Source organism: Cetorhinus maximus, chromosome 1, assembly GCF_964194155.1.
Source record: "Cetorhinus maximus chromosome 1, sCetMax3.hap1.1, whole genome shotgun sequence".
Lineage (NCBI taxonomy): Eukaryota > Metazoa > Chordata > Chondrichthyes > Lamniformes > Cetorhinidae > Cetorhinus > Cetorhinus maximus.
Window position 1 is genome coordinate 4,061,780 of NC_135879.1, and position 207,838 is coordinate 4,269,617.

The window sequence follows — 207,838 nt, forward strand, 5'->3', positions numbered from 1 at the left end:
GGAGAGTTACCTGGACGCTTTGTTTCAGGAGGCGGTCACACCTGGTAGATTAAGTACCTCAAATTCGGTCAGTGGCCAGGGTCAGTAGGGTGTGACTGCAAGTGAGGCAGGTAGAGGGATCCTGTGTTCAGGAACAGAGGAACCTCAGCTCTTGACCTTGTCCAACAGATACCAGGTACTTGCTCCCTGTGTGGATGAGGAACAGGGCTGTAGGGAGGATGAGCCAGCTGACCACGGCACCGTGGCACAGGAGGCCATTCAAGAGGGGGGAGCAAAAAGACAAGTAGTAGTTGTATGGGAATTCTATAATTAAGGGAATTGATAGCATCCTTTGAAGCAGGATCGAGAGTCCCGCATGGTATGTTGCCTACCCGGTGCCAGGGTGAGGGACATCTCTGACCTGCTTGAAAGGATATTGGAGAGGGAGGGGGAGGATCCAGTTGTTGTGGTCCACGTCGGGACAAATAACATAGGAAAGAGGATAAAAACAAAAAGCTAAAAGCTACTGCGGATGCTGGAAATCCAAAACAAAACAAAAACAGAATTACCTGGAAAAACTCAGCAAGTCTGGCAGCATCGGCGGAGAAGAAATCAGTTAACGTTTCGAGCCTTCATGGCCCTTCGGCAGAACTGCAGCATAGTTTCAACAAGGGAGAAATATAAATTGGTTTAAGGTGGGTGGGGGGGGGGGGAGGAAGAGACACATTGAGGGTGTGGTGTGAGCAGATAATCAAAAGATGTCACAGACAAAAGGGTCAAAGAGGTGTTGAAGGTGGTGGTCTTTGTCTGAGAAAAGTGCTAATTAAGAATGGAAAACAGGATATTCAAAGTACAGCTCTAGTGGGGGTGGGGTGGAAAGACTAAAGGTTTTAGTTTTAGATTTAAAAATAATGGAAATAGGTGGGGAAAGAAGAATCTATATAAATTATTGAAAAAAAAGCGGGTGGGGGGGGGAAAAAAAAACGGGGTGGGGATGGGGGGAGGGGGAATTTAAGATCTAAAGTTGTTGAATTCAATATTCAGCCCAGAGGGCTGTAAAGTGCCTAGTCGGAAGATTCTTCTTTCCCCACCTATTTCCATTATTTTTAAATCTAAAACTAAAACCTTTAGTTTTTCCACCCCACCCCCACTAGAGCTGTACTTTGAATATCCTGTTTTCCATTCTTAATTAGCACTTTTCTCAGACAAAGACCACCACCTTCAACACCTCTTTGACCCTTTTGTCTGTGACATCTTTTGATTATCTGCTCACACCACACCCTCAATGTGTCTCTTCCTCCCCCCCCCCCCCCCACCCACCTTAAACCAATTTATATTTCTCCCTTGTTGAAACTATGCTGCAGTTCTGCCGAAGGGCCATGAAGGCTCGAAACGTTAACTGATTTCTTCTCCGCCGATGCTGCCAGACTTGCTGAGTTTTTCCAGGTAATTCTGTTTTTGTTTTGTATAGGAAAGAGGACCTGTTTGGGGATTATCAGGAACTAGGAACTAAATTAAAGAACAGGTCCTCAAGGGTTATAATCTCCGGATTACTACCCGAGCCACATGCAAATTGGCATAGGGACGGGAGAATAAGGGAAGTAAACACGTGGCTAAAGGAGTGGTGCGGGAAAGAGGGGTTCCATTTCGTGGGGCACTGGCATCAGTATTGGAACAGGAGGGATCCGTACCGTTGGGATGGTCTCCACCTGGACCGATCTAGGACGAATGTTCTAGCGAAAAGGGTAAATAGGGTGGACAACAGGACTTTAAACTAGAAAGTGGGGGGGGGAGGGAAGGGTAAAACTCCAAGAAGTATGACTAATGGGAAACAAAGCAGCAGGTTAGCATGTGGGGGGGTGGATTCAACTTCATGGAAAATTATGAAAAAATTGAAAAGAAAGGAGAGCCCAGGAGAGGCTATTAAAGTGTCCAGAACACAAAATAGGACAGAGTGTTTGGAAAGGGCTAGGAATCTAACTTCAAGCACATCAGATAAAGGGACGACAATGAGAAAGGGGACGGGAAATACAGGACTGAAGGTGTTGTATCTGAATACACACAGTATACGAAATAAGGTAAATGAGCTTGTGGCGCAGATTGAAATTGGCAGGTGTGATGTAGTGGGCATCACGGAGACATGGCTGCAAGGGGATCAGGATTGGGAGCAAAATATCCAAGGATATACATCCTATCAAAAAGATAGGCAGGTTGACAGAGGGGGTGGGGTTGCTTTGTTAGTAAGAAATGAAATTAAATCGATAGCAAGAAATGACGTAGGGTCAGATGATGTAGAATCTGTGTGGGTAGAGTTGAGGAACCACAAAGGTGAAAAAAACCATAATGGGAGTTATGTACAGGCCTCCGAACATTAGTCAGGATGTGGGGCACAAGATACACCAGGAGATAGAAAAGGCGTGTAAGAAAGGCAAGGTTACAGTGATCATGGGGGATTTCAATATGCAGGTAGACTGGGAAAATCAGGTTAGTAGTGGATCCCAAGAAAAGGAATTTGTAGAATGTCTACAAGATGGCTTTTTGGAGCAGCTTGTGGTGGAGCCCACTAGGGAACAGGCAATTCTAGATTTAGTGATGTGTAATGAGGCAGATTTGATAAGGGAGCTTAAGGTGAAGGAACCCTTAGGAGGAAGTGACCATAATATGATAGAATTTACCCTGCAATTTGAGAGGAAAAAGCTGGAATCAGATGTAACAGCATTACAGTTGAATAAAGGCAACTACAGAGGCATGAGGGAGGAGCTGGCCAGAATTGACTGGGAGATGAGCCTAGCAGGAAAGACAGTGGAACAGCAATGGCAGGAGTTTCTGGGAGTATTTGGGAGACACAGCAAAAATTCATCCCTAGGAGGAAAAAGCATACTAAAGGGAGGACGAGGCAACCATGGCTGACAAGGGAAGTCAGGGACAGCATAAAAGCTAAAGGGAAAGCATACAATGCGGCGAAGAGCAGTGGGAAACCAGGGGATTGGGAAGCCTACAAAGACCAACAGAGGACAACTAAAAAAGAAATAAGGAGGGAGAAGATTAAATATGAGGGTAAACTAGCCAATAATATAAAAGAAGATTGCAAGAGTTTTTTTAGATATATAAAGGGTAAGAGAGAGGCAAAAGTGGACATTGGGCTGCTGGAAAATGACACTGGAGAAGTAGTAGTGGGGAACAAAGAAATGGCGGAGGAACTGAATAGGTACTTTGCGTCAGTCTTCACAGTGGAAGGCACGAGTAACATCCCCAAAGTTCAAGAGAGTCGGGGGGCAGAGGTGAGTATGGTGGCCATTACCAAGGAGAAGGTGCTAGGAAAACTGAAAGGTCTGAAGGTGGATAAATCACCTGGGCCAGATGGATTACACCCCAGAGTTCTGAAGGAGATAGCTGAAGAGATAGTGGAGGCGTTAGTAGTGATCTTTCAGGGATCACTGGAGTCAGGGAGGGTCCCAGAGGACTGGAAAATCGCTAATGTAACCCCCCTGTTTAAGAAGGGAGTGAGGCAAAAGACGGGAAATTACAGGCCGATTAGCCTGACTTCAGTCGTTGGTAAGATTTTAGAGTCCATTATTAAGGATGAGATTTCAGAATATTTGGAAGTGCATGATAAAATAGGGCAAAGTCAGCATGGTTTCATCAAGGGGAGGTCATGCCTGACAAATCTGTTAGAATTCTTTGAGGAGGTAACGAGTAGGTTAGACAAAGGAGAGCCAATGGATGTTATCTACTTTGTCAAGGTGCCACACAGTAAGATAAGAGCCCATGGTGTTAGAGGCAAGGTGCTAGCATGGATAGATGATTGGTTGTCTGGCAGGAGGCAGAGAGTGGGGATAAGGGGGTCCTTCTCAGGATGGCAGCCAGGGACTAGTGGAGTTCCGCAGGGGTCAGTGTTGGGGCCACAACTTTTCACTTTATACATTAATGAACTAGATGAAGAAACTGAGGGCATCCTGGCTAAGTTTGCAGATGATACAAAGATGGGTGGAGGGACAGGTAGTATTGTGGAGGTGGGGAGGCTGCAGAAGGATTTGGACAGGTTAGGAGAATGGGCAAAGAAGTGGCAGATGGAATACAACGTGGGGAAGTGTGAGGTCATGCACTTTGGTAGGAAGAATAGAGGCATAGACTATTTTCTAAATGGGGAGAGAATTCAGAAATCTGGAGTGCAAAGGGACTTGGGAGTCCTAGTCCAGGATTCTCTTAAGGTTAACTTGCAGGTTGAGTCGGTAGTTAGGAAGGCAAATGCAATGTTGGCATTTATTTTGAGAGGACTAGAATATAAAAGCAGGGATGTGCTGCTGAGGCTTTATAAGGCTCTGGTCAGACCACATTTAGAATATTGTGAGCAATTTTGGGCCCCGTATCTCAGGGAGGATGTGCTGGCACTGGAGAGGGTCCAGAGGAGGTTCACGAGAACGATCCCAGGAATGAAAGGCTTAACATATGAGGAACATTTGAGGACTCTGGGTCTATACTCGATGGAGTTTAGAAGGATGAGGGGGGATCTGATTGAAACTTACAGAATACTGAAAGGCCTGGATCGAGCTGACGTGGGGAAGATGTTTCCATTAGTAGGAGAGACTAGGACCCAAGGGCACAGCCTCACCGCAAAGGGAAGACCTTTTAGAACAGAGATGAGGAGAAACTTCTTTAGCCAGAGAGTGGTGAATCTATGGAATTCATTGCCACAGAAGGCTGTGGAGGCCAGGTCATTGAGTGTATTTAAGACCAAGATAGTTAGGTTCTTGATTGATAAGGGGATCAAAGATTACGGGGAGAAGGCAGGAGAATGGAGTTGAGAAACTTATCAGCCATGATTGAATGGCGGAGCAGACTCGATGGGCCGAATGGCCTAATTTCTGCTCCTATGTCTTATGGTCTTATAAAATTCCATTTGTCTTCTCAATTACTTGCTGCACTTGCATGCTAACTTTTTGAGTTTCATGCACAAGAACACCCAGATCCCTCTGTGCTGCACTTTTTTTGGAGTCTCTCTCCATTTAAATAATAGTCTGCCGTTTGACTTTTTCTACCAAAGTGCATTACCTCACACTTTGCTAAATTAAATTCCATCTGCCAAGTTTTTACCCACTCACTCAACCTGTCTATATCCCCTTGCAGATTCCTTATGTCCTCATCACAACATGCCCTCCCACTTATTTTTGTATTGTCAGCAAATTTGGATGCATTAAACTCTGCCTCCTCCTCCAAGTCATTATAGATAGTAAATAATTGAGGCCCTAGGACTAATCCTTGTGGCACTCCACTAGTTACGTTTTTCCAACCTGAAAAAGATCCATTAATCCTGACTCTCTGCCTTCTGTGTATTAACCAATCCTCAATCCATGAGCTCCTATCTTGCGCAATAACCTTTTATGTGGCACCTCATCAAATGCCTTCTGTAAATCCAAATATACTACATCTACCAGCTTCCCTTTATCAACTCTGCTTGTTATATCCTCAAAGAACTTTAGAAAATTTGTCAAACATGATTTCCCTTTCACAAAGCCATGTTGACTCTGTTGATTGCGTTAAGCTTTTCTAAATATCCTATTTCTTCCTTAATAATGGTCTCTAGCATTTTCCCAATGACAGATGTTAGGCTGACTGGCCTATAGTTTCCTGCTTTTTATCTCCCTCCCCTCTTGAACAGGGGCATCACATTAGTGGTTTTCAAATCCGCTGGGATCCTCCTGGAGTCCAGTGAGTTCTGGAATATTTCAACCAATGCCTCCACTATCTCTGTAGTTACTTCCTTTAAAACCCTTGGATGCAGGCCATCAGGTCCTGGTGACTTGTCTGCCGTTAGTCCCATTAGTTTCACAAATACTTTGTCCCTCATGATAGAGACTATTACAGGATCTTTCCTCTCATTAGCTCCTTGCTTATCTGATATCTTTGGAAGGTTTATAGTGTCCCCCACCATGAAGACCGATGCAAAATATTGATTTAAATTATCTGCCATTTCCCCATTCCGTTATCAGTAGACTTCACCGCTTTGTATGCCTTAGTTTTTGATTGAATACTCTCCTTGACTGCCTTTGTTAACCACGGATGGTTCATCCTTCTCATCGAGTCCTTCTTTTTGACCGGGACAAATTTTTGCTGAGCGTTATGAAATATCTGCTTAAATGTCTGCCATTGCTCATCCACTGACCTTCCCTTAGTCTATTTTCGCAGCTCGCTTTAGACAACTCTTTCTTCATACCTTTTTGTCCTACTGATACTGACATGGACAGATGCATCTGCGGCAGACAGGTTAGTGACGATGAGGTCAAGTATGTTTTTCCCTCTTGTTGGTTCCCTCAACACTTGCCATAGACCCAGTCTAGCAGCTATGTCCTTTAGGACTCAGCCAGCTCAGTCAGTCGTGGTGCTACCGAGCCACTCTTGGTGATGGACATTGAAGTCCCCACCCAGAGTACATTCTATGTCCTTGCCACCCTCAGTGCTTCCTCCAAGTGGTGTCCAACATGGAGGAGCACTGATTCATCAGCTGAGGAAGGACAGTACATGGCAATCAAATCAGAGGGTTTCCTTGCCCATGTTTGAGCTTATGCCATGAGACTTTATGGGGTCCGGAGTCGATGTTAAGGACTCCCAGGTCAACTCCCTTCCAACTGTATACCTCTGTGCTGCCACCTCTGCTGGGTCTGTCCTGAGGGTGGAACAGGACATACCCAGGGGTAGTGATGGTGGTGTCTGGAACATTATTTGTAAGATATGATTCCGTGAGGATGACTATGTCAGGCTGTTGCTCTCTTTGAGACAGCTTTCCCAATTTTGGCACTAGCCTCCAGATGTTAGTAAGGGGGACTTTGCAGGGTCGACAGGGCTGAGTTTGCTGTTGTCATTTCCAGAGCTAAGTCGATGCCGGGTGGTACGTCCAGTTTCATTCCTTTTTTTGAGATACAACTGAGTGGCTTGCTAGGCCATTTAAGAGTCAGCCACATTGCTGTAAGTCTGGAGTCACATGTAGGCCAGACTAGGTAAGGAGGACAGATTTCCTTCCCTAAAGGAGGGGCATCAGTGAACCAGGTGGATTTTTACAACAATCGACAATGGTTTCATCATTAGACTTTTAATTGATTTTTTTGAATTCAAATTCCACCATTCCACTGGGATTCAAACCCGGGTCAGCCCCTCTGCTTCCACCATCCTTTCAGGCAGTGCATTCTGGATCATAAAAACTCACTGGTCAGTATTTAATTCAGGTAACGGGGGTCTTGCCCACTGGCTGAAGAGCCGATGAGAGCTCTGCATCGCCTCGTTTCGGAAGGCTTGCTGGTATTAAGCCCCTCAGAGACACATAGATGGACAACAAATGGACCTTCCCCACGATCAAGGATTTTGGGGGTGAGAAACCCAGCCTCCCAATCAGAGGCCTGCAGCAGTCCATTGCAGGCAGCACCAGTGGGACTGTTGGCTGCTGCCAGCAATGCACCCAGGGAGAGCCCCAAGATCGCCGTTGGACCTGGGCCACTGGTGAGCAAGGAAGAGATGGGGGTCAAAGGGAATCATGCGAGGAGGGGTAGGAGGTTGCAGAAAGAGCAGGGGAGCGGCTTTTAGCAGGCTCGCCCCATTCCCTCGATCAGGTATTGAGTGCCTTTGAACGAGGGATACCCCCTCAGAGTCCGCAAACGTGACAGGGTTTGCTTCCCACATGACGTCTTACCCACCCGCCACTGGATGAACACCACTGACAGCAGGATGAGGCTCTTAGGTGGGCATTAAATGCCCACTAAGGGGCCTCAATTGGCAGCCTTCCCGTCCCTGGCTTATTCGGCGTAGAGGTAGAGGAGATGGTGGGATCCTCACCCAGCATCTACCACCTGATTAAATGCACCCCCACCTCCAAACTCACTTCGGGGAAGGGCAACAAATTTTGCCCACTCTGTCTCCTCTCTGATTGAATCATATTTGTAGTTTGTGATGCCCAAGGATGTCTTGTCAGTTTTGTGTGCCAGTTCTTGGTGCAGCAATCCACAGCCAGTGTAAACTGTAGTTTAATGCCTAGCACCCTTATCCTGATTTAGAGGTTCCACTCTAGAGAGCACCAATGAAAATAAACTGAGGGAGTGCTGCACTGTCAGAGGTGTCATCTTTCAGGTGGGACGTTAAGCCTAGTCTACCCTTTCGGGTCGATGTGAAAGATCCCACAACACTATTTCCAAGAAAAGCACGGAAGTTCTCCCTGGCGTCCTGGTAAAATGCCAACAGCAGCAGAAATAGGCCTTTAAGTGGCCATTTTTCGGCCTTCCCTGGCTCCCAGCCTGCTCCCTGAGGCCCTATAAAATCCCAGCCAATGTTGTTCTTGCAGAAATATCAACAATTAGCATTTATATAGCACCTTTAATGTTGTAAAATATCCCAAGGCACTTCACAGCAGCATTAAGAGACAAAATTTGGCTCGGTGTTACGTAAGGAGACAATGGCCCATATCTTCTGGTCTCATGATCATCAGAGACTAACCATATGACGGAAGATGTGTGTGCAGACCCCGCAGAAGTCCTAACACATGGTCCTACATGGGAGTTGCCTGGAAGTTTAAATTTCCCGAGGGTTGATTCCCTGCCGCCCAGGACCCTGTGCGAATCCTTCTGACTCTTGAGGCAGAAAAAGGGGGCATCTTCTCTGCACTGATCGTCATCTTGTTTTTCCGTGGACTCCTGTGCTGAAGAATTTCTTCTGGGTGCTGCATCAGAAGTTTGATCTTTTTAAATATGTCCCAGTAAGTGTGCAGTTTTCTGTCTGATTAGCGTCAGATGCAGCAGTGCCGACGCTGATCCAAAGGTTTGGGCCATTCAAATAGATGACCAAAAGCTTGGTTGAAGAGGCAGGTTTTAAGGTGCATCCTAAAGAAGGAAAGAGAGACAGAGAGTTTTAGGGAGGGGATTCCAGAGCATAAGAGCCCAGAAAGCTAAAGGTAGAGCCACCAATAGAGGTGCGATTTAAAATCGGGGATGCGCAAGAGAGTTCTTTTACCTTAATAAATTAGGTCAAGGTTGTGTGAATCTCGGCACTTGATATCTTTCCATGATTTCATGTAAAACATGTTTTAAGTGTTAGGTCGAAGGGTGACCTGAACCAAACTGGAAATCTTAATTCCAAAGTAAAATACTCCAGATCTGGAAATTTGAAATAGAAAATGACAATGCTGGAAATCCTCAGTAAGGTCATTGACTTGAAACATTAACTGTTTCTCCACTGATGCTGCCAGATCTGTTGAATATTTCCAATATTATCTGTTTTGAAAATCTTCACAGTCCTATTCTCAAAGTGAGTCCAATATTTTACCATATGTTTGACGTGTATTTTAGGGGGTAGTTGCAGATGCGCAAACATGGTGCATTAGCAAATGTTGATGTGTCAGCTGTGGTTCAGTGGGTAGCACTCTGGTCTCTGGGTTAGAAAGTTATAGGTTCAAGCCCACACTGAGATTTCAGCACAAGACTCCAGGCTGACACTCTAGTGCATTACTGAGGAAGCGCTTCACTGTTCGGAGAATCAGTGCTGAGGGAGCGCTGCACTGACAAAGAATCAGTACTGAGAGAGCGCTGCACTGTTGGGAGATGGTTTTCAGACTTAAAATGAGGCTGTATCTGCCCCATCAGACATTAGAGGGATCAATATTGGGATCTATTAAGAAAGGTATTATCTGGTCGTTATCTCACTGTTGTTTTGGGGAGCTTGCTGTGCACAAATGGGCTCCCACATTTCCTACTTCACAGCTGTAAAGCATTTTGTGATGCTCTAAGGTTATGAAAGGCACTATATAAATGCAAGTCTTTCTTTCCAGTGTATGAGACCGATAAGAAATGCTGAAATTGATGAATAAACTTAATTTTAATAAAATCAATTTAATTACATTCCATCATTATTTTTGACTTGCTCTAACAATTGATTTCTCTGTTTCCCACGCTGGCAAGTCTCCCATTCATTCCCTTAAGTTATTAATGAAATAGTTGTTGAAACCCATTCTAGTTTTCTGATGTGTCACTGTTAGCTCTTCTCACATCTCTTATTCGCACCATTCATTTATTACCTCCAATTCTAACTAGCTTAGCCTTCCCAGTTCGTATAATTATTTATGTTTAGCCTCAGTGGATTTGATTTTCCACGATGTGGAATATTTATGCCAATTTACTGTGGAATGCTGCAGAGGTGTAAATGCATTCAGATGGATTCAATGCTTAGCTAACATTAGCTTATCCCAGCAGCAAAGCTGTTAGGCAAATAAAATGCAAACTGAATCCCTTGTAAATGCTAAAAACCTGAAACAAAAACAGAAAATACTGGTTTCACCAGGCCAGTCAGCATCTCTGGAGAGAAAAGAAAAAAGGTTAATGTTTCAAAAAGAGCCCTGTCCAATATTAATGAGCCAGTGAACCCTAGGTATGCACAATTCACTGCAGTACTGACATTCATGTGAATCGGCTGATGATTATTGGACAAGTTGATCACACATTGGATTAATTGACATAGTTTACTGAACTATGAAAAGAATATTAAGTTCACTCAGGAGTAAGGCATCAGTCTTCTTGATGAGATGACCTTCAGGTGGATGTAAAAGGTCCCAGAGCACCATTTTGAAGAAAAGCTGGGGAGTTCTGCCCAGCATCCTGGGTCCAATATTTATTCCTTAGTCAAGATCACAAAAAACAGATTATTTGGGCATCTATCACCTTGCTGTGTGTGTAGGAACTTTTTTCATTGTGCAAGCTGATTGCAGCATTCTGTGTAGAGTACCTACGTTACAACTGCATCTGCATTTCCAAAGTACTTCCATGGCTGTAAAATGCTTTTGACCCTCCTGAAGTTGTGAAGGTTTCTGTAGAAATGCAAGTCATTTTACATCTAAATAAAAGCAAAATACTGCAGATGCTGGAGATCTGAAATAAAAACAGAAAGTGCTGGAAATACTCAGGTCTGGCAGCATCTGTGGAGAGTTAACATTTGGAGCCCACTATAACTCTTTTTTACAACTCAAGAAGTGCAGCAAGGAAAGACGTTCCTAAGAGTCATATTGGACTCGAAATGTTAACTCTGGGTTTCTTTCTCCACAGATGCTGCCAGACCTGCTGAGATTTTCCAGGTGCTTTTATTTTTGTTTTGGATTTCCAGCATCCGCAGTTTTTTGCTTAAGAGTTTTAGAGTTCTTTCAGTTCTTAGAGTTTTTTCAGCACTCTGTTTTCATTTCATATACATAAATATATAAATGCAAATGTTTCTTTCTGTGTGTTTTCAGCTCTTGATATGTGTCAATATTGCAAATCATAACTTTCAATGGTCTGGTCTCCCCCAACATTGACATTGTTGCTTTTTGTCTTTAAGGAATTGCCTCAATCATTAATTTTTTTCTTCATGGAATAATAATTACCCCTCCCCAGTTAATTTGCTGTTATTTTTCAATTGAAACATATATCAACCCTTTCCTCAATTGATGTGAGTCTATCCCTTGCTGCTTGGGTTCTGAGTTGTTCCCCTGCGCATCACCACGTGCAACCGTGCGTAATCACGTCACACGCACGCAACTGCCCCGCCCCGCCCAAGAACCAGACGCCGCGCTCCTGCTGGTTCGCGGGCTGATCCGATTGGTCTCCGCTCGAACAATGGCGCCGCCGCCCATTGGTCATCCGCTCTGGTGCCAATAGCCCGGATGTCGGCCGGGCTGGACTATAAATAGGGGGAGGGCCGGGGCGGGAGCGCAGAACGGTTTGAAAAAAAAAGGAACGGAGCGGAGAGACCGAGCGGACACGAGGCGATGGTGAGCAGAGCGGATTTCCCCCCGCGGGAGGGGGGAAGAGCAGGAGGGCTGGAATTAACTCTTCGATTGCATTACGCACCTGCTGGTTTTTTTTATTATTTTTGTTGTTGTTCTCCGACAGGCTGGCGGCAAAGCGGGTAAAGACTCCGGCAAGGCGAAGACGAAAGCGGTTTCCCGCTCGCAGCGAGCCGGGCTGCAGGTGAGTTGCCGCCGAGCGCTCGGCCAGTGGGCGCGGCGCGAGCGGCTGCAGCAGGGGCGGCGGGTCGACCCCGCGCGGGCGCGCGCGCGCGGTTGAGCCAGGCGCTCGGGCGGGCGCCGCTCAACACCAGATTTTTTTCAACCCGCACCTCCCCCCACCCAATCACCGACGGTTAGATTTTTTTTTTAAACCCCCCCCCCCCCCTCCCCCACATATAAATTTATCGTTTCTCGTCACGTTTCTGATTTTTTTTTCACCCCCCTCCTTTGCTTGTTTTGATTTTTTGCAGTTCCCAGTCGGTCGGATCCATCGGCACCTGAAGTCCAGGACCACCAGCCACGGCCGGGTGGGCGCCACGGCGGCGGTTTACAGCGCGGCCATTCTGGAGTATCTGACCGCCGAGGTGAGAAAGAGGGGGGAGAGAAGAGGGAGGCTGGAGTGTGAGGGGTGGGGGCGGGGCGGTAGAGATGGGGCCGAGGCGCCGTGTCCGGTCCGTCGGGGATGGTTCCGGGTGGGGTCCGGTCCGTCGGGGATAGTTCCGGGTGGGGTCCGGTCCGTCGGGGGAAGTTCCGGGTGGGTGTCCGGTCCGTCGGGGGAAGTTCCGGGGTGAGGGGGTCCGGGCCTGAGGGTGCCCGGAGGTGAGGGGGTCCGGGCCTGAGGGTGCCCGGGGGTGAGGGGGCTCCAGGCCTGAGGGTCCCCGGGGGTGAGGGGGTCCGGGCCTGAGGGTGCCCGGGGGTGAGGGGCTCCGGGCCTGAGGGTGCCCGGGGGTGAGGGGCTCCGGGCCTGAGGGTGCCCGGGGGTGAGGGGCTCCGGGCCTGAGGGTGCCCGGGGGTGAGGGGCTCCGGGCCTGAGGGTCCCCAACTTCGCTTTTCTTTCTGCTTTTGGAAGCTGTTACAATTTAACCCCCCAGTTCAGTTAAATTGAATTTGGTACATTTAGCCAGTTTTATATTCAGGCTAGCTTTTCCTTCCCTATTGGAACAGGAGGCCTTAAAATTTGATCATTACTGAGATGCATCTTAATTTTTTTCTGCCTTCGTTCCTTAACCCAAGAAGTTGTGCCTAACGAGCATCTCCGCTTTCAATTTTCTCAATTCAACCCCCCCCGCCTCATTTGCTTGCTTTATTCAGACAGCACCTTCTTAATATAAACATTTGAGTTCCAGGTTTCCAGCATGTCTGAAGTGTTTTCTGACATTACCCCTGAACGGCTTAGCTCTAATTAAGTAATGTCTAGTCCTGCACTTAAATACTTGCCTTTTGCCAGGTACTGGAGCTTGCAGGAAATGCATCCAAAGACTTGAAGGTGAAGCGCATTACCCCTCGCCACTTGCAGCTTGCCATTCGAGGAGATGAAGAGTTGGACTCCTTAATCAAAGCTACCATTGCTGGTGGTGGTGAGTATCTTGTATATGTGGCTGTGTCCTCAGACTGTATAGCCTTCCCCTCCTTCTCTGATTTGCCCTTCAGCTGTAATGTCCTCCATATTGACTTGGTGTTTTTTTTTTGTTTTCAGGTGTTATTCCTCACATTCATAAATCCCTGATTGGCAAAAAGGGACAACAGAAGACTGTTTGAGGATGGAAGCTCCCTCCTTTATTTTAGGTTTATTATCTCAGGACTCCATCTCCAATTAATCAGCCGTAGAATGTTTGGAGGATGTGGCTGGAAGGCACTGGACTTCTGAAAATGTGATTGCATAGAAAAATGTTTTTTATCTCGATAGTATTGAGGGGAAGGGGGGGTATCTTTTTAAAGTAAATTCAATAATCACACTTCCATGTGCACTGGTCTGGGAATGCCAAATCTGGGACCATATCTTCTATGGTGGAATTGTATCTTAGTGACCTGGAGACATTTTCCTGGTTACTGCCTTTTTAATAGAGCCCTGTTACAATGTTTTAAATGCAGGAAGAACTCATTGCTTGTATAATTTTATTTTTGGAGTGGATTTCAATCTAGATGGTTTGTTCTGACTGCTGGTGGATGAAGTTTTCAATAAAATGTGTATTAAAATATGTGGCTTGTGTCTTTTGAAAGAGGGTTCAACAGTTCACTTGTGAGCAGTTGGGAGGCAGTTTGTCCAGCAAGAGGCTCCATCCTTCAACTAGATGGCTGGAGTTCTTTGGATAGGTGGAACTAATGCAGCAAAACATGCTGCTATGGAGTTGGACAGTGCACCATTGCTTGCATGCTTTGCCAAGTGTCCTTGATGTGGATCTTTTTAGCTAACTATGGTGAAAAGATGGCTGTAAGCTATGAATGTGTTGCCTTTTTAAGTGGTTGCTCCTCAACAGCAGTGAGTTGCAGCTTCTGGCTAAAGCTGCCCCATGGTGCTCAATGCTTCACAACTTGGTTTACAAACAAATCCTATTTCCATTTGTTACTGGCGAAGCTGCAACAGAACAATAGTTCTTTATAGCAAGCCTGGTGACTACAATGGTTGAATGGATGCATCTAATTATAGGAATAATTAAAACACTGATCTTGCATGTGGCTAGTTCAGGATTTAAATGGTTTTAAAGATTCATGTCTATTGGAGGGTAAATGATTGAACGTAGACTATAAATACCAGCTTCCTTTCCTGTCAACTTGGTATGAATGTCTGGTTCACTTTCTGCTTTACTCTATCTGGCCCTCACATTCTGGGGTAATTTGATTCTTGAGTGGCAAATTTCTCCCTTTTAATTTTTAAATTCTACATTTTGGTCATCCAACATTGCACTGAATAAAATTAGTCCGTTATACTTGAGCAATCCAGCTGAGATTTTTATTTGGCAAGTTTAAAAACTTTGCCTTTTTATGCAACATCCCAAGTGCTTTACGGGCAGGATGATAAGCAATTTGAGAAGTACATGAAATATTAGGACTGGTGACCTAAACTTTGTGAAAGGTGGGATTTGAGGAGCAGTAGAGATGCTGTTTTCATTGTTTTCAAATCCCTCCATGGACTTTCCAGCCCTAATTAATCCTCAACCCTCCTGTGATCCTGCACTTCTGGCCTCTTCAGTGTTATTTTTAATCAAATTACTAATGATGGCTGGGCCCTAAGCCCTGGAGTTCCCTTACTAAACCTGTCCACCTACACTCCTTTAAGGAAGTAGAAAGGAATGCCTTAACCCAGCTTTTGGTTATTTGCCTTAGTGTCTTAACATGGTTAGGGATTTGATTTTTGGGAAAGTGTTCCTGTGAAGCACTTTGGATGTTATGTTAAAGATGTTGTATGTCAAACTTTTATATACAATTATCCTACCACCCCCTCAGTTCCTGAGGACACTGATTCAAGCTTGAAGCATAACCTTGGTGAATTTATTCAAATACAATTAGTTCTTGGTTTCACCTGTGCCATCTATGCAAGTTCCAAAAGGAATATCAGAATTTTATTTTACTCTTATTCAGGAATATTTACAGCACTCATCGACACTTGCTGGGACTGGTTAATTGAACAAAAGCCAGAGAGTGAGCCTAGTATCCTCCCACCTTCTCTGAACCCTAAGCAATGTACTTACAAATCACTGCATGTTCTCGAGCAATTCTCCCTCTTGACTTGGAACTATATAGTCTTCACTTGCTGGGTCAAAATCCTGGAACACTCTAACAGCACCGTGGCTGTACCTATACCATCTTCTCAAGAGCGATTGGGGATGTGCAATAAATGCTGGCTTGGCCAGCAATATCCACATCCCATGAATGAACATGAGGAAATAGGAGCATAAGTAGGCTATTCAGCCCCTCAAGCCCGCCCTGCAATTCAATAAGACCATGGCTGATCTGCCCCAGCCCTCAACTCTATCATGCCAGCTTCTCATGGCCCTCAACTCCCCGATATTTCAAAAATCTATCTCTTTAAGTACTTTGTTATCTAGCCTCTACAACTCGGTGGTGGGGGGCTAGAGAATTCCAGACATTCACGGCCCTCAGAGAAGAAATTCCTTTCATCTCAGTTTTAAATGGATGTCCCATTATTCTATAACTGTCCCCTAGTTTGGGATTTCCCCAGGACTGAAAGCATCTCAACAACTACCCTGTCCAGCCCCTCAATCTTGTACATTTCAATAAGATCACCCCTCGTTCTTCTAAACTGTAATGAATAAAAGTCTAACCTGTTTAGCCATTCTTGATAAGTCAAACCTTTCATCCCAGGAATCAGCCTAGTGAATCTCTTTTGAACTGCTTCTCAATGGCACTACATCCTTTCTTAAATATGAGGACCAAAACTGTACACTACTCTAGATGTGGCCTCACTAACACCCTGTACAGTTGTAATGACACTTCCCTATTTTTAAACTCCAACCCCCCCTAGCAAAACAGGCCAAAATTCCATTTCCTGCCTTACTTGCTACACCTGCATGCTAACTTTATTAGGAAGTATTGCTAAAACTGTACAAGGCACTAGTTAGACCACATCCAGAATACTGTGAACAGTTCTGGTCCCCTTATCTAAGGAAAGATGCATTGGAGGCAGCCCAGAGAAGGTTCACTAGGTTGATCCTGGGTATGGAGGGATTCTCCTATGAGGAGAGGTTGAGTAGATTGGGCCTGTACTCATTGGAGTTTAGAAGAATGGGAGGCGACTTTATTGAAACATAAGATTCTTGCGGGGGGAGGGGGTGCTAGATGCTGAGATGTTTCCCCTTGTGGGAGATTCTAGGACCAGAAGGCATAATCTCAGAGTAAGGGTGCTCCCATTTAAGACATGAGGAATTTCTCCCAGAGGGTAGTGAATCTGGAATTTTTAACTGCAGAGGGCTGTGGAGGCTGGGTTGTTAAGTACATTCAAGGCTGAGATAGCTTTTTAATCAGTAAGGGAATCAAGGGTTATGGGGAAAAGGCAGGAAAGTGGAGTTGATTATCAGATCAGCCATGATCTCAATGAATGGCAGAGCAGACTCGATGGGCCAAATGGCCTACTTCTGCCCCTGTGTCTTATGGTTTTATGTGAATGTTCGTGGGTGAACCAATATTAATATCCAATGTTAGAAAGTATTGTCTTTCAGTAGCACAGTGGTTATGCTAATGGACTATAGTAATCCAGAGACCTGAACTAATGATCTGGAGAAATAAAAGCAGAAAACGCTGGAAAAACTCAGCAGGTCTGACAGTATCTGTGGAGAGAGAAACAAAGTTAATGTTTCGAGTCTGTATGACCCTTCTCCAGAGCTGGTAATCTGGAGACCCACCAAGACAGCTGGGGAATTTAAATTCAATTAATTAAGTACTACAAAAAGCTAGCATCAGCAATGTTGGCTATCGGTATGAAACTACCCGATTACAATAAAAATTCATCTGGTTTACTAAATGTCCTTCAGGGAAGGAAATCTATCCTTAACCAGTCTGGCCTCCACGTGACTCAGCAAAGTTATTCAAAAACACGTCAATTTTCACACGTACACTCTCGACAACCAGCTCCGCCTCACCACCATCTCTCTCGACTCCTCCACTGTCTAAATTGTCGAGACTGCTTATCCAACATCCAGTACTGGCACTACTCGGACTTGAGACGCAACTGGTTCCTAAAAACCAGATTTCAGATTTCCAGCATCCGCAGTATTTTGCCTGAAAACTGCGTTTTAAGTTGAAACAATGTAACTCGGAACCAATTTTCCCATAAAAACAATGTTATAAATGGGAATTGATTCCTGAACCAAGGCCCGATACCCTATTTTCACCAGAATAACCCGGAATTTTGTACTCAATCAATTATAGAGCAATATAGCAACATTAATGTATTTATATGTATTCAGTACTGTACTATATTTTTATGTATTTTTAGCTTAGTGATTTTTTTGTCAATGTGATTGCTATTTACAATGTAAATAAATGATTGCAGTATTGTACACTGTACATTACCCCTACCTATCAAACGTATGAACATTTGAACTTGTTCACTGGCGTGGTGTCGTAAAGTCGAAACCGATGTGGGAAAGTCAAAACAGGGTGTCGATCTATAAACATCGTCAGTGCCGTTCATTGTAACTTGAACGTTGTAAACTGGAGGACTGCCTGTACTGGATGAGCAGGAATTTCTTCCAACTAAAAGCTCGGTTTCTCAACCACTGACTACATCCCCACCCCCTAATATAAAAACAAAAACTATCAGGCAGTCAGGCAGCATCTGTGGATAAAGAGAAAAAGGGCTAACGTTTCAGGTCAAGATAACCTTTCATGCTGACTGTTTGCAATATTCGTGTTATATTTGACCTGAGATGAACTTCTGATCTCATATTTGTGTTATCACTGACTGCCAATTAACATCACCCAACTCTGCTCCTGTCTCAGTTCATCTGCAGAAACCCTCATTCATGCCTTTCTTACCTCTGGATTTGACTGTTCCTGGCTGGTCTCCTGTATTCCACCCTCTGTAAACTTGAGGCCATCAAAAAATCCGCTGCTTGTGGCCTTACTAAACACCAAGTCCTGTTCACCTATCACCTGTGCTCACTGGATCTCAGTTAAGCAATATGCCTTGATTTTAAAATTCTCATCCTTGTCAAACCCTTCCATGGCCTCTCCCCTCCCTATCTCTGTAACATCTTCCAGTCCCACAACCCCACAGATATCTGCGCTCCTCCCATTCTGGGCAAAAGTATCCCAGATTTTAATTAATTTTTTTTTTTGCAAAAATATACTTTATTCACAAAATATCTTCAACAACATTTCAAACCATTTCAAAATCACCAACACAAAAATACAATCAGGTTCAACTTTTACAACGTGTATCACGAAATGCATCAATACAATAAATGAATATTACAATCATTTGCAGACATTCATTTTCAGCTGTACAGCCCGAGGGGATTTAAACAGTTCTCAGCCCCTCGGTGCACTGTGCCCAGATCAAGTATCCCAGATTTCAATCGCTCCAGCATTGGTGACTGTGCCTTCAGCTGCAAAGATCCCAAAACGCTGCAATTCCTTCCTTAAACCTCGTCACCCCACCCTCTCTCTTAAAAACATTCTTTAAAAACTTACCTTTTTTTTGACCATCTGCCCTAGCATCTCCCTCAGCGTCAAGTCTTGTTTTGCAAATATTTCCTACGAGATGCTTTTGGGTCGTTTTTACTGCCTGAAAGGCGCTATGTAAATGCAAGTTGATGTTGTCATTGAGGCGGGTGTAAAAAGTAAATCTGGAAGAGCTGATTCTCATTGGTGCAGCAAGTCAGAGCGAGGAATCAGCGATTCCTAGCTTACCTTTCGCCACCAATAAAGTGTTATTAATTTTTTGCAGTAAATTTGGGTTGCAAAAATATTTCAGTGGCAGGTGCATGGGCCGTGTTGGTGCCGTGTGGGGGTTTGCTGTGACTTTGCTGGGGTTATAGTTCCCAAAAGTGATGCTGCTGGGTGTGGAATCTGCTCATTTCCTGGTTGAGTCGCCGGCTAAAGGAAGGAGGAAGAGGAAAGTGAGGGGAGGAGGAGTAGGAGGGGGGGGGGAAGTTAAACCATGGAAGGGAATAGGGACGAGGCGGAGAAGTGTTTGCAGATAGCCAGGAGAGCATTGCAGGCAGGGGAGCTGGACAAGGCGCTCAAGTTCCTGCACAAGGCGGAGAAGCTGTACCCTTCTATCGAGGCGAAAGGTGAGACTGCAACAAAGGTAAAAGGAGCGGTTTGGCTTCTGCTGCAAAGATATAAGAATTGAGAGAGGCCGAGGGTGTTTTTTTGGGGGGGATGCTGGCTTGGTTTGCAGCGTAACTGTTGCCACTGTTTTTAAGCAACACTGTATCCCCGGGCCCAGCTGTCAATCAATCCCGGATCCCCGGGCCCCGGCCGGGCTTCACCTGTCAATCAATCCCGGATCCCCGGGCCCCGGCTGGGCCCACCTGTCAATCAATCCCGGGCCCCGGCCGGGCCCACCTGTCAATCAATCCCGGGCCCCGGCTGGGCCCACCTGTCAATCAATCCCGGGCCCCGGCCGGGCCCACCTGTCAATCAATCCCGGATCCCCGGGCCCCGGCTGGGCCCACCTGTCAATCAATCCCGGATCCCCGGGCCCCAGCTGGCCCACCTGTCAATCAATCCCCGGGCCCCGGCCGGGCCCACCTGTCAATCAATCCCGGGCCCCGGCCGTGCCCACCTGTCAATCAATCCCGGGCCCCGGCCGGGACTCACCTGTCAATCAATCCCGGGCCCCGGCCGGGCTCACCTGTCAATCACTGTCTAGGCGCTTCCTGCACTTTGCACCGTCATGTCTTCCTGGTTTATTTCTTCTTGAGTGTGTGCGCATTCTTATTCTTGTTTTGAAATATGCATAAATAGCTCCCCCTTCCCTCCTCTTCCCCCACCGCAATTGCAATGACCTCAGCTTCTTTGAGCTCATTAAATGTGTTTTTGACTCTGCATTTTTTGCAGTTCAGATGGTTCAACTCCTCTTACCAATTTCACTTTGCTGTTCACATGGAAATTCATTTTAGCGGCGTGGTGGTATTGTCACTGGACTAGTACCCTGGATACCCAGGGTAATGCTTTAGGGACCTGGCTTCGAATCCCACCACAAGCAAATGGTGAAATTTAAAAGTCTAATGATGACCATGAAACCATTGTCAGTCGTGGTAAAAAAACCCATCTGGTCCTTTAGGGAAGGAAATCTGCCATCCTTACCTGGTCTGGCCTACATATGACTCCAGCCCCACAGCAATGGGGTTGACTCTTATCTGCCCTCTTGCCCTAGCTCAGTTCCCAAGCATTTAGGGATGGGCCTACATCCCGTGAACGAATAAACATTTTTAAAAATTTTCTGAGGTAGTATAATCTGGGCCACCACATTTGTGCACTGTTCCCTCCAATTCAATTTATCATCTACCTAGATGTTTGTAGTTAGTAACAAAGTCATTTCACTACCTCTTGATTGTCATCAGAAGAATGCATGTGACTGCTACAATCAGCGTGGACTCAGCAATTAATTATTTTTTAAAATAATATGTGTTTTCCTCCATGGAGATGCTGTGACTTTTTCCTAGAAGTAGGAAGCTCAGAGGTGTACACTGGAGCTCTTGAAATGACCCTCGTGTGTTAACTGAGTACACGTGTAGAAGGGCAAGTGTGGGACAAAAGTAAAATACTGCAGATGCTGGAAATCTGAAATAAAAACAGAAAATGCTGGAAAAGCTCAGCAGGTCTGGCAGCATCTGTGGAGAGAGAAACAGTTAACATTTCAAGTCCATATGACTCTTCTTCAGAGCTGTGGGACAAGATGTTTTGTGCAGAATAAAGGATTCCAGTCCCCTTTGAACGTTATGCGACCTTCTGGTGATGTCAGACAGGAAAACCCCTCAAGGTGCTTAAATATGAAGGTGACCTTCTGAAAGTCACCATGATATCAGCAGAAAAAGAAAATGGCTTGTTTTGATTCACTGGTCATGCATTGAGTGCATATAATATTAAATGCATGATTCCTGGCACTGAGGGAATTTTATTTAAATGGTGGCTACCAGTTAGTTACGATTTTGGAACCTTTGTTCCCCTGTGACAGAGGGACAACATCATTCCTGTCCATTTGCTTGTGTGCCCGGCTAGAATATAAATCAACATTTTTTTTAAACCTCCAGAATGTTTTTTAAAATCTTATTCGGAAGATTTTCAAAGAAGAATCACACTGGGCTCAAAACGTTAACTGTTTCTCTCCCCACTGATGCTGCCGGACCTCCTGAGTTTTTCCAGCACTTTCTGTTTTTATTTCAGATCTCCAGCATCTGCAGTATTTTACCTTTTTTTAAAAAATCTCATCTGTTTGTGTTTCCTGTCTGCAAAGTCTTATTTCCTTTCTCATTTTTGTAGCAATTTACTCCTCATTGGCTGCCATGACTTCAGCACCTGAGGTCTTAAAGCTCTTGAATTCCCTCCTGAACCCTCTCCACCTCTCTGTCCACTTTTAAGATGCTCCTTAAAACCTGTCTGACTAAGCTGTTGCCACCTGTCCTATAATGTTTGCTTACATGGCTAGGTGCCCAATTTTGTTTGTTAACGCTGCTATGAAATACCTTGGGATGTTTTACTATGTTAAAGGCACTATCTAAATGCAAGTTGTTGTACAGCAGAGAATTCGTAAATTATATTAAGACTGGAAGATTTGGAAGTATCAGCACACTTTATGAAATATATACAATCCTACGTTACGATCAGAGTTACGATACAGACGTTTTCAGAACTAAGTCATTAATTAGGGGGAAGCTAACTACACGAGGGAGAAAGGAATAGAAGGATATACTGATAAGGTGAGATGTAGAGAGCTGGGAGGAGGCTTGTGTGGGGCATATATACCAGCATAGACCAGTGGGGCCGAATGGTCTGTTTCTGTGCTATGCGTTCAATCTAACGATGATATTTTACATGCCTGGTACAGTTTTGTTCAAACATTAAATGGGACAACTGCAGGATGATCCACACCCAGCGACTTAATACGGGCTTGATTCCAGTCAGAGAGATAAAATTTCCAAACCTTTTTCAACCATTGTTTTAAATATAGTGCAAGAAGCAGCCATGGTCACCTGGGACCTGGCAGAGGTTGGACATTTTGTGGTCTTGTAAAGGAAGCGTTAAGAATTGTGGTGTAGTTATTCATTACGCAAAAGAAGCAACTCTTGAGCTGTATTTGTGAGGCCGATTTGGTAAATAGGGGATCTGGCTGGTGGGGCAGGTGGTGTTTATGGTCTGGAGAATAGTAGTCACAGCCTGCCTGTGATCAAATGTTCCCTTTTTTAAGGAAATGACCCATATCAGGCTCCTGTTCGGGACAATTATTGTTGCTGTAGGAACTTCCAAAATTTTTGTGGTTCCATAAATACAACAGAATCACTCTTTTTAAACAAGGTAGTTCTTTACTGTCTTACCCTTCCTCAATCACACATATTGGCTCACTTCAGCATCTCACATTTAAAATTCTCACCTTTGCCACTAAATTGACGCTTAACCACACCCTTCTCTACCTCTAACCTACGACTCTCATCCTCAGGTTCACTGACTCTCTGGCCTTCTGTATCCACTATCGGTGGCTGTGCCACTCTGTCAGCTGTGACTCAGTGGATAACACTGAGTCAGAAGGTTGTGGATTCTTGTCTGACTCCAGAGACTCGAGCACAAAGGTCCAGGCTGACACTTCCAGTGCAGTGCTGAGGGAGCCAGAGGTGCAGTCTTTCCAATGAGACATTAAACCGAGGCCTTGTCTGCCCCCTCATGTGGCTTTAAAGGATCCCACGGCACTATTTCAAAGAAGAGCAGGGGAGTTCTCCCTGGTGTCCTGAGCAGATATTTATCCCTCACCCAACATCTGTTCTTTAAAAAAAACAGATTATCCATTCATTATGACATTGCTGTTTGTGGGAGCTTGCTGTGCGCAGATTAGCTGCCATGTTTCCTACATTACAACAGCGACTACACTTCAAAAGTACTTCATGGGCTGTAAACGCCTTGGGACATCCTGAGTTCATGAAAGGTGCTATAAAAATGCAAAGTCTTCTGTCTTTCCGTGCCTTCAGACGCTTAAGGCCCACGCACTGGGAATTCTCTCCCTAAATCCCACCTCCCTCTTCCCCTCCATTTACAATCTCTTTTAATGCCCTTCCCGACCGCTCTCCTAGTGTTTCTCCCTTTGGCGTCCGTGTTTTTAATGATGCCTCGAAGCACCTTGGGATATTCCTACATCAAAGGGGTGGTCTGAATGCAAGTTATCTGATTGGTGTATATTAAAGTATGTTTAAATAATGTGCCCAGCTCGACACGCCACTTCTTAAAAAATAAATGGCCCTTGGGCTCTCAGCTGTGGCTGGCTGCAGTTGTTATCTTTAACCAATACTTTTATATCGATAGATTGTGAATGCTTCCTTACGGCTTTGCAGGAGAGCAACAGAAAGGATATTGTCGTGAGAGAGAGAAAAGAGAGGCTGGAAAAACCCATCAGATCAGCAGCGCCCGTGGAGAGAAACTTTTCAGTCTGAAGCGTTAACTCTGTTTCTCGCTCCACAGATGCTGCCGATCTGAGTTTTTCTAGCTTTTTTTTTGTTCTGATTTCAGATTTCCACCATCCACAGTATTTTGCTCTTTGCGGAGAGGATGTTGTGTCCACAATTGAGTGAATTTATTAGAATTTATTCACCGCATTTATTTGCTAGCTGCACTCACAGAACAGTGAGGTTTCTAATCGGAAAAGATCGATCAGCCTGTTGTTGTTTCCTCTAGAAATAGGAAGGGGAGGGGGCGACCTGAGAGAGATCTTTAACAGTGTGAAGAGGGTTCAATAGGGTAGACGTAGAGAAGACGTTTCCACTTGTTGAGGGGGTCCAAGGACTAGGAGCCATAAGTGCAAGACAGTCGCAAATAAATCTAGTAGTGAATTGAAGAGTAAACATGGGAGAAAGGAATGGAAGTATATGCTGGCAAGGTGAGGAGGGGGCTCAAGTGGAGTATCAAAACTGAATGGACCAGTTAGGCTGAAAAGGCGGTTTGTGTGCTGTAAGCCCTATGTGATTCATCTAAAAAGGTTCTTGCACAGTAACTGAGACACGCAACGCTTTTTAACAAAGAATGTACATTTCAGTTCACCTGTTCAATTTATTCAGTGGAGGTGCTCAAAATCATGAGTGGCGTTCTTAATAGAGCAGATAGGGAGAAACTGTTCCTAGTAGCAGGAGGGCTCAGTAACCAGAGGTCACAGATTTAAGATAATTGGCAAAAGAGCCAAGAGGGGAGGTGAGAATTCTTTTTTAGGCGGTGAGTTGTTGTGATCTGGAATGTGCTGCCTGAAAGGGTGGTTGAAGCAGATTCAGTAGTAACTCTCAAAAGGGAATTGGATAAATATTTGAAAAGGAGAAATTTATAGGGCTGTGGTGCTAAGGGGGGAGAACAAGGGAATGGGACTAATTGGATAGCTCTTTCAAAGATCCAGCACAGACGCGACGGAATGTGGAATTGGAAACACAAACAGAACAGCCATGATCTTATTGAATGGCAGAGCAGGCTCGAGGGGCCCAATGGCCTACTTGTCCTATTTTGCATGTTCGTATGGGCCAAATAGCCTCCTTTGCTGTGTGGTTCAATAATTGGAGAAAATGATCGGGAATAACAAGGTGGATCATCGTATTTTGATCAACGTGTGTGTATGTGACGCATCTGCTGCCTGTTAGGGAGCAGGGATATCCAAACTGTGCCCTTCAAACCCTGGAAATCCAGCCAAGGATCCCAGCCAACTCTGTCCTATTTGCTTAGTTACATTTAAGGGAAACAAAAACAGAATTACCTGGAAAAACTCAGCAGGTCTGGCAGTTCTGTTGAAGGGTCATGTGGACTCGAAACGTCAACTCTTTTCTTCTCCGCCGAGGCTGCCAGACCTGCTGAGTTTTTCCAGGTAATTCTGTTTTTGTTTTGGATTTCCAGCATCCGCAGTAGCTTTTTGTTTTTACATTTAAGGGAAGTTGGACAAGAACATGGGGGAGAAAGGAATAAAAGGATGGGTTTGGGTAAACAGATTTTAGAAAGAGAGGTTCATTTGGAGCATAAACACCAGCTTAGACCAGTTGGGCCGAATGTCCCTGTATCTGTGTATATCTGCTCGTATTTCTTATTTGCTGCTTTGTCCTGGTCAAATTCTGTAGGCCAGTTTTTTTTCCTGTTTGTTTTTTGGTAGGTAATCAGAGCTGTTTTGATCAGCAGCTTAAGATGCTGCTGATTAATGGGAGCATGACTCAGAACATCATCTGTGGTCCCCAGAGCTACCGCTCCTGTGGTATACAGGGACACACACACACACACACAAGCACACAACTGGTGGAGCGTGCTTGTGTTTTCTTTGGTTAAACCTGGAGCTGCTGCTCGAATTGTTGAAGAGTGATTTCAGTTTTTTGTCCTTTTGTGCTTCTGTAGCTATGCACATACATCTCCCCATTTTCAATATTCCAAAGAGCCTCATTCATTTCCAGATCTAACCCCACCTCTATTTTCTGTGTTGATGTATTATTATCATTACATGTGTCATGCTGCCAACCATCCAGTACTTTTGGACAAAAACGTGGAGACGTTTCCAAGTAGATGTTGGAATATGCCCTTGCCCTGCTGGGTGGTAGAGTTCGCAGGTTTGGAAGTGAATGAGTGAATAGCAGAGTGCCATGAAGCTAAGCAGAAATGATGAAGAACGCCCCAGTGTGCACCCTGGATAAAAGCCTCACAATGGAAACTCTAGAGCCATTTATCACTGGGAGGTTATTTTGATTCGAGTTAAGCGAGATGATCACTGGTGTGGGGCAGCATGCCCTGCTTGCTATTTTTGTATTTATTGGTATAGTACAGATTAGCGAGCCCGATAATGACTGCCGCTGTGTGGTAGCGTATGGCACGGCCATTACCACTGTGCCTGAGAGTTGGCAACGAAAAATTCATTCAACATCTGTAAATGTGGAGGAAGTGATTTAATGTGGAAAACAAATTTTGCCAAGGTTTTCATATCTCTGTTAATGAGTTTGGACTCTTTAATTAGTATTGGCATCCGAAGAAAGTTTAAAATAACACTCAGATCAGCTGGGCTGCGCGAGGATATGTTTAAAATGATTTTGTTTGGCACAGAATCCAGCTACTGAGGTTGGCTTATAGGGATTATATCACACGAGATCTAGAATCGTGGATGGTTCTAGCACAGAAGGAGGCCATTGTTCAGTCGTTGTCTGTGCCGGCTCTTGACAAGGACAATTTGGCTAGTTCAGATTTCCAGCATCCGCAGTACTTTGCTTTTATCGGCTAGTTGTTCTCCTGCCTTTCCCCTGTAATGTTGCAATTTTCTTTCCCTTCCACTACTATCCAGTTCCCTTTCGAAGGCCTTGATTGAATCTGCCTCCACTACACTCTCAGGCAGAGCACTCCAGATCCTGACCACTCGCTGTGTTTAAGTTTTTCCTCATGTCGCCTTTGGTTCTTTCGCCAATCACCTTAAATCGGTGCCCTCTGGTTCTCAAACCTGCCACCAGTGGGAACCATTTCTCCCTATAAACTCTTGTCTAGACCTCTCCTGATTTTGAACACCACCTTTCACATCTCTTCTGAACCCCTTGCTTCTCTGAGGAGAACAACGACCGGCTTTGCCAATCCATCCAGCTAACCGAAGGTATCTTGCAGCCATTCCCAACCTGCTCCTGGGATACCGAGGCAATTAATAGATATCAAGGAAAGGACACATCTGAGGGACATTGTGCCAAAACAAAAATTGTTTTAAAGCTGAGGAAATTATTGAAGAACAGAAATCTTGAGGCAACATCAGCTTAAGCTCTTTGGAAGCTCTTGTCAGAGTTCGATTCACAGTGATCCAGGAGCTCGACTGAAACAGGCCTTTCAAGCCCAGGCCTAAACAGGTAAACAGATCCTTGAGTAGAATCTGTGGTCTGTGGAAATAAGAATGATTGTAATCTGAAAGCTTCACCTTTACCACGTGTCTGTCCGCACTGAGAATGTGTTATGTTAAAGAACCTTGGTTAGACCACACTCTGAATACTGTGCTCAGTGTTTTTTTATTTGTTCATGGGATGTGGGTATCGCTGGCTGGGCCAGCATTTATTGCCCATCCCTAGTTGCCCTTGAGAAGGTGGCGGTGGGCTGCCTTCTTGAACCACTGCAGTCCCTCTGGTGTAGGTACACCCACAGTGCTGTTAGGGTGGGAATTCCGGGATTTTCTCTGGTCTACATATTACAAAAAGGATGCAAGAGGCACTAGAGTAGGAATAAAAAAGATTTGCAAGGATGATGCCTGAACTGAGAGAGGTTATTGCCTGTCGGGAAAGATTGAACAGACTGGAGCTTTTTTCTCTAGAAAATGGAGACCTGATAAAGGTATCTAAGATTATGAAATTGTTTGATAGGGTAGACATAGAGGTGGTGTTCCCACTTGCAGGGGAGTCAAGAAATAGGGGTCATAAATATTAGAGAGTCATTAGTAAATCCAGTAGGGAATTCAGGAGAAACTTCTTCACTCAGAGTGGTGAGAACGTGGAACTCTCTACCACAGGGAGTAGTCGAGGTGAATAGTATAGATACATTTAAGGAGGAAGCTGGATAAACACATGAGGGAGAGAGAAAGGACTAGAAGGATATGGTGATGGGGTGGAAGGAGGTTTGTGCAGAACATTAAAATTGGTGTGGAGCACTTGCACTGAAAGGCCTGGTTTCTGTGCTGTTAAGTTTAATGAAAGTCTTCATATGGGTGGTGCAAAAACAGAGCCACGTTAGAGGGGGAGGGGAATCCAAACAAGCAGATGGCTTATTCACCCAAGGATTAAAAATATAATTGAAACCTCTGTGTAAGGAAAAGATTAGTCCTTATTGGGAGAATTAGTGTCAGCATTAAGAATTAATGGTGGATGCATTAACTACCTGGAAAGAAACCAGAGTGCTGTGGCTGATTCAATTTCTATTTTAGTGAGAGTGAAGACCCCAGTGGATCAGGGTACATCACCATTTCCAGCTGGGTTTATTGAGAGAGGAATGAGTAACATGGAGAGGCGCCTGGCCCTCACCAATGGAACCATTCTTGCTCCAACAGAGTTGCGTGGAGAAAGGTGACATCTGTTTTCCCTCCCTTCCCCGCCCCACCTCCCTGCGGTATCTGAGTGGCTCACTGCTTAGCACTCTCGTTGGAATTAGAAGATTGTGGATTCAAACCCCTACTCGAGAGACTTGAGCCCACAATCCAGGCTAACGCTCCCAGTGCTGAGGAAGTGCTGGAATTCTGAAATTAAAAACAGAAAATGCTGGAAATACTCTGCAGGTCTGACAGCATCAGTGGAGAGAGAAACAGGGTTAACGTTTCAGGTCAATGACCTTTCGTCAGAACCGGAAGACTCCTAGTTTCTCTCTCCGCAGATGCTGTCAGACTTGCTGAGTATTTTCAGTTTTTTTTCCAGGGGGTGGAGGACTTTGAAGGAAATTGGGGATGCGCTTTTTTTGCTTCTGTTCCAGAACTGCCTACCCCCTGAATTCACACATTGTGTCCCCAAACCTTCTTTCATTTCTTTATATTATGCTGCAGCTTTTTCATCTTGACTTAATTCTACTTAACCGTCTCCTGTTTTCCCATGTAAGCACCTCCACAGGTGTGTGTACATGAGAGAGAGAGCAAGATATCCTGAGCTGGTGAAAGGTACTATATAATTCTTTTAAAATTTCTTCTTCCATGGGATGTGGGTGTGACTGGCAAGGCCGTGTGGCCAGTGACGTGTTGTCCATCCCTAATTGCCCTTGAAAGCAGTTAACAGTCGACCGTGTTGCTGTGGATCTGGAGTCACATGTAGTAGGCCAGACCAGTTTCTAAGGGAATTGGTGAGCCAGATGGGTTTTTACAACAATCGATGATAGTTTTTTGGTTCACAGATACTGAGACTAGCTTCCAATTCCAGATGTTATTTATTGAATTTTTAAAATTCCGGCAGCTGCTGTGGTGGGATTTGAGCCCCAGTCCCCTGAGCATTACTAGTCCAGTGACATTACCGCTACTCCACCCTCTTCCCAATGACCTAAATTCAATTCCTTTGCTTCTGTGTGTGACTCAGCAGGAAAATAGGAGTGTTGAAAATTGCACCAGAATTGGCAGTTGCCTACATGCTGATAGGGTAGTGCTGTGTTCCTCTGGGACTGTTGCATTAGAATGGAAACTGCTGGAGATTTGGAAGACAGCTGCAGCTTCCTGGTAGAGTCAGAGAGCTCTCTCCATCCCTGTCATTATCTATCAGTCTCTATCCTCCTCTCTCTCTCCCTGCTTTTTAGCATTAATAGACGCAATCACGGCGAATGGGAGTGCGGCTGGTGCTGGGCATCGCTCCGAATCGGGTAAACCGTACCAGCGGAAGCCTGCAAGCAGTAGGGCAGAAAATGGGACCACGCCAGAGAAGGAGAACAAAACTGATTCAGCAAAGGTCTACACGAAAGAACAGCTGGAAGGAGTCCAGAGGTATGGATCACACCCTTGGAAGTGATAATCAATGCAACTGTCCAATGTTATGCTTTTTTTTAATATAAGTAGTATTGTTACATTGACGCCACAGCCTAGAAACAGGCCATTTGGCCCATCTGGTCTGTGCTGGTGTTTACACTGCACATGAGCCTCCTCCATCTTTCCCTATCAGCATATTCCTTTCTCCCTCATGTGTTTACCCAGATCCCCCGTTCAATATATCTGTATTATTCACCTCTGCCACTCCCTGTGGTGGCGAGTTCCCTGTACTCGCCACTCCCTGGGTAATGCAATCTAATTTGCATTTTGGAACGACACAAGTGTGTAATCTTGCTCTCCCACGCGCTCACTCTCTCCCTTTTAAGATGCTCCTTAAAATGAAAAGTTCAGCTGGCTGAGAAGAGGGCCCAGAGAAAGCTGAGGTCAGTGAATCATGCACTTTCTCAGCCCCACTCTCTTCCTCTGCAGGAGTGCGGCCAGAGTGGAGCTCCTGAGCCACACCAGGTAGAGATGGAAGGCTGCCACCAGAACCTACCCCTTTGACCAGGCTTTTGGTCACCTGGTCCAGTATGTCCTTATGTGGCTCGGTGTCAAATCCTGTTTGCTAATTGCTCCCGTGAAGCATTTTGGGATGTTTTTAATATGTTGCTGAAACATGGGAACTGTTGTTCTGTTGAAGACGTGCTGATCATTCCCAAAGGACTTGGAGATGGGAAAGAACTCAGTAATGTTTACCATTAGATAGTTGCTACCTCTGGTGAATCCTGCCCTTAAGGCTTCTAATTGTTTATGGTAATGTAACAATTGAACAGTGTGTGAATGACTGCTTTAATAATGCATCACACTGCCTCTGTTATTAATAATAAAGATAGATCACAGGTTTAGAAATAAACGCAAAAAGTGCTGGAAATATTCAGCAGGTCAGGCAGCCTGGGTGAAGAGAGAAACCGAGTTAACGTTTCAGGTCAGTGACCTTTCGTCGGGACTGCAGTACGTTAGAGATGTGACAGGTTTTAACAAGTTAAGAGGCAGGGGAAGGGGGGAGTGGGGAGAGAACAAAACGGGAGGTCTGTGATGGGGCGGAAGCCTGCAAAAACTAAATGATGAAAGGCTCCGTGGTGCAAAGCCAAAGAGAGTGGTAATGAGACAAGTTTGGAAACAAAGAAGGAGGTGTGAATGGCAGGTTAGCAGCTGTCTGAACTCAAAGCAAAGGAATGAAGTAAGAAACCAACAAAAAAAAAGTGAAACAAAACGAGAGCAGAGGTTGTGATCTAAAATTGGCGAACTATTGAGTTCAGAAGGTTGTAGAGTGTCAGGTGGAAAGATAAAGGTAGCGTTCCTCAAGCTTACGTCAAACTTCATTGGAACATCAGAGCAGGCCGTGGAGAGAGAGGTCAGAGAGCAGGAGCGAGATGGAGATTTGAACTGACAATGCCAGGAAGCTCAGGGTCATGCTTGTGGTCTTTATCAGAGATGTTCTGCAAAGCGGTCACCCAGCCTGTGTTTGATCTCCCCAATGTAGAGGAGACCACGTTGTGAGCAGCGAATACAGTATATTAAATTGAAGCAGTAAATCACTGTTTCCCCGTCGAAGGAGTGTTTGGGACCTTGGCTGGTGATTGTGGTTATGTGTGTGTGTTTTTTTGAGGGCAAGAATAAACCATTTTGAATCGCTGAGCTGGTCCTGAAGCCATAGGCCTGCTAAACCTTTCCATCGTTCCCATCTGCCAAAACCGAATCTCTCCTGTCTAGAAACATAAAACTTCCGTTTCCATTACTGGACTTCACTGGGTGAAGAAGTTTGAACTTTTTGAGCCTTTAAACTCTTTATTAACACTTTTTCTCCTTGCAATTGAAGATGTAAATCTCTCTTCTTCGCAGTGTTGGAACTTCATTATTCAGTAATACCAGAACATTCCATTGTTTCAACAGGATAAACTTGCGTTTTCAGTAGCTTGAGTTTGGGGATGTTTGTGAAGCTAGATTATCCCAATTAACTTGGCTAATTGTTTCCTGTTTAATATTCAAATTTTCTAAATCTTTGAGAGCCAAAATTTGGAATACGTACAGATGTATGAATTAGGAGCAGGAGTAGGCCATTCAGCCCCTCGAGCCTGCTCCGCCATTCATTAAGGTCATGGCTGATCTGAGTGTGGCTTCTACTTTCCAATCTACCCCGTATACCCTTTGAATCCCTTAATAAATATTCAATGACCCTGCCTCCAGTGCTTTCTGGGAAAGAGAATTCCACAGACTCTCAATCCTTTGTGAGAAAACAATTCTCCTCGTCTCTGTTTTAAATGGGAGACCCCTTATTTTTAAACTGTGCCCTTTAGTTCTACTGTCCCGTAAGGCAAAACACCCTTTCAGCATTCACACTGTCCAAGTCCCCTCAGAATTTTATGTTTCAATAAGATCACTGTTCACTTTTGTAAACTCCATTGGATACAGGTCCAACCTGTCTAACTTTTCCTTTGTCCCAGGAACCTCTTCTGAGCTGCTTCTAATGCAATTATGTCCTTTCTTAATTAAGGAGACCAAAACTGTACACAGTATTCCAGATGTGGCCTCATCAAAGCCCTGTACAGCTGTAGCAAAACATCTCTACTTTTATATTCCATTCCCCCTGTAATATACGCATTCCATTTGCCTTCCTAATCATTTGCAGTACTAACTTTTTGCGATTCATGTACCAGGACATTCAGGTCCCTCTGTACCTCAGAGATCTGCAATCTCTCTCCATTTAAATAATATATTTTTCTATTCTTCCTGCCAAAGTGAACAAGTTAACATTTTCCCACATTATACTCCATCAGCCAAGCTTTTCCCATTCAATAACATATCTATATCCTTTTTCAGACTCCTGATATCTTCTTCACAACTTACCCTCCTACCCATCTTTGTGTCATCAGCAAATTTTGCAACCATACATTCTTTCATCTAAGGCATTGATATAGATTGTAAATAGCTGAGGCTCCAGCACTGATCCCTGTGGCACTCCACTGGTTTCATCTTGCTAACCCGAAAATGACTCATTTATGCCCACTCTCTGTTTCCTGTTAGCTAAGCAATCCTCTGTCCAAGCTAATATATTACCCTCTATGCCATGAGCTCTTATTACTGTTATGAGTAACTGCATTTGGTTTCACTATAAAATTAACTGACTTTCTATTTGCAGAGTGTCTGTTTGCATATTGAATGTTCCAATCTCTTTGTAGGATAAAGAGATGTAAAGATTACTACGAGATTCTGGGGACCAGTAAAGATGCCTCTGATGAGGATCTAAAGAAGGCTTACAGAAAACTGGCACTGAAATTTCACCCGGATAAAAACCATGCACCCGGAGCAACTGAAGCCTTTAAAGGTGAGTTTTGGGTATTGTTTAGAGTTTTCCTTTATCTGGGTAACATTCCCTGTCCCTCTTCGTGTGAGAGCACGAGCAATAGGAGCAGGAGTAGGCTATTCAGCCCCTTGAGCCTGCCCCGCCATTCAGTACGATGATGGCTGATCTGACTGTGGCCTTGACTCCATTTTCCTGCCTGTTCCCCATACCCTTGACTCCCTTGTCAATCAAAAATCTGTTTAACTTGAATATATTCAATGACCCAGCCTCCACTGCTCTCTGGGGAAGAGAATTCCAAACACCAACAGCCCCCTAAGAGGACACGTTCTTCCTCGTCTCTGGCTAAATGGAAGGCCTCTTATTTTTAAGTCCTATGTCCAAACAATATCCAGGGAAGTAGTCCAAAGGATACAAGTGTATGTGCTGATAGTTTTGGATTCCACTGCACAGTTCTGTGTCTGTATATCTGTCTCAGCCTCTTGCCCTGTCCAATGACTGATCCACTTTTGCTTTACTCTCTGCCTTGACCACTCCTGGGGGCAAAGTGTTCTGTGCTCCGAAAACACTCCTTTTCTATAACACACTCTGATCTTTATTCTTCCATTGCTCAAGTCAAAGGAGGACATTTAAACCAGACTCTCCGCTGATACCAACAGCTTTTCCTTCTCTACCCACATGCTTACTGTCAGTATATGTAAGAACAGAAGAAGGCCATTCAGCCCCTCCAGCTTGTTTTGCCAATCAGTTAGATCATCTGTATCTTAAATCTAAGATGGGTAAATGGAGTTCTGTTAGGTAAGGGGATTTGGGATTACAGAACCATCAATCTCAGTTTTGAAATTTTCACCTGATGTCCTCCTCCAGACTCAACAGCTTTTTGATGAAGAGAGTTCCAGATTCCCACTCCCCTTTGTGTGAAGAAGTGTTTCCTGACATCACCCCTGAACGGCCTGGCTCGAATTTTAACTTTCTGACCCCCCGCACCTTGATCTGGGCTTCCCCCATCAGAGGAAATAGTTTCTCTCTCTTTGCCCTAGCAAATCTTTTCATTCGTTTTAAACACCTCAGTTAGATTACCCTTAATCCTTGATAATTGAAGAAATACAAGCGTACATAGCCTTCCATCGTTGGCTCCTTCTACTTCACGATCTCTGTGGTATCATGGACCTGAAAACGTGAGTCAGATCTCACATAGTTTAAATCCTTGGAGTGGAAAACAATTCCCGGGCAGTGGGGAAAGAGCAAGGGAGTGCATCTCATTGGAGAGCTTCACCAAAGAGCTGGCAAGGGCATGATGGGCTGAATGGTCTCCTTCTATGCTTTATGATTCTGTGATCCTATATTGCATCTACATTCACCCAAAGCTACTTGTCTGTCTGTCACAAGCTGAATACAAGAAAACCTCCACTGACTGAATATTGTGAAGCTCTTAGGCCATCCTCAGCAGCAGTCCCATTGCTTTAAGCTTCAATGCTATATAATTGTTGTATCTCCCCAGCTACCATTTCCATCTGGAAATGTGCAATCTTGCTCAACCCAAAACTTCACTTCCTTCCCCCTCACCATCCAATCCTTTACCAAAATTCCCTATGGCTTCTCACTCCTGCTGCTCGGTCAATGACTAAAATAATCCCATCCTCTGGATCTGTGTGCCTGCACTCTGCTACATCTCTCTCCCTGCTTTTCACAACCTCTTAAACCATGCCACACTCCCCATCCCCGACCACCACCCCCCACCCACGACTTTCCCCCCAAGCTCCCGATCTCATACCTCCTTTGTAAAGCACTCTGAGACGCATTGTTGAGGGGTTCTGAGCATTGCTTACACCATCAAATTGTGTATAAAGTCACAATCCATAGCGAGCGAGAGCCCTCACTGATGGGAGTGTCTTCCACCCTGAGCATGACAAACTATCTGAGTCAAGTTCACTAAACTAACATCACTTTTTTTTTTAGATAGACATTAAAGAAAGAACTCGCATTTTACTAGTGCCTTTCACAACAACGGTACATCCCAAAGCACCAATGAAGTGTAATCTCTTATGTAGCAGACAGGGCAGCCAATTTGTGCACAGCAAGCTCCCACAAATAGCAATGTGATCATGACCAGGATGACTTTTCTCTAGAATTGGTGGTCAGACCACTGGGGCGAACTCCTCTGCTGTTCAAAGTAGTGAGATGGAAGTTTTTACACCCATTTGACAGGGCAGACAGATTCTCATTGTTAGCTTCTAATGTCTCTCTTTATTTTCAAATCTGTAGCAATTGGAAATGCCTATGCTGTACTCAGCAACCCAGCGAAACGAAGGGACTATGACCAATATGGTGACAGCCATTCCCCCGGGAACTATCAACACGGAGGCTTTGAATTTCACCGGAATTATGAATCGGACATTACTCCAGAAGATTTATTTAACATGTTCTTTGGAGGAGGATTCCCCACAGGTACAATTCAAAATTCCCTCCCAAAAGAAAAAGCTGAACAGTTGAATGTTGCAGGCCTGTTAACACTGCTGGTGAAAACAATTTTCTGACATTGGCAATGGTGCAGATAAGGCACTTGGGTATTTTAATTCCCTAAAAATACTTGTTAAATCGATGAAGGATCTGGTGTTTAAGTAATGAAGTCTAAACAGATATTGGTTCTAAGCGCGAAAGCCTGATTTGACATGTGAACCCTTTTGTCAAAGTTGCTCCTGGGAGTGAATTGTTGTGAGTGAGAATTGAAGCAACTCCCCTTTCGGTGGTGTAGCTGATCACAGTGGGTGCAACTTAGTCAAATGACGGCAGGTTTGACTTGCAGGGAGTGTGGGCTTAACTTGTGTTGGTTAGGGTGGTGATGGAGGTGATATTATTAGTCCCTGAGTGCCTGGTAAGGTGAGAAGAGGCTTGTGTGGAGCAGAATCACTGACGTGGGCCAGTTGGGCTGAATGGCCCTTGCACTAAATGGGCAATGATAGAAGTTTTCAATATATTAATGAGAATGGATAGGATAGATGGAGAGAAACCCATTTCTGCTGGTCGGGGAGTAAAGACCTAGGGGGCGAGGCCTAAAAGTGACAACCAGACCTGGAGTGAAATTTGGGAAGTTTCTGGTTCTGCCAGGGTCACTCAACTCCTGACCTCATGATTTAAACATGGACAAAAGAGCTGAACTCCAGAGGCGAGATGAGAGCGACTGCCCTTTACATCAAGGCAGCAATTGACCGAGTGTGATTGTTACGATCCCCAGCTGATGTTACCACTGGAGAAGCCTAATCCCAGGGTGGAACCCAGCTCGATAGATCCTAACTTTTAACTGTTTGTTTAGATTCATGGAGGGGGGGCTACTGAACAGAGTCACCGGAATCAGCTAATGAACTTTTAACAAAAGAATAAACTTAAGAAAAGACGAACTATATTACAATATCCTTCACCCATAACTATATTTTCAGATATATACAGATTTGTAAGGATAACACAAGTTACAAAAGCTATCTTGTACTCTAATGTCCTCAGTAAGTACACATTCCATGTACCGATAGGCACCCCGTGGTCAGATGCACCACACTCTGAAACCAAGTGACAGATGCCACCTCAACCAGATGCTGTGGATCTCTCCACAGCTCCCCACAGATGCTTGGCACACAGTGAGCCAACCGGTCTCAATGAACTCCGTCTTTCACACGAGGGTTTCCAATCTCCACTCTCTCAGATGCCTTCTGCGAGGGTTCACCCCCAGGGTTTCAAAATCCCCTTCCGGTGTTCCTCATCCTGGGTCACCACATGCATTCAAGCTGTCCTCCATCTCCCTCTCTCTCTCTCTCTCTCTCTCACCAACTCAGCCATCAACAGTATCACTGCTTCACATGTCCATAGCAAAGAGTTACAGACCTACAGCCGTCTCTTTGGACCTTCTTGCCTCTTGCAGGTTGTTCTCAGTTTAAATTTGCTTTCTGCAGCTTTTGTCTCTTTAAATCTGAAGCTTGGAGCCATTTTCTGTGCCCTTCACTCTTAATTTCATTAACAAGACCTTTTCCAGGTTCCTGTCCTTCCCTTGACTAGAAGGTCATCTTTGGACTTTCCCCACTTCCACTCCCCTGGATTTTGGGGTCTTTCGTTCTCTTGGGACTGGCTATCCGGCCCTTCTAGGGTTGCTTCTGCCTGGCAGCTGTCTTCAACACCTGCTTCCAAATCAAAACTGCTGGTTCCAGCTTTTCTGTGTGTGTCTGTGGGAGGGGCCTGCCTCTCTGGACCCCTGTTGCTAGGCAGCAGCCCAATTCTTCTACTTTTGTTTGTTTAACTTAGCTGCAACAGTCGTAAAAGTCTCATTAAAAATGCAAGCACCTATTTAAAGTGAAACTAAAACTCAATTTGACCTTTCTTAACACACAGATACAGAAATACAAATCAAACTAAACTTCAATGTTAAAACTCATTTCTAACACCAACAAAATACAAATAGGGCTTACTTAAACTGTCTCTATTTCCTAACAGTGACATCAAGGAGCCCTATTAAAAACTGAAGTCAATGAGAATTAGGGGGGAAAAACTCTGTTGGTTGGAGTCATACCTAGCATAAAGGAAGATGGTTGTGGTTGTGGTTGTTGGAAGTCAATCATCTCAACTCCAGGACATCACTGCAGGTGTTCCTCAGGGTAGTGTCCTAGGTCCACCCATCTTTGGCTGCTTCATCAATGACCTTCCTTCCGTCATAAGGTCAGAAGTGGGGATGTTCGCTGATTATTGCACAATGTTCAGCGCCATTCACGACTCCTCCGATACTGAACCAGTCCATGTCCAAATGCAGCAAGACCTGGACAATATCCAGGCTTGGGCTGACAAGTGGCAAGTAACATTCTCGCCACACAAGTTCCAGGCAATGACCATCTCCAACAAGAGAGAATCCAACCATTGCCCCTTGATGTTCAGTGGCATTACTATCACTGAATCCCCCACTATCAACACCCTGGGGGTTACCATTGATGATAAACTGAACTGGACTAGCCATATAAATACTGTGGCTACAAGAGCAGGTCAGAGGCTGGGAATCCTGCAACAAGTAACTCACCTCCTGACTCCACAAAGCCTGTCCTCCATCTACAAGGCACAAGTCAGGAGTGGGATGGAATGCTCTCCACATGCTTAGATGAGTGCAGTTCCAACAACACTGAAAAAGCTGGACACCATCCAGGACAAAGCAGCCCCGCTTGATTGACGCCCCATCCACAAACATTCACTCCCTCCACCACTGACACAAATAGACAGCAGTGCGTACCATCTACAAGATGCACTGCAGGAACTCACCTAACCTCTTTAGACAGCACCTTCCAAACCCACAACCACTATCACCTAGAAGGCCAAGGGCAGCAGACACAAGGGAACACCAACGCCTGTAAGTTCCCCTCCAAGTCACTCACCATCCTGATTTGGAAATATATCGCCGTTCCTTCATTGTCGCTGGGCCAAAATCCTGGAACTCCCTCCTTAACAGCACTGTGGGTGTACCTACACCACATGGACTGCAGTGGTTCAAGAAGGCAGCTCACCACCACCTCCTCAAGAGCAATTAGGGATGGGCAATAAATGCTGGCCCAGACAGTGATACCCACATCCCATGAATGAATAAAAATGACCACACACCCGCCGCCCCCCCCCCCCCCCGACACACACACACAGAAGTTTGGAACTCTTTCGCAAACGGCGATTGCTGCTAGATCAATTGTTAATTTTAAATCTGAGCTTGATAGATTTTTGTCTGCCAAAGGTATTAGGGAATATGGGGTAAAGGCGGGGAGATGGAATAGAGCAGTCATGATCTTGTTGAATGGTGGAACAGGTTTGAGGGGCTTAACGGTCTCCTGTTCCCATGATCAGGAGAGACAAATCAGCTCGGATTTTCCTCTTGATTCTTGCTGAATGGAAGGCTGCCAACTCTGGTCAGACATTATTCCTGGAGGTTTTATCATGTGACTCCCTGCCTCCCCGTTCCCCATGCTCCTGCTATTGGTTGCCTGATAAATCCATCATCACCGTTCCCCCACCTTCCGAACCCAACCAGGAACTGAACAGGTTCCTCGTTACCCAATTGGATGATTGACCTTCAACATCTTGCTGAAGGTAAACATGCATGTGCAGCAGGCGCTAAAGAAGGCAAACGGTATGTTGACCTTCATAGCCAGAGGATTGGAGTACAGGAACAGGGATGTCTTGCTCCAATTGTACAAGGCCTTGGTGAGACCACACCTGGAATATTGTGTGCAGCTTGGTCTCCTTATTATGAGGAAGGATGTACTTGCTATAGAGGGAGTGCAGCGAAGGTTTTCAAGAACAAAGAAAAGTACAGCACAGGAACAGGCCCTTCGGCCCTCCGAGCCTGCGCCGATCATATTGCCCGTCAACTAAAACATTTTGCACTTCCGGGGTCCGTATCCCTCTATTCCCATCCTATTCACGTATTTGTCAAGCTGCCTCTTAAACACCACTATCGTACCTGCTTCCACCACCTCCTCTGGCAGCGAATTCCAGACACTCACTACCCTCTGCGTAAAAAACTTGCCCCGCACATCTCCTCTATAGTTTTCTCCTCTCACCTTAAATCTATGTCCTCTAGTAATTGACTCTTCCACCCTGGGAAAAAGCTTCTGACTATCTACTCTGTCCATGCCACTCATAATTTTGTAAACTTTTATCAAGTCACCCCCTCAATCTCCGTCACTCTAGTGAGAACAATCCGAGTTTCTCCAACCTCTCCTCATAGCTAATAACCTCCAGACCAGGCAGCATCCTGGTAAACCTCCTCTGCACCCTCTCCAATGCCTCCATATCCTTCTGGTAATGTGGTGACCAGAATTGCACGCAATATTCCAAGTGTGGCCTAACTAAGGTTCTATACAGCTGCAGCATGACTTCCCAGCTTTTATACTCAGTACCCCTGCCAATGAAGGCCAGCATGCCAAATGCCTTCCTGACTACCTTATCCACCTGCGTTGCCACTTTCAGTGACCTGTGGCCCTGTACACCCAGATCCCTCTGCCCGTCGATGCACTTAACCCAACTGATTCCTGGGATGGCGGGACTGACATATGAGGAGAGATTGAGTCCATTAGGATTATTATCGCTGGAGTTCAGAAGAATGAGGGGGGATCTCATAGAAACCTATAAAATTCTAACAGGACTAGACAGGGTAGATGCAGGAAGGATGTTCCCGATGGTGGGGGAGTCCAGAACCAGGGGTCACAGTCTGAGGATATGGGGTAGACCATTTAGGACTGAGATGAGGAGAAATTTCTTCACACACAGAATGGTGAGCCTGTGGAATTCATTACCACAAAGTATTTGAGACCAAAACATTGTATGTTTTCAAGGAGTTAGATATAGCTCTTGGGGCGAAAGGGATCAAAGGAAATGGGGAGAAAGTGGGAGCAGGCTATTGAGTTGGATGATCAGCCATGATCATAATGAATGGCAGAGCAGGCTCGAAGGGCCGAATGGCCTACTCCTGCTCCTAGTTTCTATGTTTCTATCTTTTTTTATAATTAATTAACAAAATTGTTGAAGGAAAAGGACAAGAGCATTGTCTTTTTAATGCCTCTGTGATTTTTCTCTCTGGTTTTGTTTTTGGCAGTGTCCTGGAGATTAATCTCTAATTCTTGGAGACTCCAGGCCAATTCTGGAGGTTTGCCAACTCCCTCCATTGGGTGAGAACAGAATCTGGGTCTGTGCTGCCCTTTAACCTCTCCCCAGTTGAAAGAGTCTGTTGACACTCAAGGCCAAGGTTCACAGGTGAAGAATGACCTGAGTGAGATTCTGGAAGGGCCTATTGCTTCAGTCTTGGGAAAATAATGTTCCTCTCAACTCTGTTATACTGTGACCTTACAACACAACGAAAGATGTAGAGAGGCATTGAGGAAGGTGCACTGAAAATGACACCAGAACTGAGAAGTTATAACGATTGGAAAAGATTGAACAAGCTGTGGCTCTTTTCTCACCCAAGGGGTGACCCGATAGAGGTTTTTAAAATTATGAAAGGGTTTCATGGGATAGATGTAAAGAAGATGTTTCCGCTTGTGGGAGAGTTTCAAACAAGGGGCTATAAATATGAGATAATCACTAATGAGTAAATCCGATAAGGAAGTCAGGAGAAACTTCTTTAGCCAGAGAGTGGTGAGAATGTGGAACTAGCTACCACAGGGAGTAATTGAGGTGAACAGTATAGATACATTTATGGGGAAGCTGGGTAAAAATACGAGGGAAAAAGGAATAGAATATTATGCTGATGGGGTGGGAGGAGACTCTGATGGAGCATGGATCCTCCGAGCTGATTGGCTTGTTTCTGTCCTATAAAGACTTTGGAAAGCTGGAGGGGGGGTCATAATCCTACTTGCTTTACCCACCCATCATACAAATTTGGGCACGTGGGATTGGGATGACAGCTCGTGTAGAGGATAAACACCGACATAAATACTGAACTGCCTGTTTCCATGTTGTGATTGCTATGTAAACATTCCACTGTCCGTTATTTATCCCATGGGATTGAAGGGAGGATAGATAGAGTAAATGTTTTTACTTTTTCTATGAACACTTGGGCCTGGAATTTCCACTAGGAGGCGCAGTCAAGGGGGAAAAATGTGCCCAAAGGCCATTGGACATCTGAAGCTATGTTTAATTTTCTACGCTGACTTAATTAGCTTAAAAGCCATAGATAAAATCTGCCCTGCAACAGCATCATTGATTCGTGACTGGAACAGGGGTTGGTACAGGCTTTGGTAGCTGTGGGGTCCAATTTTATATAAAATAAAAAGGAAATTCTCTTCCGTGTGTGGCTGAATTGACTTTTGAGTCAGTGTAACAGATCAAGGATAATCGAACAGAAGCGGTTGTAGGTGTAACTCTCACTTGTGTTTAAAACCCCACAATCTTTTACACTAATTTTGGTCAGTTCTGCACGGATACCCACACAATCCGGGTGGGAGGCAATACAGGAACTCCAGAGGTTCAGGGTAGAGGCAAAACCCATAGTTTAAATAAAAAACAGAAAATGCTGGAAATACTCAGCAGGTCAGGCAGCACCTGTGGGGAGAGAGAAAGAGTTAATGTCTCAGGCCGATGACCTTTCATCAGAGCCGGAGTATGTTAAAGATGTAACAGGCTTTAAGCAAGTACAGTGGCAAGGGATAAGGGTGGAGGGGAAGAAAGAACAGGAAGGAAGGTGTGCGATTGGGTGGAAGACAGGAAAGATTAACTGACAGAGATGATGGTGCAAGGCACAAGGGGAACAGTAATAGGGCAAGGAAGGTAGGTTAAGAGGTGTGAATGGCAACAGCAGAATCGATATCAACGCCTATTGGAAAAAATAGGGGCAGTGGTTATGATCTGGGATAGTTGACCTTGCTGTCGAATTCAGAAGGCTGTAAGGTAGAATTTAAATGCAAAATGTAACCTATTGCATTACAAAAATATATTTAATACAGAACCCTTGTTTGCATTGCCATATTAATTTCTGTACATCTCATTAAAATTGATTTTATTTTTAAAAATATATTTACACCAGTTTCAATTCTTTCTGTACAGGCAGCGATTATTTCTAATGCAACTTTTTTTGCTGAATAAGCAAAATAAAGTCTCTCTCTCTCTCTCTCTCTACACCAGACTGTTGGATTTATTTGATTCTGCTGTGATTGCTCAGTTCTTTAATTATTCATTCTTTTAGGAAATGCACAGCCATACACCAATGGAAGAGCAAGAGCATCTCATCAATCGTATCACAGAGCTGAGAGAGAGGAAGAGAGAGCTGATGTATGTATCTATATCCAATAAACTGCCCAGGCAAACATGAGATTGACAAAATTTGCGATTTCACTTGAAGTTGAATGGTTTTTATTTTATTATTTAGGAGGGAACATTATAAAGAATATAGAGTTGCATCTATATAGTGCCTTTTACAACCACCAGACATCCCAAAACACTTTACAGCCCATGAAGTATTTTGAAGTGTAGCCACTTTTGTAATGCAGGAAATGCAGCAACCAATTTGCACACAGTAAGCTCCCACAAACAGCAACATGATAATGACCACATACATAACTTGATTGTTCTTAATATATATTGATTAAGGGATAAATAATGGCCAGGATACCAGGGAGAATTCCCCCGCTCTTTGAAAAGACGGATTTTTGATCTACCAGTGAGTCGAGGAAGAGGAGTTAAGGCCGCAATCAGATCGGCCATGATCTTATTGAATGGGGGAGCAGGCTCGAGGGGCTGAATGGTCTTCTCCTGTTGCTAATTTTGGTGCCTTTCTGTGAAATGTCGGAACAGATAGATCAAACGCTAAACGACTAACTTTGAACCTGCAAATATTTAGTGGTGCCATTGAACCTCGAAGAAAGAAAAAACCTTTCCAAATCTATAACAAAGTGGAACAAGGAAATTTAACCACATATTAATTTTACTCTCCGATATCTTACAGGGAGGATTTTCAATGTTTATACAATTGTTACCCATTATTGTCTTGGTCCTGGTGTCAGTTTTAAGCCAGTTGATGGTATCCACGCCACCGTACAGTCTCTACTACAGAGCGTAAGTATTGCTGACTATATCCAACATGTCCTTTAATTCAGTCACTAATCTGAAGGCAGTATTTCTAGTCAGGATTTTACCCCAAATTTAACTCAAATGAAGGGTGTTTCTTGCATATTGTTAGATGAACACTAATTGGCACCTTTTATTGGGAGTAAACTCATTGTAAGCAATTATACTTCAGTATCTTCTCTGGTATTGTCCTTGACGGAAGGTTCCAGAAGGTCTGGGAATAAAAGCTGCTTGAGTTTTATTCAGCCATAACAAATGTTGCAAGTATCTTTGGTTGTTTGCAAAGCTTGAGGGAGAAGCCAAATTAATTCCAATGGACTGTGAGGCTTACTCGCTGTCTGACCCCTAGTTCATTTCTGAGAAGGGGGAATAAAACCCAAGATTGTGATAGGCATTCTATACTTTATTTTGTTTCAACATATATAACTAGATCTGTTGCTATATACTGTGATAATTCCTTCATAAAATAAAAAAACTCGCATTTATGTAGCACCTTGCATAACCTCAGGACGTCCAAAAACACTTGCACCAATGAAGTACTTTTTGACGGGTAGTCACTGTTGTAATTTAGGAAATGCAGCAGTCAATTTGCACACAGCAAGCTCCCACAAACATCAATGTGATGACGGCCAGCTCATCTGTTTTAATAATGTTGGTTGAGGGATAAATGTTGGCCCCAGGGTACCAGAGAGAACTCTCTTTTTTATTCATTCACCGGATATGGGCTTCGCTGGCTGGGCCAGCATTTATTGCCCAACCCTAGTTACCCTTGAGAAGGTGGTGGTGAGCTGCCTTCTTGAACCGCTGCAGTCCATGTGGTGTAGGTACACCCACAGTGCTGTTAGGGAGGGGGTTCCAGGATTTTGACCCAGTGACAGTGAAGGAACGGTGATATATTTACAAGTCAGGATGGTGAGTGACTTGGAGGGGAACTTCCAGGTGGTGGTGTTCCCACCTATCTGCTGCCCTTGCCCTTCTAGATGGTAGTAGTCATGGGCTTGGAAGGTGCTTCCTAAGGATCCTTGGTGAATTCCTGCACTGCATCTTGTAGATGGTACACACTGCTGCTACTGTGCGTCGGTGATGGAGGGAGTGAATGTTTGTGGATGTGGTGCCAATCAAGCGGGCTGCTTTGTCCTGGATGGTGTCAAGCTTCTTGTGTTGTTGGAGCTGCACTCATCCAGGCAAGTGAGGAGTATTCCATCACACTCCTGACTTGAGTCTTGTAGATGGTGGACAGGCTTTGGGGAGTCAGGAGGTGAGTTACTCACCGCAGGATTCCCAGCCACTGACCTGCCCTTGTAGCCACAGTATTTATACAGCTAGTCTAGTTCAGTTTCTGGTCAATGGTAACCTCCAGGATGTTGATAGTGGGAGATTCAGTGATGGTAATGCCATTGAACATCAAGGGGCGATAGTTAGATTCTGTCTTGTTGGAGATGGTCATTGCCTGGCACTTGTGTGGCTTGAATTTTACTTGCCACTTGTTAGCCTAGACTTGGATATTGTCCAGGTCTTGCTGCATTTGGACATGGATCAGTATCTGTGGAGTTGTGAATGGTGCTGAACGTTGTGCAATCATCAGCGAACATCCCCACTTCTGACCTTATGATGGAAGGAAGGTCACCGATGAAGCAGCTGAAGATGGTTGGGCCATGGACACTACCCTGAGGAACTCCTGCAGTGATATCCTGGAGCTGGGATGACTGACCTCCAACAACCACAACCATCTTCCTTTGTGCTAGGTATGACTCCAACCAGCAGAGAGTTTCCCCCCTGATTCCCATTGACCCCAGTTTTGCTAGGGCTCCTTGATGCCACACTTGGTCAAATGCTGCCTTTGATGTCAAGGGCAGTCACTCTCACTTCACCTCGGGAGTTCAGCTCTTTTGTCCATATTTGAACCAAGGCTGTAATGAGGTCAGGAGCTGAGTTGCCCTGGCAGAACCCAAACTGGGCGTCAGTGAACAGGTTATTGCTAAGCAAGTGCCGCTTGATAGCACTGTTGATGGTCCCTTCCATTGCTTTACTGATGATCAAGAGTAGACTGATGGGCTGATAATTGTCCAGGTTGGATTTGTCCTGCTTTTTGTGTACAGGACATACCTGGGCAATTTTCCACATGGCCGGGTAGATGCCAGTGTTGTAGCTGTACTGGAACAGCTTGGCAAGGGGCGCGGCAAGTTCTGGAGCACAAGTCTTCAGTACTATTGCTGGAACATTGTCAGGGCTCATAGCCTTTGCAGTATCCAATGCCTTCAACCGTTTCTTGATAATCATGTGGAGTGAATCGAATTGTTTGAAGACTGGCATCTGTGATGCTGGGCGCTATTGTTCAAAATAGCACGGTGTGAACAGGGCTTCGGTTTAATATCCCATCTGAAAGATGGCACCTCTGACAGTGAGGCAGTCTGTCAGTACTGCACTGGGAGTATCATCCTGCATTATGTATGTGTTCCTGTCTGTGGAGTTGGACTTGAATCCACAATCTTCTGACTCAGCTGCGAAAGCTACCCAGTGAGCTACATTTGACACAAGACCTGAGCAGGGCTTAAGATGGTTTGGGTTGGAAGTCACTCTTTTGGTAGCTTTCCTATTGCAGGGGATATTGTCTTTCAAAGTCTTTCTCTTGTATTTCCATCAAGGGAAATCTCTTCCCTTCTCAACTTCCAAAGCTCTCTTTCAAAGCTCCTTCATTCATTCAAATTATTTGATTATTCAGTTATTTTATGCATTAATTTTCCATGTTGAAGAGCAGGGGCTTTCTCCCCTGTGTCCTGCCCAATATTTATCCTTCAACCAAAATTACTCTTTTTAAGAAAAGCAGTTTATCTGGTCATTATCTCATTGCTGAAATTGGCTGCTGCATTTCCTACATTTCAACAGTGACTACACTTCAAAAAGTACTTCATTGGCTGTAATGCGCTTTGGGATGTCCTGAGGTCATGAAAGGTGCTCTATAAAAGTCTTTCTTTTACAAGTGGGCAGTCTAAATATAGATTGTGAGAAACATGTTTTTTCACTCAATTTTTTAAATTTGACTAATGAGTTCTTCTGTGTTTTGCAGTGCTGTGGAACACACTGTCAGGAAGCAAACCAGTAACTTGAAAGTAGTATACTATGTCAACAAAGACTTTGACAAAGAATACACGGGTGTGACGTTACAAAAGGTAGAAAAGAGCGTTGAAGAAGATTATATAAACAACCTTCGAAATAACTGCTGGAAAGAAAGACAGGAGAGTAAGTTGAACTTATCCCTGTGATGTTTCATCCTTTTTAGAATGATTCATAAGTGGTACCTCACTTTGACATGTGAATACTCATGTTGTACTCTTTGAGGCACCATAGATTAAGCAATCCTAATGGAGCGATATTGTTTTTACATTCTGGTTGGAAATAAGAGTTTTCATTACTAGCTGTTGAGTATCCTTCAGTGATGTCAGTTGATATCTGTTACGTAGAATTACTTTGAATTCCCAGTCCTTTCATACCAGGTCTCACTTTGTTTGTCAAGTGGATGGGGAAGTGGTGATGGGGAAGTTACTCCCAAGGTGCTGTTATGACTGACCTGAAAAATGAGATGAGATTGAGGAAGTCTCTAGATGGCCCCTCCAAATTCTCTCCTTCCCTCACCTTTGGCGAAGAAAATACGCAGTTTCTGCTTGACATAGCTGTTAGAGCTCAGACCATCAGGGTGAGGGATAGAACCTACTCAGCACGTACTCTCAGCATGTACTCTCAGCATGTTGTACAAACTAGACTTTACACTCTGGGAAAGGTTCAAAAACAGCAAGTTCCTGCTTACATAAACTTTCTGTCAAACACTTTCTTCACATTTTGATTACCTGACCCATCCTTGGAAAATTGTGCAGTTGGAATTTAGTTTCTGCTGCTTGCTCTGTTTATTACACCACTGACCCAAGAGGTTTTTGTACCTGATTCATGTTGGTAACCGCTCAAACTCAGTGCAGTGTTTCCCAGTCAGATAGCAGTGTGGCATGGCTCCACCACTTCTGTCAGATAAAGAGTCTGACCAGACTCTGGGGCTCTTTTCAGGGTTGATTCATAGAAGATATTCACTAATAAATCCAAAAGACAATCCAGGAGAAACCTCTTCACTTCTGACAATGTGGTACTCGCTACCACACACACTGGCTGAGGCAATTAACATAGATACATTAAGGGGAAGCTAGATGTGGGAGGAAGGATTTTTTAAATTATTTCATGGGATGTGGGCATTTGTTGCCCATCTCTAATTGCCCTTGAACTGAGTGGCTTACTAGGCCATTTCAGAGGGCAATCACATTGCTGTGGGTCCAATGTCACATGTAGGCCAGGCCAGGTAAGGAGGGCAGATTTCCTTAAAGGACAGCAGTGAACCAGATGTGTTTTTACAACAATCAATGATAGTTTTGTGGTCACCATTACTGATGTGGCTCTTGAAGGTGAGGCATCTGTCAAGGTGACTCCTAAGTAGATAGGGTGCTCGCAATGCGTCAGTGTTGCTCCGCACCAGGTTACTTTAAGCTGGCGTTTGGCTTCACGGTTTCTGAGGTGGAATGCACAAACTTGAGTCTTTGATGGGTTTGCGTGAAGATGGTTTTCTTCATAGTAGGATGTTAGTCCTTCCAAGGCCTCAGAAAGCATTTTCTCCATGGTGTTAAAATCAGTGCTTTGGGCAGTGACACATAAGTCATCAGCATATATAAAACAGTCTGTGACACCGTCTATAGGTTGGTCATTCGTGTAGATGTTGTACGGCAGCGGTGCAAGCACGCTTCCCTGAGGAAGACCATTCTTCTGAATACACCACCTGCTGCGCTTCCCACCTAGTTCAACATAGAACCGGCGATTTTGAAGCATGCTTTCTAACAGCTCTGTTAAGTGAATATCTTTTGTCATCTCTAGGATCTTGCAGAGGAGACGTCTATGGTTCACTGTATCGTATGCTGCTGACAGGTCTACAAAAACAGCACCTGTTACCATCCCTTGCTCAAAACCATCTTCGATATGTTGTGTGAGGTTGAGCAGTTGGCTTGTTGATATGCCGGGGTGGAAACCTGCTTACTCTGGAATGATCTTCTCATCTACAGTTGGTGCTGTCCTATTGAGTATCAGGCATTCAAACAGCTTATTGGTGTGGCAAAGCAGTGAAATTGGCCGAAAACTCTTAGGATCTGAGGGATCTTTTCCGGGCTTTAATAGTGCTATTACATGTGCCTTCTGCCAAATATTAGGTAGCTTGTGTGTTGCCAGACAGTGGTTGAACTATTGTAGGAGCTAAACATTGCGAACCAGTGCACTTGCTCTTTGCTATTCCACCACCGAATACGCCTGCCCTGCATGGGAAAGATCTACTCATGCTAAGAAGATGGATGCCGTTCTGAATGCAAGCTGCTGACTTATCACAGGTTGTTTAAAACCAAAAAACACCAACAGCCTATATATCCAGGTGGGTATCGCTTCCCCTGATATAAGAAGAACGGTAGCCAGCAAGAAAGAGCGACTCCGTCAAACATCAGATGAGAGGCACCCTCTACATGGTCATACACCTACACCCAGCTGCCTAAAGTCAAGGAAGAGCTTCATGAACAGTGTTGTTCCATTACAATCAACCCCATCTGAAGCCTGCATCGCCTTGTGGAAAGACCGGCTCGCCAGTCTCAAACAACCCCCAGCGATGGAAATTCTACCGGATGAAAGCCTTCCCCCAGGAGCTAATTGCAACTGGGCAACCTGGAAGTGCCTTAACAGACTTAGGACTGGTGTAGGTCGTTCAAAGGTGTCACTAAGCAGATGGGGATATACAACCAGCCCGACAACTTGTGAATGTGGAACTGAGCCACAGACTATGCAACATCTCCTGCAATGTCTATCGCTAGAGGAACCCTGCACTGTTGCAGATCTTGCCGAATTCAACAACAAGGCGCAAAAATGTGTCCAGTTCTGGCTGGGCCATGTATAGACTGTCCGTGGACACGATAAGAAGACGGCCATTACTGAAACTAGCTTTCAATTCCAGATGGGATTTTATTGGTTGAATTTAAATTCCACCAGCTGCCGTGGTGGGATTTGAACCCGTGGATTATTAGCCTGAGCCTCTGGATTACCTGTGGAGCGATATTACCACCACACCACCATCTCTACTGTTGATGGGGTTAGATGAGAGACCGTTGAGAGGAGGCTCATGTGGAGCATTAGCACCAGCAGATTAGCAGTAGGATCAAGTGGCCTGTTTTTGTGCCGCACTTTCTATGTAATGAAGTCGTGTGATACTAGATCATTGTGCTAAGCAGCCCAGTGCCCCATACCTTGTAAAGTTTTCTCAACGTCCATTGTTGGGCTCTGTATATTAATTGTGTTACTTCTTCTGTCCTTAAAGAAAATGACTACCTTTACGCGTCGAAGGTTTACCGAGATGACAGGCTTCGGAAGAAAGCTGAGCTGATGCGGATGGAAAGTTGTGAAAAGCTGGCAAGACTTAACGATCTGTATCGAGGAGGCTGAGGCGGTCGGCCAGGTTTTTGCCTTTTAATTTAAATGTTTTGTTGTACAGGGAGACACTTTGATCTATCAGCATTTTAAAATAAATGAAAAAATCGGAAGTCTTGTAACCGAGTCTTACCTTGAGAATCCTCAGCCGTCACCCTGTCTGAGTGTTTACACAGGCACCTGATTGATTGTAGCCAGTGTGCTCTGCAGTGGCTGGTGTGTGTTTCATATCCCTTCACTTTATTGTATACAATAGTGTATCCTAGATTAGCTTTTTAAAAAAGCACATTATCCAATCTAATACAATTAATGTCAGTTGTAACAAAGTTTCATGACTAAAGGCCGTCAAGTTTTTTTTTTATTTGAAAGTTGCCTTGTCTGTGTTGAAGTTCACTGCAGTTCCAGTGGCCCACGTTGGAACATGCACACACAGGCTGAGCAAATGATCCCAGTCCTTAGTTGCTTGTCCATAGTTTGAAGAGACTCCCCTGCTAGTGTGTCTCATTCAAAGTTTTGTACTTTTTAAGATATTAATTAGCTATTTCAAAATGACTCCATACAATTCCAGTACTTCGTTAACAGTGAGATGAGTTTTAATATCTTGAAATTTTAGAAACATTCCCTTTTTTTGCTCTAAAGAATTGTTTTGGCAAAATATATTCACTGACATTATCATTTCCTATTAACTGAATAAGGTAAGCAATAGTGATATATTGACATATTCCTTATATTAAGGATCATGTGAAAGTTCTTGGGATCAATGTCCACTGTTGCATGTATAGCAGTATAAATGACTTGATTTCTGTGAATATTGTATAGTTGTGTTGTAATTCTTAAGAGCGGCACTTGTTTGTACTGTTTTAAAAAGATATAATGACAATGTACATACGGTTTCAAAGAAATTCCATGTGAAGACTGAAGATTTGAATATTGTGATATCTATTGTGGGAGACTCCGATCGATGAGGGTAGAACAGAAAAGCTCACTTTGCGTAATCCTTTCAACTCATTAGGGTGAAGGAACATGAAGCTGATTCACATGGGGTGAAGAATTATAATGAGTTCATCTTTTCCTCACACGTCCAGTATCAAACTAGCCTATCTGATATTCAATGAGATGGCGTCAATATTTAATTTTACATCCTGGAATGTCCAATCAATACTATCACAGGTACTTTCATTCTGAAGATAAATCCCACTTGAAGGTGCTGATGAAACACCCTGCTGAAAATTGAGAATATATAAACTCCTCAGAGCTTGGCTCTGTGTTTCTTCTAGCACCAGTCAGTAAAAATGGTTTAGTTTCTATTGTAAATTTGAATTGCTGATTGTAACATATATATATTTAATGTATCCTTGTCTTAACCTACATCAAATAAAAGCTATTTTAAGCGTGTAACCTGGATGACTTTTGAGTTGAGGCCACAGTTTGTGTTTTGTTCCAAGTTTGGACGAGTAGCTTCCTTGTCTACTGAAGTTTATGTAATTGTATTCTGCCTACCAACACACTGCATCCAAAGCTACCTTTTTTATCTTCCTGAATTGGTTTTCCACTTTAGGAACAAGCAGAGACCAATTAGCCCCTTGAGCCTGTTCTGCCATTCATTTAAATCATGGCTGATCTGCATCTAAACTCCATTTTACCTGCTTTTTGTTCTGTAACCCTTACCCCAACAAAAATCTATCAAGTTTCAGGTCAAGGTGACCTTTCGTCAGAATTGAACTGTTTCTCTCAACACAGCTGCTACCTGACCCAGGTTTTTCCAGCATCCACAGTACTTTGCTTTTGTAAAAATCAATCAATCGCAGTTCTAAAATTTTAGTGGGTGCTGCCAGGACTGCAAGCAGGTGGTCCAATGGATCCTAGAGTAAGGTAAGTCCAGGGTATTGGGCATGGAGGATTTGGGTAGCTTAGGGAAGGGAATGGGGGGTAGGGGTGGAGGGTTTTAGAGACCAGGCTCCTGAAGTGAGTACCCCTGCCCTGCCTGCCAAAAACACACCCAGTGGGGGACACACAAAATCCAGCCTAGAGTCTCTATCCTATCAATATTCTCATGGGGAATACCCATAGATGGCAGCATCACCTCCCCCTATACCTTAAAAAGCTCAGCCAAACAGATCAGGAAGGTCCCAAACTGAGTCCTTGGTCTCTCCTGAGTTATTAGCTCATGTAATTAAAAGAAAGTTGGATTATAAAACAGGATAAACTGGGGTTTCAGTCCCGAAGATCTTCCTGCTCTTGATGAGAGATGCAGGGGGAATGTTGTATAAGACACTGGTTAGAACTCAGCTGGAGTATTGTGTACAGTTCTGGGTGCCACACTATAGGAAGGATGGTGAACGCATTGGAGTGAGTGCAGAAGAGGTTTACAAGAATGGTTTCAGGGATGAGACACTTCAGTTATGAGGAAAGATTGGGAAAGTTGGGACTGTTTTCCTTGGAGAGGAGAAGACTAAGAGGAGACTCAATAGAAGTTTTCAAAATCATGAGGGGTCTGGACAGAGTAGATAGGGAGACACTGTTCCCACTCCTAAATGGATTGAGAATAAGAGGGCAGTTTTAAAGTGTTTTGCAAAAGAAGCAATTGTGAGGTGAGAAACAACTTTTTCACACAGTGAGTAGTTAGGGTTTGGAATGCACTGCCTGGAAGTGTGATGGAGGCAGGTTCAATTGAGGTATTCGAGAGGACATTGGATGATTATTTAAATAAAAAACAGGAAAAAGGCAGGAAATTGGTACCAAGTTAAAATGCTCAGACAGCCAGTGCAGACAATGGGCCGATTGGCCTCCTTCTACACCGTAACAATCCTGTGATTCTGATTCTATGTCCTCTTCACAACATACTTTCCTAACTATGCCTCTAACAAATCTCCTATCAGCCCTTTTACCTCCAAGGAAAACAGTCCCAACTTCTCTGATCTACCTAACTGAAGTTCCTCTTCGCTGGAGCCATTCTCGTGAATCTTTTCTGCTCTCTCTCCAATACCTTCAGATCCTTCCTAAAGTACAGCACTCAGAACTGGACACAATACTCCAGCTGAGGCCAAATTAGTGACTTATACAAGTTCGACATAACCTCCTTGCACTTGTGTTCTATGCCCCTACTAATACAGCCTAGGATACTGTATGCTCTATTAACCATTCTCTCAACTGTCCTGCCACCTTCAGTGACTTATGAACATATACACCCAGGTCCCTCTGCTCCTGCACCCCCTTTAGGAGTTGTACCCTTTACTAACATATGCTGAGATTTCACACGATGGATACAATAGGAGCTATTAGTAATGGATCTATTGAAACTCATTACTGAAATAAAAATGAATAACTTTATTTTTGAACTTCAGGCATATTACAAAGATATTTTTGGTGCATTGGTTGGCCTAATGGTCAAAGGTGTTTGTCTGTTAAATGTTTTACCCTGGTTGATGGTGGGCGGAAATACTTTGGAATATTTTACTGTGCTACAAAGAGGCAAGTCAGAGATTGCCAAAGCTCACCCAGCCTCACTCTATACTTAGACCAGCTAATCGCCCAGGGAAACATTGTGTGCTATGACCTTTAATCCAGAGTTATATTGAACAGTTACTGATATACAGCAAGTTGATGTGCAATGCTGCCATGTGCATTGAAAATAAAACACTTGCACATAAAGCACCTTTCACAACGACAGGATGTCCCAAAATACTTTAAGTATTTTAGAAGTGTAGGAAATGCAGTAACTAACTTGTGCACAGCACGATCCCACAACACCAATGTGGTGGTAACCAGATAACCTGGGTTTTGGTGATGCCAACCGAGGGATAAATATTAGCCCAGGATACTGGTGAGAACTCCCCTGCTATCCTTCAAAATAGTGTGATGGGATCTCTTACATCTACATGAGGTGGAAGAAAAGGAAGCACACACCCCCGGCAGGGCGGCACCCCCGCAACCTGCTAACAATGGAATATGGAGTCCAGAACTGGGGACCCCCCTCCACTCATGACAGCAGAGCTTAGTTCCGCCTACGCACGTGACAAAGTCGCCGCTCCGCCCCCTAGAGGCACGTGACTGCCGACGCTCAGCCCTATCCCGAAACGCCTTCCACCACGTGACGCGGGCGTGGATCGGCCCCGCCCCTGGACTGGTGACGCCAGAGCGTACCCCCCCCCCCACCCCGCCTATCACGCGACAGCAGGCTGCGATTTCCCCGAACGCGAGACTGGCCCCGCCCCGCGAGACGTCATCACGGAAACTGGCCCCGCCCCCAGTAGCAGCTGAGAGCTCGAGCGGCGCCCGGATCCCCCTGAGGTAAATGAGCGGCTTCTCCCCTCACACGGAGAAATGGCGTCTGCGGGTTGTCAGGCCCCCATGGTCAGGGAGGAGGCCCTAGTCTGATCTCTCCCCTTCACCGGGGAAAGGAGGGGTTGATATCACTCGTCCGGAGCCCGGAAATGGAAAGCTCTAGAAACACCTGGAAGTTCGCCGTGAAATGTCTTTAAAATCGGCTCCCAGCCACTCGAGGTTTAACCGCCTAGCGGCTCTGGAAGCTTCGAGAGGGTTTGGGGTGGGCTCTCTTGTTCTGCTTGTCCAGGGGCTGGGGGGTGGTTAGCCAACCCTTGATGGCACGTGACGCGCGGGCTGTCAGCTGATCCGATGCGGGGGTCACGTGGTATGTGCTGCCTGGAGGCTATGCGGGCCATCCTGCCCCTGCTAGTCCTATATAGCCTTCAGCCACCATTTCCACTCCCCTTTTACACTGTCCTCTGTGGCTCTCCGTCTCACCTCTGAGGCTTCAAGAACCTCTAGAAACTCAGGCATTCTCAGTACAGCACTGAGGGAATGCTGCCCTGTCAGAGGCACCGTCTTTTCAATAAGACATTAAACCCCCCCCTTGTCCTCTTGGTGAAAGATACAATCACCAGTTTGAAGAAGAGCAGGGACATTCTCCCCAGTGTCCTGGTCAATATTTATGCCTCAGTCAGTATTACTGAATAACCGTTTACCTGGTCATTGTCATATTGCTGTTTTGTGGAGGTCGCTGTGTGCAAATTGGCTGTTCTGTTTTCTTCTATTACAACAACAAGAATTTTATGCAAGTGGTTAGGACCTGGATTGGAATGCACTGCCTGAAGCGTGTAGGAGAGGGAAATTCTTTCATGGCTTTCAAAAGTGAATTGTATATTTATATGAAGAGAAGAAATTTACAGAGTTAAGGGAGAAGGGCAAGGGTGGGGCTAGCTAAGTGTTTTTATGTGGATGTGATAGACCAAATGGCCTTCTGTGTTGTAACCATACTGTGATCTGTATATTATAACTGTGGCTACACTTCAAAAGTACTTCGCTACAAAGTGTTTTGGAGTGTCCTGAAAGTGCTGTGTAGTGAAAGTATTTTTTAAAAATTATTAATTCAGCTTCCAACATCCTTTCAGGTAGAGTGCTGTAGGTACCAACAACTCTCCAAGTGAAAACATTCCTCATCTCCCCTCTCGCCAATCATTTTGAACCTATGTTATTGACCCATTTGCCAGAAGAAAGAACCATTCTCTGAAATGTGTTGCCTTCACACTAGTCTTTATTGTCAGAACCCCTTGAACACTGGTATTCCATCCCTAAAGTGATTAGAAAAAGCAGTAGCTTTCCCACCAATTTCCACAGCTTTAGCTTTAGTTTCCAGGTTTTGGCTCTCGTGAGCAATTTTGATAAATATTAATGACCTGGACCTGGGTATACAGGGCATAATTTCAAAGTTTGCCAATGACCCTAAACTCAGAAATGTCAAAAGCAATGAAGAGAATAGTAACAGATTCCAGAAAGACACCGACTGGTGAAATGGGCTGACACATGGTGGTTGAAATTTAATACACAGCGCTGTGAAGAATAGAAAGAGGCAATATCAAGCGGCACTTGCTTAACAATAACCTGCTCACAGATGCCCAGTTTGGGTTCAGCCAGTGCCACTCAGCTCCTGACCTCATTACAGCCTTGGTTCAAACATGGACAAAAGAGCTGAACTCCCAAGGTGAGATGAGAGTGACTGCCCTCGACATCAAGGCAGCATTTGACTGAGTGTGGCATCATGGAGCCCTAGCAAAACTGGAGTCAATGGGAATCAAGGAGGGGAACTCTCTGCTGGTTGAAGTCATACCTAGCACAAAGGAAGATGGTTGTGGTTGTTGGAGGTCAGTCATTCGAGCTCCAGGACATCACTGCAGGAGTTCCTCAGGGTAGTGTCCTAGGCCCAACCATCTTCAGCTGCTTCATCAGTGACCTTCCATCATCAAGTCAGAAGTGGGGATGTTCGCTGATGATCGCACAATGTTCAGCACCATTCGCAACTCCTCCGATACTGAAGCAGTCCATGTCCAAATGCAGCAAAACCTGGACAATATCCAGGCTTAGACTGACAAGTGGCAAGTAACATTCTCGCCACACAAGTGACAGGCAATGACCATCTCCAACAAGAGAGAATTCAACCATCATCCCTTGATGTTCAATGGCATTACCATCACTCAATCCCTCACTATTAACATCCTGGAGGTTCCCATTGACCAGAAACTGAACTGGACTAACCATATAAATACTGTGGCTACAAGAGGAGGTCAAGAGGCTAGGAATCGTGCGACGAGTAACCCACCTCCTGACTCCCCAAAGCCTGTCCACCATCTACAAGGCAGGAGTGTGATGGAATACTCCCCACTTGCCTGGATGAGTGCAGCTCCCGCAACACTCAAGAAGCTTGACACTGTCCAGGGCAAAAGCAGCCCACTTGATAGGCACCACATCCACAAACACTCACTCCCTCCACCATCGATGCACAGTGGCAGTAGAATGTACCATCTATAAGATGCATTGCAGGAATTCACCAAGGCTCCTTCGACAGCACCTTCCAAACCCACAACCACTACCATCTAGAAGGACAAGGGCAGCAGATAGATGGCAACACCACCACCTGGAAATTCCCCTCCAAGGCACTCACCACCCTGACTTGGAAATATATTACCGTTCTTTCACTGTCGCTGGGTCAAAATCATGTAGCTCCCTGTATCTACTCCACATGGACTGCAGCAGTTCAAGAAGGCAGCTCACCACCACCTTCTCAAGGGCAATTAGGGATGGGCATTAAATGCTGACCCAGCCAGCGAAGCCCACATCCCATGAGTGAATATAAAAAAAAAAGTATGATTTTAAAGGGGCTGAAGGAACAGGGACATGCACATCAATCTTTGAAAGTGGGAGGACGAGTTGAACATAGGTACAAAAGAGTAGGAGTAGCCCATTGAACCTGCTCCACCATTCAATATGATCATGCTGATCATTCACTTCAATGCCTTTTTCCTCACACTGTCCCCATATCCCTTTGACATTAGTATTTAGAAATCTGTCAATCTCTACTTTAAACATGCTCAATGACTGAGCTTCCACAGCCCCCTGGGGTGTAGAATTCCAAAGATTCACAATTCACAAAGAATCTGAATTTTTTAAAAAACTCCTCATCTTGGTCTTAAGTGGCTTCCCCCTTATTTTGAAATTGTGTTCCCTGGTTTTAGACTCCTCAACCAGAGGAAACGTCTTACCTGCATCTATTCTGTCTATCCCTTTAAGTATTTTGTAGGTTTCAATGAGATCAGCTCTCATTCTTCAAAACTCTGGAGAATACAGGCCCAGTTTCCCCAATCTCTCTTCATAGGATGGTCCCACCATCCCAGGAACAAATCTATTATCTCTTATCCCTTGTGCTTTAATTTTGCTAACAAGCCTCCTGTGGGGGACTTTATCAAAAGCCTTCTGAAATCCAATTATACCAGGTGCACCGACTCCCCTTTATCAATTCTGTTAGTAACATCCTCATAAAAACTCCAACAAGTTTGTCAAACATGATTCCCCGTTCATAAATCCATGTTGACTATGCCCAATCAGATCATTATTATCCAAATGTCCATTTATCACGTCCTATATCGTAGATAGTGGAATTTGAATTCAATAAAAAAAATTCTGGAATTAAAAGTCTAATGATGACCATGAAACTATTGCCAATTGTCGTAAAAACCTACCTGGTTCATTAATGCCCTTTCGGGAAGGTCTGCTGTCATTACCTGGTCTGGCCTACGTGTGAATCCAGACCTACAGCAATGCGGCTGACTCTTAAATGCCCCCTAAAAAAGGGTAATTAGGGATGGGCAATAAATGCTGACCTAGCCAGCGATGCCCACATCCCAAGAATGAATAAAGAAAAAGATTCCCCCATTTTCCCTACTACTGACGTAACGCTAACAGGTCTATAGTTCCCTGTTTTCTCTCTCCCTGCCTTCTTAAACAGTGGAGTGACATTTGCTACCTTCCAATCTGCAGAATATTGGAAGATGATCACCAATGCATCCACTATCTTCAAAGCTTTCAACACTCTGGGATGTAGACTATCAGGTCCCGGTAGACTTATCAACTTTCAGTCCTATTAATTTCTCCAATACAACCTTCTTACTAATGCCAATTCCCTTTAACTCCCTCATCTTCCCTAGTCCCTTGGATATCTAATCCTGGAAGATTTCTTGTATCTTCCTAAGTGAAGTCAGACACAAAGTAATCATTTAGCTTCTCTGCCATTTCTCTATTCCCCATTCTAAACTTCCTGACTCTGCCTGTAATGGACCCACATTTGTCTTAGCCAAATGTTTCCTTTTTACATACCTGTAGAAGCTTTTGCAGTCGTTTTTGTTTTTTGCTAGTTTAGATTCATATTCTATTCTCCCTTTCTTTATCAGTTTCTTGGCCCTCTTTTGCTGTATTCTAAAATCCTCTCAATCCTCAAGCTTACTACTATTTCTGGCAACTTTATAGGCATCTTCTTTTAATCTTATACAATCCTTAGCTTCCTTTGTTAGCCATGGTTAACTGCCTTTTTTGGGGTTTTTGTGCCTTGAAGGAATGTATAGTTGCTGTAAACTATGTAATAATTCTTTGAAGACTATCCATTGCCTATGTACCATCATACCTCTTAATGTATTTTCCCAATCCACCTCAGCCTGTTTGTCCCTCATACTTTCATAATTTCCTTTGTTCAAGTTTAAAACCCTGGCTTCAGATTGAACTTTCAAACATAATGTAAAATTCTATCATATTATGGTCACTCAACCCTAAAGGTTCTTTTACAACAAGATTATTAACTAGCCCTTTCTCATTGCATAATACTAGATCTAAAGTAGCCCGTTCTGCAGTCGGTTCCTCAACATACTGCTCTAGAAAACCATCCCTAACACACTCTAGTAACGCATCCTCCACAGCATTAGTGCTCATTAGATTTATTCCGTCTATATGCAGATTGAAGTCACCCATGATCTGTATTACCGATGCTACATGCTTCTCTATTCTCCTGATTAATACCATCCTCCACACTACCGCTACTGTTTGGTGGCCTATAAACAACTCCAACCAATGTTTGCTGCCCCTTGCTGTTTCTTAGCTCCATCCAAACAGATTCCACATTTTGTTCTTCTGATTTCAGATCCTCCCTTACCAATGTACTGATTTCATCCCTTATTATCAGCGCAACTCCACCTCTTTTTCCTTATTGTCTGTCCTTTCTTGAGAAGGCATTTCTCAAAAAGACATACTCAATCTTTGGCTTTATAAGTAGAGGCGTAGAGCGCAAAAGCACTAAACTCTCCTAAAACACTGGTCAGACCCCAGCTGGAGTATTGTGCCCAATCCTGGGCATCACACTTTAGGAAGGATGCTAAGGTTTTGGTGAGACTACAGAGGAGATTTACTGGAATAGTATAAGGAATGAGGGACTTAGTTATGTGGAGAAACTGGGGTTGTTCTCATTTGTGCAGAAAAGGTTGAGGGAGATTTGACAAGTATTCAAAGCCCACTCAAGAACCTTGAGCACAAATCTAGGCTGACAGTCCCAGTGCTGGTACGAAGAGAGTGCTGCACTGGCAGAGGTGCATCTTTTGGATGAGGCATTAAATCAAGGCCTTGTCTTCACTGTCAGGCACTATTCTTGAAGAAGAGCAGGGGAGTTTAGATTTCTAAATTTGTTGATGTCCAGGAATTCCTGTTCTGATGGAGAGGGAAAGAGATTCTTTTGCATAGAATAGAGAGATTGGGTGTTACTGTTATTATCTGGGTATAAGAAGTTTCATTTGAGAATTTGATGGCTTTGTAGCATATATCCTGAAACATTCTGGGTGAGTGACACATTTTCTGATCTAGAAAGATTAGCGTTGTACACGAAGAGCTGGCCCAATTCTTTAATGCTGTGATGGAGTTGGTCACTTATAGCAGAATGCTAACTAACTGCAGTAATATTTGGTTCTTCTTTTTTCCAGAGTTAGTTCATTTTAAGATGATAATTAATTTTCTCAATGAATGGTTTTGGATAAATGCAATTGTGCATTTTTGGGGTAAATGAATGATACACATTTGAAATTATCAGGCTATATAATATGTTAGCCTAGCACCTCTGGAACTTGAGCATGTCTCTAGCCCAAAATGATAACTGTGAAAGCCCCTTGGTTGTAAGTGTCCGAAGTAAAATGCATTTGGGAAACCTCAACCCAGCTCCTAGCACTCTTGGCTGCACAGTGCAAAACAGTCCCTAATTCGCCTATTTTGCCCAGGTAGCTGATGTGAGAAAAAGATAACTGTCACAACAATCACTAGCATTTATACATTGCCCTTAATTGGATGTCCCAAAATGCTTTACAGGAATGTTGTCAAAAAAATTTTAGCACCGAGTTACTTAAGGGAGAGGATCTATAAGGAGGAGAGGGTGAGGGGTGGAAAGGTTTAGGGAAGGAATTCCAGAGCTTAGGGTCCAAGCATCTGTAGATATGGCTGTCAGTGGTGAAGCGATTAAAATCGGGGATGCACAAGAGACATAAATTGGGGAAGTGCAGAGATCTCTGAGGTTGTAGGGCTGGGGAAGTTACAGAGGTAGGTGTTGGTGGGAAGTGAGGTCATGGAAGGTGATTTGAATGGGAAATGAGATTGTGATTGAAGTGTGTTGCTGGGAGGAATAGAGGAAGCATCAAGCTATTAGATACAGAAAATATTCCATTACTTAGAACTGACTATTTTCTTGCTGAACACATTTGCACAAATACGAACATATGAATTAGGAGCAGGAATTCGCCCCTAGAGCCTTCTCTGCCATTTGATAAGATCATGGCTGATCGGATTGTGGCCTATACTTTCATGTCCACCCCCATACCCTTTGACTCCCTTTTCAAACAAGAATCTATCTATCTCGGCCTTAAAAATATTCAATGATCCAGTCTCCACTGCTCTCCGGGGAAGAGTTCCACAGATTAATGAGCTTCTGAGAGAAAAAAAAATTCTCCTCGTCTCCAACTTAAATGGGCAACCCTTTATTTTTAAACAGCGTCCCCTAGTTCTAGTCTCTCCCATAAGGGGAGACGCACTTTCAGCATCCACCCTGTCGAGTCCCCTCAGGATCTGATATACTCCAAGAAAATAACCTCATTTTCCTAAATTCCAGTGGATACAGGCCCAACCTGGCCAACCTTTCCTCATAAGGTAACTCCCCATCTGAGGTAACAGTCAAGTGAACGTTCTCTGCACAGCTAATGCAATGATATAATTTCTTAAACAAGGAGCCCAAAACTGTAAAACAAAAATGCTATTTAAAATATGAAATTCCGCCACTCTCGCTGATGCTCTAATATATTGCAGTTTACATGTGAACTTTAGTTACATAGTACTATAATTTTGTCTTTGTTCTAAAAAGATAAGTACTCAAAGAAAGTTGTGCATTTAAAGGAGGGACTTTACTGTTTTGTCTTTCAGAATTGGTTTTTGCCTCGTGTGAAATTTTAAAGGAAAATGGCAGATGTAAGTTTTTTTGATTACTCAAAGGAAATGTGTATGTAATTTGCTAGGCTGTCTAGATTGTAACAGGTTTAAACAGCATATGGAAAGAGTCTGTTTTTTAAAGCACTATTGATATCAATGAAGGTTCCAACAATTATTAAATGTGCAGTTAATCAAGATGAGTGGTAGAGTAAATGTGTTGCCACTTCTGTAAGCCACACAGCCATTATAGATGCAAACAGAACTTCATCTAACAATGTAAAAGTAAAATACTGCGGATGCTGGAAATCGGAAATAAAAACAGAAAATGTTGGTAAAAGTAAAGCTCAGCAGGTCTGGCAGCATCTGTGGAAGTGAAACAGAGTTAATGTTTCGAGTCCATATGACTCCTCCTCAGAGCTAAAGAGGGTGACTCTTTAGCTTTGAGGGAGAGGCATATGAACTTAAAACGTTAACTTTGTTTCTGTTCCACAGATGCCGCCAGACCTGCTGAATTTTACCAGCACTTTCTGTTTTTATGTAATCTATCAATGTAGTGTGCACCATCTGTGGACCTTACTGGCAAGGTAAGTTCTCTTGCTTCCTTTTCTAATTATTCAAAAACTAAGATTCTGGGTACAGGAAGCTTTCATTGTTCTGTCTAAGCTTTGTTCTAACATAGTTCTGCAGTGATACATTTAACTCCCTAGACCTGATATCAGTGGTGCAAGATTTAAATTTATTTACTACACACACCTAAAGGTTCACAGTGGGTGTGACTCCTTCCTCTTCACCTCTCTCTCAGTTTCCACCCCCCCCCCCCACCCCCAACCATGTTTCTGTGCTGGATTGTTTGTCTGCCATCTAATGAGGCTTAATTTCATCTGGCTAAACATTGGGCAGGCTTAAGCCATTGCCTTTATCCCACACTTCTTATTCCATATCCTTCTTGCCCCTCCCATTTGAAACCCAGAGCCCTAGATAGAGGCAGCTACATTATTTTAGCACATACAGGATCTCACTGTGGAATACTTCATGCATGATTGCTACGAGTTAAATAGTTTAACCAATTGAAAACCACAGGTTGGTTAATTTTGGATGTTGGCTGCAGGTTAACGTGTTTTTAAACAATTCTTTGAAATAAATCCATGGCAGTTCTGTAACTCACTGGAACAGTGAGAGGTTTGAACCTCAATCCTTGTTTCAGATTGAAAATTTGTCGTATACTTATGTTAGAATAATGCAGTAAAAATGTATGTCTTTCTTTTATACAGGACTTGAAGAGATACCTTTACAAACAGTTGCCTAGGTGAGAATATAAATCAAACCTGCCTTATCTCTGATCTGTTTCCATTTCTGATATTTTTTTTGCCGTTAATTTCGATTGGCTGAGACCTTAGTTACTTCCGAAATGCTCATTATTAATTCTGTCCTGTTAATTAGACATTTATATTTCTTAATTGCTGTCTTTCTTTCTACTTCTCTTTCTTTATCTTCTAAAATTGTTTTCTCTTAGACTGCTAAAGTGGATTTCTCATCTTTTCCTGCCACTCTATAATAATAATTCAAATTTATAAAACATGGACAGTATCTGTCGGTTTCACCAGTAGACTCAAAGTAGTTCCCTGGCTTTTTTAGGAGCTTGAGGTAGCAATTTCTTCACTGTCCCCACTTCAATCTATAACACTCAAGAACTTGCATTCCATCTGCAAGTGCCAACTGTTTACTGATACTGTTAGAAAAGCTAGCTTGGAAATGTTGTCACTGTGCCAGTAAGTTATAGCGGATATGACATTCAGACAGCACACATAATGATGGACACTTTGTTTTGCTGTTGCTGAGTTTGGTTGCAGGATGATTAGCCCTCTAGGTCTTCCCTGTTTTACTTAACCATAATCTTGCTTTATAAGCTCAGCAAAAAGGCCATTACACCACCTCCTTGATGATCTTCATTCTTGGTTTTACAGCTAACATACATCAACACAGAATCCGAAAGGGTCGGTTTTATGACATAGCAACATTCTCCACTAACAGGATGCTGCCATCAGGCCAAAAAGACATTCTGCCTATTACACAAATGAGTAATGGGGTATATGAATTTCAGTGCTGGTGCAATGCCAGGTATATAGGTCATATTTCCCAACGGCTGGCTGATTGTATCAAATAGCACCTTCCTTCGACTGTTCAAACAGGCAAAGTACTGACTGTACCCAACTAGTCCATGTGTGCAAAACCCAAAATATAGTGTCCAACATTAGATGTGATTCCATGATTAGACAACACTTGCTGATTGTGCTAAGAATTACACTGACAACCATTTTAAGATTGTCAGTTGGGCTCACAGTGTGGCTCACTTATGCATGCTAGAAACTATATATATTCACAAACAGGGCCCTGTCCTTTGTAGACGGAAGGAGCATGTCCACGCCCTTTTCAACTAAACAGTTGACCTGTCTGGTTTGAATTTAAACAAAAAATTGGCAATTAACTGTTCCCTGGTCCATTCTCCATGGCAATGCTTCTACCAATCAGAGTGCACTTGCCAACCAATCAGCCCTCTCTTATGCAGTATAAATAGTTCTTCCCTTTATAATTATTATCCTTGCGTATCTGTCTCCCTGATGAGCGCCAGACATAAAGCTTTGATAACATTTTTTTTTTTCAGTAATACCGAAGCTTTTATGTTAGTATTAGTGTTCCTAATGCCCTCTTGTTGCAACTGTTGTCATAAAACCTTCTGCAAAGTTCACTTTTAAATTCCTAAATAGAGGCTACATGTCTTATCAAAAATGTGAGTTGAGTAACACAATTGACAGTGATAAGTGCCATTATTTGGTTAGGTCAGTTTGTTGAATAAATATCCTTTTCATTGGGATCGAAGCACATGTTCTGTTTAATTTTGTTAACACAAACAAAAATAAACATCATTTTGATAGCCTAGAATCAGTGGGAGAATGGCATTGAAAGGGACAGTGCTTTAATGTGGGCAAACTTTGTACAAATGTGATACCATTTAAATACGGCAACATTAAATGGCTCTGTAGCTATTGCAATAGGGAATATAACAATTCCTTACTAGCTGTGTTACGACAGTTTTGTTTAACTTGGGGTCTCCTATAGTGAGCGGAAGATGAAGGTGATGGCTGTTAATGTTTAAACGTTTAATTTATAAGGAATGAAAACAGATGGTTGTTATATCACTGACTTGAATACTGCAGCTAATTCTGCACGGTTATTTTAGATGTAAAATTATATTTAGTACACGGTTTAAATATGCTTTTCCTTTCATATGCACATCTGTTGTGTGAAGTAAGAAATTGCATGACTTTTTATAGGGAGGAATAGTGAGGAAATCTGAATAACTGTGGTTTTCAAGTTAGTCACAGTGGAAGTATATGAGTTCCAGTTATACGATGTGGGTGTTGCTGAATTTTTGAGCAGCTCCAGGAGTCCAAGCAGAATGCTAAAATATTTAGAATCCATGTTTATTAATACTCAGCATCATGGTGAACATTGATTTCTCAGTAGTCCTCTGTGATTTTCATTACAATTTTTCAATGGATAAAACTCTGTTGTGTAATGATTTCATTGGTTGCACTATTTTAAATTCTGATACCAATGCAAAAATGCAGGATGAATAAATTTGCATCATTGTTTTACAGTGTCGAGGGCCTTCATGCCATTGTAGTATCCGACAGAGATGGAGTGCCTGTTATTAAAGGTAATTTAATCCAACCTTTTACTGTGAATTTATAACTTATCAGTAATTGCATTATGCTCCAAATTTAGATTAGCTCCTCATATATTTGGCTATAAGTGTCCAAGCAAATTTCAAACTAGGTGATGCAGGTTGAAAATTAATGTACTTTATCTTATCCTGATTGCATTAAATTAGTTACAATAGTGAACAGATTTTTTTTTTTAGTTTACCCAAACGCAGTAGGGGTGAAATTCAACTTTGGCAGGGGGTACAAACCACGTTTGTCTCATTACCTCAGTACTTTACAACCAATGAATTACTTCTGAAATAATCATTATTGTAAAGGCAAATGAGAGGTCCTACAAACAGTACTTGAGAGCGTGCAACTACATAACTTGCTTTGTTGCGGGGTTGGTTGAGGGAGAATTGTTGGACAGGAGATGGGAAGAGCTCCCTTCTCCACTTCCAATAATACAGTAGGATGTTTTGCATCCACTTGAACGGCCAGCTGTTTAACATCCCACTCAAAAAGATAGCACCTCCCATCAGTACTGTATTCAAGTGACAGCCGAAATTGTGCTCAAATCCATAACGCAGCATGAATCCAGGGGGCGGCAATGGCATAGTGGTATTGTCACTGGACTGGGGTGCTCTGGGAACCCAGGTTCAAATCCCACCATGGCGGATGGTGAAATTTGAATTCAGTAAATTAAAAGTCTGATGAAACCATTGCCAATTGTCGTAAAAACCCATCTGGTTTTTTAGGACAATAAATGTGGCCTAGCCAGCGACGCCCACATCCCATGAAAGAATGAAATAAGTGCTACCAACCTATCCAAACTGACACCACTGTGCTGTTGTTCTGTGGATTGGCTGCTTTATATCAGTGAAATACTCTCGACACTGCAGTAATATTTGTAAACAATCTGTTTAATGGTGAATCCTGCATAATTCTTCAGCCTTAAATGTTGAAAAATCAGATGAATAATTTGCTCGATTGATTTACAGGAGATGTTATTCTAACTTTTCCTCGAGAAATAAAATGCATTACTTGTAAGACACTCCATTTAATGAAAGAACCCTGACCAAATTTAAACCATTTGAAAAAAGAATGTTGGAGTGACCGACAAACCATACTTGAACCCATAATTTGATCATTGTCAAGCCAAGGCGACACAAAAGGAAGAAGCAACAGTGACATGGTTAGGACCTAGAATGCACTGCTTAAGAGTATGGTGGAAGCGGATTCAATTGAGGCTTCGGAAGAGAACCGGATAATTACCTGCAGAGAAAAGATTTGCAGGACTATGGGACAAATGCAAGGGAGTGGGCCTAGGTCAATTGCACTTGCAGAGAGCCAGCATGGACACGACAGCCCAAATGGCCTCCTTCTGTGCTATTGCCATTCTATGATTCAATGAAGTTATATTTTCAGAGCTTTGAAATTTCTTACCGTTTCCCCCTGCCCAGTCAGAAAGTTATTGCTGGTCCATGAAACGTGATGCGTTCTCCCCATTTTGATGGGGTGTTTTGTTAACGTGCTTTTCTGGAGTAACTTGCTACGTTTGTGCCAGTGGAGCAGTAGAAATTAATTGTCCCCATGGGTTATCTTCCTTCAGTTGCTAATGATAATGCACCAGAACATGCACTGAGACCTGGATTCCTCTCTACCTTTGCTCTGGCAACAGATCAAGGAAGCAAGCTGGGACTTTCAAAGAACAAGAGCATCATTTGCTATTACAATACGTACCAGGTGATTTTTTTTAACTGAATCATCTATATTTAATAAACGCATTACTCAAGTAATTAGCATGTGCCTCTTCTCTCCCCATCTCATTACGTGCATTTTTCTATACACGTGTATTTTTTATGGCGGAATGGTGGCATTAGATTAGTAATTCAGAGACCCAGACTAATGCTCTGGAGACAAGGGTTCAAATCCCACCATGGCAGCTGGTAGATTTAAATTCAATTAATAAATCTGGAAGTCTGAGTAATGGTAAAACCATCATAGATTGTCGTAAAAACCCAACTTATGTCCTTTAGGGAAGGAAATCTGCCGTCCTTACCTGGTGTGGCCTACATGCGACTTCAGGTGCACAGTAATGTGGTTGACTCTTAACTGCCATCTGAAATAGTCTACCAAGTCACTCAGTTCAAGGGCAACTAGGGATGAGCAACAAATGCTGACAAGTGACACCCACATCCCATGAAAGAATAAATAAATAAAACAAGCTTTTTTGAATCTAAATTGCATTTAATTTTTTTCAAACTTTGGAGTCATGTTCTAATGAACATGGTGCACTTTCTTAGTGCGTGCTAAGTTTGGGTACTTTCCAAAAAAAAGTACCCTGGTTAATACACTGGTATGGTTGTACCCTTAAGTATTTACAGGGGATTCCAAACTGGCACAACAGCTTTACACATTTCTAGATTAGGATGGTTGGGTCGCTTGTACAGTTGCAATCAGGTTGCAGTGTGTTTCCATCTTCCGTCTTGCATCATTATCCGCCCCACTGTTTGCAGGGATATCTTTTGTATTTAAATGAGGGTCAGGAATATGTATTTCCATTTTAAATTGTTTCCATTGCCAAACTTGTACAGGAGAATTTATACATACGGTCAAACCTGCTCTTGGTTGCCATCTGTGTTGGGCAGTGGAACAGCACCTATATGCTGCAGTTATAATGTTGACCTGCAGTGGGACCCATCCTCGGAATAATCCCCACCCCCGAATATTGCCAGGTACTGTACCATCGTCTAACGGAAGCAAGTTGTTGATCAAAATTGAAGGAAAGGTTTAAAGCGTTTGGTTGCGACATACTCGCTCTAATCAGCTTATTATTGTTTTGCTTTAACTTTCAACCATTCCTTCTGGCATAATTACCTCCGCCACTGAAAGGGAGAAGAGATAATGTTTCTACCCCTGTTCATTATTCTGTAAACAATATATCTCAAAAACAAATGGACTTATTTTAAGAACTTGGTACACAGGATATGGCCCAAGGAAGAACTGAGTTTTTGGTGAAGATGAGGATCCAGATCCTGGAATTTTTTAAAGGATTGGTTAACATTGGGAGATAGGGCAAATTGACTTTTTTTGAATGTTGTGGGTTGTTTGATTTAGAATGTTGTTGATTGATTGCTTTCGAATGTCTGGATTATTTCAGCTGCTGTGGTGGAATTTGTCACAGCTGTCAAAATGTCAGCAGAGTTTTCAGAGCAGGATTTTGGATATGGATTGGCCTGAAGCCTCCTCATTGAAATGGAAGCTCTTAATAAAAGTACTTCTTTTTTCAGCTTTGCAGTTACAGAGCATAAACCAGGCAGGAAAAAAAGCCTCAAGAACGAGTACTTGTAATAACATTGAGTTAACACAGCATGGTGGAGGTATGCTCTGCACTGAGTGCCCTCTTCACTTTGTTAATGCTGAGTCCTGAGCTCCCAGTTTCATTGTAAACACATCACCAGTGGAGATGACCATTCAGTTCTTGTGAACTGTTATTTTTTGATTGAATTTTGACCAGAATAATGTTTGGCTTTCATGATTTTTCTTTTCTTATTCTTGTCCTTTTTGTTTTCCAGGTTGTACAGTTTAATCGGTTACCTTTGGTGGTTAGCTTCATAGCCAACAGCAGCGCCAACACAGGTACTTTATTTTTGTACATTACACGTTAAAATACATATCACTGTAATGATGCTGAAGATGATTAGGATATAATTTTCATATTGCCTTATCACATTGGTGCAAAGTACATTAAGCTCACTTCAGTGCAAGTATTGCTCCAGCACTCCAGACATGGAATGCTACTCTTCACCAGGCATTTTTGTCACCTGCCAGGTTAGTGGACTGAATATAAAAGCAGTTGGTTTTGTCGATAAAAGCAATACATGCTGTGCACATCTTTGGTTGTCGTATTTCATTACAAAAGAAGAACTTCAGTGGGACTCAACCCCACAATCTTCTGTCTCAGATGAGTGCTACTAACTGAAGCAAAGCTGAAATTTGGTTTTTTTTTTACCCTCGCCCTCTCTAAAGAAAAACGAGATTAGCTTGGTTTAGTCACTGACATTTGTGGTAGAATGGCTTTTACAGTTGAAGCAACTGACACTGGTTACAAACACAGGTGCTTCTGTAAACTCTAGAAAGGGAAGGCCATTTTGGTACATACCATATTGGCTTAGTACATGATTGCACTTTTCATCCTGAAATTCCATGTGTGCAGTCTGTTAAGTTGTCAATATAATGAGAATATATGAAGTTATACAACATGATTTGATGGAGACCTAACCTGAACAGTTTAAACTAGGCATTGAAATTAGTTATTTTGGACTTCCGATTCTGTGGCCTGTTTCATGCAAATTTTGTTCATTGCTATTTCTGGAGATTAATATTTTATAAAATACTAGGTTGATCACCTAATAATGTTGGCGATGGTAATATAGAACCTTTGATGGGCTGTGATGACAGAATGGTTCAGAAAACGAGAAGCAATATTTTGGGCATTGACACTTCCTATAATGGCTCGCCTGCCTCAATGTGTTTGACTTTGCAATGTGTTTCACTGAAGCAAATGAAGACCCATAGCACAAATGAACGTAGAAAGTAGTTCTGTGAAGGGTGGAATTCTTCTTTCCTAAAACATATATTTTTGAAAATTTGTTTTTAAGATGGGAATATGTTGAGGTCTTTTTGGAGAATGTATTACATGAATAGGAATATCTGTTTTAATAAAAAGACCAACGAGTAGTTCCTAATAGTGCCCCATATGACTATTTTAACCCAAGTTAATCCACAATCACCACACCCTCAATTTCTCTCTTTCCCCGCACCCCCCCCCCCCGCCCCACCTTAAACCAGTTTATATTTCTCCCTTCTCCTAACTATGCTTCAGTTCTGCCGAAGGGCCATGAAGGCTCGAAACGTTAACTGATTTCTTCTCCGCCGATGCTGCCAGACCTGCTGAGTTTTTCCAGGTAATTCTGTTTTTGTTTTTAATTAGAACCCATCTCTATCTTACGTTTAGGTTGCCCAGACTACTGATTTATCTGCCAACCTATCGTAACAACATTAATTTTGTTCAGTTCTGGAGCAGGAGTCAGACACCAGATACATTTAAATCCTTTTCTAAGTTTATTTACTATTTCTACAATTTAAAATTCACAATACAATGTTGTTCTTGCTTGACCTGCAACACTGGCCTACCAAATGCAACATGGATCTGTATGCCCAGCAGTGATTTGGCTCCTTCCATTTCACATCCAGGATTCACCAGCAATGCTGTTTCAACCTTCCTGCTCTGCCCCTGGCTCCCCTTGCCTAACAACACTGCAATAACCCAACTGCTTATAGCTGGTTTTCCCCCTTAACTTACTTTTAAACATTCTCAAAGTTTTTTTATGATAAGCAATAAGCGACATGAGAAAAAGCTTTTTCATGCAGCAAGTAGTTATGGTCTGGAATGCATTGCCTGCGAATGTGGTGGAGGCATGTTCAATCTGAAAAGGGAGAATGTGCAGGGTTACAGGGAGAATGGTACTAAGTGAATTGCTCATTCGGAGAACCAGTGCAGACACAATGGGCCGAATAGCTGCCTGTTGCACTGTAACAATTCTATGATGATGGCTCAGATTTGCTGTCGTGACAATGAAACTATCAGTTTTCACCATCATTATTCCTCTGAAACTGACAGTAGCCAAACAAATCTACATATGTTCAGTTAAACATGGAAATCCAGTTGTTGTTATCAGTGATGTCCTGCTCCTCCACAGGGTACGCTGTGCATGTGAAGTCCCTGCAGACAGCAAATCTTTCAAAATCACTGAACTGATGAGAAATCCCTTTATGCTGTAATATTGTTGTAAAAACTCTGAAAGTTTTTAACGGTGTACTAACTCATAACTACTGCTAAAGACCCTGGAAAATTAAATTTATATTTGTGTAACATCAATTTTTTTCCATATGATAAAATCCAAGATTTTTGTAAAGGTTGATATTTTAGCTTATGATGTGTATGTCCCAATCATTTATTTCACTCTGCAAAATTTATACAAAATGAAGGACAATTAGTGCATTTTACTTTTGGTTTGCTGTCTGTTTGAATTCCTCAGTGCGATTGGCTGCTTAGCTTGCTTGATGACATTGTTGCTGGATGCCTGAACATAGCTGCATACATTTTTAACTAGCTGATCCTCTGCAAATTGAAATGAACTTTACTGCTGTTTCAAACTAGCCCTTAACTTAGTGTTTGTTTAAAAGAATGAGTATCATTTGAAATGGGATAACTGAAATGATTTCATATTTGTTGATATTAAAACATTTAATAGCCTTAGACCATGTAGCTAGCCCTTTCTGAGCATGATGGGATATGTAGCCATTACTGTGAGAACCTAGATGAGAATGCAAGTTGTAAGATTCAATAGCTTTCACATCTTGGGTAAACAAGGTGTTAAGGAGATAAGGGAACAGACAGGGCTATTGGAGACCACACGCTAATAGACTTTGAGGCTAAAAGGGTAAGATAACAGGGAACATCTGCGAGCTTGAATTATCCAGGTTATTAATTAGATTTTGTGATGTATATGTTAAAGTAATTGAAAGTTGTATCAAGCAGTGTAGTGAAATGTGGTAACTAAAAGCTATAAATTTGTTACACAGACTTTGTGTAAGAGAGACCCTGGAAACCAACCAGGATTCATCTCTCCAGCATATGCTTGAATCAAAATCTTCATTTACTTGAAGCTCACAGACTCGGAATGGTTAGTTTATTGTTTTTAACCACAAAAATCATTTAGCCACCTCTCTCCGGAGTATGTTCCAAAGGAGAGTCATATTTGACTTGAAACGTTAACTCGGTTTCTCTCCACAGATGCTGCCAGACCTGCTGAGTTTTTCCAGCACTTTCTGTTTTTATTACTTATCTCTGTAATCTCCTCCATCCCCACAATCCTCCCAGGCCTCTGCGCTCCCCCAATTCTGACCTTTTGAGTATCCCCGATTTTGATCGTTCCATCATCTGCATCCATGCCTTCTACTTCTATGCTCCAGAATTTCCCTTAACCTCTCCATCTCCCTCTCTCCCCTTTAAGATACTCTTTGAAACCTCTTTCACCAATCTTTGATCCGGATATACTACAAGGTCCATGTCAGATTCTGTTCATAACCTTCCTGTGAAGCGCCTTGGGGCATTTTACTATGTTAAAAGCACAGTATAAATACAAGTTGTTGCTGTTATCTCTCTCTGCCAAAACTTTGGGCATTGTAGCAGCCTGTCTCTTGCAATCCTTTTCTTAGTGTGCCTTCATTATAAGATCAAAGCAGTGGAAGCAGAACAGCATTGGAGACAAGTGAGCGTGAATGAGGGACGAGGAGGAACAGTAGGCAAGGATGGAATTGTTGGCATGTGTTTTTCCTGTGGTCTAGGAGCTGCAGTATCTGGGTGAGGCACTATATGATTGTGGCACAGGGTGGATCCAGGGCAAGGCTGTTGATTTTAGAGTGTGGCTTCAATTTAGCAGCATATATTTAGTAGGATAGTAAAGAAATAGTGACTGAAACCCTGTGTTTTTATTTACTGCAATTTTATTAGGCAGATGTTTTTGAGAGATTTTGTGAATATGATTAGTTGCTTAAAGGGGGAAAATACATAGCTGATGAGAAGGAAAGACATTGAGTCATTTTTTAAACATTGCTAGATGTGTACAGAATAATCAACATTCTAGTAAATGAGGAGAAAATGTATATTTTAATGGAAAGTGCATATTGATCTCTGCATGAAGATTGGTAGGGTGACTCCTATGTTTGCATCATAGCTCAATAGTTAAAATGGAGCAGCAATAAAGTTATTAAGAGGGCAAAGGGGAATATAAAACTTGTAGGCACAAAAATAAGGAAATTGAAAATCTGTGACGAGGACTAAGTAACTTCAGGAAGACATATAGATTAGTAGTGTGGGCGGGTAGTTAATGAAGTTTAATTCAGACAAATGTGAGGCAATATAAAATAAACTGAAAAAACTTTACAGGTGAAGAAAACTTAGGTGTTTGTGGAGACATAAACCTTTAGAAGTGAGAGGACAAGTTGATAATGTCTTAAGAGCAAGTCAGCATATGGACCCCTACATTTTTAAGGAGATACACAGAGTACAGAAAGCAAAGAGACAATGCTACGATTAGAATATTGCCCATTTTTTGGCACTTTAGGAAATAAGTCAAAGCCAGGGAGAGGAAATGAAAATATATTCATTATGTGATACCAGGAATAGGAGCCCATAGTTATGAGGAGAGAAGAAAATGGGGCAGCTTTTTATTCGAACAAAAAGATGAAAATCTGGAAGAAATGTTCAAAATCGAGGGCTTTTGAAGCAATGAAGGAAAGGTTGCTTCTATTGATCGGTAACTGGGGCGCATAAATTTAAGATCATTTGATAAACGTAGAGTTTCAGCATCTTTTCAGTACAGGGAGTTGTTAGTTTCTGACAGGACATGGAACTCCCTGTACTGAAAGCATAAAGATTGCAGGAAAAGGTAAAGCTGAACGAATAGCTTTGAGCCCTGGCACAGGTGTGAGGGACCAAATAGCCTCCTCAGGACAATTCTTGGCTGTTTGGTATTGGCTATGCATTTTACTGGTTTTATACTCTGCTGCTTCCTGTCTTCAAAGGGTTGATTGTCAGTTTGGAGAAAGAGCTCGCACCATTGTTTGAAGAATTGCGCCAGGCTGTGGAAGTTTCATGAAGAGCGAAGCAAGAAAATACATCATCTCAAAGTTTGTGAACTCATTGGCAAGTCATTAGTGCAGCGTGCAGTTCCCAGGGATTTGGGTGATGCTCTTAAAGACAATCCATCAAGTTTAATGCTTCTTAAACTGAGAATTGGATCGTAGATGACTTTCCTCCAAGTTCTGCTTGACAGTATTTACTGCATACAGCTGTTACTGTGCTCAATACCTCACTGCCACTAATGATATGTGGTGTTTAAGACCCCAATGTGTTTCTGTTTATAAAGTAAGTTAGAATTTCTGGTATCTTGATTGCATTGTCATAACTCACGGCTGTTGCTCGTCTTACTTTGGAGGCATAGGGAAGAGGTGAATCACTGCTGACTTTAAATTACATTAAAACGAGGCACAATTAATGCCTAAGGTGAAGCTCTTGTTACTAAAGAGACAGAACTGCTTAAAACTGTTGGCGTGTAAATTCATTCGTGTACATTTTGGTTGTGATATATTGCTTGTAACGGAGGACCACAAATGGTGATAGTTATTTACTGAGTGCAAACATAATTTGGAATAAAACATGAGTAATCAAAGCTGTCAAATGTTTAACTTACTTTGTGGTAAATTAACAAATACTCAAAGCAGTTTCATTATTTTCTAAACAGGCTGAATATTTAAAACCTAGTCCGTTGATCTGCATAATTTCAAGCTACATTTTTGTATTTTGATAGCCACGCTCAGCACATAGTACACTGACTCAAAGTTGTAGGTTCAAGTCTCACGCTGGAGACTTGAATCAGAAAAATCTAGACTGAAGCTTTGGTGCTGCACTGTCACAAAGGTACTAGCTTTTGAATGAGATGTTAAACTGAAGTCCAATCTCAAGTAGATGTAAAATTACCACTGTAGAGCAGGGGAGTTTTCCTCAGTGTGCTGTCCAATGTTTTGCTCTTCTGAATAAACCAATTAAACTAAATTAACATAAGGGACACTGCAAAGAAAAACTAATCTTACATCAAATTAAAACGTGGTTAGAGGTGTCTAATGTGGTGCCCACCAAGCCAACAGACACCAAGTGCTCCCTCTCCAGGGACACCCGGCTGCAAATGTAGCCACAGAAGAAGGGCAGACAGTCAGGCCAGACGACCCCCTCGATCGCCCGCTGCCTGGACCTGTTGATGGCCAACTTGGCCAGGCCCAGATTCACGAGGAGATCCTCCTCCCTCCCTCCCTCCCTGCCACCTCCCCCCCGCCCCACCCCCCCGCACTGGGTGCCAGGAGCATGGGACTGATGTGCAAACAAAACACAAGTAAAAGGTTTTTCAAAAAACTGAAAAGGGAGTGCAGCCTAATGTCTAATGTTTTTATCCCTCAACAGCACAAAAAAATGATCACACTGCTGTTTATAGGTTCTTGCTGTGTGCAAATTGGCTGCTGTGTTTACACTGCATTATTGCAGTGACTACACTTTGAAAGCACATTACATATAAAATGTATTGGAATGTACTAAGGTCCTGAGAGGTGTACTATTTATAAATGCAAGTCTTTCTTTTACTGCTGAATATTAGACCCTCATACCCCCATTTCCCTACATGGAGGATATCATTCAAACTGTGACCATCTCCAATAATCACGTTGCTAATAATTAAGAATTGCACTGAAAAGTTTTACTTAAAAACTGCACATGTTTGAGAAAATCTTGACCTTTTTATAAGTTCCCTAAGTATTAAAGCTACTGAAACAAGTGTGGCATTGTAGATGGTGTTATTTTGAATAGTGAAATTAATACCACATACAAAATTCCAGTTTATTTGTAACATTACATACTGTAACATTTTAAAAACTGGACTAAAAATTAAGAAAACTCAAGTTGACATAGACTTCAGGTCTTTAGAATATTGGCACTTTTTATTGCCCTGCTTGTATAACAAGTTAGAAACAATATTGGAATTTTCTTAATAACATTGCTGAAAGATTCAATTCCATCTTTTTTTCTACACTGACCAGTTAAGTACTTAAAATCTAGGTTATTCACAGAAATCTGGGAGGAAATTAGTCCTTGCCCAATATTTACTTAAGTTTCTCTACACCTGTAGATGTTGTGATGGCAAATGTTCAGATAGCAAAAGGATATTTAATATTCAAACCCTAACCCTTCACCCTTAATGATACCAGACTATTTTCAAGTGAACACTGATTATTCCTGTATCACTGCCTTTGGTTTGGCAGGATCCCTCTCTCTCTCTTTCTTTCTTTCTTCCTTCCTCAGACAGAATAGTGCTGGCATTGTGACAACCGTTGGTGCAACTTAAATACAAGTAAAACCCCTTAGGTAACAAAAAAAAAATCTAGCAATACCAACCTGGTCTTAACTCAGAAAGAAAACCAGTAGGAAACAGTGTCTTACCAACCATCTTCACACACAGTAGTTACAGCTAGGTTAACTGAACTATTTGCAATTTCTAGCATCATGAATAAAAACAACACTCTGAAAAAGAGCACCCCATCCATCTTTGATACAGGCATGGGTTTTGCAAAAACAGGCAGCCATAGCTGTTATTTTAAGTTAAAATTGTTATCCCATCTAAATCTGTTCCAGCAATTATTCAACAAACGGCATTTTATTTTTCGCTGGCATTTCCCCACAGGAATCCCCGTCACTGAAAACATCATAAAACTGCAGTGATTGAGCTGGTGGTGAGCACATCAGAGAAAGGAAAAACACAGTTGGCATTTAAAATGTTTTTTTAAAAATCTACCACTCTTGCTTTGTTGTCTTAAAATAATTACATTTCAATTCACAAATATTTGCATCAGAAATATCTTACAATAGTAATAAACCAGCATATTAGGGAAATAGGAGATGCCAAGAAGCTCTTTGTTAATCTGTTCATGGGATGTGGGCGTCGTTGCCTAGGCCAGCATTTATTGCCCATCCCTTGTTCAGAGTCAACCACGTTGCGATGGGTCTGGAGTCACGTGTAGGCCAGATTTCCTTCCCTAAAAGGACATTAGGGAACCAGGTGGGTTTTTGTGACAAATCTGCAATAGTTTCATCAGACTTTTAACTCCAGATTTTTATTGAATTCAAATTTCACTATCTATCATGATGGGATTTGAACCCAGGTCCCCAGAGCATTACCCTGAGTCTCTGAAATACTAGCCCAGTGACAATACCACTACGCCACCACCTCCCCTTAAATAACATCTGTAAGAATGTAGCCAAAGAATTATTCCTAGATTAAGCTGTTCACTTTCCTTCCATTGCAAGTGGTGGTTTGCACTTGGAGTAGAACCAGCAAGGGGTGTGCATGTTCCAGGTAGCATTTAAACACATATATCTTCATACTTTTCACCATTTTGACTAACTGTACCTACATAAAATTTATTTATAGCATAGAAATAGGCCTGTCCTGGTGTTTGTGCTCCATACAAGCCACCTCTCACCCTACTTCCTCTCTGTACCAGCATAACCTTGAGCTATTCCTTTCTCATTTGCGTGCTCATCTAGCTTCTCCTTAAATGCATCTCTGCCAGGGTACTGAGTTCCACATTCTCACCACACACACGGGTTTCTTCTAAGTTTCTCTAATAAGGTTGTGCCTCAGTCTTCCTTTTGAGAGAAAAGAGCCCCAACCTGTTCAGTCTTTCTGCACAGTTGTAGCCTCTCTGGTATCATTCTTTCTCCAGCGAGTCTGTATCCCTTTTAGTAATAAAAAGAACCGCACAGTACTCAAAAGTGTAGGTTCTAAGTTCAACATCACTTCGTTTTTTTGAATTCTATTTCTCTAGAAATGGCCCCCAGTGCTTTGCATTTGTTATAGCTTTGTTAGATCTATGTAAAACCTGTGCTCTACTTTCAAAGAATTATAGAAGGAAAACTAAAGCATAATTAATGGATTTTCCTTCCAAACTTCTCCATTTGTCGATAAGTTTCTTATCAAAAGCTTGGGTGTCTTGTATCACTGGAGATGGTCATTCTTGATTTGATTTTTAACTTTTTGATGCTTTCTTCATTTGAGTCTGAAATCAAAAGGAGAGAAAAAAAATAAAATTGTTGTACAAAAACAAAACACTGCAGATGAACGGTCACCGACCAGAAATGATAACTCGCTTCTCACCACAGATGCTGCCTGCTACCTGCTGAGTATTTCCAGCATTTTCTAAATTAGAGTTTATGGCTGGTTTGCAGCCACTTCCACACTGGTGTTGAGTGACCGACTTTTGTACCTATTGATGCACAAAACAAACAAGCTTTCTCCACAGGATATATTCATAATCTCCCAGAACCATGTCGCACATTTCATATTCTCATCAATGGTGCAGGACAGGAGTGTCAAAAATAACCAGAAAATGTGTAGAATGTGGGCCTTGCACAATCTGCCTACTACTCTCTCTTTCCGATGAAGTTTTAAACCTGCACTTGAGCGCCATGATCAGATGACAGCTAGTTACTAAGCTTCACCGGTCATGAAGGGGCAAGGAGGCTTGCAGCTGCAACATGTCATTACCCCCCTCACCTGAGCCTCAACCTGGTATCCAGAACAGCAACTAGTTTCACATTACACAATTAAACCTGGTGTCTTTTCTCTAAAAAATTTACACAAAAACTATGTTGTTAAAAAGAGGGTTCGTGGAATTTTTAAGAACGTGGGAGAGGGGCCTCAGAAGCAAAATGGTTCAGATTCTTTATGTACAGAATAGTAAAGGCACTTCAAGCCCTCTCTGCAAATGCTGAAGTAATACTTACGGAAGGTTTGTTACCCACTCTAACCTTTTTATATAATGCAACTTGCGAATTCATATATCTGACACTGTCTATAATTCAGCTGACTTCGACCAGTTCTTACAGACTAGTCAGCATGACCCCTACAATGGCCAGTTAGTCCGGGCTAATTCTCTCAGGATGTGATCCGGAAGCAAAGAATGACACAGCACAGGATGAGGCCATTCAATAGCCATCCAGCTGTTCAGCTCTATCTCAAAGACTCCACACTCAAGTCTTGGCAGTGGGGCACGGAGCGGGCAAACTCCTTGCCCTTTATACTGTAGACAGACTCAGCTATCATCAGCAGTTGGGAATTCAGAACGTTGCAGGTGGAACTGGTAAATTATTAAAATAAACCTTTTTTTTTCCATTCATTCTTGGGACGTGAGCATCTAATTGTCATTGAGTTGGTGTCGAACCACCTACGACAGAGTGGCTTGCTAGGCCATTCACATCGGGGTCACGTAGGCCAAATTGGGTAAGGACAGCAGATTTCCTTCCCTAGAGGACATTAGTGAACCAGATGGGTTTTTAAACAACAATCCGGTAGTTTTTATAATCATTATTAATAAAGACTAGCATTTTATTTCAGATTTGTTGAATTTAAATTCCTCCGGTGGTCAAGATAGGATTTGAACATGCTTCTCCAGAGCATTAGTGCGGGCCTCTGGATTACTGGATCACTATGCTACCATACCCCTCACAGGCAAGTATGCACAATGCCCAACTATACCTGTCTGTCAGAAATACAGCGGGAAGAAAAAGGTGAGAGAACTGAAGCAACTAACTGGCCAATTCACAAGAAACCCTGCAAAATGAGAACCAAAGTTACAGATGCTGGAAGTGTTCTGATAAATGTTTTACACGCTCATAATTATCACTTAGGAGCGATGTCAAGGCCCTGGAGAGAGAGTGGAGAGGAGATTTATTAGAATGGTACCAGGGATGAGGGACTTCAGTTATGTGGAGAGACTGGAGAAGCTGGGATTGTTCTCCTTAGAGCAGAGAAGGTTAAGGCGGAGATTTAATCGAGGCGTTCAAGATCATGAAGGGGTTTTGATACAGTAACCAAGAAACTTTGCAGTGTCAGTAACCAGAGGGTAGAGACCTAAGGTAATTGGCAAAAAAAATCAAGAGGTGTGGTGATGGGAATTTTTACACAGCAAGTCGTGGTGATCTAGAGTCTACTGATAGGATGGTGGAAGCAGATTTAATAACTTTCAAAAGGAGAAGTGGATGATTACCTGAAGGGAAAATAAATGCCACTCTGATTTTGTTTGGATTTTGGAACAGCATCATGTTAGAATTGTTGTGATATAACTAGGACAATCTGCTCTAACCCTGTGAGCTGCCCTGAGCTGCAGCTGCATGTTGACAATAGCTAATCGCCCTCTTCAAATCTCAAAACATTCACTGTAATTATTTCTATTTTGAGCAGTAGATGCCATTCCCAAGATTTAGAAAGCTCCCAACAATGTCACCATAGTAGGGGCTCTTCATACTCAAAACCATTCAATCTGAAATGGGCACTTACCAGTTTCCATCGTATTAACTTGATCCATTCATCAGCTTCAACTCCTGTCTTTGTACACATGTAATACGTTCTTTCAGGAAATACCAAACTGTAAAAGGAAAGGAACATTCAGCAACACATTTTTGATACAAATTTTAGACTGATGATGCATGTTTTGTACTGTGCATTAGGATGAAGAATTACAATGTCTTTTTTTGTTTTCTCGTGTTCAATTCTAAACGCAAATAACATTCAAGTCAGCAGATAGCAGTTTTTGTTAACAAGAAGAAATTGGTCTGCTTTAAATAAAATGTTTGACTGTTTTCTCTTAGCTCTGCACCACTCTACAGCCAAGTAGATGCAGCTGATAGTCGCTCTCAAGATGGCTTAAGGAGCTATGCAAGAACAGCGTAGGTCGATTGGGCGCAGATATTTCTTTCTCTTCACCCTTAGTCTCTTTAATGAGAGTCGAGCCCCGATGGAAGTACTGAGTACATGGAGAAAGCATGGAAGAGAATCACCTTCATATCAGGTCAATGGACAGGGAGAGAAAAGAGAAAGAAAGAGTGTAATTCGATATTCCTTACCAGAAACAATTAATCTTTTCTTGAGAGTAGTCAAATTGTATCCCAGTACATTCTGTTAGATCCAAAGTCTTAATTGGTTCTGTAGACTGCAGAATAAAGAAAAGAAAAATACATTTTACACAGCTATTACTTTACCAATTAGTAGGTATTTCATAACAAAAACAAGAATAGCTGGAAAAACTCAGCAGGTCTGACAGCATCTGCGAAGAGGAGCACAGTTAACGTTTCGAGTCCGTATGACTCTTCAACAGAACAAAGGAAAAATAGAAAAGAGGTGAAATATAAGATGGTTTAAAGGGGGTTGGGACAGGTAGAGCTGGATAGAGGGCCAGTGATAGGTGGAGATAACCAGAAGATGTCATAGACAAAAGGACAAAGAGGTGTTGACGGTGGTGATATTATCTAAGAACTGTGTTCCTCTCCGCAGATGCTGCCAGACCTGCTGAGTTTTTCCAGGTATTTTGTTTTTGTTTTGGATTTCCAGCCTCCACAGTTTTTTGCTTTTATCTTAGTAGATCCCTGATGTCAGTTTTGCATAACACGTGGCTGAAATTTAGAGTGTTACATCTGGGTCTGTGCCTCAAAGTAAGTTGTAAGGTTGCAATGTCTTCGAGCAGCAATGTTCTAAATTGTAGCACAAGGTCGTAAAACTGCAACAATCATTTTCTGATTGAACAATTGTGTAACCTAATCCCTACATACAAAAAAAGGGATTTAAAAAGTCTGGGAAGTACTTCAACAATATGCAAGGTCTTACAAACAGCAATGAGACAAATGTCTTTGATTTTTTTTTTGTTTTCTTTACTCTTTCATGGGATGTGGATGTCTCTGGCTAGCCCAGCATTTATTGCCTATCCCTTTGAACCGCTGCAGTCCCTGTGGTGTAGGTACACCCACAATGCTGTTAGGGATGGAGTTCCAGGATTTTGACCCAGTGAAGGAACAGCGATATATTTCCAAGTCAGGATAGTGAGTGGCCTGGAGGGTAACTTCCAGGTGGTGGTGTGCCCATCTACCTGCTGCTCTTGTCCTTCTAGATGGTAGTGGTCGTGGTTTGGAAGGTGCTGCCGAAGGAGCCTTGGTAAATTCCTGCAGTGCATCTTGTAGATGGTACACACTGCTGCCACTGTGTGTCAGTGGTGGAGGGAGTGAATGTTTGTGGTGGCAATCATGCAGGATGCTTTGTCCTGGATGGTATCGAGCTTCTTGAGTGTTGTTGGAGCTGCACTCATCCAGGCAAGTGGGGAGTATTCCATCACACTCCTGACTTGTGCCTTGTAGATGGTGGACAAGCTTTGGGGAGACAGAAGGTTAGTTACTCGCCCCACAATTCCCAACCTCTGATCTTTTTTTTTACATAATTTGTTTCAATTAGTGATGTAGTTTGAGGAAAAAGGTTTGCCAGAAGAACTCCCCCTTCTCTTCTCTAAAACAGTTGGGATATTTTACGTCCACCTAAGAGGGCAGATGGTGCCTCAGTTTAAAACCTCATCAGAAAGATGGCACCTTTGTCAGCGCAGCACTCCCTCAGTACTTACATACATAGAATTAAATAGAATGTACAGCAGAGAAACAGGCTATTTGGTCTAACAGGTCCAGGTCAATGCTTATGCTCCGCACAAGTGTCCTACTGCTGTTCACCTAACCCTAGAGTGTCAGCTGTGACTCAGTGGGTAGCACTCTCACCCCTGAGTCACAACGTTCTGGGCTCAAGTCCCGCTCCTGGACTCAAATACAAAAATCAAGGCTGGCACTCCACTGCAGTACTGAGGGAGCACTGTACAGTCAGAGATGCCTTCTTTCATTAAACCAAGGCCCCATCTGCCTGCTCGGGTGAATTGTAAAAGATCCCATGGCACCATCTCCAAGAGCAGCAGGGATGTTAGCAACGTCACAAAAACTGGTTAGTATCATACTGTTTGTGGGAGCTTGCTGTGCACAAATTGTCTGCAGTGTTTCCCACATCACAAAAATGACCTACACTTCAGGAAATACTCATTAGCTGTAATGCACTTTGAGACGTGCGGTTGCCGTGAAGAGCGCTATATAAATGCAAGTCTTTTTTTAAACTATTTTTCTAATCAGCGTATCCTTCTATTTCTCTCTCATGAATTTATCCAGCGTTCTGTTAAATTTGACTTTTTTTAAAAAAAAAAGTTAATAAAATGCAAATTTCTTTCAATACTTAACCATTTTGTCCTTGAAATACTTCAGTTCATTTCTATGTAGAATAAACCACCTTGTTTTCCAGCTCTGAAAAAAAAAGCAGAGAAAGAAAAATAAAGCAATCATTCATCAAAATAAAACCAGTCAACCCTCTGTGGGCTATAGGAAGCCTAAACAAAGCAGATTCACTGCCCTTGCAGCTCACTGTTGGGTGACTGGCTCACCTAAAGGACATGTCACATCCGTCATTGGCGGTCCCTCTGAAAAAGGACCAGGGATGGATCAGGTGACTCTATTTAGATAAGCAGAGGGAAACATACCAGTTTCTTCTGCTCCTTAGTACTTCACTCATTCATTCATGGGTGCGGGCTTGTCCATAATTGCCCTTGAGAATCTAATTAAGAACTGCCTTCTTGAAGTACTACAGTCCGTGGGGGTGACTTCTTTTTGTACGTAGTGTTTTGCTCGGTCGTTTCGGAGGGCTGTTAAGAGCCAACCACGTTTCTGTACGTCCGGAGTCACATTTAGACTAGACCAGGTAAGGACAGGTAAGAATTGCCTGGAGGACATTGGTGAACCAGTTCAGTTCTTACAACCATCCAGTGGTCTCATGGTCACTATTACTGAGGCTGGCATTTTAATTCCAGAGTTACTCAATTAACTGAATTCCAATTCACAAACTATCATGGTGGGATCTGAATGCACATCTCCATATTATTATTATTAATCCTTTGGGTTAATAGCCCAGTAGTAATAACCAGTACCCTACTGTGTTGATGCTTGGGCAGTGTTGGGAGGAAGTTTCTAAGCATTCTACTTAAATAAACAGTTGCGTCCATATGGACAAAAAAAAGTGTGTACACTCTTTTAAAAAAAAAGACACTTCGAACATGAGGCAGAATTTTACGGCTCGGTTGTGGCGGAGGTGGGCAGTAAAACGCATTCAAAACTCTATCGACTTTGACAAGAAGGGACAATGCTGCCAATGAGGGGGCATCAAATTCCACCCATGGTGTTGGATCTCTCCGTGTGTCAGAAACACTGCCGTCTTGAAATAAAATTACCGTTACATCATTTTACACTTGTCATCACCTGGACCAATCATACCCTTTGCTCCTGGTTTGTAATATTTGATACATTTGAGCTACTACATTTACCTGTCCTGCTTTTGTTAACCTTCCTTTCTCAGTCCTAATAAGAGATCTCCAGCTGAAACATTAACCTATCGAATTACAGAATATCGCGGCACAGTCTGAGGCCATTCAGCCCCATCTCTTTCAGGGAGCAATCCAGTTTCATCTCATTCTCCAATTTCCCTGCATTTTTTTCTCCAATTCCCTTTTGAAAGCTACTATTGAATCTGTATCCATCGCCCTCTCAGGCAGTGCATTCCAAATCCTAACCACTCATTACATAAAAAAAAAAGCTCTTCCTCATGTCACCTCTGGTTCTTCTACCAATCATCATAAGTTGATGCCTTCTGGGTTACCTTCCTTTCTCAGTTTGCTAACTGACGCATTGTCCAGTAGCTCCTGCATCTTTTCACCTCTTACGGTGAAGTATCTTAATACTGTCCTTGAATAACCTTGTCTCACTGGTGTTCTAAAAGTACACAACTTTCAGTTAGTTCACTTATTTTTAAGAATCTGGGAATAATTAACTTTAGTGGAATGTATGAACTCTGCTGGAGTGCAGTTTGTAATTAAAAACTCTTTGTAAAGTTAGCACCATCTTGCACACTTCCTCAAAAGTCCATTTGATTCACGTTCTTTATTGTTTAAAGCATTAAATCAATTGAGACAACCTGATGCTCAACCTTTGATCAGCTCAGTTGGATAAGGAACATTCCAATGAACAACTGGTGGTCCTGGGAAGCTTACAATAGAATGATACAGCACAGAAGGAGGCCATTCAGCCCATCATATGTTTGCCAGCTCTTTGAAAGGGTATCCAATTAGTCTCACTCCCCCTGCTTTTTTCCCCCAGAACACTGCATTTTACCCCTTTTCAAGTATTTATCCAATTCCCTTTTGAAAGTTATTCTTGAATCTGCTCCCACTGCTATTCCAGGCAGCACATTCCAGATGATGGACCCCCACTTGTGCTGATACTCTTGGTAGGGAGCACAATGGCAGCACAAGATGCACTGCAGGAACTCACCAAGGTTCCTTAGACAGCATCTTCCAAACCCACAACCACTACCATTTATAAGGACAAGGGCAGCAGATAGATGGGAACACCACCACTTGGAAGTTCTCCCCTAAGCCACTCACCATCCTGACTTGGAAATATATCGCCGTTCCTTCACTGTCACTGGGTCAAAATCCTGGAACTCCCTCCCTAACAGCACTGTGGATGTACTTACACCACATGGACTGCAGCGGTTCAAGGCGGCAGCTCATCACCACCTTCTCAAGGGCAATTAGGATGGGCAATAAATGTTGGTCTAGCCAGTGACACCCACATCCCATGAATGAATTTTTAAAAATTTAAATAAATCAGGAACTTGCCTGCCGTCTGGGTGTAGCTTCCCGTTTGTTCAAGTGATTAGACATCCCGGGCTGTGCAACCTGTGATTTCCCAACTATGAATAACCCCATTTGTAGCATCAGCTCACTCAGAAAATGCTTCCACTATCCTTTCAGGTGACGCCTTGCAGATCCTAACAACCTCTGAGGGAAGGAATTTCCCCTTATTTCCCTCTAATTCTTTTGCCAATTATTTTAAATCTCTGGTTACTGACTCACTTGCTGGAGGAAACAGTTTGTCTCTACTTGTTTTATCAAAAGCCCCTCATTTGTTTTGAGCACCTCTATTAAATCTCCCCTTAACCTTCCCTGCTGTAAGGAGAACACCACCAGCTCCAATCTCTCCACATAACTGAAGTTCCTCATCCCCGTTATCCTCCTGGTAAATATTTGCTGCGCCCTTTCTGAAGTCTAATGATTAGCCTGAAAATCTGGTGCCCACACAACGGATAGTTGGAAAATTACATCATCCTGGAAAGTTACATCATAGCTTTAGAATGTCCACACACTATAAAGAATATAGAACGTTACCTTCACTCTGCCTCCCTGTTTCGTAAGGTATCCTTCCTTCGTGCCCAGCTGAAAGACGGGGAGAAATGGTTAGGGGGATCCAGTCAGCGTTTGTGCCTCGGTCAAAAGCTGGAGTATGGTAAAAGTGCACTCACCGAACGAGCCTCGGAAACGAGATCATTTTTTGTGCGTCCGGACTGCATGGCCGTGTGAACCCGGACAGACTCGTAAATGGAAGGCTCTTCTACTTTCCGAGGATATGGAGTTTTAAGTATAAGGAGCGTACCTTTGTTGAATATATTAAATATATATTTTAAAAACTCAATAGTAAATTAAAAAGTTACATTCGAAATGCAAGTGCTTCTTGGTTGCCTCTCCCCAAGCCGACTCTTCCTAAAGAAGGAGAGACTTGGTATTTATGCAGCGCTTTTCACAATCACCCAATTGTTTCAAAACGCTTTACAGCCAATGAAGTACTTTTGGAATCGGAATCACCGTTTAATGCGCAGAAAACACAGCAGCTAACTTAATGCACATAGCAAACGCCCACTAGCAGAAATGTGACAATGATCACATAATCTGTTTTTGTGCTGTTGACTGAGGGATAAATATTGGTCAGGACACTGGGAGAACTTTCTCTGCTCTTCTTCATAATATGCCATAGGATCTTTTGCACCCACCAGTGCAGACAGACAGAAATAATATTTCTGTCTGCTTTAATATTAAAATAATATTTTAAACTGCAGGCTGTTTAATATTTCATCTGACAGACAACATCTCCGACAATGCAGCACACCCTGAGTAGTGCACCAAAGCGTAAGCCTTGATTTTTGTACTCAAAAGTCCTGGACTAGATCCTGAACCCAGAGCCTTTCGACTCAGAGGCACTACTGAGCCACAGCTGACACGTAACCTGAAGCTTTTGCACAATTAGCTCGGGAGACGTTTATAATTTTTTTGAAGTTATTCACATCATGAGTTATTCAGAAAATTACAGCTGGAGTTATTAAGCGGTTACGTGTTTGCACAAGATTACTTTGTCAGCTATTTTAACAATGGCGCTATAATCTATATTAAAAATAAATGGGTTTACAAAGCAACCACTGAATTGGCCTTGGGGCATTACTGTGGTAAGGCTGTAGAATGTGGTTTTCAGGCTTTAATAAGCAGGACACAGCACAAAACGTAAATTACAAGCAGGATTGCTTGGTTGAAAGCCTTTTCATAGCTGCGTCGCATACTCCCATTTACAGTATCCAGGAGAGAGTCTGAATTGGATGGGCTTTGTCCTGGGGACTAGTGTTTCTCTGAGCTGGTCCTTTTGACAGAACGTCATGAGCTGCCCTAGTACACAGAATGCTCTCCTGTGGGAGCCGTGCTCAAACCAGCACACTACAAAAGGACAAGTTCAGCAAGGTCCACACTCCCACGGCAAGGAAACATTGAACACCTCCTCAACAAAAATAAGAATACCTGGAAAAACTCAGCAGGTCTGGCAGCATCTGCGGAGAGGAGCACAGTTAACGTTTCGAGTCATTGAACACCTCCTATTGGTTGGGCTCCAAGCAGGCAGGGAGAAAATGTTTGCTCTGGTAAGTGGGTCGGTAACCATGGTGCATTAATTTAAAATAACTGCAAGAAGAACTCGAGAGAAATGAGGAGACGGAGAGGGCGCTGGCCTAATCGAGATCAAGCTACCTGAAAAAGGGGGTGAAATCATATTCCATAGGAACTTTCAAAACATATACTTAAAAGGGATTTAATTTGTAGAGGATAAAGCTGGGGTGTGGGATTTAATTGGACAGCTCTTTCTAAGAGCCAGAATAAGCACAAGTGGCCTCCTTCTATGCTGTAAGATTCTACAAGGACCATGGATTCACAGAATCTGATTCTAAGTCCTTGCAGAGTGGCAGTACAAATTAGAAGTGGGACATGCTTCATTGCTTCAATCCACCAAGCTGCACAACCCACTAGTGGGCTTTCAGCCAAGTTCACAGGCTCACTGATTATTTCTTTTCTCTTCATTCTTTCATGGGATGTGGGCGTCGCTGTCAAGACCAGCATTTGTTGCCCATCCCTAATTGTCCCTTGAACTGAGTGTCTTGCTCGGCCGTTTCAGAGGGCAGTTAAGTGTCAACCGCATCGCTGTGGGTCTGGAGTCACAAGTAGGACAGACCCGGTAGGGACAGCAGATTTCCTTCCCTAAAAAGGACATGAGTGAACCAGATGGGATTTTACGACAATCGACAATGTGGTTTCGTGGTCAACGTCACAGACTAGCATTTTATTCCAGATTTATTCGCTGAATTCAAATTCCAACAGCTGCTGTGGTGGGATTTGAATCATGTCCCCCAGAGCATTAGCCTGGGTCTCCGAATTACTAGTCCAGCGACATTACCACTACGCCTCGTGTCTTCATGTTTAAATCCACTGCAGTACCAGTCTCGTTCTGCAGTGAAAAACTGAGTAAGGCCATTTACCCTGCAAGCCTGTTCCGCTATTCGATCAGTTCATGGCTGATCTGTATCTTAGCTCCATTTTCTCACCTTGATTCCATCAGGTTCCTAGCAGATCATGATGACTTTTTTAAAAAAAAAAACAATTTCCTCATTTAATTCATCAAGCGTAACTCAGAATTAAGTATCTCGAGTATAGCACATGACCATTTTTGAAAGTGGGATTTGGGGAAAGGCAGTTTCCTCATCAGCAGAGGTAGAGACATTGGGGGTAATTTTACCAGGCTGGCACAGCAGTAGGTGCCAGCCAGTGGTCAGCAGGTAGCACTCCAACCTCCGAGTTAGAAGATTGTGGCCTTCAGTCCCGCTCTGGAGGCTTGAGCAGATAATCCAGCTTGACACTCCGGTGCAGTACCGAGGGAGGCTTACACTGTCATAGGTGCCATCTTTCAGATGAGGATTTAAACCAAGGTCCTATCTTTCTGCTCAGAAAGATCCTATGGTGCTAATTTGAAGAGCAGCAGGGGAGTTCTCCCCTCAGGTCCTGGGGCCCAATATTCATCCTTCTGTCAACATCACTAAAAAAACAGATTATCTGGATCATTATCACATTGCTATTTGTGGGATCTTGCTGTGCACAAACCGGCTGCTGTGTTTCCTGCATTGCAACAGTGACTACATTTCAAAAGTACTTCATTGTCTCCAAAGAGCTTCCCTTTCTTAAACAGTATAGCACAGCAAGGCCAGCAGCTGGATCATGTCCAGTTGTGGTCCAGTGGTGATGTTGGTGACTTTGCTGCCCAGTGCACCAATTACCATTTGGACACGTGTGTGTGAATCGGGTGGGGCGGTGGGTGGTACTGACTTCTGGGACTAAGCATCTGTCAACACGAACACTCAGTATTGGAAGAGCTAAATTGGAAATTTACCCTGTAAAGCATTAAAACAAGGGGTGGAACTCTTCTATATGGTTGATTTTTTTTTTTATCATGAATGTCAAAATGTCTTTGCACTAAATTCTCACGTGTGTTACTTAATGAAGGTACCGCGGGGGAGTAGTTGAGGTGAATAGCACAGATGCATTTAAGGAGAAGCTGGATAAAAACATAAAGGAATAGATCAGGCAAGAGGAAGGCGGGTGGAAGGTGGCTCGTGGAGGGTGGGGAGGGGGGCCTGGGCCAGATTCATGGCTGAATGTTCAGAACCAAAATCACCCAATTGTCACAGTGCAGTCCTGTTTCTATGGTGTAAGTTCTACGTAACTTTATGTAAGGTGATAATCCCTTTAAACCGCACAGGTTAATAAGTTCAATATAATAGAAACATAACAGTTAGATGCAACTGTGCATTAGAAACCCCTTAGCCCTGCCCTGTTTTCTGTCACTGGGCTGCATTTACCGCCCCATGTAAGACTCCTAAGAAATGCGTACGTCCAACCAATTTGTCAGCTGCAGACTAATAATTGCCAATGCAGCGAGAAAATAAGTAACCAACCTGTTTGCACGTAGCTTTCTGTGTCATGAAAATAACAATTAACTACAAAATACTTTGTTGTCTAGTCGTTGTTGTTATTTAGGAAAACACAGGACTGGACACACAGAAACAATGAGTTAAATGACCAGTTAACCTGCTACGGTGACGTTGGCTGAGGGGGACATGTTGGTTAGGGGACACCAGGGAGAACCCCTCTGCTTTTTCGGCAGTGCCGTGGGATCTTTCACATTTACCCGACCTGGGATTTAGACAGGCCCCTCAGCTTTAATAATCTCCATCAAGGGATATCCCAGGAACATCACACCCAATCTCATTGCTGTGCTGTAGTGTTAGCCTAAACAACAACAACAACTTGCACTTATATAGCACCTGCAGCATAGGTGGATTTTAAGGAGGGTCCTAATGGAGGAGATTGAGGAGGAGGAGAGGTGGAGACGTTAGGAAGCGAATTCCAGAGCTTCGGGCCCAGGCAGCCGAAGGCACAGTCACCAATGGCGGAGTGATTAAAATGGAGCACGCTTAAGGAGTCAGAATCGGAGGAGCTCAGTAATCTCAGGGGGACATAGGCAACATTTCCTGTCGGTTTTTATTTTTGGAGCTTGTGGCCTATTCAAATTTCTTTTGTGCAGCCGCGCACGCACAGTAACTTAGAAGAGCCCAACTTGTGCACAGCCTGTGTGCGGACATTTGGGTTGTAGAGGTGGAGAAGGTTACAGAGATAGAGGGGGACAAGGCCATGGAGAGATTTGAAAATCAGAATGAGAATTTTAAGATGGAAACCTTGCCAACAGGGAGCTAACGTAAATCAGCAAGCACAGAGGGAAATGGTTGAACAGAACTTGGAGAGAGTCAGGACATGGGCAGCAGGATTTCGGATCAGCTCAGGTTTCTGGGGAATAACTGTAATTGGGCATTATCAATAATCTTGATCTTTAAAAATGTTTCAGACTCAATAGCCCCTCCCAGCAGTCGTCTGCTCATCCGACTATCTCTGCTAATGTTAGTTCCATTCCCTCGGGCTCAGTAATGATTCACAGACCAACCATGACCCCCCCCCCACCCCCAATTGTTATAATCTCTAAAATACGACTAGTGATGAAAAGTTTCCATTTCATAAAAACTTCATGGAAGGAAATGCAATTCTATAATGATGCAGGTGTGAAGGAGTGAATTGCATTACCCAGAATGAAAATGAAGACCGCAAAACACAAATTAAACATTTACAAAACGGTGAGAAACTGTGACAGACTGTAGACAATAGCCATTGATAAAAGCCTGTCCGATTTATAGCAGTGTATTAGATGGAATATCAAAAGTCCCTGCTAAGTCACCTGTCTCACTTCCGATAAGTGGCTGATTGGCGAAATGACTGACAAATTCCGATAGAGAGTGAAATTCATTAAACCCGAATTTAATGGAGTCTTTGGTGCACTCGATCTGGAAGTGTTTGACGGAGTCTTTGCCTCTGTAATGGGAAGATTTGTACTGTTACATGAATGATTATTACAGAGTGTCAACTTTACAGCCTGGTTTCCAGCTCTCCAATTTCTCTAGACATGTTGGCCAAAGTTGCTGTTTGACATGATTTCCACTCTAGCTCTTGGCCTTATAGCATCCAGAAGATCCTTGTTGTAGATTTGTATGGTGGATGCATTGCCAGCATGAATCTGATGTCAAGGTGCAGTCCAGGAGAGCTTAAGATTTTTGCCTCCATGGAACGTGCACATATGCACCACATTAACAGGAGGCGGCCATTCAGCCCCTCAAGCCTGTACTGTGATTCAATGTGATCATGACTGATCTGTTCCTCAATTCCACCCACACACCTTTTCTTCAATAAATCAGGATTCACCCTCCATTTTTTACACTCGGCTTTAAAAGGACATTCCGAAATTTGGGCCGGAATTTTCCAGCCTCCCCCGCACCAACCCCACGGCGCATTTCCCTACAGCGGGGCCGATGAGCTATTGAAATCTCCGTTCATACTGGTGCGAACAGAAGATCCCACCGGCGTGAGGATCCGGAAAGTTCTGGCCTTGGTGTGTAATTCTCTCTCTCCCATTTGTGTTACTGACATCAAATCCAGTGGTACTGGTGTCCAAGTGTTATCCTGGCTCCAGCTGATCCACCTAGTCAGGTTCAACAGGAAATCCATTATGACCCATTTCCAAGGGCAGAATTTTCCCCCCGTTGTTGGAGGGGGGGGGGGGTGGGTGTTCAGGAGTGGAAGCGTGGAGGTGCGCCTCCAATCGGCGCCCCCGATCAGGGGCGTGCCACCATTTTACGTGGGCGGGCCTGAATTGGCCCGCCCAGCATGAAGTCCGCAAGGAAGCGCTATGTGTTCCCTGTGCGAGCGGGTGTCGGGGGTGTGGGGTGGGGGGGAGATTCCCTGAGCCGAGAGTCTGCTCTTTCATGCACTCATCTCCCTGAGGCTAAGTGCTGTCTCAGGGAGAACGGCTCCACATTAAAAAAATATTGAAAACAGAGAAAAAAAAATTTTCCTTGACATGTCCCCTCATGTGACACTGTCACATAAGTTGGGACATGTCCATCATTTTCAGTTTCACTTTTATTAAAAATTTATAAACTTACATGAAACCTTATCCCACTCGTGGACGAGGTTTCATGTTTTTTCTAGTTCCCGCCAGGGCTCCCAGCCTGCCCGCTAACCCTAAGGTTGGACGGGCAGGTCCATTAATTACTTTAACTACTTTGTCAATGGCCTCAATTGGCCATTGACAAGGTCGGCGGGCGCACATCGGATTCGGCTGAGCCCCCGCCGACCTGAAAATTTAAATGAGGTGCGGTGACGTCGGGAGTCCCGCCCAATGTCATCCCCGTCACTTTACGTGTCGGCGAGCGGGCCCCGTCCCCCTGCTTGCCGACCAGGAAATCCTGGCCCAAATCCCCATTCTTAAACAAAGGCTTTGAAAAGAACAATTCAACCGACTGTCTCCCTGCTGTATTCCAATTTAAAAATCAGAGAATCATACACCACAGAAGGAGGCCATTCAGCCCATCATGCCTGTGCCAGCTCTTTGAAAGAGCTATCCTATTAGTCCCACTCCCCCCTCTCTTTCCCCAAGGCCCTGCATTTTTTTTTTAAGTGTTTATCCATTCCCTTTTGACAGTTCCTATTGAATCTTCTTCCATCACTCAGGCAGCGCATTCCAGATCATAACAGCTCACTGCGTAAAATACATTCCCATCTCTCCTCCAGATTTTTACCTCAGTTATCGAAATCTGTGATCTCTGGTCACTGACCCTCCAGCCAATGGAAATAATTTCCACATTTAGATTTTCCCTTAATCAACTTTTCCAGATACACTTTTTTTTTAAAACTTGGTCAAATAATTCAACAGAAACCTTCTTCTTGGTTTTGTTGTCTCTACAGAAAGCTATAACGCCAGAGTTTTCCAACCATGTCTGACACGCTTACCTTACTGACAATGCGTACAATTCTGGACTATCGTGACTCTTCCTCAGAAGGTAACTCCCGTCTTCGCCGTTGGATAGGAGAAGGGCCTCGGCAGCATGGCGAGTGAGATTGTGGTGGTACCAACTTACCAAAGAAAGGAACAAAATATCCTGGTTACAGATCAGACAACCTGTACACTTGCAGTGCTCATTCTCCCTTATGATAATCAATAAACAAGGAGAACTTCATCTAAATGTTGTACTGTGTCAATTTGGTAAGAGAATATTAATAAAGACATTATTCATACTTTACAGAGCAAAGCTTACACTATCTACATGATTGGCACAGGCAAAACTGACAGTTCAATTTCCTACTCCAGGACTTGAAGTTAGTCTTTAGTGGGGTATGGGCCCAGTATTTATTGCCCATCCCTAACTGCCCCTTGAGAAGGTGGTGATGAGCTGCCTTCTTGAACCGTTGCAGTCCCTGTGGTGTAGGTACACCCACCGTGCTGTTAGGGAGGGAGTTCCAGGATTTTGACCCAGCGACAGTATAGGAATGGTGATATATTTCTTGCCAGCAATGCTCATATCCTGAGCATGGATTAAAATAAAACTTTCTCTTGATCCCTCTACGTGTCTGTCCTTTGGTAAAGTTTCCACAGCCGAATGCTCTTCCCGCTGGAACATTTGCTTCAACAACTTTATGACACCTTTAACGTGGAGAAAATGTTCCAAGGTGCTTCGTGGAAATGTCATCAGGCACAGAACAAAACCACATCAAAGAATAATGGTGGGGTGGGGTGAGGGGTTCACAAGGGGAAGGAAAGAGGTGAATTCAGAGACCAAACTCCTTGGTCATCACTATCCCAAATGCCGCTAGTGTTGGCCATCATTTGGAATTGCTTTCCCTTCCACATGGCTGACAATGAATTAGATCTTAAAATCCAATGTATTTGTCATATCTGCTGTTAAGTACCTTGTGGTTAAGGTGTACTTTATGGTTTTAAAGATACTTGCCCACCCAATGGAATCTGCCTCACCCTCAGTGCTTCACTGGTAATCACTGATGGCTTTTGGCCCGAAGATCTAACTGAACTTCTAATCATTCGACCACTGCCTTGCCCAGTTCCAAATGGTGTTACGAACCAAAACCCAGGGATAGCAATCCAAACTTGTCACCCTCTCTCGCACATCCCTCCCCCAACCACTAGTCAACTTGACAGACTGCAGTAAATAGAAACCACCACAATACACTTACATTTATACAACATCTTTAACATAGCAAAGCACATGGAAGAAGGTGGATGCTGAGTAAAAGAAAAATATATTAGGAAAGGTAGGGAGGATGAGGAGAAATCGATTGAAGATAATTTGTATTGGTTCTTAAATTGTATACTAATCATGTATGGAGGCAGATTCTCAGTTTAATCGGTCAGTCACCCTTCACACAATGGCCAGTTAACTGTGGCCGCTTCCTATTTTCCAGCTTCCATGGCTTGGGCATTTTCAGGTGCTTCACAGGAACAAATTATTCAACAAAAATTGGCACCAAGCCACGAGGAGATGCCAGGAGCAGGTGATCAAAAGCTCGGTCAAAGAGGTAGGTCTTAAGCAGCGGCTTGCAAGGAGAGAGGAGTGGAGAGGTTTTGGGGGGGAATTGCGGGACTTCAGGCTCCAGCAGCTGAAGGTATGGCCGTCAATGGTGGAATAATGGAGACCAGGGATGAACAAAATTGGAAGACCACAGTAATCTCAGAGGTCAGGATATTACAGCCCCCCCACTGCATGTCTCACACCCCCACCTCCGGCAGATGCGGCGAGTCATTTAAATCTCCATTCAGTTCTGCAGGACCGTAATATCCCACCGGGTGGGAGAGGCAGTAAAGTCCTGGCCACAGTGTTGTAGGACTGGAGGAGGTTGTAGAGAAAGGGAACGGGTGGAGCCATGGAGGAAAACTTTAAACTTGAGGCATTGCGGGACTGGAAGCCAACGTAGGTCAACAAGCACAGGGGGTGATGGTCAAACAGGACTTGCTGTGTATTGAATTCCTTACTATAGCTGAATCCTATTTCCCAAGCAAAATTCTAATGCAATAATTCAATCAATCCTCTGAGGCCAAACATTCGTACTGCTCCTTAAGTACCACAAATGATCAGTAAAGCAGACTCTTGACACCATCCCCAATATTTCTGTGGTTCCGCTGTGCTGAAGGACAGGTGTGATGCACAGATGTCGCGACCCACGCTTGCAGCCCATACACGAGATCATCCAGAGGCTGAGCTACTGAAGAATTGCACAATTTCCTATAGATGCAGGAGTTCCCTGGAACTCTCCATTCACTGAACAATGACCATGGCTCTTCAGATACCTTGTTAAGCAATTGGAAAACATCAGCTCTTGACGCAAGATGCAGCCAGTACGTACAGGGGTTCGAGTGGCTGCCTGCGTGAAGAGATTTATAGAGGAAGAGAAAAAAAAAGAGTGCCTCCACAACTCTCGTTTGTACTAAAGTCCATGTGGTTACTCGTATGGTGAAATAAAAGGACCTGGATTTCACTAGCACCTTTCATAACCCCTTCATGTCTCAAAATGTTTTACGGCCAGTGAAGTAATTTTGAAGTTTAGTCACTGTTGTAATGTAGGAGATGCGGCAGCCCATTCTGCATAGCAAGCTCCCACAAACAGCAATGAGATAATGACCACATAATCAGTTTCTCATGAATCCTGTGTTTATTGAGGGATAAATATTGACACGGAAGATAAGTCCCTCCGCTGTTCTTCTAAATAATAGCCCCAGAGTCTTTTACGCCCACCCGAGAGTTAGACGGGGGCCTCGGTTTAACGTCTCATCTGAAAGACAGCATTCCCGACAGTGCAGCACTCCCTCAGTACTGGCACTGGAGCGTCAGCCTGGATGCTAGATCAAGTCCCTGAAGCAGGACTCAAACCCCACAATCTTCTGACTTGAGGCAAGTGGGCCTCGGCTGACTCCTCGTTTACTGTGCATTGTTGTCAGATATTCTAACTGATGATACAGGTGTTGACAGATATTCTAACTGATGATACAGGTGTTGTCAGATATTCTAGCTGATGATACAGGTGTTGTCAGATATTCTGACTGATGATACAGATGGCTGCTCTGGATGTCTGGAAGGAGCCAGCATTGAACGATAAGTTAACTTTCATTATAACTGGTGGTGCAAAGTGGATGTTTGAATTAACCTGCAGATCAGAACCAGAAATTCCCAATGCCAACTTCCCTGAAGTGTTAATAGACAGGTCTTACTTGCAATTAGCTCCTCAGTTTTGTAAGGCTCCCAGCATCACAGGTGGACAGTCACAGATTTATTAAGCATATGTTAGCTGTCACTGACAACAATTAAACACACACCTAAAAGCCACGGTGTTAGAATATTTCAGTGGTTTAAATGGTCAAATGTCCCAGCTTGCTCTGCTTTAGCATTTTTGTCAGAGTAATAGAAAAAAGGAAGTTTATTCTTGTTTGAACAAAAAGGGAGCTTGTCAGCTATAATACAAGGAACACTGCAGTTTCAAAATTATGGTAAACACCCAATTCAAGAGAAGGCCCACACCGAGGTAACAGTTGAGATTCTAGAAGGCACCGGTAACTGAAAGCATTGAGAAACTGATACCTCACCACCCCTCCCAACTCCTCCACTGTTACTAAATTATCAGGCTGCTTATCTGACAGAACTGGATGAGAAGTATCCTCCAATTAAATATTGGGAAAACGGAAGCCATCGTTTCCAAACGCTGCTCCAAACTCAGTTCCCTAGTTACTGACTCCATCCCGCTCCCTGGCAACGGTCCGAGATTAAAACAGACTCTTCACAACTTTAATGTCAAATGTAATACCCAAGATGAGCTTCTGACCAGATATCCATGCCAACACGAAGACTAACACTAACTCCCACATCCGTAACATCGCCCAAATTTGTCCCTGCCTCAGGTCATCTGCTGCTGAACCCTTCATCCATGCCTTCGTTAGCTCTGGATTTGACCATTCCAATGCACTCCTGACTAGTCTCCAACATTCGGCCCTCCGTAAACTTGAGGTCATCCAAAACTCTGTGCGTTTACTCACACCAAGACCCAGTCAAGCAGCGACTCTATTTTAAAATTCTCATCCTTGTATTTAAATCCCTCCATGGTTTTTTTCCCCTCCCTATCTCTGTAACCTCCTCCAGCCCTACAACCCTCAAAGGTATCTGTAGTCCTCCAATTACAGCCTCTAACACATTCCCAGTTCAGCTGCCTGGGTCCTAAGCTCTGGAATTACTGCACCTAACCCTCTCCATCTCGCTACCTGTCTTCCTTTAAAGACACTCCTTAAAACCTACCTCTGACCAGGCTTTTCTGGCCATCTGTCTTATGTGACTTGGTGTCTAACTTTGCGTATAACTCTCCTGAGAAGCGCCTTAGGGCATTTTATTCCATTAAAGGCCCTATATCAATACAAATCATTGATGTTAGAAAGCAGTCAGAACTACGAAGGCCTGCACAGCCTAAGTCGATAAAGATAGGCCACCAAACAAAGCTTGTGGGGCACAGCTGGAGAGACTCAGTTACATGATGTCAGTTTGGTGGGCTACTGTTAAGAGTACATTCAGCACAAGGTAGCTGACTAATATAGGGGTAGATATTGGTCCCTCCAAAAGGCTGGAGCATTCTGGTGACCACTCAGTCATTTTGCCTTAATGGCAACTCACAAAAGGTCGTAAGTCTGATCACCTTGGACTTTGTGAAGGAAACTGGTTGTATTAATGGCTTAATAGATTAACTGTTAATTACATCAATGGTTTCAACTCAATGGAATCTCAAAGGGACAGCAGTTAGGCACTCAGCCTTCCAGACTCAACAATGATTTCCAACACTTTCAGATCATAACCATTGCCCCATTTCACCTAGGACAGGAGCTATTTGCCATGATTCCGCTAATCATTTAACCTCCCCTGCATTCTATCCGATCACAGACTTTCCCTTCTGCCCACCCCTCACCAACCCACCCAACCAACCACCTCCCCCTGTCTCTACACTTGTTACATCTGCAAGATTTTCCAGTTCTGATGAAACGTCACAGAATTGAAATATTAATTCTATTTCTTTCCCCACTGGTGCTGCCAGACCTACTGGGTACATCCAGCACATTCTCTTTATATATTTCCTATTTCTAACACCCACGGTGTTTTGGCTTTTGTAGTAACTGCTCATTACCGTTATGCTGTAGAACAATTGTACAAGAGCAAAGCTGTTATTAGTTAATATATATTGAAGCCTGTGTTGTTTAAAATCACTCAAGGCCTGAATCGGGGAGGGGGTTATTGTTGCAGGACTAAATACCCTTTATTGTGACCATAACTACTGAGTATCTGCTAACAAGCACGCAAGGCAAAACCCCGCAAATTCACTCGATAATGTGCACACTGACAGGTTCCGAGGCTGATCAGACCCCACGGAACTTGAATGTCTTCCCCCCCCCCCCAACGCCCACCCTTTCATATAATTTCTTATCCTAGTCCATTTATGTTTCACAATTACTTCATCCTCCTTTCATGTCCTTTTTTTTAAAAACAACTTCCTAACTTTCTTTTTTAAGTTTTCAAGCCATCAGTCAAATCATTACACTGAAGACAGGTGCAGAAATTCATCAACTGTGAAGCTGTTGCTTTTCCGCCAGTCTAGGCTGTTTATGTCTGATCCACATCACCCGGCCCTGCAATCAATCATTAAAACAGTATTGAGCCTTTAAGGCGTCATGTGTGCACTCCCAATGGAAACTTTAAACTCACACAACCTTGACACAAGTAGTTACAGGACCGGGTTAAATCAATGGGATAATCAAATGCTAGTGAGATCAGCTATAATTAAAAAGTTACTGGACACAGTTGATGTAACAGAATGAATGTAAAGGCAAATCAATAATAGCCTTTGCTGACAGATAAGCCAGTGATTCCTCAGACCCATTCAATTGCTGCTCTTCCCACTCATTGACTCGCACAGTTCTAATATTCACTCTCCCTCCAAACTGCAGAACGTACCGAAGAGAATTCCCTTCTGTATTTTGAGTGCCGTTCTCGCCGATTTCCAAGCTCTGTTGATTCCTCCCATCACTCCAATACAAGCCTCCGCTGCGCCAAAGGGGGACACAGTTTGGGGGTTTTGAAAGGCTGGGGAATTTGACACAAATTCCTTTCCCTTTAAAATGTCTTTAACCAGTTAAACAACACGGGCAATTTCACATCAGGAACATATGCAGCAGAGGGTCTTTGTGGGAACGCATTTACAATTCAACAGTGTGAACCAATAAACCATTCAGCATAAAACCACTCCCTTTATTCAGGCTTTACTAAATCAAGGGATTTCAACACTTAGGTATAGTCTTCTAAAATGGTTTTAAAACTATTTGCACTGTTGCCACAGCTCAGAACAATGAATAACATCAATGCTGGCAATGAAAATAGTGCAGCCAAGGGTGGTGTTTAGAGCTGGGTGTCAGTCCACAAAAGCCAAGAAGTGATTAGCTGCCCAGCATGAATTTCCCATACCTTTGTAACCACAAAACATCACCGACAATAAAAAAACCCCACAAGTTTAAAATAAAACACCTCTGAAAAAGGAATCCCCAACTATTATCTAAACTGGACTGATTCAAGGCAGAACTCCCACTTTGATCAATTTTTAAACTCGGGAGTAGAATAACTTATTTTTGCCATTGGGGACAGGTTGAGAGAGTTGAAACAATTGTGAAGTGTTCAATGGTAGCTGCATTCATTCATATAAGAAGTGATTTTTCACAGAAGTGAATCTTACCAAGTATTTGTACAGTGAGGAACATTCACAGCCACTACCCTGCACTCTGATCAGTCAAAAGTCTTTTCTTCTGTTCATGGGATGTGGGCATCACTGGAACGACCAGCATTTATTGCCCATCCTTAAATCAATCTCAAGAAGGCTATTGCGCTTTGGATTAAAGTAATTTCCAAAAGAATAAATAATAAAACTAGAAATATATTTGCAATGAACATTCCAGCACGTTATTCTTGGAATCCCTGACTATAAATCACACAAATATAGCAAGTGGGGGGCAATGTGACAAACTTTCATTACCAACCTTATGTTAAAAGAATCCGATTGCTGGATCCAGTTGAACCTCCATTTAATCGTGGCTGACCAGCCAAAACCTCAAGGAGACAAGGTCTGCAAGAAGCAGAACTACAATGCTGGTCCCAAGCCTGTTACTGACTTTGTGCTGTACACAATATGGTAACCGAAAGAGGAAGTGGAGTCAAATATTTAAATACTACGTGATGTAGAGAGGTGAGTGGTGGGGGGTGGGTGCACAGTGTTTCTGGCTAGAAGGGTGAGGGGTTCCATTTATGGAACAAAACTTGAGAAGCTAGTAGTTTTATCCCCCCCCCACCACCCCATCAAACCAGAGGCAGTTAAGAAATAGTAGAGGTCAGGATTACGAAGGGTTGTGATTTAGTAAATCATGATAGATCGTTTTCATTCATCAGCAGTTTGATCATGAAAGGAACTGAATGGGAGTTTTTTAAAAATTCATTCAATCATGGGAAATGGGTAAGGCCAGCATTTATTGCCCATCCCTCATTGCCCTCAAGAAGGTGGTGGTGGTGAGCCACTTTTTTTTGAATACAGCTAAGTGGCTTGCTCAGCTATTTCAGAGGGCAGTTAAAAATTACCACCTTGCTGTGGGTCTGGAGTCACATGTAGGCCAGACCGGGTAAGGACGGCAGATTTCCTTCCCTTAAGGACTAGATGGGTTTTTATGACAATCAGTAGTTTCATGATCACCATTATTGGTGCTTTCATTTCTAGATTTTATTCACTGCCATGGTGGAATTTGAATTCATATCGGTGGATCATCAGGCCGGGCCTTTGGATTATTAGTCCAGTAACGTAACCACTAAGCCACCCAAGGCTGGAGAGTCAGCGGGTGGTCAGAATCTAGAGTCCATAGCTTGCATATCTATAGTGTCTTTCACGATGCCCAAAACACTTCACAGCCAAAGAAGTATTTCTGAAGTGTCGTCACTGTTGCAAAATGGGAAAACATTGTTTCTTTTTTTTTAAAAATGAATTAGAAATATGCTTGAAAAGAAATAATATTAAATGGTATGGGAGGTCAGGAGGGCATAACTAAAGTAGGCTCTGACAATGATAAACTTTGGCTTCGGGGGAGGTGGTGGCGTAGTGGTATCGTCGCTGGGCTAGTATTCCAGAGACCCAGGGTAATGCTCTGGGGGACCCGGGCTCGAATCTCACCGTGGAAGATGGTGAGACTTGAATTCAATATGGAAATAAAAGTCTGATGATGACCACGATTGTCATAAAAACCCATCTAGTTCACTACTGCCCTCCTTACCTGGTCTGGCCTACATGTGACTCCAGACCCACAGGCAATGTGGTTGACTCTTAAGGACTTAAGGTTACCTAACCAGCAATACCCACATCCCATGAACGAATTAAAAAAAAACACTTAAAGATTCATACATTCCATAAAGTGCCTTTTATCTAGGTTTAAATCCTCCTCAGGTAAATCAGATTAATTTCTTGTTCCTTGTCTCTCTCTCTCTCTCTCTCTCTCACACGCCCCCAGCTATTCAGATCCTATAACATGAGGCACCTCCAATTCCAGGATCTTGCTCATAGTTTGGCAACATCATGGCAATCTTGGGTTGCCAACCATCCATAATTGGCCTGGAGACACCAAGAATTAAAAGACTGATCTCCAGGGCACTGCATCGATGTCTTGGATGACTGATTAGGAAGGTGGGGGCAATTAGAGGTGCGAGATCATGTGCTGGAACTTCCAGGAATATGTCCTTCAAGAGTTAGCAAGCAGTCCTATGGCTGGTCGATGGAGAAAATGCCACACAAATGCAGGAGAGGGCACTCTTTGATGGTAGGTTGAAGACCGTTATTGGGAGGGATTAAGTAATCTTTACTCTGCATCTAGCTGTGCAACACCTGACTGGGGGAGCGCTCACTGCATCCAAGTTGGAAAAATACATTTCAAAGTGTTGACACCACTAACCTTAAAAAGCGCAAGAATTACTGGGTTGGGTTGGGTTGGTGGGGGGCAAAGAGTGCAGTTCCAAAAGAGGTGAACAACAGGAATAAAGCCAGTTTAATTAAATTGGAAATTTACTTTGTTTTCTAAATTTTTTACCAGTATTGAAAGAGGAACTGAATAGGTTTTTTCTCCCCCCCACTTGTACTCAGTCAATTGTAGCAAATTAGATTTCCTTCCAATCGCTCGTTTAACCTCTCCAAACACTCCAGCTCAGAGGTCTGAAAGTACTTGCCTCATGCTTTAGATTCCTATTTCACAACAGGAACAGCTATTGCATCAATATAAACTTGCTCTTTTGCCATGCTGAAATCTAGCTGTATCTGTATGATATGAGGTATTCACATGGAGTAAATTACAATAAGCCACCCTTGAACGTGCATTGAACGGCCCAGAGTTTGCTGTTCAGCTTCTTTCCCACAGTTTGCTCTAGAAAGAAGAAAAAGTTGGATTAAGTTAGGAACAGACAAGCTTTCCTGCTGTTTACACAATTCTGGATGTGGGTGTCGAAGATTTAAGGCAAGAGAAGCTAAAAACCAAGGCTAAAAATAAAACAAATTAAAGTTTGCATTTTTAAAGTGCTTTTTATTCTCCGGATCTCGCAAAGCATTCTGCAGCCAATTAGGTGCTTTTTGAAGTGCAGTCAGCTGTGGCTCAGTTCATAGCACCCTCGCCTTTGAATCAGAGGGTTGTGGGTTCATGTCCCACTCCCGGAAACCAAGAACTGTGATTGTACTCGAAAGAGTTGCAATCTGTGACTGTTGATAACCCAAAAGAATTTTGTAATGTAGAAAACAGAGAAGCCAATTTGTACACAGCAAGCTCCTGTGATCAGCAATGAGATAATGGCCGAATTATCAGTTTTTATTGATGTTAATCAAGGGGTAAATAACAGCCAGAGCATCAGGAAGAAGTCCCCCTACTCTTCTTCAAAAATAGCACCCTGGGATCTTTTATGTGCATCCGAGGGCAGACGGGGCATCAGTTTAACTTCTCACTGGAAAGACGGTACCTCCAGCTGCGCAGCACAGTGTCATGTAGGTGAAAATTTATGCCTATTTAGCAGATACCAAGCCATATGTTTATTGTACTACTAAAATTGGTATTATGAAAGGGGTTTCATTGTTAGAAGGTAAAGTTCAAAGAGGTTGTTGATACAATGAGAATTTGAATTCAACCAGTGGTGGTAGGTATAACTTCAGCAGTTTTCGGGTGTGCAGACAGCTGCAAACCTCCTACTGGCTCCACAGTGGAAAGAACCTCATTTTGAATTCGTTAGGTGAAAATGCTTTGCCTGGTGTCTGGTTAAGTCTATGGGCTGCTGTTGCCTTAATGGAGATTAGTTTGGGAATTTGTTAAAAGTTATGGTAGTAGTAATTTGTAGCCATGTGTACATATGTGTAAATTAATAAAATGTTTCAATTAGTTTAATGTAAAACCTCAAGAATTGTTGGTCTGATTCCTGAATTTAGAATTGCATTTCAAACATAACATATAATTATAGGATAGGACAGTGGTTTAAAGTTTCCCTCTGGGATATTTAAACAGCTCCACTTTACCAACTGCATCGGTCAGAACAACCGGGAGTGTCAGCCTAGATTTTGTGCTCAAGTCTCTGAAGTTAGGTTTAAGTCCCCAGCCTTCTGGCTAAGAAACAGGAGTTCTACCCACTGCTCCAAGAAAATAACAAATACTTCAGCAAAGGTTTGATCGGTTATGGGAGGAAAGTGCTGGGGCAGGTAGTCTAGCAAAAACAAATAAAGGGTTACAAGTTATTGCATCAGAAAATGGTTTATGTTTATTCATTTTTCCCAGTTGACAAGCAAAAAAGTTTGAATGGGCTTCTCCGCCCGTCTGAAATACATTAGCGAAAACTCTACATTCATCGAGTCAAGTCTGGCTACGTTTAAAATCCAGAGCTCAAGAAATGAACCTATCAGGCAAGGTCCTTCGAACAACTATAGTAGTTTGGACTGGCACGGAAAGATCGGAATATAAGGGAAATGGGTTCGAGGAGTGTGCGGAGAAAGCCCAATACTTACTGCTCTCCACTTTAATTTTGTGTACTAGGTCAAAATTTTTAGGCTCATTTAAAGCTCCAGGGAAAATATTTCAATTGAATAGCTGTGGTAACGATCGGGTTTTCCTGGGAAGTTACACCTTTTACCTTCAAAGCTAATTTCTTCAAACGGAGCTGTTAAAAGTGTGATACGCGATGGTGCACTTAAAAAGGAGAACAGGATTTATAGGTTTCCCCATTGCAGTTGTTTAAATACCATGTAATTTTTGTTTGAGGTTAAAGTCTGAAATATTAATTTAAGGGACAATTTTTCTTACAGCAGAACACACCAGCCTTTTGTTTTAAAACATTCTATAAAAATAGTCCATTATTATCTACCAGGTCTAGGAAGCATTCTGTAGGCAAAGCACATGAAAGGATTGGAGTATGAAAGTTAGGAAGACTTACTGCAATTATGTGAGACAATACCTGGAGTACCGTGGACACTTTTTGGTCCCCTTCCTTAAAGGAGAACATATTTGCCCGAGAGGGAGTTCTATGACAGTTCATTAGATTGATTCCGAGGGCAAGAGGATTGTCCTACAAAGCGAGAGTGAGTACACTAGGAGTTTAGGAAAGGTGATTTCAGTAAAACTTCTAAAACTCTGAAGGGGCTTTACAGGGTGGATGTTAAGAGGATGTTTCTCCTGACTGGGGATCTAGAACTAGAGGTCACAGTCTCAGAGCTGAGGCGTGGAGAAATGTCTTCACTCAAGGGGTTGTGAATCTTGGAATTCTCTACCCCAGAGACCTGTGGATGCTCAGATGTTGCAAATATTGAAGGCAGAGACCGATGGATGAGTGGACTCTGAGGGAATCAAAGAGATATGGGGCTAGATTTGAGGGACTGAATGGTTGCACCCCAGCTTCTATTTTGTACGTTCTTGGAGAATTCTGTGAATTGTGAGTTTCAGAAACAGGGCCAAATGTTGAAAAAAAGCACAAAATGGGAAGTGGGGGAGGGGGAGGGATTGGCTGGGCCTCTTCCAATTTCAGTTCCTGTGGGAGCACAGGAAACAAGTTATCTGGCAAAGAGTTCTGTCCTGGGTGACATGCCAAAGTAAGGTTTATGATGATCAAAGACATCTGCCTCTTGCATCAACTTGCATTTTTATAGCATCTTTAGTCAAATAGTTTAATGTCCCAAGGAGCTTCACAGGACTGTTATCAGACAAGGTTTGATTCAGAGTTACATATTAGGACATTATTAGGATATTAGGACAAAAGCACCTACAAGATATGACAATATACCACCTTGCAACCTGTCATAGATAAGAGCAGACTAGACATCATACTGTGGGGTTCTAGTACAATCTAGGTATGCAAGAGATATTGGACCATAATTTGATGTGGAAGTGAATCTAATGGCTTCTGTCCTGAGATATTCCCATTTTGCACGATTAGGTGTTTAAATTCTTTGTGGGGTAAGTTCCTGAGAACGTGAGCGGATAACATCACAGTGGGAGAAGCAGGGCATCTGGGACAGGAGTGAACAGGACAAGATAACTCTTTAAAACAAACAGACTGAATAATGGAGAAATGAATGGCGCAGGTACTGAGGAGGAAATGTAAGTTAGGGTGGGTGAATCCAATGTCAAAATCAGGTACAGAAAAAGAAATAGAGAAAAAGAAGGAAAGAAAGACTAGAGAGAGAGAGGGAGAGACAGAGAGAGAGAGGGAGAGGGCAACTTCATGCCTTTCAATGCATTTCAATGGTAACAACTATAAGTTGAAAGTAAGCGCCTTTAATGCTGAGACCAAGTTTGTCTTTCGCAAACTTCCCTCCAAAACATTTACAAGATCTAATAATGAAAGGCAAAGCAATTTTACTTCAGCAACAGATTGAAATGGCAAACGTCATATTTGCAGCTATTGAGAGAAAGGGGAAGTTGAGAACAGCACGGAAGTCTGGACGGGGGTGGGGGTGGGGGTGGGAAGAAGGGGAATGAATAGGCTTCCATCTTGCCTCGAACATGCAGGTTGAGAAACATTGCTTTCAGATCTTCACGGGCACTCCGCAAAATCTACCACTACCTCACACAGATGCATCCGGCCTTCCTCACCCTGCATCTTTAAAAGCGCTGGAATCTCTGCACTCGATATCTGTGTTAACCCACATTTCAAAACAAATGATAAAGAAACGTATCAGTGGGACGGGGACGGTGTTTCTTATTGCAAAAAAAAAATGGGACAGTTGCTGAGTAATCTTTACTTCTGTTCCCCTTTGTTGCAAATCAACAAGTCAAACTTACTGCTTTCAAAACCTCAAATATTTTACAACCACAACAGTAAAACAATTTTTTAATGGGCATAGTTAAAAATATATACATATAGAATCAAAGAATGACCAAGAACCAGGCCATTCTATTTGCAAGTGTATCAGTAATCACAGTAATCATCCATTTTCCTCCTGGTTATTTTGAGCGTGGTTGAAATATGCATTTCTGAATCATTCCTGCTTTTGTAAAGGTCCTGACTAACGTACGATGGCATAATGAATCTTCTAAAGAGTCATCAGTCCACTCCCAGGCATCCGGGAAATAACGTGACTGTTAAAGAGTTCACTCTGTTTTGCCTCACTGGTCTCAGACAGTTCAAAAGGTCCTGACTGAAAAAGAGGTGTTTAATTCAGTCCAGTGCTCTGTTTCCACCAACGATGTGCCAGCAGTTCTATTTACTGATCAGTAAACATGGTCACCAGATAAACCCACCTTCTCAATGCTGCCTACAAATCAGCTCAATATGGTTTAATGCACATGCACATGCATAGGGTATGCTGGAAACGGGCTGGTGGAATTTCCCTATACAACAACAACTTGCATTTATAAAGCACCTTTAACGTAGCAAAATGTCGCAAATACTGTTTCCAACTGTGATTAAAAGTATTCCTGGAGGTTTCATCACATGTATTTGCCACAATGCTCCAGCCATTAGTTGGCCAACGCATCCATTCTTGTGACGTACTGCCTTCCTACTCCAATTGGAAAGTAAAAAGGCTCATTACCCGCTTGGATAATGCTTTACTGTCAGCAAAAGGGCCATTTCCCCCCCGATTCCAATATTTTCATATCTGGTAAAGAGAAATGTTCAAAGAAAATTACAATTCTTTTTTTAAATGTCCCAATGATTTTTCTCTAGGGTTGCACACAGCAGTGTCCTGAAGATTGATCTTCAATTCCTGGAGACTCCAGGCCAATCCTGGAGGGTTGGCAACCCTCGTCCCAAAGCATTTCACAGGAGCATCATAAAACAAAATATCTGACCCCAAGCCACACTGTTGGAGCTGTGGGCTGAGAAGAGCCCGGGTCCTGATGGACTTCACCCTAGGGTCTTAAAAGTAGTGGCTAGTGATATAGCTGATGCATTGGCTTTCATTTTCCTAAAGCTCCCTAGATTTGGGGAAGGTCCCATTAGATTGGAAAATAGTAAATGTAACTCCATTATTCAAAAAGGGAGACAAAAAGCAGGAAACTATAGGCCAGTTAGCTTAACATCTGTCATAGGGAAAATGTTAGAAGCTATTATTGCAGTGCACTTGGGTAAGCTCAAGGACATCAGGCAGAGTCAACATGGTTTTGTTAAAGGGAAATCATGTTTAACCAGTTTATTGGAGTTCTTTGAGGAAGTAACATGTGCTGTGGATCAAGGGGAAGCGATGGATGTACTGTACTTATATTTCCAGAAGGCATTTGATAAAGTGCCATATCAAAGGTTATTGTGGGAAATAACAGCTCATGATATGGGGGCGTCACATATTGACATGGATAGAAGATTGGCTGGCTAACAGGAAGCAGAGATTAGGTTTAAATGGGTCTTTTTCAGATTGGCAAGATGTACTGAGTGGCGTACCACAAGGATCAGTGTTGGGACTTCAACTGTTTGCAATTTATATAATTGACTTGGATAAAGGGATAGAAGGGATGGTTGGTAAATTTGCTGATGATACAAAGATAATTAGGAAATAAGTTGGGAAGAGGACATAAGGAGGCTACAAACAGATATAGTTAGGTTAAGTGAGTGGGCAAAGATCTGGCAGTTGGAGTAGAGTATGATCAAAGGTAAAATTATCCATTTTGGCAAGAAGGAAAAAAAAAGAGAAGCTTATTATCTAAATGGTGAGAGATTGCAGAGCTCTAAGGGACAGAGGGATCTGGGTGTCCTAGTGCACGAATCACAAAGGCTAGTATGCAAGTACAGCAAGTAATTAGGAAAGCTAAGAGAATGTTATCATTTATTGCGAGGGGAATTGAATACAAAAGTAGTGAGGTTATGCTTTAGTTGTACAGGGCACTAGCGAGGTGAGATTGACAGCCCTGGACATCAAGGCAGCATTTGACCAAGTGTGGCATCAAGGAGCCCTAGCAAAACTGGAGCCAATGGGAATCAGTGGGTAAACTCTCTGCTGGTTGGAGTCATACCTAGCACAAAGGAAGATGGTTGTGCTTGTTGGAGGTCAGTCATCTTGGCTCCAGGACATCACTGCAGGAGTTCCTCAGGGTAGTGTCCTTGGCCGAACCATCTTCAACTGCTTCCATCATAAGGTCAGAAGTGGGGATGTTCGCTGACGATTGCACACTGTTCAACACCATTCACAACTCCTCAGAAACTGAAGCAGTCCATGTCCAAATGCAGCAAGACCTAAACAATATCTAGGCTTGGGCTGACAAGTGGCAAGTAACATTCGTGCTACACAAGTGCCAGGCAATGACCATCTCCAACAAGGGAGAATCTAACCCTTGATGTTCAATGGCATTACTATCACTGAATCCCCCACTATCAACATCCTGGGGGTTACCATTGACCAGAAACTGAACTGGACTAGCCATATAAATACTATGGCTACAAGAGTATGGATTTCAGCAAAGCCTTTGACAAGGTCCCACATGGGAGACTTATAAAGGAGGCAAATGCACATGGGATACAGGGTAATTTGATAAGGTGGATTCAAAATTGGCTTAGTTGTAGGCGACAGAAGGTGATGACAGAAGGATGCTTTAGTGACTGGAAGCCAGTGTCCAGTGGTGTACCACAGGGATCTGTGCTGGGTCCCCTATTATTCGTCATTTATATAAACAACATAAATGACCACGTAGGGGGTAGGATTAGTAAGTGTGCGGATGACACAAGGATTGGCCGGGTGGTTAACAGTAAGGTTGAGTGTTTTGGGCTACAGGAAGATATAGACGGGATGGTCAAAAGGGCAGATAAGTGGCAGATGGAATTTAACCCTGAAAAGTGAGAGGTGATACACTTTGGAAGGAATAATTTGACAAGGAAGTATTCAATGTACGGCATGGTACTAGGAAGTTCTGAGGAACAAAGGGACCTTGGCGTGTGTGTCCATAGATCTCTGAAGGCAGAGGGGCATGTTAGTGGGGTGGTGAAAAAGGCATTTGGGACACTTGCCTTTATCAATCGAGGCGTAGATTACAAAAGTAGGGAGGTCATGTTGGAGTTGTATTGAACCTTGGTGAGGCCACAGCTGGAGTACTGTGTGCAGTTCTGGTTGCCTCATTATAGGAAGGATGTGATTGCGCTGGAGGGGGTGCAGAGGAGATTCACCAGGATGTTGCCTGGGATGAAACATTTAAGTTATGAAGAGAGGTTGGATTGACTTGGGTTGTTTTCGTTGGAGCAGAGAAAACTGAGGGGCGACCTGATCAAGGTGTACAAGATTGTAAGGGGCATAGACAGGGTGGATAGGGAGCAGATGTTCCCCTTAGTTGAAGGGTCAGTCACGAGGGGACATAAGTTCAAGGTGAGGGGCAGGAGGTTTAGAGGGGGGTGTGAGGAAAAACTTTTTTACCCAGAAGGTGGTGATGGTCTGGAATGCGCTGCCTGGGAGGGTGGTGGAGGCAGGTTGCCTCACATCCTTTAAAAAGTACCTGGATGAGCACTTGGCACGTCATAACATTCAAGGCTATGGGCTAAGTGCTGGTAAATGGGATTAGGTAGGTAGGTCAGGTGTTTCTCACGTGTTGGTGCAGACTCGATGGGCCGAAGAGCCTCTTCTGCACTGTGTGATTCTGTGAAGAGTACGACCAGTAACTCGCCTCCTGACTCCCCAAAGCCTGTCCACCATCTACAAAGCACATGTCAGGAGTATGATGTAATACTCTCCACTTGCTTAGATGAGTACAGCTCCAGCAACACTGAAGAAGCTGGACACCGTTAGGACAAAGCAGCCCTCTTGATTGGCACCCATCCACAAACATTCACTCCCTCTACCACTGACACAAATTGACAGCAGCGTACCCCATCTACAAGATGCACTGCAGGAATTCACCAAGGCTCCTTAGACAGCACCTTCCAAACCCATGACCACTGCCATCTAGAAGGACAAGAGCAGCAGATGCATGGGAACACCACCACCTGGAAGTTCCCCTCCAAGCCACTCACCATCCTGACTTAGAAATATATCAGCCGTTCCTTCATTGTCGCTGGGTTAAAATCCTGGAACACCCTCCCTAACAGCACTGTGGGTGTACCTACACCACACGGACTGCAGCGGTTCAAGAAGGCAGCTCACCACCACCTTCTCAAGAGTAAGTAGGGATGGGAAAGAAATGTTGGCCCAGCCAGCGAAACCCACATCCTGCGAATGAATTTTTAAAAAAGAGACCACATTTGGGTTACTGTGTATAGTATTGGTCACCACATTTAAGGAAGGGTGTAAATGCTTTAGAAGTGGCTCAGAGAAGCTTTACCAGACTAATACCTGTAATGGGTGGGTCGTCTTATGAGGAAAGGTTGGTCAGACTAGTTTTGTATCCACTGGAGTTTAGAAAAGTAAGAGGCGACTTGATTGAAACATACAAGTTCCTGAGGGGCCTTGACAGGGTGGATGTGGAGATGATGTTTCCTCTTGTGGGAGAATCTAGAGCTAGGGGTCACTGTTTAAAAATAAGGGGTCGCCCATTTAAAACAGAGATGAGGTGAAATTTTTTCACTCAGAGGGTCGTGAGTCTTTGGAACTCTCTTCCTGAAAAGGTGGTGGAAGCAGAGTCTTTGAACATTTTTAAGTCAGAGGTGGATAGATTCTTGGTTGATAGGTTATTGGCGGTAGGTGGGATGCAGATTTCAATTTACTATCAAATCAGTCATGATTTTATTAAATGGCAGAGCAGGCTCGAAAGGATGCATGGCCTACTCCTGTTCTTTGTTTGTATAAGATATGGTAAATAATTGGTCAAAGGAGTAGGTTTCAAAGTGCATCTTAAAGGGTGGCACCCTCGCCTTTGAATCAGAAGGTTGTGGGTTCATGTCCCACTCCCAGAAACCAAGAACTGTGATTGTACTTAAAAGAGTTGCAATCTGTGACTGTTGATAACTCGAAAGAATTTTTTTAAAGGGTGGGGGGGGGAAGAGAGAGAGAGAATGAGAGACAAAGAGTTTGAGAGAGAGAGAGTAAGTGTTGAAGAGGTTTAGGGAGGGGATATATATCCCAGGCATACAGTACCAGTACAGGAGTTTTGATAGTTTTGTAACTCATATTGATAAATATTTCTACTTGTCCTGCATCTATCAGTTATCTCCTGTTACATCAACACTGAGGCTACCACTCACCCTCTTCTAATTTTAGCACCAAAACACCAGCTTTGAGCCACAATGCTCTCCAACTTTGGCACTGACATCAGTTTGGTTCTCCATTCTTGTTGCCTCAAAACCCTGAAGCATTCGCTGGGATGAGGGGTTGTCTGAGGACGGGAGATTGAGTAGACTAGGCCTATCTTCTCTGGGGTTTGGAACAATGAGAAATGTTCTCATTGAAACTTATAAAGTTCCTCAAGGGTTTGGCAGATGCAGAGCGTTTGTTCCTCCTGGCTGGGGAATCTAGAACTAGGGAGCATAGTCTCAGGATAAGAGCTTAGCCATTTCACACTGAAACGAGGAGACATTTCTTCACACAGAGGGTTGTGAATCTTTGGAATTAGTTAGCAATACATATGCAGATAATTTACTGTTTGTTCTCCCTAACTTTCCAAAGGCATCACATTCCACACACAACAGCGCTCCTCCGATTCTGGCCCAATTTCCATCGCTCCAGCATTGGCAGCCGCATCTTCAGCTGACTAAGCCAAAAGCCCTGGAATTTCCTCCCTACCGCTCTCTATCTTGATCCCTTCCCTCCTTTAAGACGCTCCTACCTCTATGATCTGGTCCTCTGTCCTAATAACTCTGTATGTGGTTTAGTGTCAAATCGCTCCTGTGAAATGTCTCGCGACCTTTCACTATGTTGAAGGCGCTATGTAAGTGAAACTGGTGCAATTTTCAATAGACTTTCTAAAAGTCTGGGCCTTTTTAAAAAAATAGTTCTAAAATGCATCCTTAACTGCCCTTGGGTAGGTGGTGGTGATCTGCCTTTTTGAAATGCCACAGTCCTTGTACACCCAAATACCTTTTTCTGTAGTGCTTTTGATACAACTGAGTGGCTTGCTAGGCCATTTCAGGGGGCAGTTAAGAGTCAACCACACTGCTGGGTCTGGAGTCATATGTAGGCCATACTAGCAAAGACAGCAGATTTTCTTCCCTAAAGGGCATTAGCAAACCAGATGTGTTTTTAGGAACAATTGATAGTCTCATGATTATTAATGGGACGAGCACTTTATTCCAAACAACTACTTAATTGAATTTAAATTCCCCCAGCTGCCGTGGGGAGATGTGAACTTGTGGTTCTGGAGCATTATTCCGGGCCACTGGGTTACTGGACAAGAAACATTACCACTGTGCTAGTCCCCTTTAGAGGTTATTTACCCCCAACGTTATGACATCAACACAAAACAAAAAGTGGTGAAACACACAGCAGATAATCAGAAGTTCCTTGGGTACCTGAATACAATTGGTCTGGATTAATACTGCACAATTATCATACCTGTTAACCTTTTGGGTGGAACCTTATCAAATGACTTTTGGAAATCAGGTATACTACATCTACTGCTTCCCCTTTATCTACTCTACTAGTTACATCCTTAAAAAAACTCTGATATATCTGTCCAACAGGATTTCTCTTTAGTAAAACCATGTTGCCTTGGAAAAGCATAGCTTGATCAAAACAAGTGCATTGTTAGGACTTCCTTAATAACAGTATTTTCCCAACAACTTATGTTAGGCTAACCGGCCAGTAGTTCACTGTTTTCTCTTTCCCTCCTTTCTTGAAAAGCAGAGTTTTTAAAAATTTACTCATGGGATGTGGGCTTCGCTGGCTGGGCCAGTAATTATTGCCCATCCTTAATTGCCCATGAGAAGGCGGTGGTGAGCTGCCTTCTTGAACCACTGCAGTCCATGTGGTGTACGTACACCCACAGTGCTGTTAGGGAGGGAGTTCCAGGAGTTTGACCCAGCGACAGCGAAGGAACGGTGATATATTTCCAAGTCAGGATGGTGAGTGGCTGGGAGGGGAACTTCCAGCTGGTGGTGTTCTCATGTGTCTGCTGCCCTTGTCCTTCTAGATGGCCGTGGTCGTGGGTTTGGAAGGTGCTGTCTAAGGTGCTGAACTTGGGTGAGTTCCTGCAGTGCATCTTGAAGGTGGTACACATTGCTACCACTGTGCGTCAGTGGTGGAGGAAATGAATGATTGTGGATAGAACATAAGAAATAGGAGGAGTAGGCCATTCGGCCCCTCAAGCCTGCCCTGCCATTCAATAAGATCATGGCTGATCTGCCCCAGGCCTCAACTCCTCTTTCGTGCCAACTCCTCATAGCCCACAACTCCCTGATGTTTCATAAATCTATCTACCTCCTCTTTAAATACTTTCAGTGATCTAGCCTCCACAACCCTCAGGGGTAGAGAATTCCAGACATTCACTACCCTCTGAGAGAAGAAATTGCTTCACATCTCAGTTTTAAATGAGTGTTCCCTTATACTGCAACTATGTCCCCTAGTTCGAGATTCCCCCACTAGTGGAAACATCTTCTCAACACCTACCCTGTCAAGCCCCCTCAGAATCTTGTACGTTTCAGTAAGATCACCCCTCATTCTTCTAAACTCGAATGAATAAAGGCCTAACCTGTTTAGCCGTTCTTGATAAGTCAACCCCTTCATCCCAGGAATCAGCCTAGTGAGTCCCTTTTGAACTACCTCCAATGCCAGGATATCCCTTCTTAAATACGGGGACCAAAACTAACAGGTGCAGCCTCACTTGTACAGTTGTAACAAGACTTCCCTATTTTAAAACTCCAACCCCCTAGCAATACGGGCCAAAATTCCATTTGCCGCCTTAATTACTTGCTGCACCTGCATGATAGCTTTTTGTGTTTCATTCACAAGAACACCCAGATCCCTCTGTGCTGCACTTTTTTGGAGTCTCTCTCCATTTAAATAATAATCTGCCTTTTAATTTTTCCCACCAAAGTGCATGACCTCACACTTCCCTACATTAAACTCCATCTGCCAAGTTTTCGCCCACTCACTCAACCTATCTATATCCCCTTGCAGATTCCTTATGTCCTCATCACAACATGCCCTCCCACCTATTTTTGTATCATCAGCAAAGCTGGATACATTACACTCTGCCTCCTCCTCCAAGCCATTAATATAGATAGCAAATAATCGAGCCCCTAGGACTGATCCTTGTGGCACTCCACTAGTTTCGTCTTTCCAACCTGAAAAAGATCCATTAATCCTGACTCTCTGCCTTTTGTGTTAACCAATCCTCAATCCATGCGAATACACTACCCTCAAAACCGTGAGCTCCTATCTTGCGCAATAACTTTTATGTGGCAACTTATCAAATGCATTCTGTAAATTCAAATATACTACATCTACCAGCTTCCCTTTATCAACTCTGCTTGTTATATTCTCAAAGAACTTTAGAAACTTTGTCAAGCATGATTTCCCTTTCACAAAGCCATGTTGACTCTGTTTGATTGCGTTAAACTTTTCTAAATATCCTGCTATTTCTTCCTTAATAATGGACTGGGTGGCAAACAAGCGGGGCTGCTTTGTCCCGGGCGGTGTCAAGCTTCCGGAGTGTTGTGGGAGCTGCACTCATTCAGGCAAGTAGAGAGTATTCCATCGCACTCCTGACTTGTGCCGTGTAGATGGTGGACAGGCTTTGAGGAGTCAGGTGAGTTACTCACTGCAGGATTCCTAGCCTCTGACCTGCTCTTGTAGCCACAGTATTTATATGGCTGGTTCAGTTCAGTTTCTGATCAATGGTAACCCCCAGGATAGTAGGGGATTCAGTGATGGTAATGCCATTGAATGTCATGGGGCAGTGGTTAAAATCCCTCTTGTTCAAGTGAATGTTACCTGCCACCTGTCAGCCCAAGCCTGGATATTGTCCAGGTCTTACTGCATTTGGACATGGACTCAATATCTGAGGAGGCGTGAATGGTGCTGAACATCGTGCAATCATCAGCAAACATCCCCACTTCTGACCTTTTGATGGAATGAAGGTAATTGATCAATTAGCTGAAGATGGTTGGGCCGAGGACACTGGAATTCTACAGTGATGCCCTGGGACTAAGATGATTGACCTCCAACAACCACAACCATCTTCCTTTGTGCTAGGCATGACTCCAACCAGCAGAGAGTTTTCCCTCTGATTCCCATTGACTCCAGTTTCACCAGGGCTCCTTGATGCCACACTCAGTCAAATGCTGCCTTGATTTCAAGGACAGTCACTCTCACCTCACAAGTTCAGCTCTTTTGTCCATGTTTGACCAAGGCTGTAATGAGTTCAGAAGCTGAGTGACCCTACGGAACCCAAACTGGGCATCAGTAAGCTGGCTATTGCTTGGGAGTGCTGCTTGATAGCACTGTTGATGATCCCTTCCATTACTTTACTGATGATCGAGAGTAGACTGATGGAGCGGTAATTAGCCGGGTTGGATTTGGCCTACTTTTTGTGTACAGGACATACCTGGGCAATTCTCCACATTGCAGGTAGATGCCAGTGTTATAGCTGCACTGGCACAGCTTGGCTAGGGGCACGGCAAAAAATTCATTACTTTGAGTGATTAAAACAATCCCAAATTCACCCGAGACTGAGTGAACAATTTGTCAAAGAATAGCCCCAATAACCAAGACTCACAGGGACATTTCGGACCGTCTGCTGATCAAATCATATCAGGATAGATGCTGAGAAAATGTTTTCCCTCAACTGGGTAATCTAGAACATGGGGTCACAGTCTCAGGATAAGGGGGTAGGCCATTTAGGACTGAGATGAGGAGACATTTCTTCACTCAGAAGGTTGCAAACCTTTGGAATTCACTACCCAGGGGGTTATGGATGTTCAGTTGTTGAATATATTCAACACAGAGATTGATAGATTCTTGGGCACCAAGGGAATTAAAGGATTAATTAAATCACCACATAGCACGAAAATTCAGGCTGACAATTCCGTGAGGTACTGAGAGAGTGCTGCACCGTCTGAGAGAGTGCTGCACCGTCTGAAGTGTCATCTTTAGGGGGAGATGTTAAACTGAGTCTGCCCTCTTAGGTGGAGGTAACAGATCCCATGACACGATTTCAAAGAAGAGCAAGGGAGTTCTCCCAGTCCCATGCCCCTGCCCTACCACCAAGCCCACGCCAATATTTACAGCTCAAAGCAACATCACAATACAGATTATCTGGTCAGTGTCACATTGCTGTTTGTAGCATAGCTGTCTGTGTATAACTGGTAGCTATATTTCTCTACATGATAGCAGCAATTTGAAGAAATTCATTGATTGGTCAGTGCTCAAGGAGCTCAGAATTTATGATAAGACACCATTAAACACATGTTCTCTCTTCCTTAATCAGAATAGATCAGAAACGGTCAGTATTTTTGGTATTTGTTTTTAGATCTTACTCTTTCCGTTTCTAATTCCTGACCCAGACAAACTCTCTTGGATCATATTTTGCTCTTCAAATTCAGATCCAAGTTCTTAGTAACAATGAGGGGACACAGAAACAGTCTGACCATTGGAAATATACCATCCTTTTCGTAGGAAAGAAAATTCACTGCACAATCAAAATGAGGAAGCAAACTCCATGAAAAATCACTTTCTGTTCAAAACTCTTCCTCTTTTATGCCCTAAAACACTTGGACCTAAGTCTTTACCACCAGCTTTTGCACATTTCCCTTGAAGCGATTCAACACATAGCAATCAGGTGATCCTCATAACTTTATTCAGTTGATTGGAGTCAGGTCAGTGAACCTATTGACCAACTGGGGATCTGGGATCTTTGCATGGAACCATAGAATGGTTACAGCACAGGAGGTCGTCATTGTGTCTGTCTGGTTCTCTGCAACAGCAACTCAGCCAGCCCCATGTCCCTACCCTTTCACCACAGCCAGGCAATTTCTTTTTTCAGGTTTTGATTCAATTCCCTTTCGAAAGTCCTGACTGAATCGGCCTCCAGCATTGGGCAGTGCATTCCAGATCCTAACCATTCTCTGTTTCAGAAGCTTTTCCTTGTGACAATTCCTCGGTCCTAATGAAAGGGTCAATCATTATATAATGCCAACAAGGTTGGGACCTATTGCCCATGAATTACATTGCCAAAGCACAAAAGATTTTTTTGCATTAAAAATATTCCCTCATGTTATATATTTACTCTTCAGCTTTTTGAGGAAAATTTTTTGGTATAGACACTATTCAAACAATATTATAAATGCTGCGTCTGCCTGCAATCCCTGTCTGCATCGCTTGATTTCCTGTGGCCATATTTTTAACATAATTTTCTGCCCTCCATTTTAAATTGCAATGTTCACATTCATTATGGAAAATGTCTACATAACTTCTCCAAAAGATTACATATTTTTAATTTATTCTTTCATGGGATGTGGGCATCACTGACAAGGCCAGCATTTGTTGCCCTTAAACCGAATGGCTTGCTAGACCATTTCAGAGGGAAGTTAAGAGTCAACCACACTGCTGTGGGCTTGAAGTCACATGTAGGCCAAGCTTGTGATGCAGAGTGATGCCAACAGTGTGGGTTCAATTGCTGTACCAGGTGAGGTCATCCATGAAGGCCCCACTTTCTCAACCTTGCCTCTCACTTGAGGTGTTGTGAACCTCAGGTTAAACTCACCACAAGTCGTCTCTCTCTAATGAGCGCGCAGCTTATGGTCTTCTCGAACTACAGCGACTTTCACTACAGATCAGGTTAAGGATGGCAGATTTCCTTCCCTCAAATGAGTGAGCCAAATGGGTTTTTACAACAACCAACAATGGTTTCATGGTCACCATTACTGAGACTAGCTTTTAATTCCAGATTTATTAATTGAATTTAATTCCACCAGCTGCCACAGTGGGTTTTGAACCCTCGTCCCCAGAACATTAGCCTGGGCCTCTGGATGACTAGTCCAGTGACATTACAACAACGCCACTGTCTCCCCTTAATATTTTGCAATAACAATATTAAAGTTATCCATAGAAACTGCTTTTTTCAATGCTTACCTTCACATTTTTACTTGGAGGCTTTAACCTCTCCTAAAATCCTAGGCTTTCCCACATGATCTAGTTTGATCTGAACGTGAATTGTGCATCAGTGCTATTCTCCTGAAACTTAGCCTCCCAAACTCCGCTGCCCATATCCTAACTCATACCAAGCCCTGTTCCCCTCTCAACCCTGTGCTCACTGACCTACATTGGCTCCCAGTCTGGCAACACCTTAATTTTTAAATTCTCACCTCCATGACTTCACCCCTCCCCATCTCTGTAACCTCCTCCAATTCCATAGCCTTCTGAGGTATCTGCACTCTTCCAATTCTGGTTTCTTGAGCGTCCCTGATTCTCATCGCTCGGTCCTGCCTTCAGCTACCAAGACCGTAAGATCTGGAATTCCACCCCTAAACCTCTCCACCTCTCTCTCCCCTCCTTTCAGATGCTCTTAAAAACTTCTTCAATCAACCTTTAGGCCACTTTTCCTCACACCTCTCATCCCCACCCCCATTTTTCACCATCTCTTGTTTTGGGATTGCGATTCACTCTAAATCGGTGTTGCACAACTGGCAAAGACCAATTACAATCCCCTCTATCTCCATATTTATAATGAAAGCTGCTGTACTGTAATTACACCCCTCCCACAGTGTAGGCTCTCCAGCACCACCACAGGCAGAAGGGTATAATTACAGTGTGACATTTACATTGTCTGTCTACAACGATAATGGAGACATCCTGTCATTGATCATGGAAACATTTAAAAACAAACTGCATGACTTTCGAGTTATATCTGCACTGCCTGATCTAACTTTCCCTCAACTTGCATTAATATAGCACTTTTAACATAGTAAAACACCCCAAGGCACTTTATAGAAGTACTGTTGAACAAAGTTTGACATCAAGTCCACCTCTAACCTCACCTGACCTGAAGACAGCACTTGACTTTGAGTTTTCATATGCAGCACTAGGGATTAACTAGGACTGATGATAGAATTAAATGATCTCTTGCCCAAATATAAATCCTGGACCATTAGATCAAAACTACACTGTTTGGAAAGAACCTAGCACAGTGTGTGTGTCAAAAGTCCAAAAAGTCAATAAAATACATTCAAATATCGAAACCTTTACTACATTATGAGTCACATGTTTCATTTTCTTCTGTTCGAACAAACATCTTCCAACCTCCGTTCCTGCTGAAATATATTTAGCATTAGCACTGAAATCACATTTTTAGTTTTTACTCCACAAGCAGACGATTGACTTCTGCCCTGCTCTCCTAAGCTACACAGGTTCCTGAAGAGGTTCCTGTACCAGACCTAGGCTAGGTGTTAGCAGCAACACTCAGTTTTGCAAGGGCAGCATTCCTGTTTGTAATTAGCATCTAACCCTTCCTCCTCCAACTGATCGATCCCGAGCTGCACACTCGCACGTCACCGAGCACAAAAATACAAACCTTCCTCGTTTAATTAATTTTGAAATTGCAGTCCCGAGTTTTGATCATGGAGGTTGTGTACAGGAAGAAATCAACCATTGATACTAGTTTAGTCTGCAATGCTAGAGACCTCAGGTTCAAACCACAAGAAGAAAACAGCAAGCATTTCTCCCATACATAATTATCTCATTTCCATTAAATATCTTTGCAGCTGCAATGGAGGTCACAGCTCACGCCAAAGGACACAATAATGAGGAGGTCATTCTGATGACAGCACTGAAACCAGGCTCAGAATATCCTGGATTGAATGGCAATTTAAAAATAAAAAACACAGGCTGTCAGTTGTGGTTCAACCCAGGATACATCACACAATGTCAACCTGATTTACGACAGGCAGCTGCCTCTATATAGCACCTTTAACATAGCAAAATGTCCCAAGGCCCTTCACAGGTGCCATTATCAAACTAAATCTGACACCGAGACAGATAAGCATGTATTAGGACAGGTGATCAAAAGCTTGGTCAAAGCGGTAGGCAGCGTATTTCAGAGTTTGAGGCCTAGGCAACTGAAGGTATGGTTAGCAATGGTGGAGCAATGAAAACTGGGGATGCGAAAAAGGCTAGAATTGGTGGAACTCAGATATTTCAGAGAGTTGTAGGACTGGAAAAGTTCACGGAGATGGAAAGGGGCGAGGCCATGGCAGGATTTAAAGTGTGAATCATGTAATGAGTAAGCTTATGGATTAGTCAGTAAATAATTATAACTTGATTTTAAGACTGGAAAGTTATGGTAATGGTTTGAAACTATGTAAATATTTCCACATTTCATTGTAAAATTGGCATGAGTGCAGTAGTTGGGAAAGTGGTGCAGGGCCATAGTTTCATGGCAAATGCTAGGAGCAGCTTGAAACTAGTGAAGGAAAAATGTAGGACTGATATAGCACCTTACACCGAGGCCCCGGCTGCCATCTCAGGCGGATGTAAAGCACTCCACGACCACTATTTCAAAGAAGAGCTGGGAGTTCTCCCCAGTTTCATGGGGCCAAAACTTAGCCCTTAATCAACATCACTGGAAAACATATTATCTTGTCTATCACACTGCCGTTGTGGGATCTTGCTGTGCACAAACTGGCTGCAGTCACAACAGTCACCACACTTCAAAACTGCTTCATTGGATGTAAAGGGCATTGACATGTCCTGAGGCACTACATAAATGCAATCTCGGACTTTCAAACTGGAAAGCAACGGCCATCCACTCTCACACTCGTCTTTCACGTTTACCATCATCGCTATATACCACTGCCAGACTTGCTCAACCTATTGTATCCCTTTGTCCACTTTTTCATAATCTTGGTTCAAATGATGACAAGAGGCTAATTTTCATGAGGTCTGTTTAGAAATCATTTGCCTCTGCACTCATTGTTGATTCCACTGTAAGAAATTCCAGAGTTTTGAAAGGTAAAACAAAAACATCTAATAATATCAGTGATTGTACTCCTGTTTGTGGCAACTGTTTCTAGGTGAATCAGTCCATTTTCTTGTTCTAATGAACAGTGTGGCTTACTGACGCATTGATCTGCTAGATCCACCACATCCGTTAACATATTGCTGTGGATCCTGCTGCTACCTGTGGCTTCAGGGAATTTTGCAGTTGAGTCATGATACTACAGAGAATGCCAATGTCAGATTTATCACATGTCTTCCTGGTTACAATAAAGAAAATCTTTGCAAAGGTTAAGACAATTCTACTAAAATTAAAATCTGATTTTTTATTCCCCATTGGCGTCAGTAGATTGTCAAAACTGGTTTACAAAAATGACAGCAGAGGCACAGCAACCAGAAAGGACTAAACAAGCCGGAGCTTCTTTCACTATAAAAGACAAGTCTGATAAAGTCTATTGGAGGAGAGTCAAATTCAGAAAGGTTCTGGTGGGGTAAGTGTAGAAAAGACATTTCCACTTGTGGAGAGTCCAAAGCCAGGGACCTTAAATATGAAATAGTCCCTAATAAATCCAATCAGGAATTCAGGATAAACTTCTTTACCCAGAGAGTGGTGAGAATGTGGAACTTGCTATCACAGGGATTAGTTGAAGTGAATAATAGAGATGTACTTAAGAGAAGTTAGATAAACACAAGAAGGAAAAAGCAACAGAGGGATATCCTGATGAGGTGAGATGAAGTAGGATGCGAGGAGACACATGTGGGGCAGAAGCACTAGTTGGGCCGAATGGCCAATTCTTCTGCTGTAAATTCTAGGTTATTCTATGGTCATCCGCTGATTGAAATATGCCTGAACTGGACTAGCCATATAAATACTGTGGCTACAAGAGCAGGTCAGAGGCTAGGAATCCTGCAGCAAGTAACTCACCACCTGACTCCCCAAAGCCTGTCCACCATCTACAAGGCACAAGTCAGGAGTGTGATGGGATACTCCTCACTTGTCTGGATGAGTGTAACTCCAACAACGCTCAAGAAGCTCTACACCATCCAGGACAAAGCAGCCCGCTTGATTGGCACCCCAACCACAAACATTCACTCCCTCCACCACCCACGAACAGTGGCAGCAGTGTGTACAATCTACAAGATGCACTGCAGGAACTCAAAGGCACCTTAGACAGCACCTTCCAAACCCACGACCGCTACCATCTAGAAGGACAAGAGCAGCAGACACACAAGAACACCACCACCTGCAAGTTCCACTCCAAGCCACTCACCATCCTGACTTGGAAATATATCGGCCGTTCCTTCACTGTCGCTGGGTCAAAATCCTGGAACTCCCTCCCTAACAGCACTGTGGGTGTACCTACATCACATGGACTGCAGCGGTTCAAGGCAGCTGCTCACCATCACCTTCTCAAGGGCAATTAGGGATGGGCAATAAATGCTGACCCAGCCAGCGACACCCACATCTCGTAAATGAATTTTAAAAAACTTTCTGGTGCAGAAACTTGTCAGCTTCTTTCTTGAAACTCCTGCAAACTTCCTGTTCAAATACCTAGTATCTTCCACACGTTCATTTCATTCAAAGAAATCATTTGCATGGTTATGGGGTAAGTGCATTGAGAGTGGGGTCAATCGGATAGCTCTCTCAAAGAGCTGGCATAGGCATGATGGGCTGAAAGACTCGGCACAGGAGGAGGCCAATGATCTAAATTCTAACAGAATTGCCAACTCAATTTTCTTCATCTTAAATTGTGCCCTCTGGCTATCAAATTCTGTGTTAAACAACCCTGTGTGTTTGCACGGATCTGTTCCAGCACAGCCTCTAATCAGACCCGTGTTTCATTAATATTCATATCTAAAAACAAACAGTGGCTCACAGGGTCAGAGAACTAATCAGACATTTCATAAAATTCACATGACAAATCTAATACATAGGATTTATAGGCCATTCGGCCCAACTGGCCCATGCTAGTATTTATGCTCCACACGAGCCTCCCCCCAGCCTTTCTTTCTCATCTCACCTTCTCAACATATCCTTCTATTCTTTTCTCCCTCATGTATTTATTTAGGTTTGCCTTAAGAACATCCATGCTATTTGCCTCCTTAGACAGCACCTTCCAAACCCAGGACCACTACCATCTAGAAGGGCAAGGGCAGCAGACACATGGGAACACCACCAGCTGGAAGTTCCCCTCCAAGCCACTCACCATCCTATTTGGAAATATATCACCGTTCCTTCACTGTCGCTGGGTCAAAATCCTGGAACTCCCCTTCCTAACAGCACTGTGGATGTACCTACACCACAGGGACTGCAGCAGTGGTAGACTACATGCTTCATTTGGTAATGAGTTCCATGTTCTCACCACTCTCTGGGTGAAGAATCTTCTCCTGAATTCCCGATTGGATTAATTAATTATCTGATATTGGTGGTCCTTAGTTCTGGTTTCCCCCACAGGTTGGGGAACATCTTCTCTGCACCTAGCCTATCAAACACTTTCATAATTTTAAAGACCTTGATTAGGTCACCCCTTAGTCTTCTGGAGAAAAAAAAGAGGCCCAGCCTGTTCAGTCTTTCCCGATACTAATTTCTAATTGTTGTTGTACTTCTTAGCTCAGTCCCAGTTAAGGTGAGAACTGGATTTTTTTCAATAAGCAAAACAAAACAAACAATTGATTTGGTCATTTAATTCTTTGCTATTTGAGAGCTTGCTGTAAGTATATTGGTTTTCGACATTACCGGAGTGACTACACTTCAAAAGCATCCAATTGCCTAAAGCAATTTGGGACATCCCAAGGCTGTGAAAGGTGCTTTGAACAAGTTCTGTCTTTCAGATATTCCTCAATATCCACCTCTTTTATCAAGCTTTCTGCCTCCAGTCATACATATAGATATTTATGGTGCCGTTTCCATTTTCTTCCTGAAGCCTCGGTGAATTATCTCATGTTTTTCTACTGAAAAGTCACTATATAAATGTAAGTTGTTGTTGTAACAGCCACTGCCTTCACCCAATCAATTTCACTCATCACAAAGCTTAAATAACTTGGAGCTTTGGGATTCATGCAACTGGGAAAACTGTAGAAATATTTAGTTCCTTCATGGATACTTTCCAGGATGAAGTGCTTCAGTTTCTTATTTTAAAAAGTGATTAACAGTTGTTTAGCTCCACTCCCAACCTAAGGACATCCCAAAGCATTCCACAGGCAGTGAAGTACTTTTGAAGCTGTCACTATTATAATGCAGGCAACGCGGTAACCAATTTGTGTACAACAAGCTCCCAGACACACAATGACCAAGATAATTGTTTTTTTTAGGCTGAGGGATAATTATTGGCCAGGTCACCAAGGGAGAACTCTCGATCTTCTTCGAACAATGCAAATGGACCTTTTACGTCCATCTCAGAGGGCGGAAAGGGACTTCGATTTACCATTTCACCTGAAAGATGCCACCAGTGACAGTGCTGCACTCCCTCAGTACTGCAGTGGGAGCATCAGCTTGATAGTGGAGAAGGAGGAATTGGTGGAGGAGGAGGAGTTGGTGGAGGTGAAGCAGGAGGAGGAGGAGTTTGAGTTTGTGGAGGGGGAGGAGGAGCTGCACTCCCTCAATACTGCAGTGGGAGCATCAGCTTGATAGTGGAGAAGGAGGAATTGGTGGAGGAGGAGGAGTTGGTGGAGGTGAAGCAGGAGGAGGAGGAGATTGAGTTTGTGGAGGGGGAGAAGGAGCTGCACTCTCTCAGTACTGCAGTGGGAGCATCAGCATAGATATTGTGGTCAAGCTTTTGGAATGGTACTTGAACCCACAACCTTCTGACTCAAAGGTAAAAAAGTGAGTCATGACTGACACCTCCATGTTATCCTTTTAAGGCTGGGCCTATACTACAAGCTTGGCAACTGATCCAACTTCACACCAACCCCATCAAAAATCTAAAGTTAAGGTGGAATCTGACCTATAGAGCAGAGTGAGTATTCTTCCACAGGAGAACCCATCCCACTTCGCCACACATTCAGGTTGTACCTACACTGAAAGCACTGGAACAAAACCAGGCCACTGTGGACCAGTTGGGATGCAAGGTTTTCCAGCACATGCCGGAAGGGGAGAATACAAGTTACCATATTTACATCCAAACCTTGAAAGCAGAAGGCTGCTGGAAATCTGAAAAGGTCATTGACCTGAAACATTAACTAATTTCTCTCACCACGGACGCTGCCTGACCTGCTGAGTATTTCCAGCATTTTCTCCCTGAATACTTTTGGGATCCTGACCTGCAGGATTTCTGGCGTTTTCAATTGCTTTCATTTTCACTCGGGTATGTCAGTGCCCAAGCTATGTAAATGTTCTTTGTATATTTAATGCTAATTATCATTCCATAGATACTTCATCTCTGCCACTTTCATTCTTCATCTTGTTGCCAACCCTTTCCTTCTGCCCTTCCCCTCTTTTATCCAAATTTGGGTAAAACCATTGTCTACCTCTCATTTTCAATTCTGAAAAAGGGCCCAACCTAGATTCTTGTTCTGCACGTTCTGTCTACAGACTCTGACACACCAGCGTGAGATTTCCTGCAGTTCCTGTTTTTGGTTTCACACACCTGGAGCACTGTAACCAGTTCTGGTCTTCATATTACAAAAAGGATACAGAAGTACTGGAGCTGGTGCAAAAAAAGGTTTCACTGGAACATCAGAGCTGAGGGGTTATAATAGGAAGGACAAAACAGGCTGGGGCTCTTTCCTTTGGAAAAGAGAAGGCTGAGGGGTGACCTGATCAAGGTCATGAAAGAGTTCTCTAGGGCAAATGTAAAGAAGACATTTCCACTTGTGGGCGAGACCAGAACCAGGGGGCCATAAGACCATAAGATGTAGGAGCAGAAGTAGGCCATTCGGCCCATCCAGTCTGCTCTGTCATTCAATGAGATCATGGCTGATCTGATAATGCTCAACTCCATTTTCCTGCCTTCTCCCCGTAACCCTTGATTCCCTTATTGATTAAAAATCTGTCTATCTCCGCCTTGAATATACTTAATGACCCAGCCTCTATAGCCCTCTGCGGCAAAGAATTCTACAGGGGGACTACCCTTAGAAGAAATTCCTCATCTGCCTTAAATGGGCGCCCCCTTACTCTGAGATTATGGCCTCTGGTCCTAGACTCTCCCACAAGGGGAAACAACCTCCCAGCATCTACCCTGGCAAGCCCCCTAAGAATCATATATATTTCAATAAAGTCGCCTCTCATTCTTCTAAACTCCAATGAGTACAGGCCCAACGTACTAACCTCTCCTCATAAGAAAATCCCTCTGTACCCAGGATCAACCTAGTGAGCCTTCTCTGGACTGCCTCCAATGCCAGTACATCTTTCCTTAGATAAGGGGAACAAAATTGTTCACAGCATTCTAGGTGTGTGGTCTAACTAGTGTCTTGTATAACTTTAGCAAAACTTCCCTATTTTTATACTCCATTCCCTTTGAAATAAAGTCCAACATTCCATTTGCCTTCCCTATTACCTGTTGAACTTCTATGTTAACTTTTTGGGATTTCCTTCTGCAGTCTTTCTCCATTTAAATAATATTCAGCTCCTCTATTCTTCCAGCCAAAGTGCACAACCTCACATTTTCCCACATTATATTCCATCTGCCAAGTTTTTGCCCACTCACTTAACCTATCTATACCTCTCTGTAGACTCCTTGTGTCATCCTCACCACTGGCCTTCCCACCTATTTTTGTGTCATCTGCAAACTTGGCGATAGTACATTCACTTCTCTCATCTAAGTCATCAATATATATTGTAAATAATTGAGGCCCCAGCACTGATCCCTGTGGCACTCCACTAGTTACAGGCTGCCATCCAGAAAATGACCCCCCCCCCCATCCCAACTCTCTGCCTTCTATTAGTTAGCCAATCCTCTATCCATGCTAAAATACTACCCCCAACATCACGGGTTCTAATCTTATTAAGTAGCCTTATGTGCAGTACCTTATCGAACGTCTTCTGGAAATACAAATATATTACGTCTACCGGTTCCCCTTTATCTATCCTGCTTGTTAACTCTTCAAAGAATTCTAATAAATTTGTTAGGCATGACTTCCTTCATGAAGCCATGTTGACTCTGCTTGATTAAATAATATAATTCTAAATGCTCTGCTATTACATCCTTTATAATAGACTCCAACATTTTCCCAATGACAGATGTTAAGCTAGCTGGCCTATAGTTACCTGCTTTTGGACTCCCTCCCTTTTTGAATAAGGGTGTTACATTGGCCGATCTCCAATCCTCTGGGGCTTTTCTATAACCCAAGGATTATCTCTGTAGCTACTTACTTTAATATCCTAGGATGCAACCCATCAGGTCTAGGGGACTTTAGCCCTGTTAGTTTCCCTAGTACTTTTTCTCTCGTGATAGTTATTATATTTATTTCCTCCCCCCAATTTTTCCCCCTTGATTATTTAATATTTTTGGAATGCTATTAGTGTCTTCTACCGTGAAGGCTGAAACAAAGGGTGGGATTTTCCCCGCCCGCCCGCCGGGATTTTCCGCACCTGCCCACCACCGGGAACTTCCAGTCCCGCCACAAAGTCAACTGACTTCTGGCTGGGGCGCCGACTCGCCCGCGGCGGGTCCCACCCATGGCAGGGCCGGAAAATCCCGACCAAAGTATTTATTCAACTCCTCTGCCATTTCCCGGCTCGCCGTTAGTATTTCCCCAGCTTCGTTCTCTAAGGGGCCTATGTTCACTTTGGCCTCCCTCTGCCTTTTTATATACTTAAAGAAGCTCTTACTGCCTGTTTTTATATTACTTGCTAGTTTACCCTCAAAGTTTATTTTCTCCCTCTTTATTTATTTATTTTTTGGTCATCTTTTGTTGGTTTTTAAAATCAATATGCCATCAGTATGAGATAGTCACTAATAAACCCAATTGGGAGCTCAGGAGAAACCCCTTTAACCAGAGAGTGGGGAGAATGTGGAACTCGCTACCACAAGGATTAGTCGAGGAGAACACAACAGAGACTTAGGGGGAACTGGATATACACATGAGGGTGAAAGGGATAGAACTCTGGGTGTGCTGATAGGGTGAGATGAAGTAGGGTTGGAGGGGGCATTGTTGCAGCAGAAACACCAATATGTTGGGCCAAATGGCCTGTTTTCTGTGCTGTAAATTCCATGCAATATCTTGGATATGACCTTATATGAATAAGTGCAGTTCTAAATATCAACTCAGAGCAAATTATTTGGGGTTGGATATTGAGTGATTAGATGACATGACAATTAGAGCTGACGATACCAATCATAATTAACAGGAAACAGGGTAAATTCCTCAAACGTGAATGACTTGTCACATTTCACTGAAGTGTTGTTACTGTCGTAATGTAGGAATCACAAACCCATATAAAATATAACCTACCCCTTGACCATCCAAAGCCTTTTTGTTTTGACACAAACCATTGAAGATCTGAATTATCCAGTGGATTCGAGCGGACTGACCCAGGAAAGCAGGAATTCTCATCACCTTTTTTTGTTTGGAATGATAAGAAATTTTGCACTAACCCATTTAAGTGAAGAATTGGATTTTAGAACCAAAAACTGACACGTCGAGAAAATGTGGGGAGGGGAAATGTCAGTTCACAGAGCAGCGGCTTTCAGGCTGACTGGTTGCAATTTTAACCGGTTTGAGTGTCCACAGCGTACAACTTGGTGCTTTCCACATCAAACTGGAATGAAGACTGTTGCAGGAAACATAACCGCAAGCAGATTGCTTCAAGATGCTGGTTAAATATCAGGCTGGTCAGACATGAATAATTCGTTACTTCGTTTTTTTTTAAAAAAAACTCTTCCTGCTTTTTTTTTTTGCAAAAGCCTCAACTTCTTAAACAGTTAACCTGACATTTGTGACACCTTCTAAAGATTAAATTGACATTTAAAGAGAAAATTCCATTAACAACCCCGAACATGGTTCTCCCCAGCCCTCCTCTCCCCACCCCCCCCCCCAAAAAAAGTTTGCATTTGGAATATAACAAAACACACACTTTGTAAAGAAGGAGAATAAAGTTCTAGACTCACTCCAGTTCGAACAGACCATCTTCCTGTCCCCCGGCTCGCCCCCTGGAAAGCTGGTCCGTGAATGAGTCGCTCATCTCCTCAGGGAAAGCAAGTGCACATTTCCATCAGTGAACAGCGGGACACCCCCCTCCACCCCCAAAACCAGCGCTTAACCCAGCGACACACACACACTCGCTCTGACTGACTGAGTCTCCAAGAGGAACAAATTACCGAAACTTTCACACAGCTCCTCCCAACAACTAGCAAACTGTGTTCTGTGCTGCACCCTGGGATCTGTAGTGAAGTGTGCAAGTTAGGAGGAAGCAAAATAAAAATCACCCCGCTTCACCTAAATGCAACATGTCCACATACATGTTAACACACATTAAAAAATCCCCACCCTTGTTTTCAAATCCGTCCATGGTCTTGCCCCTCCCTGTCTCCCTCATCCCCTCCGGACACTCCCTGTCTCCCTCACCCCCCTCCGGACACTCCCTGTCTCCCTCACCCCCCTCCGGACCCTCCCTGTCTCCCTCACCCCCCTCCGGACACTCCCTGTCTCCCTCACCCCCCTCCGGACACTCCCTGTCTCCCTCACCCCCCTCCGGACCCTCCCTGCCTCCCTCACCCCCCTCCGGACCCTCCCTGTCTCCCTCACCCCCCTCCGGACCCTCCCTGTCTCCCTCAACCCCCTCCGGACCCTCCCTGTCTCCCTCACCCCCCTCCGGACCCTCCCTGTCTCCCTCAGCCCCCTCCGGACCCTCCTTGTCTCCCTCACCCCCACCGGACCCTCCCTGTCTCCCTCCACCCCCTCCGGACCCTCCCTGTCTCCCTCACCCCCTCCGGACACTCCCTGTCTCACTCATCCTCTGCGGACCCTCCCTGTCACCCTCACCCCCTCTGGACGCTCCCTGTCTCCCTCACCCCCTCCGGACCCTCCCTGTCTCCCTCACCCCCCTCCGGACCCTCCCTGTCTCCCTCACCCCCCTCCGGACCCTCCCTGTCTCCCTCAACCCCCTCCGGACCCTCCCTGTCTCCCTCACCCCCCTCCGGACCCTCCCTGTCTCCCTCAGCCCCCTCCGGACCCTCCTTGTCTCCCTCACCCCCACCGGACCCTCCCTGTCTCCCTCCACCCCCTCCGGACCCTCCCTGTCTCCCTCACCCCCTCCGGACCCTCCCTGTCTCCCTCCACCCCCTCCGGACCCTCCCTGTCTCCCTCACCCCCTCCGGACCCTTCCTGCCTCCCTAACCTTCTCCAGACTCTCCCTATCTCCGCACCCTCCTCCCTCCCAGGTCTCTTTAATTCTCTAATTCTGGCACCTTGAACATCCAGCCTAATTTCCATCGCTCCGCCATTGGTGGACGTACCTTCAGCTGCCCGGCCCAAAACTCCGCAATTCCAGCCCTGCTCCAAAATCTCTCAGCTTCTCTTCCTGCCCAAAACCCACCAAAAAACGTTCTCTTTGATCATCTTCTGCATGGCTTGGTGTTTAATTTCATTTCTCCTGTGAAGCACCTCAGGATGCTTTATTATTATTAAAGGTGCTACATAAATATAAGTTGTTGTTGTTCAAGCATATACAGGGACGTCCCAGCATTCTCCTGGTGTCACTTGGAATGGGAGGTTAATCTCCTGGACACTGCCACAAGACTCCAAAGAAAAATTATAGGAGCGTTAACGGAATTGTTTGGTGTTTTTGCTTTTTTAAAATAGTTTTGTCTACCGGTTACAAAAACGCTGCAGATGTGAGGAAAGACAGTTTGAATGGGTGGGTTGTTGGTTCTGGAAGGTCATGTGATGGATCTCAAAGGAATATCTCCAATCGGAAATTCCAACCATAACATGCCCTTACAACCATCCAGACATAGGTGTCTGCACAGGTAGACATTTATCATATCCTAATGGACCAGATCCAATTCACCTCTCACCCCTGTGCCCGCTGACCTGCATTGGCAACGCCTCAATCTTAAAATTCTCATCCTTGTTTACCCATCCCTCCATGGCCTCACTCCCCATCCTGAAACCGCTTCCAGCCCTAAAACCCTCTGAGAATCTCTGCGTTCCTCCAATTCTGGCCTCTTGTCCGAGCCCAGTTTTAATCACTCCACCATTGGTGGCTATGCCTCCAGCTGCCTGGGTTTTAAACTCTGGAATTCCCCTCTTAACCCTCTCCCCCTTAAATCCTACCTCTCTGAACAAGCTCTTGATAACACATCCTATTATCTCCTTATATGACTCTTTATGTTATTTGATGGGACTCTAGGTAAGAATGGCAGCTTTCCTGCCCCAAAGGGCCAATTCAGTTTTTATGACAATCTGACAGATTCACCTTTTACCCATCCAGTTAATCTATCTTCAGGCTGGTGGAATTCGAACTCTGCTTCTCTGGACTGAAATGAAAGTCACCGTAGTCCCAGAGGACCATAGGCTGGTGGAATTTAAATTCAATTAATAAATTGGGAATTAAAAGCTAGTCTTAGTAATGATGACCATGTCCAATTGTCAGTTGCTGTAAACACCCATTTGGTTCACTCACTAGGGAAGGGAATCAGCCACCCTTACCTGATTTGTAGTGAAAGTCACTGTAGTCCCAGAGGGCCATAAGCTGCATGCTCATTAGGGAAAGACAATCAGGTGGTGGGTTTAACCTGAAGGTCACCACACATGAGGTTGAGAAGGTAGGGCCTTCACAGATGACCTCAGCTAATACAGGAATTGAACCCATGTTGCTGGCTTTGCTCTGCATTACAAACCAGCCATCCAGCCAACTGAGCTAACCTACACTCCTATTGTTCCATTAAACTTCACCCCCCCTGGCGGCATTCCGTAGGGATCTTTCCCTCCGGGACACCCTGGTCCACTCCTCCATCACCCCCTACTCCTCAACCTCCATCTATGGCACCTCCCCATGCCCACACAGAAGATGCAACACCTGCCCCTTCACTTCCTCTCTCCTCACCGTCCAAGGGCCCAAACACTCCTTTGAAGTGAAGCAGCATTTCACTTGCATTTCCCCTAACTTAGTCTACTGCATTCGTTGCTCCCAATGCGGTCTCCTCTACATTGGAGAGACCAAACGCAAACTGGGCGACCGCTTTGCAGAACACCTGCGGTCTGTCCGCAAGAAAGACCCAAACCTCCCTGTCACTTGCCATTTTAACACTCCACCCTGCTCTCTTGCCCACATGTCTGTCCTTGGCTTGCTGCATTGTTCCAGTGAAGCCCAGCGCAAACTGGAGGAACAGCACCTCATCTTACGACTAGGCACTTTACAGCCTTCCGGGCTGAATATTGAATTCAACAACTTTAGATCTTAAACTCCCTCCCCCCATCCCCATCCCGTTTCTTCCCCCTCCCTTTTGTTTTTTCCAATAATTTATATAGATTTTTCTTTTCCCACCTATTTCCATTATTTTTAAATCTACAACTAATACCTTGTCAATCTTTCCACCCCACCCCCACTAGAGCTGTACCTTGAGTGTCCTGCCATCCATTCTTAATTAGCACATTCTCTTAGATAATATCACCACCTTCAACACCTCTTTGATCCTTTTGTCTGTGACATCTTTTGATTCTCTGCTCCTATCACTGCTTGCTTGTCCCTACAACCACCCCACCCTCAACTTCTCTCCCCCCGCCCTCCACCTTAAACCAGCTTATATTTCACCCCTCTCCTAACTACACTCAGTTCTGTTGAAGGGTCATTGGACTCGAAACGTCATCTCTTTTCTTCTCCACCAATGCTGCCAGACCTGCTGAGTTTTTCCAGGTAATTCTGTTTTTGTTTTGTAACTAACCACATTGTTTGGTGAGATTTCAGCATTCTCAAAAAAACAATTTCCCCATCCATTTTTAATCTGTAACCGACCCGCAGGTTTTAAGTATTTACTGTAATTAGGCCTCGATCCCCCTTTGCTTTTCAGCCTCTGGAGCACCCAACACCTCTTAACATCATCAGCTGAGTAGTGGCACTGACCCTGATATTCACAGAAGGATGGGGAGGGTGAGCAACCCAACAAGGCCAAGGGTGTGGATGTCCTGACCACTAATAGCAGCAGGGCCTTGTTTGATTAACTCTTTGCTGACCTGCCCACTCAAGAGCCAGCCAGATTGACTACCTGGTCCGTGGGTGGGAGCGGGAATTTTGCAGCAGGAGGTTGCAACTTTGGGACCTGTGAGGATGGTGAAGAGACATTGCAAGGGGATCAGGCACCAAGTTTGGATGATGGGGAGAGCTGGTGGCTGGGGCTGGGGAGGCCCAAGGGCTCTCTGAGGGGCCTGGGTAGGAGTTAGGGGAGAAACACTCCTGCTCCCATTGGCTCACAAGGAGTTCTAAGAGAGGATCTTTAATACTTACCTTGGCCAGTTTCCAGCTCCTGCCTTAGATCTGCAGTTGGAGAGCCATCACTGCCCCCCTTTCCACTATGGTGAGTTAATGGTATATCATCAGTGCCATGGCTTTCAAATGTTAACTGGATCTCCAGTTGCCTTTTGTGGAAGTCTAATCGTTGGCCTGACCTGGTATGGTAAAAATTGAAACAGGTGGGAGTAAGGTGGTTGGATTTTAACTCCTCCCAAGCATCTTTTCCCCCTGGGCTGCAGAGGAGGGGAGGGTGTTGGGATTAGAATCACGGCCAATGTTTCTTGGGGAGAGCGACAAGAGTAATAGAATAAAGGAAATTAAACACAAAAATATTTTTTTCTAATACAGATAAAAATTGTTACTATTACTGTTTAATTCTAGTAAAGAATATTTTCTGGACTTATGCACAATGGAGGAAAATATTGACTCCACTATCCAATTATTGTAGAATAGTAGGTATGTTTGAAATGAGTGAGGCAGAGGGGCTTGATATGGATGGAAGTCAGCGAATCCTAGGGCCAGGTGGCATGTCCTATAGAATTGGAGTTGCCAACTCTAATTGGACATAATCCTGGAAGTTTTTGTTACTCTTTCAGTGGGGTGTGGGCATCACTGGCAAGGCCAAGATTTGTTGCCCATCCCTAATTGTCCTTGAGAAGATGGTAATGAGCCACCTTCTTGAACCGCTGCAGTCCCTCTGGTGGGCAAACACCCACAGTGCTAATCATAGAACCATAGAAAAGTTGCAGTGCAGGACAAAGCCATTCAGTCCATCCTGTCTGCGCCAGCCAAAAAGAGAAAAATGAAACTAGCTGCTCACTTTCTCTGCCAACCCAACCAAACCATTGATATCATTCTGGAGTCGACAGCTATCCTCTTCACTATCAATTACACGGCCAATTTTTGTGTCATCTGCATATTTCCCAATCATGCCTTCCACATTTAAGTCTAAATCATTAATATATACAAAAAAACAGCAAGAGCCCCAACACTGAGCCCTGTGGAACACCACTGAAAATTGTTTTCTATTTGTTTCCTGTTGCTGAGCCAATTTTGGATCCAACCCACCACCTTCCCCTGTATCCCATGAGATCTCACTTTCTTGATCAGTTTGCCATGTGGAACTTCATTAAAGGCCTTACTGGAATCCATGTAGACAACATCCACTGCACTACCCTCATCAATCCCCCTTGTTACTTCCTCAAAAAATTCTATTAAGCTAGCAAGACACGATCTTCCCCTAACAAAACCATGCTGACTATCCCTGATCAATCCATGCCTATCTAAGTGACAGTTTATCCTGTCTCTCAGAATTGTTTCCAATAATTTGCCCACCACTGAAGTCAGACTGACTGGCCTATAATTTTCTGGCCTATCCCTCACACCCTTTTTAAATAATGGTACAACACTCGCAGACCTCCAATCCTCTGGGGCCTCACCTGTATCTAGTAATCACATGGGTCATCTCATGATCTCCCACCTCCAACCACCCGTGCCCCCACCCCACCACCCGCACCCCCACCATTGGTCACCTGATATGTCTATCCGTGCGTGACCCACCTTTCCTTTGCTGATTGGATAGTGAATGGATTTTTCATTAACCAATCGAATGATTGATGGTCAAGAATCAATCAACCTATGTTGCCCCATCCCAAAAATTTTTATAATTAATACACAAACAAACTGAAAGATTTTTTTAAACACTTTTTATTTAATTACCGCTATGATTTTTCTCCTGGGCTTTGCTTGCAACAGTATCCTGGAGATTATTCTTTGATCCCTGGAGACTCCAGGGTAATCCTGGAGGGTTGGCAACACTAACCATTGATGGAACGCACAGCAAATTCCTTGCGCCCAGCATTATCCGGATCCGTCTGTAGATGGCAGGCAAAGAATTGCAAGTATTTTCCTGTGGATGTCCTGAGGATGGTCAGCTTTCTCCTTTAGAGTGACCACTGCATATGAATCTCATGGTGCTTTGACCTCCCACTCTTGCTCTGACCTCCTGTGAGTAGGTGAGCTGCAGACACAGTAGGGGTCTCCCTCCTCAGCCGCCCCTAATGGCCAGTGAAAACTCCCCCAGTATAAGCACTGGGGGGTTGAAACATTGTCCATCCCCTGTCGTTCTATCCAACGCACAGAGCATTTTATAACCTTAACACCAGCAGAATCCATAAAGTCACGCATGAGAGACTTAAAGGCTAAAGTGTTATGATAGTTATTGCTTCAAATGTTAGACTATTATTGTCTTTATCACCATCAACTTACATGTTGTCAACTGTAAGTACAACATCCAAAATATGAATACATTAGTAGCCAGCTAACTAAAAATAAAATACAGTATATATATATACCCATGTAAAATTTCAATTTTTGAAAGTTTAAGGATCAACTTTTACAACAGTGATATTTTCGAGGGGTTTATATGTGTGCTTGATTTGGGCCCAGGCAGCGTCCTGTCCATAGATTGGCTATCTAGAACAGTTCAGTATTGGCCAGCTGCCCCTAGCTTGTTGCTATGACATGATGGGTGTACCCTGGTGAGGTCCATTCTGCTGTAGTTGAACAGGTTGCGTTGTTTAGTTCTGAGGCCCTGTGCGCAGGGAGAGATTGGCAGATTGTTTGGTCACAGTTGTGGGTCCTCGGGGAGTGCTGTGATTCAGGCTGTCCGCAATGGCGACATTAGCAGGGCATCTGTTCGAGCAGCTCCAAGCCAGACAAGCAGATTCACACCAGGACTTTCCTTGGTCAGCGTCTCCTATCAGCCACCATTTCTCAAGTGAGCGTGTGAAGGGGACCTCAGGGGAGTGGGGAGAGGAGTGGGGCAGCCAGTGGTCTTTGATTCCCGAAAAAACTAAGGTCAACTTTTACATGAGGTATATGAAAAATTACAACCTTTTAGGCAAAAAATCATGGGTCAATTTTTACATGAGATTGACTTTTACGTGGGTATAGATGGTAATAGGAGGTTGTATTAGAAAGGAAGGGGATGAGCAGCCATTTGCAAACACAGCTAGATTGAATTCTGTAAATATTGATTACCAATAAGGACAATATTGGACATTATAGCTAAAGTGAAGGAAGGCCTTCTGAATTCCGTCATTATGCTATGCCAAATCCTTTACTGCTTCCGACTGCCCGAAGGAACTTCTCTCTCAGAATCTCCACGCTGCTGTACTTGGGGAGATCCAATACCTTGTTGCAGGTGTGGGCAGATGGAAAGAACAAGTCAGGATCATCCCTTGGATCATGGCGGATGGTAATTCGGAGGCTCCCCATGCCTCCAACTGGAACCCTGTCACAGCCTGTCAGAAAGGCTGGCAACGAGAAACAAACAGGTATTAACACTTCAATAATTGAAATGTTGCAGGCATTTTCCAAAACACTGGCATACCCAAGATCATTTTTCTATGCGTCAACCCATTTGTGCACAGCAAGCTCCCGCCAATAATGACCAAGTAATCTGTTTGTAGAGATGTTGATTGAGAGATAAATGTTAGCCAGAACACTGAGGAAATCTCCCCTGCTCTTCTTCAAAACCATGGCCTTAGGATATTTTACACCTGCCTGAGAGGGCAGTTATGGCCTCAGTTTAATATCTCATCAGAACGTCAGCACCTCCAATAGGTAACTGCAGTGGGAGTGCTAGACTTGGTTTTGTGCTTAGGTCCCAGGAGTAGGAATGGATCCCACAACTTTCTTGACTCCGAGATGAGAATGTTATCCACTGAGCCAAGGTTGACACAGACAAGGGTACCAGATTGGGTAAGGGAGTGAGGAAGGCAGGACTTGGCAATAAAGACTATCTCACCATTGCTGGTAGCTTGGGGTGGGGCAAGTGATGGATTGATGAATGGGATGGAAAGGCTTTAGTGAGAGGGATGAAGATATTGCCATATCTTTGAAAGTCATGATGTCAACAGGTTTACCCAAGATGTGGTCATAGATGGTGAAGGGGAAAACATTCTGTTGGGTGTAGATCTATCTCCCCTCCAATCTAGATCCTACTCCAAATCTAGACCCCACCCCCCCCAAATCTGGATCTTGTCCCTCAATCAAGACCTGTCCTCCCAATCTAGATTCTACCCCCCAATCTAGATCCTACCACAAATTTGATCCTACCCTCAATCAATGTCCTACCCCAAATGTAGATCCTACTCCCAACCTATAACCTGTCCCCAATCTGGATGCTTTCTCCAATCTATACTCTAACCCCAATCTATGCCCTACCCCAAATCTAGATCTTAACCCCAATCTAGATCCTACCCCCCAACCTATACCCTACCCACAATCTAGATCCTATCCCCAATTTAGACCTTGACCCCCCCCGCCCATCTAGAGCCTGCACCCAATCTGAATCCTGACCCCCTCCCAATCTAGTTCCTACTATACCCCCAATCTGACCAAACCCCCTCCCGATCATTTATTCCCCTTTGATCACTCCCTCTACCTTCTGATTCCAGTAGTCAGGCTGCAGCCTTCAATCTGCCTAACAATAGCCAGGAGACAGAGAACTTTTAACATAAGGTGGTCCATCAAATTCGGCGGGCCCTCTGGAAAACCCATCCTTCTGGGTTTCCCGGCTACTAAACCTCTCCGCCTCCCTTCTCACTTTCCAGGTATTATCAGAGCTTCTGTGACTCTATGTAACAGCAAGACCACTCACCAAGAAAATCCTTCTTCTCTTCCTCCATCAGTCCATGAAACATCTCCCAGAAATTTGCAATGGTTTCATCAGCCTTTGTGTATCCACGGTACATCGTATGCTGTCAGCGTGTGCAGACGAAAAATAAGTATTAATGGAAGCTTCACTGTGCACAGAACACAGTTTCATAAAATTGTCCCAAAAATCACATCTTTCCATGGAAGCAAACATGGCTGCAGGTGTTGTCAATAACAACTAACACTCCAAGACACTTCACAGCAGCATAATAGGAGAAAAAAATTGACACTGAGCTACACAAGGAAATATCCACACAGATGACCAAAAGCTTGGTCAAAGGGGTACGTTTTATGGAGTGTCTTAAAGGAGGAGAGAGAGAGAGAGATTTGGAGGGGTTTACGGAGGGAATTCCAGAACTTAATGTGCAGGCAACTGAAAGGATGGTTGTTAACGGACGCAAATCGGAAATGCTCAAAAGGTTGTTGGAGGATTGGGGAGAACTCAAAGGTTTGTAGGTTTGGAGGAGGTAACATACAGGGAAGGGCAAGGTCATGGAGGGATTTGAAAACAAGCATGAGAACTTTAAAATCAGATTGGGAGCCAATGTTGGTCAGCGAACAAAGGGGCGATGGGTGAACGGGACTTGTTGAGAGTTAGGACACAGGCTGCAGAGTTTTGGATGACCTCAAGTTTATTGAGGGCAAAATGTTGGAGGCCGGCCAGATGAACATTGAAATAGTCATGTCTAGAGGTAACAAAAGCATGGATGAGGGCTTCTGCAGCTGATGAGCTGAGACAGGGGCTGAGCTGGGTGATGCTGAGGAGGTGGAAATAGTCAGGGTTACTGATATCGAAGATGTGAGGTCGGAAGCTCATCTAGGGGTCAAATGTGACACTAAGACAGTGAACAGTCTGGTTCAGCCTCAGACAGTTGTGAAGAAGAGGGATGGAGTTGGTGGCAAAGGAACAGAGTTTGTGGCAGGGACAGAGGACGATGGCTTTGGTCTTCCCCTGATAAGCATGGTTAAAGGAGGGCAGTCTCAGGCTGAGGCAGTGGCAGGCCCTTTCAAAACAGGCAACAGCGACGCTGCCAATGTTTAATCGACTAACTCCATTTTGAGGCCCTTTACTACACTATTAGGGCTGGTTTCCAGAGGGTTAAAATCAAGCTCTTGGTTGTTTGTTTGACATGCAGAGATAACAACAATACTTAAACATGCAGGAAGTCAAGAAAGACAGCAGCTCACTTCCTCCAGCAGTTTCCAGTCATATTTGGTGTTTCCTTGGATAACAGCCATCAGTTCAACAGGCAGGAATATATCTACAACTGGCAGTGGGAAAGCACATCGAAATCCATCTGAAAAGGCTTTGAAATGTTTCTCCACTGATGTGTTAAAGACATAATCCACGTAGGTGTCAACAAACTGCTTTCTGAAACAGAGAAATGTAAACAGAGCGTTGATTAAAATGGATAATCTTAAATACTTGCAAAACTTAGAACATAATATCTAACGTTAGATGTGATTCTGCAATTGGACAGCACTTACTGAATAATCTTGAGTGTATTAAGGATTACACTAACAACCAATTTTAGATTATCAGTCAGCTCACAATGTGGCTCACTTATGCTTGCTAGAAGCTACACATATTCGTATGTAGGGGTGTGTCCTCTGCAGGCAAAAGGAATATGTCCAGGGTTTGCCCTTTTTTTGGGAATTAAGCAAAGGCATGGGAGACAATAGTTCCTTGGTGCATTCTCCATAGCAATGCCTTGACCAATCATTCATGACTTGCCAAACAATCAGCACCCTTTTCTCATGCAGTATAAATTATTGTTCCCTTTGAAATTTGGCATTCTTGTACCTGTCCTGATGAATGCAAGAAGAAAAACTTTGACTGCATGTCTCTTGTTTCAGGAATACTTAAGTTCTGTACTACCACGCGGCTATCATTGGTATTTTGTAACTATCCCCTACTCACTTCATTTTTCTGGAAAAATAATCCTGCTTTTACCAGGAGACTTTGCTGCAGTTTCAGCCATGAGTTCTGTTTGCTCTCGTTTGTAGAGACTCTGCTTAAATAAACTTTGTTGCAAAGTAATTAGACTGTTTGCTGTGAGTCCTGCAGTAAGAGCTGCCCCATCTCCAACTCAATGACTGACACAGTGCTGTCAATAGACACTTTGACATTTTAAGTGTAACAGTCAGGGCAGAAAACACTGAAACACATTCTGAGTACACATTCTATTTATCAGTGGCACATCTCCAGTATTTAAACTGTTAGTCATGTGGTGGAATAGGACAACGATGCTGTGTGTTTAATGGCTGCAGTAGCATAGTGCATATGTTACTGGACTAGTAATACCGAGGCTGGATTAATGATCCTGAGATATGAGTTCAAATCCCGCCATGGTAAATGGGCAATGAAACTCAATTAATTAAATAAATGTGTAATTAAACACCAAGCATCAGTAATGGTAACCATGAAACTACTGGACTGTTATGGAAACCCATCTGGTTCACTGATGCCAAAAGGAAATTTATCATCTCTGTATGTGACTCCAGACCCACTAGCAAAGCATTCACTTGTATTCAAGAAGGCAGCTCACTACAACCTTCTTGAGGGGCAATTAGGGATAGGCAATAAATGCTGGCCTAGCCAGCGATACCCACATTCCATGAATGAATTAAAAAAAAACTCCTAATTGAGGAAATAGTTCAAATATTGAAGATTTTGCATAGGTGCAGGAGTTGGCCATTCCGCTTTTTGAACCTGCTCAGCCATTCAATTAGATCACAGTGATCTATCTGCTTGCTAACTCTATCTAGCTTCTGTGGACCTGTAATCCTCAATGTTGTGTCGTGTGTGCTCTGCCTGAAGGCAGCTTCCTGACTCAGGGTCCGCTGATGTTTCAGCCTGAGCTGTTTTCTTGGCAGTTTTTTCTCACTGGTGACTTGCCATTGCCTTCCACTCTCAGGGACAGGGCAAGGAGGCAGGTCCCAAGTCTACCTCTGCTGGAACAGGAATAGAAGCCACACGCCATCCATCAACCCAACTGTGCTGACCGGCACCCCCGTAACCCTCAATACCATTGCCTTAAGGAGTAAGATGCAGTTGCCAATTGTCCAAGAGTCTCCAGGAGTCAAAGATGACTCTGCTGTGATCAAGGACCAGGAGAAGGAGTATGGGGATATCAAGAAACAATGGTGCGCTTTCCTCATTTTCTATTCATGTAGTTAGTGGCTGCATTACAAATGTAATTCATTGCCTGTAAAGCATTTCGAGATACCCTGAGGTCCTGCAATGTGCTAGATAAGTGCAAGTCTTTCTTTCTGTTATTAGAAGAGGAGATCTTACCTGTTATGTTTTTTTACAGGAATGTTTTTACCATTTGGAATAAGTTCAAGTTCAGTTACTGATCCGTCAATCATTTCTTTCCCTATCTGAAAAAGACAACCAAATGGAGCATTGCCAACAACATTTCTTTTGTTACCATAAATTGGCAACAGGCCTAGATGCAATTTTATCACTTGGATGTTGTAATATGTTTGTATCAAAATTCTCAGGCACCCACTTTAACAGAGATGTGAACTCTTTAGGCATAATTTTGACTCGGTGTTATTGTGTGAAATGGCTGATATTGATTGAGCTACCTTGTCCAATCTGCTGGAAACTTAAATCTGAAGAAATGACGGGGAGCTTAATCGATATATCCCACTTTGCACTTCAGACTAAACTCAAAATGAACCCCAGTTACTTTAAATTGGTCAACCCTCTCAGTGGAACAACAAGGAATTTGATACAAATGCATTGAATCATTGAATCCTGTGCTCCCAGCAAGGAGACCCTTCCACGGGGGAGATTGGAATGCAACAACATGGCCCTGATTCTCCATCCCATTCCCCTCTGGGGTGTGGCTCCCCACTAGGGTTGCCATTTTCTCCAGGATTGGCCTGGAGTCTGGAGGATATAAAGGTTAATCTCCAGAGTACTACTGTGAGAAAAACCAGGGTGGAAAATCATAAATTGTCTGGTGTTTTCATTCCCTTTCATTCATTAAGTTGAAAAAATATTGGAGATGGGGAAATTGGCTGTTGGGTTTGGGAGTCAAGAATCATTCAAACAAGTAATAAAGAGTCTGCCCACTTTATACTCGGTGTGGGGAGGTGGGGTGTCAGGAAGATGGGCAGCTTGGGTGACCAATGGCAGGAGTGTGGGGGCAGGGCAGTTGGCAGGAAGAGATCATGTGATGAAACCTCCAGGAATGCATACAACCAGAGTTGGCAACCCAGCTCTCCGCAGGATGGTGGAATGGTCAGACCATGATATCACTCATGGTTTTGTGGATGGACATGTCAGGAGCAATAGAGCTCAGCTTCCAATTTGTTTCTGTTGCACAGTGTTAGTTTCAGATGGGCACGTCTTAAAGAAGTATCCATAATCTTCCGTAGCTAAGTCTTTATTAATTACCAGAACCATTTACACATGAACAGTAAAGGGGACAGGCTAGGAGATATCTCCATGTCTAGGTTTTTACACATCTCTGCTTAACACCACACTGACCCTGGGTCTGGGTCATGTGCCTTCTTACATCAGTGTGTGTGGCCGGTACTGTACTCAGCCCCACATTAACCCTGTATGTGCCAGACCCTTATACTACAGTTTTGACATAACTGGGGTTAATTACAATCTCTTGCCAAAAACATTGATTTCTTAATAAATGCACAATGGGGGAACCAGGACTTTGATTGTCATATCTTTTCATCAGGTTAAAATATATCACTGATGGATGGGTAGATCTTCCAATTCACCCAATTTTGCTAAAGTGTTTTCTCTCTTTTACATCTGAGGTTGATCTCATGGGAAAGGAAAAGCTACTATAAAAATGAGACTATGAATAATTGTAAATTAGGCAGGTGGTTAATTTCTAAAATATTATTCGTTCTTGGGACCTGGGCCCCATTTATTTCCCATCCCAAGTACAGTAAGAGTGGTTACTAGACCACTTCAGAGCCAGGCGTCTATCCAAAGGGATTGTAGTGGAAGTTGCCATTGCTGAAGGATGTTAATGACCCAGTAGGGCTTTTGCAACAATCCAGGAACTTTCATGGTCATTTGTTGTGTCCACTGATCTAGAATTACACAGCACAGGAGGAGGCCATTCGGCACTGCATACCTGTACTGGTTCTTTGAAAGAACATCTCAATTAGTCCCATTCCCCCCTGCTCTTACCCCCTAACCCTGCAAATATTTTCCATTGAAATATTTATCAAATTCCCTTTTGAAAGTTACCTTTCAGGCAGTGCATTCCAGATCACAACAGTTCACTGCATAAATCTTTTCCCTCATGTTCGATCTGGTTCTTTTGGCAATTACCTTAAAGCTGTGTCCTCTGATTATCAACATCCTACCATCCTCCTTATTCAACCTATCAAACCCTTCAGGATTTTGAACACCTCTATAAAGTCTCCCCTTAACCATCTCTGCTCTAATGAGAACAATCCCTGCTTCTTTAGTCTCTAAAAGTAACTGAACTTACGTGGCGGGGAGGGTCTAGCAACTGGGGACATAGTCTCAGAATAAGGGGCAAGCCATTTAGAACGGAGACCATGAGGAATTTTTTCACTCAGAGGGTAGTGAATCTTTGGATCCCTGTAGTCCAGAAGGCTCTGGGGGCTCATTCAGTCAGTATGTTGAAGGCAGGAACCAATAGATTTCTAGATACCAATGAAGTCAAGGGATATAGGGATATTGTGGGAAGATGGCGTTGAGGTAGATGATCAGCCATAATCTAGCTGAATGACGGAGCAGGGTCGAGGGGCTGTATGGCCGACTCCTGCTCCTATGTCCCTCTGAGGTCTTTCATCTCTGGCACCATTCCAGTATATCTCCCCTGCACCCTCTCCATCATTGGCCTTCCTAATTATCCCCTATATCACCAGATTCATTGAACTCACAATTAAAACTTGCTCGGTGGGATTTGAAATGATTGACCTTTATCTGCCCTCTAAAATAGCCTAGTGGCCGCTCAGTTCAATGGCAAAAAAGGATGGGCAACAAATGCTGGCCTTGCCAATGGCGCCCACACCCCATCAAAGAATAAAATAAAGGCCTGAACCTCTGGGCAGTTCGGTACTATGCCCTCTACACTGCTGTAGCAAGGCTCTGATTTTAAAACTCTCATCCAGTTTTCAATTCCTCCCTATACCTCTAATCTTCCCCAGTCACATCAAAACTCGTCAACATCTCTGTCCTTCTTATGTCTCCTTGATTTTTGTTGCTCCACCACTGGTGGTCATGCCTTCAACCTCCTGGGCCCTAAGTGCTAGAATACTCTCCCTAGGCCTCTCCTCCTCGATCACTAACGCTCCACTCATCCTTGAAGATGCTCCTTAAAAATTACATCTTCAATGAAACTTTTGGTCACCAGTCCTGATGACCCCTTTTGTGACTTAATTTTCAATTTTCTCTGATAATCGATCCTCTGAAACACCAGTGGATTCTTTTTGCCTCATTAAAGGCATTATATAAATGTGGAGTTGTTGTTGTCATAGCCTAACGTAACAGCCATAGAAAGATAAACCAAGGGCTTGCCAATGAATCAATTAATAAATTTAACTGCTCTCTCTGAAATTGAGTCAAACAGATAGACAGCCACAGGGTCAGGTCTGATCCCAACGATCTGAATCAGGTTAGCGACAGGATAATGCTGTTGACCAGAAACTGAACTGGACTAGCCATATAAATACTGTGGCTACAAGAGCAGGTCAGAGGCTAGGAATCCTGCTGCAAATAACTCACCTCCTCACTCCCCAAAGCCTGTCCACCATCTACAAGGCGCAAGTCAGGAGTGTGATGGAATACTCTCCACTTGCCTGGATGAGTGCAGCTCCCACAACACTCAAGAAGCTCGACACCATCCAGGACAAAGCAGCCCCGCTTGATTGGCACCCCATCCACAAACATTCACTCCCTCCACCACCAGTGAATGCACAGTAGCAGCAGTGTGTACCATCAACAAGATGCACTGCAGAAACTCACCAAGGCTCCTTAGACAGCACCTTCCAAACCCTCGACCACTACCATCTAGAAGGACAAAAGCAGCAGATAGTGGTGTAGACAGTGGTATAGTGGTAATGTCACAGGGCTAGTAGAGGCCCAGCTTTAGAATTATGGGTTCAAATCCCACCATGGCAGCTGGTGGAATTTAAGTTCAATTAATAAATGCTAGTCTCAGTAATAATGACCACAAAGCCATTATCAATTGTTGTAAAAACCCATCTGGTTCACTAATGTGCTTTAGGGAAGGAAATCTGCTGTCTTTACCCAGTCTGGCCTACATGTGCTCCCAGGTCCTCAGCAATGTGATTGACTCTTAATTGCCCTCTGAAATGGCCTAGCAAGCCACTCAGTTACAAATGTGCAAACAAGGAGCAGGAGTAGGCCATTCAGCCCCTCGAGCCTGCTCTGCCATTTAATAAAATCATGACCGATTTGATAGTAACCCCAAATCTGCATCCCACCTACCACCCCCTTGCTTACCAAGAATCTATCCACCTCCGTTTTAAAAATATTCAAAGAGTCTGCTTCCATCTCCTTTTCAAGAAGAGAGTTCCAAAGACTCACGACCCTCTGAGAGAAAAAAATTTCACCTCATCTCTGTTTTAAATGGGCAACCCCTTATTTTTAAACAGTGACCCCCTAGGCCAGAATTTTCGGCTCGGTGAACGGGCCCCGCCCCCGCTCGCCGAGGTGTAAAATGACACAGGGTGACGTCGGGCGTGTGTCCCGACGTCACCGTGCGCCATTTAGATTTTCAGTTCGGCGGGTGCACAGCTGAATCAGCTACGCGCCTGCTGAACTGTCAAAGGCCTATTAAGGCCATATAAAAACTAATTAAACTAATAAACTGAGCTGCCCGTCCAACATTAAGGTTGGCGGGGGGGCAGGTGAAGCACCCAGGCGGCCTTCACATATTTCATAGAACCTCATCCATGGGCGGGATGAGGTTTCATGAAGGGTTTATAAATTAAATAAAAATTTTTATAAAAATTCATTGACATGTCCCAGCTCATGTGACACTGTCACATGGAGGGGGGGACATGTCTTAAAATTTTTTCTTTTCTTTATTTAGGTTTTTAAAACTTAAATTAACCTCCCTGAGGCATCTCTGTGATGCTCCACGAAAGAGCGCACTCCCGACTCAGGGAACCTCCTCTTCACCACCGCCCACACAGGGAGCGCTCAGCGCTTCCGGGCGCACGTCACACTGGGCGGCCCACCCACATAAAATGACGGCGCGGACCCGATCGGGGGCGTCGATTGGGTCCGCTCCCACCCCTGCACAACACCCCCCCAACGGGGGGAAAATTCTCCCCCTAGTTCTAGATTCTTCCACAAGAGGAAACAACCTCTCCACATCCACCCTGTCAAGACCCCTCAGGATCTTATACATTTCAATCAAGTCGCCTCTTACTCTTCAAAACTCCAGCGGATACAAAACCTAGTCTGTCCAACCTTCCCTCATAAGACAACCCACCCATTCCAGGTATTAGTCTGAGGAACCTTCTCTGAACTGCTTCCAACGCATTTACATCCTTAGTTCAGGGGCAATTTGGAATAGGCAACAAATACTGGTTTTGTTGGCAACACCCACACTATGAAAAAAACACACTTAAAAACAATCAAACAAATGTTCCTCCACTGCATAATAATTACGTAATTTTGTACAAGTGGTGGACATTAATTGGGTCTTCACTTTGGCCATACATTGAAACTGTGGTCTGGTTGAGTTCGGAGGTGAATGCATGTAACATTCACTCTAAATAAACGTCAGACTGAATAAATATTGGCTCCAGTATGATCCTTCAGCTACTGGCTTTCGAGAATATCACATATGTCACGCCGGTGAAGATTACTTCAAGCTTGTGCGATCTAACCTCAGCGTGAGTTAGTAACCTCAACAGAGAAGAGGGAAAAAAAAATCAAAGAAAGATGAAAAAAGCAAGGGGGACCTACAGTGAAATTCCAGCTGAATATCTCTTCGATATCATCATCCTCATAATTGAGAAGCTCCTGCAGATTTCTACAGCAAAAAATAGAAACGTTAGATCATGAACATCAGCTGTCTGAACTGTTGCCAAAGAAAACAAACTGGTCTTTTGTGTATCCCTAATTTTAATCGCTCCATCTTGCGTCCATGCCTTTTGCTGCCTAGACCCTAAACTCTAGAATTCCTCACTCTCCTCCAACAAAATATTCCTTAAAACCTAAAAGATCTTAAAAGCTTTGGTCATCAGCCCCAATCCCACCCTCTGTGCACAGTGTCCAGTTTTGTTTGATGATGCTCCCTGCGAAATGCTTTGGAATGTTTTACTATTTTAAAGTGCTATACAAATACAAGTTGTTGTTGTTCCTTTGTTAACTTATAGAAAGGAACATCTACAATTTTAATTTTTAAACTTTTTTCCCCCACTAGGAACACAGGAACAGGAGGAGGCCATTCAATCCCTTGAACCTGTTCCACTATTCAGTGAGATCATGGCTGACCAGTGACCTGCTTTCACCCTAATATCTTTTAATACCTTTGGCTAACCAAAACTTTTCAATCTCACGTTTAAAATTAATGACTGATCCAGCATCAGTTGCAATTTGTGCAAGAGAGTTCTGAATTTCTACCACCCTTTGTGTGTGAACCCCTTAAAAATGCAGCTGTCCACTGTTTGTTAACGCAGCTGTGAAGTCTGCAATGATATTTATAGAATGGCAGTCAGTTAATCCCTCTGTGTTAGTTAGTTAATCAAGTTGTGGATTTTCTAACTAGACGAGAGAAAGGCAGTCAGTTAATCCCTCTGTGTTAGTAGGTTAATCAAATTGTGGATTTTCTAACTAGACGAGAGAAAGGCAGTCAGTTAATCCAGCTGTGTTAGTTAGTTAACCGAGTTGTGGATTTTCTAACTAGATTAGAGAATGGCAGTCAGTTAAATTAATCCATCTGTGTTAGTTAGTTAACCGAGTTGTGGATTTTCTAACTAGATTAGAGAATGGCAGTCAGTTAAATTAATCCATCTGTGTTAGTTAGTTAACCGAGTTGTGGATTTTCTAACTAGATTAGAGAATGGCAGTCAGTTAAATTAATCCAACTGTGTTAGTTAGTTAATCGAGTTGTAGGTTTTCTAACTAGGCTAGAGAATGGCAGTCAGTTAAATTAATCCAACTGTGTTAGTTAGTTAATCGAGTTGTAGATTTTCTAACTAGGCCAGAGAATGGCAGTCAGTTAATCCGGCTGTGTTAGTTGGTTAATCGAGTTGTGGATTTTCTAACTAGATTAGAGAATGGCAGTGAGTTAAATTAATCCATCTGTGTTAGTTAGTTAATCGAGTTGTAGATTTTCTAACCAGGCTAGAGAATGGCACTTATTAAAATCTAAACACAGAGATTTGTTACACGTTCAGGACTGCACTGGACTGCGAATCCAGATTCAACTTGCCAACTGGTGCATGAATTTAGGATTTTGTGACTCGAGTATTGCTAATTAAGCCAAATGGCTACGTGGCGAAAGTCCACATTCAGTGCAAACTACAGGATTTGTTCTGGATTAAATACTGTACGTCTTTTACAGAAGCTAATAAAATATTTGTCCTTGACTCACCGCCCTAATGGTGGTGAGAGTTCCTTCAGGTCTTCCAGAGTTACTGGAACATGGAGTAACTTCTTGTATAGGGCCAAAGGAAAGTGAAAATCTGCGACGAAGCCGTGGTATAGAGCAAGCCAGCAGAGAATTCCCACCAGGCGAAAAATATCATTAATTTCTGGGTCCTGTGTAAACAAAACTGATGCTATAGCTTCCGGCATGGGGATTAATTTCAGTATGAACCGTGGATGAGATTTCGTGAAAAATGCCAAGGCCGCCTGGGCTCTTTGCCTGCCCTCCCCCCACCGCCCCCCCCACCCCCCCGCACCCCCAGCCTTAGGGTTGGACGGACGGGCAGCCCTGACAATTACTTCAGTTAGTTTATTAGCGGCCTTAGCAGGGCCTTTGACAGTTCGGCGGGTGCACAGCCAGTTCCGCCCGCCCGCCGAACGAAAGATTGGAATGATGCGCGGTGACGTCGGGACGCGTGCCTGACATCACCGCGCGTCATTTTACGTGTCGGGGTGCGGGGCCCTGCCCTCACACACCGAGCAGAAGATTCTGCCCCACGCCTTCTGGCTGCGGCATCTGTTGTCTGGGCCGGCAGTTTAATACAAGAGATTTAAGCATTCCATTCAGCAGGGGATATAACCACAATAGCAATAACTGTGGTGAAATATTTATTTTCTCAGATGTAGCGCTTCCTGAGAGTACGCCACTGTTAATATTAACTCTACAGGTCAAGGGTTTTATACCAATATGACTTCTGACCCTATGGACTGGATTTTTACATTGCTCACTCATCCGGAAGAAAACTCGGTTCCAGACCGGCCGAATCTAAGTAAGGCCGGCCCTGTAGCGATAGTCCGCTCTCAGAGGCCTTACCAAGCTGAGGGTCAGACTTCTGCCCCACATTGGGAGGGAGTCCCGCCCTCGAGAGCTGCCAGGCCATCCGACCGGTCGGCTGCTCTAGCAATCCCGGCAGCGCCTGAGCTGGGTAGCGGGCGCTGCCAGGGCTGCAAGCAGTACCGCGGTCAAGAGCGATGGCAACCTGACCCAGGAAAGTCCCGGACAGGGAGGGTCGGGCACCCCTAGGGAGGGAGCACGAGATGGGCGAGGGGCTGAGTTTTGGAAGCCGGGCAGGGAGGCACAGAGTGAGGGAGGTAACATCTTTAGGGGAGGGAGGGTTGACCCAGAGGTGCACAGGGCACCCCCCCAAATTACATAGCACCCCGCCACCTCCCCCCGCACCCCCCCACCCACCCCCCTCATCCACCCACCCCCCAAACCCCCCCCACCGCCGCCCCCCTTCCTTCCTGCCTTTTCAACAAAGCTGATTAAAAAAAGCCTTCCCACTCTCGCCCACCGGTGTATTACAGCAGCGGAGGTGACTGAGGGTCTTAAGTGGGCAATAATTGGCAAACTAAGGCCCTCAATAGGCCTAAGTGTGGGCGTGTTATTGGGCAATTACTGACCCCCCACCTCCGCGCCCCCCCCCCCCCCCCCCCCCCCACCCCCATATTAGGGGATCAGTTCGGGGTGGGCAGGAAGGCAGTGGGCCAGCCACCTGACATATCTGAAGGTGCCCCCCCCCTCACACCCCAGTCAAAAATACGCCCAGCCAAGGGCTATAAAGTCCAGCCCTATGATCCAGTAGCATCCTTACCTCTGAGTCAGGGAGCTGTGTATTCAACTCTGGAGCTTTAAGTACAAAATTCAGTGCCGCGGGAGTGCTGCACTGTCAGAGCTCTATGATTTTACAATTCACATACCCATTCCGGAAACCAAACAAGCCTGGATTCCTCGAATAGCTTGAATGTCTTCGGCTGAGTACAGATTTCCTCAGTAATGATGGAGAAGAACTCCCGTGACACTCCGCCGTCATCAATAGCTGGTTCACCGTTAAACTGGACCTGGAATAATTGTAACAAATAGACCAGAATTAAAAATGTGCAATCTTATTTTCTTCATATTTGTACCCTCCTATTTCTCCTCTTTTTAACCCTTTACAACATCAACAACTACTTGCATTTATCCAGCGCGTTTAAAATGTCCCAAGATGTTTCACAGGAGCAATTATCAAACAAGTTTTAATGCTGAGAAGAAGCGACCAAGCACTTGCTCAAAGAAATAATTTTTTAGGAGTATCTTAAAGGAGAAACGAGAGGTAGACAGGCAGAGAGGCTTCATGAGGAAATTCCAGAGCTTAGACCCAGGAAACTGAAGGCACGGCCACCAATGGTGGAGTGCAAGAGGCAAGAAGTGGAGGAACCTCGAGGGTTGTTGGGCTGGAATGATTTACAGAGATGGGGAAGGGATTGGCGCAGTTCCTTGGTAATTATAGAGAAGAACTCCTGTGACATCCACCATGATTGATAACTGATTTTTCCTTAAACATGACCTAAAATAGTTGCAACAAATAGACCAGGATTTAAAATGTGTAATCTTATTTTCTTCATATTTGTATCTTCCTATTTTTTCTCTTTAGGCTGTGGAGCAATTTGAAAACAAGGATGAGAATTTTAAAATTGAGGCGTTGCCAGACCAGGAGCCCATGCCATTCATGAGCACATGGGTGATGGGCAAACAGGATTTGGCACAAGTTAGTTTAAGGGGGCAGAGCTTTGGTTGAGCTCAGGGTGATGGAGGGTGAAGGATGAGAGGACAACCAGGAGTGTGTTGAAATACTCAAGCCTAGAGTAACAAAGGCGTGGATGAGCATTTCAGCAGTGAATGGTTGTGAAATAGTAGCTCCTCATTCAAATGTCAAATCGAAGGAAGATATTCAAGAAAGGCTGTAGAACTGTTGGGTTCCATTGTCAATGTGACTGACACATTATTAGCCTGACAAAGATGGACATTTTAACCAAACAAGGTTCTAAGCAATGAAAACAGACAATGCTAGAAACACCCAATGGGCAAGACAGCATCTACGGTGAAAGAAACAGAGTTAACGTCTTGAATTGATGACCTTTCATCAGAACTGGAAGCGGTTAAGGATTTAACATTTTATAAGCAAGTGCAGAGTCAGAAAAGAAGTGGGGGGGGGCGGTGGCGGGTGCGGGCTTGGGTTGGGATGGTGAACAAAGGAGAAAGGTTCATATTAGGGTGGAGGGCACGAGGGATTACAACTACGTATATTGGAGAGAACACCAAGTATGTATATTGGTGAACACCAGCGTTTTGACTTTACATAGGAAGTAAGTATTTCAAGAGACTGTCTGAAACTAGGAAGACCCCAGGGAACACTAAGAGAACAGTTCAGGTGCTATAGACACCACTTCAGTCAAATCTCGCTACCAACCATCCTGCATGATTTTCTCAAAGACTTGTTCCTTGAATTCAGATACTCATTTTGACATTTCTCTGAACATTCTAGACTTGTGGCTCATTTTTGCTAATTGGATGTTTTATGTCAAACAAGGAATCTTAAAAAAAATCAAAGACTTGCATTTATATAGCGCCTTGCAGCACCTCAGAGCCTCCCAAAGCACTTTACAGCCAATTATATGCTTTTGAAGCGTAGTCACTTAGGCAATGTAGGATCCCAACAACCATCATCTTGCAAGTTCCCGCAAGCGCACGGAGGTCAGAACCAGATTTTAGTAATGTTGGTTGAGGGATAAATATTGGCCAGGAAGCCAGGGAAAAATCGCCTGCTCTTTTTCAAAATGTCGCCATGGGATTTTTAGGGACATCAATATTCCCAGCTAGTAGACGCAATGATCCTGGGGGGGGCCTAAGTTTAACGTCTCCCCTGAAAGATAGCACCTCCAAAAATGCAGCACTCCCTCAGTGTGACAGCCTAGGTTTTGAGTGGGATTTGAACCCACGACCTTCCAGTTCATGAAATTAGGGGTGGACAGCCTCGCCAGCAACACCCACACCCCAGAAAGAATAAGTTAAAAAAAACAATTCATTGGGGGGAGATGGTGATATAGTGGTAACGATAGCGATGATCCAGAGGCCCAAGCTAATGCTCTGGGCACAAGGGTTCAAATCTCAATGTGACAGCTGGTGGAATTCAAATTCAATGAATAAATCTGGAATTAAAAGCTAGTCTCAGTAATGGTGACCATGAAACCATTGTTGATTTTTTTGTAAAAACCCATCTGGTTCACTAATGTCTTTTAGGGGAGGAAATCTGCCGTCCTTGCCTGGTCTGGGCTACACATGACTCCAGACCCACAGCAATGTGGTTGACACTTAACTGCCCTCTGAAATGGCCTAGTAAGCTACTCAGTTCAAGGGCAATTAGAGATGGGCAACAAATGCTGGCCTTGCCAGTGATGCCTACATCCCATGAAAGAATAAATTAAAAAAATTCAGAGACAAGATCAATACTCATTGAGTCAGGTCTAATGCTATATCCTTTCAGTTTTGTTAAAATTCCTGTAAATCATTTTTCATTTTCACCAATATCTCTAAGTCCTATTTATAGTGTAGAGATCAGAACTGTGCACAGTACCCAATATAAAATAAAGGTACAGCTCTAAAGGTGTTGCAAGAGAAGAGGGACATTTGTGTATGTGTACATAAGTCATGGTGGCAGGACAGGTTGAGAGAGCAATAAATAAAGCATATAGTATCATGGGCTTTATTAATAGGGGCATAGAGTGCAAGAATAAGGAGGTTATGATTGAACTTGTATAAGTCACTAGTTCAGCCTCATCTGGAGTATTGTGTCCAGTTCTGGGCATCGCGCTTTAGGGAGGATGGAAGGCAATGGAGAGAGAGCAGAAAAGATTCACAAGAATGGCTCCAGGGATGAGGGAGTACAGGTATGAAGATGGATTGGAGAAATTAGGACTGTTCTCCTTGGAGAAGGGAAGGCTAAGAGAAGATTTGATAGAGGTATTCAAAATCATGAGGGGTCTGGACAGAGTAGATAGGGAGAAACTGTTCCCACTCGTGAAAGGATCAAGAACCAGAGGGCACAGATTTAAAGTCATTGGTAAAATGAGCGATACGAAAATAAATTTTTTCACCCAGCCTAGTGGTTCAGGTCTGAAACGCACTGCCTGAGAGTCTGGCAGAGGCGGGTTCAATTGAAGCATTCAGTAGGGAATCAGGCGTGTTATCTGAACAGGAAGAATGTGCAGGGTTACAAGGAAAATGGCACTAAGCGAATTATTCATTTAGAGGGCTAGTGCAGGCATGATGGGCTGAATGATCTCCTCCTGCGCTGTAAAGATTCTGTGATTCAGAACTCCAATTGCAGAAGTTAGGTGCAAAAAGTCAGGGAGAATTTTTACATTAAGTGGGTTCAGTGCATATCAACTTAAGAGACAACAAGGTCTACTTCTGAGGAGAGGAGATGTGTGAAGTGAAGATTAATAGATGGTTTGAGATCATTTAAAAAGGAACTGCCTTATTGAACTAGATCATCTTGCTCCTAATGGCTCTTATTTTCTTATATTCAACAAAAAGAGAGAGAAAGAAATTAACTAGTGACTTGTGTCATATCCACTCCCTCAGGAAATCCCTAAAAAGTTACTTTTGAATTGCTGTCACTGTTACTACATAGGGAAACAGAGAAAGCAAATTGCAATGAGAATGCCAATTTTTTCAACACATAATTGTACCTTAAAAAAACCACGAAGGACACTATCATTACAAAATCTTAATTGCATCAACGTGTTTTGAAGGACCTTTGATCTGTCGATGTGTAGAAAGCATCCGAGCTGATGGTGATGCCAAGTGCTTAAAATAAAATTGTGCATAACATCAAAATAATTGGTGGAACAACAATCATCATAATCATCATAATCATCATCATAATCATCATCATAACCATCAAAATCATCATCACAATCATCAAATTCGAATTCAGTAGGAAGCTCATCAAGGTTGACAATAACATAGTTCTCAGTAGAGGCATCACTGCATCCATTAAGAGCATCAGTGTTCCCAGCAGAGGCATCAATGTTCCCCCTAGAAACATCAATGTTCCCAGTAGAGGCAATGTTCCCAGTAGAGGCATCAATGTTCCCAGTAGAAGCATCAATGTTCCCAGTAGAGGCAATGTTCCCAGTAGAAGCATCAATGTTCCCAGTAGAGACAATGTTCCCAGTAGTGGCATCAATGTTCCCAGTAGAAGCATCAATGTTCCCAGTAGAGGCAATGTTCCTAGCAGTGGCATCAATGTTCCCAGTAGCGGCAATGTTCCCAGTAGAAGCATCAGTGTTCCCAGTAGAGGCAATGTTCCCAGTAGTGGCATCAATGTTCCCAGTAGAAGCATCAATGTTCCCAGTAGAGGCAATGTTCCCAGTAGAAGCATCAATGTTCCCAGTAGAGGCAATGTTTCCAGTAGAGGTGTCGATGTTCCCAGTAGAGGCAATGTTCCCAGTAGAGGCATCAATGTTTCCAGTAGAGGCATCAATGTTTCCAGTAGAGGCATCAATATTCCTAGTAGAGGCATCAGTAATCCCAGTAGAAGCAATGTTCCCAGTAGAAGCGGTGTTCCCAATAGAGATATTAGTATTACCAGTAGAAGCATCAATGTTCCCGGTAGAGATATCAGTGAACTCAAGAGACTGACAAATATTCCCAGTAGAGGCAATGGTCCTGGCAGAGACACCAATATTCCCAGCAGAGGTATCAATATTGCTATTAGATGCATCAATATTCCCAGTAGAAGCAATGATCGCAGTAGAGAAAGCAGTACTGGTATTAGTGCTCCCAAGAGAGGCACTGATGTCCTCAGCAGAGGTTTCAGTGTTCCCAGTAGCAGAAAGAATTTCCTGAATAAATCGATCAGTTTCGTCAAGGTATGTAGCGACTCTATTATAGTCAAACACCATTCTTTCATCAACGATTTCTCCCTCCTGGAAGAAATCAGGTAATATCAGAATAAATGATTTACAAAACAACCTCACTAAAACTTTAGACTATTAATATTCCCTAAACTGGGACAATGACAATAATACTTACTGAAATTCGCACGTGGGACAGTTTCCTGAAAATTTTAATCTTAGTTTCCATATCGAAGATGCAGGAGTAGGGAATTAATTGTAACAGTGCTTTCTGTGCAAAAACATGAAGTTAACAATTCAGATTTATATTTGATCATGAATATCTATTAATCCTGGATTAATTGCCCTTCAAATTATTATTTCCTTGAACACAGAGCGGCTCTATCAAAGTAAGAGGATAAGTGCCATAATTATTGATTGGGATTTGGGGATAATTCTTTCCTTATCCTTTTAACAGATTCCAAGAATTAACTTCATTTATACTTGTTTCAAATTATTCATCTTAAAACTTCATACAGAATTGTACACATTTAGCAGTAAATGACTAAAATTAGCTGTGCGGGAAATTACCAGGGAAAACCAGGACCAGGACTTATCCAAAACTATTCACATTACCTGGTCTGGATGGTAGGCAAAAGTACTAACTAAATGAAACATTACATCTCTTGTTATGGTCTGGTTCCTGCTAGATTGAACACTTGATCCTTAAGATGTGAACAAATTGCTAGATGGGGATGAGGGGCCTTCTTAAATAAGAGTGTAAATCATCCAGACCCTTTAAGGTATCAGTAACAGAAACTACAAGCCCTGGAAACCACTTAACCTTGTGTAAATAAACATTGGGTCTTAACTTCTGAGCTCCCCAGCGCTGGATTGGGGGGGTGGGGGTGACCCCAAAGATGAGCTGGGGCATCCCCTTCAGAAGTTTACACATGAGGTTTGCATTGCAATTGCCCCAGAAGTGTAAATTTCCTCTGGGCAATTGCCCTGCACTAGGAACCATCCGAAAGCGTGATTTAAATTGCAAACTTCAGGGGGAAAATTCTCCCTCCCGCTGGGGGGTGGTGGGGGGTTGTGCAGAGGTGGGCGGAGGCAGGCGTGAACCCGATCAGCGCTCCCAATCGAGGACACGCCGCCATTTCACGCCTTAATTGGCCCGCCCGTCTTGACGAGCGCCCGGAAGCGCTGTACGGGCAGTGGGGGGGGGGAGGGGAGGGGGATTTCCTGAGTGGTTCCCCGCGCTCTTTCACGCATGCACACGAAAGAGCGCAGAGACCTCCCTGAGGCACCTCCGAGCCTCAGGGAGACCCTTTGGACGTTTGTAAGTTTAAACAAAGGAAGGAAAAAACTTTTGAAACTTGTCCCCTCATGTGACACTGTCACACGAGCTGGGACACGTCAAAGAATGAATGTAAAATTTTTAATTACATTTTAAAACACTTCATAAAAACTCATCCCGCCCGTAGACGAGGTTTCATGAAAAATGCGAAGGCCGCCTGGGCTCTTCACCTGCCCCCCCGCCAACCTTAAGGTTGGACGGGCAGCTCAGTTAATTGAGTTAATGGCTATTTAAATGGCATTAATAGGCCTCTGACAGTTCAGCAGACGCACAGCCAAGTCCGATGCGCCCCCGCCGAACTGACAATTTAAATGATGCGCGGTGATGTTGGGATGTATGCCCCACCCCCACTCGCCGACTGGAGAAATCTGCCCCTGATGTTTCCGACAGGGTTACACAAATAGTTACCTAGAAAAGGTTAGAAGAATTAAAATGACTTCTAACTTCTGGATAACTATTGCACAGACCCAGACTAACCCCACCACACCCCAAACCTCCAGGTGTCGACCCCACCCCACTGACTACCCCCCACAGGACTCTCCCACCCACCCCCACCACCCAACACCCTAGGAATCTCCCACTACCCCACACCACAGGATTCCCCACAACCCCACAGGACTCCCTACCCCACCCCTGACCTCCTAGGAGTCTCTCACAACACCCCTGCCTCCCCACAGGATTCCCCACACCTGCATGGGACTCCTCCCCCACAGAAGAACCACCTCGCAACCCCACCACCTTCCCCAAGGCCTGACCCCCCCACCCCACCCTCGGAGGCCTGACCCCCTCATCCGTGGTCCAAGTTCCCTACCAAGGCCCAACACCCTCCCCCACCTCTGAGACCCAACCACCACCACCACCTCCCCCCCCACTGATGCCTGACATGTTCAGGTCAAAGCTAGGGTCACTTTGCAGCCATGTCTCTGTAATGACTATCATATCACACTCACTTATTCCTATTTGTGCTATCAATTCGTTCATCCTGTTACAAATCCTGCGAGCATTCAGATGAAGAGCCTTTAATTCTGTCTTCTCACCATTTTTCCCTCCTCTGACCTCATTTGCTGGTGCACTCTTATGTTTGTATGCTCTGCCCCTTCCTGTCACACCCTGGTTACCATTCCCCGTATTGCTACCCTGAACTATTGCCTTGCCTTATCTCTTTAACTTTCCAAATCACCCCTCATGTGAATCTTACTCCCACTATTAAGTTCAAAGCCCTTGCTACAGCCTTAGTTATACGATTTGCTAGTTCACTGATCTCAGCATAGTCCAGGTGCAGACCGTCCCAATGGGGCATCTCCCACTTTCCCCAGTACTGGTGCCAGTGCTCCATGGATCGAAACCCATTTCTCCCACACCAATCTTTCAGACACACATTCAACTCTCTGAGTTTATTTACCCTCTGCCAATTTGCTCGTAGCTCAGGTAGTAATCAGGAATTATTACTTTTCTGGTTCTGTTTTTTTAATTTAGCCCCTAGCTGCTTATAGTCCTTCAGCAGAACCTCTTTCCTTGTTCTACCTATGTTGTTGGTAACCATGTGAACCATGACAACTGGATTCTTCCCCTCCCACTCCAAGCTCTTCAATAGCCCTGAGGAGATATCCTTGATCCTGGCACCAGGCAAACAACACAGCCTTTAGGACTCACACTCGAGGCTGCAGAGAACAATAGTTATCCCGCTAACTATACTATCCCCTACTACAACTATATTCCTTTTCACTCCCCCACTTGAATAGCTACCTGCACCATGGTGCCATGGTCAGCTTCCTCTTGCTCCCTGCAGTCTTTGCTCTTGTCCACACAAGCTGCAGGGAACATCAATTCTGTTGGACACTTCCAAGGCCTAAGGCTCCTCCATTGGCTAACTTCTCGATTCCCATATCTGCCTCTCTTACAGTCACATTCTCCTGTCCCTGACCATGAACCAAATTGAAGTACCTAGCCTAAGGGATGTGACAGCCTCCTGGACCAAAATGTCCAGCTAACTACCCCATTCCCTGATGCATCGCAGTGTCTGATGCTCAAAATCCAACTCACCAATTTGGAGTTGAAGTTCCTCGAGCTACCGACATTTACTACAGATGTGGTTGCTGTGGATCACACAGGCACCAGCTACCTCCACATGCTACAGCTGCAACACACCACCTTCCCTGCTATCTTTATTTTGTTTTCATTTAGCTAAGTTTCAAGTTTAGAATGGCACTCAACAATTATCCATAGTTATATTATGGAGTTTAAATTTAATGTAATACTTTGTACCTCCTCAGTACTGGTTCAAACTACTGCCCCAGTTTAGAGGGGGAAAAGAATTTAAAAGTCAACAGTCACCTACCCGCTCACCTAATTAATGCCTCCGAGCTCCAGCTCTCAGGTCTCACTGTCGCTGTCTCCCTCTCTTGGACCTTCATTGCCTCTGTGGCTCCCTTTCTGGAACACCCATATTTTGTAAAAGGCCAAACAGTGCCTCCGTCCTCACTCCACCAAATTACCTCACTTACCAAATTGCTGGATTTTAGCACTCAATCTCGCTGCACTCAGTCTCTAGCTGCCACCTTCATTCGAGTTGATCCACACCATTCCGCCTATCTTATCTCAGCCTTTCAGCCTACCTTTCTATTGGCTTTTCTCTCATGTATCTGTCTGGTTTCTCTTTAAAGGCATTTATGCTTTTTGCCTCAATCACTTCCTGTGGTAGCAAGTTTCACATTCTCACACCAATCTCCGAGTAAAAATTATTGGATTTAATAGTCCCTATCTTGTGCTTACGGCATCTAGATTTAGGATTTTCTAAAACTAAGGCCGGAATTTTCCAGCCCCTCAGGCCTGTGAGATCTTCCAGTCCCGCCAATGGGAATGGAGTTTTCAATGGCTCACCACCCTGCCATGGGGGAACCCACCGTGGGAGGGGGGGTGGAAAATTCCAGCCTAAGAGTCTGCAATATGAGCAGGTCCCAAGAGGTCAAATTCAGGCAAGATTAGGACTTATGAACATATCTTAATGGACTAATAACCTCCAATCAAAGAAATATTTCCGAGAGTTTCGAAGAACGAGAGGCGACCTAATTGAAACATATACAATTCTTAAAAGCCTGGACAAGGTGGATACCCAGCAAATGCTCCCCCCCCCGCCAGCTGGAGAATCGACAACACAGTGTGGCAATTTCAGAATAACCATGTTGGGCTGAGAGGAGGAGAAATTTCTTCACTCAGGAGGTTGTGTGTCCTTTGAATTCTCTGCCTCAGAGAGCTGTGGGAATGCTCAGTCATTGAGCAAGTTCACGTCAGAGGTTGATAGGTTTCTGGGTACTAAGGGGTACGGGGATAGTGCGGGGAAGGTGGAGCTGAGGTAGAAGATGAGCCGTGATCCTGTTGCGACAAAATGTTGTTAATCAATTTTCTGAACTCACACACGAAATGGAAGAACCAGTGAAGACCTCTGCTGGAAGTATGTAGAAACCGTTCTCCTGGATTTGAAAACCTGCGGAGGAGTTTATCTGTGGGCAGAATGGATTGAAACATAATTTTTCTACAATATTTTAAGCTGTTTACATTTAAAATAATCCCCACTGTTTGTGGGATCGTGCTGTGTGCAAATTGGCAACCGCAACTTCTTCATCCCAACAGTGACGACACTTCAAAAGTACTCCGTGGGCAGCGAAGTGCTTTAAGGTGTCCTGAGGTTGTGAAAGTATTTATATCAATACAAGTTCTTCCTTTCCGAACACTGTGGTGGAGAGGGAATGAGAAGCACGCAGAGCTATGTAGGGCTTACGCTGTCGGACTTGATGGAGTTTACAGAGTCAGTGGGATTGTGGTTGATTAGTAAGGGCCTGGTGGGCACATGTCACAAACGTGCCTGCTCCATGTCTTTGGAAACTGCAGTGCCCAGCAGTCAGTTTGAGCGGGTGGTGCCCAAGGGCAGGTAAGACTCAACAACATTCCTGTGGGTCTGGAGTCACATGTAGGCCAGACCGGGTAATGATGACAGATTTCCCTCCCTAAAGGACATTAGTGAACTAGGTGGGTTTTACGACAATTCAGTAGTTATATAGTCACCATTGCTAATCTAGCTTCTGTATTCCAAATTTATTTCAATTTCCACAACAGCCCTGCTAGGATTGGAACAGGATTATTAATCCAGGCCACGAGATTACTAGTCCAGTAACATAACCACTGTGTGACTACACACGTACATTTGCAACTGGAAGCTAAGAGGCTGATTTTCCCTGGCTGGAGAGTCTTGACCAGGGGGGGCACAGGCTCAGGATAAAGGGCCTGGCATTTACATCTGAGATGAGGAGAAATTTCCTCACTCAGGGGGTTGTGAATCTTTGGAAGTCTCTACCCCAGAGAGCCGCAGATGCTCAGTCATTGAGCGTATTCAAGGTTGAGATTGAAAGACTTTTGAATACTAAGGAAATGGAGGGACTTGGGGGATAAGCTGGGAAAGCGGAGTTGAGGTAGAAGATCAGATAGGGGCCGGGATTTTCAAGTGCCACTTGTTGCGGGGGACTGGAAATTCCCGTCCGAAGTCAACGGACCTTTGGCTGGTCCATCAAATTTTCCGCCCCTGCCTGCGACAATCCCCGCCACAGGCAGGACTGGAAAATCCCGGCCAGGATCTTACTGAATGGCGGAGCAGGCTCGACATATTCCTGCTCCTATTTCTTATCTTCTTAACTATCTGGAATCATCCATGGGCAGAATTTTCTGCCTGTCGGGCCCGACCCAATCTCCGGTGGGCGGGGAGCCGATCCCCGCCAGAGAAGTGGGCCCCACCGCCATTTTACATGGGCGGGCCAATTAAGGTCCACCCAGCATGACGTCCGGCGGGAAACACTATGCGCTCCCTGTGCGGGCGGGGGGGGATTCCCCAAAAGCGAGACTGTGCTATTTCACACATGCGCACGATAGAGCGCACACCTCCCTGAGGCTAAGTGCAGCCTCAGGGAAATCGCTGACACTTTTAAAAAGATTAAAAATAGAAAAAAAAAAATTCCCTAACATGTCTCCCCCCGTGTGACAATGTCACATGAGTTGGGACATGTTCATAATTTACATAATAACTTTACTGAAATGTTTGAAACCCGACATGAAACCTCATCCCACCGCTGGATGAGGTTTCATGTTTTATCTAATTCCCGCCGGGGCTCCCGGCCTGCCCGCTGACCTTAAGGTTGGACGGGCAGGTCCATTAATTGTTTAAATGATCCTGTCAATGGCCTCAATTGGCCATTGACAGGTCGGTGGGCGCGCAGCTGATTTTGCTGCGCCCCCGCCTTCCTGAAAATTTAAATGGGGCGCAGTGACATCAGGGATTCCGCCCGACATCACCACGCGTCATTTTACACGTCAGCAAGCGGGCCCCGCCCCCTCCTCACAGATGGCAAAATTCTACCCTATGTGTCTCATTCGCAAATCTATAAAATGAGACATTTTGGATTTTTGACCAAGCTTAAACAAGTGATTTCACTTTGAGCTCCTTCTGTGAAAAGGGCAACGTTAGAGGAACATCTGTAAATATTCAACAGGTGAGGAGAAACTCTCATTATAAATATACGATGAAGGAAAGAATAGAGAAAGGCTAATAGGATTAGATGAAATAGGGTAGGAGGAGACTCCTGAGGAGCACACACGTTACAGTCGCAGGATGATTATGTTACTGGATTAGTACCAGAGACCTGGACTATTAATCATACAGATATGCTCAAATCCCATTACTGGGATTGGGAAATTTAAATTCATTTAGTTAAATAAACCTGGAATGAGAAGCTAGCATCAGGAATGGTGACCACCTGGCTTGTTGGAAGACTCATCTGGTTCATTAATACCTTTTACAGAAGAAAATCTGCCAACCTTGCCCAGCCTGGCAATATGTGTGACTCCAGACCAACAGCAACATGGTTCAGTCTTAACTGCCCTTCTGAAATGGTCTAGCAACACCACTCAGTTGCATCATAACTGCGAGAAAAATCTATTATCCACGTGGACAGCTGCAGTACCGACAGCTCACCTCCACCTTCTCAAGGGCAGTTAGGAATGGGCAGTAAATGTTGGGCTTCAACAGCGATGCTCCCACACATCCCGCGAATGAAGGATAAAAAATGTTAGACAGATACAGAAGAGGTCAGAACACCACACCCACAGGCGAGCTCACCTTGTAAAGTCTTTGTAAGATATCCAGACAATTGCACAGCTGATCAGGAAATCCACTTTGCGCTCTAGACACCTCTTGAAGAAGTCTATGAGATGCACTTTTATACATCATCACAAGTTTCATGAAGAAAAATTCATTGAGGTGACTCCACCAAGATTCTGATTAATAGATCAGGAAGAAGCAAAGAAATACAATCAGATAAGACCCATTTTGATTTACCAGCATCTCAAAAGTTAAACAAATTGGTTTGAAATTCAGCCAAACAAACCAGGGGGAACTCCTAGCTCTTCTTTGAAAAAAAATGCCATTAGGATTTTTTTTGCGGTTCCAACAGTGCAGCACTCCGACAGTACTATACTGAGGTGTCAGCCTGGAAATTGTGCGCTAGCACGGGGTTTGAACCCACAACCACCTGACTCGGAAGCAAAGGCGCGACCCAGTGATAAAAGGTGACACATTTTTTTAAAGCAAAATGTCAAAGGATATCGAGAAAAGGGAAATGGAATGAGAACAAGTGGGTGGTTCCTTCAGAGAGCCAGTACAGGCACCAGGAGTGAAATCTGTATGATAAAATGCTGCACGTTAACAGGGGTAGTTTACACGCTGAGGGAGGGAAGGAATTTCAGATGGGAATCCTGGAAGTTCAGCTTTCTTTACACACTGTCAAATTTTCGGGCATCTTTTGGCCTTCATAAGTTCCCCACCCGGAGTTCAGCCTGATTGAGACACTTGGCTTACAGTCGGATGGGGTGCATTCCAGAGCAGGCTGCAAGACCAGGTAGGTACAATCAATGACCCAGGGGTGGGGTTGGTGATGTGCCCAGTCCCAGAGCTGGGGGGTGGGGGTGGGTAACCTCTGAGCCAGATGACATTTATAGCGGTGGATCTGATGGAGAAAGAGCTTGGGAGGTCGGGGAGGGTAGAGCGAGAGGGGTGGGAGCCTGCTTCTCTTGGTCCACAAGCAGTGCTATAAATCCATCCTCACCTCCCTTCAGCTCCTGGGTTTCCCGAGGTTTGGGTAAAGCTGCAAAGCCCAATTAAAGCAGAGGCTGCCGGAAAAACAAATAAGAAAGTCTGAGATAGGGGGAGGACAGGCGATGTTAATTTTTTTTATTCATTCATGTGGATGTGCGCATCACTGGCTAGGCCAGCATTTATTGCCCATCTCTAATTGCCCTTGAGAAGGTGGGGGTGAGCCACCTTCTTGAACCGCTGCAGTCCCTGTGGTGTAGGTACACCCACAGTGCTGTTAGGGAGGGTGTTCAGGATTTTGACCCAGTGACAGTGAAGGAACGGCCGATATATTTCCCAGTCAGGATGGTGAGTGACTTGGAGGGGAACCTCCAGGTGGTGGTGTTCCCATCTATCTGCTGCCCTTGTCCTTCTAGGTGGTAGTGGTCCCAGGTTTGGAAGGTGCTGTCGAAGGTGCCTTGGAGAATTCCTGCAGTGCATCTTGTAGGTGGTACACACTGCTGCTACTGTGTGTCGGTGGTGGAGGGAGTGAATGTTTGTGGATGGGGTGCCAATCAAACGGGCTGCTTTGTCCTGGATGATATCGAGCTTTGGGGAGTCAGGAGGTGAGTTACTTGCTGCAGAATTCCCAGCCTCTGACCTGTTCTTGTAGCTACAGTATTTATATGGCTAGTCCAGTTCAGTTTCTGGTTAATAGTGACCCCCAAGATGTTGAAATTGAGGAAATCAGTGATGGTAATGCCATTGAATGTCAAGGGGTGATGGCTTGATTCCCTCTTGTTGGAGATGGTCATTGCCTGGCACCTGTGTGGTGTGAATGTTATTTGCCAGTTGTCAGCCCAAGCCTGGATATTGTCCAGGTTTTGCTGCATTTGGACATGGACTGCTTCAGTATCTGAGGAATTGCAAATGGTGCTGAACGTTGTGCAATCATCAGTGAACATCCCCACTTCTGACCTTATGATGGAAGGAAGGTCAGTGATGAAGCAGCTGAAGATGGTTGGGCCGAGGACACTACCCTGAGGAACTCCTGCAGTGATGACCTGGAACTCAGAAGATTGACCTCCAACAACCATAACCATCTTCCTTTGTGTTAGGTATGACTCCAACCAGCATAAGGTTTTCCCCTTGATACTCATTGGCTCCAGTTTAGCTAGGGCTCCTTGATGCCACACTCGGTTAAATGCTGCCTTGATGTCAAGGGCCGTCACTCTCACCTCACCTCTGGAATTTAGCTCTTTTGTCCATGTTTGAACCAATGAGGTCAGGAGCTGTGTGACCTTGGCGGAACCCAAACTGAGCGTCAGTGAGCAGGCTATTGCTAAGCAAGTGCCGCTTGATAGCACTGTTGATGACCCCTTCCATTACTTTACTGATGATGGAGAGTAGATGGGGTGGTAATTGGCCGGGTTGAATTTGTCCTGCTTTTTGTGTACAGGACATACCTGGGCAATTTTCCAAATTGCTGGGTAGATGCCGTGTTGTAGCTGTACTGGAATAGCTTGGCTAGGGGTGCAGCAAGTTCTGGAGCATCAGTCTTCAATACTATTGCCGGAATATTGTCAGGGCCCATAGCCTTTGCAGTATCCAGTGCCTTCAGCCGTTTCTTGATATCACCTGGAGTAAATCCTATTGGCTGAAGACTGGCATCTGTGATGCTGGAGACCCACGGAGGAGGCCGAGATAGATCATCCATTCGGCACTTCTGGCTGAAGATTGTGATAAATGCTTCAGCCTTATCTTTTGCACTGATGTGCTGGGTTCCCCGATCACTGAGGATGGGGATATTTGTGGAGCCACCTCCTCCAGTGAGTTGTTTAATTGTCCACCACCATTCACGACTGGATGTGGCAGGACAGCAGAGCTTAGATCTGATCCATTGGTTGTGGAACCACTTAGCTCTGTCTATCGCTTGCTGCTTATGCTGTTTGGCACGATTGTTGTACCTTTACTGGGCTGAGGTCTCATTTTTAGGTATGCCTGGTGCTGCTCCTGGCATGCCCTCCTGCACTCTTCATTGAACCAGGGTTGATCCCCTGGCTTGGTGTTAGTGGTAGAGTGGGGGAATATGCCGGGCCATGAGGTTACAGATTGTGTCTGAGTACAATTCTGCTGCTGCTGATGGTCCACAGCGCCTCATGGCTGCCAGTTTTGAGTTGCTGGATCTGTTCAAAGATCTATCCCATTTAGCACGGTGGTAGTGCCACACAACACGATGGAGGGTATCCTCAATGTGAGAATGGGACGTCACCTATGGCAGGTGCTCTGTCTGGTTTCGTTCCTTATTGACTTGCTTTTAGCAGTTTGATACAGTTGCTTGCTAGGCCATTGCTACAGTCAGACCAGGTAAGGACAGCAGATTTTGATTAGACTTCTAATTCTAGATATTGTATTCAGTTCCCATTCAATCATCTGCCAGGGTGGGATTAGAACCCTGGTCCCTAGACCGTTACCCTGGGTCTCTAGATTACTAGTCCAGTAACAACACCACTACGCCACCGCCTCTTCTATGACAAATGGGTTGATGGTGTAAGTCAAAAGAGGCTGGTAATGGGACAAGTAAAGAAGCAGAAGATGAGTCTTGTGGAGCTGTAAATAACTTATTCCAGCTCTGATGAAAAGTCATTGATCTGAAACGTTAACTCTATGGGCAGAATTTTCCCGTCGGCGATTTGGGGGCGGGGCCCGCTCGCCGAGGGGAAAACGACGCGGAATGACATTGGGAGGAACCCCCAACATCATCCCGGTCCCTTTAAATATTGAGGAGGGCGGGCCAGTTAAGGCCATTGACAGGATAATTAAGCTTGTTAAAGGCCCTGCCCATCCGACCTTAAGGCTGGCGGGCAGGCCAGGAGCCCCAGGGGGCTTCTGAAAATACAGGAAACCTCATCCACCGGCGAGATGAGATTTCATGTCTGTTTTAAAAAACTTCAATGAAGTTTATGTGCTTCTTATTAACATGTCCCATCTCGTGTGACATTGTCACATGAGGGGGACATGTTAATAATTTTAATATTTTTCTATTTTTAAAGATTTTTACACTGTCAGTAATCTCCCTGAGACAGGACTTTGCCTCAGGGGGCAGTGTGCTCTTTGACAGTTGGGGAATCCCTCCCCCATCCGCCTTAATTTGCTCGCCCACTCAAAATGGCGGCGGGCCCCGTTTCGGCGGCGGAGTTTGGCTGGCCGCCCGCCGCCGAGCTGGTGGGGCCCGCCCGCCCATCAAGGTAAAAATTCTGGCCTGTATCTTTCTTGGCACACACTGCCTGACCTACTGAGTCGTTTCCAGCATTTTCTGTTTTCTGGCATCTAATTAATTTAAAGAGAACTTGGAATATAAGGCTAGTTTTAGTAATGGCGACCATGAAACTATCATCGATTGTTGGAAAAACCCACCTGGTTCACTAATCTTCTTTAGGGAAGGAAATTGGCCATCCTTACCTGGCCTGGCCTACATGTGACTCCAGACTCACAGCAATGTGGTTGACTCTTGGCAATTAAGGATGGGCAACAAATGCTGGTCACCCACATCCCATGCATGAATTTTTTTAAAATCTGCATTATTTTGCCTTTGTATTGGAAGCCGGTGGTTGGTTCTGGAGTTTGTGTAATTTCAAGGGGCTGGTTAGCTCAGTTGGCTGGAAGGCTAGAGTGTGGCTCAGAATAGCACCAACAGTATGGGGTTTGATCCTCATTTCAGCCGAGGTAGATTTGGAGCCTGCCTCCTCGCCCTCCCCCGTAATAAAATCATGGCATAAGCTATGGTTCAACCGCCCTTGAAAATCAAGGATGCTACCTGGAGATCAAGAAGGATAATTTCTGTCACACTCACCAAGAATCTCCAGTTGGCTTGCCTCAAGTGAGGTAATAGCTGAGCTCAGGAGACTTGTTAGCTTCACAACATTGCTTTGCTCGATCAGAACATCTATGAGCTCCGGCAGAACCAAATAGACTCGAAGAGCTTCCACACCAACAGGAGATGTAGATAATGAAGGGATCAAGTTATTCTCTACTACATTCGTTACCTATTTGAAAGGAAACATTGGAATATGAGGAATACATAATCAACCACATCAACTTGAATTTATCTAGCACCTTTGTTGTAGTCAAATGTCCCAATTTCACAGTAGCGCCAACAGACAAAATTTGGCACCAAGCCACAGAAGGAGATATGAGGACAGGTAACCAAACACTTGGCCATAGAGATAGGCTTCAAGGAGCATCTTAAAGGACAAAAGAAAGATGGAGAGATTTTGGGAGGGAATTCCAGAGCTTAGGGCCTTGATAGCTGTGATAAAATTCACCTCACTATTTGATGATAAGAAATTATAGAAGGAATCTTGCTTTGATCCATGGAATCAAACAGCACAGGAGACCACTCGATTCACTGTGCTGGCTCTTTGAAAGGACTAACCAATTAGTCCCACTGCCACTGCTCTTTCCTCATGGACCTGCAAATTGCTCATTTTCAAGCCTAGAATCCCTCTGGTGTAATCTCGAACATTACCTCCTGTAGAAGTCTGGGATTTTTCCCCAATTTCTCAAACCACACGTTCACTGCTGACATGTCAACTCCTGAGGCCTCTCTGCTCGTTTTGAAATGGTCATCGTTGCTGTTCCAAAACCAGAAGTAAAACAAGAGTTAATGTCACACAACAGTTGACGTTATTAGGGTAGATTTTGCAAGTCCTCATGTTCCAGGACTCTGACCTCGTGACAGTGAAAGAATGACAATCTAGTTCCAAGTCAGGATGATGTGTGACTTGGAGGAGAGCTTGTGGGTGGTGGCATTCCAATGCTGCCCTTGTCCTTCCAGGTGGTGGGGATCAGAGGGTTGGAAGGTGCTGTCATACAAGGCTTGGCGATTTACTGCAGTGCGTCTTGTATATAGTACATACTGCTGACCAATCTCCAGCACAGATCTGAAAATCACACTAAACCCACTGCCAGGATTCACATAAAGGACATCCCATGATGGCCATAGTATCAGCTGTGGTTTTCTGGAGAGCAATCTTGCCAGTGAACCTCAAAAGCCTTGGGTTTAAAGTCCAACTGCAGACGCTTGAGCTCAAAACCCAGGCGAACACTCCCAGCGCAGTACTGAAGGAGTACTTGTCGGAGGGACCAACTTTCAGGTGGGCCCCACCTGCCCTCCCAATTGTATATAAAAGCTCCCATGGTACTATTTCAGAGAGGAGCAGGGGAATTCTCCCTGGGGTCCTGGGACCGATATTCATCCTTCAACCAACATCACTAAAAACAGATGATTTTATTATGTTGCTGCTTTGGGGAGCACAAATGGGCTGGCGTGTGTTTTCCTACATTAAAACAGTGACTGCACTTTGAAAGTTCTTCACGGGCTGTGAACTACTTTGAGATGTCCTGAAGCCACTGATTTTTGGGGGGTCAGACATATGTCAGGTGTCCTTGGAGTGTGGAGAGCAACAACAACAGTGATGTTGGTGCTTTTTGGTCAGAACCTGCTCTGAGAAAACAGGCGGGGAGTGCAGGTGGTTCCAATCCAATCTCATTTCAAACAGGGCCTTACAGCTGGCAGGGAAATGGAATTTCAAATTGCTTCCTCCGGAACAGATTTGAGGCCGGCTCCAAGGTATAAATAGACATTCGGGTAAATTTAGTGACTTCATGCTCTCAATAAGGAGCAGAGGAGTTGGAGGAGGCCACTCAGCCCTTCAGGTCTGTCCTGTCATTCAATGAGCCTCATAACTGATCTGGATCTTAACTTCAACCACCTGCCTTGGTTCCGAAACCCTTAATATCCTTGCCAAACAAAACTCTTAGTTTTGAAATTTTCAATTGGCCCCCAGATTCAACAATTTTCCAGAGGAGAGAGTTCCAGGTTTCCACCCTCTGTGTGAGGAAGTCCTTCCTGACATCACCCCCTGATCAGCCCGGCTCCAATTTTAAGGTCAGAGCCCCCAATCCTTGTTTTATTTATTCATGGGATGCAGGCGTCACTGGCAAGCTCAGTTTTTATTGCTCATCCCTGATTGCCTTTGAGCAAGTGGTGGTGAACTACCATTTTGAACCACTGCAGTCCATGTGGTGTAGGTACACCCACCATGCTGTTAGGGAGGGAGTTCCAGGACTTTGACCCAGCGACAGTGAAGGGACGGCCGATATATTTCCAAGTCAGGATGGTGAGTGGCTTGGAGGGGAACTTCCAGGTGGTGGTGTTCCCATGTGTCTGCTGCCCTTGTCCTTCTAGATGGTAGTGGTCATGCGTTTGGAAGGTGCTGCCTAAGGAGCCTTGGTGAATTCCTGCAGTGCATCTTGTAGATGGTACACTGTGTGTCAGTGGTGGAGGGAATGAATGTTTAAGGTGGTGGATGGGGTGCCAATCAAGCAGGAATGCTCTGGACTCTGTCCACCAACAGAAATAGTTTCTTTCTATCTATCCTATCAACTCTCTTAGATCACCCATAATCTTCTATACTCGAGGGAATATAAGCCTAGTCTATACAACATGTCCATTTGGCCCGGGAATTGGGCTGATGAATTTGCACTCCACCCCATCCAAGGTCAACATATCCTTCTTGAGGTGCAGTGCCCAGAGCCGAATGCAAGTAACCAGGTTTTAAATGGAGGGCAGTTTGGAGAAACAACACCAATACCCTACCACTGACCCTCCCTCCCTTTGACCCTGGCTCCACTTCAGAAATGTGAAATCACTTGCCTTGTTTCCAGGAAGCTCCCACTGACGGACGCAGCAGAAGAAAAGATAAGATCAATTTCCCTGTGGAAAATAAAACAACATCATTTTTAAGAGTATTCCAAGATTGCATCAATATTTATTCTAATTGAAAAGTGGTAAATGTAAAATACAAACATTAAAAAGGGTAATTTTATTTTCACAATTTCCGACCTTCCTTGTCAGCTTTACAATCCTCCGAGTTATCTCCATTCCTCCAACTCTGGCCCCGTTAATACACAATTTCCATCACTTCATCACTGGTGGTCATGACGTCAGTTGCCTGGGTTCTAAACTCTGGAATTCGTCCCTAAACCTCTGCCTCTCTACCTCCCTCGCCTCCTTTAAGACACTCCTTAAAACCTACCTCTTTGGACAAGCTTTTAGTCACCAATCCTAATATCTCCTTATATGGCTCAGTGTCAAATTCTGTTTACTAATCACTCCTGTGAGCACCTCGGGACATTTTATTATGTTAAAGGTGCTACATAAATGCAAGTTGTTGTTGATATTAGTGTTCCCTTACTGAGATAACCTCTGTGGATACTCACAACCCCGTATTCCTTCACCCCGCCTAGAGTTGATTTATCTTGAGACTAGATTTTGGATGCTGCCCAGATATTTAATTGTTGTGCCCTTCATGACAAAAGCCTCACGTTTACTCTAGAGCGCTGGCTGGGAAATTGTGGATCTGGAGTGCCTGACTCTCCAAAGTTCCTTTAAATAAATAGATGGGAAAAAAAGCAGGTGCTCTGAGTTCTGTGATTTCCTGCATTTACTGCCAATGCTTGTAAAGACTGCGAATCATTCTGAACCCTGATACGCTCCAGCTGGGAATACCGGTTAGAAATCAGGAATATTTTACCTTTCCCCAGCCTTGACGCTAAATGCAATTTAAAGTACTTGTACTTCTTCCAGCTCAGGATACTGTGTCTGCTGCTCATGACGTGGTCTTCTCTACACTAGGGAGACCAAATGCAGGCTGGGTAAGCGCTTTACTGAACACCTCCGTTCAGCCCGTGAGCGTGACCCCGAACTTCTGGCCATTTGACGTCTTACTTCCCCGTCTCACTCTTACTCTGAGCTCTCAGTCCTTGGCCTGCTGCAGTGTCCCCATGACGCTCAACACAAGCTGGAGGAACAGTGCCTTATCCTCCTACTGGCCACTCTGCAGCCCTCTGTCCTTAACAGGGAGTTCAATAACTTTAGATCACGGCCACTAATCCCATTTTCTCCAGGACAGCGGGTGCTGGTAATGGGAGATACCTGCACCACAGACAATGAGTGCAGTTGGGGGTGGGAGAGGGGGATGTTGGTGGGGGCAGGGGGGCTAGTCTGTTACGGGCTGATGCTTGGGTGTGGGGGGGTCCCCTAGCCCTGCACTGTCAGTGGGATGGTTCGCACTCCTGAGGTCTCCCCATCTTTCCCCACCATATTCTTGGGGCACGGAAGCCTTCCCCCTTGCCAGATCTTTCCTCCCCCTCCTCTATTTCGCTGCTGTCATTTACACATTCCCTGGACCTGCCTTTTGTTTCTTCCCTTGTCCCATTGCCAGCACATTTTGCCTCACGTTTTGTCAAATTGTTGCTCCTGCCTTCCCCTATCCCCAAACCCACCCTTTATACTTTCCCTCCCTCCCCAGCCTTCTCTCCTGTCTTTGCATTTGCTGAAATTCTGTTAATTCACTGAGCATCAGTTCTGATGGTAGGGTAATGACCTATTTCTCTCTCAGCCTGTCTCATGGATGCTGCCAGACCCGCTGAGTATTTCCAGCATTTTCCGTTTTTATTTCGGATTTCTGACACCCGTAGTATTTCGCTTTTGTCTTCGTATCTTTGTTTTTTTTTCCTTTTTGACATTTGCCTGATGATCACTGAAAGCAATGAAAATCAAAGTTAACGTTTTTAAAGAAAGGCACGCTTACTCTTTGATATTTTCCCACAGTTCCTCATCATCTGTTGCACTCCATTTGTCCAGGAGCGAGTCCTCCATGGTGGCAATTCTATTCACGAGAACGAATGGATATTGATCTTCAGGAGAAACTGGAACCTACAATTAAATAATAGATGAAGGATTGTATTTTACTGGGCAGATCACTGACGTGAGACACTGGCCTAAAATATGTTGTCAAAATAAGGTTAAAGGCACTCGCTGTTGTTCATGCACAATTGGTCCAACAATTTGAAAGGAGGAAAAGATTCCCCGTGAGTTGTGAATGGCCACTAGTTGCTAGACAATTTGCTTCACGCTACCATTAGTCTCGCAAAAACAGCAGCTCACCCACAACCTCACTGTAAGTTTCAAACAACGCTGTATGTCCACATTAACTGCCCATTAAACTCGCCACAGAAAGTCACGGCTGGTATTTAACAGCGTAAGGAATCTTTTTTAACGATGAGGTTTATGTTCCTGTAATTTTACCCAAACCTGTCCAGCCCAGAAAGGAAGTAATTAAAACTACGGGCTTGAATTTTACCCTCAGGGTACCTCCAAAGTCAGCACGGCCGGAAGTGGACGTAAAACCCGCTCTCGGCCGGGATCGGGCTGTGAACACGATCTCACACTGGCTGGCAAATTAACGGCATGAAACACGCCCAGAGAAAAGTTCAGCACTGCCGGTGGGGGGGTAGGGAGAGGGCGGGCGCTGATGTCACTGCGGGTGCTGGGTGAGCGCTTCCACTGAGGTCCCTGAAGGCAGACGGATGCCCCCCTAGGGAGCTGCAGACCTCCACAGAATAAAAGAAAGCACAAAAATGCTGCAAAAAAGAAAATGTCCACGCAACGACAATCAAGTGGTAAGGTTTGAAAATAATTATTTTGAACTGTTTAATGTCATTGCTTTAAATATAAGGGAGTCTACAAAAGTTGCGTGTCCATAAAACAATCAAAATAAAAATAAAGTGCTGGGAATACTCAGTCTGTGAATATGGTAACCTCCCCCAGCCCTACAACCCTCCGAGATCTCTACACTCCTCCAATTCTGGCCACCCGAGCGTCCCCAATTTTAATCACTCCCCTATTGAAGGCACGGCCACCAGTGGTGGGGCGATTAAAATTGGGGATGCTCAAGTTCAGCTGCCTAGACACTTTTTTTTTCGAAAAATATACTTTATTCATAAAATATCTGAAAGAACATTACAAACCATTTCTGGACACTATGCTCTGGAATGACCTCTCTAAACCTTTCCGCCTCTCTCTCTCTCTCTCTCCCCTCCTTTAAGACGCTCCTTAACACCTACCCCTTTGACCAAGCTTTCAGTCACCTGTCCTAATGTCTCCTCATGTGATTCAGTGTCAAATATTGTTTGATAGTTGCTTCTGTGAAAAGGCGCGAAATGTTTTACAATGTTAAAGGTGTTATATAAATGCAAACTGTTGTTGTTAGCATGGGGTGTCACCGATAGCCTATTAGGGATACTGCGAGCAGCACTACCAACAGGAGGTTAGTGGTAATGCGCAAATCAAGCAGAAGTGCTGAAACTTGAAGGCTGTTAGCGTTTGAAGACTTGTAGATGGTATTTTATTCACCTCAAGGTGATGAGATGAACTGATTCTAACTGATTATAATTATTAATAATATTCGTGGTTCTCATGCAAATGATTTTCTGATCGGAACTTCTGGGGAGCAAGACTCGATGTTGGGGAGCACGGACATAGATAAAGTTTACCCGCTGGAGTATATGCTCGTTCAGGACTGGGTGGCGGGATTACGTGCTCACGTCTCTGCAGTGGGGTTTTAAACCAGGAGCTGTTTTTGGTTTTGCCACTGCCGGGTGCTGCACTCCATCAGAACTCGAGGTCATCCAAAACTCTGCTGCCTGTGTCTTAACTCATAGAAAGTCCCATTTTCCCATCACCCAGAAGGGAAAAAAAAACAGTAAAAACTGGGAAATAAGAATACTGGTCTGAACTGGACTTGTGTACCTTAAAATGGAACACCAGTAAACATTGGGAAATAAGGCTACTGGTTCAAGCTGTTTTTCTCCTCCTGGGCACCCCCTGTGCTCGTTGAGCTACATCGGCTCCCCAGGGAAGCAATGTCTTTAATTTTTAAATTCTCATCTTTGTTTTCAAATCTCTCCCTGGCCTCGTCCCTCCCTATCTCTGTAATCTCCTCCAGCCCCGCCGCTCTCCGAGACCCCTGCATCCTCTAATTCTGGCCTCTTGTGCATTCCCAGTTATAATTCCTCCATCATGCCTTTCAGCTGCCTGGGCCCCAAGCTCTGGAATTCCTTCCCTTACACCTCTCTGCCTCTCGACCTCCTTTAATTTCCTCCTTTAAGCCACTTCTTTAAACCTACCTCTCTGACCAAACTTTTGGTCATCAGACCCAATATATCTCCTTGTGTGGTTTGGTGTCCTACTTTGTTTTGTAATGCTCCTCTGAAGCACCTTGGGGGTGTTTCATTATGTCAAAGGCGCTATATAAATGTAAGTTGTTGTTGTGGTTGTTGAACCCGATAACGCTAGAGCCTTACTGAGAAACCGGTTACCGACAACACAGAGAATACCTGCGGGGGTCAACAAAACAGTGGAGGTCTTTAAACATGCTAAATTCCTTACCACATCAACACGGCACAATGCAAAACTCTGCTTTGCTCCGGCAAAAATCCTTTTGACCACTGGCTGGATTATACAACCTGAGAAGAACAATAAAGAAAGAAAGGTTTACATTTATATAGCACCTTTCATGACCTCAGGATGTCCCAAATTGCCCTTCAGCCAATTAAGTACTTTTGACGTGTAGTCCCTGTTGTAATTTTGCAGCCAATTTGCGCACAGCAAGATCCCACAAACAGCAATGTGATAATGACCAGATTATCTGTATTTTAATGAATATTGCTTGAAGGATGAATATTGAACAGGACACCGGGGAGAATGCCCTTGCCCTTCTTCAAAATAGTGCCATGGAACCCCCCCGAGAGGGCAGACAGGGCCATGGTTTAATGTCTCATCTGAAAGACGACAGGTCCGACAGCGCAGCACTCTCTCACTACTGCTGCTAGCCTAAATGATGTGCTCAAACCTCTGGAGTGAGACTATGAACTTCTGACTGAGAGGTGAAAATGCTACCCACTGAAATCCAGCTGACAATTAGTTGAATCCAGGATCAGTACGCACTAGCACTGGATATCTCCAATAAAGATCCAGATTTGGAATGCAGATAGTATACCTTTCACTTTGTAACTTCCCTTTCATTGAGGTAAAGAATTTCATCTCCAGACAATATATGATCTGCTCTGTGTCTCCCATAACTCATATAGCCCTATGCTGGCCACAAGAGCAGGTCAACTCACCTCCTGACTCCCCAAAGCCTGTCCACCATCTACAAGGCACAAGTCAGGAGTGTGATGGAATACTCCCCACTTGCCTGGATGAGTGCAGCTCCCACAACACTCAAGAAGCTTGACATCGTCCAGGACAAAGCAGCCCGCTTGACTGGCACCCCGTTCAACACTTTTGGCACTCCCTCCACCACCAACGAACAGTGGCAGCAGTGTGTACCATCTACAACATGCACTGCAGAAACTCACCAAGGCTCCTTTGACAGCACTTTCCAAACCCATGACCTCTACCATCTAGAAGGACAAGGGCAGCAGACAAATGGGAACACCACCACCTGCAAATTCCCTCCAAGTCACACACCATCCTGATTTGGAAATATATCACCGTTCCTTCACTGTCACTGGGTCAAAATCCTGGAACTCCCTCCCTAACAGCACTGTGGGTGTATCTACACCACATGGACTGCAGCGGTTCAAGAAGGCAGCTCACCACCACCTTCTCAAGGGCAATTAGGGATGAGCAACAAATGCTGGTCTTGCCTGAAATGCTCACATCCCTTAAATAAATAAAAAGCACTAAAGGGCTCAAAACCTGCACCGGTTTCGTAGTTAATTGGTATACACTTACCAAAGTAAAACTACCCCTGAAATGAAGGCCTAGCAAGATAAAAATTCATCACCGGACTGTAGGATTCGGAAGGCCGACAGTCAGATTCAGTCATTAATGTCCCTTGACGAATCATATTGTTCAAAGAATGCGTTTAGAGTGGAGGAACGGGAACTGAGCAGCATCCCCATTTTCCCACTGACCAACTGGGAAATGGAGAGCTCCACAGTTTTGAGGTCCATGAGGAAACAAAAGAGTTATGAGTAGCAGAATTTAGGGTGCGTCTTGACTTCAACACATTGAACTGGGGCGATGAACTATAAACAATGAACAGCGGAAGGGGAGGAGGACATGTAACCCCACGACCCTGTTACGCCAACATTCAATGAGATCACGGCTGACCTGTGACCTAAGTCCATGGGCTGAATTTTCCCCCCCATTGGTGGGGGATGGGGTTGTGCAGGAGCAAGCGTGAACCCAATCAGCGCCCTCGATCAGGTGAGCACCGCCATTTTACGTGGGCGGGGCCAATTAAGGCCCACCCAGTGTGACGCACACCCGGAAGCGCTGAGCGCTCCCTGTGCGGGCGGGGGGGGGGGGTGGGATTCTCTGATTCATGCGCGTGAAAGAGTGCAGAAATCTCCCTGAAGCACAGAGGTGTTCTGTTGAAGGGTCATGAGGACTCGAAATGTCAACTGTGCTCTCCTCCGCCGACGCTGCCAGACCCGCTGAGTTTTTCCAGGTATTTCTGTTTCTGTTTTTGTTTTGGATTTCCAGCATCCGCAGTTTTTTGTTTTTATTTTTGCCTCATGGAGATTTGTTTAAATTTTAAACATCAAAATAAAGAAATGAAAAACTTTTAAAACACGTCCCCCCATGTGACACTGTCACATGAGCTGGGACATGTCAATGAATTTTTTTGAAACTTTTTATTGAATTTTTAAACCCTTCATGAAACCTCGTCCCGCCCGTGGATGAGGTTCCATGAAAAATGCGAAGGCCGCCTGGGCTCTTCCCCTGCCCCCCTAACCTTAAGGTTGGACGGGCAGCTCAGTTAACTATTTTAATTAGTTTTTAACAGGCCTTAATAGGCCTTTAACAGTTTGGTGGGTGCGCAGCTGATTCTGGTGCGTGCCCGCCAAACTGAAAATCTAAGTGACGCGCCGTGACATCGGGACACCCGCCTGACTTCACCGCGCGTCATTCTATGCCTCGCTGAGCAGGCCACGCCTCCACCCCCACTTGCCGGCCGGAAAATTCTCCCCCACCTACCCACCTTTACCTTTCATAGCTTTGCTTAACAAAAATCTATCAATCTCAGATTTAAAATGAGCAATTGATTCAATTGGCACTTGCGAAAGAGAGTTCCGAACTTCTACCCCGTCTTATGTGAAAGTATTTTCTAGTTTGACTCCTGAAAGGTCTGTCTCTAATTTTTAGACTTTGTCCCCCTAGTTGTAGGCTCCCTAACCACTGGAAATATTTTCTCTCCTTCTGCCGTATCAGTTCCGCTCAATATGTTGAAAACTGCAATCTAATCACCCCTACCACTCTGTCTCTAGTAATATCCTGGTGTACGGGACTGACTAATGGGTCTTGTGGCACAGTCGGTAGCATCCCTGCCTCTGAGCCAGAAGCTCTGGGTTTGAGTCCCAATCCAGGACTTTGATGGCCAAGGAAGGTGTGTTTACAACATGGCCAAAACAGGTTGATTATCACTCTACAAATCCTTCCAACATGTGCCCACGGCAGGCGGTGAGACCAGGGGGGATTCCTGGTCAGCCATGTGATGGGAAGGAAGTTGGAGCCTCTCCCATAGCTCCAGACTACAACGTGTTTGGTGTATGTTGCCACAGCAACTTGGACTCTCTGAGTGAACTGTAACATGCCACCACACTGGACTGACTGAGCTGAGGCAGACGATTGGCGTGGAGAACGTATATGTGTCCTATTGAAGCCTGGTGCCCTGAATGCAACACTTGCATTTACTGAGGATCTCACCTTGCATGTCGGAGTTTGCATCAGTCACAATAGATGAATTTTTCCGCTCTTTCTTCTCCTTCGCCTGTTGTCTCGATGGTAACTGGCCTTTTGAGAGTTGATTCTCCAGCTGTCTTTTCCTGTTTGCTTTTGTTTTGAGTTGAGCCTTGTTTCCATTGGCAAGCGCCTTTGGCATCACTCCCTGTGCACCACTGATCATCACTGACTTTGCTGGTGTGACTACATCATGCGTCATTGTTGCTAAAAAAGTACATAGATGGGTTTAGATGTGGCAAAGAACAATGTCACTGGCAGGTTCAAAAGGTAATTCATTGGCTGTAAAACACTTTGAGACATCCAGTGTTCATGGAAAGCGCTATAGAAATGCCAATCTTTCTTTCTTTTCTGGATATAGTTCCAGGATTGAAGGAAAAGAACTGGCATTTCTACAACTTTTCAAAACCTCTAGACAGTCCAAAGCATTCTACAACCAACAAAGGACCTCTTTTGAAGTGTAGTCATTGCTGTAAACTAGGAAATGTGGCAGCTATTTTGTGCACAGTAAGCTCCCACAAACACTAACCTGATCAGGGCCAGATAATCTGTTTCAGTTGATTGAGGGTTAAATATTGGCCAGGGCACTGGGGAGAACCCCCCACCCCACCCTGCTCTTCTTAGAAATAGTGTCATGGAACCTTTTGTGGTCGCCTGAGGCAGCAAACTAGGCCTCCATTTAGCATCGCATCTGAAAGACGGCACCTCCAACAGAACAGCACTCCCTCAGAACTGCACAGGAATAACTGCCTGGATCACATGCTCAAGTCTCTGGGTGAGGCTTGAAGCTATGGCCTGACTCAGAGGTGAGAATGCCAGCCATTGAGCCACACCTCACTATTGAGTCTATTCACAGGTTGGAACAACATCAACAGCTTGCATTTATATAGCACCACTAACATAGTAAAACATCCCAAGGCACTTCACAGGAGCGATTATCAAAGAAAATTTGACACTGAGCCATCTAAAAAGATATTAGGACAGGTGACCAAAAAGGCGCGGACAAAGGGTAGGTTTTAAGGAACATCTTAAAAGGGGAGAGAGAGGCGGAGAAGTTTAGAGAGGGAATTCTAGAGCTTAGGGCCCAGGCAGCTGAAGACACAGCCACTTATGGTGGAGTGGTTAAAATTGGGGACGCTCAAGAGACCAGAATTGGAGGAGCATTAGAGATCTCGGAGCATTATAGGGCTGGAGAGGTAGGTACGGGGTGGGGGGGGGTTTGAACCTACAGAGAGATTTGAAAACAAGGATGAGAATTTTAAAATTGAGGCATTGCTGGACTGGGAGCCAATGTAGGTTGAAGATCCCTCAAAGCCTGTCCACCATCTACAAGCACAAGTCAGGCGTGCACAGTAGCAGCAGTGTAGACCATCCATAAGATGCACTGCAGCAATTCGTCTGCCAAATCCATGACCTCTACCACCTAGACAGGCAAGGGCAGCAGGAACCTGGGAACACCACCGCCTGCAAGTTCCCCTCACTAGGACTAAAGTACCCCCGCCACTAGAACTCAAACTGACCTTATATCTTTCAGGTTAACATTCAACAATATTATAAATTTAAAATGTTCCTTTCTTACCATGAACTAGTCCTGTGCCGTCAGCTATGCCGATTAAGAATGTGACAGGATGAGACACTTTCTGATGCTTGTTTTTCTGATTTCCCACATTCCCTTTCTCTGCGTGACCATAAGAGTGGATTTTGCCAGATGACACCACAAGTATGAGAGTGTGATAGCTGTAAAACATAACATTCGGTTAAACTACCCGTGGGAAACCATGTTCACATTCATGTTCTGTTGATTCACCACAATGTTTAACAGGGCCTCTTAAACCAAGAGGTAGAGTCTGCCCATGGATCAGAAATAGTTGTCAAAAAGGGGAGCGATTGATTGTGGAGTGGTGAGAAGTTTGGAGTTGTTGCTTTGCTTCATTTGTATTGGGAAAACAAAGCTTTTAAAACGTGGTCACTGTTGTGCACTGGTTTCAACATGAGATACATGGATGTAATCCAAATAACTTAATTCCATCTTCAACCCTCAATCAGATCGATATGTCGACTTAAATTGCTAATGGTTCCGTTCATGCGGATAGCTGGATTGCTGACTGCTCCCTGGGGTACCTGCACTCTTCTGATTCTAGCCTCTTGTACATCTGTGATTTCCTTCTTTCATCCATTGATGGCCTGGGCCCTAGGGTCAGGAATTTCCTCCTTAAACATCTCCACTTCTCTCTCTCTCCTCCCTTAATTGTCTCCTTAAAACCTATCTCCTTGATCAAGTTCCTGACCAGCTTTCCTGATATGACTTCATCTAGTTTGGTATCAAATTTTATTTGATAATGTTTCTGTGAAGCTCCTTGAGACATTTTGCTATGTTAAAGGTGCTATATAAATGTTGTTGTTGAATCAATGTGAAAAATCCTGTCATTTAAAACGTCGGTGAGTTACAGCCCAGACCATTTAGGCTTGTGTTTTCTGTGGTTCTTTTATACTAAAGTCAAAAAACACTTCACTTAAAACTGGCCCCGCCCACAGAACTGACCCACCCACAGAACTGACCCACCCACAGAACTGACCCACCCACAGAACTGACCCCGCCCACAGAACTGACCCCGCCCACAGAATTGACCCACCCACAGAACTAACCCCGCCCACAGAACTAACCCCGCCCACAGAACTGACCCACCCACATAACTAACCCCACCCACAGAACTGACCCACCCACAGAACTAACCCCGCCCACAGAACTGGACCCACCCACAGAACTGACCCACCCACAGAACTGACCCCACCCACAGAACTGACCCCACCCACCAAACTGACCCCGCCCACAGAACTGACCCACCCACAGAACTGACCCCACCCACAGGACTAACCCCGCCCACAGAACTGAACCCATCCACAGAATTGACCCCGCCCACAGAACTGACCCACCCACAGGACTAACCCCACCCACAGAACTGAACCCACCCACAAAATTGACCCCGCCCACAGAACTGACCCACCCACAGAACTGAACCCATCCACAGAATTGACCCCGCCCACAGAACTGAACCCATCCACAGAATTGACCCCGCCCACAGAACTGACCCACCCACAGAACTGACCCCACCCACAGAACTGAACCCACCCACAGAACTGACCCCGCCCACAGAACTGACCTCGCCCACAGAACTGACCCACCCACAGGACTAACCCCACCCACAGAACTGACACCACCCACAGGACTAACCCCGCCCACAGAACTGACCCCGCCCACAGAACTAACCCCGCCCACAGAACTGACCCCACCCACAGGACTAACCCCACCCACAGAACTGACCCCGCCCACAGAACTAACCCCACCCACAGAACTGACCCCACCCACAGAATTGACCCCGCCCACAGAACTGCCCCCCCCTACAGGACTGGCCCCACCTATAAAGCTCTTGGGACAGAAACAAATAAATGTTCAGCCAGAGACACCTAGAATTGGAAGTGCATGAGCTGTTAAATAAGGATCCTTATTATCTCTTCCTAGCATACTCCCTCTGCTGGTACATGTGTGTATGGTAGCCTCAAGTGGACAAAATGCACAACATAATTTTTAATACACTAATTGCCCACAGAACAGGCCTAGCCTCGGTTGAATTAGTGGCGATGGCGAGTTTCTGCTGATTGCGCAATGTTCAGAAAGGGTTGTCAAATTTTGCTAGTTTTTTGCAACATATAGACACCAAGTGCTTTTAAAACTTCTGCATTAATGAATTAAAGCTTTCTTAAGTGAATGGGATCAACTCGTTTAATACAGAGCGCAAGGCAGTAAAAACTTGCAGAGAGTGAGGGAGGGAAAAGCATCCTTAAATCAATTTGCACACAATTCAGATTGAAGCCACTTGCTGCTGTTAAAACAGATGCATTAATAAATTAGAAGTAATTTCAATCAATCAAATAAACCTTCGTAAAGACAGGGCAGGGGGCAGTAAAATGTTTGCAGAGAGACAGAAAGAGAGAAAAGTGATTGACACCTTTGATCCTCAGCCCTGTTCTAAAGGAGACATCTCTTCAATGATTGTTTTTTTTAATTGGACTTTTCACCAGATACTTGAGACCCGATCGATTCTGTCCCCAGTCACTAACCAATCACAGGGGGTTGCTGCATTCTGCTTGACATTCAGAGTTAGGCAAATATGTTTGGATGGAACCCTCAAAGCAGAACTTCAAATGGGAAAAGTGATGCCATTTTCTGCACCTTTTTTTAGAAATTTGTTCATGGGATGTGGGCGCCGCTGGCTGGGCCAGCATTTATTGTCCATCCCTAATTGCCCTTGTTCAGAGGGCATTTAAGAGTCAACCACATTGCTGTGGGTCTGGAGTCACATGTAGGCCAGACCAGGTAAGGACGGCAGATTTCATCCCTAAAGGACATTAGTGAACCAGATGGGTTTTTATGACAATTGGCAAATTCCTAACTCCCCTCCACCAAGGGGAATTGCCTCCAATGGTCCCTCCCCTTTGACCCAAATCCTTTTGCCAACTATAAATGAAAGCCCTTTTGCGTGTCTTTAATTTGGTGTGTTGTTAGCTTACCTCCCACATGCTATCTGAGACACTTTACTCCCGAGTAGCTCAGCGACCAGGCGCGGTTTGATCTCATCACTTTTTGTGTTGTGTCCAAGTTGTCCATGGCTCCCAGATCCACAGGTAAAAACAAGCCCATCCTGGAATTAATACAACATTCATGTAGCGCCTTTAATGTGGTAAAATGCCCCGGCCGCCTCACAGGAGTGACCATCAAACACAACCTGATACTGGGCCAGGGGAGGAGGTTCTCTGGGCTCCCGGGGTGGGAGGCTGGGAGGCAAGGGCCAGTCAAACATCAGGGATGGGACTCCCCAATGCAGACCCACCAAGGAGGCAGGCAGACAGTTTGCACACTTAAAGGTCCTATAAAGGGCCGTTTCACAGACCTGCCAGCATTTTGCAACAGCCTGGGATGGTCGGGGTGGGGAGGGTGGAGGGTTGTGGGGTTGGGGGTTGGTGGTGGTGGGGGTGGGGGGGTGGTGGGGCGTTGTGGGGGTGTGGAACGTTTTGGGGGGGTGGAGGGTTGCGGAGGGGGTGGAGAGTTGCCGGGGGGTGGAGAGTTGTGGGGGGGTTGGAGGGTTGCTGGGGGGGTGGAGAGTTGTGGGGGTGGTGGAGAGTGGCGGGGGGGTGGAGAGTTGTGGGGGGGTGGAGAGTTGTGGGGGGGTGGAGGATTGCGGGGGGGTGGAGAGTTGTGGGGGGGGTGGAGGATTGCGAGGGTGGAGAGTTGTGGGGGTGGTGGAGAGTGGCGGGGGGGTGGAGAGTTGCCGGGGGGTGGAGAGTTGTGGGGGTGGTGGAGAGTGGCGGGGGGGTGGAGAGTTGTGGGGGGGGTGGAGAGTTGTGGGGGGAGAGAGAGTTGCGGGGGGGGGTGGAGAGTTGTGGGGGTGGAGAGTTGTGGGGGTGGAGGGTTGCGGGGCGGATGGAGAGTTGTGGGGGGGTGGAGGATTGCGGGGGGGTGGAGAGTTGTCGGGGGGGTGGAGAGTTGCAGGGGGGTGGAGAGTTGTTGGGGGGGTTGGAGAGTTGCGGGGGGGGTGGAGAGTTGCAGGGGGGGTGGAGAGTTGCAGGGGGGGTGCAGAGTTGTGGGGGTGGTGGAGAGTTGTGGGGGGGGTGGAGAGTTGTGGGGGGGTGGAGAGTTGTGGGGGGGTGGAGAGTTGTGGGGGGGTGGAGGATTGCGGGGGTGGAGAGTTGTGGGGGTGGAGGGTTGCGGGGCGGATGGAGAGTTGTGGGGGGGTGGAGGATTGCGGGGGGGTGGAGAGTTGTCGGGGGGGTGGAGAGTTGCAGGGGGGTGGAGAGTTGTTGGGGGGGTTGGAGAGTTGCGGGGGGGGTGGAGAGTTGCAGGGGGGGTGGAGAGTTGCAGGGGGGGTGCAGAGTTGTGGGGGTGGTGGAGAGTTGTGGGGGGGGTGGAGAGTTGTGGGGGGGTGGAGAGTTGTGGGGGGGTGGAGAGTTGTGGGGGGGTGGAGGATTGCGGGGGTGGAGAGTTGTGGGGGTGGTGGAGAGTGGCGGGGGGGTGGAGAGTTGTGGGGGGGGTGGAGAGTTGTGGGGGGGGTGGAGAGTTGTGGGGGGTGGAGAGTTGTGGGGGGGGTTGGAGAGTTGCAGGGGGGTGGAGAGTTGTGGGGGGCGTGGAGAGTGGCGAGGGGGTGGAGAGTTGTGGGGGGGGTGGGTGGAGAGTTGTGGGGGGGGTGGAGAGTTGTGGGGGGGGTGGAGAGTTGTGGGGGGGGGTGGAGAGTTGCGGGGGGGGTGGAGAGTTGTGGGCAGGGTGTAGAGTTGCAGGAGGGGGTCTCGAGGGGCTAATTCCCACAGAGCCACAGGCTCCAAGTTATAAAGAGGCAGTAACAGGCAGCCCCCATGGCCCCAACAAACCCTCTCCCCACCCCCACCCCAGAGGGATTCCTCCTCTGACCCTCAGCCCTTGCATGTTTCAATGTTTTCATCTCACCTGTCCAGTCTCCCCCAGGCCGCCCACCTGCCTCAGGACCTTCCACCTTTGTTGGTGGGGCTGCTGAGGCTTCAAAGGTGCCGGCCCTCTGATTGGTCAATAGGCCTGCAGGTTTTTCAATAAGCAATGCCCAATGAGGAGGAGGCCTGTGGTAAAATCACTGGGCCGATCCTGCTGCCGGCAAGTGCAGGCTCAGGACCCACCTTTCACTCCAATGTCAGAGTTATGAAGACTGTGGTAAAATATAGGCCCATTTAGGGCAGCTGACCAAAAGTTTGGTCAAAGAGTTTTAAGGAGTGTCTTGAAGGAGCAGAAACAGGGAGGCAGAAAGATTTACAGAGAGAATTCCAGAGCACGGTGTAACAAAGTCACTGCTTCTGCAATGATTTCATAAACTCACCAAATTTGCGATGCCTCAAATAAATCATTGAGTGGGCAGCTTTATCCTGGAGGGTGTCGAGTTTCTTGAGTGTTGTGGGAGCTGCACTCATCCAGGCAAGTGGGGAGTATTCCTTCACACTTTTGACCTGTACCTTGTAGATGGTGGACAGGCCTTGGGGAGTCAGGAGGTGAGTCACTCGTGGCACGATTCCTAGCCTCTGACCTGCTCTTGTAGCCACAGTATTTATATGGCTAGTCCAGTTCAGTTTCTGGTCAATGGTAATCCCCAGGATGTTGATAGCAGGGGATTCAGTGATGGTAATGCCATTGAATGTCAAGGGGTATGGTTAGATTCTCTCTTGTTGGAGATGGTCCTTGCCTGACACTTGTGTGGAACGAATGTTACTTGCCACTTGTCAGCCCAAGCCTGGATATTGTCCAGGTCTTGCTGCATTTGGACATGGACTGTTTCAGCGTCTGAGGAGTCGTGAATGGTGCTGAACATTGTGCAATCATCAGCGAACATCCCCATTTCTGATCTAATGATGGAAGGAAGGTCATTGATGAAGCAACTGAAGGTGGTTGGGCCTACGATCTTAGATGGTACGTATCTAAGTGTCTCACAAGGACAGAGCATGAATACCTCAGATCCTCCCGCAGTAATTGACTTGTTTGATAGATTATATCTAAAAATAATCCAATGGATCTCAGTGGGTAGCACTCTTGCCCCCAAGTCAGAGGTCCATAGGTTTGAGCCCCACTCCAGAGACTTCTGCAGGAAATCTAAGCTCTTATAGCCAGTGTGTTACTGAGGCAGTGCTGCACTGTTGAAGGCGCTGTCTTTATGGCTGGGACATTAATCAGAGGTCCTTCCTGCTTCTCAGGTGGACATAAACAATCCCATGACACTATTTATTCCACAATTATCAACTTAACATTTGATCTGGTCATTTATCACATTGCTATTTGGGAATTACTGAAAAAAGAGACATGCTGTTGGGGTTTATCATCTTGCACTCATCAGGACAAACACAAGAATGCCAAATTTCAAAGGCAACAACAATTTATACTGCATGAGAAAAGGGTGCTGATTGGTTGGCAAATTGGCTCTGATTGGTCATGCCCGATAAATTGTTTTGTATATTGCTATTTGTGGGATCTTGCTTTGCGAAAGTTGGCTGCCGTGTTTCCTACATTGCTTTGTTTGCTGTAAAACACTTAGAAATGTCCTGAAAAGCACCTTAGAAATACAACTGTTAAAAATGTACTGAACTGCAAATTAAATTTTGTTGTATTGCAAGATCAAACCTTAGTCAACAGGGCGGTGTGTTGAGCTCCACAAGAAATGTAGACTATCTTCTTACACTCTAACTGCTTTAAGTATGTGGGAAGATGACGAGCTGTGATAAAAAAGAGAAATAACCCTTTATTGCTCTATTTTCAACACATATACAATTAAAATATTACACATGGGCAAAAGAGATAGCACGCAGTGCATTTAACAATAGGGTTGCCAATTCTGCTCAGATGCACTCCTGGAGGTTTTATCAAATGTCCATTTACCTCCAACCATCTTCCCCAACAGCCCTGCCATTGGTTGGCACACATGTCCATCATCACCAGGCCCCGCCTTACCACTGCCAATTCATTACTCGATTGGCTGATTCCTATCTGTTAATCAAACAGACTTTAATCCACCTATTCCCCCACCTCAAATCTGCTGGGTGGATTTGTGAAGCATCTTGGGTTGTTTTATTATGTTGAAGGTTTCCATGCAACTTTTATATTTTGCACGGAGCAGACACTAACTTTTTATAAAACTGCATGTTTACAATACACAAATAAATGGAGAGCACAGGACAAAACTGACCACCCAGTAATTGGCAAAAGTACCAAGGGGCAACATGAAGAAAGTCCTTATTTTTATGCAGGGATCTGGAATACACTGTCGGAGATGGTGATGGTGGCAGAATCACTCGTGGTTTTCAAAAGGGATAAAAGCAAAATACTGCGGATGCTGGAAATCTGAAACAAAAACAGAAAATGCTGGAAAAACTCAGCAGGTCCGGCAGCATCTGCGGAGAGAGGAACAGAGTTAACATTTCGAGTCCTTATGACCCTTCTTCAGAGCTAAAGAGAAATGGAAAAGTGAAGAAATATTTAATCACATTTCCACTTCTCTTCAGCTCTGAGGAAGAGTCATACGGACTCGAAATGTTAACTCTGTTTCTCCCTCCACAGATGTTGCTGGACCTGCTGAGTTTTTCCAGAATTTTCTGTTTTTGTTCTCAAAAGGGAATGGGACAATTATCTGGAGATAAAACGTTTACAGGGCTATGGGGGGAAAAAGCAAGCTAGTGGGATGAACTGAGTTGATCTTGCAGAGAGCCAGCATGGGCATGATGGGCAGAATGGCCTCCTTCTGTGCTGTAACCATTCTATGGATGTTGGGCATGTGCTTTGCCTTAAGTAGCAATTAATTCTGAAAGCCACAATTTACTTGTTAATTCTGAGCTTCAGCTGCTGTTCCCTATTTTACCACCAGAGGGAGAGCTGTTATTGACTCTGCACTGGAGCGACTGATCTGGAGCGGCAGCAACAACAACTTGCATTTATATAGCACCATTCACATAGTAAGGCATCCCAAGGCAGTTCACAGGAGTAACTATCAAACAAAATTTGATGCCGGGCCATAACAGGAGACATTAGGTCCAATAACCGAATATTGGTCGAAAAGGGAGGTTTTAAAGAACATCTTAAAGGGGGAAAGAGGGAGGTAAAGAAGTAGAGAGGCTTAGGGAGGGAATTCCAGGTCTTAATGCCTCATAATCTGAAGGCACCGCCACCAATTGAAATCGGAGCCACTCAGGAGGCTAGAATTGAAGGAGGGCAGATATCTTGGAGGGTTGTAGGGCTGGGGGAGATTACAGAGATAGGGAGGGGCAAGGTGATGGAGGCATTTGAAACCAAGAACGAGAATTTTAAATTCGAGGGCTCTCTGGACCAGTGTAGGTCAGCGAGCCCAAGGGGGAAGGTGGGGGGGTGACGGGTGAATGGGACTTAATGCGAGTTAGGATATGGGCAGCAGTGTTTGGGACGAGCTCTATGGCATCGGTGTGAACCCCCGAACTGGAACGAAACAGGTGTGGAAATGAAGGAAGTGAGTGAGTTTTATTTTCCTTACCTTTTGTGTCACCGAGCCCCAGCTGTCCGCAACTGTTCCTCCCCCAACCAAACACGGCCCCGGAGAGTGAGAGAGCAAAGCTGTGTGTTCCTCCTGCCGCGATCTGAGCCACAGGGATTCCAGCCAGCGTCGTCACACACTGGGGTCTGAGCACACGGTGTCCAGCTCTGCCAAGGCCCAGCTGGCCTCTGACATTCTGTCCCCAGGCAAAGACTTGACCACCTCGCAGCAGAAACGCAAGAGAAGAGTTCGTTAGAGTCACTCAAAAAATAAATCTCACCTCGATGATCTTTGGCTGCTTCTCTCTCATAGGACAATTTAGAGATCACAACCTTATTACAATGTGAGCTGTAGCTCAGTGGGTAGCACTGCTTCCCTAAACCACCACCCTCAGAGCCATAATGGTTATGGGTTCAAGACCCACTCCAGTAGCTTGAATATGTGATCTAGGCTAGTACTCCCTGTACAGTACTGAGGAAGCACTAGACTGTCAAAAGCACTCTCTTCCGAATGAAGTGTTCAACCAAGAGCCTTTCTACAATTTCATGTCAATGTTGACTGATTGATATTTGTGGGAACTTGCTGTCTGCAAATTGGCTACTGCATCAACAGTGACTCCATTTCAAAAGTATTTCTTTGACTGTAAAATACTTCGTGATATCCTGAGGTTGCAAAAGATGCTGTAGAAATCTAAAATAAAAACAGAAAGTGCTGGGAAAAACTCAGCAGGTCTGGCAGCACCTGTGGGGAAAGAAACAGAGTTAATATTTCAAGTCTGTATGACTCTTCTGTAGAAATCTAAGTCTGTCTTTTTTTCTACTGAATCTGCTTCCACCGCTCTTTGAGGCAACTTATTCAAGATCATAAGAACTCACTGTCTGAAACAAAATCTCATCTCCTCCTCTGCTTCTTTTCCCAATTACCTTAAATCTGTGTCCTCTGGTTACCAACCCCCCTGCCACTGCAAGTACAATCCCAGCTTCTCCAATCCCTGCACATAACTTACCCCTGTTACAGCAGTGGGTATTATTCAAAGTAATTTTGTGTGTGAGCATGGGTCAGGGAGTGGGACTGTGGTGTTATTGCTCTTTGTTCCTCCTACCTCGTGATGTTCCAAGCTACAAGTAGCCTCCCACAGTTACTCCCACAATGTGCTGTGAATAGAGCAGAATGCTGAATCCTCGACATTTCAGTTGATGCTAGTACATTGTTTTATTCAGTCACGGGAAGTGAGTATCACTGGCTGGGCCGGCATTCATTGCCCATCTCTAATTGCCCCCTGTTTCAAGAGCATTTAAGAGTCAACACATTGCTGTGGGTCTTGAGTCACATGTAGGCCAGACCAGGTGCAGATGGCAGATTGCCTTCCCTAAAGGGCATTAGTGAACCAGATGGGTTTTTATGTCAATGGTTTCATGGTCATTATCAGACTTTTAAATTCCACCATCATCTGCCAGGGTGGGATTTGAACCTGGGTCCCCAGAGCATTACCCTGGGTCTCCAGGTTACCAATCCAGTAACAATATCACTACGCCGCCACCTTCCCCAGCGTTTTCTGTTTTTATTTCAGATTTCCAACATCAAGGCATTTTGCTTCTGCCTTGTCTAAATGTTCTCCTTCAATTGATTCTGTTTTGCTACCCTCCTCGATCTCCAAATAAATATTGGCCGGGAAACCAGGGAATACCCGCCAACTCATCTTCGAAAATGCACCATACGACCTGTTGTCCACCTGAGGGCAGACAGGGCCTCAGTTTAACATCCTGTCTGAAAGACAGCACCTCTGACAGTGCAGCACTCCATCAGTACGATCCAGCAGGAATTGCTCAGATTCAATCAGTTCAAGGAAGTCTGTACGATGTTTCTTCCCTTACCCTGGAGCAACTGAGACCATTGTAAAACTCCTCTTGCTTTGCTGTCTGGGATCAGCACAAACCCGTGATCCGATCCGACTTGTCCCTCGTCTGTGATGCTCAGTAGGATTCCACCATCCCACGAGGAAAGTCAGCTTCCCTTATCTCTCCCACACATTTTCTCCTGGGTTTTCTTACCTTTACAGAGAGCCAGTGAGTGATTGTTTCCACAGGCAACCTGAATAACGCACATTTCTGCAAAGCTTCTTAGTAACCTGTGTAAATAAATAAAACCATTAATCAATTATTAACCCAAGGATTAAAAGCAAAATACTACGGAAGCTGGAAATCTAGAACAAAAACAAAAATACCTGGAAAAGCTCAGTGGGTCTGACAGCATCGGCGGAGAGGGATATGGTTGACGTTTCGAGTCCATATGACCCTTCTGATGAAGGGTCGTACAGACTCAAAACGTTAACCGTATCCCTCTCCGCTGATGCTGTCAGACCCGCTGAGTTTTTCCAGGTATTTTTGTTTTTGCTATTAACCCAAGGACTTTATTTCAAAGCGCCTTTATACCTGAATAGCATCAGTATGTGTAAATCTGCGGTCTGTATTCTAACTTATTCGTCCATCGTCCCCATGTTTGCTGACCTACTTTGGATCCCCATTAAGCCTTGATTTTAAACTTCTCATCCCTGTGTTCAAATCCCTCGATGGCCTCACCCCTCTCTATGTCTGTAATCGCCTCAAGTCCTGTGATCCTCTGTCTGCTTGCGCATCCCTGATTTTAATCGCTCCACCACTGGTGGCTGTGCCTTCAGCTGCCCAGACCCTAACTCCTGGATTTCAATCCCTAAAACTCTGTCTCTTTCCCTCCTTTAAGATACTACTTAGGACCAAACTTTTTGACCAAGAACTTGTCCTCATGTTAAATTTCGTTCAATGATCACTCGGATGAAGCACCTTGGGATGTTTTACTGTTTTTTACAGGTACCAGTGATTGAGAAGAATGATTAAATGATATAAAATATAAGACAGGAAATAACAAGCCAGTGGCAAAGGGATGACCCTGATAGATTTCATCCTTATTGTGGCTAGGCATTAGGAATTATCGGGGGCACGGGTTTATAAAGGGAACTTGGGCAGGCAAGATTAAAGCATACAATAGACCCAGAATAATCTTCTTCTGTGTCGTGGGCTCAATCAGTCCATTCCAAAGTGTGACATGATGAGCATCTGTTTAAGATATCTCTTCAAGTGTTCTTAATGCGAGGTTAGTGCAGTATGCCTCCATTGCTTTTATATGAATATAGAAAGCACATAGGAACTGGAGGGGGCCATATGGACCCTCGAGCCTGTTCCATTGCTATTCAATGGGATTATGAATGCCCTGCAAATTAACTCCATAAATTCACCTTTGCCCCACATCCCCTGCAATTTATCTTGCATCGATTGCCTTTTGCGGAAGAGAGTTCCAACCTTCTACCACTCTGTGTGGGGATTGTTTCCCAATTTCACTCTCAAAAGGCATGGCTGTAATTTTTAAACTGTGCCCCCTAGACTCCCCAAACAGCCAATATAGTTTCTTTCTACCCACCCTATCGGTTTCCCTTCATCTCTTTGAAATTTTTATCAAGTCATCTCCTAAGCTTCTAAATTTGAGAGAATTCAACTATAGTTTGTAATTTAACCCTCGAAATGCAGCTTATCAACCTGGTAAATTTGTGCTGCACTCCATCCAGAGTCCACCCTGATGATTCTAGCGTGACCCTCACTCCAATACCACAACTTTATTCCCCTCCTTTGGGACACTAAACTCCACAAGTGAGGTTCCAAAAACAAGAATTGCCCATGACTTACTGTCTCCCACAACAGAACTGATTCTTACCGTGGCACTGTGATGTTGAATGACCTTGCATTAACTCTGTGTTTCTTCTTCTGAAATTTACTAAAAAACACATTCCCAGCTTCAGAGACGTAGAGAATGTGCGCAGTTCCACTATCCATGCTGTAAACCTTGTGCTCTCTCAACTCTTTAACCAGCTCTGCGCAGAACAAAAGGTGAAAAATGTAAGGACAGGAGGAAGTGGAACATTGTTAAATCCTGAACGTTATTCGACTTGGACCAGGAAAGGGTTAATAAGACTTTACTATCTCTTCAGATTGTAGTTAACATTAACTTTTGGCTTTGCCTGTTAAACAAGTCTCTGTTAAAAGAATGAAAGTGTAAACGGACAGGCTTATATTATTTATTTATTGATACAGAATTCAGTGGAAGATAATGGTCAGTTTGAACCATGAGCCTAAAAGATATTCCAGTAATTAATTGATAATACGTCCTGTCGGAAAAGACAGCTGCAAAATACTTCATCCTTTTCAGAAGCAGAAGGTTGCTGTGTGGAAAAAATCTATTAAAGCTAAAGTTAGCAAATAGCCAGGGAACAGGCAGGGGAGCTGAGCTCCCTTTGTTAGCAAGGTCTTGAGAAAGCACCTGCCTGAGAAAGAGCAGTGCCGCTGTGTTGTTGATCTCACATGAAGGCTGGTGGAAATGCGAAACTCAGAAAAGCCTCCACCCGCCCACCTCATACAGTCACTTGCCCACGTTCCTTTCACCAATCTGGTTTGTGTCTAGTTGAACCCATCCAAAGCCCTGCTGCTCACATCCCAACTCGCATCAAGTCCCGTTCACCCATCAACGCTGGGCTCACTGACCTACATCGGTTCCTGGTTGGACAATGCCCCGATTTCAAAATCATCACCCTTGGTGTTTTCACATTCTTCCACAGACACAACACTCCCCCTCACTGAACCCTCAGCCTATGACTCTCCCAGATCTTGGTGCTAGCTCCTCCAATTTTGTCCTCCTGTGCATCCTGTAATTCTAATCACTGCACCATTGGCGGCCATGCCTTCAGCTGCTAAGTCCCTAGGCTCTGGATTTCCATCCCTAAGCCTCTCTACCTCTCCACCTCTCTCTCTCTCTCTCCTCCGTTAAAATGCTCCTTGAAACATACCTCTTTGACCAAGCTTTTGGTCACCTGTCCTGACATTTTCCTCTGTGGTTCATTGTCAACATTTTGTTTGATAATCGCTCCTGTGAAGCATCTAGGGAAAGTTACACTACATTAAAGGCGCTCAATGAATGTAAGTTGTTGTTGTAATGCATCAAGTTCCTTTCATTTATGTCTATTTCTCTCACCCGTCACCTACCCCACCTTGGCCAAAGCTAAGAAACACTGAAAAATCATTTTAAAACTGGATTTTTTTTGACATTTTCTTTGAACATTTCTCTTTACCAGATATAAAAATAAGGAAAATGGGGGGAAAAGGCTGTTTGGCTGACAGTCCAGCATCAACCAATTGGGTAATGAGTCTTTTTGCTTTCCAATTGGCGTAGGAAGGCCGTACGTCACAAGGATTGGACGTGTTGGCCGACTAATGGCTGGAGCATTGTGGGGGATTTTGGGGCGGGGTGGGTGGGAGGGGAACAAGTCATGTGATGAAAGTTCCAGGAATACATTGAGGAGAATTTTCTCCTCGTTGGGGTGGGACTGAACGAGAGCGGGCGCGCGGCTGTGATCGCCACCCGCGATTGGCCGCGCGCCGCCATTTTATGTGGTCGGGGCTTGCGCTCTTTCGTGCATGCACGAGAAAGAGCGCAGAAATCTCCCTGAAGCACAGAACTGCCGCAGGGAGGTTAGTTTGATTATTAAAAATTTTAATAAAGAAATAGAAGATTTTTAAGACATGTCCCCTCATGTGACAATGTCACAGGAGCTGAGACATGTCAATGAACTATAATTAAAAAAATTTATTTGAATTATAAATCCTTCATGAAACCTCATCCCGCCCATGGATGAGGCTTCAAGAAAAATGTGAAGGCCGCCTGGGTTCTTTGCCTGCTACCCCCCCGCCCGCCAACCTTAAGGTTGGACGGGCAGCTCAGTTGATTACTTTAATTAGTTTTTAAATGGTCTGACTAGGCCTTTGACAGTTCGACGGGTGCACAGCCGACTCTGGGACCAGAGGATCAGAGTGACGCATGGTGACGTTAGGACGCACGCCCGACATCACTGCGTGTCATTTTACACGTCAGTGAGAGGGGCTCACCCCCCACTTGCTGACCCGAATATTCTGGCCATTCAATCACAGTTTCTCCTAACTTACTCCTGCAAAGCCCTTCATGATTTTGATCACCTCTAATAAATCTCCCTTTAACTTCCCCTGCTCTAAAAACAATCCCAGATTCTCCAATAATAATAATCCCAGATTCCCAGATTCTCCAGTCTCTCTAAGAACCAGGCACCTCGCACTCCTTGGTGCCTTTCTTTCCGTTGCTTGTCTTGAACGTTTTAAAATGCTGTTTTGGGAAGCCAAGTTCAGATAATGAAATAGTAACGGCTAAATTTAGGGACTTCTAATTTGTGAACGTGAAGTGATTTAAAAAGCAAAAGTAAAGATTTCAGTCAGACTGCACAGGAATTACATGTTTTCACAAACGATGATCCCAAAAAAATCGCAAATGTATCTCAGAGCACAGCTTCACCACTTGAATTCAGGATGTTGTAATCCTTGGCCTCTTGCCCGACACAGGATTTTCCACTTAAAAACACAGTAGTGAAATTGAAAGTGAATGTAGAGGCAGGCAGGAAAACAAAACTTGAGAATGTTAAAGTGAAACTCGCTTCATGTAAATATTATCTGAATAAATTCACATCTGGCCATGCACAGACATGTGACAAACCCTCGGAATTCACCAGTGAGTCTCCTTTTAAACCCTTAATTGTTTGGCTGGGGAGGGAGAGTGTGGAGGTCCCTGTGTTATCCTCAACTGAAGACATCTCACACAATCAATTCTTTATTTCAATGCAGTTAGTTGTGTTTGTGTGAACAAACCAGGTTAGATGTTTGTTACCTTTAACACAGAAAAAGTCCTTTTACATTAATGAATGCTTGCTATTGGGGAAACCATGAGCACAATTTCTTATTTGAATCCATCTAAAACCAAATAACACAGGTATCCAGTTTTTACACACCTTAATGTACAATAGTAAACTGTTTTCTTAACATCGCCTGGGGCAGAATTTTGCCCAATTCTGTCAGCAAACGAGGAAAATAATTAATTAGTTAAGGCACAAGGATATGTAAGTTCACAGCATTGAGGGAGACCATTCAGCCTATCATCCCTATGCCAGCCCTTTTAAATTAGTCCAGTCCCTGTTCCCTCCCCATGCCCTTGTATAAGCAGTTAGTGAAATCGGGATCGGCAGGGGTGGTCAGGAAGCCGACCACTGCCCACGATCGGCAGCACACCGCGATTTCACGCAATTAAGGCCCACCCAGCGTGATTCGCGAGCAGCAGCGCTAAGCAGGAGGGGGTGGGGGGGTGGGGGAAGGAAGGCGAGCAGGCCTAGCACGAACTTCTCGCAAGCACGCGGAAGAGCGCTGAATAATCTCCCTGAGGCACGGCGCTGCCTCAGGGAGATGAAGAGATACATTGAAAACATTATTAAACAAATTTAATAAAACGTGTCCCTTCTTGTGACTCCGGCACAGGAGCAGGGCCATGTTTTTAATTAAAAATTAAAGTTTTTATTCCATTCGTATTCGTATTTGGAAACCTCATCCCGCCCGTGGATGAGGTTTCCAAAAAAAATGCAAAGGCCACTTGACCTTTTCGCCTGCCCATCAACCATTAAATTCGACGGGCAGTGAAAAATTAAGGACAATTGATAACTTAATGGCCTTAACGGGGCTTTTAATTGTTGGCAGGTGTGCTGCTGGCTCGAGCACATGCCCGCTGACCAAACTACCGGCACACGCTCGGCCGACATCAACGCACATCATTCCATGCTCAGTCAGGTCAGGGGCATCCCTGTAAAAATCCTGCCCCTGATAAGGGTTGAAACATTTCGCTAACTGCTTATACAAGGGCACGGGGAGGGAACAGGGACTGGACTAGTTTAAAAGGGCTGGCATAGGAATGATGGGCTGAATGGTCTCCCTCAATGCTGTGAACTTACATATCCTTGTGCCTGAATTAATTAATTAATTTCCTCCTTTGCTGACAGAATTTGTACAGTTTATTGCTTCTGAACTTTCAATGTATCAGTCAATTCACTAATTGGATTGTTCTAGATTTCAGATACATAAACAAATACCTATAATTAATAGTTTATTTATGGAGACAATCTCTGATAGAAACCAGATGTATTTCATTTACTGATTTTGCAGATTTTCTTTAAATTAATAGAAGAATTTCATTTAACACTTTTCACAACCATAGGTATCCCCAGAGAGGGGTTCACAGCGAATAGATGTACAAATAAATGGAAACCCTAATCCCACTTACCTGGCTGTCCTCGCTGCCTTTGATCGTTAATCAAGGTGTAAACTCTGCCGTTCTTCAATGCAAACACACTGAACCGAGCTCTGCAGCATATCTGCTGAATCTCCTCATTGTTGAAGACTTCACCCAAGGTGTTGCCTTGTGAAAGTACCCTGTCCTTGCTGGCTTCTAACTCCATTTGCCTGCAGCTGAACTCCCCCCAGCGTAACATGCCTGTCTCCCTTACAACTGTGTCTATGTCTCATGCACAGTGCTCGTATTTGGCAGTTTCACTTCCTGTTAAACAGAACCAAAGTATTTTAATTGGCTTAGATCCAGTTCCCTGGTTGAGGGCAGCAGCCAATTGAAAAAAATGCAACAATGTAAAGAGACGTCGTTGTGATGCTGGAAACAACAAACAACTCAGGAAAATTCCTAAAAGAGGAATAGAAAGAAAGAAAGACATAAAGAAATGCTGTAAATGTAGGTAACACAATGGGCTGCTTGCACACTGCAATCTCCCCAAACAGCCACAAAATAAATAACCAGATAATTTGCTTTCAGAAAGAACAACTTTCACTTTTTAGCACTTCTCACGACTGTCGGATATCTCAAAGCGCTTTATTGCTTAATGTAGGAAACACAGCAGCTAATTTGTGCACAGGAAGCTCCAACAAACAGGAGCGCAATAATGACCAGGTAATTTTGTGATGCCGACTGGGGGATGAGTATTGGATAATTCCATTGCTCTTCTTCAAAGTAGTGCCAAGGGATCATTTATATCCGCTCGAGCAGGCAGACAAGATTTCAGTTTTACATCTCATCCAAAAGGCAGTACCTTCAGCAGTACAGAACTCCCTCAGCACTGCACTGGAGTGTTAGCCTGAACTTTTGTGCTTAAATCCTGGAGCAGAACTTGATTTCAGAATCTTGTGGTTTAGAAGTGAGACTCCTACCAGCCGAGCCATGACTAAAATATTAGTTGTTATCGTTCTGACAATGCATCAATCCCTCAGTACTGACTCTAGGACATGCATCACTCCCTCAGTACTGACCCTCTGACAGTGCAGCTCTCCCTCAGTACTGACCCTCTGACAGTGCGGCACTCCTTCAGTACTGACTCTACGACATGCAGTACTCCCTCAGTGCTGACCCTCCAACAGTGCAACACTCCCTCGGTACTGACCCTCTGACAGTGCAGCACTCCCTCAGTACTGCCCCTCCAACAGTGCAACACTCCCTCGGTACTGACCCTCTGACAGTGCAGCTCTCCCTCAGTACTGACCCTCTGACAGTGCGGCACTTCTTCAGTACTGACTCTACGACATGCAGTACTCCCTCAGTGCTGACCCTCCAACAGTGCAACACTCCCTCGGTACTGACCCTCTGACAGTGCAGCACTCCCTCAGTACTGACCCTCCAACAGTGCAACACTCCCTCGGTACTGACCCTCTGACAGTGCAGCACTCCCTCAGTACTGACCCTCCAACAGTGCAACACTCCCTCGGTACTGACCCTCTGACAGTGCAGCACTGTCATGAAGCTATTAATGTATATAATATTATTGGAAAATATTTTTCTTTTAAAATAGAGGTTTAGTCTGTGGGTGTGTCTTAATTGGATTAAAGCCAGTTAGTCTGGGTGCTTTGATGTGCACTAGTTTTGAGATGTAAGAGAGGTAGCGTGCATTTGCATATTTTGAATAGAGCATTCAAGAAGTGGGGTAAAAACTACCACCCATCTAGCAGATACCAAGCAATATGTTTATATTACTAATACAATTGGTACTATGAAAGGGATTTTATTGTTAGAGAGGTTTAGTTCAGAGGTTGGTGATACAATGAGAATTTACATTCAATGGGCTGTGCTCGGTATAACTTCAGCAGTTTTGAGTGTGTAGATCAGGGGCAATGTGAGATCAAAAGCAGCTCCAACTGTCTCCACAGGAACCAAAGTGAAAAGAACCTCATTTTGAATTTGTAAGGTGAAAATGCTTTGCCTGGTGTCTGGTTAAGTCTATGGGTTGCTGTTGCCTTAATGGAGATTAGTTTGGAAATTTGTTAAAAGCTATGATAGCAGTAATTTGTAGCCATGTGTATATATTTTAACCTGTATAAATTAATAAAATGTTTCATTTAGTTTAAGGTAAACCCTCGAAAACTGGTGGTCTGATTCCTGAATTTAGAGTTGCATCTCAAACATAACACTTAAAATTATAGGTTATGACAGTTGTTTAAAGTTTCTCTCTGGGATTTTTAAACAACTCAGCTTTACCAACTGCATCGGTCATAACAAGCACTCCCTTAGGACAGCACTGGGAGTGCCGGTTTGGATTACGTGCCAATCTCAAATGAAATAAACAGCTGGAAATCTTTAAATTAAATCTAGTTTATCTCCAACATTTAAGGTTTAAAAGTACCTTGTGTAATTAACGCTATCATTAAAATCACTGTCACTCCATATGAATGTTTTGATTTACTTGGTGTTAGCAATGGACAACCTGACTTTATCCGAAGGCATCTCAATCATTTCATTCCATTGGGAGACAGAGAATGATCACAGGTTTTTACCTGTATATGGGTTGTAAAATCTAAGAACTCTTTCCTTTTGCACTACTCCCAGAACAGAGGTGCGCTTGTCAGGAGGGTGTCAGAATTTTGGACTAGATGGGGATCAAGTCTGGTCCATTATCTGGCCCATTAATTCAAATGAAATAAACACAGACTTACATTTCTATAGCGCCCTTCACAACCTCAGGATGTCCCAAAGCGCTTCACAGTCAACAAAGTGCTTTTCAACTTTAGTCACTGTTCTAGGGGAAAGGGGCAGCCAATTTGCGCACAGCAAGCTCCCATAAATAGCAATGTGATAATGACCAGATAATCTGTTTTTAGTGATGTTGGTTGAAGGACAAACATTGGCTCCAGGACACTAAGGAAAACTCCTCTGCTCTTCTATGAAATAATGCCATGAGATCTTTCACGCCCACCCGAGAGGGTTTCAGCTTAATATCACGCCCAAAAGACAGCACCTCTGACAGTACAGCACTGCTTCACTGGAGCGTCACCCTAAATTTTTGTGCACAAGACATTGGAGTGGTTTTTGACTCTTGTGACCTTCTGAACAAGAGGTGAGATTGCTACCCCCCTGCCCAACATCCTCCTCCCGAGTGATAGCTGATCATGGACAGAAAATCGAGGTTACACAAAGTGGGAAATCCTTCATGCCCGGTATTCCAAGTGGGACTTCCAAGGCAGAAAGCGGTCCCCTTAGTGTGAAAGTTATATCTTCACTCAACTGGATTAGCAGAGCTGTCAACATGGGGAAAATCCTGGGTGGGAGATTTTTGTGTAAAATTATCTAAACCCCTTCACTCTCAACCTCCTTCCCCTCCTTAAAGCCCAGCTCTGTGATCAGGCATTTGGTCACACTTGCAAGTCCCTCTTTCTTTGGTTTAAGCTGCGGTGACCACCTTGGGGAAATTGCCCATCTTATAGGTGCTATGGCAATGCAAGTTGCTGTTGAGGCGTTGCCTCATGCCAAAGTTAGAAAGATGGTTAAAATCAACAAAATACACCCATTGCATGAGGCAAATGACAAATCCAGTTCATACTTTAAACTATTGCTGATTTGTCTCAATAATTGTTAAAGTGAACAAAACTGCAGGAAGAATCACTTGGAGCCAATTGCCTAGAAGATGTGTCATAAATTTAAAAGTATGGGCATTTTTATCATAATTATAACAACTTGCTTATTAATGGCATTTACATAGCACCTTTAACAAAGTAAGTTATCTCAAGGAACTTCAGAAGAGTGCTATCAGGCAAAATGTTTGACCCGTAAGGTGGCATTGGGACATGGGAACAACAGTTTGGTCAAAGAGATAGATTTTAAAGAATGTCGTAAAGAAGGAAAGGAAGAGGTAGAGGGGCAAAGGGCTGTAGGGAGGAAATTCCAGAGGTTAGGGCCTAAGCAGCTGATAGCATGGCCGTCAATAGTGGAAGAATTAAAATCAGGGATGCTCGAGAGATCAGCATTGGAAGGGAGCAGATAGCTCAGAGGTTTGAAGGGTTGACAGAAGTCTCAGAGATCGGGAGATCTGGAGAGATTTGAACAGAAGGATGAGAATTTTAAATTTGAGGTGTTGCTGGACCAGGAACTAATATTGATCAGGGAGCACAGGAATGTTATGGGTGAATAGGAATTGCTTAGAATATGCAGCACAGAAATAGGCCATTCAGCCTAAACAGCCCATGCTGGTATTTATGCTTCACTTGAGCCTCCTCCCATTTTTCCTCATCTAACTCCGTCAGCCTAACCCTCTACTCCCTTCACCCTCACATTCTCACCCCGTTTCTCATCTAGTCTATGAATCGACACCATTGTCCTCAGGCATCTCTTGTGGGGTGTGGGGTGGGGGCGGGGGGGCGGGGGCGATTCCACATTCTCACCAAATTCCACATCGTCCAGGTGGCTGTCGCACCAGCTGTGGAATTTCCATCCGGATAGTACGGATGAGGTGAGGTGCAACCTCATTAGGTTTAGGTCTTGCTCGAATGTGAAAGATTTGGCGAGGGGCCTCCTTTAACAATTAAAATACTCCAATGGCATCGGCGCCAATGCCATTGTCACGGCCTCAGTTCTTAGCACAAGCCGCCCTGCAGTCAAGTGGGCTAGCATCAATTGGTCAGGCACTCGGTTTTCCAAATCAGGCCAATTGATGCGCAGTTAAAATGATCGAGTTCTAATCAGTTTGCCCCAGAACTGCAGGATTGTGCTCCAAGGCATGGATTACTTTATGTGCAGTCACTGTTGTAACTTAGGAAACATTAGCATACGTGTAGATCTTACACTTGACTACTGTGCGGCTAGAGTCTCGCAGACACGACGGGCCGAATGGCCTTCTTCTGTGCCGTCACCATCCTACGATTCGATGAAAGGAAGATCATTGTGCATAGCTGCAAAGGACATAATTAGAATTAAGCGTTATTTAAAGAGAAAGCAGCACATTTGAGTTGTATTGTTGACCAAGTTGTGGTCGTTAGTATTTGAACTCTGTGTTTATTGTAGCAGTGAGTCAATAGAACCAACTGCCCCCTAGCGCGATGAAAATTTGTTAAGATTATTAAGATGAGTAAAGAAGCTGATAAGGTCAATAGAGAAAAACTATATCCTCTGGTGGGGGGGAGTCCAGAACAAGGGGGCTGATACTTAAAGTTAGAGCCAAGGCATTTAGGGGCGGTGCCTTCTTCACACAAAATGCAGTGGAAATCTGGAACTCTCTCCTCCAAAGAGCTGTTGAAATTGGGGGTCAATGGAAAATTTCCAAACCGAGATTGATAGATTTTTGTTGGGTAAGGGTCTTAAGGGTTACAAAGCCAAGGTGGGTTGCTGGAGTTAAGATCGGTCATAATCTACCTGAAAAATGGAATTGGTATCGGGGGCTGAATGGCCTCCTCCTGTTCCTATGCTCCCAAATGTCAATTGTTAGAGCAGTAAACAGCATTGGGCTAACTTCCCGGGGACAGTTTCGCAGGCGGGTGGGGGAGGGGACAATAGAATTTGGACCCCATGTCAGGGCATTGCTTCTGGTGCCTAACAGCCTGCCCGCAATTTTGCCAGTGGTGAGGAGGCATTGGGCTACCTGCTCGCCCACGGGCCTCCTCCCGCCACCGTAGGGGGGGTGGGGGGGGTGGGGGGTGGGGAGGCCAGTGCCAATTGTCCAACCTGTCCAGTCAACCTGGTGGTGCTGCCAGGACCAGAAAGCTGCTGCTGGCCATTTGATCGGCCGCCAGCTCTCGGAGGTGGGGCTCCCTCCCACGACGTGGGCAGAAGGCCTGTCTCGAGCAGAGTGGTCAGCCAATGGCTGCAGGACGGACGGGCCGGCCAAGCTGCAGTGGGACACCCGCCCCCATTCCCGCCCCCCCCACACCCACCCCCCAACCTCCCCACCCACCCCCCACCCCCCACCTCCCACACACCCCCCCCCCAGCTTGAAATTCATCCCATAGTAACTGAGGCTGTACTGTGGCTGTTGCCTTTTAAACAGTTACTGACCGAAAATGTGATTGAAATGTGCATGGTTCATTTGCAGTAACTAAGCGCTCGTATGCTGTTACTCTGTATGGCAGGTAGAGCTGCTGACAACTCGTTGCTTCAAATATAAGTAGCGTTGGGTTTGTGTAACTGTATACTGACTGCCTGTTCACGTTCATCTGCCGTGTGGACAGTTTCAAGACAGTCCCATCAGTTAGAGTAAATTTAGCATCACAATCTGAACTGTTGCCAGCATCAATGTTTAGCCTAGCTATGACCAATACATGGAGACACATACACACACACACACATACACACACACACACACACACACAGGGTGTCACGTACATATGAAAGGCACCATCGTTTTTTTAATCATTTGAGGAAATAAAATAGACAAGGAGCTTTGTTCATTTTTTTCGTTCTTTCTGTAAACCTGCCTCTCAACTGATTCAAATTATAAAAGCAAAATACCGCGGACGCTGGAAATCTGAAATAAAAGCAGAAAAGGCTGTAAAAGGTCAGCAGGTCTGGCAGTATCTGTGGAGAGAGAAACAGAGTTAACTTCCTGAGTCCGAATGACCCTTCTTCAGAGCTAAAGAGAAGCAGGATTGTGATGGATTTTATACCGTTTGAGAGGGGGTTGAGCAGGTGGAACAAGATAGAAGGTCAGGGATAGGTGACAGCTAAGGAGAGATTGACAAAGATGTCATAGACACAAGAGAAAGAGAGTGTTAACAGTAGTGGTGAAGAGTAAAGAAGGTGCTGATAGTGGCATAAAGGTAAGATAGCAGAATGTGTTAATAGCAGCACAAGGGTCAGTGCTCTGTGAAAGCAAAATATAGAAACAAGTGACAGATGGCCCTGTGGGAGGAGGGACATGTGGGGAAAAGGATTTTAAAAATGAACATATCAATAAATATAGCAATAAATAAATAGAAATAAATTAATAAATTAAAAAATGGATTAACAAAGGAGTCAAGAGGGAGGAGGTTGAAGTTAGTCTGAAGTTGTTAAACTCAATATTCAGTCCGGAAGGCTGTAAAGTGCCTAGTCGGAAGATGAGGTGCTGTTCTTCCAGTTTGCGTTGAGCTTCACTGGAACAATGCAGCAGGCCCAGGATGGACATGTGGGCATGAGAGCAGGTTGGAGTGTTGAAATGGCAAGCGACAGGGAGGTCTGGGTCATGCTTGCGGACAGACCGAAGGTGTTCCGCAGAGCAGCCACCCAGTCTGCATTTGGTCTTCCCGATGTAGAGGAGACCACATCGGAGCAGCGGATGCAGTAGACTAAGCTGAGGGAGGTGCAAGTGAAATGCTGCTTCACCTGAAAGGAATGTTTGAGCCCTTGTACGGTGAGGAGGGAGGAGATAAATAGGCAGGTGTTGCACCTTATTATTTGCATGGGGAGGTGCCATGGGAAGGGGATGAGGAGTTAAGAATGATGGAGGGGTGGACCAGGGTGTCATGGAGGGAATGGTCTCTCCGGAATGCTAACCGGGGGGGGGGGGGGGGGGGGGGTGGGGGGTGGGGAGATGGGTGGCATCATGCTGGAGTTGGCAGAAATACTTGAAATTATGATTTTTTTGAAAGCCATCTGAACAATAGTTAAAACTGTGACACTGTCTAAAACTACTTATCTGCTAAAAAAGGCAATTATTAATAAACAAATTCTCCTTAGAACAGAGAAATTTAAGGGAATATTTAATAGAGGTGTTCAAAATGATGAAGAGCTTTGATTGATTAAATAAGGAAAAACAGTTTTCATTGGCAGGAGGGTTGGTAACCAGAGGTTACAGATTGAAGCCAATTTGCAAAAGAACCAGGGGGGCATAAGGGGAAAATAATTAATCTGAAAACTGTTGGATCGGGAATGCGCTGCCTGAATATTTTTCCCCCTTTATTCTTTCATGGGCAAGGCCAGCATTTGTTGCCCCTCCCTAACTGCTCTTAGAGCCAAGTGACTTGGATGGGCAGTTACTGTGTGTCTGGAGTCACGTGTAGGTAGGCCAGGCTGGATAAGGACAGCAGATTTCCTTCCCTAAAGGATGTAGATGGGTTTTGACAGATAGTTGTCGTGGTCACCATCATAGACACAAGCCTTATATTTATTAATTTAATTTAAAAATTCCACCAAATAGCATTTGAACCCATGCCCACAGAAAATTAGCCTGGAGTTTCTAGGTGACTAGCCCAATGATATTACAACGATGCCACTATCACCCCAAAGTGGCTAGAGTGGATTCAATAGCAACTTTTAAAAGGAAGTCGGATAAATACTTTGAAGGGAAAATGCAGATCTATGGAAGGAGAGTGGGGGCTGAAGGGCAAGAGTGAGAGGGTGTGGAACCAATTGGGCTGCTAATTGGCATAGATATTATGGGTCAAATGACCTCCTTCTATTCTGGGAATCTATGATCTTACAAACTCATTGATCAGGCTCTCCCCCAATTAGTTGGGAGTAGCTGAGATACCCTTTGTGGCACTGAGTGCTACCCACTAGAAGAGTAGATCCTGGTTTATGCTTAGCAACCAGAATTGCTCTCTGAGAATTTAGGCAATTGACAAAGAAAGGATCAAGTTACGCTCCCGTCCCTCGGTGCCTGAATGACCATCTAGCTTTCATTACAGAGGCTCAGGCATGACATTTCGTCATTTGAGCATGAACAGAAACTTATTTTGGAAAAATCCCAAGTTCCTCAGGAGTAAGAAAATGATAACAAGAGTTTAATAAAAAAATTCTTTCTAATGACAAGTACTATCCTTAAAGACCAAAATTCAGGTAGATGTGGAGTGCCAAACTATTCCATTTGATTTGAGTCTGCCAAAGGTTTAAACATCTAAGTTCAGCTCTACAACCCTCCGAGTTCTCTGCACTCCTCGAATCCTGGTCTCTAGAGCATCCCCGATTTTAATCGCTCCACCATTGGCAGCCATGTCTTCAGCTGTCAAGATCCTAAGTTCTGGGATTCCCTCCCTAATCCTCTCTGCCTGCGAAGGCATGGCCACCAATAGAGGGGTGAGGAAAATCAAAGAGGAACAGTGTTATGGCAGAGCCAATGGTAAATGCTGAGTTGTTCAAATCCCAGGAGGAAACTTGAAACAACTACCACAATAATTTTTGCAATTTGTAGATTTCGAGATGCAGCTTTGAATTCAGTGGTAATAAGACCACCAAGTCTTATGGGTTTTTACAAAACTAGATTAAACATTTATTAACAAGGAAAATGATTTTAAGTACATACGTGTGTCTACAAATTACTACTATAATAACTTCTATATCCCCTAATTAATCTAACTCCCAGTTACACTTTTATTAAGGCAACAGTAAGACGCATAGATTTGAAATAAGTTGTCTTAGCTTCAATTTGTTGTAGGAAGCAACTTGAGGCTTAGATGTTGAAGGCATTTCCACACTTGTTAGATCTTAGAATGCCCACCTTTACACACAGACTTCTCTCCTTTATACATATCTTCCCCTTTGAATGCAAATTCCCATTGTTTCACTACGTTTTTGGACTTTACCTCCCTGATCATGAAAATTTACCACAGTACCAATTTTACCAGTAATCTTTAGGAAAAATAAACACACTGTTTCTTAAATTCTGCTGGTTAGGTGTAATATTTCACCCCTCCTTTGAAAACAATTTGGTGCGGTT

The 207,838-nt window shown here is 44.3% G+C and overlaps 5 protein-coding genes and 1 long non-coding RNA gene across 8 annotated transcripts; 3 read left to right on the forward strand and 3 right to left on the reverse strand.

Annotated features, from left to right (window-relative positions):
* Positions 1 to 8,317: 8,317 nt before the first annotated feature.
* Positions 8,318 to 11,032, reverse strand: LOC144698478 (uncharacterized). The gene is made up of 2 exons (XR_013580520.1): positions 10,504 to 11,032; positions 8,318 to 8,840 (listed from the first exon to the last, which is right to left on the reverse strand). It is a non-coding gene; the product is annotated as an uncharacterized LOC144698478 (long non-coding RNA).
* A 510-nt stretch (positions 11,033 to 11,542) lies between these two features.
* Positions 11,543 to 13,968, forward strand: LOC144698390 (histone H2A.Z). The gene is made up of 5 exons (XM_078570364.1): positions 11,543 to 11,752; positions 11,874 to 11,951; positions 12,241 to 12,354; positions 13,218 to 13,347; positions 13,467 to 13,968. Exons 1-5 carry the CDS (start codon positions 11,750 to 11,752, stop codon positions 13,526 to 13,528), a joined length of 387 nt encoding a protein of 128 aa, XP_078426490.1. The 5' UTR covers positions 11,543 to 11,749; the 3' UTR covers positions 13,529 to 13,968.
* A 5,357-nt stretch (positions 13,969 to 19,325) lies between these two features.
* LOC144696979 (dnaJ homolog subfamily B member 14-like) lies at positions 19,326 to 51,676 on the forward strand. Its single transcript, XM_078568751.1, has 8 exons — positions 19,326 to 19,524; positions 29,678 to 29,861; positions 33,083 to 33,228; positions 35,470 to 35,652; positions 42,899 to 42,984; positions 43,658 to 43,767; positions 46,847 to 47,019; positions 50,162 to 51,676. Exons 1-8 carry the CDS (start codon positions 19,392 to 19,394, stop codon positions 50,284 to 50,286), a joined length of 1,140 nt encoding a protein of 379 aa, XP_078424877.1. The 5' UTR covers positions 19,326 to 19,391; the 3' UTR covers positions 50,287 to 51,676.
* Positions 51,677 to 54,451: 2,775 nt separating this feature from the next.
* lamtor3 (late endosomal/lysosomal adaptor, MAPK and MTOR activator 3) lies at positions 54,452 to 75,082 on the forward strand. 2 transcript variants are annotated; one of them, XM_078570238.1, is made up of 8 exons: positions 54,452 to 54,561; positions 62,062 to 62,106; positions 63,339 to 63,373; positions 65,727 to 65,785; positions 67,384 to 67,517; positions 69,350 to 69,413; positions 73,059 to 73,203; positions 74,427 to 75,082. In XM_078570238.1, exons 2-8 carry the CDS (start codon positions 62,098 to 62,100, stop codon positions 74,467 to 74,469), a joined length of 489 nt encoding a protein of 162 aa, XP_078426364.1. In that variant the 5' UTR covers positions 54,452 to 54,561; positions 62,062 to 62,097; the 3' UTR covers positions 74,470 to 75,082. The 2 variants fall into 2 exon arrangements, with proteins under 2 accessions (XP_078426364.1, XP_078426409.1); XM_078570283.1 differs by lacking the exon at positions 73,059 to 73,203 and having other exon boundaries at positions 54,464 to 54,561.
* Positions 75,083 to 76,268: 1,186 nt separating this feature from the next.
* dapp1 (dual adaptor of phosphotyrosine and 3-phosphoinositides) lies at positions 76,269 to 130,587 on the reverse strand. 2 transcript variants are annotated; one of them, XM_078570068.1, is made up of 9 exons: positions 130,394 to 130,587; positions 93,942 to 94,064; positions 91,834 to 91,967; positions 86,708 to 86,838; positions 86,574 to 86,621; positions 83,539 to 83,601; positions 81,349 to 81,434; positions 80,783 to 80,870; positions 76,269 to 78,503 (listed from the first exon to the last, which is right to left on the reverse strand). In XM_078570068.1, the coding sequence occupies exons 1-9, from the start codon at positions 130,465 to 130,467 to the stop codon at positions 78,474 to 78,476; spliced, it is 777 nt and encodes a 258-aa protein (XP_078426194.1). In that variant the 5' UTR covers positions 130,468 to 130,587; the 3' UTR covers positions 76,269 to 78,473. The 2 variants fall into 2 exon arrangements, with proteins under 2 accessions (XP_078426194.1, XP_078426259.1); XM_078570133.1 differs by having other exon boundaries at positions 91,843 to 91,967; positions 130,394 to 130,556.
* Positions 130,588 to 137,838: 7,251 nt separating this feature from the next.
* On the reverse strand, positions 137,839 to 198,400 carry LOC144688816 (putative E3 ubiquitin-protein ligase HERC4). The gene is made up of 24 exons (XM_078555787.1): positions 198,169 to 198,400; positions 193,705 to 193,861; positions 192,012 to 192,088; positions 189,961 to 190,182; positions 188,085 to 188,176; positions 184,469 to 184,599; positions 181,479 to 181,636; positions 179,867 to 180,106; positions 176,537 to 176,613; positions 173,898 to 174,022; positions 171,959 to 172,018; positions 169,769 to 169,874; positions 169,094 to 169,286; positions 164,290 to 164,447; positions 161,540 to 161,626; positions 156,966 to 157,058; positions 155,618 to 156,859; positions 151,805 to 151,945; positions 150,051 to 150,217; positions 148,418 to 148,484; positions 142,757 to 142,842; positions 140,647 to 140,830; positions 139,403 to 139,502; positions 137,839 to 138,053 (listed from the first exon to the last, which is right to left on the reverse strand). The coding sequence occupies exons 1-24, from the start codon at positions 198,374 to 198,376 to the stop codon at positions 137,839 to 137,841; spliced, it is 4,386 nt and encodes a 1,461-aa protein (XP_078411913.1). The 5' UTR covers positions 198,377 to 198,400.
* Positions 198,401 to 207,838: the final 9,438 nt, after the last annotated feature.

What these genes read in the sequence shown, in the direction of transcription:
- LOC144698390 (XM_078570364.1), top strand. An exon ending in CGCAGCGAGCCGGGCTGCAG is followed by an intron (nt 11,952 to 12,240) that starts GTGAGTTGCCGC and finishes GATTTTTTGCAG; the next exon opens with TTCCCAGTCGGTCGGATCCA. An exon ending in AGCTACCATTGCTGGTGGTG is followed by an intron (nt 13,348 to 13,466) that starts GTGAGTATCTTG and finishes TTTTGTTTTCAG; the next exon opens with GTGTTATTCCTCACATTCAT.
- LOC144696979 (XM_078568751.1), top strand. Translation starts at nt 19,392, where the DNA reads ATGGAAGGGAATAGGGACGAGGCGGAGAAGTGTTTGCAGATAGCCAGG. An exon ending in CAGCTGGAAGGAGTCCAGAG is followed by an intron (nt 29,862 to 33,082) that starts GTATGGATCACA and finishes ATCTCTTTGTAG; the next exon opens with GATAAAGAGATGTAAAGATT. An exon ending in TACAGTCTCTACTACAGAGC is followed by an intron (nt 43,768 to 46,846) that starts GTAAGTATTGCT and finishes TGTGTTTTGCAG; the next exon opens with TGCTGTGGAACACACTGTCA.
- lamtor3 (XM_078570238.1), top strand. An exon ending in TGGAGTGCCTGTTATTAAAG is followed by an intron (nt 65,786 to 67,383) that starts GTAATTTAATCC and finishes ATCTTCCTTCAG; the next exon opens with TTGCTAATGATAATGCACCA. An exon ending in CAACAGCAGCGCCAACACAG is followed by an intron (nt 69,414 to 73,058) that starts GTACTTTATTTT and finishes TCCTTTTCTTAG; the next exon opens with TGTGCCTTCATTATAAGATC.
- dapp1 (XM_078570068.1), bottom strand. Translation starts at nt 130,467, where the DNA reads ATGAGCGACTCATTCACGGACCAGCTTTCCAGGGGGCGAGCCGGGGGA. An exon ending in TTGTACGCATTGTCAGTAAG is followed by an intron (nt 91,968 to 93,941) that starts GTAAGCGTGTCA and finishes TTCCCATTACAG; the next exon opens with AGGCAAAGACTCCGTCAAAC. An exon ending in AACAGGGAGGCAGAGTGAAG is followed by an intron (nt 83,602 to 86,573) that starts GTAACGTTCTAT and finishes TTTTTTTTTCAG; the next exon opens with AGCTGGAAAACAAGGTGGTT.
- LOC144688816 (XM_078555787.1), bottom strand. Translation starts at nt 198,376, where the DNA reads ATGTTACGCTGGGGGGAGTTCAGCTGCAGGCAAATGGAGTTAGAAGCC. An exon ending in CTCACTGGCTCTCTGTAAAG is followed by an intron (nt 190,183 to 192,011) that starts GTAAGAAAACCC and finishes TTCTGCTGCGAG; the next exon opens with GTGGTCAAGTCTTTGCCTGG. An exon ending in CATTGTGCCGTGTTGATGTG is followed by an intron (nt 174,023 to 176,536) that starts GTAAGGAATTTA and finishes ATTTAATTGTAG; the next exon opens with GTTCCAGTTTCTCCTGAAGA.